The sequence below is a fragment of the Hesperophylax consimilis genome, chromosome 22 (genome assembly GCF_061612785.1).
Source record: "Hesperophylax consimilis isolate HC1 chromosome 22, BYU_Hcon_1.0, whole genome shotgun sequence".
Lineage (NCBI taxonomy): Eukaryota > Metazoa > Arthropoda > Insecta > Trichoptera > Limnephilidae > Hesperophylax > Hesperophylax consimilis.
In genome coordinates this window covers 20,000,001-20,237,949 of record NC_142857.1, presented here as the reverse complement: position 1 = coordinate 20,237,949, position 237,949 = coordinate 20,000,001, and the positions used below count along the sequence as shown (strand labels likewise).

At 35.1% G+C, this 237,949-nt stretch overlaps 9 protein-coding genes across 16 annotated transcripts in view; 3 read left to right on the top strand and 6 right to left on the bottom strand.

The window, feature by feature from the left end:
• Positions 1-254: 254 nt before the first annotated feature.
• On the bottom strand, positions 255-14,241 carry wus (TM2 and DnaJ domain-containing protein wurst). Of its 2 annotated transcripts, XM_089645597.1 has the most exons (7): positions 14,056-14,241; positions 12,938-13,654; positions 11,924-12,071; positions 8,689-8,893; positions 8,267-8,410; positions 7,334-7,457; positions 255-1,238 (listed from the first exon to the last, which is right to left on the bottom strand). In XM_089645597.1, exons 2-7 carry the CDS (start codon positions 13,190-13,192, stop codon positions 1,017-1,019), a joined length of 1,098 nt encoding a protein of 365 aa, XP_089501723.1. In that variant the 5' UTR covers positions 13,193-13,654; positions 14,056-14,241; the 3' UTR covers positions 255-1,016. The 2 variants fall into 2 exon arrangements, with proteins under 2 accessions (XP_089501723.1, XP_089501722.1); XM_089645596.1 differs by lacking the exon at positions 14,056-14,241 and having other exon boundaries at positions 12,938-14,046.
• Positions 14,242-16,892: 2,651 nt separating this feature from the next.
• On the bottom strand, positions 16,893-41,432 carry LOC149413197 (uncharacterized). 3 transcript variants are annotated; one of them, XM_089645594.1, is made up of 11 exons: positions 41,177-41,432; positions 30,888-31,121; positions 28,270-29,102; positions 28,047-28,112; positions 27,027-27,185; positions 25,020-25,179; positions 24,343-24,444; positions 23,588-23,764; positions 20,216-20,383; positions 19,232-19,388; positions 16,893-17,194 (listed from the first exon to the last, which is right to left on the bottom strand). In XM_089645594.1, exons 1-11 carry the CDS (start codon positions 41,177-41,179, stop codon positions 16,986-16,988), a joined length of 2,268 nt encoding a protein of 755 aa, XP_089501720.1. In that variant the 5' UTR covers positions 41,180-41,432; the 3' UTR covers positions 16,893-16,985. The 3 variants fall into 3 exon arrangements, with proteins under 3 accessions (XP_089501720.1, XP_089501718.1, XP_089501719.1); XM_089645592.1 differs by lacking the exon at positions 41,177-41,432 and adding an exon at positions 33,801-33,919; XM_089645593.1 differs by lacking the exon at positions 41,177-41,432 and adding an exon at positions 33,801-33,919 and having other exon boundaries at positions 27,027-27,143.
• Positions 41,433-46,424: 4,992 nt separating this feature from the next.
• On the bottom strand, positions 46,425-79,156 carry LOC149413196 (sex-lethal homolog). Of its 3 annotated transcripts, none has more exons than XM_089645084.1 (8): positions 78,955-79,156; positions 77,885-77,992; positions 75,402-75,689; positions 73,010-73,117; positions 72,153-72,334; positions 67,868-68,025; positions 50,903-50,974; positions 46,425-49,189 (listed from the first exon to the last, which is right to left on the bottom strand). In XM_089645084.1, exons 3-8 carry the CDS (start codon positions 75,627-75,629, stop codon positions 48,906-48,908), a joined length of 1,032 nt encoding a protein of 343 aa, XP_089501210.1. In that variant the 5' UTR covers positions 75,630-75,689; positions 77,885-77,992; positions 78,955-79,156; the 3' UTR covers positions 46,425-48,905. The 3 variants fall into 3 exon arrangements, with proteins under 3 accessions (XP_089501210.1, XP_089501208.1, XP_089501209.1); XM_089645082.1 differs by having other exon boundaries at positions 77,885-77,933; XM_089645083.1 differs by lacking the exon at positions 50,903-50,974 and having other exon boundaries at positions 77,885-77,933.
• Positions 79,157-83,848: 4,692 nt separating this feature from the next.
• LOC149413195 (uncharacterized) lies at positions 83,849-118,467 on the bottom strand. The gene is made up of 10 exons (XM_089645319.1): positions 118,290-118,467; positions 104,788-104,857; positions 92,176-92,340; positions 91,570-91,661; positions 90,988-91,069; positions 90,726-90,817; positions 88,274-88,444; positions 87,129-87,351; positions 85,578-85,711; positions 83,849-84,425 (listed from the first exon to the last, which is right to left on the bottom strand). Exons 2-10 carry the CDS (start codon positions 104,855-104,857, stop codon positions 84,210-84,212), a joined length of 1,245 nt encoding a protein of 414 aa, XP_089501445.1. The 5' UTR covers positions 118,290-118,467; the 3' UTR covers positions 83,849-84,209.
• Positions 118,468-126,094: 7,627 nt separating this feature from the next.
• On the bottom strand, positions 126,095-149,589 carry LOC149413194 (uncharacterized). Its single transcript, XM_089645320.1, has 7 exons — positions 149,423-149,589; positions 137,756-137,825; positions 132,162-132,308; positions 128,745-128,836; positions 128,567-128,642; positions 127,625-127,758; positions 126,095-126,351 (listed from the first exon to the last, which is right to left on the bottom strand). Exons 2-7 carry the CDS (start codon positions 137,823-137,825, stop codon positions 126,343-126,345), a joined length of 528 nt encoding a protein of 175 aa, XP_089501446.1. The 5' UTR covers positions 149,423-149,589; the 3' UTR covers positions 126,095-126,342.
• An 8,093-nt stretch (positions 149,590-157,682) lies between these two features.
• Positions 157,683-185,548, top strand: LOC149413193 (cardiolipin-specific deacylase, mitochondrial). Of its 2 annotated transcripts, XR_016304290.1 has the most exons (13): positions 157,683-157,869; positions 161,934-162,018; positions 164,099-164,206; positions 166,844-166,918; positions 167,327-167,436; positions 168,311-168,449; positions 170,878-170,967; positions 171,477-172,533; positions 173,046-173,181; positions 173,513-173,610; positions 181,370-181,397; positions 183,380-183,533; positions 185,418-185,548. XR_016304290.1 is itself a non-coding variant. In XM_089645614.1 (10 exons), exons 1-10 carry the CDS (start codon positions 157,778-157,780, stop codon positions 173,577-173,579), a joined length of 1,959 nt encoding a protein of 652 aa, XP_089501740.1. In that variant the 5' UTR covers positions 157,683-157,777; the 3' UTR covers positions 173,580-174,915. The 2 variants fall into 2 exon arrangements, 1 of the variants encoding a protein (XP_089501740.1); XM_089645614.1 differs by lacking the exons at positions 181,370-181,397; positions 183,380-183,533; positions 185,418-185,548 and having other exon boundaries at positions 173,513-174,915.
• A 2,088-nt stretch (positions 185,549-187,636) lies between these two features.
• On the top strand, positions 187,637-190,190 carry LOC149413192 (epithelial serine protease-like). 2 transcript variants are annotated; one of them, XM_089645482.1, is made up of 3 exons: positions 187,637-187,825; positions 188,686-188,831; positions 189,842-190,190. In XM_089645482.1, the coding sequence occupies exons 2-3, from the start codon at positions 188,721-188,723 to the stop codon at positions 190,016-190,018; spliced, it is 288 nt and encodes a 95-aa protein (XP_089501608.1). In that variant the 5' UTR covers positions 187,637-187,825; positions 188,686-188,720; the 3' UTR covers positions 190,019-190,190. The 2 variants fall into 2 exon arrangements, with proteins under 2 accessions (XP_089501608.1, XP_089501609.1); XM_089645483.1 differs by lacking the exon at positions 187,637-187,825 and having other exon boundaries at positions 188,563-188,831.
• A 25,467-nt stretch (positions 190,191-215,657) lies between these two features.
• Positions 215,658-228,269, bottom strand: Vps29 (vacuolar protein sorting 29). The gene is made up of 4 exons (XM_089645541.1): positions 228,113-228,269; positions 219,500-219,691; positions 218,749-218,984; positions 215,658-218,473 (listed from the first exon to the last, which is right to left on the bottom strand). The coding sequence occupies exons 1-4, from the start codon at positions 228,113-228,115 to the stop codon at positions 218,356-218,358; spliced, it is 549 nt and encodes a 182-aa protein (XP_089501667.1). The 5' UTR covers positions 228,116-228,269; the 3' UTR covers positions 215,658-218,355.
• Positions 228,270-230,323: 2,054 nt separating this feature from the next.
• Arc42 (Activator-recruited cofactor subunit 42) overlaps positions 230,324-237,949 on the top strand; it is a 10,370-nt gene continuing 2,744 nt past the window's right edge. Inside the window, exons 1-7 of the mRNA XM_089645497.1 lie at positions 230,324-230,481; positions 233,972-234,123; positions 234,342-234,567; positions 235,366-235,554; positions 235,677-235,903; positions 237,253-237,495; positions 237,907-237,949. The exon at positions 237,907-237,949 is cut by the window's right edge and continues 2,744 nt beyond it. Coding sequence (XP_089501623.1) covers positions 230,436-230,481; positions 233,972-234,123; positions 234,342-234,567; positions 235,366-235,554; positions 235,677-235,903; positions 237,253-237,495; positions 237,907-237,949 — 1,126 coding nt within the window. The 5' untranslated portion in view covers positions 230,324-230,435. The remainder of the gene's footprint in view (positions 230,482-233,971; positions 234,124-234,341; positions 234,568-235,365; positions 235,555-235,676; positions 235,904-237,252; positions 237,496-237,906) is intronic.

Below are 237,949 nucleotides of genomic sequence, written 5' to 3'. Positions count from 1 at the left end.
TAGCTTCACAACATACCCCAATTGGGGATGCCATAGTCTCACTGGCTCCAGATGGTTGGGCATCTTGTAATCACAATAAGAAGTGTAAGCAAGACAAAAGACTGTTTATCATGACAGGCAAGGGACATCACTGTTGGAAGTGTATAAATATGCACCAATATACACAGAATAAAGTATGTATTGTGTGGTTCAACTCTAATTGCACAATCTATTACTGATTTGACAGTAAGCAAAACTGGGTGAATGTAAAATAGTATTTTAATTAAAGCGCTCACAACTCCTGAATACACACTTATTTATCTTCTTCATAAATTAATTATTAAAATTACATTAAGCCCCCCACCTTGTCCCTTAATAAAATACAACATAATAACGCTCTACTTTCAAACTCACAATGTTATTGGTAATGTATATTTCAGATAATATGAAAGAAAAGTGATTTACAAAAATTATGTCAAAATATTATATAAAATTCATCTTTGAATGTATTAAGTACGTACGTACGTAGGAATGTGTTAGAATTAACTATCTTTAAACGATTATATAATAAACAAATACAAATAAACGATAAATGAGAGTACACCGATACAAAGCCTTCCAAAACATGTCAATACATAAGGCAGGAAGAATTTTCAGAGTAAAATCAGTTACCGTATTTAAAAACCAAAACAGTCAAATTTTTTTCTTTAATTATTACTAATTACTAATATTATTGGAAGATCTATAAATTGTTAAAATATTTAAGTACATAGTCATATAACAAAGGAATAATACAATACTATAAATAATTACAAGTCTTGCATAAATAAATATTTTGTCTATTATTTAATCTATGTATTTCTTTTAAAACTGAAGAGATAAATCTCCATGAGTGTGATTTCTACCCATGTGCACATCCCAAAACACACTTCTAGTAGTTTCTAACAACTTAAGGCGTATACCTTGTTAAATAAACGACAATAAATAAAATAGTTTCATTTGGAGAGATATTCTACACCCTAAGTATTAACTTATTATTACAGCTCCACCTTAATGTCTTCAGACTTGCGGTTCTTGGAGCGCCTTCTAGACTTGGTGTTGGAGAGCAGCTCGTAGGCCTGCTGGACCTCGAGGAAGCGCTCCTGCTGCTGCTCGCGCCGCAGAGGGTCGCGCTCCTTGTCGGGGTGGAAGGACCGGGACAGCTTGCGCCACTGCACCGTGATGTCGTGCTGGCTGGAGTCGCGCGTCACGCCCAAGACCTGGAAACATTTCAATTGATTTGTATTAGAAACTCGTGTGTGCAGGTCATAATATGTGTGTAAAAGTACCGGAGTGGAGTGACTCAAAACTACACCAAGTAATTACTGTGATTCTTGCTTCATCACAGCTTTCGAACAAATTGTAATTACTATGACTGTTATACTTGACAGCTGATCACGATTTGATCAAAAGGAGAAACAGACCGAGAATCGGCATTTAACGGTGAGCTGCTCAATTGTAAAAAAATGACAATGTGATGCTTATCAAATTTTGTGCTTGACTAAGGGCCAGTTGTTTCGGAAAAACTGAACAATTGTTCAGATTACCAAGTTCTTCCAATGTAAGAAAATCTTCACATCGATTTTATTCAAATACAGATTGGGTTGTTTCAACTCCAAAAAAGCTTTCGTAATATTTGAATAATCCGTTTCAATGTTCCCCGCCGAATCGGGCAATTATTCCAGAGAATTCAATAAGAATTCAGTTTTAGGCCGCAACACTTACGGAATGCGGGCGGGCAAAGGCACGTCATCTATCAGATTTCTTTGCTCGTACGTTGTGAGTAATATGTTTTTACAAAATAAATAAAACAGTTAGTATAGTTTTTATTCGTATTCAGTTAATCACGTATTTAGTAAAGTTAATATGGTAACATGCAATCGTATTACTGATTTATTCTATCTTTTTCCAGGATGGGAAGTTCTTCTTGAAATAAGTATAAAACCATTCCGCCGTTACTGCAGGGGTAGGCAGAGAGGACGGACTGCCAAACAAGATGGTCTTGGCACAGACTCCTTGCCTCATTCATACTCATACATCGTCTCGAACATACTCTTCTGTTATTCCGACTCTTGACATGGCCCGACACAAGTATCTGGCTCACTTGATCGAAAATGTCAATCACACGAAGAAAGTTTGTTAAATTATTGAAAAATATACATTTTTACAGTCGGCAATAGTTTGTGATACATTGGTCGACAAGAGAAACAAACTTGTACTTTTTCAATGTTTTTACCAGTTTTTTCCTAATTTTCAATCACTGAAACCAACGATATAAAAACGAATTTCGACAATATTATATGTAGAAAAGGTATCTAAACTTCTTCCCACAAAACAGTTAACTTCATAAATTTTGATCGTTGGGTTTTCTTTGCGTTATTTACCAAAATAGTCGGGTCGTTTTCACCAGTAGTCGGTACATTGTAGTACATACAATCTGTCAGATCGCAATTGGCGTCATTCTTAAAAAAATACATTCCTTTTGTCACAACCACAGATCCATCCACAAAAACTGTAACTTTTCATATTAAAATATTGTTTAATCTCTTTATTTTTATGTTTTGTAACAGAGACTAATCGCATATGCGGTAGGAGCTGCCAAGACACTTCATTTGAATACTTTCAATATGATATCAACAGAATTCGACATTTTTAATTATTCCATGCAAATCACGTCAAAAATGATACACATAATTCGCGAACTAATTGAAGATAGCCATAGTTTGTCACACAAAAAACTTTCGACTGACCTTTTTCTGACATCTCCCTCTAATACCTGAAAATTTGAATGCGTAGAAGTGCTCTATCTCACCGGGGTCATGTCCAAGTCCAGTCAGTGGGGAGTTTTACCTTGCAAAAGGTTAGGTAGTAGCGATTTTGATATATGTTGTTAAGATTGGGACTCTAAGGAAAAAAAAAAGTTTTCGACCTTGGGAGGGTCGAGCTCGACCCGCCATCTTGGATTGAAGGTGCCAAAATTTTTTTTTTTCAAAATAATTGTGAAGTGGTCGTTTTTACAACCAAATTGCTGAAGGCAAACTTAAAGACAACTAAATTACCTACATTTTTTGTAGATGGTATTTTTTTGTAAGTCTAATAGGTAACGAGTTACAGTGGCGGAAATGTGAATATTTTTCTAAAAAATGATGAAATTCCCAACTTTGTAATTTTTTCGGGTTATTCATTACATAATTATAATAATTTTGTAAACTCATTTCCACACCACCATGAGGTATAGAACATGGCGCATTTTTTTATTGTGGTATCTCCAGTAGGTCTACTCCACAGATATACCAGCGATGGTAGATTTCGAAATTATGTTACATTACTATGAATTATGTTACTATAAATTATGTTACTTAATAACAGTCTTCGTCACCAATGTCATCATCTAACTCATTGCCTGTGATACTGAGATTCTGGGCTTTCATTGACAAAATCTCTTCTTCTTCGTCCTCCACATCGATGTGAACCTCTAGCGAATTTCAGCATGTTTGACCATTACAGCACCCACGTACAATAGAACACTTCAATCCAGCTTTCATGCAGCTACATGCAACGCCGCATCCTTTTTTACAATTGCATGAAATAAATTTTAATAAAGTCTCGGGTGCTGGTTTCTTTGTCATTCTTACTGGAACAAGCCCGTTGGTGTCACGTTTCCAGCCCCAGTTTCTGGATTTTTTTGGATTCCATACCATTTTTGGACTTCATGGTACGTTCTAAATGCATGGTACTGTGCAGCGTCGTTCGTTGGTGGCAAAGAGGCAAGATTGAATTTGCTTTTTGTTGTCGACTTTGCGAAACGTTTGTAGCGGACTTCTTCCAAGGTTTCCTTATCCATGTCACCCCCGTACAAAGCAACAAGAAAGCGTGTTCTTGCAACTGCTATGTCTTCTGGTGTTGCATCATGTTGTTTGAAGATTCCTATCATGGCATTGAGTCTTGTGTCGTTTTGCACAAGCGAACAAAATTTTGTTTTTCCTTGGTTGAAGAAGGACGATGTTGTATCGCAGCCGCTAAATGCCTTAAATGCCATGAAGAAACAGAATATTCTCAGCCGCCTCTTTGTATTTCACACTATTCGCGGAACACAGTCTTTCAAAAGTTTTGCCTCTCCCGGGTTTGCGAAGATATATACTACTTTTGGGTGGTGCTAATGCTGTCAGCAGAACTAGGAGATCAACGTCTTCGCCAATAATGAAAACAGCGTCATATGATGAACACAAGGAAATTGCAGTATTGACAATCAACTCATCAGCATCTTCTTCAGCCTGCTTAACTGTAAAATCATCCTGTATAAATTGCTTTGTAAGCATCGAAATCAGACGGACTTTGTTATTTTCATTGGCTAAAAATCGTTCTTGTGAAACTTGAACTGGCATTGTTTCATCGAAAAGAACATCTGCAGACATGAGCATCCAGGCAACGTCCTGTAACCAGGACTCAATCAGTGTTGCCAAGTCAGCTGTAGACTAGGATCCCACTATAACAAATCAACGTCATCGAGTACACGGATGATGCTATATAAGTATATTGTAACGTAGAAATACGTTAAAATGATATTGTGTAATATGTTCGTACAAAATTTATCAAGAAAACTGGAGTTTTACAATTTTTTGTCAAAATTTTCTTTTTTCAACCGCTGTAACTCGTTACCTATTAGACTTACAAAAAAAAACTATGTACAAAAAATGTACGTAATTTAGTTGTCTTTAAGTTTGCCTTCAACAATTTGGTTGTAAAATCAACCACTTCATAATTATTTTGAAAAAACCAAATTTTGGCACCTTCAATCCAAGATGGCGGATCGAGCTCGACCCCCCCAAGGTCGAAAACTTTTTTTTTTCTTTAGAGTCCCAATCTTAACAACATATGTGAAAATCGCTACTACCTAACCTTTTGCAAGGTGGAGCCCTTTTTTATCCCCCACTGACTGGACTAAAAGCCCTTAAAAATATATTTTGTACGATACTAAGCGCGCGTCAGACACGATAGTGCTTACCTCTTTTGTCTTTAAGGCAAAGAGAAAGAAAGAATATCTTTTTCGGTCAAAGTTATGTAACCCATGCTAGGTACATACAGGAGCTTCTCATTTGGGCACTAGATGGCACTGGTCCCACTACGATTACGGATTACGAATCGCCGCGAATATTTAAACTTCATTTAATTGGGTAGTTTGTTAAATCCAATTTTTTAATTATTGCAGCATATTTTTGGGGGTTCATTGTCCAAATGACCTGACTGTATACGGCTATAGTCCATCAAATATTTTCCTTTAACCCATCAGGCTAATTTGTTCGCTTTTGGGAACAGTTCATATGGTCTTAAACGTTAACGGTATTAGAAAGAGAACACACTCCATGTTGGCACCTAGCATCGTGCTACCTACCTTTCTATCCTTTGTAAAATTATTGTTGCCTATCGACCCAACTCCTCTCCTCACCTATGCCGACTTAGTAAACTTTAGTTGAGTTAAAATATTCGTCCTGTCAACATCGTTTGATTACGGAGCCCTCTTTATCGACCGTGTCGAAAATCAAAGCCATCGTGAGCTCGCGCATTGTGAAATTTGTGAATTGTTGTGAACCAGCGCAAAGGATTGAAAACCGTGGAAGAATAGAAAAGGGTAAGTCGGCATTCCGAACCTTTCCAATCCTATTATTCCGCGTTGCGACGGTGCTATATCCGTCCCCAACACTCCACTTTATATTCAAATGCAGAAGTTAAGTGTGCACGTCTATTAATCTAAAGTTCCGACCGCTATACAACTTTCCGTAATTTTAGTTCAGTGTTTATACGAAAAAATGTAAGCCATTTTTAAAACTTTTTATGATTGCGTTAAAAATTTGAATATTTCAAAAAATATACGGTTATTTCTAATAATAAAATATGAAAGGTTATTTTATCACCTTTCCAAAACAGTTTTTAGTTTTCAGATGCGTTCAGAAAAATTTATTTGGATTTTATTGCCAAGCAGAAATACACACAAATTCTCCGATCTTCTGACAACGTCTTTAACCCATAGGATATGGCAAGAACATTCAATAAATAAAAATACATTTTTGTTAAGGCGATGCACTACGTCGTGTAATATTTTAAATTGAGCCGCTATCAATAACGACCCTTACGTAGATGGCGATAAGGTTTAAATTCTCGCTTAACAACATCCGCCTGTTTTGATTTATGCAAGAAAAAAACATGGTCAAAAAGTGCCTTTTATTTTATTTTGTGGATGTTCAGGCATAAATATTTAATTTTTTTTCGATCATTTTATAAATAACTTAATTTGCCACATTATACAATAAAATCATAACGGAAAATGGGTTCATAAGTAGGAGATTTTGAACTTTAAAGCAGTTTTCATAGGCCTTTACATTATTTTTTTCTGGGCTTATAAAAAGACTTATCTAAAAAATACTCGATTATTTCAAAGACCAAGATGTATTCTACTCGCAGTATTTAATTAAAGCATCTGAAACATTTCTAGGCGACCAAATTTTCAAACCAAAAACACATGATTTTGCATTCCTACGTATGGCATCGCCTTAAGGCCAACATGAAGACAATACCATTTTTGATAAAGTGACATTTTGATTTTTGGGTTTAACAAATCCAGTAGAAGTAATAACCAAAGGCAAAATGAATGTGTAGGGTCGACACTGCTATTGCAGGACTCCGGCTCCTAAGGGTTAAGAAATATAATGGTCAATATGTCTGAGGCCTGAAGGGTTGATGAAGGATTGTAAATGAAAGAATGTTAAAGGTAAAAGCTGATGAGATTATGTGCAATACGTTACCGACATTGACAAGTTTGGCAGATAAAGGTATTTTCAAACCATCAAATTTACGCTCTTGTCATTTATTGTTCACTAAATGTCACGCATGTTTCAAATTTCGGTTTTTTCACGAGCGTGGGAGTTTGGATCGTAGTTGTGACGTAGGACCAAAGTTGTGGGAAATTATGGTATATTAAAGGCTTTTCAACTGTGCTAAGGAACATTGAAAGGTAAATGTTGTTGAGTCATCATAACCTATATCTGTATGGACAGGTTGTTTGTTGGTTGGAGAATTTTAACAATTCATCAAATTTCGACTTTCATTTTTGGTTTCTGTGAAAGTACTTTTCAAGTTCTGCTATTATACCATTTAAGGCTAGTTACTTGACAGAACTGAAATAAAAACAGAACTTGAAAAAATCTTTCTCAGAACTTGAAAATGAATGTTAAAATTTTATGAATTGTTCAAATTCTCCGAAACAACCAGTCCTAAGTGTCTCCTTGAATGAAATGTATTTATAATGAATGTTCCTTACTTTGTAAGCATTCTGTTCTCCGGTGAGATCAGAGAGGTCTATAATTTGTTTCCATATCTCGTACCAGCCGTGGTGCTGCCCGTAGCTGTACGTGTCGTAAAGACTCTGCTTCAGATCCACCCACCTGAAATTATTCACCACAATTGTCATTGTATGACTCCATCAAACAGTTACATATCCTGATATGCCACTATAGTCCTTCGACAGTAGAAATAAAATAACACTTTTCTAATGTATGTATGAGAATGGTCTTGCAAAATAAATAAAATCTGCACGCCTAAATAAGAAGTTTTTATCGTGATTTATTTTTGGGGTATTATGCCATGTTGCGCTACCTCCTTCTTTAGCCAACATTTTGGACAGCGTTACCATACAATGATGGACACTGTAACAAGCGCAACACGGCATAATACCCCAAAAATAAATCACAATAAGGCCGTGAAAATCTCAAATCGCCGCCATAATTTGTGTCTCTCGATACAATGTTTATTTTTACGTAAACAGTAGAATGCATTGCCATATTAAGATTTATATTTTGAAACTTCAGTTGCTGCGGTCTCGATTCTCGACCCGTTTCAGTTTTAGATCAAATCGTGTTTAAGCTAGCCAGCAAAACAATATGACCGTCATGCTTGATAGCTGATCACAATTTAATCAAAAGCTGAAACGGAACGACAATCGGCATTAAACGGTGACCGTTGAAATGTAAAAGAAGTAAATGGCGCTGATCATCAATCAAATAGTGTGATGACAGTTGGAAGCCTTTAATAGGTTTATAATATCTCTTGATAAGAAGCCAACACATTTATATATTGAGCTTTCATAAATAATGCCGCATTGGTGTTAATATATACATAATGAAACTATCAACAATAAGGAAACATGTTTTTACGATTTTTATAGACGTAGTAAGTTAAAGGTTAGGTAAGTTACCAGGGACTGGTGAAGAAGTGGTGAATGGCCTCGTGCAGAGGCACCTCATCTCCGTTCATATCAGTGACGGTGCCGTTGAAGTAGAGGAAACCAACCCACAGGGACAGGTAGATGCAGGCGCACAGGCCCAGCACTCCCAGGCGCCTAAAAATTACACATACTGTCATTAAAAACCTTCAAACTATAAATACTAGAAGAGCATTTTTTAAGACAGCCGTCCATAATAATTTAGTCGACATAAAATATTGTTCGTCTTGGATCTGGGAAAAGGCATGTCTAAATGAAGAGTCCAACCCTCAATACTGATGATTTACTAGGCTTTCATTGTAGTTGTTTAATTATAAAAAATACTAAAAAACATATTCCTGAGAATGGACAATCTCAATGGGAAAAAAGTTAAAATAAAAAAGGTTAGTAATAACCTGATCATCGGCTTCTTCTTAGGGGGGGTCCTGCGCCAGTCTTTGGAATAGCCGTCAAACACAAAGGCGCACACAAGCGACATGGCGGCCATCCACGTGGTGTCGTCAACCAGATAGTGGCGCAATGGCATGCAGCACGCGGCCGCCACCAGACACCATGTAATGCCGCCACACTGGCGACCAATGTTGCCCACGGTCCAAACGCCTGGAAATATTTAGGTTATAAAATTAAATAATTACATAGGGACATCCCTAGCATGGCGAGCGAAAAAATACTACAACCTTCACATACAATAAAAATTAAATTGTACAACCCTTATACACAATATTTACATGTAATAAAAAATAACACTCATTAGAAAAACATTATGTATATTATAAAATACACATGATGTCCTAAAACTAGTGGTACAAGCGGGTGTATCTACTGTATATTTGGATCAATTTTGTGGTACATCTTTATTGATTTGAGCTTTTGTTTTCGAGTAAATCAAGTCGAAATTTGGAATATTTTAGGTCAAATTTGAAGTCACTACATGGTTACTGTCGGCTGTTTATTGTGTTTTAAAATGCATTGAAGACTACACCGGACTCCAATGTTTTTTTTAACCTTTCAGTTGCCAAAAACAAAGTAAAAAAAATAAAACAAAATGATCAGAACAATTTCTTATTTTGGATCTGATGTACCTCTTGTACCACTAGTTTACGAACACAGTGTATTAGGCGGAACCTATAGACAAGAGCTAATTGAAAGGATAATCTTCAATTATTTATTAACTTTCAAAAATACAGTTTTTTACTATTAAGTCCGGTTAAACTGATTGATATCCATTTGTCAATGGGTTCTTTTAACAATTATATTTTAAATACATACATATACAATTTTAACAAGTACATAAAATATACACATAATTACATTAGAACAAAACAATTCTTTCACATAACCATTTTTTTAACATACATTTCCTTCTGTGAGTCAATTCACAGCTTTTTATTGAGTTTGGTAACATGTTGTAAATTATTGGAAAGAGGTATTCTAGAGTTCTTTGACTGTATTTATTCAGGTATCTGGGAACTACAAGTCCATCGTTTGCAATTAGTCTTGTATTATGAACATGTGTCACTATTTTATTATGTTGAGATTGAGATGTATGCTGATTCGCAATTTTAAGCCACAATATAGCACGAACAGATAATAAATTTACAGAATTTTATAGTAATGACTTTGGTACGTCATGTCTTTGTTCGTATTTAGTTTTGTTTAGTAATAATTAGAGATGTTCCGACTAGTCGGTAAAGCCGACTATCCGGCCACTATTGTAGTCGTCGATTAGTCGGCGACTAATCGGCAAAGAGCGCCGACTATCCGACTTCTTACGTTGTATGTATTTCTCAATAATATGAATGCGGGGAACTACATGAAATAAAAACCTTGATTATATTTTTTTTATTTTTTATAATCAGTCTTATACATTAAAAAATGTAAAGCAATCTTTCCTTTGGTAATCAGTTTTTAAAATTACTTGTTTGTAAAGAAAACATAATTATGACATTTATTGAACAAAATTAGTACCTATCCTAATTAACATAAAAAACAACATAATATCTTCGTATCTTCAATGAACATTTATAAGTATTTCTTATTATTAAAATAAAAAGTAGATTTTTTAAATTAACAAACTCAGTTATATGTATTAAAGCAAGATTGTATGTACAAGATGCACAGTAATATATGTATAATGAAACTATAATGAAACAAAAATTCTAAACATGAACTGTTTGATAAAAACAAAAAAAAAATGAAAAAAACATATTTCTTATAACCATACCTACATAATCTAATCAAATCAAAGTCACAATTGTGACAACCAAAAATATCATAATCTCCTTATATTTTTTATAACTTACTTATATTTTTTAATTAAGGGTAAATTATGATGTAAGAAGACTAAAGCTTCTGCCCTTTCTGGTAGCAATCGATTTCTTTTTGTTTCATAAATGTTTCCGGCCTCTGAGAACAGCTTCTCACTGTAAACAGAACTTGCGGGACAGCAGAGGTACACTTTGGCCATGCGCGACATTTCAGGGTACCTAGAACTATCCCCGAAACCGTAGTCGGCTTAGCCGACTAGTCGGCCGACTAGTCGGTCTTATTACAACCGACTAATCGGCTAGTCGGCTAGTCGGCGAAAGTCATAATCGGCACATCTCTAGTAATAATTTTACCAAAGAATATTGTACATTTTGGACTGAAAGAAGATTTGTTTTTGTTGAATGTCCCTTTGAAGTTATTCCATATCTTATTAGGGATTCCGCAAACAATATTCATCACACACCTTCCATTGACACTATTAATTTGTGTGACCAGCTCAGACACGGGGTTCCAGCGAAGCCATAGTTAAGCCAGCCTCTCAGTAGCTGGGCGTACTGTACTGTAGTTTTCAGAAACTGTAAACGGTACAAAACCGCTAACTCTCTACCTATTATAAATGCGTCCTAATATCAGATTTAGCAGCCACCCCCGGTGTGAAGCACTAGATGCCTAAAAAAACTCTGAACTCTGCGCAGAATAAGAATAAATTTGTTGATTTAATTCAATCATTGGATGTCGAGTAAAATGCTGCGTGTGATCTATCAATATTTTAATGGAAGCTGATCTGAAAAACTAACATCATTGATCCCACTGGCATTGGTGCACAGCAGAAACACAGGCCAATAATAATAATATTTGGATGATTTGTACAGCGCCGTTTTTGTGCTGTGTGTATTTGTGCGTCTCCTAAGGGTGCTGCACAAATATATTTTTTTATCAATGCTCTATATTATTACTAACTATAGACTAGACTAGTGCTTCCCAGTGAGTTTTTCCTGAGTACCCCTTCCAGTAAGAGCCCGAACTCGCATACCCCTTGCAGCCAAAATTTCTGTACAGTACATTGCAGTGTCCGTACAGTGCGTGCTAATACTCCTTCAAGCAACCTCTTGTGTACCCCTGGGGGTATGCATACCACTAATTGGGAACTACTGGACTAGACAATTATATTATAACAACTTATGGCTAACAGATTGCATCGACTGGTTCATTGATCAAAAATATTAACCACATGTGTCATTTTTACAACTGGCTCTCCATACTTCAACAGCTCAAATGTGGAATGATTTGCCGACTTTTCTGTTTCAAAAGATCCTACAGACAGCATCCCCAAAGATGAGTTTGTATAAAATATTAATTTACCCAGAGCAACAGAAATAGGAGTCAGCCAAATGAGGAACTTCCAGTTGACGCCGCCAAACTCGTCAGAGGGGATTGCCGACAGGAACATCTGCCCCCAGGAGTAGCTGACCATCACGGCGGCTATGAAGCGATTCGTGGAGAATGGTGGCTGAAATAGTACACATGCGAGTTAACACATTATTAGGATAGAATAGACACTTTGATATTGCTAAACAATGCTTTCCTCCATAAGAAGTTTTGATTATGGGTTCTTTGAAAACTAAAATTGTTAATTATTTGGGATCGCTGGTATTATACGAATTACAAAAATATAAAACCTTTTGATTCACCTTAATTACTATAAAAGGCAACTATCTGGATTTGGGAAATTTCAATTTTAAATTTTCAATTAAGTAAAATGAAAATTCGCTTTCGTTGTACGGGATGGCAGCCATTTACAACAATTTAACTAAGCGTGGACAGCGATCCTGAATATTTAACCTAAAATTAAAACAAGGTCTGATTGAACCCACACAAAGTTTCCCACATAAGTCTTTTTCTTGTTGCTTGAAACACCAATAAAAGCACTCTCTACTCCAATAAAACACATTTCAGATGTTTTGTTTGAAGACCCGTGATGACTTGTCTCGAGCATTTGATTCACTTGAATTAGTCATGTTTTGACGACTTCTATGGCAGAGCAGTAAGCTTCTAGGTACTAGATCTGAAGGTTGCGGGATCGATGCCCGATATGGTTCTTTTCAGTTAAAATCTCATCTCATTAATAACAAGTGGAAGATAATGGAGAGAGACTACCATTCTAAATGGCTATAGCTATATTTAGTGACCAGTTATGGATATCCAGGGATCTCTCCACCTTATATCACTCCCACAATTTCTTCAGCTTCACAACATTATCCGTAAAAAGAGATGTCAAATTTGCACTGTCTAGAGGCAGTTGGAACCCTTATGCATCAATCACACAATACTTTTGGCCGTGAAAATCTCAAATCATAACAAAATAAAATAACTTACCCGAGGGTTTCGTTGCATCTTGACGATGAACGCCGAAATGAACTCGGGGTCTTCATTAGCGTCCTTAACGTAGGTATTCAGCTTGAATAGGTCGCCTATCCAGCCCAGACCGCAGCCCCCCAGGGTGCTCCACCACACGAAAGCATGCCTGTCCCTGTGCAGATAGAAGTGATGCAAACCAAACACCCCCCCAAACAGCCATAGTATGAAGGTGAGCAAAAGGGACTTGTCATGACCATTTCCCCTCGACGCCATGTTTTCAAAAGATTCTATTCAATCTAATGAAATTTAAATGTTCTTTTTTTTTCAAATTATCACTCTCCTTATTCTATAGTAACGTTCTTTCTAATTATTTTACCTGGAAATATTCGATTTTCAAATTATTTCACTTGTTCTAATTTTCTTTTTTTTTAAGTATATATTTCACTCAAGTTCGTATTAGTTCTTTACACAAGTTCCAAACTGTTCCAAAACTTAACAAGAGTATGTATTGTATTCAGTTTATTTATTCAGCCCGATTTCTGCACAAAACTTATAAATAAATAAATTTATGCCAATCCTGTCGCATTTATGACAAATCTTCACAATTTTTTTATTCTTTCTCTCGACAAATAAACTAAATAATATTCATATTACGGAAAATATGCAACGATCATCACTTATTTATCCAGTTGGCGTGCAAAAATTGCTATAAATTAACATAAACTCCGCTTATTTCTGAAAAAATTTCACAATGTTTTGTTTATTTTCTTCACAGTACATAATATTATTAATTTAACGAGAAATAGGCATAGATGATCACGATTATTTACGGAATTTATCAAGTACTGATTAGAGGTTTACGATGTTTACTCGAATTAAGCACTGTTCTAACACATATCACGTACAAATAATAACTTATCACAAAATATTACTACTTCGCCGCGTACCACTTGTTTCAGTAATATTTTTTTGTAATGACAGAAAACAGTAATTTCTAACCCCATTTCAGGTTATTAGAATTCGTACAGGTGCAAAACGAAGTTGCCGATGAGTTAATTACAAAATATATACGTGAAATCGAAAAGAACACGTCAACTCTTGGAATTTAATCAGTCCATTATATTCATTATATTTACCGTTCGTTTCTTAACCTACTTTTCCTTTATAAAGCGGACACACACAATATGTGTTACGAATGTCAATGTCAATAACAAACCCGGCAAAATAAATTTATAAAGATGATAATTTTAACCGTGGTTGAATGAATTGGAGGCCTTTAATTGATTCCTTATTAAATGATTTTTTTGAATGCCAAACCGATAAATGTTTGGCGAAAGACTCGAAACATTCTAGTTTTTTTCTGTGCATGCGCGTAAAAAATTTTACCATAATATTACGAATTACGACGTGTGCGTCTGCATTTACAATGAACTGTCACAAAATTTATGAGATATGGTGTTGCCAGGAAGATCTAATTTTAGAAAATAAAGAATGATGGTTTTTGCCAATGCCCGTAAGAATGATGATTTTTTCAAAAATGATACTTTACTGAGACTTTGTCATTGATTCAACTTCAGACCATAATACTTAGTACGATTCCAACATTTCAGTCCGTTTGGCCCCTGAGAAAACGGCTTTGAAAGATCAAAACCAAGCCTTGAATTTATTCCCATAAAACTGGAGATTTTTCCACAAACGCTACTTTGTGCAGATCAGTGCAGATTATGTCGTTGATTCCCCTTCAGACCATAATTCTTAATACGAGTCCAAAATTTCAGTCCGTTTGGCGCCACAGAGCCTGAAAAAACGGCTTTCAAGGTTTGAGCCCAAGCCTTGCATTTATGCAAGTAAGAATAATGATTTTTCCACAAATGCTTCTTTATGAGATTTTCTCATTGTCCAGATCATTAAATTGGCGGAGATGAGATGTAATCCAGTTATATAACTAACAACATGTACACACTTGTGTCCTGCCTGCTAATACTGTATGCCTGGACATTGGGGGTCTAGACTCATTTTTTATAAAAAGTAGCTTCCTTTAAAAATAAAAAAATAGAATCTTGTCGTGTACGGTGAAGGAGGAAACCATCTGTTTCCTTAGAAAGCTATGGGAAAGTGGTGGGCAATCTTTGATGTCCAGGTAATTAAATTTATTGTTAAACAACATACCTACCTAAAATTAATGACTTTACAATACATTTAGATTGTTTATTCAAAAGTTGCGTCGAATACTACCTCAAGGCCGACTAGAGTCCGAAACCTGGGCGCCTGACGGATTTTGAGGTGTTAAGTCAGTGCCGTGCCATAATAGAGCAACGACAGCATAACGACAGTTTGCAAATGGCGGCGATTGTTGTAGATTCTCGTTGTTAATGCTGATTTGTAAGTTGTTTAACCACATGCATATAAATAAACAGTGATTATACTATTTTAAGCAGTGAAGTTTAGTTGGTGACAACACTGACTTCGTAATTTGACTGTTGCGCTCCCAGACTTCTGGTTTATTTATGCTTCTACTCTTTTTGACTTTTTGAATGAATGGCATACAGAGCTCCGGGCCAAAAAGGCCCCTTTCTCTTTCAACATGAGTTAAGAATTGGTTGTAGGAGGACACTTCTACTCTAGTCAGCCTTGCATTTTCTCTACGACGCATAAAAATCTTCGGGCAAGAAATAACGGTTTTATTTAAAATGTAAAATATTTTCATTCTAAACAAAATTTCTCAGTTTTCATCTTGAAAATTTAGTTACATTCATAGAGCTACAATTAGAGGCGCTACTGCCTACTAATATCTCGTCGAAACTTGTTCCACTATTAGGATGTGATAAGCGATGCACATAGACCGGAGTTAGTAGTTTTAGATAAAACGTTGGGAGAGTTGGAGGTCAGTTGAAGGTCAAAAATGAAACCTATTTTTTCACTTCATGTCTCATCTAAATATAATACATCAATGGTTATTTTCTGTAATTTTTCACAGGTAATATAAACATATAGTATCTGTAATATTCTTGATATTAGTGCATGAGCTCACCCATAGATGGCACTAGATTAGTCTATTCGGTTACCCGTAGATGGCGTCAGTATTCTAGAGACCGAGGGGATAATAAATTAGAGGGAACCTCAAGGTTGGGATCGATATTATTCTAACCACCTGCTAACTAAGATATCAGAGCCATGTAAATCTATCACATTAAAAGTCCAAGTGTTTTGTTGAAGCTGGAGTTTAACCTTTTGAACGCGTTAATTTGCTCCGTTTTATCTATACCCGTATGCGGTACATATTTTCAAATATCTATGCACGCAATTAAATGTCAAATTATAGCATTCTGGCATGATTTATTGGACTATATAGACAAAACAGATTATTCTCCACAGTATGAAAACAAATCCTCGTGTGTCAACACTCTTAGATGTTTAAAAAAACATAAAATTTCATACAAAGACGTACCATATCTTTTGAATGTGGTCCCGCCATTCACTCGGCGTGTATGTACTTAGGTGATAGACACAAGTGGGACACCATGATCACTTATCATTTTTAGTTATGAAAAGTTGTGAATGATATACATACTAACGCCATCCGTTGACAAAAATGTAAACTAAAGGACTAAAAGGCGCGAAGAGGCTCACTTGATTATCGATCTTTTTTTATGAAATACAATTTTATTTTTGAGAAATTCTTGTAGATGTCAGCATCGTGATAGTTCTACGAATGTCCAAGTGAGCAAGAAATAAATTTATGACGAAAGAGCGCTGGAATATCAGCCGTCAAAGTTTCCGTATCAACTGTTGATACAGTCGCGGGTGAGTATGGAGTTTTTGACGTAACAACAGTTGAAACGGCCGCGTGCAAAGAGTTAATTTAAAGAGAAATCTCGGAGACACAACATATCTATCTGGGATTATTTGAAGTAATAGAGTGACGGAACTGTCAGTATAAGGCAAGAGAAATAATAAACTCATTTATTTGTTGTCATGGACTGCTTCTCAAAACCAATAATATTCATATTCAACATTTTTACAATAACACTTATTTTATAATTTATATAATTTGTTAATAAGAATATTATCGTTCTATGGTCTGTTTGATCCAGGTTAGGAACTGCGCGGCATCTGTAAACACAACATAGTGGTTGGGATCGCACACAATCTCATTCTGCCTGGCGACACTGATGGACACCACCCCGCGTAGGTGCCATGTATCAGTGTTGCCAGAGTATTCAACCTCAGGGAACACCATGCCGCCGCCCGAGTCGCCGTTGCAAACAGAGGTACCTGGACAGAAAAAATATTTATTTAAAAATAATGATTCATGTAAGTAGGTACTAATTTACATATTCTTTCAGGAAACTCGCCCAAGATTATTTGATTATTATTTGATACCGCTACATGCATTATTTTTAGATGCGTGATTGATCTGTGACTCAAACTTTGTACATGTATGCACAAAAATGACTACGTACCTATCAAAAATAAATACATAGTGCTACGCACAGAAGTCTGTTTTCTGGAGCAGCAGTAACTTTTGAACAGTGAGCCAGGTTTTCTAGATCAATGCAACTAGTTTCTGAGAACATTGAAGAGTTTATTGAACAATAAACTCAACTGATCAATTCTTCAAATTTCAAAGTTATTTTTCAAGTTCTGAGAAAGATCTTTTCGAGTTATGTTACTATTTCACTTCTGTCAAGTAACTGGCTTATAATGATATAATAACAGAATTCGAATAAGACTTTAACAGAACACGAATATGAATGTTGAAATTTGATGAATTGTTCAAATTCTGTGAAACAACCCATCCTAAGTAAGACTTTGATGAGCTGGACACGTGAAAATAATGCCAGATGTATGAAGATGTTAATGGACATTCACTAATTAAAAGTTTAGGCATAACTTTTCAACCCAAATCTTTCATTTGTTAACCACAACTGAAATCTCTAAAAAGGGCTTACACATGTTGGGATTTATCAATAGGTCAACTACAAATTTTAACAATATTAAGTGTTAATTGTTATATTTTGCCTATGTTAGAAGCAGAGATGTGCTTTATTTCAAATAAATCCATTTCAAATGGAAATGCAAAATGGGTATTTTCCATTTTGCATTTTAAATGCTTTTCTCAATGCATTTTCCATTTTAAATGCTTTTTGCAACATTCTTCCTACTATCTCCACTCATCTTTTTTTCATAAGCCCCAAATATCAGTCGGTCCTCAACCTCGCTACAAGAAAGATAATTTACATTTGTCAAGTTGCTCCCTGGTAGGAGCCCTGGCAATTGAGTGATACCATTACAAAAAATACTGAACATGGGGCCATGACGCTGTAATATTAAACGTTAGATAGCAGTTTCTATGTTTTACGTTGGCAACATTAGTCCCGCGCAAATTTTTTGTGGTTTCATAATCTGTAGTCGTGGTGTTTTTGGATCTACCATCATGTAATATTTTTGTTCTACATTGATGTCCATTATTAAATGACAAAATTGTTTAAAAATTCTATAATTATTTTAATTGTTTGACCTGAGAAACCATTTTGCATTTTCAATGCATTTTGAAAATAGGTATTTTGCATTTTGCATTTGAAATGCTTTTCTAAAAACCATTTTGCATTTTCAAATGGAAAAGTTTTGACCCATTTCCATTTTGCATTTCAAATGGTTTTGGGTACCCATTTTGCACATCTCTGGTTAGAAGTCAACTTGAGTACAATTCTCACGTCTGGAACCCTCATTACAATATTCATGAGCAAACTATTAAAAGAATACAAAATACAACCTTACGTTTTTTTCTAAGTTTTAAGATGGGATTCCAAAAATTTTGTTGAACTACAACACTCTTTTAAATCAAATAAATATGTAAATTGTCAGAGAGAAGGATTTTCACTGACTTGGTATTTCTATATAAAATTCTAAATGATGTATTCGATAGTCCAGAATTGATAAGCTCTCGGATTTCACTACATAATACTAGAAGTTAAGATTTATTCCAGTGCACAAATTCTGCGACTAACTACCATATGTATTCCTCATCGCCCAGAATACTAATGGAGGGAAATAATTATACCGAGTCAATGAAAATTTTCAATTTATTACTGAACAAATACAAAAGATTGTTATTGAGTCAGTTCAGTTATGTATAATTTTCACTAATCGTATGTAAAAGCCCTTAAAACGGGAGTTAATAAATAAATAATCATGACCAAGTGGACAACCCAGTGACCAAACAATCCACATGCACACCGAGTAAATGGGATAATTATTTTCTTCAGGACCTGTCATCTTTAGATTAAGTTATGTGGAGGATATCATTACCATTAGCGAAGCCGGCGCAGAAGGAGCGGTTTGAGGTGAAGTGCGAGAAGAACTCCTTGAAGGACCAGAGGCAGGTGAGCTGCTCCACAATGGGCATGCGAGTCATGGCCAGTTCCTCTTGCAGACGGTTGTTCTCGTCATACCCCCAGCCCACCACCTGTAAATGGTAAATGGGCAAATCAGAACACTTTCCACGTCCGCCACCATCTTGTGAAGTCTCCCGTCTTCCCTTTCTGTTTTTGTTCTTAGAGCTCCGCTAGATAATTAGATCACCTACATCCGCTAGATCAACTGTAGTGATTAAAGCTTAAATACTTACTCACACGCAAACCAACACCCACACAATAACCACTATGTTACACTAGTTAATTTGGTTTTTATTTTTTCTTAATTTTAGTTCACTTTTCAAATGTGTTCTGATTTGTCAGTGTTATGAATTGTTATAGAACCCCTGCAAATAATATTTGCAATTATGAATGGTGGTCTTACACCAGGGCGAGACAGAGAGAATCTTCCACTCTGAAACGTGCCGCAAATATATTATATATTATTTTAAATAAGTAATTTATAAAGTAACACAAATTAATCAAATAACATTTGCTTGCGCACGCCAGGATTTGAACTCTGGATTCGTAGCCGAGGATCTGAACCACTCGACCATGGAGGCCGTGTGTGGAGATAATATGGTAAAATTTCAGAATCGCTGGACACACTATGAATATGTCAAACAAGAATACAATAAGGCTGAAACTGTCATAACACATGAAATTTTGATTGATAAAAAATGGAACTTTAATGCAACTTTTAGTATCTCCTTCGACGTGAATAGTTCTATTTTATAGTATAAGTTGAATAGAAGCGTTATTTAAAAAAAATATTTATATTAAAGGTGTCTAGCTATTCTGGAAGATAACTGATAATATATAAAGAACAAATTTTTTGCTCCAAGAAAAGGATAGAAATATTAAATGAAAAGATAGTTACGGATCCCTCCCTCCCTATGACCTTGGTGAGGTCTGTTTCACTGTCCTGCCACAGGCACACGGGCCGCACCACATTGGAGTACTCCGCGTCCTTGGTGAACTTCAGCACCGCCAGATCGGCGTAGAACGTCGAGGCGTTGTAATCCGGGTGGATGAAAGTCTTGCGAACCTGCAAAAAGTAAAAAAAGCAAAATGATTGGTTAGAGGCTGAAATTGAATGAAGTTCTAAGGTGGCCCGTACTGTACACACTCAAAAATCCTTATAATCCAATTTATTACTCCATTATCATAACTTCGTGGGTTCCTGATTCCCCAAAGTCGGAAATTTATTTAGGTATTTTTATTAAGCGCTTGTTATATGATAGCGAAATTTCGCAAACTGTCAAAATGTCTTCATTTTTTTGTCACTAGAGGGCGGTAGTTGTACATTAATGAACATGTTAAAATATAACATCACATGTGCGTTTGTCGCAAAGCAATGATCGTATAATATGAATGTGAAATATTAAGTAAAACAAACAACTTAGTAAAAAGGTATGACTTATTTGCATAACCTACTATTTTGGTAAAGCATTTAATTTGACATTTTTTATCAATGTTTCATCATTCACTTGCTGTTGTCATTAGTGTTGAGGAACATTTCCGATACATATAGTTTGTTTTACACGGTGTTCGGAAACTCGTGGTATAAACGGTAAAACCCTTTATAGGTCATAAGCTAAAAACGGATAGTTTTGAGACCTGCAACATTAAGGTTTATATTTCTTTATGTTTACAAGTTATAAGCCCTTGGGTTGTAATCATTCTGAGGTAACGCACAGAGGTCTTGAATCGAACCAACCGCCCGAAGTTCGAACATGTTGAGTAAATTTACGAAAATCGCGTCCTGGTCACTTTCTCTATAACATTATCAAAGCAGTTATTCCCCTGTAACGCAAATAAATAAAAGTACATTTTCCTTACCAACCTGTCGTTTTGTAATGAAAACAATAATTTTATATCATTTTTTTTAAATGGACACCGGTCAGAAAAAAACCCGCTGGAAAATCGAAAATTTCAAAAAAGCTAAGAAAAAAAAAGTTTTTTTCTGTTCATCAAAATGAATATAGAATACATAAATAAAACCATTAAGGGCGTATCGTTTAAAAAAAGTTGTCCTATAAAGGGATAACTTGTGAATAACCTTTCATTTATTGACAATTTTGGGTTATGACTTTTTTTATTTGAGCTTTCGTTTTCGAGAAAATCGAAGGTGGATTTATTTGGTGAATTTCTTAATTTTATATTTGATAGAATATCTATACATATTAATAACATCATTAATAAATTGACCTCGAGAAATAAAAGAAATTTTATTTTTTTATTTATATATTTGTTAAATTATTCTGTGTTATTTAGTACAACTAAACAATAATCTTTTTTCATTTATTCGTTACTTGAAGCATACCTTGTTTGGAGTATTTTTTCCGGCTGCCATGGATAAATCATAATATTGATCTACAAAGAGAAAAATAATATTGGTAATTTTTGGTTCAATTACCAAACGTGCCCTATGATAAAACGTTCACTCTCCCACTTGGTCAGAGCGCGTAAAGACAATGAATTCTCTCACACACACTTGCATAAAGATGCCGCCAGTAAACAACATGACGTTAGTGCTAACCGTTAGGAAAAGGAACGCATATTAAATGTTGAGTTTTAAAATATGACACTTGAAAAAATACAATACGTCAAATTTACATGAAAAAAGAGAATTTGTGAGTAATTACTGTTTTTGTAGCTTCATTAGATTATTGCAATGCTTCAAGTGAGTCGGTATTCTACTTTTAGACCTATTAATGAAACATTTTGATGGCATTTTCGAAATATATACGCCGTGAAACAGGGAGCGATAGCTTCAGTACCGTTCACGGGGGCTTCTCACCCGTAATAAGTAAAATACTGTGAAATGTCTTGAAAATTTGGTGCAAGATGAAGTATTTATTTAATTGTTAATATCCACAGATATCATAACGATAATAAGAGGCCGTACTTCTACAGATGTGTGTATTATATACATATTTTAAATTAAAAATATTGTGTAAAAGCGTTTTTAATGCGATAATCATGGATCGAAGTTTTAAAAGTGGGTTGTATGGTGTATCAATGTTTTTATTTTTTATAGTCGAATGCCTACAACAACTACAAAAAAAAATAGGCAGACTGAAAAATAATAGTCCATTAATTGGTATAAAAAAATATGAAGTCTGAGAATGACATACGAAAGGTAGTATTAAGCCGTTTTAGGGAGCTGTTTTCCAGCAAATCACCATTATGCCCTATAACCCACTCTTAAGAAAGTCATTCTAATTGAGGTTATATGCTATTTAAAAAAAATTATTTTGATGAATACGCATTATATTTTGAGTTAATAATCTCCAAGTTATGAGCTTTCAAATTGAAAAATGTATCAAATCTTATGTGACGTCACGAGACACGCTTCATAATTTGAATGTTATTGCTGCAGTACTGCCGCGCTAGTCATTGTATGTACAGCAAGCTTATCGGCTGGCCGCAATTGTCATCACTAGCAGTTGAAAACCCGCTCCGCGGGTTTTTTCCTGCTAGGCCCTGCGGGCGGCACTTGCTTGGGCTTCGCCCAGTTTAAGTGATACTAACAACAGTTACATTTAATAGGTACATATTAGGTCATTCACAGAGAGAGGGTGAGTATATATTGTAAATATAGATATAAATATATTGACCGGTCAGTTGTTGAGTGGGCATAGCGCTTGGGTCTCACCCGAGCGTCGCGTGTTCGATTTCTCGGCTGGCTAAGTCCTCCATCACAACACAAGCAACATTTTCGGCTTTCTGTGGTGGTAGTAGGAGATTTTCAAACATTGTTGGGTTATTCGAAACCTGGGAATGTTTGTCTTTCTTTTAAAAAAAAAAAAAAAGATTATTACAATATAGCACCCCTGAGGTGATATCTCACAAAAGCGGCGCTATACAAATTGTCCAATAAAAAATAAATATAATGTTTACATTTTATTGCGTACATATGCATTGATATACAACGGAAATAGATAAAATAATTTAATCTTATTCTTTATTTCAAACACAAATAACTTTGTTTACATCACTTTATTATATACAACCACTACATGTTTCATGAACGTAGTTCACCTCATCAGGAGTAAGTATACTCCGAAGTCAAAAATTAAATATAGATTACAATTGGAAAGAAGAAGTGGAAGGAGGGGGGAGGGGTTAGAGTGGGCGGGGTTTATCAGAATTAGGAATTACAATATCGTTAGACGGGAAAGACCAGTCGAGTCAAATAAAATCAGTTAAAAATTATTATCAGAATATTAAGTATGAATTGGCTTACAAACATGATTTGAACCCCGTCAGACGTCTTGCGCAGGTTGAACTTGCCAAGGTGCACAGTGAGCGTCTGTGCGTTGACGGTGCGTGTCGTGCCCGTGCGCGTCACGCAGTGCGCCGCCGTCAGCACATGGCGCAGTGACACCAGTGACCCGCCGCAGATGTACTTGCTGTCTACTGTCTGGAAATAACAATATTTTTATTATAAAAAATCTCAAAAAAGCTTTAACACTACGTTTAAGAGAAAAAACATTATCATTATGTGAGAAAAAATATCATAAAACATTCTCATTACATTTATGAAAAAAAACCTCAAAAAACCGTCTCTACGTAAGAAAAAGAACCTCAAGAATGTGACAAGGGAAGACCTATGTTACGATTTTTTTTTAAATCAAGGTTTAAAGGACTTCTTGACTTTCTAAAGTAAAGTGGATTTCTCTTTATCTCTGAAGCCAGAGTTCAAGGATTCAAAATCTGGTGTGAGTAGATTTGAACATACAATGTGTGTACATATAAATATTACTATATTTGCATGATGAAAAATAATTTCCAAATCACCCTGTAAGATAGGCCAACATTCAGAATCAAATCATTCTAAATGGTACTAGATCCGAATAGCCAGGTACTTCCCGACTCTCCTCTTAATCATCTCTTTCCTTCTCCACTTGTAGGGGACAACATTAACTAATATTATGTCACGTTCCTCTCACCATAGTCTGCGGATTGAACAAAACATAGCAATAGAATATAAAGAATCACCTGTGACTGGTAGAGGGCCACATGCCAGGGCCACTGTCCCTGCTTGGCGATGACCCCATTAACTATCAGGGGAGCTGCTTGGAGCGCCGTTTTACCACAAGGCTGTTGGAAAAAAATAAACATTTTTAATGTTGCAATTTGGGAGGCGGGTATGGGTACTGCCGCCCTGGGAATCATTCATTGGATAACCAACAACTCTACCATAGGTGCCAGGGTTCATGGGGTGAGGTTTGTTTAGGTTTTGGCGGAGGATGTTGGGTGGCACGTTCCAGAGTGGTAGATATTCTCAGTATCGCCCTGGTGAAAGACAACTGTTCAGAATTGAAACATAGCTTGAAATACGCTTTAGCCGTGTTTGGTGGCCAGATCTGAATTTCCAGGTACTTCCCCACCGTCCTCTTCCCAATCTCCTTCCTCTCCCCATTCACTTCAGCCTCATAACATACCACGATGAGGATGCCAGTCTTACTAGCTCCTTCTAGCATGGAGCAGTTAGGACTTTTGTTCGGTATTCACACAATGATGTGAAGACAAACAATGATGGATTAAAACTGGGGGGAGACCGACTTTTATTAGAGGCGGCCAAAACTCAAGGTTTGTAGTGTCGATGATGACATCCAAAAATTGAATTCAGTAAATATATGTAGTATTTTCAATTGATCATGTCCCATACTAACCTGTGAACCTGACTCTGATTGTCTGGAAGGGGGCCTGGATTGGGGTGGAGTGGGGTGGATCTTGGCTTCTTGAGGAATTCTGTGATCTCCCTGGAAGTAGTCGTTGGAGCTGGAGGAACCGCCTCCTCGCGCTGACTTCCTTGTGGTGCTGGGTTCCACACTGTTGATAAATAAATTATATGGGTTATTTCCCAAATATAATCGTGGGTTGTCACTGCGGTTCTAGTTACTGAAGACCGATGTGAAACCGGTTCCTCAAAAAGAAAAAACCATGGGGGGACAGGGGTGACTACAGAAATTCTGAGAAAAATTTAACAGGTTCTTCAAAAATGTTAAAACAACCGGTTACAAAAATAAACTGATATTTGGAGAAATAATATCTATGGTTTCAGTGACAGCAAAGGAACCGGTTCCATGTAATCGGGACGGCAATATCGATCTTCTCTAGTTTAGAAAAACAAAAAAACGAATATATAGTATAAGGTTTAAATAAAAGAGAAAAAAAATACAGTAACTAGTTTTTAAATTGCAGATAGCATAAAGAATAATATAATTTAGGTTCATAATACATAATTATTATACAAGCGCAAAATAAATACATAGCTTGATTGACTTGGTTATATGCAAAGGAGAGTGGTTTGCCTGATTGCCATCTCTAATGTACAGGCGCAATGTAGGCATGCTGAGTCTGTTCTACAGGTATTTTGAAGCCTACTCTAAGGAGCTAGCAGCATTGATCGCCGGTGCACATGGGTGAAACTTGACAGACTCGAGAGGATCACCCGTTCATAGTTGATGTTGGCTTTATGAGAACGGGTCGTATCTTCGACTCCGGCTACTGTGTTTACTCCTTCTTATAATCCGGGCTTATTAAAGACCTGCATTAATAAATCACTTCACACGGCCTCACAACGCTGCCCAATCGGGTGGCGAAATAGTTCCCCTGTCTTTGCACTGTACAGACAGGGGCGCTCTTGTGAGGCATCAAGTTAAAAAACTAATACAGTCTCTATGCAATGCTACCAAACAAATACAATAATGTGCAACATAAAAAATCATTCAAGTATAATGCCAACCCTACAGACCTCTGGTATATTCTGTCAGAAGGTCGGAGTATTTTCGCTTTGTAATAAAATGCAAATAAATGGAATAATTCTGAAAGTATTCACGTTCAAATTTTATTATTAGAAATAAACATATAATTTCTGAAGTATTAAAATTTTCAATACAAACAATAAAAAAGTTTTAAAAATGCCACACCTCGCGTTTTTTGCGTCTGAACACTGAACTAAAATTATTGATAAGGAAAAAATACACATTATATTAGACAAATTTGCTGTTTATTAATAAACATTATGTAATTTTATTTTGTCTCATATGAAATTAATTTTTGACAAAATTTACAAGGTCTAATGAAAATTTTTTCAAATTTCAGTTTCATAGAGGTGTGCATTTTATTTCTTCTGTGGTTAGCTTCTAGATTTGAGTATAAAGCTTGGTATTTTCTCTTTCTAACATCATTTAGATCATATTTCTAACCATGACGGTAAGGGAGACAACGATTTGTATGAGACCAATTAAGAACGGGTTGTTTCGAAGAATTTGAACAACTCTTCAAATTTCAAATTTAATTTTCAAGTTCTGTGAGAGATTTTTCAAGTTCTATTATTATTTCAGTTCTGTCAAGCAACTAGCCTATAATGATACAATAATAGGACTTTTACAGAACCAGAAAATGAATTGTTCAAATTCTCCGAAACAACCCGTCCTAGGTAAGGAGTATTGAATAATAGTGCAATAGACATTTGTTATTGGAATGTAATTCTGTAAGTAAAATAAAGTTTGGCTAATTTAGGCAAGGGACCACACACTTACCCCTAACAAAATAGAACACGGTTTCAAGTCTCCGCTTATATGGGCTGACTCTTCTATTTTATAAAAGTATGTTGGCGTCCTCGATTTGAAAGGCGCAAAGAGGATAGTGAATCAGTATTATAAAAATCTTACTCCACGTTATCACCATCATCAGTGTCGTAGTCTTGGCTCACGTTGGGCTGAGCGTTACGCGTTTGTGTGGAGGCGGAGGTCATCTGCGGACGCCGGGTGTTGCTGGTCCTGCCCGAGCTGGGGGAGAGGGGAATGAACTTGGTGGATGATTGGCCAGAACTGAAAATTTATATCACGCCAAGCGGCGGTCTACAACTTAAATATTTGCTAAATAATTGCAGGTGAAGAAAGACTTGAATAAATAGAAGAATAACAATAAAACTGCTGTTTCACATAATTTGAACAAATCGTCAAATTACAAAGTTAACATTCAAGTTCTGTTACTATCCAAGTACTGTGAAACAACCGGCACTTGAATTTTATCATTGAAAATTGATGAATTGTTAAAATTCTATGAAATAATTTGATTGTTACAATTACAAAGAAAAGAATACTGTAAAGATATCTATCACATTTTTGACTGAGTGTAGCTAATTTCTATTTTAACTCGACCGTTTCTGTTTAAAGATAGTGGCCATTTTAAAATTCATTAATTTTGTTTTTCTAAATGTGATATCAGCTTGCTTATTTGTATTATCTTATTAGCATCTTTTCAATATTATGGTACCTAACTGACAAAAGAAATTAAAAAAAAAAATTGTTATTAAGATAGTGACGTTTCTTTGGACAAAATTTTTAATTTCTTATTTTAAATATTTTTATATATAAAATATACGGTTTATAATTAAGTAGGGAGGTATTTATGTACCTATTTATAAATCTTACGATTTATCAAACCAGAGAAAATCAGAAATATACTTTTTTGGATGCGAGGTCTACTGTTCACTGAACTACTAGTTATTTACAGAATACCAAATTAACTTTGATTTTGTTTTTAACACTCAACATCCAGTTATTTGACATCAGCCGTGACGTGTAATGAGACAATTTTTTTGTTTGTTTTTTAATTTAAATAATTTTTTTTTAATTCAAACCCTTTATTTGTGCCTGTTGAAAAAGAGAAATTGTTTTGTAACTTACTTTCCATTTCCAGATGGTCTTGAAGAAGGATATTGTTGTGACGGTGTTATTCTACTTCCCTGGATACTGAAAATGTAAAAATATCACTAATTAAAAAAATACTAATAAAAAAATGTAACTTTCTTACTTAGATTACTGCTTTTGTATTCCAACGTAATTTTATTTATTATAGTTACAGAAATATACATATTTCGCTAATCATATTATTATAATGAAAACTTACGAAGTTTCTCGAACTGCCGGCCGACTGGTCAGAGTTCTTCCCTGATCATTAGTTTGCGAATAACTATGAGACACAGATGGGACTAAACTTAACGCGTATGGGTTCTCTCTTTCACCACTATTATCTCTAATGTAACTATCTTGATTGTCATATCCTCTATCGGGACTTCCGGTTGTTCTGACATTCCCTGTATTGGAACTGTCTTGGTTGTTATACCCTCTATTCGGACTGTCTTGGTTGACATTCCCTCTGCCATTATTATCTTGGTTGTCATACCCTCTACCGGGACTTTCGGTTGTCCTGACATTTCCTCTACTGAAACCGTCTTGATTGTTATGCCCTCTATTGGTACTGCCTTGGTTAACATTCCCTCTACTATAACTATCTTGGTTGTCATTCACTCTACCGGGACTCTCCATTGTCCGAACCCGTGGAATTTCTGTTGTACGGGCTCTACCAGAATTCTGAGTATACACACCCTCTTGACTTCCAGAGATTGAAGGGTACACGACTGCCGTATTAGTATTTTCTCTTTCATTGCTGTTATCTCTATTGTATTCCCTATTATCATTATCTCTGTTGCCATTGCCTCTGTTGATGTTTCCTCTTCCCGGGTTGGATTGTACAGGCAACACAGATTGTATGAAGTGTATTGATGAGGGACATATTTGTTGCCCATTTAATCGCAGTGTTTGCACCCTCGGCGCTAAGTAAAACGAGTTGTAAGTAACAGAGATTGTGATCTGCAGATGGGTTCCAGGATTTATATTCTGTTGCTTGTTTTCTATTTTGTATGACAAGTTGTCTGAAGATGAGACTTCTCCAAATGAGCTCTGGAATAGAAAAAGGGTGTACATATTATTAAAGGTGTTGCTAGTTCATGTTGAAAGTCTTATCTTTACAGGGCTACAATCTCAACTTAAGGTCGACCATCATAACATGGGCATGTGCCTAGCATGGTGGTCGAAAAATCCTCAATACATGTAACAAATAATTTAAATGAATAAATAAACTTTAAAAAAAGGTTGTGATGCTGAAGAGTGAGGGGAAAATGCAGGGGGAAGGAGGTGGCGAAGAAGGTTTGAAGCATCGCTAAATATAGTCAGAGCCATTTCAAGCCAAGTGTGGATCTGGATGGTGGTGACTCACCGGGGCGATACTAAGATAATATGAATCTATCTGGTGGGTGATAAGAACTTTGCAGCATTGAATTTTGTGAAAATAAGCTAAATCAAACATTTGCAAGAAACACTCAAATGGCAGGTAATCTGAAAAGCTCGAAGCAGATGGCACTGGTGTGGTTAGATATCATTTGCATGATATGACAGCCATGTGATACAGTTTAAAAGATATTGTTTTAAGGATATAAAGACATGTTTTAAACGGTTGATAAATATGGTGGTTACAGTGTCAACAAGTTATTAAAAAATGAATTGAGAAATATAAATGCAAAAGTAATTGGGAAAAGGATAACTTGGTTTTTTTTACAACTGCAACCTATTTCAGATCGATTTTCCTATGAACTATGTATGTATCGACTATCTACATATATTTTTAAAAGAATAAGACATAATAATAATAAGAACATTTAACTACTATAATAATAAATTTGCAAATATAGACACTCGTGCTGACATATTCACTGCTAGTTACTATCACTACAGAATTTCATTGTATCACATTCTAACTCATATTCACGACTGTTAAATTGATTGTACCTAATATATTAATATTACTTGCGTGGCAACTTTTCCTTATCCCTCTCCTCCCCTTTCCCGTTCCAACCCAAGTCTATTTAAGTATAGTTATAATCACATTTATTTTATTGCTGTTTATTGTTGGCATATTATAGGTTTATCGTTTGTTGAATTTACATTCATATTATTATTTTTCTTATTTGCTGCTTTATTCTGTTTTTTTTTTTCTATTTTTATTAAATATTCTAGTTTACAGGTTAGTTTTATGTTTCTGAATATCTATCTGTGAACATTAATAATTGGTCTGTTTTTTTGTTATCCTCTTACGCATATTGTATTACTAAGACTGCTATGTTCCTCAAATAAATAAATAAAAGATGAGAAATAAATTTTTCTGTTTTTTTTCAGATTGGCGGTTTGCGACAGAAATAACAATTTTCAGACGTTTTCTGAACTAAAATGTTGAAGACTGAGGTTAACTCAAGTTTTGATGTTTTTTCTAATTAGATTATACTTACGATTATAACAGATTCCAGAGGCTTCACATAGTCTGATAAAAGTATTAAATGTTTATTATTGCAAATTCGAGAATTTTATATTTGATTATATTTATGTATTTTTAAGGCTCCACTTTTTTCTCAACTGGTCAACACCTGTATATAGGTAGAAAGCTATATACAGATGTTCTCAAGGAGCACAAAGTCACAATACAATATTGATATTAACTTACAGGCACACCCGGTACATGGTTGGTGCTCCTCTCAAATAGACTTTATAATAGAGCGATCATTATCAAATTTATACACCATGTTGAATTTTATGATGTACATGTACAAACATAGGAATATAACTTAGATGTTGTTTGGAAGGCGGCCTAGTAGCGACTGGACCACCATACACATATGAACAAAGTATACTCACACTAAGAGACTCCGCCCTCTTGTCCAAGATGACATCAATCCAGACACCGTACAGCTGCACGTCCGTGCTGATCTTGAGGCCCCCGTACCACTGCCCTTGCACCGAGGAGGTCCCATCGTATGAGAACACGGCGGGGCAGGGCGAGGCGGGCATTGAGGAGACATATTGCTGACCCTCGGCGAGCAGAAGGTTGGCTAATACTCCCACTATTTGCAGTAAATTACTATATTTAACCTGGGAACGTAAAAGATGTTGGTAAAGTTGCCGAATTCCGCTGCACGCTTAATATGCAAAAAATATAAATAACACTTCTCTCAACTTAACTTATACAATAAAACAATTATTTATGTCGGGGGAGAAGGTAAAAGATCCATAAGTTCAATTATTTATGTCAGGGGAGATGGTAAAAGATCCATAAGTTCAATTTTTTATGTCAGGGGAGATGGTAAAAGATCCATAAGTTCAATTATTTATGTCGAGGGAGAAGGTAAAAGATCCATAAGTTCAATTTTTTTCTCAAATTTCATGTTTTGACATTGACAGATAAACAGCCATTTTTTTTCTTGTTTATATATTATGATCCGAGTTGAGTTTGAAGGTTAGGAAATACGCATAAATTATTTACATAACCCAAACTAAGAACCTATTTTGTGCATATTTTTCCCATCTCCCCGACCTAAATAGTTGTTTCCAGGGTTGTTTTGGTAGTTGTTTCTAAAATTAAAAATTTCCCAAATGCAGTCAGATTCCTTTCATAGTCATTGAGGTAAATCAGAAGGTTTTATTTAAAAATATTTCGTATAATCCGTGTCCAGCGGTTCCGAATAATTACCGTTTCCAGTAGTAATTAAGTTGAAATCAAGTGTTATTATTTTTTTTAATGCGTATTTAAGCATACAGCAGAATTCGGCGACTCTATCAAGATATTAATGTCAAATTAGGCCAACCATAAATAAACCAGGCCAACAATTTCATTCGAACCTTACTTCCTTGTGAGAGAATTCAGAAATGTCACAAATGTTTTGAATTTTTATTGAACTCCTAAAGAAATACCATCTCCTGCATATTGCAGACTTGAAAGGGTTTCTTTATAAACGTAATTATGCTTTCTGGGTCATCAGACTCAAAGAGTAGTATCGAAGGTGTTGATAATCGTGAACCTAAAAAGGTCCATGTAGATAATATTTTTTTATGTTTTTATAATTTTTTTTTACATGGTTGACTTTGACGTGTTTGAATTTTTACTTGCGTCCATACTTCCATAGATATACCTGGATATACCTTGTGTTGCCTTGTGTCTACTTTCATCTTTTATCTATGGAAATGGGAATTCTAGGTTCCTGATATTTATGATCCTGGCAAGTGATGGCATAATCGAAACACCCTATTTCAAAACGCTGAAATAATCGGAGATTATTGAGATCGCATCAAAGAATCGGGGGATTTAATTCAATATTATTTAATAATCAATTATTTCTTGTTAATTTTCAATAACTTATAAAATGTTATGCTGAGGTTTTAGAAAAAGTATGTATTTGATTTGATGTTTTAGATTTTGATCAATACTATATAAAATAATAATGTATTATATGGAACAAGACTTCGTTTTCACGAGGGTACGTGTGAAAACGAAGTATTGTTGAATGTAGGAAGGTCTATTTAAACACCACCGCTTTAAAATACAATTATTATTAAAAAAGTTATGATAAACAGGTAGGTATATAAGATGAGAGCATTGTATTAAAATTTGCAACCAGTCATGAAATTTTCCAGCTACCGTAAAATTCCATTTAAATAGGTAGGTAAGATGACTGTCCTCTTCAATAAAAGATGTCTTCTTAATAAATGTGTGCACACATTGTTCGTGTTAATGTGCAATTAAAACACTTAAGAAATAATATAATTTACCCAGAAACACCGTGTTAATATACTTAGTTAGATAGAGAATATGTGCTTTCGAATATTAATTACCGATATATTTTTAAAATGCATATTCCCTCTACCATATATTGGTTGTTATACCTTCTATTGGGACTTTCGGTTGTCCTGACATTCCCTCTACTGAAACTTTACGCCATTTGCGGTTGCTTCGTTCTTTTCCCATAAGTTGAGGTTCAGTAGTTCAGTTCGGTAGTTCGGCTCGCGTACATTACATGGAACGTTTATGAAAAGAGGGAGAGATTTTGAAGAAGCTAAAGTGATATTCCCCTTTGTGCAACTTACAGCTTCATTCGCACAAGGATTTTTTTTCGCCATTGAATCACTGAACGACGTTGTAAGTTGTCAATTTATTGAGTTTATTATTATAATTATTTTTATATATATTTTTACTTCTTCATACTACAGACAAACATTCCTGGGTTTTGATTTTTTAACCCTTTTGGCAATTTTGGGAGATATTCTTCACAAATCCCCGTAGAGTCATTTCAGGAAATATATATTCCAGCCTGACACCGTCTCATAAAAGTTATGCATTATCTCATTTTGTATTACGGTTAGATATGTGATTTAAACAGTGTTAGAAAGAAAGAATACCGCGCTTTCAGTTTACGCATAGAAACTTACCTTAGACCCTCCTGAAAAAATTAAATAATTCTTTGAAACATCAAATTTACAGAACATAGTGACACGATTAATACGCATTTTTAATAGAAAACCCACAGTGTATCAGTTAGATAATACTGGGAAGTAAGTATTTCAGTTTCCGAAAATGGAAAATAATGCATTTCGGTAGCTATTTTGTAAGAAATACGTATAATTTTATGTCTTTTCTTCACGCCGTTTTTTGACATAATAATTTAGGCTAACGGCTAAGGCTATATTTTTTAACGTTTAGAGCAGAGTTTCACGGAAGAGCGTATTAGTTTAATAAACACATAATACAAAATATTTGAGTTGTTATTGTTTTCTTACCTTAAAAATATCGATAGTCTTTCTGCAGGACAAATGCACTCTCAATTTTGTATTTTGATATGTTAAGCTCTCTGAAACTCGTTCCAGTAGATGGTTAAAGGAAGTGATAGACATTCTAAAATAATTAAAGAACTTTAGTTCATCACTTCTCAACTCACCAATTAACACTTGGAAAGTTCCTACAGAAAATCTTTCAGCTATGATTGGGTGAACCCAAAATATTCTTTTCACTTTTTTCCTTCTTTTTAATAAGTACCACATGACAACAAGAGCTTCGTCTATTGAAGAATGAGCAAATAAAATGTTTTGGTTGAATTGACAATTATTTTTTTTCGTAGAGTAGGATCCGATTTTAAAACGGATGTGTGAACAGGGCCATAGGGCATCCGATTTTAAAACGCGACCCGCCTCCGATTTCGGAAGTGGGAACGGGCCCTTAGGGGTTAAATACAATTTTTATAAAATAATAATACCTGGATAACTTTTATAGCGCCGTTTTTGTGCAAAAACACCTCAAGGGCGCGTTAGTGAAAAATGCTATTTTACATAATATATGATGTTACATTACAAGTACAGTTATTAGGTATACGTAATATTATGTACCTACACAATAATACTGTCATTTGTTTTTTCCTCTTCTGTAAGCGGAAGCTTGTGTTTAAAAGAGGAGTGAGCATTGTGATTATTAGAATAATTTTAAATAGTTATGTTTTAAGTAATTCATTTGTATACAAATTTAGATAGATTAAGTTGACGCGGATGAGTTTTTTTTAGATTGAACATTGGTCTTTAATTGCTTTTACTAGGCATTAATTTATCGTCTTTAATTATTTTGTTTTCGGGTAGGCTGTTGAAGTATGGTTTTTCCCTGTTGATGTTGTGCAAATGAGAAGTTATATTTATGTGACGGTTATGTTTGTTTTTGTTTTTGTGTGCGTCTTTCAGTTAAAAACCAGTTTCAGTTGAATAACCAGATAATTTTAGAAACATTCCTACTACCATAACTATAAACGGAAAATGTTGCTTGTGTCATGACCTGACAGAGGCCTGTGAGAGGATTCAAGGTTCACATGTCAATTAATTCCGACAAATTCGTAACTATAATATCCCTTTTTAAAACTGTTGCACGGAAAAACATTTTAAGTTATTCATATTTAAGCGCACTTGAAATGAAATGACACTAATGAAATAAAAACAATATTTTTTGTTTAAGACCACGAATTTTTATTAATTTTAAGACCGACCGGTTTCGCTACACTCGAGCATCGTCAGGGTACAAAATTAAACTAATCAATAATACAAAATGTGTCATTATATATACATACAGTGGGAGATAGAAAGTAAAACCAAAATGAAACAACAATATATTAAAAGAAAACAATTAGTGGATATAAATATTATAATAATAGAGAATAGTCATTAATAATTGTAGGGTGATTAAGGGATACTGGGAATTTTTACAGTTTACAGGGAATATTCCCAGTATTGGGCTTTTTGACAAATCTAATTGATTATTCAGAATTAAACTTTTGGTTAAAAAAAAAAAAAAAAGTAATGACACTAAACTGCGCTATATAAATGCCATGTTATTATTATAATAAGTATCTTCTTATCATTGAGTAAATTAGTATTTTACGTAAAACGGTTTGGAAAATTTGTAAAACGTTTTTCAACTTTATCATATTCAGTCTAAACGATCTGAGATTTTATTAATGTGTTCTTCAGATTCAATTAATATTCATGGTGTCGGGGGTAAAGTGCGCTAACTTTTGGAGTTTATTCTACACGATGGTAGAAGTAAGAAAGGAAAATTCAAAAAAAAACTTTTTTTGAATTTCCAATGTTTATTTTCCCATAAAAACTACCTTAAAACGTAATTTGAATAACGGAAACGTAAACGTTTAATTTTTTTTAACCTTATTTACTTGTACTATCACGTGAAATGTTAGCGCTGAGCCAAACGGAGTCTGGCGCTAATAAAATTTTGGCGCTCCTTGTCAAAACTAACACTAACACTGTAATCAAACATATTTGGATGATTTTTGAAATTTGTGTAGCGCCGTTTTATGAAAAATAATCTCGAGGGCGATGTGTAAGGTTATCAGGCTTGAAAAGTCGGCGCTCGGAGCGAATTGCTCCAATTGCGCCCGCATAGGTCCGGCCCTGAGCTTGACTATGTTGCCGTTTTGCTTCTCCTTAAAGAAGCATTAATGAAGGCATAATTAATTTTCCTAACCTTTCAATAATGAACTCATTTAATTGAACAATTTACAACATAAATATGCATAATACGGTTTACCGCAGTAATTTAATAACTGGAAATAAAATGCCCGTGCTTACCAACTAACGTAAGAAAATATTATCTACAGGGATCTAATAGTCATGTTTTGTCGTGTACGTGAATTCGCATGATAGAATCAATTGCAATTTTCAGATTCGTAATAGAGAAGGTAGTGGTCATTTTAAAATATAAAACGCGTAATTGTTCGTTATCTCTACCGTAGCAGAAAAATTGGATTGTTAGCCACCAGAGATGTGCTTTATTTCAAATAAATCCATTTCAAATGGAAATGCTAAATGCAAAATTTCCTTTTAAAATGTTTTTCTAAAAACCATTTTGCATTTTAAATGCTTTTCTCAAGGCATTTTCCATTTTAAATGCTATTTTGCAACATTCTTCCTACTATCTCCACTCATCTTTTTTTCATAAGCCCCAAATATCAGTCGGTCCTCAACCTCGCTATGAGAGATAATTTACATTTGTCAAGTTGCTCCCTGGTAGGAGCCCTGGCAATTAAGTGATACTATTACAAAAAATTCTGATTCAAATACTGAACATGGGGCCATGACGCTGTAATATTAAATGTTAGATAGCAGTTTCTATGTTTTTACGTTGGCAACATTAGTCCCGCGCAATTTTTTTGTGGTTTCATAATCTGTAGTCGTGGTGTTTTTGGATTTACCATCATGTAATATTTTTGTTCTACATTGATGTCCATTATTAAATGACAAAATTGTTTAAAAATTCTATAATTATTTTAATTGTTTGACCTGAGAAACCATTTTGCATTTTCAATGAATTTTGAAAATAGGTATTTTGCATTTGAAATGCTTGTCTAAAAACCATTTTGCATTTTCAAATGGAAAAATTTTGACCCATTTCCATTGTGCATTTCAAATGGTTTTGGGGACCCATTTTGCACATCTCTGTTTGCCACTAAATTAGCTGAAATCTATATAGCTTATCTTTTTCTTCGTCTAGAATTTCTAGATCAACACAACAGCTGGGAATGCGACGCTAACATGCTCAGAACGGCATCCATTGCCCTGGTTTTCTCAACAGCTGAATACTGTGCTCCAGTATTGGCTAGAAGCGCCCACACTTCCATGGTCGACGTTCAGCGTAATGCCACAATGCGACCCACCAGCGGGACTTTAAAATCTACTTCTTCCCCTTGGCTCACCGTACTTCAAACATGACCCCGCCAAATATCAGGTGAAATATTGCAACACTGGGGGAATAGTCCAGTGCAATTAGCGATTCGCGATCGTAATTATTCCGGTAGTCGTTAATAAAGTAATTTAATTTAAGGCATTTTTATTTGGAGTGTTGCGGAAAAACCCCATTAATCAGTGATCCGTGAAGTAAAAAAGTTTGGCAGACACTGCTCTAGTATCTAGTAAAATGAAGTCCACTCTTATAAATACTTATATATATATATTATAATCTTTACCTACTTACTGGTAATACCAATACATTATGAATCATAATTATAATGATAATGACGTCTGATTAATTAAAGTGTAAATAGGATATGCATTCAATATCGACCAAGTGGGTAGGTACCTACACTCCAACATTTTATAATGAAACAATTAGCAATGATTATGCATACGTTTCATATAAATAGTTTGAGAATTGCTAATCTATATTGTGCTGTAGCAGATATACTAGGATAAAAACAATGCAACGCCAACACAATATTCTAAGTGTGTGGCAACGTTTGGTCCATATCTAATACTCTAATATTTATATACAAGTTAAAAAATAAAATGTTATCAGATTATATGTTAAAAAGGGTTAGTATTAAGTATTAATAGTACAGTCCATGGCTATCCTACGAGAAGCTACAACGATTTTAGGCTTCCCAAGACAAATTTTTCGGCAACACAAAACAATATTTATTTATTACAAAGGTTTCAAAATGTTCAATGAACATTAAAATAAATGTTAAGGAAGCCAAAGGTCTTGCAGTTTTTCGTGGGTCCCAACGTTGTGAAGTCCACATATTAATACGTAGGTAATAGAAGTGATTTCTCTCATCCAAAATTTAGGCGTATTAGATCTGTCAAAGAATTTATACATAAAAATTCAAAAATCAGTCATTTTAAATACATGTAGGATCACGAAAGATTTTTCAAATATTTATATTGAGGGTTCAGTAGGATTTATAGGTCCAATTAGAAGTTCTACCCTGTGATATGAAAATATCTGGAATTATTTTCCCATTTGATCTCTGGTGATTTGACGTGTTGTATTTGTATTATTTTGTGTTTATTATGCTTATACAGGGTGTCCGGAAACTCGTAGTACAAGCGGGAAACTGGTGAATCTACATCACATTTGGAGTCGATTTTGTAGTATATTTTTTTTTTATTAGAGCTTTCGTTATCGAGTAAATCGAGTTTGAAGTTGATTTTTTTTTTTTTTTTTTTTCTTTTTTTAATCAAATTCTTATAAATTATTACTGAAGATCAAAGTACCCAACTAATTAAAACTATTTGAAAGTAAAACAAATGAAGAAACTCGGATTTGAACCATTATTTTGAAATCATCCTTCATTTAACCCGGTGTAATCATAAAATATTTCTGCTCTGCAGGGTTAAAACATCTGTTGTTCAACCCTAAACACCAGAAAAAAATTTAACCCTAAAATAGCCGAAAAATATTTTTTTTTGGTTTTTTTTTTTTTTTTTTTGAAAATGCTCAAATCAAAAAACTTTATGTTTTTTTGGGTTCCCCATGTGGTGTAGATTCTCCAGTTTCCCGCTTGTACTACGAGTTTCCGGACACCGTGTATAATGCACTTGCATAATGTGGATTGACTAGATGATCATTTGTGGAAAAGTGTGTGGAAGGGATTAGTTTTTCCTGTGGGGAAGATTTAAACCGAACATAAAATCGGAAAACAAATCTTTTTCTTACACTCGATATAAAATGTTAGAACTAAATAAAATATACTTAAAAAAATAGCATCCAACCTGGAGTATTTTTTTAATTGGTTTAGGATATAGTCACTTAACTAGTCCATTCATTCACAAAGTGGTCTATATCGATTTTTAGACCTGCAGAGAATCCATTTCAATGAAGAAAAAAAAAATTGGGGGTTTATCGCAGGGTCGGCCCTGAGCTAACGCGGGTAAAATTTTGACGCGCCATGTCAAAACCAGTAGACAACTGGGCCCTAGGCCCTAGGTAATAGGTAGGTTATCACTGTGATCAATTACATTGGGATGATTTGTATTTTTGTGTAGGGCCATTATTCGTGAAAAATAATCTCAAGGGCGATGGAACTTGCATGTTTGATACCAGTAGCAACGCGTTGCGCCCATACGCCCAATAGCAACGTTTGACCAAACTTGTAAGACTTTTATTTGTAAATACGAATGTCAAAGACTATGCCAGTGATGTGTTTTCTAGGTAAATCGAAAATATCGTGGGAGTTATTCATCTCGAAATTCCTCAGCCACCCCCCACATTATTTTTAAATTGTGGGGAATTATTCTTCAAGAATTCCCTAGCCATACCATCACTGGAGTATACCCAAAACAGAAAAAACGGCACTTGGTCTACGGGAAAAAAAAGCTTTAGGGACCTTGCGCACTAGTCGCACTAATTATCTGTAAACATTTTTTTTTTTTTTAAAGAAAGACAAACATTCCCGGGTTACGAATAACCTGACAATATTTGAAAATCTCCTACTACCACCACAGAAAGCTGAAAATGTTACTTGTGTTGTGATGGAGGACTTAGCCGGCCGAGGAATTGAACACACTACGCCTGAGTGGGACCCAAACGCGATGTCAACTCGGCCACCGACCGGTCTTGTCATATTTTTGTATCAACGGGTTTCCAACAAAACATTTTTCCTACCTTTTTACCGCATTATTGTAAACAATGCCAACACCTTAAAGTTTGATTGTGAAGACATTTAAACACAGTTTTCGGTAAATATTTCATTTATAACGAATGGTTTCCAAAAACATTTAAAACCCTGCTGTATGACAGTATCGTAGGTCGGGGATTACTTCCGAAATACTTTTTTTTACTTATCGTGTACCCCGAAATCCGCAGCACAAACACACACACATGGGACGGGAAAAACAAATCAAATAAGACTTCCCTTCAGAAAAAAATCTAGAGTCAAAAGTTGTTGATGTAAAGAGCAATGGTGAGTTATCAAAAGAATTAAAATTCTGCCTGTTTGTGCAGGATTTCACCATCATTTTGAGAATTTATCCCAGAAGGTGTAAGTAGATATTCAATAGATGCATATTATTTTTATAGAAAATAGGTGTTTTGTAATCGAATCGTAAAAAATATTTTCGGGCGCTTACATTGCTAACGCTGGCTAAACCTTTTGGGATACATCAAAATAATTTACTACGGAATTGCATATCGTAAAAAGTTCACTATGGCGTATGTCTATCTCCTAAGAATAACCCCCAGCAACACCGGGTACACGTCAGATAAAACAAGTTCCCATAAAGAAAAAAAGCAATAAATTAAGATTCAATGAAATCAACCTTATCCATGCTAGATATGCATGATCTAGTCCAAAGACGCAAAGAGATCGAGCAATAATTAATAATAGAATATTTCTAGATCAGGAAATAAATTCAAGTACTTGATAAATATTATTAATAATTATTTGTAACCTTGTTTTTTTGTTGTTTTCATACCCACCACCGTATTCAAACATTTATTCCAGAATTTCTTGAAATTTGTAATTACAAGTTGCAACTAATACTTAGAAATACTACAATAATACACTATATACGAAGATATATACATAAAAAAAAACAGATATTAGAAGTTAAATGGGCTATAGATTCAATCGTTGATTAAAATCATATTAATATACGAGAACCGACTGAATTAATATGTTCAGTACAAGGTATTTTTGCGAAAATATAATCGGTAAGTATAAATGGATGCATTCTCGATTTTTTCTCAGTTTCTAGCTGAGGATCTTCGATTATCTTTAAGTCGTAATAGTAATATACCCAGGTACCTACTAGGTACCTATACACAAAAGTTTGCTAGTCTAGGAGGGTCATGGGAGAGTCGTTAAACCAATTGTTTTTATACCCACCATATTCGTACATGTATTCCAGGATATCTTGAATGCACAAATCTAAACAAACACAAAACTATCACAGTAATTTTTTTTTTAAATACACAAAGACTTATGAGTTTGTGGCGGCGTAGTTAAGATTTTTCCTACACGATTAAAGAAAACTGCGGGTCACTTGCGAGATAACATCATTACTAATGAAATATTAATTGCATGTGGCGGTAATTTCTGTCACTTATGCATTTTATCTAGTTAATTATAATATTATATGAGAGTGATGCGATTCTCTCGCCCAACAGTGGAAGCTAAACTCAACTTACTAAGATACTAAGTACATAACAAGATGTTACGATTATCATACGTCATTTTCCAGCAGGGTTTCCCAAGGTAAACACCATGTTTGTAAATTCTTACTAAAACCAAAGTTCTAGTGTTAGGTAAACAAGTTCACTATTACTGAATAGGTTTGTTGTTTACGGAATTTTGTACATCCATCGAAATATTAATTGCATGATCGCAAAAAAGAACTGATTCCTAGTATTATGATCGAATCATAGTGAGGAATTAATTCTAGTTCAATTTTCGTAAATAATATTGAGCAAATGAATCATATATTTTTTTTTATTTATGTGGTCAAAAGATCTCAAAAAGATACCAAAACAGCCCTATTTGAAGAGGTAAATAACATGAGGGAGTGTGAAGCAGGCACACAAAATGTTTTGTTTTTTTCGAAACATTTATACAAAGCATTGGAGCGTGACCATACACAATATTATTGCTTTCCGTGGCCGGTGGAAAACATTCTCGGCGCGGGTGTTTTGTGTAAATGTTTCGAAAAATCAAAACGCAAGGAAACCCGCCCTTAGTATACATTCAAATAAGTCGTCATTCTCTATTTTTCTCGGTACTTTGGTGTCCCGGACGGTTCCGATATAGGACCGGTACATGGGTTGCATTTTAAGCTTGGCTTAGGAGATGCCCGTAAAGTTGCTATCTGAAGGAGCCCTGGCAAGATAAGCCTAGTGATACCATTACAAAAAAATCCACGCACATAAATAAGTACTTACAATAAACCTTAATTCAGAAACGGCGATTGTCCGTCTATATTATATTCTAATCGACTGAAATTTTGACGCCTCTTATTAAAACTTAGGTAGGTGATTGTTTTTTTTTTGTGTAGCGCAGTTTTTGTAAAAAATAATCTCAAGGGCGATGTGTTAGGTATTATCAGCGCCTTGAACATTCGGCGCCCGGAGCGGACTGCTCCAATTGCGCCCGCACAGGGCTGGCCCTGACTATAAGAATATACATATTTTTGAAGTAGGTATTTTTTATTGGAATGCCTTCAAGAGCGAAGTTTACGAGGTCTGGTACATTCAGAAATTTGACTGAATACGCAAACATTTATGGAGAAATCTACTAAACTTACTTTTTGACCATTGTTATCGCCAATATATTTAATTGCGTTTCCCTGATATGCTTCAAGTCATTAAATTAGTTTGACCCTTGGACAAGATCATCATATTGATTGCATATTTAATGTTTGTAATAATTCTAAGTTATACTACGGCATATCAATGCGAATTACTACTTGCTACAGTTGTCATGAGTTTACAAAAAGTACCGAGTCTAAGGACGGGTTGTTACACAGAATTTGAACAATTCATCAAATTGAATAAAACTTTCACAGAACTTGTAAATCAACTTTTAAATTTTATGAATTGTTTAAATTCCGTGAAATAACACGCCCTTAGCGATCTATCTATATCGAATGACTTACTTTGTCATTATACCTTCTCTTTTCGAAAGAGAAGAATATTTATTCACAGTTATTCATTGTTTCATCACACCCTACCGTATGCACACTCCTGTTGGATTCAACTATTCATTGCTTCATCAACGCCCTACCGTATGCACACTCCTGTTGGATTCAATTATTCATTGCTTCATCAACACCCTACCGTATGCACACTCCTGTTGGATTCAATTATTCATTGCTTCATCAATGCCCTACCGTATGCACACTCCTGTTGGATTCAATTATTCATTGCTTCATCAACACCCTACCGTATGCACACTCCTGTTGGATTCAATTATTCATTGCTTCATCAACGCCCTACCGTATGCACACTCCTGTTGGATTCAATTATTCATTGCTTCATCAATGCCCTACCGTATGCACACTTCTGTTGGATTCAATTATTCATTGCTTCATCAACGCCCTACCGTATGCACACTCCTGTTGGATTCAATTATTCATTGCTTCATCAATGCCCTACCGTATGCACACTCCTGTTGGATTCAATTATTCATTGCTTCATCAACGCCCTACCGTATGCACACTCCTGTTGGATTCAATTATTCATTGCTTCATCAATGCCCTACCGTATGCACACTCCTGTTGGATTCAATTATTCATTGCTTCATCAACACCCTACCATGTGCACACACCGGTTGGATTAAATTATTCATTGCTTCATCAACACCCTACCGTTTGCATACTCCTGTTGGATTCAATTATTCATTGCTTCATCAACACCCTACCGTATGCACACTCCTGTTGGATTCAATTATTCATTGCTTTATCAACGCCCTACCGTTTGCACACTCCTGTTGGATTCAATTATTCATTGCTTCATCAACACCCTACCGTATGCACACTCCTGTTGGATTCAATAAAAATCGGCAAGGCGAGAATTGCATCATTCTAAAAAAAAACTTATTTTGGGAATAACACTTTTGTTTTGTAACATTTCGAGAATATTTTCGAAAACGGTAGCTTTTTCCTGGTAGGGTCAGGGTGGTAAACCTTTCGCAACAGTGGTACCTACCTAAAATTAGCCAAGCCAGATTGAGAGAGGCTTGTTTGAGGAGACCCTTTGACCCAGCTAATTTTTCTCGACCCATCGTCTTGCACCACAACGGGAGAAATGGATTCATGTGTCCAATTATCCAATAATTTGCTGTGATCGCCGCCTTTGCTCTCAAAAAGCATCCTTAGAGGGCAAGAAAGGGTGAAAGAAATAAAGTAAGAAAACAATGAAGAATTCTAGTCCATTTTATTTTTATCTGACTTACTAAGTTCTAACATACCTGTTTAAAGTTTATATTTTTTTGTTTGTTTGTGCACTTTGCCCCCTGTGGTTTACCAGGGGTAAAGTGTGAATGGTATTTCTATGGATAAACTGCACAAACTTCGGGAGGTGATTCTATGTAATGGTACAAGTAAAAAAAAAAATAATTAGCAATAATTAGTCATCTGAAATGTCAATACAAATTGAAAATATCTCCTGAGTAAAAATAAATGCCGCCAACGGGAATTGAACCCGTGCCTTCTGATGTCAGGTCAGTTGCTATGAAACCACTGAGCTATGTCGGCTTATTTCCAACCCGCCAAATGATACAATTCGTACTAGTGCCTCAATCAACAATTACTGCTTATTATATTTTTTCCACCTGTAAACAACCAACTTTATTTTTGTAGGAAAGACTTTGTTAGTGCTAAATTTCTCACTAGTTGGCATCGAGACATATTATATCTTCATTTATTGGTGAAATATTTTATTTTTACTCGGGAGATATTTTCAATTTGTATTGATATTTCAGGCGACTAATTATTGCTTATAATAATTTATTATCCTTTGTGCTATGCATAAAACCTTGTCTTATAAACATTAGTTTATCATTAAAAAATAATAGAGCTATATAATAAACCATCAGATTCATTTAATAACTAGTCATTGAAAGGGTAACGCCTACGCCACATCCCTGCCCCAAGCAACTTGGTTTGTTTTTGTCTATGACATAAGAAATATTTAATTCTCAATGAAAGCCAGACAATATTATAATTTGGCTTCACATTACAGTGATCCCTGTCCAGTAGAATGGGGAATGTCTACTGTTTACGTATGACTTACCTCTTTGATAAAAATATATTGAACTAGTCCCTGATTAATCCGGTATCAACTCCAGAAATGATTATCTATAATCATCCCAATAACCCACCCTACTTAATATCATTAGAAAAAAACGAATAATATTGTCCGGTTAAAGGTGCGTCGTTCTACTTATTTACGAACTCAAGTCCGATTTCGAGTTCAGCCAAACGAAGTCGATTCTTAGGATTCCTTCTACTGGACTCTCCGAATCCGGTGAAACGAAACTCATTGGGTACGTACTGCTGGATTCGCCGAATCCGCTAGAAAGAAACTCATTGTGTGCATTCTGCCAGACTCTCCGAATCCGGTGGAACGAAACTCATTGGGTACGTACTGCGGGATTTGCCGAATCTACTAGAACGAAATTCATTGTGTGCATTCTGCCAGACTCTCCGAATCCGGTGGAACGAAACTCATTGGGTACGTACTGCGGGATTCGCCGAATCTGCTAGAACGAAATTCATTGTGTGCATTCTGCCAGACTCTCCGAATCCGGTGGAACGAAACTCATTGGGTACGTACTGCGGGATTCGCCAAATCCGCTAGAAAGAAACTCATTGTGTGCATTCTGCCAGACTCTCCGAATCCGGTGGAACGAAACTCATTGGGTACGTACTGCGGGATTCGCCGAATCTGCTAGAACGAAATTCATTGTGTGCGTTCTGCAAACTCGCCAAATCCAGTAGAATGCCACAGAGTTTGGAAATGATACGAATCGGAACCAATTCGTCGATGGTGTTGTGTTGAGTAATGATTGTAAATCATCAAAAACTCAAAGAGAGAGTTATTCGTGACCTAAAATTAAATGCATGTTATAATGTGGAAGTTAAAAATATGAATAAATCAATATGTTTGGTTTCAGCGTCAATTTTAAGATCCATTCCATACGTCTCGATATTGTTGATCAATGGCTGAATGTGAGTTCGGGACCAGTGAAAGTGAATCCGTAATCATTCCATTATATTTTGCGAACTCGGAGTGAGTCAAACGCTTTCGGAATCATTGGGCTCTTTCCGGTTGGAATGACCCACTCCTCTATCAGGGTCATGTCACCTCCGATTGATCTGTTGCAATATCATTATAAAAGAAGTCTTCTACAAGAACTTGCAGTATAATGTCTGGTCCTCATGGTATTTTTACCGAAACTAACAACTATGTCAAGTCCCACTATAATTACGCTTAAAAAGATAGAAAGACAAATATTTCCCAATAAAGTCATCGGTTTTATCATTTCCAAATTGAGATTCTGATGTTCCCCTCTTAAAGAGTGTAAAATTCCAAAGAAAACCGTTTTCATTCACTAGGTAAATAAAAAATAAACAAAAAAATGGAAGAAAAATATTTTATTACGACTTACTTCAAGTACAAATAAATTATACACTCAAACTGAAAAAAAATAAAAAGAAAAGTAGATTTAATGTAAAATTATAATACATTTTATATTAATGTTGCAACATTTCATTATTAATGAATTCTACTTTATATTAGAATTAAAATAGACAAAAGTTAGTCATCAATCCAATACATAAAAAAGTTGCATAAATTGATCCATAATCAATTCATTTGGTTCATTAGTGCTTTTAATAGCAGTGGTTGTAAACCTTTTCTCGATTGTTTTTTGGTTTTACAATATTTTGTTTTAAATAAAGAAAAATCTATCCGGGACAAATCTTATGAATATATTTTGCCAATTGGAAATGGCTCCTAATTATGACACATATACAAGACATTTTGAGAATAAATGCGCAGAAGATTCTACAAACGGTGCTCCAATCCTAATAGCAGAACGTTACCACCATTAAAATATTAAATATCTTGGTAGCGAATCTATATTTAAATCCATTCAGTTAGCTCGTTTTGTGTTGGGAATTGCAAATGTTAATCAATATAGAAGATAGGACCTTTGTATTTTTTCTGTGCACATAGAGGCAAATCATTTTAAAGAGGACAAGTTTTTCAAATAAGTTTGGAATACCTGCCTGCAGTCCCCTCTTACCTCGCAAATGCCCAAAGATACTGGGTACATAGCAATGTTAAGTCCATTTAAATTTAGACTAGCGATTCAATTCGACAATGCTAATTTTTAAATTATTTTGTTTCATTCTCCAGCTTCCTAATAAAAACATAAGTATTATAAAACTAGCTGTACCCCGCCACGCGTTGTGGTTCAGTCAGTCAGTGCAGACAATTTTTTTTTTTAAATGTGTTGCTTTTACGTCCAACAGATGGCGCTGTTTTTTCGTGTCAAAATTTCGGGTGAAGAACTTTCGGAGATTTAAGATTTTGAACAAATGAACAATTACATTTTTATTTATATAGATGAAATAATTTTTTTCCATTCAATACACAGCAAGGGTCTCTTTAAAATGATTTTCCTGTTCCTATGTTAAAGGGCTCATCCACCACGCTTTGGAATCTTATCCTAACATTCTAGTTACAAACACCTATTAGTCATTATATTCAGAAGAAATATATTAAAAAGACTCAAAACTAAATGTAATACCTTAAATATATATTAATTCAATCGACCTTAGCTCCTAGAAGTGACAAAATAAACAAAAAAAATCCACACTTTTCAACATTCAATCGTTAGTTAATATTCGCACTATCAAATCTGTTGACATTTTAGGACCAGAGAATAACAAAGTTGTAAGATTTCATCCATTAACTAAATCGTATGCCCTGTTCACATTTGGAGTAAAAAAGCATCAAGCTTCTTTTTCTAGCCAATGTGAACTGTGGTGGCAAAAATTAGCAACAAATCAGTTGCTAAGTTTTGGAGTAATTGGCCAATATGAACAGGCCAATAATTAATACCATCAAAATATTAATAATTTAAAGAAAAATAATAATTTAGTTTTGTGCGAAATAAAATGATAATAATTCCCAAATCTTTCTTACAATAAATACATATTTTTTTGATACAAAGTTGTTACAATCTGCTTATTTTCTTTGTATATAAATAATATTCAATCATTTCCAGATACCACAGTGCTATAAATAATTTTTAATACAATCGGTATTGAGCTGATTCTGTTAAAAATGCCGTTATTCGTATAATATATTTATTAGCGCAGTTTGAAAAAAAAAAAATTGTATTGCTTTTATTAGCAAATTAAGTTTTCTGCTTGAGGTTTAAAAAGTAACTATCTATGTAAAAAGGAACATAAAAATAAGGATGGGCCCTCACAATGGTACGTATACATGTGCGGACCGAAACGCGAGTTGAGCCACGAATTACGGGAAAGGAACATTTCGCACCATTTGCAGTTGCTTTGTTCCTTTCCCATAAGTTTAGGTTCAGCTCGCGTATGTATACGTAGCATTATATAATAATAAGGCGTGATACCTATTTATTAATAACCTATGTTAAGATCTTGAGCAATTCTGATTGCCACGGTTATTATTTAGTTCTATTAGGTCATTTATCTTTAAGATTAACAACTCAATTGACTTTTTAAAGCATCATCAAATGATCAATTATTTGAAAAAAAACATTATTAATAGACAGTTTGATGATTTCTTCGAAAAGTGAAAAGGTTGTTATAAGCAAAAACCTTAATAACCAAGAATTCATTTAAAAATAAATATAAAAAAAACAAAAATGTGGAAGTAATTTTGAAAAAAATAATATTGAGTTATAGCTGTCTGTTTCCGTTGATGTCATAAGAAATAAAATAAATCACAAGTGCGAATCATCCTTCTTAAAATAGTAAAACTACTGACTCAAATATTGAAACTACCTGCTAAAGAGACACATCCTACTAGTAAAGTGATGAATCCCAAATATACCATTGTTTGGTAGTTGTCTACCAAAAGTTGTTCATGTTTCGATTGCGGGCGTTGAATCTATCATCGCCCGGGGTGTTCCAGGGGGAGGGGCGGCCTCTTGGGCCCCCGCCGCGTGCACCCCGCCCCCCGCGGCCCAGCATCTTGGGCCCGCCCCCGCCCATGGGCCCTGGGCCCGGGGGCTTGCTGTTCCCCCCGGGCATCTTGAGGCTGCCGTAGAAGTTGCCGCCGCCGGGGCGCGGCTTGTTCATCATGGGTGGGAAGGGGGGCACGTCCATGCCGAACCCGCCCCAGGGCATGTCACCTTCGGAAGAAAAAAAAACAAAAAAAATCGTCAGTCGAAAAAAAACAAAAATAAAACACGGGCGAGGGGTCTCCGAAAGAGACCCATTGAAAAAAAAAAAAACAATCTACCCACAGAATCAAAATTAGCAAATATTTGTTACTTTTTTTTCTACCTTATCGCCAACTAACAAGAAACATTGGTGAAGTGAAGCCAAAGTGATTTTTTTTTCATTAATTACAATAGACGCATATTTTTTCCACTCAGAGTAACATATTTTTAAAGAATGCTACCCATTTCCAACCTCTAAAGTTATGTACCCACGCTCATTAATGTTCGATGGTTTTATGCTCATTCGAACATGTGTACCTTCTCGCTCAGTGCCTTTTTGTTCGATGCGGAAAAGATTCAAGGTTTTGGTGGTATATAACTACGGTGTCTTGTGTTGAGCTGCTCGAGCGTGCATACGCAACGACGAGCATAGTTCCAAGTCAACATGTTCGATCAGTCAAACCGTCGATCATGAATATAGCTTTAGCTTTCTTTCGCCTTTATGTTTTTTATTCTCAATATCTGAGTGCAGAGTTCTGAGGGATGACGTATGTAGCAATAAAAGTCTTCTTGGTCAGAATAAGCAGTTTAATGATAACACTATACAAACACATTGCAGAGATATATTTATTATATCCATCAAATGGTTCAAGAAATCATAAAATTCGTCACACATTATATAATTTGTATATTAAAACAGTCTGCTTTTATCTTGGACAAGCGAAAAACCAATTATTGTAGCTAATAATACAATACACAATGAGCAAACATAGTTATGGTAAACCACTGCCTTCTTTCAAATAGGGATGTTGAAAATATTGGCGATATAACGTTAAACGTCCGTTGTCAATAAAGTGCGCTTTAACTGTTTGCATAATTTTATATAAACTACAGTCTGAATATATTTACGGTTAAATATGTTTTTAATTATTATTACATCGGAAGTCTATAAAATATGGAATTATATACACAACATCTCAGGAAAATAGCTTTTGAAAACCTTACCTAATTAATTAATTTATGAAATAAACTAGACAGATTTAATATTTTGAAAAGTCAATATTTTTTACATCTCTAGTTGAAGAAGTTGGTAATATTCAGTTATCTATTAAACGATATATTATTTTTTATTACAATATCTTGGAAACATAAAATTACTGACTAGATTTTTAATCAATTTTCACCAAAATAGTGACAATAACTGATGAGACACTGGAAGTGATAAAATAAGTTATTGTTAAAATAAAACTTGAGAGATCATTGTCAAATAATAAAAAAAATAATCTAAGGTCTTAAATGATACAACACAAAAATGACAATGGTCTACACAAATTAGAGACTCGAGACTTTCAGAATTTTCCCGTTTAGGAATGTTTTGGGCCTTGAATAATACTGATGACTATGTGACTAATGAATTTATGTTCTTCGTCCGTATTTCTAAATTACTACAACATTTGGCGGACACGACGGAGATACGGGGTTAGCAAATAATGCCAGTCACTGTACTACCAATGAGAAAATGGTATTAGGAAGTAATGCATCAATCGTTTCAGTTCATGGTCGGACGAAAGTGGAATGTTTAAAGATTAATAATCGATTAATCGGGCATTCATAGTTATGGAAGACGAAAGAATCCAACAGTTAAAAATCTGGAATGTAAGATTATTCATTTGAGATAATTACCAAAGTTTTGCATGGAATCGTCCGTGTAGTCATCAAAACCGGAACCTTGAGGGGCATCATGTTGGTCGCCTTCTGGTTGGGAAAAGCAGATGGTAATGAAATGGTCTCAGAAACAGATGATTGGGGGGACGCCCCAAAATAATACAAAACACAAATTAAAATAATAAATTAACAATTTCGACGATTCAAAGCAGCGATGACATGGTTCTGTGATATAATACTGTGGAAATAATGGTTTATTATTAATTCATTAATTAATATTAAATAAAAATTAATTTATGTCACATTTAAACTTCCAGTGTCTCAATCAAATAACATATTGCAGAGTATTAACACAGGTAGTTCATAATAATAATGGGTATTTAATATTATATTGATTAGCAATAAGTCTTGGTTAGAAAACAGTTTTTAGCAAACAGACCAAAACATGCAAGACCATAGATAATAAAAACAAATTGTGGCTGAGCTACGAACCAACTGCACAGACTATCAAAGCAGCTATGCAATGAAAGTTGTGTTTGGGGAGTAGGCAGAAACAAATGCGGGGCGTCGCTGTGCGCAGATGTGTTTTGCAGTATTATGGGTGAACGATGTGCGTGCGGTTTAATACTAATAATGGTTCATGAATTGTCTCCCTTGCTTTATTGTTATCTATGCTGAAAACTGTTTACTACTCATAGATACAAAGAACTTAGAGCATAAATAATACTAATTGTCAGGAGATTGTGACAGTTAATCTCCGTGTAAATATAAAGCATATGTATATAATCACACCATCTATGGGTAGCCAACTACCACACAGTGGTTTCGTACTAGTTCGTAGAGATTTAATGCTCTAACAATGTAAACTCGGGTTACTACAATTTAGTATCATACCCAACCAAGACAGTTCAAACACATTAATGACGACCCAAAAATAAACTCAAATTCTACCAAGTTAAGTTTTGTTGTAATTTTATTACTGGATAAAAATTACTATTTTTAGAGAAAAGATTAACGAATCGACTCTTCGAAAAACATATTTCTATGTGAAACAGCACTGTTATTGAGACAATGAGCTCTAAATTAGCTTCTTCTAGAGCACGTTATCGCGTAATATTGCTGTCAGATGGAACCTTGTTATTCGAAGGCAGTGATGCACAACCACAATTCAAACCAGTGAATGTTTAAAAAAAACAGGTAAATTGGCAATTCTTCTAAAAAGGTTGTGTATCACGATTCTAAGGGGTCAAAATAGGGATAATGTAAGACAAATTATCTATAAATTACAACATAAACAATAATCCAAATTTTTATGTTATTTCATCATGAAAATATTTATTTATGTAATTTCTGGACAACGAGCTCCGGAACAACTGCCGGTTCCAAAATATGGGAATGCAACAGTAATTTGAGTATAATTTATTCATTTTACTATTTGACTAGATCCCTGAATAAGACAAATGACGATATACAAATGCTAACGGCTCACATACATTTACAATGTTTATTTATGTATTATAATACAGACATAGACTTTTGGTAAAGTTTCTAATAAATAATTTTCAATGCCTACTAGGTATATCAGTTGAATTACATCTTATTACCCACAATTAGATTAGGAAAACGGCTTGTGGTTATAGATAATCCTAATTATTTACTTTCTTACATTTCTTTTCAAATTTGTAATAAGAATGTCGACTTGTCCAATTGTTTATCATAAAATACCAAGCAGAATTGATACTCAAAGGTAATTTTCTATTCGGGGGTTTAGAATCACAGTGGTATAGAAACAGAATCTTCAACTGGTGTTTTAAGTTAAGCTTGGTTTAGGTAACGCCATAATCATATTTATTAGTTACACAAAACTTTATCTAGTACATACAGCCATTTGGAGATACAGTTGGGCGTATGTTTTGGTAGATAGGCCCCTGCGATCCTAAACCCCCTTATTCTTAGCCCTTTTAGCTTCGATCTATCAGCGCAACTTTAATCGTATAAAATATATGAGAGATCAAAAGGGTAATAATATGAAAATAACTTTTTCAGGATAATTCATGACATGACTATGAGAAAAAATAAATCTACTCTTGTAAATAATCAGATTCGCAAAATGAAACTTTATATAGGGCATGTCAACATCATCTCTTGTTTAAAACAAACTTTCTAGTATATTCTATGATAATATTTTCAGATTTTTATTACCCAAAAAACATTACATAAAAAGATGAAACTTTTATCAATGTGATATTTTATAAACAATATGTTGGAAAAGGTCTACGATTTTAGGAAAGGAATTTATGTAAATAATATATTGTGTTGTTTCATACTTTACTTACAAAGGTGAAATAGATATTATATTTTGTCCATATTTGTACACAAACAATTTTAAATTTGTTATTTCAAAACCACAAACCACAAATTTAGCATTACTCGTTACTCCTACGTTAATTGTTTTTTGTACACACCTATTATATTTATTCAATGGAAAGCTAGACATTGATATATCAACTATAAGGACACCATTTAATGTGAACAATGACACGATCCACAATTGACAAGACTTTGTTACCATTAGAGCCTTAAAGCATCGACAGAACTATTGCTAGATGGACCTACAAGGTCGGATTGGGAACATTGTTTAATAAATTTACAAATGCTGAAAATCAAACTTTATGAATGTAATAAAATTAATCTCATTTAAATAATAATTATTATACAAAGTGTAAAAAAAAACATATTAATAGTACAGGTTAAATTAGTTTTCTTCGTCAAAATGAATGGCAGCGAACCTGTTAATGGAATCTTTTGTTATTCGAGATCAATCTCTTTTCTATCACAATATTACGTACATTGACTTTAACCCTTAGGATCTGACCAACTACAGTAGCAGTTCAGTTATATCACGACTACCTTCAGGTGCACTGCGATGTGCAGTGTGTAGAACTAGGTTTTAGAAGATTTGAACATGTTTCAACACTGTCCATGAAAATTCGTAAGTAAAATGTTGACATTGTAGATGCCTGTCAATTATCTCAAATATAATTTTCAATATTATATTTGGCTTCGAGATATTTACAAAATATTACCCGACTACTAAGGGTTAAACACAATGGAGAATGGTAGATTGTAAAACAATAATTCCCATAAGCAATGACATAATTAAATAATACAAACACATAAATTCCGCCACCATGAAATATTAAATTTTAATAAGATTTGGTATTGGTATCATAGCTTATTATAATATATTTTTCTTTGGAACATGTATTTATTTGGGAGTAAATTTGTTATTTACAAATGCAATAAATGGTTATAAAATATATTATCGATCAAAGACAAATAATCAGAGACTTTTTTTTTAAGAATAATACATTTTTTAAATGCATGGAAGTCATTGTGTTTCCATTTTGAAGATGTACAAATAATATCACAAAGGTTTAATCATTAATTAAATTATATAGACAAATTAGTAATGATCTAGTTAGGAATGTTTCTATGATAATAAAATAAATATTTGTATAGGGAAGAAAGAACATCAGTGAGATTTTACAAGTATTAAATATGTACGATAAATTTACATTAGGTACTAAAGATCAACTGGCTCAATCAGGTGTGGAAGTTAGGTTAGGTTAGGTTATCGTACAAACTAGACATTTTCTTCCGTAACTTAAATTAATTATTAGAAATTCAAATAGAACATATTACCTTTACTATGTACACGGAGCATCAATATTTCTTATTGTCAAAATGTGAGATTATCCATTTTAAAAAGAGTCGCAAAGATTATTTCCTTTTCCGTCATTGTTACATAATGAGGAAAGAGAAGGTCCAAACACTCGGAATTTGAACATTTGGTGACAACTATTTAATTTTATAACAACAATAATTAAACTCTACAAATCCATAACAGAAAACAGATAGAACGTCTTTTAAAGTCATGGAGACCTGGCTTTCTCCCTTAAGTGTTCATACAAATAACTGACAAAGAATACACAAACTTTTAAGCATCCAAAATGTCCATTCAGTCTGGTCTGATCTGTATTAAATTAGACTAAGCTCGCCTCTTCGTTTATACTCCAATGTCTTTAAAAACAATTCCATCTGTAGATACATAATATATTACAGTTGTAAATATTTGTGGTCAAGCTACGATCAGATGAATTAGTGCATGTATATTAAGTAACTAGGGAATGTAAATAAATTCTAGGTGCAGGCCTAACAATGGGAGGGACACCACAAGAGTTGCAAGTAAAGATAATAATTGTTACATTCTAGAGAGTCTACTATCAATCATATTGAATCAATCGGAATCTATTCATGAAATCAATTGCAATATATTCATAAAATCAATTATAAACTATTCACGGAATATATTCATAGAATTAATCAGAATATATTCATAGAATCAATCAGAATCTATTCGTAGAATCATAGAGAATCTATTCACGGAATCACTCCATGGAAACAAAGTGGGTTGTAAATAAGATTCTGAGTACTTTTAAAGGATTATAATGTAATATTAAGGTTAATATCAACATATTTCTTAGGACTTATATATTTTTATTAAAATTTCGTAATTTTATTTCACAAATACTCGACGAATATAAAATTCTCTACACCACAAAAAAGTCAACATCTATTGGTGTGTATTTAAAGATTTTATTTTCGAATTTTGGGTTCACCGTACAAAGGTAGGAGATTAGGGGGGTTCAATCACAATAATATAATAGTTGTAGGAGCTATCACACAATGGTAAAGAGACAATTGAAAATACCACCAGCTGATTTAAACAGTGTTGAGCAATATTTATTATAGGCAACTTTACTTTAGACACTTGATGTTAACGTAACATAAAAAATACAAAACAATTATTTCGTTAGCTTACTATTAACGGTTAAAGCATTAATTTTTTATTAATGACCCCTTCGATGCAGTTGAATCAATACGAAATTGGTAAATGAAATGGGTTAAAGTTGAAGCTAAAAGAATTCAGAGGAAGATAAATGTGTTACACACAGAGGTTTTGGCTCGTCCCACTAGAATAGTTTAATATACATAATATTATTTTAGGCCGAAACGTTTTAAGATACAGTCCTGCAATTTGGCACATCTAAATTTCAATTGGAAAAAGGGAAGTTTTACATTTTATTAAAATGCCGGGCAAAATTTTATTTAAGAATGTCGTGTAGTCTTTAACGTGAGGTTCGAGCAAACGACATCGTGACGCGTGGGACTTGAGGAGAATAGAAGGGAGAGGTTAATAACTAAGCGATAGTTTTAATCGTTGCATTAAACATTTTGTTACAAGGCCATTGTAATGCTGTAATAGGCACCTAGACCCAGGTGATGGTAACGGATTGCTACCAGTACCTACCTCTGTCATACAACTTATCATTAAAGTGGTATTCTAGACTACATCATCCCATGTATTACACTTGTTTTGTTGCAGTCAAAAATATAACAGAGTGCAGTCGTAATATAAAAAGAGTACTTAATTTTCAATTTGCAATTTGCTAAATGACAGTACATTATACAGAAACAAAATAAAACGAAAATAAAACTACTAGTTTTTTTTTTCTTAAAATAAAATAATAGAGTTCTCTTTTTTTTTCAATTACCTTATTTGGCAGACCACCACATATGCTCTATACAGGGTGTATCGGCACGTACCCGACAAACTTTAACCAACTATTCCTTAGCACATTTGGAGTAAAAAATGTTATGGGCACTTTGCTGTCCGGTAACATTTTTTTTTAATAAAAAATTTGCTATTCATATTTTCACCACATGTCACCACTGTTTTATCCTTTGTCAAAGTTTGAAAACCCACCTGGCAATATTTTATTCGAGTTTCGTTGAATAATATACGTACGTACCTTCATTAGCGCGCTTTTACGATCACAACGAAATGGCATGGCACCATTTGTATCATTTTTAGCTATTATTATTTAGTGTGTATGAAAGAGCGAACATGCTTTTTGCAACACTTGCTAATAACAGCTGTTGAACGCGAGAAACAATGCCAATGACAGTGACGGAGTGTGGATTTTTTTAACATTTTCGTTTTTAATTATAAAAAAATGTCACCGGACAGCAAAGTGCCCATAACATTTTTTACTCCAAATGTGCTAAGGAAAAGCTGGTTAAAGTTTGTCGGGTACGTGCCGATACACCCTGTATATTGGGACAGATTAGGTTAGGTTAAGAGGGGCATGCATGCACCATGCTACATGAGCATGTCGATACAACCACACAAAAACTAGCACTTTTATTTTCTATAATATTTTGCGTCTATATGTATAATAGTCGAGTACCCACAGTAAATTTCTGTACGTCTTGCGTACTATAATCAAAGGGAATTAATACACCGGAGACTAGCACTCGCTAAAAAAACAATCAGTTTTATTATCGAGAAATAGAATAAGTTAGTTGACTAGAATGAATTATGTATCATAAGAATGTTTGAGTATAGATAAGATATTTAGTTTTGTTTTTGTCTAGAAACCTCAGCACATATTGTGAACACCTTAAAATATCAATTACACACACACAGAGGTACGCTATTATTTTATATATCGTATTATTAATCATTTCAATTTTTACTAATGGAAGAAGTTACCTACTGCATATTATAATATATTTGCTTTTTAATTTTAGCACTTGATTTTATTAGTCAAATATAAACAACAATTCCTAACAATTAAAAATAATACATCGCCCGCATTCAGTCAAAAGTCACCAACCACGGAAACAAGGTTTTGAGATATTGCATTTTTAAACACAGGATACCAAGGTTAAATCATATTTGCATGTTTTTAACCTGATCTATGGTGTTGTCGCATAATGTGATCCATCTGCGGCTATCCCCGTACGCGGATCGCATATATATGTGATCCATGAAGTTTCACTAAAACACATACACTGTGTAAAAATGTGCCCGAGATGAGATGGATTACGTTGTAAAGTTTACGTAATCCATCTCATCTCGGGCACATTTTGACACAGTGTATGTGTTTTGTGATCCATGAAGTTTCACTAAAACACATACACTGTTTCAAAATGTGCCCGAGATGAGATGGATTACGTTTTAAAGTTTACGTAATCCATCTCATCTCGGGCACATTTTGACACAGTGTATGTATTTTGTGATCCATGAAGTTTCACTAAAACACATACACTGTGTAAAAATGTGCCCGAGATGAGATGGATTACGTTGTAAAGTTTACGTAATCCATCTCATCTCGGGCACATTTTGACACAGTGTATGTGTTTTGTGATCCATGAAGTTTCACTAAAACACATACACTGTTTCAAAATGTGCCCGAGATGAGATGGATTACGTTTTAAAGTTTACGTAATCCATCTCATCTCGGGCACATTTTGACACAGTGTATGTATTTTGTGATCCATGAAGTTTCACTAAAACACATACACTGTGTCAAAATGTGCCCGAGATGAGATGGATTACGTTGTAAAGTTTACGTAATCCATCTCATCTCTGGCACATTTTGACACAGTGTATGTGTTTTGTAATCCATGAAGTTTCAACAAAACACATACACTGTGTCAAAATGTGCCCGAGATGAGATGGATTGCGTTGTAAAGTTTACGAAATACACATTTTTAAGTCAGATAAAATTTTAAAAACATTCAAATCGAGTTTATCTGTAATCTAAATATGTGTTTCGGGGTTTGTGACTTTGGCTTGAAAATTGACAATATGTATGTTTAAACATCGATATAGAATACTATAGTCTTGCTGCTCTAAATCCAGGTCGTTTATGGTTTCGCAGTCTACCACTAAAGTATTCTATGTCGACGTCTTGAAGCTCAAACGGCTTTCAGATAATATCTATGTACAAAAGTAAGATTGAAAGACAGAACAAATAAATAACAAGACTGAGAGTATAAAACTAACTAAGACATTATATTGCGTCACTACTAATGGCGTCTCGGCATGTACGCACACAATTGCTCACATCCATTTGAAATTGGGATATACATACTTGAAAATTACTGAATATTTTTTGTAAAACAGTTAGCCTATTCAGTTTCCATATTATTTGTTCAATAACATATTTAATCCAGTTTACGTAAGGTAACACTTTAGTTGATATTAAAGGCCAACTGCATATGATTTATTTAATGTGAACAGTATGCAAAAATATATCAAAGAATAATGCTAGTCTGACAAGGGTGCTGTACTTTCATTATATATGTGGGTTTGTCATAACATAACATATTATGAGAGAGTAGCGTACTTGTGAGACTAGCTTAAATGGGAAACAAGTTGGTAGGAGATACAACTGTCGGAAGTGACACTTGCAAGTGAATTGTTTATATTTTCAAAATGTGACAGTCAGACAGACTGCCTTTCAACCAGTTACAGATCCAGCTGCATTAAATTATCATATTCAATGTAATAAATTAAAGATTTTTAAAAAATCAGGAGACTAGTTGTTGGTAGATGATAAAACTGCAGGCTGAGTAACCTGCAAAATAGAGTGGAGATGTTGCGAGCGAGTGAACTGTTAATAATGTGTACATATTTGCAAAATGGTGGAGACAGGTGATGGCTTCAAATCATCTTAGAAAGGAGTCGGGTTCTGCTGCTAGGTAAAAAAGAACTGGATTACAGTATTTAGCTAATGTTACGTGCAACAGAATGATTGAATGTGAAGATAGGGCAGAATTACTGGTAATTTGCAAAAGAGTATTGACTGAAATAGTACGAGCAACTGAACGGTTTACATATTCAAAAGATGGCTCTGCACATTCCATGGAGAAAGAAGTAATTGTGTAATTCAGCATTGATTTGATGTTAGGTTAAGAGACTGTATTCAATGTGAACTTCATTAAAAAAAAAAGAAAACCTAAATTAAAAGTTCAAATGCTGCGTTTCAAAGATAGTAGACTGGAGTAACAGGCACAATAACACTGGCTTGAGATGAACCCATTGAGGAGTCGAATTCTGCAGCCAGATAAAATTAAAAATAGATCCCAATTTCGCCAGGAGACGGACAAACTATACACCAAACACACGCACAAACACGCACACGAGCTATACAAAATTAAGACACTTGTTGAAATGGCGTTGCGGAGGGCGGGGGCGGCAGCGGGGGCTAGTGGAATGCCGGCCAGTGCGCCGCCGATCAGAAGTGGTGCGAGAGCGGCGTGCGACGAAGGAAGCGAGACGCCCCCGATGGCAGGGAGTTGTACGCAGAGCTGCCGCCCAGCCCCACCAGAGACATGTTCTCGTGGCTGTAGCCGAGGTGACGCACGGGCGTAGCATGGCCTCCGTGGCCCTGGTGGGCCAGGTGCCCCCCCAGGAGGCCGTGGTGGCCCCCGTGGTGCGACTGGTGGGACAGCGTGTGGGAGTGTGATCCCGTGTGACCTGGCGCCCAAGAATCACCCCATGTTATTCAGTGTCGCCTCATTTCCAAGCAGGAAACAAGCGGAATGGCTTGGAACTCAAATATAATCATTTGAGGTCTGAATCATTCCGATTGATGACTGACAGGAATGATGGCAATGCTTTCTTGTGACCAGGAATGTCATTCCTTTTCGCACTTAATGTGCTCTTTTTGAAAACTTACATGGATATACTATTATTAAAAAAGGGATGCATTTAATGTTGGATTTATGACCTAGCAAATAAATCCGCAAGACAAGACGCTTGCTCCACTTCCTTTCTCTAATAATAAATCCATGCAGACTTTTTCAGACATGACAAGTAATAATACCAAGTGTATTTCGTTACACGGAGAACTTAATTTGAAACATCAACACAATAAAATTACGTATACATTTGTTCAATACTCAAATACGCAAATGAAAAGCAACTACTCCAAATTATAAAGAAAATCATTTTGTACAGATTGCAATTAAGCAAAATATTTGTCAAAATTAAAGAATTGTAAAATACATAATAAACAGTGTTCGGAAACTAGTGGAACATGTGAATTTACTTCACATTTGGAGTCGATTTTGTGGTATAACTTTTTGGATTTGAGCTTACGTGTTCGAGTAAATCGAGACCGAATATGGAATTTTTTAATTCAAATTTGAAAACAATGTGTTATTACTGTCAGCCGTTCATCTTCTTTTATATTTTTTAGTTTTTAAGAAAGAAAAAAAAAACGGTATGCTCACATGGAACCAAAGTTTTTTGGACTCTCCATGTGATGTATATTCACCAGTTTCCAACTTGTACCACTAATTTTCAGACCCATGTCTAAAGAAAAAGTAGAAGCATAATTTTTTTAAGAAATAAAATCAGACAAGATAAGACACTTCGTTTTGTTTTGGGAAAATAACATTAAAAAGTTAAAATTGGCATTAACTCATGACATTCTGGAATAGTTGTGTTGAGACTATTGTGTTCCCAATTGTGATATGTTGAAGGTAGTGGGGGAGGGGAAGGAGATGGGGACGAGGATGGTGGGGAAGTACCGGGCTATCTGGATCTGGTAATTTCGAGCAACGTTTCGATTTTGAAAGGTGTTCTTTCACAAGAAAATAATAAATTATGAAATAACCCAAATTTAATCAAATGAAATTATGCACATTCCGGGGTTTGAACCTGCAAACTTCGGATTCATAGCTGGCTCAACCACTCAACTATAGAGGCCATCAGAGTGTTATCGCTTTTTGCACATCTTCTAATAATAAAACAAATTGCTGGACATGGCACCATGACACAAAAAAAGTGGGTTAGGTTGTAAATTGAGAAAATAAAAAAAAATACAATTAACTCGAAAACTATGGTACTTTTAATAAACATGATATTCTATTTTAGGAAAGGCGTTGGGATCCCCCATCCACAGTCGAAAAGTTATCCACTACTTACCGGACACCCTGTAAGTTTATACTTGTATGATACTACACAATAATGCAAACAAATTATAATAATAATCTACAGGAATTGCATAAAACAAACACAGCAGAGTCTTAGCATGATCAATAGAAAATTTAATATATATGAACTGCTTTTTTGTTTTAACCCCTGGGAGCTGAATTCCTGCATTTGCAGTGTTGAAGAATTGTGCCCAAGCACGTCACGAAGCACTGCAATAGCAGTGCCGACCTTATACATTCATTTTGACTCTGGATATTACTTCTACTGGGTTCGTTAAACACAAAAATCAAAATGTCACTTTATCAAGTATGGTATTGTCTACATGTTGGCTTTAATAAAAAAAGTATTTTTATTTATTGAATATTCTTGCCGGCTCCTCCGGGGTTAAATGACAAGTTGATATTTTGTCTTCAAAATAAAAAAATAACATACATATGTACATCACAATCGCAGTGACAGCAGTTCGTGTTTACACTTTGCTCTTGCAAAAAAACTAAAAAAAACCTCCGAATTCGTGTGCAAACAGTATTTATATGGAAAATTTAAGTGCCAAAAAAGTTTATTTGATAAAACAGTAATAAAATAATACTATTCTAGCGGATTCTAAACATTTTTATCGAAAGTTTTAAAACAACCTAAGATTGTGTGTTTGTTCTCATTGAAATGTCCATCCCACCGATGCCTGATGAATGCTGCCATCGGCGTAAAAAAAGAATGCTGGATAAGATGACGTCCCCATCACAAAAAAAGGCCTCGGGAATGATTTCTCCAGTGGTTGAAGATGAGGAATCTGACGGAGCATCGGACTATTCCGACGTGTCTGAAAATGATAGTGAAATCCCAGTGTCCTCAGTCCAGATACTGAACGACACTGAAGCAAGTCTAAGAGCACTCCAAGATGTCCTTGCTGAAAAGCAGTCAAGAGTCTCAAAGGATCAACAACTGCGGATAAGCGCATATGTATCCGCTGTATTCAGATCAGTTTCACAGCTGTTATTGGAACGAGAGGGCTTCAAAGCTGATCTGGCAACAGTCAATGCCAAATTAATAGTGGCAAAGGGAGAGATCGCGATTGAAAAAGCAGAAAACCAACACAGGTTAGAAAAAATATTGCAGTTGGAGTCAGATCTAGGACCAGTGATGCGTAGAGTAGCCGATGCCACGGAAGCAAGCCTATCGTTTGCCGATATTGTGAAAAATGGCCCACAGAAGATGATACCATCAATCAACCGCTCAGGACTTAACGTTGAGACCCCCAAACCTGCTGTATGCATCTTCCCAAAGCTGGATTCTACAAAAGATAGCGACGATACGAAACAGCTACTAAAAGATACATTACGACCATCAGAACTTGGAATCCGTGTGACGGGTATTAGGAGAATCAGAAACAAAGGCGTTGTAATCCATACTGCAACACAAGAAGATCAGGATAAAATACTGAAAACCCCATGTCTAGCAAACTCGGACACTCTAAGCGCTCGATTACCAACAAAACGGCTTCCAAGGGTGATTTTCTTCAACGTTCCTCGTGACCTAACGGACGAGTGCTTCCTAAAAAATGACTTAGCAGGAGCCCAGGACAAAGCAGGCCTAGATTTCGCAGTAAAAAGTTGCAAGCTAAGTCACCTTGCTGGCGCTCGAACTGGATCAACTTGCCACCGGGTCTTCGAGGTTCCTGCCCACATTCGTCACGTGCTGGTGGAGCAGGGGAAAGTCTTTGTGGACTGGAATGTGTGTCGTGTTCGTGACTTCATTGGACTTACAGTGTGCTCCAAGTGCCAAATGATCGGACATTCCTTCAAGTTTTGCAAGGACCAGCAAAGATGTGGACACTGCGCAGGCGAAGGTCACGCCCGGATAAACTGCCCAAAAGCCGCCGCCGAGCCTGTCTGCGCCACCTGTACAAGATTTGGGAAGCCCGCTGCACATCCGACTGGAGACAAGGACTCCTGCCCGGCCTACAAGGCTGCCCTTGCCAAGGACTTTGCAACTATTGATTATGGCGTCTAATTACATTGAAGAAGATGACGAGGTAGATTACGAAAATACTCATAATTTCTGTGATTGGCTAAAGTTTCATAGCAACTACAATATGGAAAATATTAATATTGTTCAGTTGAATGTTAGATCGATTTATAAATACTGGGATACTTTGAATGTCTACTTAAATACTTGTTGGAAGCATATTCATGTGTTAATGTTATGTGAAACGGCTATAACACCGAATCTTGTCTGTCTGTATAATATTCCTGGATTTAATTGTTACAACTATTGCCGAACTAAAAAATCTGGAGGAGGTATATTGCTATATGTTCGAAATGAATTCACATTTCAACAGAAAACAATAGAAACAAATCATTTTGAATGTGTGCTTGGCTCTATGACACTTCCAAACCAGAGTATTTTAAACATCATAGCAATATACCGCCCCCCCAACTCTAGCCAACCACAATTTCTTAATGAAATATCTGCCATTCTGCATACTATAAGCCCCAAAGAAAATGTTTTACTTATAGGAGATATTAATCTAGACTTGTTAAATTGTCAAAACCCTATTATTATGGCATATGAAAATATAATGTCGGATAATTATTTAATCAAATGTATTTGTGACGTAACTAGAGAAGCAGTTTTAGCAGGAAAAGTTACTCGTACTTGTTTAGACCACATATTTGTCCGATTTAACAGTGGATGTAAACAAAGCGATTCTCTTTCCTCATGTGTATGTAATAATATTACTATAGCGGATCACTTTTTAACTGCAGTTAATATTAAATATAGTGCAAGGAAAGAAGCCCCAGAACACGGGGAAAGAATTTTGTTTTTATCGCAAAACAAAATCGACAAAAACATTCATAATTTTAAGTGGCACTCCTTGCTTGAGGAACAAGATTGCAATATACTATATAGTAAAATTAAAAACAACTTTAAGAATTTGTATGAACAGAGTAAAATCATTATGAATTATAAACCCAAAAAAAGACCTCTGTCAATAAAACCTTGGATAACTTCTAATATCTTAGAAAACATTAAAAAAAAAGATTCATTGTACAGAAGGTGGAAGAATTTTCCTAGCAATCAATTCTTTGAATTGGAATATAAAACTTTCAGAAATAAGGTGACAAAAGAAATTATTAAATGTAAGTCTACCTTTTTTAACAATAAATTCAAAAATTATTTTGGAAATACAAAAAAAACTTGGGATGAAATAAATAAATTATTAGGACGCAAGTCCAAAAGTAGTTGTGACGAAATAATCTCGAAATATATGTTAAATACGAATAATGAAGAAACCGTAGCAGATAAGTTTGTTGAATATTTTACAAATAGTGTTAGCTCTATGATACATAAATGTGATTATTTAGCATCGACCGTCAGGCCGAATGAAGTGCAACATAGTATGTACCTACCCAGAGCTACCTGCCAAGAAATCAATATTATTGTTAGCAAATTAAACAATTCAAAGTCACCAGGGATTGACAACATTCGAATGTTTGACATTAAGACACATATTAATATTTTAGGGCCTGTTATAACACACTTTATCAATTTAATTTTATCGCAAGCAGTAATACCAGATGAACTAAAAAGTAGCATCATTAGGCCAATTTACAAAGGGGGCAAACATACAGATATTCAAAATTATAGGCCAATAAGCATATTGCCAGCCCTAGAAAAAATACTTGAAAAATACATTTCCATAAAACTTAATAAATATCTAGAATCTTTCTCTTTGTTGGATCCCAACCAATATGGATTTCAAAAGAAAAAAAGTACGGAAATGCTGCTTCAGGAATTTTCAAATCACATAAATTATGAATTAAATCTAAAAAAACAAGTTTTGGTTTTATTCATAGATAACTCTAAGGCATTTGATACCATTGATACAAATAAACTATTAGAAACACTGGAGGCAATAGGAATTAGAGGAAAGCTGCTAGTTTTATTAAAAAATTTACTAACTGATCGACAAATAAGAGTAAAAATTCTTAAAAAATTTAGCAAAAGAAAATATATCTCAACAGGTGTTGCACAGGGGTCAATTCTAGGGCCAACCCTTTATATTATTTATGTCTCAATTATGAGAAAATTGTTTTCATTTGTTAAACATTTTGTATATGCAGACGATACGGCGCTCGTAATATCGCACGAAGATCTGGTTACTGCAATGAACCTTATGCAACATGATTTTATTGCCCTACTGAAATGGTCGCATGATGCAGGCCTCTTTATAAACACCAAAAAAACTAAAATTATGCACATCAGATCTCCACACGCCAGATGTAATGTAATTCCTTCATTATATACACACACATTTGACTGCATACATAAAAATGTTGCACAGCCCTGTTCATGTGAAACCATTGATTTTGTCAAAAGTTATGTATATTTGGGTGTTACTATTGACTGCTACATGAAATGGGATGTACAAATTGCTAATGTTTGTAAACGTCTACGAGCTATTGTGGGTAGGATTTATAAAATAAAATATTTCGTGCCTATAAGTACTTTAAAGTTAATCTACTTATCTCTGGCTGAATCCACTATACGTTATGGAATTACTTCTTGGGGACATTCTTGTAAAACTAATGTAAACTATATACAAACATTACAAAACTCCATTATAAAATTGTTAATCCATAAATATGACAATCAACACAGAAGTAACATTAAATTAATATACAAGTCTCTGAATATTTTACCTGTCAGAGGATTATTGTTTTATAATATTGTAAGTCAACATGTTATATTGTCTGATTCATTGTATAGGGAAAGAGTTTGCCATAAACATAACACAAGATTCACTCAAAATGAAGGACTGGTAGTTCCGAAATGTACTAATAAATATGGTGAAAGAACTTTAAACTATATAGTACCCAAAATGTTTAACTTATTACCAATGACAATTAAAAATAATAACATGTATACTGCTAATGTTAAATATAATCTAAGGAAATGGTTATTGGATAATAATGATCTATACTGATACCCCTGAAATGGAATTCATATTCTTAGAAAATGGAAAAACAATTATTTTGTAATACCTGACTACCTACCTCTATTTATGAAACTATTGATGTACTTGTTGATAATACTAATTTGTTCATACATTTATTTTTACTTGCTTATTTTATAAGGCTTTTATGTTTTATGTTGATAATACTAATTTGTTCATACATTTATTTTTACTTGCTTATTATATAAGGCTTTTATGCTGCTATTTAAACTTTTCTGCAATGTAACCAATTTATGTAATTATGTACCGTTCAAATTGTATCTTATGAATGTATAAATGTTGTCTCTATGTCCCTGCTGACAAACTACATAAGTAGTTTAGCGGGTTTAAATGTGAATAAATAAAAAAAATAAAAAAAAACACTCCGATTCATTAATTCAATAAAAAAAAACATAAATAAATCCCATAATGTTGATAATAAATCAATTTATTCTAATTTCCATGATTCTGAAGACGGCTTTGAACATAGTCGAAGGCTATTGAGTTTTGAATTTCTGATTGCTCTTAACTCATTAATATTTAGCATTCAAGAACTTGGATATAGATCCAATAGAAATAAATTCAATAGTGAATAGTCACAGGCAGCACAAAGTGGAGAGTCTTCTCACAAATGCATTACCAAATCTTAATCTAATAATGATTTTAATTTCTGGTCTTGTCATTTCAGAGAATTTCAAATTTTCATGGGGTTTTTGCAACGGCTGATAACAATTTTGTACGTAACCAGCTTGTAGCCCAAATACAAATTGAATGCGCTACTATACCATGTCACGGTGTAATTGTGTGCGGTCTTCAATCATCACTATGCCGTTTTAACTAACCCTTATTGTTCAAACAAGTAAATCCAACTTCTAGTCCACGAAAATCTTAGATACCCAAACAGCCTTGCACTCATTTATACAGTCTGCATCCACGGGAAAAGCCAATCATTTGATTCTACCTCTGCAGTAAACCTCTCCTTCTGTTACGAAAGGCAGAGAGATTACAGTAATCTATCAGCCTGCCTAAATGTATAATCTCGTAACTCCGGTGTAACTTCTCTTTATTATAAGAAAGATAGAGAGGTTGCAACAGATCTACAGAGCATTTAATCCCGTAGTGGGCTTACCTCTGTTCTGCAGTCCGGCCATCCAGCCGGCATAATAGGCCGCCTTTTTCTTGCCGTGCTCTTCGGCGATGCGCACGCTTAGCGGCTCGTTGCCCCCGTCCGGGATAACGTTGTTTAGGGCTGAGATGGCCTCCTGGGCCTCTTCGCGCTTGTCGTATCTGAAACAAACATCATTCCTACACATCAGGCACTATCTAAGAGTATGATTTGGTTCCAGCACAAATGCTTTCCAACATTTCAGGCTCCTAGCTATTCATCTCCATTCCTTCCCACTTGACTTTCCCGTCCTGTTTTAATCTTCTTCCACACAGTCATTTCACTCCTGGTTCGCTTCTATTAGGGCATCCCGTTGTCCTGTCATCTGGCGTTCTTTCCGTATGGTCAACCCATTGCAGCCTTTGGGATATGCAGAATCTTACGATGTTTCATGCTAAGAGTTACTAAGTCTACCGAGGAGTGTCGGGAGGATACAGAATACTAAAGTAGATAAATGCCACATTCAAATGAACAGTCATATTGAGAATCGGAATAATAAATAAATGTTTTACTATTTTCCTTTTTTGTAACAAATAGAGATAATGATATCCTTACTGGGATATTCGTGCTGAGGATTTCATTTACGTATTAAAATAACGAATAATATGAAGTAATTATAAACATATTATGTAGTGTTTTTTTCTTTAATAACACACTATGAGCGGGAATGGTATTTTTACCTGCGCGGCCGACTGGTGCTTATCGGCGGGACGGGTAAAAATACCCTTTACGCCGGCTCCACTTCAAAGGCGGGGAAGGTAAAGTTACCCCATTATTTCCCGTGACTATTTAATCTAAACGCTTGAAGACATTACAAACTACACACACATATAACAAAAAAAAGATAAGCCGTTGTTTCTTTTATGTACACACATACTCTTGCAATAATTAGGAAATTTTATTGTGTTAAATTTCAAAGATTGTTTGTTAGTTGTACTGGGAATATGAGTACCTATTATATTTTTATGACGAGTTATAAATTCATTGGACCTCTCTTATGAGATAATCCCGAGGATGTTATTACAATAATCATTTCCTGAATGACTTTTCCCGGCACTCGTTACTTGTGAAGATAGAGTGGCGCTAATATACACGTGCTTTAGTTATGATATACAGAGTTACAAAACAGACGTGTTTTTTTAGTGGAATTTATTAAATTGATATTTTCTTTTACCCTTCAAAAATGTCTTCAGATAATAACGAAAGTGATGAGGATATATTTTTGCGTTGATCGCGAAAAACACCCGCTATAGGCTAGAGTCTATTGTTTGAAGCGCCTGACTACAATGTGATAAGAGCACTGTTGACGCACACTTGAGAGAAGATAAACTATGTAAATTGGGGTAGGTAGGTAGGGTAGGTAGGAGCATTTTTGCGTAAATTTGTACATGTTTTTACCAGAGGCGGCTCTAGGGATCCAGTAATGGTAGGTTATTTGAAAAAAATGTGTGACTAATCTTTATTTGATATTGTGAAAAATGCCCATATATTATTATAGATATCAATTTGTTATAGTATTTAGAGTCCGCGACTCGAAATACATATTATGTTAATATAGTAAATTGAAAATAAATACCCAATCCGTGTACTTACGGTAAATTATTTTAAAGATATTAAGTTTTAATGTAGTTGTGCACAACATTAAATTAATAAAATAAGAGTTTGATTCTATTTGACAATGATCTTTTACGTTTTTTATTTTGATTCATTCTTCAGCTTCATTCTAAAAAAATAACGACATAAAGAATTATTCCAAACCTTTCCCGAACTATCCATTTGAAAAACAACCATTGTTCCACACACTACAAGTGTGTAAAATGAAAAACCGACATATTTTTATGTCACCATCTCTGAAAAACATATAATATTCATCGTGTTGTCTCCCCCACGGTCATGACCTAAGCGTCCCTAAGCTTTCCTCGTTACCAAATTTTTACTTCGATGAAAAATATAGTGCCATCTCGTTTATTCTATGGCGCGTGTAGAGACAGAAGATGCCAAAGTGGACATTCTTTAAACTGACCCAGTGAATCGTGTGGACTTGTGAAAGAAAGCTTCTATTAGAGACAACAGATGTCACTAATCATCACTCGCCGCCACCGCTGTTTCGCGTTGCATTTTAAATAAATTAAGAATAAGGCCAGTTGTTTTGATGAAAATAATTGATTATTATTGTTGTCTAATAATTTTAGGGGGTCAAACACCAATTGACCTAAGGAAAGAACCGCCACTGGTTTTTACGCTTCTTTTAAATTCCATTCTGTTACATTTATGTTTCCACCAATATCAGATTACAGGAAGTCCAATTTTTTTTTCAGTGCAGAAATCCTGGGACTAACTACCACAATATGTACTTGCCCAGAATACTAATGGAGGGTAATAACGTGGATTCTTTAGTGGATATTATCAATTTATCACTTAATAAATACAAAAGATTGTTGCTAGAGCACTTCGGTAATGCATTAAATAATGGTAACTAAAATAATTGCATATAATTTTTTAAATTATTCCTAGTTAAAAGTCCGTAAAAGGGGTTTTAAAAAATAAATAAATGTGGTCACGGAATGGAACTAACAGATTTTTTTGCCAAAAATGTTAAACTTGATTTTTTAAATGTTGGTCAAAACAGTATATTTTCAAAAAATATATTATACATACAAGCTATTTAAAACATCACAAAATTAATCTTAAATTTCTAAAATTAAATACTAAATCAGATTTTGTTTAACCGCTTAATGCTCTTAAACGAGTCACGCTTGTGCGCTAAATGCGTTCCAATTTCTGCTAGCCCGAGTGACTCTCGCCGGTTTCGATTTGCAGCCTTTTATCTTTAGCTAACACGAGTAACGCTCATGAAAGTTAGCCATGTATTTTACTCAGTTTGAATATGCTGTGTTTTTGAGCTGCTTATTTCGTTTTTACTATATTGTTTTCACATTTTCGTAATTGAAAAATGTATAAACTTTGAAAACATTTAAAAAAAAAAAAAAAAAAAATTATTAAAAAAACCCTAGCATTAACTGGTTAATTGAATGTAGAAATGGGACACAGTAAAAGCACACTTCCTTTGATCTAAATAATTCAGTAAACATATATAAAGATGCATTTAACCAAAACCTCCTAGATCACAAGCCCGGGACACTAAATCAAATCAGCCTCCTAACATGTATAAGAACCTCAGAAAAATGTATTTTTATTTATTTTTTTTAATTGACTAAAACATTTTAACCTCTCAGACAAAGACTTTTATTTACTTTGTTTTCCTTTGCGAACTGTCAAAACGTGAAAATTTATGTGATATTTACGAGTTTTGTTAAAAGCTTCATAACTCACGTTTTGGGAAACGTAGCTCATTCTAAAAAATGTTTTGGAAAGATTATGAAATTCACTATCGTATTGTATTGTTATACGTAAATATTTGCGTTTCTAAATTTACATTTTCTGAAAACGTCAAAAATATGTAAAAAATCGCTGACCATTATTTCAAAGCTGTGAAAAATGTACTTTTTTCTGAGTATCATAAAGAAATAACACTTTATATATTGAAGAAATATAATTAAAAACTATTAGTCGCCTCAAAATATTAACCGTCCAAACTAAAATATTTTTAATAAATTATTTAGAAACGCAATAAATTATGAACGAACAAGATGACAGATCCAATCGATTTAGATAATGCACCTCTACATTCCATAGATATTCTTGAATACAGACGCGTAGCGTTATTCATTATCGATACTCTGTTTTTTAAATCATGGCAATCGGTATACTAGTGATGGAAATAAATCGATTTTTGTAAAATCTCGCGCGTTTACGTGAAAAGACGTTCTAATGTCTTGACCGCTATTATCATATTTACGTCTTTTGACGTTCTAATGTTCTGAGTGGTTAAGATGTTTTAATAAATAAGAATAAATAAAAAAAAATCGAAATAATTAATAATATAAATTATAAATATATTAGGTTAGGAGGATGCTTTAAATGAGTGTTTTGCTTTAACTGACTAAATTAATGTGCATGTTAAAAATCTATAACTTTCCAATATTTTACAATACGTAACTATGAAAAAACCAATAAAAATCGTGGGACATGACAAAAACGCAATGTCCAAACTTAGGAAAAAATGCCCGTATGCATTGTTAGTTAAGAGGACAGACTTGATGTTGGAGAGAGCAGTATTAGTAATTCTTTGCGAGAAAGAGATGAGAAAGTGTTACTTCTACTCAACAGGCCATGTCGTAATATTTACCTCACAAAGGCCACGCCGCGCGACATGCCAGTCAGCTTGTCGCGCAGGATGTGCTTCTGCACAATGCGGCCGTACTTGCCGAAGATGACCTCGAGCTGCGAGTCTGAGATGTCTCGCGGCAGTCCCGTCACGTACAGGTTGGTCTCCTTGATGTCATCACCCGAGGGACGGGCATACGACACCTACACAGAAACAACGCAAAGTTACGACATTTTAAAAACACACGTAAACAAGGATGGTATCGTTGAAGCGTTAAATCCAAAGGTTTAATTTTGTACAATTCAATAAATTTATTTAATGATTTGTCAACGGCAGAGAGGGGCAGAGTGAGGACTTGAACATGGAACCTTTTATTATGGGGTAACTGCTCTACCAATTGAGCTAACCCACCTGTCAGCCAAAATAGTTTAGATAGACATAACAGTAAAAGTTCTGTCTCTGCTTCATTTGCTACAGTTTTAAAATCAAGAATACGATGAATAATTTAATAAAGTAATTTGATTCATGTTAATATTTTAAAATTAAAAGATTAGCCAACGGTTAAAAAATTGAAATTCAAATTTAACACTACATCGAGTCTCAAGAAGGTATGTATATCCAATGTCCAAGTCAATGTTATCCTTTGAAGGGGTGATAGGCCAACTTATGATGGACCGGAATATCATAACATGGTTTTAAATGACTTTACGCAGGTCTGCTAAAAGTGGTTACTGCATTTTTGTAATATTAATTAAAGAACATAACATTATGTTAAATGAATGAAGTCCAATGACTAGGATAATTTCTTTAATCCAATCGACTAATAGGAAATATGACATGCTTTGTTTGAGTCAGATGGATGAAACACTGAAACTAACCTTCAATCTCTTGTTCTGCACGGCGAACCCATTCAAGGCCTGTATGGCGGCCATGGCGTCCTCTTCTCGCACATAATTCACAAAGCCAAAGCCAAAGCTGTAGCCAGTCTACAAACAAAACAAACAAACAATTGTTATATTCAATCCAAATATAAGCTGAATAATAAACAAATGTGAGTGCAATGCTCATTATGAGAATGTAATTGAAAGTTTATCATTTTAATTACATTCTCAAAATGCTCATTATGAGAATGTAATTGAAAGTTTATCATTTCAATTACATTCTCAAAATGTTAATTATGAGAATGAAATTGAAATGATAAAACTTTCTGTTGTTTCTTTGTAGGTAAATCCATATTACGTCCTGATTTGATGTTAAGAGTGTAATCTGTCTCGCTCATGATACTGCCCGATGCTGTTTCAGTGGTATGGTAAAACATGGTTGTGTGTATATCGGGGTATGCACGGCCTACTTCGTCTTGTGCGGGAGTCTTGTACTAGAAGATAGAAGGAAAGAGTAGCTCTCGTAGGTATAAGAAAATTAACGAGGTTAAGTAAATCAGGGCTGTTTATACTACCATTTAAAATTTTTAACATAAATATTAAGATATTGACTTTAACCGAGGATAAGCAGTCTATTGTTCAATTTCAAAGTATGAAAGCACCAATCAATGAGGCTTGTGCTGTTCAGCCCAAAAAGACCCTCCACGCAGCTTCCAAAAAAATGTATCAGCATTTGATGTTTTTTATAAGATAAGCGCAGACCTCAGGTCTAATTTTCAAAATGACACTCAAATTCAAAGCAAATTTGAGTTCATTAAACCACATTTCACGCAGGACTAACACGCAACACATAGAACCGTCAATACCACACAAGAGTCCCAACTGCTCTAAATCTTCTGGAGCCAGTGAGACTACGGCATCCTCAAGCGGGATATGTTGTGAGGCTGAAGGTAGTGGGGAAGGGAAGGAGATGGGGAAGCACCTGGCTATTCAGATCTGGTCACCAAATACGGCTAAAGTCATTTCAAGCAACGTTTCAGTTCTGAATGGTGGTCTAACACCAGGGCAATATTGATAGTATCTTCCACTCTGGAATGTGCTGTAAATATACTAAATATTATTTTGAATTAATGAATTATGAAATAATACAAATTAATCAAATAAAATTTACTTGCACTCGCCGGGATTTTAACCCGCGACATACAGATTGGTAGTACTTACAAGCGTTTCGTGCACGTAGCATACTCACCGCATGTGCGTATCCGCCATACTATTTTGCTAGTATTCGTACACAACTTGACGCATCGACTACAGGTTTGGCGTCAGTTGCACGCTGCTGACAGTGCTGGAAGCATGCTATGCGAACTGCATTCGCATCTACTACTTGTTTGACAGAAATGACGTCCGAACATGATTTGAATATTAAATTTGTTCTGGAGATGGGTAACATCCATGCTAATTTACCGGAGTACGTTAGAAAGGATTTAGCGGAGAAGCGATTTAAGGTTGGAAAGAAAAGTCAATTTGTCATCATTCTCGTGTAGTTCCTAGGCGGCAACGAATGTCCTAGATTAATATATACAATTAACCTTTATTTCGTTGTATGGGTGAACCCCAAATCTTTTTTTGATAAAGAAGAACAATATTATTGTCTTCGTAGCTATGTATGGTGTTCTTATACATATACATTCCACATATATACATATATGTGAAATGTATATGTATAGCATCTATATAAACTGCTTGCTTCAGATGTCTTATAGTGTTGGCTAACGGATATATTATTTTAATGAAAAATGTTATGTTTAATTGTCAAGTCTCTGGCAGCCCTGAATTGTTGAAGCTACTTTGTCATACCCTCCGGCAATAGTGGCCAAGTGGAGATAAATTTGATTGTAACAATAAACTCACTACTATTTGCGCTATTATAATATTTTGCTAGATTATATCTGTTGGCAAGTCACCTTTTCTGTATATTTTATCCTGTTTAAATGAAGTGTTTTCTATTATTGTAGCATTCTATGCCTTAAGAAAATTTCAGCTGTATCACATTGAATGTTGTTTTATATACATATTGTTGTGTTCTTAAATGTAATACTAATATTCGCCTATGTACCACTGTGTACTTATAATCTCGTGTATCACATTATTGTAAAAGCCTTTTATGGCGTTTAATAAATAAATAAATATAGTCACTTAATATTGTATTAAATCTAAACTTGAAAAAGTAATCAAGTTCACTGTAATTTGGGTAGCGCTCTGTACGGAAACCAGCTTTAAAGAGTAGCTTATCGGCTACTAGCTTATACGTATCTCTGTGTACGAAGGGCCTTACTCCTCGACCACGGAGTATGTATCTTTGATCAATGTATTAATTAAAAAAGAATACCTTAAAGTCCTTCATCAAGCGACAGCTCTCGACCGTGCCGAAGCCGACAAACAGCGAGTACAGGTCCTTGTCAGTCATGCTCTGCGGCAGGTAGTTGACGATGAGGTTGGTCTTGGAGTTGTCCACCTGCGACTGGCCTTGCGGGGGCGCGTCCTGGTCGCCCAGACTGCCACCCCCCATGCTGCCGCCACTTCCGTAGAAGCCCCCACCGCCCCCCATGGACGACATGAAACCGGGGTATTTGCCCGAAGGGAGACTGCCTCGGCGCTGAGGGTACACCACGTGCGGCTGGAAGCGTTGAAGACATTGTTTTACAAGTGTATTACTGAGTTCATTATTTTTCACAAAAAAGTAACCTAAATGTCATTAATAACATTTTTCATAATCAAACAAACAAAATTTCAAATTTCTTCTCCTTTGGGACACACAGCTTTATAGCCACTGAAGAGAAACCGATAGGTGTGCCTAAAGGTAAATTTTATCTTACTTTGGGTGAAATTGATATTGAAATTCTTTTTTTATTATTTTTTTATTTAGTTACTTTTTTAAATAATTAGGTACATTTTTGTATGGCACATGAAATAAAATATATATATAAAATTAAAACAGATCATTGAAGTCCTCCTCACTAGGAGATCCTATGCTGAGGGGGACTATATATGTTAGTATACGTTTTCAGCGACTAAGATGACGTTTTAAATATATTAGCTAGTTCTTCTTCCGATATTTCCTTAAGCCAAGATTTGATGTCCTTAATGTAGTTATTTTTCGTTTTCCTTTGTTTGATGTTGAGAGGGAGTTTATTATATAATGTTATTACTAAAAATTCTTTGTCCAAAGGTAGAATTACATTTAGGAATATTTAGCATGTCTGTTTGCTTGGCTCTGGTTTTATGATCGTGTGAGGGGTTTGTGATGATGTAATGATCGTGTGATCGTGTTTCAAACAGATAATCGGTCTCATTGGCCTATCTGGGGACTAGAAGTCAAAAGGTCAGGAAATCGCCAACATCGATTTTCTATCAAACCGGCTGTTCCACACTTCTACGAATTTTCTGTTCAGTGTGTACAGCTCTACAGAATTTGGCAGTGGTACTTGTAAGTTTCAATTGCTTCCATGAGTTGTGTTATCCGTAATAATTATAGCATGATATATCAATTTACTTGGCAAAAGAGGCTCTGAGGTTTTTTACACTTTACAGGTCATCTTCGGGGATGTTGTGTGGAGGGAAAGGAAAGGTAGAAGTGAACCTTGGTTTAGAAGAGACATCTGAGGTAAGAGTGAAGAACAAAAGCTGGTAAAATCATTCCACAGTCAAGCTTTTCAGAACAAAAACAACACAATCTAAAGTGGCAAATAATGTTGACCGAGTACAAATTTCCGGGCTTTGCACCAATGTCCTTTCAGTTCTTCGGAACATCTTCTATAGAAATCCGAGTAGAAAAAACACAGCATTCCAGCCTACGTTCTAAAAATTACAAATTTTCCGCTAAGGGGAATATGTCTGACACAGACATAAGAATATATAGACTAGAAATTAAAGGTGAGGGGTAAAATCAACTGTTGAAGAACGAAGGGGGTAAAGCTGACTGTGATTCGTCAATAAATCAATCTGACAGTATATAGGCATCTCGCATTTTAATATCACCATTTAGTTCTTAAAAGTAAAATCTGCTTTTGAATGAATAGACATTTTTACATGGGAGCGCAAATTACTCGCCACGTTATGAACAAATTTGCCAAGTCAAAATTCGGCAAAAAAAAATTCTTCTATTTTCAGAGTCGAATATTTTGTTTACGTATTTAGTTAAGACACTTTTATAAGTGTTCATAATTTACTTCCCAGTAACAACGATGCGCACACTTGAGAATCGCTACATTCGACCAGATGTATCTCGATGTAATAGTATATGTTTCTACAACTGATTCATATTATACGATGTGAATAAGCTTAAAATGATGCTTACATATGGAATGTAATACGACAATTGGGTTTATTCTCTTTTTCACATCTATTTTTACAAGTTTTCATATCACAAGCCACTATTTTGCCGTGTTATTTCATAAAACGCCTCGACCATAGCTCGACGCTAGTTCGAACAAGAATGATGACGTCACATTCTCAAGATTCACGGGAAGCCATACGCGAGCCCAGCCGGCTCCAATGGAACCGGTATGGGGAGTGGGGAATAATACGCTTTTAATCACTTAGGGCAGGTCTACTAATATTCATATGTCTATGATGTCTGATAATGTGTTAAGAGATTAGACTCATAGCAATGAAGTAAGCATGATTACATATAAGCACCCTGGCAATGGACACATCAAGTTCACCAGACAATATATTTAGAGTGGATTAACTCTACGAAGTATGTCATAATCGTGCGCTGACCTTAAGTGACATTTATATAGGAAGGTTTGATGATTGGCTATGGTCAGATCACATGACAATATTATAGATACAAAAGGTGTATGTACTCACAGTATTATAGTCGTATGCTGATGAGGAATATCGCTGATCCCAACTGCTGCTGCAGGGTGCAAGCAATGTCAGAACAAAACACACCAATTAGACACTTTTATCTATATCCTGCAAAACAAATCAGAACATAAGTAACAAATAGAGACACTCACAGAACTAACTAAACAAGAAACATGATTTAAGATTTGCATAACATAATATTGTTTGGCTTGGGTATTAAAGCTGTGTTGCGCTAATTGCCTTGAGCCAATGTTTTGTACAGCCTTACAGTGTACAACATCGGGGCAGACAATGTCTTACGGAGGAATGAAGACATGGTTTAGTACCCCAAGAATCAATACTTTGAGACATAATATTACTACAATATTGTAAGAATAGAAGAGGTATGTATGCAACAAAGTTCCTACAAAATAATGGAAGGTATGAACTCATATGATGAAATCATCAATTGTGATATAAGAACGGTTTTGTACAGGTTTTGATAAACCATGTTTTAAGAGGAGGATTTTAAGAAAACTCACCAGAGAATATGAGGGACGAATGACATTTATATTATGACAATTTGTTTTGAAATTTTATTTAAATATTCTATTTTTAAATAATATTGTACATAGAAATAATCGTAACTAAATTGTATTGTAATGTCATTGATCTAAATAGACATAATGGCTGCAATATTTTGCGGAAATATTCATATTTTGATGGATTTAAAACAAAATTGATTGAAGTATGAATGACATTAGAACATACTACAATGAATCCTTTTATTTAAACATTCTCTGAACATTATGACTGATGATTGAATGAAATGCATCATGCTTGAAATTGGGATAGCTGTGATTTGCTAAAACTGAAAATAATGCATCATCTACTGTTGTGACAATTTCTACATGTTCCGATGCTTCGTGAAGAAATACGAATAAACAAATTACTCACTTCAAAATTAAACTAAAACCCGGTAGATTAATAAAACTCTAATAAATCTGGGAATGTTTATAGTGAGATAGAAAAATCTGAGTTAGTATTTTGACAGGCGATACCCTGCGGGGCTTCGCAAATTCGAGACTTACCTTATGTGTTGATTCCGATGGTAATAACCATCCATTTCGAATTGAAACCTTTCAATTTTAAATTCTTTTTCAGCGATAATATCATCAGCCGCATTGCGATCCAAAACGTGTTTTTTATTTCATATCAGATCTCAATCAGTCGCAGCGTGATTCGATAACCGCTTTTAGCAAATAGCCATTTACATTTTCTATTTCTATCTCCCTTTTGCCTTTGCTTTGCTAACCTAGCGTCGAAAGGAGGGGTTGTACGATGTATCAAAAAAAGTATTATAGTACACGTCAATAAAGTCTTTAAGAAGTTTGCTTTAAGTGCTATTTTAGCGTGAAGTTCGTAATTATGATCACATCATTATTTGCTAGGGCTCTAAAAATATTTAACAATTGCTTTGCTAATAACAACCGTATTCAATATACAGATAGAGGTTATTATTTTATCTATGAAATTTAAACTTGGTCGTGTTATAACGTAATTGGTCTGTTCCAAAATATGCAGATAAAATTTGCAGCACTATCCGTAAAAAATATTATTTTAAGGTGCCTGTAAACGATCAAATTTGTTTGTCAAATTTACGTGTTTGTCAAATTATTTGAACGTCTGCGGCCTTGTTTGATGTGCTTGTCAAACAAACTACGTGTTTGACGTGTTTGTCAGAAATTCTGATTGACGGAAAGTTTGAACGATATTTGAGAACATGTTTGAACGTTTGCGGGGGTGTTTATCAAACAAACGTCAGTTTCGTGTGCCATCACTATGGAGAGTGCTGCGTCATCGAATGTTATAAGTGAAAGAGACTTTTTATTACATTTTATATCCATATATCGCGATCTGCCGCAACTGTGGAAAGTAAAATGCAGGGACTATATGGACAAGAATAAAAGAAACATAGGAATAAAAACAATAACGGATTTATTAAAAGTATTTCGCGCCAATATTACGGAAGAAGACGTGAAAAAAAAAATCAACATTTCTAACAAGTAATTAAAGGTTGGGTTATCCATTCGCAGAAAGTTACCATAATCTTCTGGTTCTGTACGTAATATATCCCTAAGCAAATTTTCATGGGTATATTTAGCTCTTAATTTTAGCCATTCTCTAGACCAACACCTTCTTTTTTTCTTTTTAAGACACAGAGCTAATGTCAACGCAAGAAATGCTTTGTCCGCATCCGTCATTTTTAACAACACAAAATATTTCGCTATTCACCCCACTTCAGACCGGATACAATAAACGTCAAAAGACAATTCCCGGCGAAAGCTGGAAATAAATGAACTAATATTTGACAAACTTCATTTGAACGTTTGCGGCCTTGCCAGGCCTTGCTCATCAAACACGTGACGAGCAAACGTAAAATTTGACAAACAAATTTGATCGTTTACAGGCACCTTTAGAAAGGCATTCACGGCATTCAAATAATAAGTAGGGATTCTTTTGTAATGCAATATTAAAATAGAGAAAAGTCGAGCAACGCTGGGTACATGTCAGTTAGTAATTACAATAATATTTATAGAAAATAGAGAAAAGTCGAGCAACGCTGGGTACATGTCAGTTAGTAATTACAATAATATTTATAGAAAATAGAGAAAAGTCGAGCAACGCTGGGTATGTCAGCTAGTAATTACAATAATATTTACAGAAAGTAGAGAAAAGTTGAGCAACGCTGGGTACACGTCAGCTAGTAATCACAATAATATTTACAGAAAATAGAGAAAAGTCGAGCAACGCTGGGTATGTCAGTAAGTAATTACAATAATATTTACAGAAAATAGAGAAAAGTCGAGCAACGCTGGGTATGTCAGCTAGTAATTACAATAATATTTACAGAAAGTAGAGAAAATTTGAGCAACGCTGGGTACACGTCAGCTAGTAATTACAATAATATTTACAGAAAGTAGAGAAAAGTCGAACAACGCTGGGTACACGTCAGCTAGTAATTACAATAATATTTACGTCGGAAAGACGGTAAAATATGCATTAGAGTTCAATTTTTTTTTCAAAATTCGCCTGTTTTAACGCCATGTTTGATTTTGTTAGTATGTCGGAAGGTTCCGCTTCAATATTATTTAAGCAAGTTTTTAAATTCCTAAAAATATTTATGTTATTTTTGAAGATATGTATACATTTGTAGAGTCAAAACGGTAATTATATGAAATTACCTCTCTTAGAAAAAATCAAGTGTGCTAGGAAAATAATTAAAAAAACTCATTTTGTTCTGTTATTTAATATGTCAAACTGTTAATATTGTGTAATATGTGCAACATAGGCATTTGTCGAGAGATTTTGTTCTATTATTTAATATGTCAAACTGTAAATGTTTAATATGTGCAACTTAGGCATTTGTCGAGAGATTTTGTTCTATTATTCAATATGTCAAACTGTAAATGTGTAATATGTGCAACTTAGGCATTTTTCGGATATTTTGTTCTATTATTCAATATGTCAAACTGTAAATGTTTAATATGTGCAACTTAGGCATTTTTCGAGAGATTTTGTTCTATTATTTAATATGTCAAACTGTAAATGTGTAACTTAGGCATTTGTCGAGAGATTTTGTTCTATTATTTTATATGTCAAACTGTAAATGTGTAACTTAGGCATTTGTCGAGAGATTTTGTTCTATTATTTAATATGTGAAACTGTAAATGTGTAATATGTCCAACATAGGCATTAGTCGAGAGATTTTGTTCTATTATTTAATATGTCAAACTGTAAATGTGTAATATGTGCAACTTAGGCATTTGTTGAGAGATTTTGTTTTATTATTTAATATGTCAAACTGTAAATGTGTAATATGTGTAACTTAGGCATTTGTCGAGAGATTTGACTCCATTTTAAACGAGTCGTTTTTTATTAGATATTTTTAACCATTTTCCCTTAATTATTATCGTTTTTAATATTAGCGCGCTTCATCCAACAAACGTATTAAAATATCTCCTTTTCAAACCACTTTCTTCTTTTCGAACGCTTACTATGGAGCCTTCACGTCAAGGTGCGAATAAATAGGACACAATTTCGGAGAGCCGAACCACGAATTACGGGAAAGGAACAAAGCAACGGCACCAAACGCCGCTTACTGTTGCTAAAGTTTGTCCAATTTATACGTAGCATTACTGTTACCAAAAAACGTGGTTCGAAGCGACTCGCGGCGAGACGCCGCACAGTGTTTCGTTTTTATGCAAGCTGGACGATAAAAATTCTAACACATCGATCAAGTATTTGTAATCCACCTGTGGGGTATATTTAACCAAATACCTTTAATTTTCCTCAGGCTTGACCACCTTGTTTTACAGTCCAATAATAAAGCAATATTTTTTCCCATGTCTTTTGTCATGTAAGTCTGCAGCAGATCGTTCTTTGTGGGCGAATTTTTAAATGTATGAGCTTCGCTTCTCTGTAATCCCGCCAATACAGCGGGATCCCGCAAAATTTTCGACCGAGATTAGTCCCGCAAAATGTCTGCGGGATCTCGGTATTTCGGGATCCCGGTATACCGGGATTGCATTCCCTAGTTATTAGTATATCAGTTAACTTTAATTTTTTTTTAAATTTAGCTGGCTATTAGTATATCAGTTAACTTTAATTTTTTTATATATTTGTGTTCTTACATCTTCTATTATTTTTTATTTATTATTTACAATATTGTATTTTTTGTAAATCTCTCAGGCCACGGGTACAGAACCCTTAGTTTTTTTTAAAATATTTTTTATTATTATTATAATTTTAAATGAAAATCTGTTATTGGATTTTATCTTTATTATTTAGTTTATATATGTAAATAATCTGTTGATTTTCCCAAATAAATAAAATAAAATAAACAGCTCGTCTGTTGAACAGTTAAAAAAAATTAATATATATATATATATATATTATAGGGTCTTTGATTTGACCCAAATTTGAAAAAAAAAATTTAAATACGCTCAAATATTAATTACTATTTGCACAAAATTATTAATTTAACCGCATCTTTGGTCATGGACAGTATTTACAAGTTTTAGGAAAAAAAAGTAAACGCACCTCCACTTCTCAAATGCTTTTCACCAAATGCTGAGCTTTTCAAGTTCAAATATACTTAAAATATTATTATCCGTTTCCCGAGGCCTCTCTTTCTTCGGAAAACTTCTCCATGTTACGAACAGTTCCTGCATGGATATATCGCATATGGTGCTTGTAAAAAAAAAATATAAGCTTGATGCAGATTCGTGCGGAAAAACATCGAAAGTGATTTGAATAGAAAAAATATTAATTTGGTAATTAATCATGTCATTGTGATATAATCTACCGAACAAATTCTCGATATGTTAAAATATAATATTTTTTAGACCACATAGAAATTATAATTTAAAAAAAAATCTAAGATGATTTTTATTTACGTATTAGAAAAAAATATACTTCATCCCTTCCAAACTAAACTCACTATTTTCAGAACCGAAATACAAAAGTGAATAAATATCTGAAGATTTGATAAACTAATTACCAGACTTTCGGACTCTGGTATTAATCAATCCGTGCATTAATCGGCTTTATGACGCCTTTAAAATGTTATATAAAGTCATGAAAAGTGATGAAACAAAACTAGGTTAAATAGTTTCATCACTTTTCATAGCTTTATATCACTTTTTAAAGGGGTGTTGAATTGTCATTCACCAATTAAGTATGCATTTATGACGCTGTCTATCTGGAAATAACCACATGACGCCATCGTTCCAAAATTCCAAAGTGATTTATATACCTCAATATACTTTCTAGTTTGTATGGGGCGAATCACAGTGCGCCGTTGGCTGAAAGAAGTGTCTTTTTTTTAGTCTACTGGATATGTAGACATTAGGAGAGCAAAATAACTATGAATTCGAACTTTCACTCGATTATCAAAAAGTCATTGGAATTAAACAAAGAATATACAAAACATTAGTTTATTTTATTATACAACTAAAATATATGGTTTAAATCCATGGCAAGATACATCGCTTTTATAATAAGCGAGTGTCATAATTTCTGTTTTTTCACACTTCTATGAAGATTAGTCTATAATCTAAATATCCACATCAATAATATTATTGTATACAAAACAATTTTTCAAATAATGCAGTATTAGTTTTTTAAATTCGGTATTATTTCGTGTATTTGAACCAAGGAGGTATTTCCTGCTTAAATAAGACTTTTTCTTGTAAAATTTCGGCATTTTTTTTACAATAAAGGGTTCAAACTATATTTTTAGGCGAGGTTGGGTTAGGTTTCTTTTTTGACGTTAGGTTAGGATTCAGTATCCCCTGTAGATGTAGTTGGCGGAGGTTCTCCTGGTGGCACAGTTGTTGAGCGCGTCTCCCTGCGTGCCATCTGGGCACGTGCACACGGCGATGTGTCGGCGCGCCTGGCACTGGGCACCGGCACCGCACTGGCCCTGGCACGGGTCAGTGCACGCGTATCCTACACACGCACGATTCTGCGGGCACTCGTCGTCGGTCTGGCACTCACCCTGGAATAAAAACAAACATGGTCAGATTGTTGGTGACCTCCTTCACAAACTGGTTGCGGTCCCTCGCTGTTCGCGTCTAGTCCTCCGAGACTTCCATCTCTTTCTTGGTTTGCCTCTGAGTCACTTCCATTGGGGCACCGTTGTCGTCGTACCATAGCTTCTACATTCTAATATCGCAGAGTAGTGCCGAATCCCTACCTACAACTAGGTACCGGGCCGGCCCTCTTAAGGTAAAATTGGAGCAGTCCACTCCGGGCGCCAACTTACCAATGCACTTACGGACCAAGGAGCCAAGGCGTTTATAATACCTAACACTTAACACAGCGCCCTTGAGATGTTTACTAGCTCCAGGCACCTTTTGCCAAAGGGCCGGCAATGACTAGGTAACTTTGAAATCAGTTTTTCGAGTTATACACAAAACCATACATTTATTTCCTCGCCCAGGTATGCCACCAAGTACGAATCTAAGAATAATGTCAATACATCCAAGAAGTGTCACGAGGTTACCGAAAAGGTCCGCCAGAACAGGCTTTTGGAATAGATACCCAAAGTTGAATCTTCTACTTTCATTCTATAAATTGAACATAGAGACTCTTTTGAATGCATGTCTACCGGACAGATCCATTTGCAAATGCTCCTTTGACGTCGTGCTCGGCCGGACATTTCGTACGTCAATACTAGGCTTCACCTAGTTCTAGTAATAACCCCACAATATTAAAGTAAAAACTTAAAATTTTGTTTATTTAGATAAACTAATGTTTATAAGAAAAGTTTTTTATGCATAGCACAAAGTGTAACAAAGTATTAAAATCAATAATTATTCGTCTGTAATACCCATAGGTACAAATTGAAAAAATCTCTCGAGAAAGATTAAATGCCGCCGACGGGGATTGAACCCGAAACCGACTGCCGGTCAGCTGCTCTAAGCATTAAGCTACGTCAGCTTATTCCAAACCCGTTAAATAATTCAATATGTATTAGTATTTTTCATTCAACAATTATTGCTAAATACATTTTTTTCATCTGAAAATGATAACAACAGCTGAACGGTTCAATTCCCGTCGGCGCGGCGGCATTTATTCTTTCTTGGGAGATTTTTTTCAATTTTTATGTATAAATAATATATTGCTTATAGTAATAATTCATAATTACCCTCTGACAGCTGACCAGAGCGTTGCCCACATATCCGGGAAGGCAGGTGCACACCGGCCGCTTTCTATTGGTGTTGTCGAAGCCGGGTTGGCACTGAGCATTAATTCCGCACGGATTGGGCTCGCATAGGTCTCCTGAAATATAAAACAATAATAATGAATGGATGCAGTGTCAAGGCGATGCACTATGTCGTGTAATATTTTAAATTGAGCCGCTATCAATAACAACCCTTACGTAGATGGCGATAAGGTTTAAATTCCCGCTTAACACCATCCGCCTGTTTTGATTTATGCATGAAAAAAACATGGCCAAAGAGTGCCTTTTATTTTATTTTGTGGATGTTCAGGCATAAATATTTAATTTTTTTTCTATCATTTTATAAATAACTTAATTTGCCACATTATACAATAAAATCGTAACCGAAAATGGGTTCGTAAGTAGGAGATTTTGAACTTTAAAGCAGTTTTCATAGGCCTTATACATTATTTTTTTCTGGGCTTATAAAAAGACTTATCTAAAAAATACTCGATTATTTCAAAGTCCAAGATGTATTCTACTCGCAGTATTTAATTAAAGCATCTGAAACATTTCTAGGCGACCAAATTTTCAAACCAAAAACACATGATTTTGCATTACTACGTACGACATAGCCTTAATGATCAATTCGAGAGGCGTTGTGGGTACCGCGGCCCCGGAAACCAACACCTCTGCTATAGGTCACCCCAAGTGGTGATTTAGCACGGGTTCCCGGGTTCATGGGGTCAGGTTTTGTCCGGATCTTGGCGGCAGATGCTTCTGCCCAGCAACTGCAAGGCAGGCTGCATCGGGAGAGACTGATTGACGGAGACCTTTTGACCTCGCCAGTAGGACTCCTAGTGGGAGCGATGGATTCTGACTCCCAGATTCCTACCCACATATCTTGTACGTTTTCCTTCCCTATCTTTCCTTTCCATTCGTAAAGATGACATAGATTAATTGGAATTATTTTCCAAATGGCCTCCGGTATGGAGCTAATGTAAAAAAAAGTGCGATATGATTTCTTTCACACATTGGGTGGAAGTTTTCACAGCCAACTTCTGCGAGGTCTTCGGGCTAGGTCAGAAGCCTAGTATTTACGGGCGAGCATATCGTCACATGCCGAGCGACGAACATTTATTCCTGTATGAAATTTCATACTAGGCTTTATTCAGGTGCAATAAGCCCCTTCGAACGGTGCAATCTACCTAGGCACTTGGGTGGCGTATCTGTGGTAGGTACTAACAGCGCTCGCTTTCCTTAGTGTCCTTCATAAAACACAATGGTTATTGTACTGTGCTAGAATGGAACCTGCAACCTCCTGACATCTACAAAACATTACACGAATAAAACAGCAAACATTATTTCTGTCATGTGAAACAAGGTAAGTGATGCAGAAAAAACAGTGGAACCAACATGATAGAAGAAAAGTGCAAGCTGCTACATGGCAAACACACTATGTGAATATCGTCTATAAAATGTGGAATACTGCGATTTTGCTCCACGAGGTACTAGCTATTAAACCCTTCTTATTACCGTCATTGAAAAGCCTGCAGCTGATGAAGGGATCCCCCGTCATGTCCTTGGGGCAAGAGCAGATAGGTTGCGCGCCCCTCAGCTGGCAGTTTGCGTTGACGCCGCAGACGCCCACACACGGGTCCACGCACTGGTTGTACTGGCAGGACGGTTTTCCGGCCGGGCACTCCGCGTTGCTGGTGCACTCGGGCTGGCAGGACCTGTACGGATCTCCGAAGTATCCCTAGAATATTAATTCAATACTATAGTATAATATTACATTCATTACATATATGTGCGAAGAGTAACGGGTGACAGGACTGCGCGTGCGCAGACGGATATCTAAGATGGCGGTGGCCGTTTGTAATGGGTTTTGAGTGCACTCCGGCTGGCAGGACCTGTAGGTCTACGAAGTGGCATTTATGATCATGGGATGGATGTGATGGGTTTTAATAAGCGTCAAGGAGTTTTAGATTATTTTCTATTTTCACAAGTCACAATGTCACTCAACGAGTCAATGAACACATATATCAAAATTTGATTAAAGATTAAGGCCCAGTAGTTTCAAAAAATTTGAACAATTCATCTAATTTCAAAGTTAAATAATGAACTTTCTGTGAAGCAACTGTCTCGATGCATGGTACTTTATGAAGTCAAATCTTACTTCTTCAAAAATGTATTATGTTTTCTGTTGCATTGCATTTAATGTGATGCATTAAAAATACTGCTTAATAGATTTCTAGTGGATTCCAGTTGGTTTCTAACGAGCTATCAAATTTTCTGCGCTGTATCTGATTCGAGGGCGAAAGCACAAGCATCGACTGTGATATCTGAAAGAGAAACGGTCAAAGTACGCCATCATAATTTGTTTAATTTTCCCACAATCTGTCGTGCAGAACCGACATTAGAGAAAAAACCACAATTCCTCCTATATGTGCGCAATATAACACAAAATTTCACAAGGTTCAGAAAGAACCTTCAGAAATATCTTTCTCTCGGTAGAAAATTAGTGTAGACGCTATAAAACTTCAACTCATAGTAACATTAAATTAACTTACGCATATTTATCTTTGTATTCAATGTATTAGCTGTTTGTTTCTTAGATATAAATACATCAATATTAGGTTGTTGTAATTACAATATATTATAATAAAACAAATAATTACCCTTGGACATTTACAGACGGCGGCGTGACTCCTGACGTTGGAGCACTCTGCGTTGACTCCGCACTGGTTGCAGGGGTTGACGCACTTGAACTGCTGACACTGCTGCTGCGGACCACACTCGCCGTCGGACTCGCACTCGTGGCGGCAGCCGCCCACTCCCAATGGGTTGCCCTGGACAGGGAAGGTATCATTAGGAACGATCATAGACATTCAAATTGATGGACCCAAGCAATGAGGGAAGGGGGAACAAACCAAATTGCGAGGAGCTGGGAGGCGGCGTTACCGTCTCCATTTCAGTGATTTTTTATTTTAAAATATTTAATTCTCGAAAATAAAATCTGCTCATGAATTAGTAGTCTTTTTACAATGGTGAACAAATTCCTGGCAGCGTAAAAACTTAACAACAAATCCCCAATCGGGTCAACCAAAGTTCGGGTTTAATTGCAAACTTGAATATTTTGTTACACTACTTAGTATGGTTAACTAACTAACTAACCTTCATGCCGTTTCCCCGCAGGGAAAGGCAGAGAGGACGGACCCCCAAACAACTCGGCCTTGGAACACACTTCTTGCCTCATTCACATTCATACATCGTCTCACATAATATACTCTTCTATTATTCTGACTCTTGACATGACCGAGTTTCTGATTCACTTGATTGTGCCGTGTCTTCCTCAGGCATCCCCGACTTCTTCTAGCATTCACATTTTCGTCATATATTATCCTTACAATCCTTTCTTCGTTCATTCGCACTACATGCACAAACCATCTAAGCGTCCCTATCCAATGTCGTTTCCAAAATTGAATATTTTGTTACCAGAGATGTGCAAAATGGGTACCCAAAACCATTTGAAATGCAAAATGGAAATGGGTCAAAACTTTTCCATTTGAAAATGCAAAATGCAAAATGGTTTTTAGAAAAGCATTTCAAATGCAAAATACCTATTTTCAAAATGCATTGAAAAAGCAAAATGGTTTCTCAGGTCAAACAATTTAAATAATTATAGAATTTTTAAACAGTTTTGTCATTTAATAATGGACATCAATGTAGAACAAACATAAATATTACATGATGGTAAATCAAAAAATGCCACGACTACGGATTATGAACCACAAAAAATTTGCGCGGGACAAATGTTGCCAACGTAAAAACATAGAAACTGCTATCTAACATTTAATATTACAGCGTCATGGCCCCATGTTCAGTATTTGAATCAGTATTTTTTGTAATGGTATCACTCAATTGCCAGGGCTCCTACAAGGGAGCAACTTGACAAATGTAAATTATCTCTCATAGCGAGGTTGAGGACCGACTGATATTTGGGGCTTATGAAAAAAGATGAGTGGAGATAGTGGGAAGAATGTTGCAAAAAAGCATTTAAAATGGAAAATGCACTGAGAAAAGCATTTAAAATGCAAAATGCAAAATGGATTTTAGAAAAGCATTTAAAATGCAAAATGTAAAATACCCATTTTGCATTTTGCATTTCCATTTGAAATGGATTTATTTGAAATAAAGTACATCTCTGTTTGTTACACTGTTGAGTAATTTTTCAACCTCACTTATATTTAGCATATTTTCAAAGTATATCCATTCTCGAACCCTCCTGGTGACAAACATACGGTCACGTGCTTTGCCTCATTGCTCATCGCAATGATACCCAGATTTTACGCTGAGGCAATTCTACCAATTCGGATGTCTATGGCAATATTAGATAAGTAGGTACATAAAATAAGGTCATTGGATCTTGTATTGCCCAAAAGAATGAAGTGAATTGTCATTTGTACCAGTATGTAGGAGACCCTGTAACTTAATTTTGTATATTTCTCCCGATTGTATATCATTGTCGAGAGGGCCTCGGAGACAACCTGATAGACGAGGCCCCTCGCAATTTTTGCAATTCGTGAAAATACATGTACACGAGTATATATACATCTAATTACGCTGTCTGACGGGAGAGTTATTTCAGACCTGGTTGTATTAAATAAAGTTATTGACAACTTAACTGACACCCCTGCAATCGTCGCCACTATTAAATGTCATGTACCGACTAGGAACACAAGACGAACATTAACCTATAGGATGCAAAATATGGGCAACAAGTTTAGGGGTACACACTATTGATATATTTCTCAATTGATGAATTAAGTGTAACCTATACCAGCATTTCGTTGAATGCTACACAATTTATGGTAGCATACGTAATTCGTTCTAGTGATTTTTCTTATAGTGGTGTTTTAGTTTATACTCGTGTTTGACTATATGTTACCGTTACACGTTTTAATAATATTGTTTCGTTTTTATTTGATCAGTTTTACATTATGTACTTTATGCTTTAAAAACTTTTCGAATAATTTTCGATAACTCATTAGGTATATTCTGTTTTTGTAATCCAATAAACATATATTATATATCCCGCTAGCAAATAAATAGATGTTTTATGGACAGTACCTGGTATCCAGGGAGGCAGCTACAAGTGGGAACAGTATTGATGACCTCACATTTGGTGTTGGCTCCACAGGGGCTGGGGTGACATGCCTCATCTGAAATAAACAGTCAAACTTGTTAATATTTTTTCTTCCGAAGGATGTAGGCAATATGAATTATTGTAGGAACCCAAATGATTATCTATTGAAATAAATATAAATTATTGTAGATTAAAGTGACGCGTAAGACTTCTGTATCTCATTTTTAATATTAAAAAATAACATACCAGGACTCATACGTCTGCAGTTGGAGAATGGATCTCCGGTGTACTGAGCGGGGCAGCTGCAGATGGGTACGTGGTTGCGGACCTAAAACATACAAATTAAATTAAAATAAGGACCATGCATTATCCCTAGCGTCAAGGTTACTGTGATATTTCCCCACCATGGGGGGCAGATAGACCCTGTTCCTGCATCCAGTAAGGTGACATTAATCCGGTGCGGCCGTCCCACGAACCACGGGTTCCTTCCCCGGCATCATGAGCGGGCCTGGGGAATGTTTGCGTGAGCCAGGTCCCCTTCCGTCCTGCCTCTGGTGACCTGAGGCTCACTTCATTTCCTAGGGTCTTTGGGAGTATCTCCTCTCCCATTGACATTTCTTCGAGGGCACTCTCGGAAAACTGGCTAAGGGACACGGATGCTTGGGCTTTTACAAAAAAAAGTTAGAGTCGTGACGTGTGCGCCTAAGGAGGTTAAACAATCAGTTTCCTCACATAGCCGTTGGGAAAGGGTGGGTCCCCTCCAATGTAATATCTAAAGTAAAGGGAGTTATTAGGTTGTTATTATGTCAGAAAGAAAGTGATACATACATCGCAGTTGGCGTTGGTTCCGCAGACTCCGGAGCAAGGGTTGACGCACTTGTTATCGCGGCATGAGAGGTGTCCCTGGCACTCAGCGTGATCTGCAAAATACATGCTTAGTTTAAAACTATTTACGAATTTTGATATTTCACAGAATATAAACACCCTTGATTTTTAGTCAAATTTAATAAAAGCCAAGGAAAAAGAGTACCTTACTGACCCACACACTTACACTAAAAGGACAAAAACTTCAAAGTCTAGAAAACCATAAATTCCATTATAAAAAATTATATAATGCCCATACAAAAGAAAATAAAAATACCATGGATATAATCAAATTTAAAAAAAAACATCAATATATGGCTAAGTAAGCATGAAGATGAGAAAATCATAAAAAATATGAAGTAACACCAACGCAAACTACAATAAACAAACACTAAGGTGAGGAAATTAACAAAATAATATGAAGATGACAAAATCAAAAAACATGAAGGTGAAGTCGATAAACACAAAGATGAGGAAATCATTATGTTACACACACAGCACTCTACAGTCCGCATATAGGAGGGCCGTGAACATACTATTCTTCTTTAAATAAAATAAATTTAAACCGACCTGTGCATTCAGCCCTCTTGCACGTGGAGAGTGGATCCCCGGAGTATCCCGGGAGACAGGAGCAGACGGGGCGCCCGCCGGATGCGTACGTGCAACGCGCGTTCACCCCGCACGTGCTGGCAGTGCAACCTGTCGTGCTGTAAAGCGAGGGGTAGTAGCTCATGCCTGGAACATACAAACCATTATTATGTAACATTCAGTAATTAGAAATATAACTTTTGTCTCGAGGGATTTTGGATGACTTTTTTTATGGGTAGGAAAAAACAATAATGTGGCCACAATGGAACATTAATGTTTTGTTTAGTATAACTAGTTTTTATGCTGCCTTAACGAAGGCACGGCTGTACCCGAATTTAACTGGTATCAGTAATTAATAATCATTTACCAAAAACGTGATTATGAGAGGATGGGGTTAGCTGGCATAGTGTACGTCAAAAGCCTAGGAAATGGAAAAGACCTGGAGGCGGTTTCCCGTTTCTTATCCATAGTAACTGTACCCTAATGATGCGTTGGGAGAGTTGGAGGTCAGTTGGAGGAAAAAAGGGGTAACCTATTTTTTCGCTTCATGTCTCATCTAAATATAATACATCATTGGGGTACAGTTACTACAGTTACTAAGGATAAATAATGGGAATCCTCCTGTAGATAACCATAACTAAAGAAAATACAACCAAATTTCGAAATATAAGTGAAAGCTTGAGATGGTTGATGCATAGCAATCAATTTGGAAGGCAGGTTTGGGTACCGCCGCCCTGGGAACCATTCACTGGATAACTAACACCTCTGCAACAGGACACCCCAAGGGGTTTGCTACGTTTGGTGATTTAGTAGGGTTGCCCGGGATCGGGTGAGGTGTGTTCAGGATGCGCCTGCCCACCAGCTGCGTGGCTTACAAGATCGAGAGAGGCTGCTTTGGGAAGACCCTTTGACTTCTCCAATGGGTCTCTCGACCCATCGCCTTGCGCCGCAGTTGGAGGCTTATGTCCATATCTCCGTCACAAGTGGACACACCGATCCCTAGATTCCTACCCAACCCACCTACCTTTTACCTTCCCAGAACTTCCTTTTTTTAATAAAGACCCTCAACAGATCATCCCAAAAGATGACATATGTCTTGAGATAAATCATTTTCCTCGGGGCCTCCTATAAGGGTTTTATGTAAAAAAACCTTTCGTAATAGTTTAAAACACACATCGCACAGTAATTTCAATAATTTATTCCGCACTTGATGAAGGCAATAAACGCGTGAATATCTTTATAAACCTTGAGAGGTATTTCTCACGAAAATCTAATTAAAACTTATTTACGTGTTAACGAAGAAGCTGTCCAATTGGTCAAAGGATTTTTAAAATTAACTTAGGTAAAATTAGCAAGAAAAAAAAATATCGAAATTTGCTAACCCACAAGGCACCGTCCTTGGTCCTGTGTTGTTAATTAAAAAAGTTTACACGTGTTTAGAATACCTCAATACATAATTGATGACACAGTTCTTATAGTAAGAGAAAAAAATATTTCAAGGATGTCAAAGATTATCTTCTATTTATAAATTTTAGATGAACAAAAAAATGGAAATTGATATCGAATAAAATATTGATTTATTTACTTGTCTGTTGAAATCTTGGTTTCTCAGAGAAGTGCTTATTTTGATTAATATTTCAGTAGAATTACATATGTTTTAAAATAACCTATTGCCCATATAACAACATAATAATAATGTAGGCGTATGACATAATCAATATGATACATACTAACTTATCAACTTAGAAAATCAATCTTCCGATGAGACGAATAAAATTACCATTACACATTCTTTGTTGTCTATTATTCGCAGACCTGAACGAGGAAGTTAATGACTTGTGGGCGTCCGTACACCTTGAATAATTACTATGTTACCTGGCGTCATGTTGTTATTATACGTATCGAAGATTGATTATGGCAAATGTAATATGTTCCCACGTTCATAAAATGAGAGGTGGTCAAGAGATACCTACGACGTCATTCATAAAATTTAATATTTATATAAATTAGGTAAATTTATATGAATGTAGGTAGGTTTATTTTATTTCTAGATTCAGAAGGATTTTTCGAGGAGAAAAAATGACCTAAATTGATTATTTCAATGAATAATTATCATAATTTTATTGCAATACAGGGACGTCCTTGACTTACTTTAACCAATAATTCCTTATTATTCGACATTATCATAAGGAGTAAAAAAATTCAATAAAATTTTTTTACCGGTGACTTTATGGTGTTTAAAAAAATATTTGCAAAAAATTTAAAATGTTTCACATATTTGATATTATGTAAGTGTTCGAAAAACGAACAGGGGTTGGAATAGCCGCCCTTTACAGGGCTATTCCACACAGATAAAGTATAAATTAATTATATAGCTTGTGACAGGCGATGCGAGAACACAATGCATAACGTTAATTCACAATCAACTTACCGGGAGGAGATGGTGAAATCTGCATAGTGAGCATCATCTGTCAGCACTGGAACGTTTAGCGTGGTTGGTAGCACTCGTTATTTTAGATTAAATTGCGATAAAAAATACGTAAGATAATTATTTCGATAAGGAACCGGCAATGTTGTTATGACGGGACGAACGGTTTTTGTGCGACTGCTCGGCCCACGGCCTCCGTGGATCCAGCTGACATGTGCGAAATTTAAACTATACAGTTCAAATTCTGACGATACGATTGGTTAGTACACGGCCTGTCAAAAGCAATTGGCGTTACGGAACATTCCGCCCACCAAAATACAACAACGTGTATTTTAAAGAAAATTTAGAAACAAAACGGGCAATGCTGTGGAACGTTGCGTGAGCGAAGAAATAGTGAAAAGAGAGAAGAAAAAGAAAAAAAATATATATTAATAATAATAATGAAAATGATAAGAAAGAATGCGCCGCGGAAGCGAAGATGATTAGTCACATTGACTAGGCAATGGACATAATTTGGTTAATGTAGAGCGATGTAGAGCGTCTATCACAAGAGAAGTAAGCTTAGATTCGCGAGGAAGTAGGGCAGGATGTTTATACTCGAATTCGAGCCCAGATCGAGATAACCTGCCACCCACCCTGAGCACACCGTGGTCGTCAATGAAGGGATTAAGCTTCCGCATTTGTTTCGACATAAGGTTGCCCTCTTTCAAGGGCGTGATATCATCATTAAAATGTACATGTTGAGTGCGTTTAACTACTGTCAAAAGTGAAGTGTGAATTTCGGCACGGTTTAATGAAAGATACAAACGACGAGATTCTTTATTCTGTAGGTTGTAGATGAATCTAAGACAGTAACCGAAAATGCGTTGGATCTTCTGAATCGAAGAAAATTTAATTAGTAATAGGTCCACCAGATTTTCGTCCTGTTGGACAAATAACGATCGAACTCGTTCCTCAGAGTGAAGTTCAATTTCGTCGACATTGCCATCGAAAGACGGCCAAGAATCGAATGACTGGATCCGCCACGAAGGCCCCGCCCACCATAACGTGTGATCGATCAGATCGGCTGGGGATTGACCACAAGAAGCGACATCCGCTGGATTATCTCCAGATGACACGTGATGCCAGGAAGTCCTGTCGAGAGCATCTTGAATGTGACTGACACGGTTAGCCACGAAAGTCTTCCAGCGACACGAAAGAGAACGTAACCAGGCGAGCACGATGGTTGAATCCGACCACGCAAAGGTATTGGAGATCGGAAGTAATGGTACGTATAAATCTTTGACGAATTTTAATAGATCTGCTAGAAGAACTGCCGCACACAGTTCAAGGCGAGGCAATGAAATCTTTTTTGTGGGGGCGACTCGAGACTTGGCGCAAACCAAATATATTTGGACTTTATCGTCAACATCCATGATTCGCAAGTAAACTACCGCGCCATATCCAAATTCCGAACTATCTGAGAAGCCATGAAGTTGACATGACTCCATGTGAGGGAATGACACCCATCGAGGGATTTTGAACGACTTCAAGAGCGGTAATTGTTTAGTATAACGATCCCATTGACGAACAATGTCAACAGAGGGGGTGTCATCCCACCCAACCTTTAAAACCCACAACTTTGGTACTAGAGATTTGGCGAAAAACGTCAAAAGGCATAGAAAAACGAGAGGGTCAAAAACCCGAGCGACTTCACTGAGGATAGTGCGTTTAGTAAACTCGCGATCGAGGCATAAGACTTCGAATGAAAATGTATCATGTCGTGGCTCCCACTTTAATCCCAATACCTTGAGAATGTGAGAGTTATCAACATCCATGGACACCAAGTCATTGAGGCAGTATTCCGGAGGCAGATCGGCGAGTAATTCTGGTTTGTTACTAGTCCACTTCAGCAATTCGAATTGACCTCGTTTGAACAGCTCGATAACTTCGGTTTTCGTTTGTTGAGCTTGTTCCAAGCTGTTACAACCGGTGACGATGTCATCTATGTAAATATCCGAAGTTAGCACACGACGCGCTAGCAGTAAATCATAACCTTCATATTTGGTCAACTGTTTGACAGTACGACAGGCTAAAAATGGGGCGGAGGAGATACCATAGGTTACAGTGTTTAATTGGTACTCTTGGGTGGGTTCCGACGAATGAAAACGCCAAAATATTCTTTGGAAAGCACGATCTGGTTCTTGAACCAATATTTGGCGATACATTTGTCGTACATCAACAGTAAACACCACCGATGGTATACGAAATTTTAGCAAAAGCTCCAGCAGGTTCTTTTGAAGCTTTGGACCGATAAGCAAGGTATCATTTAACGAGGATCCGTTCACATCCGTCGCTGAGGCGTCGAAAACCACTCTTAACTTAGTGCTAGCGCTGCCTGGACGAAGATTGCAATGATGAGGTATGTGATACTTTCCCTTGTGCAAATCTTTTCCAGGAACACGAGTCATGGGACCACTGTGTAAATAATCAGTCATGAAAGCAGAATATTGTTCACGTAAGGTTGGATTTGCTATGAGTTTGCGCTCGAGGGAATGGAATCTACGTAAAGCGATCTCACGCGACCCTGGAAAAGAGATATCCCTTCCCCTTTCTCGGAAAGGCAAGGATACGATGTATCTTCCCGAAGTGTCCCGTGAGTGGTCAGTGTAGTACATTTGTTCACAAAGTTGTTCCTCAGGAGTGAGGTGTGAAGACTGGGGAATGGTGTCTAACTCCCACAGTGGCTGGACCTCTTCGTGGAGCCGGTCTTCGTTAGTAACGATGAAAGAATTCATTTCATGAGCAGTGTTCGAACCAACTGAACCTAGAAGAAGCCAACCAAATGCAGAATTGAAAGCTGATGGCTGACGTGGACCACCATTCAAATTACCAGGTCTCAGAAGAGAAGAGAAAACCTCAGCACCCAAAAGAAGATCAATCGGTCCCGGTTTGTGACAGTCAGGATCGGCAAGAGGCAAGTCTCTCAACTGATGCCACGATGACTTATCTAGACGAACAGTTGGCATGTTGCCACAGATACTAGGCAGCGTAAGTGCCTTGATGTTGAAGAGAACCCGTCCCTTAACACCGATCTCTAATTGAATGATTCCTGACGTGGTTGCGGAAGATTGGCCTAAGCCGCTAACTCTCTGAGAACTGGCTTGACGAGGGATGCCTACAAGCTCCGCAGCACGATCGGTGATGAAGTGAGCTTGACTGCCCGAATCGATCAATGCGCGAAAGGTTTGGAAACGGCCGGACGAATCGCGAATGCCAACATTGGCGGTTGACAATAGTACTATGGACTTGTCTCCTAAGTTGGTCAGGACCTGAATTTTAGAGTCGGAAGAAGGCTCCTGGTCCGTAGACGTCGTGGAGTGTTGATACTGATCTTCCAAAGAAGCGTTTTCGTCTCGATGGAGCAAAGTATGATGTTTTTGCTGACATTTTTGACATGTAAACAAAGATTTACAATCTTTAAGATAATGAGAAGAATGAAGACAATTGAAACACCAACGGTGTGATTGAACAAACTGTAGGCGATCCTGAACTGACTTGAGGGCAAATACCTTGCACTTGGAAATGGAGTGGTCTTCCCCGCAACAGGAGCATTTCAGGTAAGTGGTGGAGTTCGAGGACCTATTTGTTTTAGGCTGTCCTTTCTTAAGATCGCAAAGAAGCGCTGAAGTGCGTTTTTTGGCAGCCTGATTAAAGTTCCGTGCAAGAGGTTTGTCAATAGTACTGCTATCGCGAGTCGAAAAATGTAAGTCTCGTACAAGAGCTTCGCATTTGTTATAAAGAAACTCTTTGAGTTTCAAATATGAAGGCAGGTCGGTAGGAGACTGCAGTTGTTCGAATGCGCATCTTGTAGGTGAATCTAATTTCGACAGAATTAAATAACAAAGCACGAAGTCCCAATTATCTATTGGGAGATCCAATTCTTTTAAAATTGTTAAATCCTCATTAAATACATCGAACACGCGACGAAATTCAAAAGGATCGGTAGACGGAAAATTTAAATTTAGCATTTCCCGCCAACACGTAAATGCGAGTTCACGCGCGTTACGATAGCGCGCGATTAATCTTTGATATGCTTCAACGTAGTGAGCTCCTTGTACTGAAAATGTCCGAATTAACCCTAAAGCTTCTCCAGATAAACATGAGAACAAATACTGCATGCGTTCGATGTTGGATAAAGATTTGTTTTCATGAATGAGAGCGTTAAACATGTCGTAAAATTCGGGCCATTGCTTGACATTTCCAGAAAATATTGGAATGTTTATTTTTGGTAATTTAACGTTTGTGCACGCATTCGCGGTTTTACAATCGAGAGACTGACTGGTTAACTCCTGGTAAATTTCCACAATTTGATAATACATCTCGTCAAAGGTTTCGCGAATTTTATCTTCATCAATTTCGTTTGTGTCATCTAAAGCTAATATTTCCGCGTGAGACGTTTCAAATTCAAGAACTATCTTTTCCAGAGTAGTATAATGCGCTAACAGTAAGTTGCACTTAGTTGCATCGTGAAAAGCGCTTTTTGCTATTTCATGTGTCTTGACTAACCTATTATTCGCTAATGTCCGTTTCCGGCGCAATATTTGAATGGCTGGGGCCATGTTGAATAAACACGATTGGAAACGTACCCAAAAACGAAACAAAATAAATGATAATAATTTAATCTATTATAATTATATGCGCGGTAGGTCGTAAATACTCAAGCGCTAGGTACCTACCTAATTACTGTTCGAATTGATTATTATTCAATATTTAAGAAACATTCCACAGCACTATCCGTTTTGGCATAGATAGATTATAATCTTAAAGTTCCCTGGTTTCGGCACCAAAAATGTTCGAAAAACGAACAGGGGTTGGAATAGCCGCCCTTTACAGGGCTATTCCACACAGATAAAGTATAAATTAATTATATAGCTTGTGACAGGCGATGCGAGAACACAATGCATAACGTTAATTCACAATCAACTTACCGGGAGGAGATGGTGAAATCTGCATAGTGAGCATCATCTGTCAGCACTGGAACGTTTAGCGTGGTTGGTAGCACTCGTTATTTTAGATTAAATTGCGATAAAAAATACGTAAGATAATTATTTCGATAAGGAACCAGCAATGTTGTTATGACGGGACGAACGGTTTTTGTGCGACTGCTCGGCCCACGGCCTCCGTGGATCCAGCTGACATGTGCGAAATTTAAACTATACAGTTCAAATTCTGACGATACGATTGGTTAGTACACGGCCTGTCAAAAGCAATTGGCGTTACGGAACAGTAAGTTTAGTTTGAAAATTATTTTTTTTCAATTCAGTAGATTATTTTCAACGCAGATTATTGTTAACTTTTATGGCTTGGTTTGTATTGGGTTTATTTGGCTTGGTTTGTATTGGGTTTATTTGGCTTGGTTTGTATTTGGTTTTTTTGGCTTGTTTATTTGGCTTGGTTTGTATTGGGTTTATTTGGCTTGGTTTATTTTGTTTGGTTTATTTGACTTGGTTTGTATTTGGGTTGTTAAAAATAAGCGTCATCATTTATAAATTGATTTTTCCATTTAACATAAGTCAGTAGTTTCCTGATTAAAGATAAGAATAGATCGTGCGGTCAAATAAATTTAAAACGCGCTGGGGTTTACCGATAGACCTAATTTAATATTCAGAATTTGGATGGAAGCACACATCTGCTGGTGGCATATTAGGCATTTTCCCATCTACGAATCTTCGAATATACGTGATCGGTGTCATGAGTATTTTGTAAAACAATAGGCAGACCAGCTGTCGCATTCAAATAAAAAGTTGAATCTGCTTAAAAATCTATTTCAGACTTTTAATGAATTCAGTGGAATGAATCCATAATGTGAACAGAATATGGAATTTACCACCTTGCAAATATTCTACTCCAGATGACAAATATTTCATAATAAAGCCATACGGGTAGCACTCGGAGTCTAAAAATGGATGGATTATACCAATTACATCGAGATTCGGAAGATCATATAAGAAAATACTTTAGGCTCACGGAATCACATGAAAACACGCCCATAAACGAAAATCAATCAAAAAACAACATTATTAAAAAAATAGACGTCGAGGCTACGCACCACGTCACGTAACATTTAGAACCAGGCCGCTAACAATAACATTCCTTATCTAGATAGCGATAAATTCTCTCTTAACATTAGTCGCCTGTTTTGATGTATGCAATAAAAAAAGTTAGTGTTAAAACAAACTACATTATTTCGGATTTAATTCTACTCCGTATCTCATTCCAATGCAGAGATAATGCTTCAAGTCTTTTTCGAGCGTCCCTGCCTTTTTCTACCATTCAAACCACTTTCTAAAATAAGAACAAATTTGGAAATTTTCATCTAAATCGGTCAAGTAGTTTCTGAGTTTATAGGGCACACACATTCCCTTTTATTTATACAAGAAACGGCAAGGAAGGGCGTGATGGTTAGTTAGTTCCGAGATTAACTCAGCCCTTCCTTGATCGATCCTGCTAGTTGTACTCGTATCTCACAATACAACAAGCAGGATCGATCAAGGAAAGACGTGATGGTTAGTTAGTTCCGAGATTAACTCAGCCCTTTCTTGATCGATCCTGGTTTGATCCAGGACGTGATGGTTAGTTAGTTCCGAGATTAACTCGGCCCTTCCTTGATCGATCCTGGTACTCGTATCTCACAAACAACAAGCAGGATCGATCAAGGAAGGGCGTGATGGTTAGTTAGTTCCGAGATTAACTCAGCCCTTCCTTGATCGATCCTGGTAGTTGTATCTCACAATTCAACAAGCAGGATCGATCAAGGAAGGGCCGACTTAATCTCGGAACTAACTAGCCATCACGTCCTGAGTTCCGAGATTAACTCGGCCCTTCCTTGATCGATCCTGCTAGTTATACATTTTAGATATGAAGTTGTGAGGTGTTTAGTTGAATAAATAGAATCCACTGCTTGAAATGTTAAAAATGTACGAAGAGCGGTGAATGAATGTGTTTTGTTTTGGGTTAGTGTTGCATTGGGGTATGTTAATGTTGCGTTGAAGGATGTTTAATGTGTGATTTTGTATGGTTTGTCTGATGGGCACTTGTTATGTGGATAAGTCATTATAGTTTTCAGTGGTTACTAAATGAGTAATAATTTTAATTATTTTTACTACAAAGACATTTATGAGAGCAAATAATCATATGACAGATAAAATTATGTGTGACTAATAATCTAAGCTTTAAGTTACATAAAGCAAACAGCGATAACTCCATATTTAGCATGGACGTCAGGTCTCAACAGGGAATCTCGATCTTGAATGTTCACCTACTAGAGCAATTATATCTGAAATAATTGGACGAATTATACACTAATATATTCAAATAAAACGCAAATATACAAAAATAGAACATTGGTAGCTAAAATGTTAGTTAGCTATCAATTCGGTTGGTTGTTGTTGATGGAAAATACCATAGACATATGAATATTAGTAGACCTGCCCTAAGTGATTAAAAGCGTATTATCCCCACTCCCCATACCGGTTCCATTGAGCCGGCTGGGCTCGCATATGGCCTCAAGTGAAATTTGAAAACGTGACGTCATCATTCTTGTGCGAACTATGGTCGAGGCATCATCGGTTCATTTTACGAAATAACACGGCAAAATGTTGACTTGTACTATGAAAACTTGTAAAAATAGATTTGAAAAAGAGAATAAACCCAATTGTCGTATTACATTCCATATATAAGCATTATTTTACTTTATTTTAAGCATATTCACATCGTATAATATAGATCAGTTTTAGAAACATATACTATCACATCGAGAAACGTCTGGACGCGAAACACAAAGCTGGTTGGTTGCTGGGAAGTAAATTATGAACATTTATAAAAGTGTCTTAACTAAATACTTAAACGAAATATTCGACTCTGAAAATGCAACCGAATTTTTTTGCCGAATTTGGACTTCGCAAATTTGTTCATAACGTGGCGAGTAATTTGCGCTCCCATGTAAAAATGTCTATTCATTCTAAAGCAGATTTTACTTTTAAGAAGTAAATGGTGATATTATAATGCGAGATGCCTATTTACTGTCAGATTGATTTATTGACGAATCACAGTCAGCTTCACCCCCTTCGTTCTTCAACAGTTGATTTTACCCCTCGCCATTATCTTCTCGTCTATTAATTCCTGTCTGTGGAAAATACTGATTTTCTCTTTGGGCCTTACAAATAAAGTTTTAAATTTCACGCAACTGATGAACAACTTTCAATACAGGGTAAATGGTTGTGTCTTAGTTGTGTAAAACTTAAAATAAGTTTATTAGTAAACGAAGTATATAATTGTATTGATACACCGTGAATGAATTACATGCATTTACACAATCTAACTTAAAATATGATAATAAAATACTTTGTAGGCACACACCACTATGTAATCAAAAGGATCGACATGTTTCGAAACCAATGGTTTCTTGGTCTGGATAAAATATAATTAAAATGACGCCACACAGTAATTTCACTAATATTGAAGAAGTACTGTATATTTATTTGAGATGATTTTTCACAAAAACGGCGCAAATCAGCCAAATATTAAAACTACTATTATTATATTGCATATTAATTAGATTATTTTTAGTACGTTTTTATTTAGTTATAAAAAAATATATTTTTATATCTAGTATAAACCTTTAACAACTTATTTCTATGATATTTTTGGAGAAAATGTTTATTTGTTTATATGTTATTTTTTATGATTCTTAGAACTCTATTCCAAAAAATGTTCAGTGAATAAAAAATAAGTCGTCTCAATGTAGCGTAACAGTTTGATAATGGCCTTAAACGAAATAGCTGTCACAATATAATATAATTAAAAATGATTTAATTACTAAAAAAGACATTTGTAATTTTTTTCACCAATAATACGTATTTTCATTCTTGCGTAATTTTTCCGAGGCCCTGCGGGTTTACGGTTTGAGGCCCTTGCATATTAGCATATGCCCTTCAAAAATGGTGTAACAAAGTGATAACCTTGGAGGAAACATAGACAATTACTCCAATGGAACGCCAGATATTATTTCAGGATGTGATATTTAAAAAAATTCCAAATATACACCCTAAAAATAGTCGTCAGTCGTCTTGCAGATGTGACATCGAAATTGATTTTTATTTTTATTGAAGGAAGTGAAAGTGAAAGAAAAACAAGTGTTTATGTTTTTTTATATAATGAAATAGTTACTTTATTATTATAAAAATAAACACAATTAAATATATTGCAAATTAAAAATTCATCTTCATTTAGAATAGATCAATTGCAGATTTTAGTGAGAATAAAATCAAATATGCCTCATAGAGGTTTGGCGGTCGGGCGGAATGAGCCGACGAGTCACGAGGCTGTTCCGTGCAAGTGCGTCGTCCCGTCTTGTCACGCTTGCTACATAAGAGTCGTTTTTACCCCCCTACGCGCGCCAAAAGATTTTTCACTTCAAAATTCGAAAAATTGTTCCATGTTTAGCTTTCCAACCAAACATTTATATTTTATGTATTGTTTGTTGTATATTTTGGCATTTTTTTAATGTAATCTGACAACTATTAATAAGAAAGATCTCCCGTACGTAACAGGCCTCCTGTTCTGTGGCCAATTTCCTTCGTTCACCATAGTTAACATTGCCAGGAATACCAGGGTTGTACTCGGCAATGTCTCCTAGTACCCCACTGGAGCGATTGGTGATAATTAATATCAAACTATTTACTGCGGTTTAAAGCCAATGAATCTACCCAAATTTCACCGTTTATCCTATGGGATAAAATATGTTTTTAAGTTCCATAAATTTGGCACATTATAGCAAACGATCGCTCAAAACTTTTTGCAAACTTTGCATAATATGACAAAAATCGCTCAAGTGGATAACGTGGCTTCCCACGTATCTGACCCTTCTTCCATATTACTAAGCCCCACAGGTCGGTATGGTAAGGAAACAGTAAGGAATCGGCAAAAACCGCAAGACCCTACGCAGAAAAGTCTGTGCAGAGTCGGTTTATTTCAGTAATCAAAGACTATATATATAAAACAGCTGTGCAAAAACTGTGGCATTTTTTGTTGTTGTAAATCCGTTGTTGCGAAAATCGGATTTCTTTCCTGCAGGTAACAAGATTAACAAGGTAGTTAGATCTAGTTTGTAGGTTGGTACTTACCCATAGCAGTGGGCTGAAGGAGTAGCACCAAAAAGGGGGCCGCCCACAATACGAGCCTAGTCACCGTCATCTGAAACAAGGTATCACACATTATTACATTACATATTATGCTAATTTATATATTAAAATAACGTGCATCGTTGATTGCTCTGACATTTGCAATGGTTTGGCAAAACGCGACGTCATCGAATGGATTTAATTTTGTCCAGTACATACGTAATATTCGCAATCTAGATTATGGACAGACACTATTATTTGATATCCCACATAATAAATTTTAACTATAAATAGAACATAATAATATATATTAGGCAATGGTGATAGCCGAAGCTACGTAGGAAATAACAAAATTATGACAATTATATCTGAAATTAATGATAATGCTTTTAACCTAAACAAAGAAAACGTTAGATCTAATTCTGACGAGGCTAAAAACTGGAATAGTCTGTCATTACCTACTTTTGGCGAACTGGAGTCGTACCAGAATTCAAAATGAATAATTGAAAATAAATAAAAATATAAACCCAATTTATTTATGAGATCGTATTTTTTAAAGCAGCAACAAAAAATAAACATCGAGCACTGGCGTCATTAAAATTGAACAGCTTGTTAAGTTTTGAAATTCTAGAACATGGAAAAAATGAGTATTGTTAATTTATTGGGAATTCGAATTATTGGTAATCCGGTTAAAAACAGGATTGCAGGCCGTTTCCTAATAAACTTTTAGTAAACTCGTAATAAAATCGGAACACGTTTCCACACACCTGTCTTGATAATATATAATGACGAAATGCGAAAATGTTATGATTTTTATGAAAAGTTTATCAGGAAACCTACCAATTCGTTCGTTAAGGCCCTGCAATCCCGTTATCCGGATTACGAATAATTTGAAGAGATTCTTAATAAATTAGCAATATTTTTATCAGTAAGTTTTCTCCGTGTAAGTTATAGAGAGTTGATATAATAAATTATATCATCTTCTATCTTCGTGTCACCTGTTCCTGTTCTTCATTTTACTTAACTTCACTTTATTTTTGTAACATTTTTTTTATATACCTGCATCAACTGTAAAGCGACCCTGCGTTGATATCTCACAAAAGCGGCGCTATACAAATTGTCCAGTATATTACTTAATAAATATTAATATTAAAAATAAGATATTGCGATAGGGTGAAGATTACCCTATATTTTCAGTAGTAAAAAAATCTTAAAACTATAGCGAAGCCGGGCAGTAAATAAGTGCTTTCACACCAACGAAATATTGCCTGATCTATATATTTTTATAAATTATTATTTTTTTTTATTATAGCGGCTGTTTAAAGATGCTACATAAAAAATATGATGTAAATATATGTATAGCAAATTGTATTTCTTAGTCCTCGTCATTAGGTTGACCTGTGCTGAGGCGGACTTAAGTTATTAATTTCTATTTTATTTGCTTTATATGTCTTTTTAATGTTTTTTCATTGATCTCTTTCAGCCAGATTTTAATTCTTGATTTGTAATCATTAAATTTTTCTATTCGCTTTATATCTGGGGAAAATGTAAATGTAGTTTCTTAGTCCGAATGTGGTTTTATGACTTGGAATATTTTTTATGTCATTGTGATTTGATCTAGTGTGATACATCATATAATCCTCTACAATACGCGGCATTGTAGAGGATTCATTATTTTTGAATAGTTTCAATAGTATTTATTTGTTGTACATTGGGTAAATCAAAATTCAGTATGGTCTTTATGATTCATTTTTGAATTGTATTCTGGTTATGTATATACTTTTAGATACAGCAACATTGAACATTATTTTTACGGCATTCGTGTAATTTTAGTTATAGTGATTTTACAGGTTGGTCCCTTGAGTTCATTGAAAATGTTAAAAATTTAATTTTGCTTATATTAAGGGTACGCGAGTTAAATTTCAGCCAATTTCGAAGTGTACTAAACCCTTGTTCAGCAGCATAAAATGTTTCCGTCTAGTTTTCTTCTTCAAATAATATAACGGTATCATCAGCAAAAACTGATTATATTGATAATAAATAGAATCGGTCCCAGTACGCTTCCTTGGGGGACGCCATTGTTCATTGGCAATAGTTTACTACTACTACTTAGATAGATATATTTTATGGTTTATTATATCAAAAGATTTCTGGAGATCTATGAATAAAGTCAAACATTTTTAAATGTATTAATTGTACCGATTTCTAGCAATAATTTTATATTTTAATAATAATCATTTTGCCTATATGGACGGTGCGTCCCCTGTTTACGACTTACAACCTGTTGACTGATGACGATAGAAATAAAGCGATTCTCAAAATCATTACACTTCATAGTCATCCTTCCACTTCAACCCAATTATATGTTCACTCTCGTAGAATTTTCCGAGATATTATCATAAAAGCCAGGATGTGAATCTATGTATTCATTTACGAATGCTTTTTTCATATTGCTAAGTTTCAAAGTCAAAAAAGCTTCTTTATTAATAAAAATAAGAGTCCTGTTTCAGCAATAATCTTATATGTCGAGATGACAACAAATGATGTTGTTTTAATATTATGATAATATAATAATCAAAGTGGGCGCCTTCGATGTGCCACATTATTTATATATTCAGAGGTCGACGAGTCGTTTGGTTTAACCTTAAAGAGAATCTGTTTGTAGCCCACTCCAAGACCAGTCTTTGTTATTAGTTATTATGTAAGATAATGCATGCAAATTTTATAATAAAATTTTTGCAATGGTTTTTTTTGAGCGACGTTCCGGACGCTTTTAATAAAACATGGGCGTGTATTATGGCAACGTCGTGAGTTGATTTAATTGTTTTTAAATATGTCACGCGGAAGTAAATAGATTCAATTATTATTGAGGATATCCTCGATATTTATTACGTGTGTGCACTTGAGCCACCCCATGACATCACGCTATTACAATAGCAAAGTTTGCGGGGTCCACTAGTTATTGATAAAGATGGACGCCTGGTGTATACGCAATGTGTATAACATAATGTTATGGTGTGGCTCAAGTGCATATACCGCCCCTTTTGCACCGCCCTTTCTTGATCTTACTCATTACTCATTACGCTTACATCAGCCTTGCACTCTTTACGGATCTCCACATTTCTCACAAGATCATACATCCTGATGTACGGATGTGAGGAATGGAACTGATAGATGAAAGTAGACTGAATGCTGTAGAAATGAGATCCCTGAGGCGTATGTGTGGTAAAACCATGTATGAGGGAGAGAAGGTGAATTTTATTAGATTTTTTTTATTTGAATGGGCAAATTTCATAATTATATATGGAAAATTGCAGTTGAGTTCAGACATGAACGGGGTGGGGGGATTTCAAATAAAGCTCGATAGAAGAGAGGATATTTGTTTACAGATTAACTTGAAACATGTTGATAATTTTGATTTAATAGTTGCATAAATAAAGTTTGTTATTTTATTTTTAAAAAAGCTATTTTAGAAGACAATACTAATAAATCCATAGAAACAAGAGGCAGAAAAATAAAAAAAGACAACGGTCAAAACTAAGAATCGATCCCAGGAGCTCTTGTCTTGATCTCCTATCCCGGTAAGACAAGAGATCCTGGGATCGATTGCTAGTTGTGACCGTCTTGTTCTGTTTCATTTAGATTAATTAATGTTAACTTCTTCTTCAATGATATATTACATTTATGGGTATAACCTTCTAAAAAATATAACATAATAATTCATATAACCTTAGCAAAAATCAGTAGCTTTTCTTTTGTTCTAGGCACCCTTAAAAATATCTTAAACATGAGTCAGTAATCACCGCATACTATGGATACGTATACTCAATGATAAAATACGGAAAAGTTTTTTGGGGAAACTCAGTAAACGCCAAAGATGTTTTTATCATCCAAAAGAGGTGCCTGTTACATTAAATTACAAACTCTGACCACCGGGATTCATGTAGACCAATTTTTAAAAATCTCAAACTTCTGATAGTGACGGACATATATATAATGGAGTTATGCCTGTTAGTTCGATCATCTCCAGAAAAGTTCCCACAAAAAAACTCAACATATAAACACGCTACAAGGTTCACAGAAAACTTATTAATCCCAAAAGCAAACAAAACTTTATTTGAAAAAGGACCACACTACATGGCCAGTTATGTCAAGTTAAAGAAATAGTGGTTCCTGAATATATTATATGTATAGATCATTTTCAAAGATTCAAATTTATGTTAGGAGTTATCTTTAAAATAATAATGTATTAACATTTTTTTTACAGGTGCCTTATTTTTTTGTTGAATTTATGGTTTTCTGAAACCTTGAGAAACGTCGAGGTGATAGGTCACCCCCAGTCACTGGGTGAGGCAATATTATTTTTATCTACCATTATTCTTGGGCACAAAACATCCGGGATTGGAATCTCCAAATAGTTAATAAAGAGTTAACAAATTGCTGACGTGAAATGATTATTCAAATACGCGTGTGCTATAATATTAATCATTTTGTTTTGGAACTGATATATAACAGCCCATTAAAATTGTAATAGGAACTTCTAAGACAATTTTCGAGAAGAATAACATTTTTATAATAACATCTATTCCGGGTATTCAACTGTACTATCGGTTTCGTAGAATCATTAACAGACCTTTAAAATTTATACGAATAACTGGAGAGCGAAACTATTAATTCTCAATATTGATTTTACTTATTTAATCAATAATTCGTGGACACGACTTATGAAAATAGAATTTTTTACGATTTTCTGGGAATCTGTTTTTATTGAACTAAAAATTAATGTGCTTTCGGAGAATTTTAACAATGAAAATTGTTTGATTTGATGAAATAATTATGCAAAAGTGATTTTTTGGACGACTATTAGTTTTTTAAACATAAATTTAACTGCTAGTCAAGAGAGCGTGAGCGACAATCGTTACTTGTAAATAATTATAGTTACTTGACCGGTCAGTGGTTGAGTGGGCAAGCGCTTGGGTCTCACCCGAGCGTCGCGTGTTCGATTCCTCGGCTGGCTAAGTCCTCCATCACAACACAAGCAACATTTTCGGCTTTCTGTGGTGGTAGTAGGAGATTTTCAAACATTGTTGGGTTATTCGTAACCTGGGAATGTTTGTCTTTCTTTTTTAAAAAAAAAAGAAAAAAAAAAAAAAAAATATATATTTTTTTTTTATGAGAGGCTAAACAGTTTCTATTGAAAAAACTGATATATAAAAAAAAACCATACGGTTTCAGAAAAAAAATCGAATACTCTCTCGGCAACAAATGACCTGATAAATAAAATAAGAACTAGAACAAGAGAAATAAGGTGGAAATTATGCTATAGCAATCCTTGTAGACCCACAAAAGCTTTCGATACCGTAAATCATAAAATACTACTAAAAAAATAGAAAACATATGTGTTACTGGTCCTGCTCTCCAACTCATTAAATCTCATCTAAATAAAACAATGCAAAATGTCAACTTAGATAACAAAACCAGTCAACACAATAACATAAACTATGGAGTTCCTCAAGGATCCATATTAGGGCCACCCCTTTTTCAAATATATATGCAATATGTCAATTTTCTTGTACACAGATGATACTGCCATATTTTATTTCGGAAAAAACTTAATAGAAAAATCACAATTGGTCTTAACATATTAAACAACTGGCTAATCTCTAATCTCTAAATAATATAAAATAAAGTCGCTATCCGCGTCTGTCTGTTTGTGCGCTTAGTTCTTCTAAACTACGATATATTGATACGGTTTTAATTATCATTTAAATGTAGTGGGGAGGGGAAGGAGATAAGGAAGAGAAAGGTGGGAGTACTTGGCTATTCAAATCTGGTTACCAAACACGGATAAAGCTATTTCAAGCAACATTTCAATTCTGAATGGTGTTCTTACACCAGGGCGGTATTGAGAATGAAGAATAACACTTATTTTCTTGAGGAGATGGGGGAAAGGCGAAACAGATGTCACACCAAATAATAATAATAATTACACAATTACACAATGTTCGATTCCTCGGCTGGCTAAGTCCTCCATCACAACACAAGCAACATTTTCGGCTTTCTGTGGTGGTAGTAGGAGATTTTCAAACATTGTTGGGTTATTCGTAACCCGGGAATGTTTGTCTTTCTTTTAAAAAAAAAAAAAAAAAAAAAATTGTCAATATGATATTAAAAAATGAGATAAAAAAAATTTTGTATTCTCAAACTATAAAAATATTACCATTTGTTATTTCAGCTACTGGCATTATACCTAGCTCTCTCATTAAGAATTTAGGCGTATTAGATCTATCAAAAAAATTATATATAAAGATGCAAATGTCGGTCATTTTGAATAACATAAATGTAGGATAGCGAAAGATTTTTTTAATATTTATGTTGAGTTTTTCTATCTAATCAGTAGGATTTATAGGCCCTGTTAGGAGTTCTACCGAGCCGAACCCTCTGATATGAAAACATCTGGAGTCGGTGAATTATTTCCCATTTGATCTCTGGTGAGTTGACGTGTTGTTCTTGTATTTTTTTGTATTTATTTTACTTATATAATGCACTTGCATAATGTTGATTGACTAGATGATCATTTGTGGAAAAGTGTGTGGAAGGGTTTAGTTTTTCCTATGGGAAAGATTTAACCCGGACATAAAATCGGATGTTTAAAACTGTTTATTCATAAATTTAACAATAATATTTTTGAAATTATTTGTGAAAGAACAACTTAAAATTGAAGCGGAGTTTTACAAATTAAGCTTGATTAAATTAGCTTGAATAAAATAATATCAATCGGCTTAACCCTCCAGGTTTTTTTAAATCTTTTTACCAACAAGTCCCAACGACATAGTGAATTATCTAAAATGTGCTACATATTACTTATTTTTGAAGTCCTCGTTAAAAGAAATGCTATTTTAGAAACTAGATAAAATTATCTTTGAAATATTTGCATGTGAATAAAACGTAAATATTTGTAAATACTACATTTTTAATATCAAACATGAAACTGTTAGCAAAAAAACTTACCAGGACATTTTGACTCGGAACGACCATAATTTTCAAATAATTCGATATTTATAAAACATATTCATTATTTGTAAAAATAATATGTAATAAAACTGTCATTTCACTTTTCATACCGTTTATACAATAAAAAATATATATAAATATAATTTTTTCTTTCAACTGTCAATGAAAAAATGCCAAAATTCGTAATCATGCACTTCTACAATTTTTAAAAATTTTATCCATGTAATAATGTATGAATATTTGATACAAACTGTAAAAAATAATTCTTTATCTTTCCAATGACGAATATATCTCATATCTACGCATTATAGATAAAAAGATACAAATACTTTTATAATTTATTGACGCTCCGGTCAGATCTGTCCTTCACAGGCTATAATGGAATATGATATTTGTGGCTAGTAATGTCCTTCCGAGGCCTGGAGGGTTAATAAAAAATAATAAAATATCAGAATATCGGGATGGAGTCAGTTTGTTCCATCATTCGCTTTACGAGCAAATCAATACCAATCTGTTACCACGCTCCGAGTCATTTTCCTAATGGGAAATCTGCCAAAACAAGTGGTTAGCGGCGACGACATGATGCAATTACTAATTAAGTTCTAATTACGATCTTCACGCGTAGGTATAATACATTACTTAATTGGATAAAATGCCTACGCGTGTAGATCTATAATCTAATTGAATAAAGTTGTTATCACACAGTTTTGTAAGTATACCTACTTGACTAAAGTTTGCAATCGACTAATCTTAGGAAATACTTGGCAGACCAACAATTCAATTTAGTAGGCGGGTTTGGGTATCGCCGCCCCGGAAACTATTTACTGGGTAACCAACACCTCTGCCATAGGCCAACCCAAGTGGTTTGCAACGTTTGGTGATTTAGCAGGGGTGCCCGGGTTCATTGGGTGAGGCGTGTTCAGGATACGCCTACCCACCTCTTGTGTGGCCTGGGAGGGGTTGATTTGGGGAGACACTGGTCTCTCGAACAGTCGGAGAGAATATTGTAAAATATAATTGTAATAATTTATTGTAAATGGAACTTCACTGGTTTATTTTATACTCGACATCTTAAATGCAAAATTAATTCACATGTACAACTATATGTTTCCTAAATATACTTAAAAAATATATCTGACCAGAAACCATTATATGTTTTTATTCATTTCAAACGGCGCCAAATTCTATCTATTCCGGGATCCAGGCGCAATTGGACTTAGGACCAATTATGAAATCAGATAGTAGGGTGGAGCGGTCCAGTGTGGAAATTAGATAGCAGAATGGAGCGGTCCAGTAAGGAGATCAGATAGTAGGGTGGAGCGGTCCAGTATGGAAATTAGATAGCAGAATGGAGCGGTCCAGTAAGGAGATCAGATAGTAGGGTAGAGCGGTCCAGTATGGAGATTATATAGCAGAATGGAGCGGTCCAGTAAGGAGATCAGATAGTAGGGTGGAGCGGTCCAGTGTGGAAATTAGATAGCAGAATGGAGCGGTCCAGTAAGGAGATCAGATAGTAGGGTGGAGCGGTCCAGTATGGAAATTAGATAGTAGAATGGAGCGGTCCAGTAAGGAGATCAGATAGTAGGGTGGAGCGGTCCAGTATGGAGATTATATAGCAGAATGGAGCGGTCCAGTAAGGATATCAGATAGTAGGGTGGAGCGGTCCAGTATGGAGATTAGATAGCACAATGGAGCGGTCCAGTAAGGAGATCAGATAGTAGGGTGGAGCGGTCCAGTATGGAGATTAGATAGCACAATGGAGCGGTCCAGTAAGGAGATCAGATAGTAGGGTGGAGCGGTCCAGTATGGAGATTAGATAGCACAATGGAGCGGTCCAGTAAGGAGATCAGATAGTAGGGTGGAGCGGTCCAGTATGGAGATTAGATAGCACAATGGAGCGGTCCAGTAAGGAGATCAGATAGTAGAATGGAGCGGTCCAGTATGGAGATTAGATAGCAGAATGGAGCGGTCCAGTAAGGAGATCAGATAGTAGGGTGGAGCGGTCCAGTATGGAGATTATATAGCAGAATGGAGCGGTCCAGTAAGGATATCAGATAGTAGGGTGGAGCGGTCCAGTATGGAGATTAGATAGCACAATGGAGCGGTCCAGTAAGGAGATCAGATAGTAGGGTGGAGCGGTCCAGTATGGAGATTAGATAGCACAATGGAGCGGTCCAGTAAGGAGATCAGATAGTAGAATGGAGCGGTCCAGTATGGAGATTAGATAGCAGAATGGAGCGGTCCAGTAAGGAGATTTTTTTTCATAATATCTAATTCGTCATACGCATATATTTTTATTTTATTATTTTAAGCCGACGTAGCATAGTGGCTAGTGCACCGGACCGGCAATCGGAAGGCTGCGGGTTCGATTCTCGTCGGCGGCATTTATGTTTTCTTATGAAATATTCTTGGAAGCCGATTATAGCCATAATACAGGGTTTTCCAATAAGAGGTGTTATTTTGAATAGCCCGCTATTTCGGTAGATGTTACTTTTGAAGCTGTCATTTTTTGAAATTTGACAAGTAGAAAGGCCCATTTCCACCTCGGTGGCTTCGTCAACAAGCAAAATTGTCGCATCTAGGGCTCGGAAAACCCAAGAGTTATTGTTGAAAAGCCTCTCTATCCTCAACGTATGACTGTTTGGTGCGGTTTATGGTCCGACGGAGTCATTGGACCTTACTTTTTCAAAAATGAGGCTGGAGTAACAGTTACGGTGAATGGATTGCGCTATCGAGAGATGATTAATAATTTTTTATGACCGGAATTGGATGGTATCGATCTGGACAACGTTAACTTTCAACAAGACGGCGCTACGTGCCACACAAGCAATGAAACCATTGATCTTTTACGATTGAATATCAAAATAACACCTCTTATTGGAAAACTCTGTACATAGGTTTATACTTTCGCCATTGAAATTTTAAACGGCGCCTAATACTAACTAATCCAGGCGCCATTTGACTCGGGGCCAGTTATGAAATTAGACAGGTGACGTTCTTATTAGCATCATTGACAATGGCAGAAGGATTGAAGAAGCCAACGTGATTTCCCGGAAGCCGATGAATAGGTAAGAGAGACCAAGTCACATTGTCTCAGTCGGTCTGTGTGCACAGTGGCGGGTGTGTTAGCACTGTTAGCCACAAAACTGGGTGTCAACAAGGCGAGATAAAGCTAAAAACGAAACGCGCCGGTATAAATTAACTGCAGGAAATCACTTTTCGAGGATAAAATTCAAAATAACAGCTGGATTTAAAAGAATTTATAATATCCATTAATTAAATCGAGATTTAATGTAAAATTTTATGTTTGGCATTGAAAAGATCCCACTTGACATATTTCACCGAGATCTGGTACAGTCATACTAAGAGATGTTTGAACACCAACAGCCGTTCAAACATTTTTTTTAAATATGTTAAGTCTGAAACATTTTTTTTTATAAATATAAAATAGATGGGTACGGTCGTGATATTCCAGTATGTTTATTTTATTTTTATTTTCTGACAATTCTGACAAGTAATTGGTTAATAACACAAGGGAGTGTAGCGTGGCACGTTATATAAGAATTTACAATCATTAAAAAATAGATAGGTATATTAATACTGTCGACATGTAAATTAAATAATAACAGAAATTCAAAAAAATTATATTTTCATGATAAATGTTTTTTCCCCAATTTGAAGCAGTAAGTTAGCGATTGGGATGTTTTTTGACTTTTGAAATAATGGCATACAGAGCTCCGGGCTTAAAAGGCCCCTTTCTCTCTCATCATGATTTTAAATATTGGTTGTAGAGTAACTATATTTTATTTTGGTTGAGTTAGAAAATATTTATGATAGGTAACATGGCTGCAATATGGGGGATTTAAAGTTTACGAAGGATTTGTTTTGGTTTTTTATGAGTCGTAATTATATTTTCATCATACTGTGCGAGGCAGTTGATGGACGCGTTTTCATGGGTGGGAAAAACCGCATAAAATGATTCCGCGAGATTTAAATATGAAATGGGGATGTTCAAAATCATATGTAACCAAAAAAGTTCAATTTCACAGTTCGATTATGTTCCAACTGGTACCTACACGAAGACGCCAAATTTTTTGCGGAGTATTTAAACATATTTGAGTGTGCGATACAATGAACCACTCTATCTTTCAGTTAGATTGTTTCAAATGGTACCTACACAGTGACTCCAGAACATGTATGATACATAGTATAGTGATTCAAAGTATCAATGTCTTGTAAATGTCAATTAAATACCATGTATAGGATAACAAAATGTAATCAATGTTAAGAACGATTTTCGAGTATGTGAAACAATGAATCAATCAATCTTTCACTGTAATTTCTACTTTTATTAACTTGGACGACACAAATAAATAAAAACTTCTTTATGGAATTCTGATTGGTCAACTCAAATAGCGCTCAATTGTAACAGATTTTCTATTTTCTAACTCAATGTATACAAAGTGAGCAAATAATAAAAAATTACATTTGAATTTGAAATATACTTATCATCGATATGCAAGGTATTCGAAAAGCGAGTCTATTTTATTATAAGTACCTACTTACAAGCAGTGGCGGCTCGTGACTTTTGAGTGTTATAGAGTGCATTGTTTGAAAAATTCGGCATTTTTGATGTTGGTTAGTCCAAAACAATTATTTTTTCGAAAATTTGGTTTTATATACGAAGATTTTCAGGAAATTTCAATTTGGCAATGCGCTTCACCGATTTCCTGAAAATCTTCATACAAAAAACCGAATTAAAAAAAAAGTTTTCCACTAAATCTGAATGTAATTTTTTTGTATTAGCACTCCAGTATACCCAAAAGTAACGAGCCCAATGTTTTACAATACACAATGTTTTTATTGTAGTTTTCAGGTTAAAAAGTTGAATTACTTCTGTCTAAAAATAACTATTCTTCTATGGATTTTTTGTTTTTGTTTTAGAAAAAACTTATTTTTTCTTTAACTTCTATTATCGAGAGAATCACTTTCCGAAGTTAGTGCACTTTACCCACGGACCCCTTGCACAGGTAATCCTTATTCTCTTATTGTTTGTATGCACACATGAAGCTGACTGTAAAACTTGTAGGATGGGTATCTACCATCGATGTAATAACTTGTTGGCCGATGGTAGCTACTACAATAGTTATTCTCTTGAATTTTGTTAATAATTTTCGTAACAACATAATTTATAGAAGACAATATAATATTACTGTGTAGTATTTATTAATCTTTAGTTACTTTGGGAAATTCATGCTTTGGCCTCATAGTCAGTTGGCCTACGTAAAATATAGATTATTTTCCATAGTTATTCAATAACAAACATATTGGATGAATAATAATATTGTTTTATTAATATATTATGATGTCCTCTGACATTATTATCTCCCTAGAGAATGAGAATTTTATGAATAAAAAATTACGAATTCTGCGATAATACTTTTTTGGGTATTTTTGGGGAATTAACATAACATAATTAATAACGTTATAGTTGTAAGCTAAGATAACAAATAACCTGTTTGACATGTTTTGCGAGTTTTAAGTGCCATTAGATGTTATACAAACGCATTATTTCTTCATAAATATATCGATTCATTTTTCTGTTTAAATAAAAAATATTCACTAGGTACACAAAGTTAAATAACTTCACATGTATATTACCCATGGATATTTATGGTTATGACTGTCAATAATACAAGGCAAGTGTGGTCGAGTAGGCAGGTCAGAGTAACACAGATTCTTTGCTTCTATTATATAAGCGATTTATAAAAATTGTCACATCTTATTGATTTTATTTTCAATTGGGTTAAGAAATGTAGTTTTGCATGCGAAAGGAAGGAGTCGAGTCAAATAACAAGGAAAAAATCAAACCGTACTAAAATACATAAATTTTTGTCAATAGATCTATTTAATAATAATTGGTTTCACTGAGGATTGAGCCTTCCTCCCCGGTGACTGGAGTCAACCGCGCTAATAGCTGAGCCAAATCCCAGTTGGATAGGAGCGAAATTTATTTTGTAATTTCAGAGAAATTCCGCGTGTATGTGCGTGATTACCACCAAAAGATATCTACCGAGTTACAGCTCGATCTATGACGGGGAGTGTGTTAATTTCCGCTTAATATATTTGCATTCATTCATTAACGACAACAAAAGTGAGGTTCTAATAGATGTATTTAAAAAGAGAATATAATCTAAAATTTTATTTGATAAACACGACTACGAGAAAAGGTTGATTTCAGAAAGGTACTTCTCATTTCGTTGTAGCTATATCGACTCATAAACTTTTTCAAACTCACTCACAGAAATGTCTCCCTACTAAATAAATAGTATCATAGATTTAATAAAAAATGAGCTTTTAAGAATAAATAAAAAAAAATCATCGTAATTTATAATGCAATAAAAGTACCTACAATAAAGATAATTATAATCATTACAAAAACACCCCAAAAAGGCAATTATTATATTAGTTATAAAATAGTTACCACTTACTTTGTATGTTTCCCTTTTCACCACTTGCAGTATAAATAATATTATTTAATAAAAACTCCGCCCAACTATCTAATTAATGAACTATTATTTAATTCGATTAAAGTCGTTATTCGTGGTAAGATAATAATTGCACCGTCTTGCTCCGAAGACACAATCACAACTGTTGCTCACTCCACGCTCTAAATCTTTATATTGATGAGCCATTTTTTTCGATCGGCATTATAGGTATTATCGTAGGCAGGTTGGGTTGCATTACACAACGAAGTTAATATTTGTGGTCGGTGACCTTAGCGATTTTTTTCAGGTTTGTGTTTATATTATTTATGTATGATGTTAATTGAAAATTATACATTTGATTACATATTTGCACATTTAAAAGAGTGTTTTTTATACAAATTTACAGTTTTATTCCGAGGTCAATAAAATCTATAGTTTTATTCCAAGATCAATAAAATTGTACACTTGAACTCCAAAACAAGAGAAGGCCACAAAGAACCCGAAGAAAACTTGATTTAATATTTTGTTAATTTATTATTTTTTAATGATAAGCTAATGTTTATAAGACAAGGTTTTATGCATAGCATAAAGGATAACAAATAATTATAAGCAATAATTAGTCGCCTGAAATATCAATACAAATTGAAAATATCTGCCGAGTAAAAATAAAAGCCGCCAACGGGAATTGAACTCGTACTTTCTGATGTCCGGTCAGGTGCTCTGAAACCACTGAGCTATGTCGGCTTATTTCCAACCCGCCCAATGGTTCAATATGTACTAGTACCTCAATCAACAATTACTGCTTACTATATTTTTTCCTCCTGTAAACAACCATCTTTATTTTTGTAGGAAAGGCTTTGTTAGTGCTATATTTCTCACTAGATGGCGTAGAGACATATTATATCTTCATTTATTGGTGAAATATTTTTGACTTGTAAAATATTATTATTTTTTAATGATAGACTAATGTTTATAAGACAAGGTTTTATGCATAGCATAAAGGATAACAAATAATTATAAGCAATAATTAGTCGCATGAAATATCTGAAAAATACCTGAAAAAAAATATATAATAAGATTCATTTGGCGGGTTGGAAGTAAGCCGCCATAGCTCAGTGGTTTCAGAGAACCTGACCGGACATCAGAAGGTACTGGTTCAATTCCCGTTGGCGGCATTTATTTTTACTCGGGAGATATTTTCAATTTGTATTGATATTTCAGGCGACTAATTATTGCTTTTAATTATTTGTTATTGTTAATTTATTAAAAATCTGGTCATATTTTTCGTATTCCTATTAAAAACGGGACTAAAGGCCTTTAACGAATGAATTGAAAGATTTTCTAACAACTTGTCGGTAAAAAGACAACGATTACGAAGTGGGAACCATGTCCATAATAATTATAATATTTTGGCATTTCGTCATCATATTTATCAGGAAAAGATATATTCCAAATGGCCTAATATTTTATTAGAAAATGGATTGCAATCACGTTTTTAACAGTATTTTAATAAGTCAGCCATGCCCATTTTTCTACGTGTAGAATAAAATTAAATCCTACATAAATAAGTAAGGAAAAATTGGCTTATAATGGACACGCCCACAACTTGCCTCTTTTTGGACAACATGATTTGAAATTTTCACGGCCAAACAATCCATCGTGAATTCTTATTTTTGAGGTATTATGCCGTGTTTAATTTCCTCTTTCTTTAGCCAACGTTTCGGACATCTGTCACGCTGTTTATCGTTAGGCGAAGATTGTTAGCTTCGCTATATTGAGGAAGCTCAACACGGCAGAATAACCTAAAAATGATAATAACTTTAATAATAATTAAAACTTGTGTTTACATCATTTATAACAAAAAATAAAAACATTTAAACTTTGCACAAGATTAAGTCGCTCTGGGCATTGAATTAGAGTACAAAAGGTGTTGTAATTTAAATTGATTTACTTAGTATGCGAAGCAGTTAGTCGACTTGACACTGCCGAGTTTTTCACCTCAGTATAACCAATATACCAGGTATAATCTCGTTCACGTCATCAGTGAGTTGTTTGATTTATTCAAACAAAACTATGATCAATAATACGCTCAAATTCGGTTCGGACTTAAATATTATTTCAGGGAAACTATCAAGAATGGCAAAATTCGCATTTGGTAAAGACGCTTTTTAATTTTTTTAAATATTTTTTTTATTTCTGCTCCGCATTGTTATTTTGGTATTTTCCTTCCAAAGTAATTACTTTATATTATGTGAGCATGGACCGACCGAAGTTTCGGTTTCGGCCAATAAACGAGATTCGGCTGCGGTTTTGATTTCGGCTAAAATGATCCGAAACCTGCGTTTGTGATGCGTCTGATGAAATTCAGCTTTACTCGGGCTCAAGTGTATGTCACTAGAATAACTTATATATATTATTTTTAAAGAAGCTGTCATATATTTATATAAACTTTGTCTTAATTCAAAAGTGTGTGAAAAGTTATTGTTTAAATGATAATTAGTTATAAGTTGTTTCCCTTGAACACCTTAAGTTTTTAAACTCTAATATATATGTTATTGTTGACATTTGTACATTTGACAAGTTGAAAAGGTAATAATGCGAAATTCTCTGAATAGAAAACAATCGTAAAGTATGCTCTGAAGATTGGTTTGGTTATGTAACAGATTATAGGTATGAAAAATTTCACAATGTTTCTTTATATGCTACTTTAGAGTCTCTTTGTCGAGAGATATTTCTCATATTTTAAATGAGTTATGCTTTTTAATACTTTATCTTACTTAATTATGATGTTTTTTGTAAATATCACAATTTTACGCCCTCTACGGAGCCATAAGTAATTCTAAGATCTAATAAGTAAACCAACGTTTTCATTAAATTGATTTACTTATTTTATTTCATTTCATATCATTTCAAGGATACTATTCAACGCATTTTGCACTTCACTGTACACGTCAGATCTATAGGCAGATACAATAATGCTTATCGCCAACTATTCCGCCTACCGAGATACTGCAGCGCTACGGAAATGTTCCTGGATGGACGAGTGCAGTCTTTCAGAGCGCTTCTCCGCCACCACATAGAAAGCTTATGGCGCAGTCATCAAATAACACAATCATCACTGTCATGGTTGCCTGGATGGAGTCCCCTCTTATGGCCTTCTGGAGACGGCAGATGAAATATCCTAAATAAATAGCTGCTTGCACACATTTTTGTGTTTATCTTTTTTCACTTAAATTCCGCATCTTTTGTGCCTATCTATGTATTATTATTTTGTCTTATTCTAATTATTTTATATATTATTACTAAATATTATAATGTACTGCACTGCACTATCCCTGCATACATTCGTTCACCATTACAAATTACAAGAGAGTTCACTATTACAAGAATGTATAAATCATAATGTTGAACAATAGATGCGCCTAATTCCGGGGTACAGACTATTTTTTAACTTATTTATAAGTTTCGGTTTCAGTTTCGGTCGAAACTAGAACAGGAACCGTAATTCGGTTTCGGCTGAAAATCTAATTTCTGTCAGTAGTAACTAGTTGGGAAGTCTCCCAGCTATGCACCGGTGCCGATGTTCAGTATTAGTTTATGAATGCAAGAACGAGTGAGTTTTTATTAGAATAATTCGTATTATCATTATATAGGAAAGCGCCAACCGCTGTAAAATTTGAGACTAATAAGACAGGGATATGATCTGATGATAGTATACAGTAATTTATGGCCAAATGGAATGTCGTTTGATTATGAATCTTCTTTAAAACTATCTGTTAATACGAGTTTGAAGCCCTCTACAGTAATCTCTGAAAACTCAGATATATTCTAGTAATATTAATCGATATAATCTGTGTATGAAAAAAATATAAACATCATTAGGATAAGCAGTTAGTAACAGTAACTACCCGGCTTAATCCGAGGTCATTATTTTTCCACTTTATAGGAAATTTACCTAATACAATATATTGTAATGAATATTCCGAAACAATTTAGTTCGTATTTTATAAGATAATTATACTCAACCCAAATTAATTTTATTATTACACGTTATTTCATAAGAAATTAACTCGCATTTGGTTCGTATTTTACATTGTTTATAGGGTTCCATGATAACTCAACACAGTGACAATTCAACACACTTTTAAAAAATTGTCGATATTTGTGCATCGCCCTTGAGGTGTTTTTGCACAAAAACGGCGCTATACAAGTTATCCAAGTATTATTATTATTATTATTATCTTTTAATAGATTATGCACAAATATCGATGTGTTTAACACGAGCCTCGCAGGATTCATAGCATTCCTAAGAGAGTAGCGTTCGATCGTTGCGGGAAACTTAGTAGTGTTAGTGTGTGTATTGTTTTTGTATGGGTTGAATCTGTAGTCTTTTTATTTTTTTGGAGATTTTCCTTTTCTACTAGTTAGTATTTATATTGTATTGTATTATTTATATTCATATGTTTTTCTACCAATGAATCTTCTGTGGAAACTTTACTGGTTTATGCAACTTGGTAAAAATGATTTGTATTAAAATATATTTGTATAACTGTTTGTTTCCCAAATAAAATAAAATAATAAAAGTGATATAAAGTCATTAGAAACTATGAAATTTTTTTTTTAACCCAACCTAACCTAACTTAACCTAACCTACTTAACCCAGTTAATAAAGTTTTTGTTTCATCACTTTTCATGACTTAATATAACTTTTTAAAGATGTGATGAATTATCATTGTGATGATTTATCTGGTCACCGTTTATAGACATGTTTCGAAACAATTTATAAAGATTAATCAAAATAGTAATTCAGCATTAAGCTTCGCCTTAATATTTAGAAATAATAATAATAATAATAATTGGATGACTTGTGTAGCGCCGTTTTTGTACTAAATCACCTCAAGGGCGCTGTAAAAGTAAGAAATAAGAAATAATTCATAAGAAATTTACACTCATCTTACATTTGGTTCGTATTTTACATGTTCCGATACAATTTAGTTCTTATTTTATAAGATAATTATACTCAACCCAAATTATTGCTATTTACACGTTATCTCATAAGAAATTTACACTCAACTTACATTTGGTTCCTATTTTACGTGTTCCGAAACAAATTAGTTCATATTAATAAGATGCTTGATGATGTGTACCTGGCGTTACTGGGGGTTTTTCCTTAGGAAACATATACCATCAAGAATTTTTCTGTAGACCTTTTTAATGTGTACAATTCCGTACAACATCATTTTGATGTATCTCATAAGATTTAGCCAAACATTTTTTGAGCGACTTGATTAAAAAACATCGACTTTTTTCTACTTTCTACAAGTATAACATGCATTATTATATATATAAAAACCTTCCGGAAGAAATTATCTAAATAATAGTCAAAACCCTATCAAAATCCGTTGCGTAGTTTAGAAGAACTAAGAGCATAAACAGACAGACGCGGATAGCGACTTTGCGACCCAATTGCGTTGAACACAAAACTGGAACTTTCTATTTAAATTATTATAATATATTATGAACTGCAAAAGCGAGGTTTCGGGACTATATTTGGAAATGATCTACCCACCGCAGTTATTATTTTTTGTTAAGTGTAAATTAGGTATGCAGGTAACAGGATATAACTATTGTCTATGCGTAGGTATATTTTAAAACAATTAATCAATTACTTTAATTGAATCTTGATTACTCGCGTAGAATACTAATGTACCTATACTTACCTATACACCTACAGAACCACAATACGTACTTACTTATACACGGTAGACGGAAACTCGTAGTACAAGCGGGAAACTGGTGAATCTAAATACAAGTATATCACATTTGGGGACGATTGTATAATATATATTTTTTTTATTTGAAATCGAGTCTAATTATGAAAAACTTTACCAGCTGTTGTTAAAGTCTTTTAAAATCCGGCTCCAAAAGTATTTTAACCTTTAGTTGCAGGAAAAAAAAATTAAACGTAATAAAAAAGTCGGAATGCTATGATCTAAAAAAAATGATTTTTGGGAGTTCTCCGTTTACCGTTTTTTCTGCGAGTTTCCGGACACCGTGTAAAAGAATAATTACACAATTTAATTGAACGCTAAACAAAGTATTTTTTACTTTTGTTTAATGTGAATATCACAACTCACAATAAAATCCAGAACCAGTGGGACAATGGCACTCTCCATTGTGATATGTTGTGAGGCTGAAGAGTATGGAGAAGGAGTTTGGGAAGAGGATGGTTGGGAATACCTGGCTATTCAGATCCGGTAGCAAACACGATTAAAGCCATTTAATTTGACCGGTCGGTGGCCGAGTTGACATCGCGTTTGGGTCCCACCCAGGCGTAGTGTGTTCAATTCCTCGGCTGGCTCCTCCTACATCACAAGACAAGCAACATTTTCCGCTTACTGTGGTGGTGGTAGGAGATTTTCAAATATTGTCAGGTTATTCGTAACCCGGGAATGTTTGTCTTTCTTTTATTTAAAAAAAAAATGAATGGTGGTCACTAGGGTGATACTGAGAGTTTCTACGTAGTGTTATAAGACGCCCAAATTGATTGATTGATTTTAACTCTGTGTTACCCACACACTTTTTGTGGGTTACAATTGCTTTATATTTTTATTTTATACTTTGTATAATGTTATGTAATATTTAAGAAATATACCAGCTTTAAAAAATATATTTTGAGAAAAAAGGAAAAATAAACGATAAAAATTTGAATTGTCCCGAACAACACCTACTTCTTATGCTACGTATAAACACGACAAATTTTCCGCGAGCCGAGCCGTGAATTATGGCAAATGAAGGAACGAACGGACGTTGCTTTGTTTCTTTCCTCGCGGAAATTTTGTCCTGTTTATACGGACCCTTACATAGACTAATATTAGACTAGACACGGCATATTCATTAAAAAAATAACCCCAACACAATTTTGGTTTGGTTCACGTGCACATTTATGAAAAGGCCCACGCATTGTGTCGCAATGCAAAATGGGCACTGTGTATTTCATTTTACCTTTTGTTGGTCTACAGTTTACTTATTTTGCTTCCCAGCTGGGCAAGTTCATTTTTTCACAAAAATAACCCAGTTCCAAATATTTTAGATTGTACCTATCGCGAACCTTATTTTAGAAAATGTGATCAGCTATCTGAATACAAAAAATATAAGTACCTTACAGATAGCTTGAAGGCAGCGTTTTAAAAAATGTCAGAAATTAAAAGAATCGGTCTATTTACAAGTAAATTTTCTGACGTCATCTTTCACACTACTCCCAATCATGACGTCATGCAGTGTGTGATACACTATTAACTAGGGCGTGTAATAAATAAATCAATTCTGGAATCAGAAGGAGCGATCGGTGTGAGGACAGACCTCCAGCCGACACTTCTACACGAAGGTGATCAAAATTGACATCAACACTGCCACCAGACGATAATAGACAATTCTCATCAAGGAATATTCTGGATAAGGAACGGCACTACATAATATGTTGCCTTCCTTATCCGGAATATTCTTCATCCCCTGTCTGGTGAGACTACAATTGAGAAAAACGGCGTCACTTCATCGCGTGCGTACACGCCTAGCTGTTGGCGGCAGTGGTTTATTTCACAGAGGGACGAATCGCGCGGCAAATGGCGCGAAATTTTAACGATGAAAAAAGTTAAGAGGAGAAAAGAAGCCGAAATTGGTTATAGAAACAGAGATGCTATCTCACTAAGGAATAATTTGGATAAGGAAGGCATATATTCTAATAAGAGTTTCAATGGTAGGTAAAACTCCAATATTGTATACAAAACAATTTTTCGAATAATGCAGTATTAGTTTTTTAAAATCAGTATTATTTCGTTTATTTGAACCAATGAGGTATTTCCTGCTTAAATAAGACTTTTTAAAATTTGTACAATAAAGGGTTGAAACTATATTTTTAGGCGAGGTTAGATTAGGTTTCTCTATAGACGTTAGCTTAGGATTCAGTATCTCTTGTAGTTGTAGTTGGCGGTGGTTCTCTTGGTGGCACAGTTGTTGAGCGCGTCTCATGTGTCTCGATGCATCCATCGTCGGTCTGTCACTCACCCTGGAATACAAACAAACATAGTCAGATTGTTGGTGGTTCTACAGTTCAAACAAGGCCGAATAGAATTGCCGCCCCTCGCTGTTCGCCTCAAGTCTCCCGAGCCTTCCATCTCTTTCCTGGTTTGCCTCTGAGCCGCTACCACTGGAGCACCAATATTGTACCATTGCTCCTACATTCTAATATCGCAGGGTAGTGCCTAATCCCTACCTACAACTAGGTGCAGGGCCCTCTTAAGGCGCAATTGGAGCAGTCCGCCCCAGGCGCCAACTTGCCAATGCCCTACGGACCAACGAGCCAAGGTGCTCATCATACCACTTAACACAGCGCCCTTGAGATTTTTACTAGCTCCAGGCACCGTTTGGCCAAGGGCCGGAAATGACTAGGTAACTTTGAAATTATTTTGTCGAGTTATACAAAAAACCATACATTTATTTCCTTGCCTATGTATGCCACAATGTACGAATCTACGAAAAAGGTCAATACATCCTAGAAGTATCTCGGGGTTACCGAAAAGGTCCGCGAGAACAGGCTTTTCTATGGAATCAAAGTTCCAATCCAAAGTTGAATCTTCCATAAATTGAACATAGAGACTCAAAGAAAAGATCAGGTTGCCTTTGCTGTTCGGGTTAACAAACCAGTAAGTTCATGGTTTAACCTTTCCTTGCCTGTGCATTTCAGTATGCATGTCTGCCGGACAGATCCATTCGCAAATGCTCCTGTGACTATGTGCTCATCCGGACATTTTCGTACGTGAATACTAGGATTCACCTAGTTCTAATAAAAGCCACACGATATTATACTAAAAATTTTCTTAAAAGTTTTTTATGCATAATTCAAATTATTATAAGCAATAATTATTATTCGTCTGAATAGGTACGTCATAGGTACAAATTGAAAAAATAAATGCCTCCGATGGGAATTGAACCTGAAGCCTTCTGATTGCCGGTCAGCTGCTCTATCAATTAAGCTACGTCCGCTTATTCCAAACCAGTCAAATAATTCAATATGTACTAGTATTTTTCATTCAACAATTATTGCTTAGTACATTTTTTTCACCTGAAAATGGTTAAAACAGCTGACCGGTTCAGTTCCCATCGGTGGGCGGCATTTATTCTTTCCCGGGAGTTTTTTTTCAATTATTACTACGGCTTGTAGTAATAATTCATAATAATTTGATTATGAACGGATGGGGCAACACCAATTGTTGTCATTTGAGATGTGTGACTAAAGGACTGAAGTCACGTGTTTAATGAAAATGGAGGAGTTTTCTTACCTTCTGACAGCTGATCAGAGGGTTGCCCACATATCCGGGAAGGCAGGTGCACACCGGCCGCTTTCTGTTGGTGTCGTCTAAGTCGGTCTGGCACTGCGCATTAATACCGCACGGGCTGGGATCGCACAGGTCTCCTGAAATATAAAATAAATATAATGAATGGATGCAGTGTCAATTATCAATTCGAGAGGCGCTGTGGGTACCGAGGTCCCGCGAATTAACACCTCTGCTATAGGTCACCTCGAGTGGTGATTTAACAGGGGTGCCCGGGTTCATGGGGTGAGGTTTGTCGGGTTCTTGGCGGCAGATGCGTCTGCCCACTAACTGCATGGCAGGTTGCATCGGGAGATTAATTGAAGTATACCTTTTGACCTCACCAGCAGGACTCTCTCGGAGCATCGCTGTGCACCGCAGTGGGAGGGATGGATTCATACGTCCATCACTCCTGGACACTGACTCCCAGCTTCTTACCCACATACCTTGTACTTTTCCTTCCCTATCTTTCCTTTCCTAAAAAGACCCTCCCCTTCCCAGGTGCAATTTAAGAAAGCCCATTCAAACGGTTCAACCTACCTAGGTACGTGAGTGGCGTATATATAGTAAGTACTAATAACAGCGCTCGCTTTCCTTAGTGTCATCCATAAAACACAATGTTTATTGTACTGTGCGAGAATCGAACCTGCGACCTACTGACATCTCCAAAACATTACACGAATAAAATAGCAACATTATTTCTCTGTCACGTGAAACAAGTAATGCAAAAAATTATGCTAAAAAAATGCTATTAAACTTGTTAATATTTTTCTTCTGAATGATGTATGCAATATGAATTATTGTAGGGACCCAAATAATTATCCATTGAAATATATTTATGAATTATTGTAGATAAAAGTGACGCGTAAGACTTCTGGCTCTCATTTTTAATATTAAATTATTACATACGTATGAGTCTGCAGTTGGTGAATGGATCTCCGGTGTACTGAGGGAGGCAGCTGCAGGTGGGTACGTGGTTGGGAACCTAAAACATACAAATTTAATTATATTAAGGACCATGCATTATCACTAAAGTCAAAGTTACTATTAGGTTAATCTATTATGTCAGAAAGAAAGTGATACATACATCGCATTTGGCGTTGGTTCCGCAGACTCCGGGGCAAGGGTCGACGCACTTGTTATTTTGGCATGAGAGGTGTCCCTGGCACTCGGCGTTGTCTGCAAAATACATAATAATTAATTTATTATGCTTCGATTAAAACTATTTCACAACACCAAATTACAAAACATCCAAATCCACATCACAAAATATTACCAAAACATCCTTGTACTACGAACAAAACTAGACGATCTACACGCAGCTCTTCCATTCCATCATCATGACGTATATGCACTCAAGGAAACCTGGCTTGAACTTGCAATAAAATCATCTGAACTTGAACTCACTAACTACAAATTATCTTTCAAAATTAAAAAAAAACATTGATAAATCTTTAGACATACTTTATCTAAAATTTTCTAACACTATTGAATCCTGTGTACATTTTTACACACCAAAAAACTATACTTACCCAGTTTGGTTCTCATCTCAAAAAATTCAAACAAAGCGAATACATAGCTGATTATATAAACTTTAGGGAAACTAGGAAAAAATGTAAAGATCTTTTCAAACAGTGCTACAAAATGTACATAACTACCATCGAGGATAAAGTCTTTAAATCCAAAAACGTCTGGAAATTTCTTAAAAAAATTAACAATGAAAACACGAATTACCTACCAACAATGCAAATGAATGGAATCAGTGCAAACAATACACAGGACCTTGTAAACCTTTTTTCAGAGTTCTTCAAAAACGTATACAATGACGAAACCCCAGATAATAAAATACGCGAATACAAATTTAGTAATATCACACACTTAACAAATTGCCAAATCACACAAACATCTTGCGAACATAAATTACTTTCCTTAGACACTGACAAATCTGCTGGCCCAGACAACTTTCCACCAATATTCCTTAAAAAATGCTCCAATGTATTATCTAAACCATTACATTACTATTGAACTGACTCTTGTTCCTTGGATATTTTCCAAACCGCTGGAAATCGATCTTCGTTATACCTATCCTCAAAAAGGACACTACACTGACATACACAATTATCGCCCCATTTATATACAGTCAGTACTTCCTAAGCATTTTAAATCACTGGTCCTTGATGAAATCTATCCCAAATTAATTAAACGAATTGACCAAAAGCAACACAGTTTTGTCAAAGGTAGATCAACCGCAACTAACTTATCAAAATATATGTATTTTTTTTATTTACTTATTTATATATATTTCAAAACTTTATATTAGAATCTTTTGTAAAAAATAAACAAGTCGACTGCATATATACAGATTTGTCTAAGGCATTCGACAAAGTATCCCATACACTACTAATCCGAAAACTATTTTCCCTAGGAATAAGAGATATTTATCAAATCGTTAACTGTTTGTTAAAATAAAATCTTTTGCTATCGAAAGCTTTCCGTACGACCAGTGGCCTACCGCAAGGTTTTGTTCCTCATTTTCATTAACGATTTAACAAATTGCTTCGACGATGTCGAGGTATTGCTCTTTACTTTAATTTTTTTTTCCTTCTTTTTTTTCTATTATGAACGGTCAATTTGTCGTTGATCACAACTTATTTTCTACGTTTGTTATTTGCCTTTTTATTTGTTACTAACAAATTGGTTTATGAATAGGTTGTCGAACTGAACTCTATCGTACTGTGTTGTTAATTCCCCCACCATAGGGGCGGATAGACCCTGTTCCTGCATCCAGTAAGGTGACATTAATCCGGTGCGGCTGTCCCTCAAACCACGGGTGCCTCCCCCGGCACAATGAGCGGGCCTGGGGAATGTTTGCGCGAGCCCGGTCCCCTTCCGTCCTGCCTCCGGTGACCTGAGGCTCACTTCATTCCCTAGGGTCTTTGGGAGTATCTCCCCCCCTCCCCCCATTTACATTTCTTCGAGGGTACTCTCGGAAAACTGGCTAAGGGACGCGGGGGCTTGGGAGCGTTGTGGCCAGGCCGCTTGCCACGCTCATTCTTTCGGGACTGCCCCGTGATAGTGGGGTAAACTGCCCTCGATACGCGGCTTGAATATTTTTATGTTACTAACAATCATGCATGCAGGGACATTGGAGGGTCTAGAATCGTTTTAAAATAAATTTAGCTTCTTTTTACAAAAAAATTAGAGTCCTGACGTGTGCGGCTAAGGAGGTTAAACAATCAATTTCCTCACACAGCCGTCGGGAAAGGGTGGGTCCCCTCCAATGCTCTTTACTGGTGACATCAAGCTTTACAAAAATGTATCTATAATACCATACAAGCCATTAAACTGTTATACATATCTCTAGTTAGAAGCATAATTGAATACAACTTAGTAGTTTGGTCTCCCTCTTACAAAATTCACATTAATAACATTGAGCGAATACGAAAAAAAATCTACGTTCAAATTAAATATCCCACTAGAAGACTTACAATATCATTTCTTTTTAAATACTCTAAAAATACACAGATTGGAAGACAGGCGTAAAATAAACAACTTAACTTTTTTATTCAAAATTTAAACTCTAAATTCGACTGTTGCGAACTCATAAACTTACGAATACCTAAAATAACAACACGACAAAATACACTATTCCACTGCAGCACATATAAGCGCAATTACATTGCGAACTCCCCAATACAACGGTTTCACACTATGGGAAACCAATATTTTGGTGATGTCGATATATTTAATATTAACTTTGAGAATTTTGTGGATCACGAAAAAGTATATTTATTCCAATACTATTCCTAAGTAGAAGTTGTATTTTTGTAAACCAGTCAAATCGCAGTATTTTTGTTGTTGTTTTTTTTTGTTTCATGCATATATTTTTTAATGTCATTTTATTTTTATTATTTCTTTCTTATGTTTCAAAATTAATTGTCATCAAAATTGTACCACCTACATGTAAAAGCCCTCTGGTCATTAAATACATAAAAAGAAAAACACTATTTACGAATCTTCATATATACAGAATATAAACACCATTGATTTATTAGTAATATTCAATAAATGCGAAGGAAAAAACGAGTACTTTACTGACCAACACACCTACACTACAAGGAAAAAAACCTCAAAGTCTAGAAAAACCATAAATTCCATGATACAAAATTATATAATGCCCATACAAAATAAAATAAAATACCATGGAGATAATCAAATATAAAAACAGCGTCAAAATATTGCTAAGTAAGCATGAAGATGAGAAAATCATAAAAAATAATGACCACCAACGAAACCTACAATAAACAAACACTAAGATGAGGAAATTAACAAACATGAAGATGATGGAATCAGCAAGCATGAAGATGACGAAATCAACAAACATGAAGATGAAGTCGATAAACACGAAGATGAAGAAATCATGATGTAACACACACAGCACTCTACAGTCCGCCTATAGGAGGACCGTGAACATACTATTCTTCTTAAATAAATTTAAACCGACCTTCGCATTCGCTCTTGCACTCGAAGAATGGATCCCCGGAGTAGCCCGGGAGACAGGAGCAGATGGGCCGCCCGCCGGAGACGTGCGTGCAACGCGCGTTCACCCCGCACAAGCTGTCCGTGCAACCTGTCGTGCTGTAACTCGTGCCTGGAACACACAAATCATTATTTTGTAACATTCAGTAGAAATACAACTTTTGTCTCGAGGGATTTCGGATGACATTTTTTATGGGTAGAAATATAATCAAATTATTATGTTCCATTGGGGCGTAAGGGAACATCAATGTTTTGTTTAATATAACTAATTTAACTGATATCATTAACTTTACTTTAAAAAATAAACAATTACCAAAAACGTGATTATGGGAGGATGGGGTTTGTTGTAACTGTGTACGCAAAAAGCCTAGGAAATGTAAAAGACCTGGAGGCGGATTCCCGTTTTTTATCCTTAGCTAAGGAATTCACCTATCGACCTGTCCCTCTCACTTTAGCTCTATTTTATGCAAAAGCTAAAGTGAGGGGTACAGTACAGAGCTACAATTAGAGAGACTACTGCGTACTAGTATCTCGTAGAAACTTCCACTATTAGAACGCGATAAGCGGTGCGAGTAAACCGGATTTGGTAGTTTTAGTTAGAACGTTGGGAGAGTTGGAGGTCAGTTGGAGGTAAAAAAGCGGAACCTATTTTTTCGCTTCATGTCTCATCTAAACATAATACATCATTGGGATACAGTTACTAAGGATAAAGAACGGGAATCCACCTGTAGATAACCATAACTAAAGAAAACACAACCAAATTTCCAAATATAAGTAAATCTTGAGATTGGATATTGCTCAGGGACTCCTGTGAGGGCTTTATGTAAAAAAACGTTTCATAAAAATTTAAAACACACATCGCACAGTCGTTTTGATAATTTATTCCGCACCTGATGAAGGCAATAAATTCGTGAATATCTTTACAAACCTTAGAGGTATTTCACACGAATATCTAATTAAAACTTATTTACGTGCTAATGAAGAAGCTGTCGAGTTGGTCAAAGGATTTTTAAAATTATCTTACAAGCCTTAACGAGCAAAAACAAATATCGAAATTTGGTAACCCACAAGGCACCGTCCATGGTCCTGTGTTGTTAATTAAAAAAGTTGACACATGTTTAGAATACCTCAATACATAATTGATGACACAGTCCTTATAGTAAGAGAAAAAAATATTTCAAGGAAATCAAAGATTTTCTTCTATTTACAGATATTAGATGAACAAATAAATTATAAACGTTTGATATTCTCTTGGAAATTAATATCGAGTAAAAATATTGATTTATTTATTTATTTAAACGCCTTTTACAATAGAATGATAAATCGGATTATAAGCATAGAGTGGTACACAGGAGAATATTAGTAATAAATTACAGAACAAGTAATCTGTACACAAAAATATTACTGCAAGTAAAAAAAATTGTTAATAGAACTGCAGTGAGACAATATATAATTAAAAGAAATATCTAATAGTTGAATGAATACGAGATAAGACCTGACATAAATCGAGGTATAAGGTGTTTATGATAATAGATAGTAATTAATATAAAATAAATTCTATTAACCCTAGATAACTAAACTGTTTTCATTGTTTCATTGTAACTACACTCGTGGAGTGGACTACGCAATAAAACATTAGAAAAAAATCAAAAATATTTAATTAAGATAGGAACTTGTTACATGGCACAAAAGTAAGGTTTATAATTAACAAATTAATATCAAAATATCAGTCTACACAGTGACCACACATGTCAACATTATGTGGACCACAAATAGCCCCTCTACATCTGGTGCAACGGTGTTTGGTCATCCTCCGGGCCTTGGATGGACACAAGTAGCAAATTTTACGCACGTTTGACGTAGATGGAACCTGAGCTTATATAGTAGAAGATTCGCCAACATTAACAATAACAATAAGAATATATGAATGTACGTACCTTAAATATAAAAATTGTTTTTTAATTTTATTTTAAAAAGAAAGACAAACATTCGCGGGTTACGAATAACCTGACAATATTTGAAAATCTCCTACTAACACCACAGTAAGCTGAAAATGTTGCTTGAGTTGTGGTGGAGGACTTGGCTAGCTAAGGGATTGAACACACTACGCCTGAGTGGGACCCAAGCGCGATGTCAACTCGGCCATCGACCGATCTATGTTATAACTAAACTTTCGTCCAGCGGACGACGAGATGGTCATAGGGCACGTCCTAGTATGCGTGTGGCCTCAATCGCGTCACGTGCTGCACTGTTTACTCAAATCAAGAAGGTAATGAAAGAGTCAAGGTCGGGGAGCGGGGGGAAGTAGGTGATTTCGAATTTCGCCGAGTAGCGCGTCGTCGCCTCGACGAGCGATTAGTTATCTAGGGTTAAGGTATAAAATGTTATAATAACAGAGAATATTTTATTTGAACAGAATATTAATATGTATAAAAAAGTGACTTGTTGACATGAATAATCTAGCAAAATATTATAATAGAGTAATTTGATTTATTTACTTGTCTGTTGAAAATCCTGGTTTCTCAAAGAAGTGCTTGTTAGAATATTTCAGAAGAATTATCTATGTTTTAAAATTACCAATTGCCCATATACAACCCATAATAATAACAATATAATAATGTAGGCGTATGGCATAATCAATATGTTACATACTAACTTAGCAAATCAATCTACCGATCAGACGAATACAATTACCATTTCAGATTATTTGTTGTCTATTATTCGCAGACCCGAACGAGGAAGTTATTGACTTGTGGGCGTCCGGACACCTTGAATAATTACTATGTTACCTGACGTCATATTGTTATTATACGTATCGTGGATCAATTAAGGCAAATGTAATAGGTTCATAAAATGAGAGATGGTCAAGAGATACCTACGACGTCATTTATAAAATCTAATATATAGGTTTATCTTATTTCTAGATTCAATTAATTGTAGGTATTTAAAAAGGTGAATACCAATACAATTATGTGGAGCCAGTGAGAATCTAGTATAGTCAATTGAGGGGCTGAAGGGAGCGGGTAGAGGAAGGAGATAGGCAAGACAAAATTTAGGAATTCCTAGATAAGTGGTCACTAAAGATGGCTAAAACCAGTTCAAGCAACTATTGTGGTGTTTTTCACTTGGGTCGAGAGACGGAGAAAAAATTCCCTAAACATACCTGGATATAATTATTTCAATGAATAATTATCATAATTTTATTTATTTTATTGTAATACAGGGTGTTTGGGACGTTCATGACTTACTTTAACCAAAATTTCATGACATTATCATATGGAGTAAAAAGTGTGAATGAATTTTTTGACACCGGTGACTTTTTTGATGTTTAAAAAAATTTCAAATGTTTCACATAAAATGTTAACATTTAATGTAAGTTTGGTTTTTAAAAAATATATCAATTCAGTTGATTATTGTAACGTAGATTATTGATAAGGGGATGTTACCGCAAGCGCAGCATAATTGCGGTTTTTGACGCAGTTTTTAGAAATTTTTAAATTGTTTATTAGAATATAATATTATGTTTGAACAAATAATTTATTCTTCTAAACAATGAAAAAACAAAACGCATTGAAATGTTTTAAACAATTGCGTAAAAAAATATTTACAGAATTATATCTTTTAATTCTAAATACAGGAGAATTTTCCATGCAAGTGCGTCGTCCCATCTTGCCACGCTTGCGTTTTACCCCCCTAGGCGCGCCAAAAAATGTTTCACATAAAAATTCGAAAAATTGTTCAATCTTTAGCTTTCCAACTAAAGGTGCATATTTTATGTAATTGTTTGTTGCGTATTTTGGCATTTTTTAATGAAATCTGACCACTATTGACTAACCATATCTACCGTTTTATTGCCAGTTTCCTTCATTCACCATAGTTAACATTGCCAGGAATACCAGGGTTGTACTCGGCAATGTCTCCTAGTACCCCACTGGAGCGATCGGTGATAATTAATCTGAAACTATTTACAACCCAATGTATCTACCTAAATTTCACCGTTTATCCCATATTTTAGGTTCTATAAATTTGGCACATTGCAAGCGAATGCTTAAAAATTTTGGCAAACTTTGCATAATATAAATAGCTCGAGTGGATACGTATCTGACCCTTCTTCCATATTACTAAGCCCCACGGGTCGGTATGGTAAGGAATCGGCAAAAACCGCAAGACCCTATGTAGAAAAGTCTGTGTTGCAAACCGTAGCAAAGTCTTCTGTGCAGAGTCGGTTTATTTCAGTAATATAATATATACTAGCGTCATTGATTCCTTCGGCACCGGTGCGTAGTCGGGATACACGCCAAACGCGCGCCCAACATTTGTACACAGTTGACACTTGTCACATGAGAACGGGTCGCTTCTACGATTCGTTCTTAAGTTCAACAGCTCGGCTGTGGAACGAACTGCCGGCCTCTGTGTTTCCTCCCTCCTACAACATGGGACTCTTCAAGACCCATGTTCACTCCTTCCTCTCCACAAAAAGACCCTCCACACAGCATCCCCAAAGATGACATAGGCCCTGAGGGAAATTATTTTCTTCAGGGCCTCCTGTGTGGAGTAAATATAAAAAAAAAAAAAAAATAATAATAAAAATGGCGATAATCAAACAAAAAAAGGTAGTTTATAAACTCAATTGGGATGATTGTAATTTATTTTACAAAGGTAGAACTAATAAAAACTTTGAAGTCAGAACTAAAGAACATCTCGGAGCTCTAAATGGAAATAGTGAATCTGAGTTTGATCATCTTTTGAATAATGATCACACTTTTGATAAAAAATTCAGGTCTTAAAATACTTCACATAGGATATAAAGCATCGCACATAAATAATTTTGAAATTTTAGAAATAAGAATACATGTCATTATAAAATCAGATATAATTAATACGCAAAAAAATTATAAAACCCTCTTTTAAATATTTTCCCACTCAACTGGTCTTTCCCGTCTAACGATATTGTAATTCTGATAAACTCCGCCCACTCTTACCCCCCCCCCCTCCTTCCATTTCTTCTTTCCAATTGTAATCTATATTTAATTTTTGACTTCAATGTATACTTACTCCTGATGAGGTGAACTTCGTTCATGAAACATGTACAGGTTGTATGTAATTAAGTGATGTAAACAAAGTTTTTCATGTTTTAATAAAATAAATAATGCCATCACAAAGTGATAAGCTTCCAGAAGAAATCTTCTTATTGAACGTTTGTTAATGGTCAAGTAATTTTGCGTAACTATGCGTATTGTTAGCTACACATTTAAATATTCGCGCCAGTCATTTGGTTAGTTCTTATACCGCCAGAGGGACAGAGTGGTCGAATTTTGCCTGCAGACCCCCTATTTGGGATTTCCCCGTAACATACGATTTGAATTCGACCAATCAGAGGGCCTAGATCGTCCAGACGCTAGCGTAATAATACTATCAGATACGAGTATAACAGTTAGAAAAACTGTGGCATACTACTATTTTTTTGTTCGTAATCCGTCGCTCCGAAAATAGGATTTCTTTCCTGCAGGTAACAAGACTAACAAGGTAGTTAGATCAAGTTGGTAGGTTGGTACTTACCCAAAGCAGTGGGCTGAAGGAGTAGCACCAAAAAGGGACACGCCCAAAATACGAGCCTAGTCACCGTCATCTGAAACAAGGAATCACACATTATTACATTACATATTATCCTAATTTAAATATTAAAATATCATGCATCGTTGATTGCTCTGACATTTGTTTTATTGCCAAACACTGCATTGCTGTTTCCTCTACATTTAATGCATTTATACGTAACTATTTCAAGCATAACAACAAAAATTACTTTGACAAACAAGTTAACACCACATTTACAAATTCTGTAGCGATGTCACATCGATGATGAGATTTTCCGAAGTTTCGTATTGCATTCACGTAGGTAATTTTAGATTTCAAAGATGGTTATACAGGGTTTTCCAATAAGAGGTATTATTTTGAATAGCCCGCTATTTCGGTATATGTTACTTTTGAAGCTGTCATTTGTTGACATTTGACAAGTAGAAACTACGCCATTAATAAAAATGGAACGATACACGCTTCAACAACGCATTGAAATTATTAAAATTCACTTGAGTGAATCAAATGCAAATCATCTTGAGTGATGAGGCCCATTTCAACCTCGGTGGCTTCGTCAACAAGCAAAATCGTCGCATCTGGGGCTCGGAAAACCCAAGAGTTATTGTTGAAAAGCCTCTCTATCCTCAACGTGTGACTGTTTGGTGCGGTTTTTTGGTCCGACGGAGTCATTGGACCTTACTTTTTCGAAAATGAGGCTGGAGCAATAGTTACGGTGAATGGATTGCGCTATCGAGAGATGATTAATGATTTTTCATGGCCAAAATTGGATGGTATTGATCTGGACAACGTTTACTTTCATCAAGCTACGCTACGTGCCACACAAGCAACGAAACCATTGATCTTTTGCGATTGAATATCAAAATAACACCTCTTATTGGAAAACCCTGTAAATGGAGATATGTAAATAAGAATGTTAGAGGGAGCGCGCTAATATTGAAAAAAACGATAATAATCAAGCGAAATGGGTGAAAATATTTAATAAAAGACGACTTGTTTTAAATAGAGCAAAAATCTCTAGACAAATGCTTCAGTTGCATTTAAAGATACACTGTGAATTTTTTCATACCTATAACATCTTAAATAACAGAATAAAATTTCATTTTTCGCCCCAGACTTAAATACTGGTGTAATATGAGCACACTTCCAGCGATCCGGAAAGACACCTTCTTTCAATGAGGATTGAAAGAGCAGTAATAGGGGCTTCGAGATGATTACCTTGCTACACATTTTGATAAAGAATGCCGGAATTTTATCGCTACCTGCACCTAATGAGCAAGAGATAGTATCAATTATTTTTTCTATTTTTTCTTTGGAAACTGATACCGAAGATATGTTAACTTGATTGTCTACGTGATAATTGGTAGAATGAACATCGGAAACAGTTTTGTGATTAAAAGTTGAGACGAAGTGTTGTGAGAACAGGTTGCATATTGCGAAGGGATTCACGGCAGTTATGTCACCCAGTTTCATAATATGCGGTAAACCAGAGTTATTTCTCTTTCCTTTAATATAGGTCCAGAAATGTTTCGGGTCACGGGATATATTAAGTTCGGCGTTTATTATAAATTGTTTAAGACATTCCCTAGACATTTTCTTTTGCCTTGATCGAAGAACACAAAATTCACGGTAGTCCAAAGGATTTGACCACTTTTTCCACATTTTGAACACTTTATATTTTTCTTTAGTGAGTTTTATCAGGGCTGGATTAAACTAATAAGGATAAGAGTTGTAAATATGAACTTCCTTTGATGGGACGTTCAAACGAATAATTTCATTTAAAATAACATAAAAACGGTCAATGGCATTATTAGTTGACAGGTTTAAAAATTCTGCATCCCAATCAATATTATTGAGGATGTTATTGATCGTTTCAAAATTAGCATTCCTGAAGAGATAGATTGTCCTTTTGTTGTCCACCATAGGGGTTTCCAGAGCTACATTGATGTCGAAAATAATGGTTTTATGATGTTTACATTCAGGTATGAGATAATCATCAGTATTAGACACATTAACAGGGAACGAACTAAAGACAAGGTCTAGGAATGTACGATTATTATTCGGGAAGGTGCAGTATTGCGAGAGATCAGTAAAAGAAAGAGTGTCTGATAGTTTGGAAATAATTTCAGATTGATAACCATTCATAATTTGCATTCTGTTACCGTTACCAATAGACCAGTTAATTAGTGGTAAATTGAAATCACCTGATATGACGAAGTGATCGTCGTGGTAAAGTTCTCGAAGTGCACATAATTTATCCATGAATTCATTTATGCTTTGAGAGTGATTGACTCCTGGTGGTATATAAACACAACATAAATGAATATTTTTGAAATTCTCAATCGAAATAGTCACCCAGATGTCTTCAGCACTCGTATTCCAGTCATTTTGTTCGTGAGCTTTAAGGTGCTTCTTCAACGCAATCATTACTCCACCTCCTCTTTTTTGCTCATTGCGATTGCGCCTAAATACCAGGTAACGGTTGTCAAATAGCTCTTCACTAGCAATACTGTCTACAAGCCAAGTTTCAGTTATCATAATAATATCATAGTTGTTATTGGTAACATTAAAATAAAATCTATCAGTTTTAGAACGCAGTCCAGTCACATTTTGATAATATACATTCAACATTTTAGTACATTTAGTTGATAAAATATAAGACAGATAAAATAGTTGTAAGCATGTTCTAGTAAATTATAAATATTAGAGTGGTGTTGTAGTAACGCAAGCAGAGTAATTGTAGTATAATTTGGATTAAAGTTGGTAGTATTAAAAGAGTTAGTTGTTAATATTATACAAATAAAGAAAAACCAGTACAAATGATGATATTTTAAAGTAGGAAAAAAGATAAGGTAGAAAGGAAAAATAAATTGATAATAGCTTATAGTCACACGAGACGATGCTAAATCTAAGAAGATTATCAGCAAAAAACCTGAGTCACGTCAGATTCCAATGTCACCTGAATAATGGGACTAGTTTCATTTTTGCGTATAAATATTTTTCCGTATTTGATCCATCTGAATTTAAAGTAAGTAAGTAAGTAATCCTTGCTTAAGTCTCTCACTGTCTTGAAGAGCGCACGGGTTGCAGCAGTCAGATGCTCGTTGACATAAATTTTGGAGTCCCCGGGAAGCTTCAAATCACTTGAGTTGAGACTGCCTTTCTTCCTTATAGCAGCAAGAAAGTTATCTCTACTGCGGCTGGCTGTGAACTTTACTACAGTTGGACGAGTAAATTTAGGATTTTCTCTGGGTAATTCCTTGACCCTTGTACGAGAGATTCCATCAATATCATTTGGGAGAACATCAACACCTGCCTTGGCTCCTAGCAATTTTATGATATCTATTAAATTTTCATTTCTTTTTTCCGGTATGCCAATAATTTCCACGTTGTTTTTTAATGAGGTTTGCTCAAGACGGTTTAATTTGGACAATACCAGATTATAATTAGTTTGAAGTTCATTGTTTTTGACTTCGAGGTTATTAATTTTGGAGTGACACTCTCTTAGCGCATCATTCATTGTTTTTAATTGCATAAACACTTTATTAATTTCTTCTTTAATTTCGTCCTTAAACGAAATTAGTAAATTACCAAAGTCTGGCTCTGAACCAGCCTCAGCAGCGGGGCTCTCTACGGCAACATTACGTTTTGACTTAGTACCCGCTTTAGTAGGTAGAACAGACATTATGAATAGGTACTGAACTGTCAAGGTTATGAAACAATGAATTGTAGCACTCTGTAGAGTCAACGAAATCACACGATCACTTACGATGTACAATATACAAGTGGAATAATTAATTAGGCAACAACTTTTTGTGGAATTGATCACTTTTATAAGCCCAAATAAACATTAAATTAACAACGATTTTACAGTCGACCACTTGGTTCAAGAGTATTGTTAAGATGATTGTTAAGAGTATTGTTAAGAATCTTGTACAGGTAATCCCTATTCTCTTTTTGTTCGTATGCATACATAAAGCTGACTGTAAAACTTGTATAGGTAGCTACCATCGATCCAATAACTTGTTATTGTCTTCCTAGAGAATGAGAATTTTATTTATAAAAATTCACGAATTCAACGAAATATTTTTTTTGTGTATTTTTGGGAAATTAACATAAAAAATATTCTGGTTTTACTTTACGTTTGGAATAAAGTTATTGTTATTGCTCGGGCCAGTTATTGTTGCATAGTATTTGGTTCTGTTGTTTCCCACCCGCGTTCCGCACCTTTTACCTACATGAGTCAGTTGTTAAAGTATCGCGCCGCCCGCAAGTACAACCGCTTTCCGCATAACCTATCTTGAGTTATTAAAACCACCGCGCCGCGCTGTAAACGGCAAATGTCATACTGCAAAATATCGCCGTGAAATAGTGCATAAAAATAGCAATCTATAACGCATTGAACCATTTCGCAAAATCCAATATCACTATTCCCTTTCCTTGACCTCCTCCAATACTAACAATTACCTTACCGGTGATTAAAGCAGAGCAAAGTGGAAAGGTGCCGACAGCTTGGAGATATTGGTAAGTCGATCAAACAATATCACAAAATACCGCAATTACAGTCCATTCACGCCGCAACATTTGGTCCTATTCGAGCCGCATTATTTAAATTGAGAATTACATTTTGGTAATTCTAGAACCATATTTGTTCCTATTCAATCGCAAATCGCATTCATTTTGTGTAAGAATTCAGTTAGCAATACTCGCCCGCTATTTGAAATTACATGCCTAGGTATAGGTACTCTTTGATATTTTGGATAATTAAATTATTTATCGATGTTGTTGTAGCAAATTTATTCGGTGCAAATCGCAAAGATATTCCAGCGTAATATATTCGTCTATGTATTAATGCCAACCTAAGTACGTACGTAAACATCGCTTGAGTTTATGGCACAATATATTTAATTATTTGGAAAATAACTTCTCCACTATAATTCGTCAGTACAAATTGTCGCCCAGTACACTTGTGTTTCTTGCGCATTATTTTATAAATAATTAAACTTTTAGTTTCCAAATAATTCTAAAAATGGAAGACAAACTAAAAAGACAATTAGTTTTACTAAAAGGTAAAAGAGATATTATTCTAAAAAGGGTTCAAAATTTAGTTTTGCTTGCAAATAATTTGCCAATCAATTTCGACGCGTCACGCTCAGGTGAAGCATTTATGTCCGAATCTGAAAGTATTTTAGAAATTAAAAATAAATTTGAATTAATTATTGATCAAATTAACGAGAATACTCTTACGTCAGACCCGAATTCTGAACCAGATTATTCAAGCTGGGAACAGTTTGAAGAATTATACACACGTATTATTCGCGCACGAAATAATTTAAAACCAAATTTAGCTACAAAACCGCAAACATCTACATCTGCATGTGCTGCTACGACTAATAATAATAATTTTATTAAGTTACCCGCTATAGAATTACCTACGTTTGATGGACGGATGGAAAATTGGCACCTATTTTATGAAACATTCAAAACAAATGTTCATTTAAATTCACAACTATCTGATTCGCAACGCGTACAATATTTAATTGGAAAATTAACTGGAACCGCGAAAAATGTTACGTCAGGTTTAGTGCCAACTGGAGACACATATAAAATAATCTGGGATACGCTAGTCAATAAATATCAAGATAAGCGATCTCTTGCCACTTATTACCTGAATAACATATTTCATTCAAAAACCGTAGCTCACAACGCAAACAATCTGACAGTTTTTATAGAAAAATATTCAGCATCTATCGCCGCACTAAAACAATTGGGAATAGAAGACCTTTCGGATTTTATATTACTACAATGCGCTTTGCAGAAGTTAGAGTCGCAAACTGCACAAGCATTTGAGCTCTCAGTTCGAGAAATTGAGATTCCCACCTGCAAGCAATTGGTGTCGTTTGTGCAAGATCAGGTCAAAATTCTGCAACGAACTTCAACAACTCGTGGACCTAACACCGCCAACACACATTCAACCAGTTCCGGTGGAACTGGTCGCACAGCTCAACTCCGCACACATCATACTTACACGAGTACGCAATCAAAATGCCTTTATTGTCTAAATGAGAACCACACGCAACTGTACACTTGTACACAATTTTTAAAATTATCATCAAAGGAAAGGTTTTCCTTCGCAAAGGAAAAATCTTTGTGTTTTAATTGCTTGAGCCCGCAACATGCATCTACAAAATGTAAATCAAAAGGCACTTGTCATAAGTGTCATGGCAAGCACCATACTTTTCTTCATTTTGATAAACCCAGTCAAGCAAACGCCTCCACATCCAATGGAGAAACTCAACCTAACGATGCAGAACCGCCGATATGTACTATGTCAGTAACCACGCGACAAGGGGCAACCACTGAAGTTCTTGCTACCGCCAAAGTTCACACTGTTGATCGAAACGGTGAAGAGAATACCGTCCGCTGTCTTCTAGACCCAGGCTCACAAAAACATTATATAACTTCACAATGTTGTGAAAAATTAGGCCTGGCAGTCAGTTCAGGAACGCGCTTCGCAGTCCAGGGTTTAGGTGGCAAAACGCAATCAATAAGAGGAAGTGTCACATTGACAATTCAATCTAGGATTGATCCCTACTTCAAATACTCCATAACCGCTCTAGTTTTAGAAAAAATTACCGCTCATTTACCTACTTGCAAGGTGGAATTGACGTCATATAAATTTATAAATGTTCCGCTGGCAGACGACACCTGGGCAATGCCAGGCCCAATCGATTTGCTAATTGGCGTCAGTCTGTTCTCTCAACTGTTGCTACCAAATAAGATAATCACCCCCGGTTTTCCAGTCACGATTCATACCACATTAGGTTATGTTTTTATGGGTGACGCCCCAGTAAATTCTCAACCAAACACCGCATTAACTTTCTGCGCTACGCACGAAATTGAGAACTTAATGCAAAAATTCTGGGAAATCGAAGATATTGGTTCGGAACCAGTTCACAGCCTCGAAGAAAAAGAAGCTGAAGACATTTTTAAAGGCACCACAACTCGCCTCGAGGACGGTTCTTATGAAGTGGCTTTGCCATTCAAAAGCAACCCTTGTGACTTAGGTGATTCATTGCAAGCTGCGCAAAATCGGTTTTATGCACTAGAAAGAAAATTTAATCATCTGCCAGAACTAAAACCGCTTTATGGTGAAGTAATAAGAGAACATATTCATAAAGGTTATCTGTCCCAGGTGGAAGCCTTACCGTCAGAAAACGCATACTACATCCCGCATCACGCAGTTAGGCGTGAAGATAAAATGACAACAAAGGTGAGAGTGGTTCTGGACGCAAGCGCAAAGACAAAAACTGGTTTATCTTTGAACGATATTTTACACACGGGACCAAGCCTACAGAATGATTTATTTTGCATTCTTCTGAATTTACGCCTTTTTCCTATCGCAATATCCGCAGACGTTCGTCAAATGTATTTATGTATAAATGTTCGCAAAGAAGATCGTCGTTATCAACGAATGTTATATAGATTCGATCCGCAAAAGCCGCTTCAGGCTTACCAATACAATCGCGTAACATTCGGTCTTAAATGTAGTCCGTTCTTAGCCCTTCGAGCAATCAAACAATTAATGTTAGATGAAGGCGCTCGCTTCCCTCTTGCAAAGGATATTATTAATAGAGATTTTTATGTAGACGACATCGCTAGCTCTGCTTTAAATGAGCAAGAAGCTATCCGCGCGGCTGAAGAGTTGATTGAGCTCTTCCAGTCAGGAGGTTTTCAACTCGCTAAGTGGGCATCCAATTCCAGCACAGTTTTAGAAAACGTTCCATTGGAACTTCGCCTGTCGCAAAGTGTAACTTTCGATAATGATGCATCGCTAAAAATCCTTGGGCTACGATGGCATCCTTCGGATGACATTTTCGCATTTGAAGTTACTCCAGACAATCGAACTTGTACGAAACGCAATATTTTATCATCTGTCGCTAGACTCTTTGACGTGATGGGTCTGGTAGCACCTATAATTGTACAAGCCAAGTTTCTAATAAAGGAGCTGTGGAATTTGAAAATCGATTGGGACGAAATCCCACCCGCAAGGATATCACAACAGTGGCAGCAGTTCAACGCGGAATTGCCGTCAATATCGTCGATTCGTATTCCACGTCATATAGGAGTCACGGAAGGATGCACGTTAATACTTGTTGGATTTGCGGATGCCAGCGAAAAAGCATATGGAGGAGTGGTATACGCTCATGTGACCACTCCTGATAACCGAATTAAGGTTCAATTAGTTTGCGCAAAATCAAAGGTAGCGCCGCTAAAAATCGTCTCCTTAGCACGCCTAGAATTATGCGCTGCATTATTGTTATCGCACCTGTTAAAAAAGGTAATTGATAATTACTCCGCTAGGTTTACTATTCATTCAACATTTGCCTTTTCTGATTCGACTGTAACTTTAAGTTGGATTCATTCATCACCTCACCGCTGGCAAACCTTTGTAGCCAATCGTGTAGCAAAAATACACGAAAATTTAAACAGTAGTCATTTTTATCATGTCGCAGGTGCTGATAACCCTAGCGACTGCCTGTCAAGAGGTATGCTACCATCGCAATTGATAGCAAATGACATTTGGTGGAATGGTCCAAAATGGCTTTGCCAGCCGCATTTCGAGTGGCCTATTTCACCATTTAAGCACGCAAATTCAGAACAGTTACCGGAATTGAAACCCAATCAGTATGAACAGCCAACTACTTTTGGCTTGTGCTCTCGTGTAGCTGATCCACCCGAAATGAAACCTAAAACCGATAATCGCCTCAAGACAATCGTGTCACCTTTATTATGCACATTGGCTTCTCGCATTCATTCGTGGTCGAAATTGATTCGAATTGTCATTTACGTGTTTCGCTTCATTAGGAAATTGCCGCGTAAATTTGAGTTAAGCCATATTGACATTGCAGAAATTGCTATTATAAAGGCAGTTCAGCAAGTACATTTTTCCGATGATATGAAGTCAGTGAACGACGGCAAGAAAGTACCTACGGCAAGTTCTTGCTAAATTAAATCCATTTATTCAGGACGGTCTCCTAAGAGTAGGAGGCAGATTGAGAAACGCCGAACTCGAATTTGATAGTCGTCATCCTATTTTATTACCCGCTCATGATCATATAGTTGATTTAATAGTAGATTATTACCACACTAAGAACTTGCATACGGGACCCACCTTACTTATGTCTCTGTTGAGGCAAAGGTTTTGGATACTTTCTTCGCGCAATTTGATTCGGAAACGCGTGCATCAGTGCAATACATGCTTTAAAGTCAATCCCAAACCGCAATTCCCAATAATGGGAGATTTACCCGCTTGCCGTGTCCGCGAAGCTAAAGCCTTTCTGCACACGGGGGTCGACTACGCTGGGCCGCTTCAAATAATCCCGCATAGACGTCGGGGTGTTAGAAGCCAAAAGGCATACATTTGCTTATTTATCTGTCTGGTGACCCGCGCGGTTCACATTGAACTCGCTTCAGACCTCTCGACTGAAGTCTTTCTCAACGCGTTCAAACGTTTTCTATCCCGTCGGGGGCCTGTAAATGTAATGTATTCTGATAATGGGACAAATTTCGTAGGAGCTAAATCGCATTTGAAGGCTTTATTCGAACTTTTAGAGTCACCGGACTACAAGAAAGAATTCTCAGAAAATTTGTTGGAAAACCGTATCGAGTGGAAGATGAATCCTCCACAAGCACCCCACTTCGGTGGGATCTGGGAGAGTAACATTAAATGCATTAAATGTTACTTAAATAAAGTTGTGGGTACATCTCTTCTCACGTACGAAGAGATGCAAACGGTTCTTCATCAGATTGAAGCTATTCTAAATTCACGCCCATTATCAGTGCTCAGCGTTACCGATGTTTCGGCTCCATTGCCTTTAACACCCGCGCATTTTTTAACGCTCACTCCATTACAATCTTTACCCGCTGCTGATTTGTCAGATGCGCCAGTAAATTTGCTGCAACGAAAACATCTTGTCGATCGTCTCGTCCAGACTTTCTGGAATCGATGGCGAATGGAGTATCTGAACACGCTGCAATCGCGTCAGAAATGGAATACAAATTCGAATCCAATAACGAAAGGCACCGTGGTAATAATTAAGAGTGACAATATCGCACCACTACAATGGCCTATTGGCGTAGTGGTAAACGTCCACCCCGGCGTTGATGGGGTGATCCGCGTTGCGGACGTTAAGACTAACTCCGGAACATATCGCAGGGCAGTCGTTAAACTCTGTCCCCTGCCTACACAATAACATTAACGTTATCTTAGATTTAGTTAATTTAGAATTTAGTTCTACCGCGGGTTCAGTATTGTTTATTGAATCCTTTCATAACGTGTTTTTGTTTTTCATTTTTTTTCTTTTGTTGTATTAGTTACTTTGACCATTGGTCAAGGCGGGGGGCATGCTCGGGCCAGTTATTGTTGCATAGTATTTGGTTCTGTTGTTTCCCACCCGCGTTCCGCACCTTTTACCTACATGAGTCAGTTGTTAAAGTATCGCGCCGCCCGCAAGTACAACCGCTTTCCGCATAACCTATCTTGAGTTATTAAAACCACTGCGCCGCGCTGTAAACGGCAAATGTCATACTGCAAAATATCGCCGTGAAATAGTGCATAAAAATAGCAATCTATAACGCATTGAACCATTTCGCAAAATCCAATATCACTATTCCCTTTCCTTGACCTCCTCCAATACTAACAATTACCTTACCGGTGATTAAAGCAGAGCAAAGTGGAAAGGTGCCGACAGCTTGGAGATATTGGTAAGTCGATCAAACAATATCACAAAATACCGCAATTACAGTCCATTCACGCCGCAACAGTTATTCCAAACAACTAACAAGATAACAAATAACCTGTTTGACATGTTTGTTGTTTGGTTAGGAAATGTAATTTTGCATGCGAAAGGAACGAGTCGAGTCAAATAATAAGGTAAAAACCAAACCGTACTAAAATACATCAATTTATATTAATAGATCTATTTAAAAACATTTTTTTTAAATTGGTTTGACTGAGGATTGAACCTTCTTCCCCACGGACAGGCTCTGCTGTGAACTGTGTCTTTTAAAACATAATAAAATAGTAAGAGGATTGAAACTTCCTCGCCGGTGACTGGAGTCAACCGCACCAACAACTGAGCCAAATCCCAGCTGGATAGGAACGACATTTATTTCGTATGTTAACTGCTGATATGTCACTAAATTTCAGAGAAATGTACGTGATTCCCACCAAAAGATGATACAGTAAATTGTCATCGACAACGAGTGTATCTGCTGAGTTTCAGCTCGATCGATGTCGGGGAGTTGGTTAATTTCCGCTTAATACATTTGCATTAATTCATTATCGAAAACAAAAGTGAGGTTCAAATAGGTGTATTTAAAAATAGAAAACACTACAAAGCGAAAAGGTTGATTTTAGGTAGGTACTCATTTCGTTGAAGCTATAAATCGACTCATATACCTTTCCCCCTCACTCACAGAAATATTCCCTACTTAATAAATAGTATCCTAGATTTAAAAAAAATGCATTTATTTTAATGCAATAAAAGTATCTACAATAAAGATGATTACAATCATTACAAAACACCCCAAAAGGGCAATTATATTAGTTATAAAATAGTTACTACTTACTTTGTAAGTTTCCCTTTTCACCACTTGCAAAATAAATTATATTATTTAATGAAAACTCAGCCCAACTATATAATGAATATACTTTTATTTAATTCTATTAAAGTCGTTATTCGTGGTAAGATAATAATTTCACCCTCTTGCTCCGAAGACACAATCACAACTGTTGCTCACTCCACACTCTAAATCTTTATATTGATGAGCCATTTTTTTCGATCGGCATTATAGGTATTATCGTAGACGGGTTGGGTTGCATTACACAACGAAGTTAAAATTTCTGGTTGGTGGCCGTAGCGATTTTGTTCAGGAAACAGCTTTATCGTGTTTGGTCACCAGGTACTCTCCCATCTCCTTCCCCACCCCACAACCTTCAGCTTCACAACATACCCCAATTGGGGATGCCTTAGTCTCACGGGCTCCATACGGTTGGGAGCAGTTGGGACTCTTTTGCGGTATTCGCATTTGAAAAAAAAACAAAACACGAAGAAGAGTATCGGTGGGTTTGTTTTTTTAAATAAAAATCTACAGTTTTATTCCGACATCATTAAATTTGTACACTTGAACTCCAAAAGAAGAGAAGGTCACAAAGAACACGAAGAAAAATTACTGATTTAAAATATTGTTAATTTATTAAAAATCTGGTCAAATTTTTCTTATTCCTGTTAAATACGGGACTGCAGGCCTTTAACGAATGAATTGAAAGATTTCCTAACAACTTGTCGCTAAAACACGAATATGTTATTACGAAGTAGGAACACGTACTCATAAAAATTCTAATATTATGGCATTTCTTAATTATATTTATCAGGAAAAGCACAGCTGCATGAACATGTGTTATGATATATTTCGAATGGCTGAATATTTTATTAGAAAATGGATTGCAATCACGTTTTTAACAGTATTTTAATAAGTCAGCCATACCCATTTTTCTACGTGTAGAATAAAATTAAATCTTACGTAAATAAGTAAGGAAAAATTGGCTTACTATGGACACGCCCACAACTTGCCTCTTTTTGAACATGATTTGAGATTTTCAGAGGCAAACCATCGTGATTTCTTATTTTTGGGGTATTATGCCGTGTTTCACATCCTCCTTCTTTAGCCAACGTTTCGGACATCTGTCACGCTGTTTATCGTTAGCTCAAGATTGTTAGCTTCGCTATATTGAGGAAGCTCGACACGGCAGAATAACCTAAAAATGATAATAATAATTAAAACTTGTGTTTACACGATTTATAAAAAAAAATAACATTATACGAGATGAAGACGCTCTGGGCATTGAATTAGAGTACCTAAGGTGTTGTAATTTAAATTGATTTACTTAGTTTGCGAAGCAGTTAGTCGACTTGACACTGTCAAGTTTTTAACCTCAGTATAACCAATATACCAGGTATAATAATAATAATATTTGAATGATTTATATAGCGCCGTTTTTTGCAAAATCACATCAAGGGCGCTGTACAAATATTTAATACACTTTTACAATTATGTACTAACTATATATGGAGATAATATACAGTACCATACTTACCTGGTAGGTCACTTAAGATTAACATTAACTAATTGTTTACTAGCGAAATTCAGATACAGGATTTAGGACATAATTGGAAAATTGGATATAATTGAACTTTCTTTCAGGAATGGTATATTTAATTTATGGGTATGACAGCTTAGACAGGTAAGTTTTTAGTTTAGACCTGAATTCTGTTAGACTTGTTATGGATCTTATTCCAAGCCTTTGATCCAGATGCTCCGAAAGCGCGATCACCAAACTTAGTATTTGGCTTGAGCTTAGGTTCCACCAGTCTGCCTACAGCTGATGATATTGCTGATCTAAGAGTTGACTCAGACCAGTATTTTCCGGGACACATAGTTGTAGGGTGGGGCCATTTAATTGATAGATTTAAACACCATCCAGCACAATTTGTACTGGATTCTTTCAAGGCACTTGAGCCAGTGAAGGTTACCAAGCTGTTCTGAAATATGCGAATATTTATAAACCCCGGTTATGAGCCGTGCTGCTGCATTAATCACTGATTGAAGTTTGTCAATTTGATATTTTGGTAGGCTAGCATAAATGCCGTTGCAGTAATCGAGACGTGAGACTACGTAAGAGTTGAAAAGTAGTTTTGTTGCGTCTTTAGGAAGGTTTCTTCGGACAGACTTAGGTGAAAAAGGTGAAAAAAAGGTGAAAAAAACCGGTGAAAAAAACCGGTGCTTACAGTCGTATTTATTTGACTTTTAAACGAAAAGTCCGAATCTAAGTTGACACCGAGAAGTTTGACTGTTGTTTTTGGGATGATATCGTTGCCGGAAATAGAAATAGGTGAATAGTCTATGAAATGTTGACGTTTGTTTGTGGCCGCCTAGAGAAACTCAGTCTTAGTTGGATTCAGCTTCAGCTTGTTGGTTACACCCAACGAGTTATTGTATAGTCTCGTTCACGTCATCAGTAAGTTGTTTGTTTTATTCAAACAAAACTATGATCAATAATACGCCCAAGTTCGTTTCGGACGTAAATATTATTGCAAGGGGAAACTATCAAGAATGGCAAAATTCGCATTTTTGGTACAGCGGTTTTTTTTAAATTTTTTATAAATAGATTCTGCTCCGCATTGTTATTTTGGTATTTTCCATTGGAGGAAATTAATGTGTATTATGTGAGCATGGATTGGCATCCCCAAGAATTATTGAGATATGTTGTGAGGCTGAAGGGAGGGGGAAATGGAAGGTTAGGAATAGTGACCGACCGAAGTTTCGATTTCGGCCAATAAACAAGTTTCATCTGCGGTTTCGGTTTCGGCCAATGAACGAGATTCGTCTGCGGTTTCGGTTTCGGCTAAAATGACCCGAAACCAGCGTTTGTGATGCGTCTGATGAAATTCAGCTTTATTCGGGCTCAAGTATATGTCACTAGAATAACTTATATATTATTTTAAAAGAAATATAAAATTATAAAATAATAATTTATAGAATAAAATTTTCTTAATTTTCAAGTTTGTGAAAGTTTATTGTTTAAATGAAAATTAGTTATTTTCAATAGCGTAAAGACTAAATATTAGATTCATTGGTTGGTTAAGTTCTTATAATTATAATATGTTTCCCTTGAACACCTTAAGTTTTTAAGCTCTAATATACATATTATTTTTTACATTTTTACATTTGCCAAGTTGAAAAGGTAATTATGTGAAATTCCCTCGATAGAAAACAATCGCAAAGTATGCTCTGAAAATTGGTTTTGATATTTAACAGATTAAAGGTAAGCATTGGTCGAGAGATATTTCTCATATTTGAAATGAGTTATGCTTTTTAAATATTTTCTCTTACTTAATTATGATGTTTTTTTTTATATATTAACGCCCTCTATGGAGCCATAAGTAATTCTAAGGTCTAAGAAGTAAACCAACGTTCTCATTAAATTGATTTATTTTATTTCATTGCATATCATAACAAGGATACTATTCAACGCATTCTGTACTTCACTGTACGCGTCAGAACTGTGGGTAGATTACACTGCATCCCAATAGCATTAGCTAAAAGTCTCTTACAATAATGCTTACCGCCTACCGAGATACTGCAGCGCTACGGAAATGTTCCTGGATGAACGAGTGCACTCTTTCAGAGCGCTTCTCCGCCACCACATGGGAAGCTTATGGCGCAGACTACGCCAATCAAATAACACAACCATCACTGCCATGGTTCCCTGGATGGAGTCCCCCCCGATGACCCGACAGGAGACGGGAGATGTTCAAATATCCTCCATAAACGGCTGCTTTCACACATTTTTGTGTTAATATTTTTTCACTTAAATTCCGCATTTTTGTGCCTAGATAGGAACAAAGTAATATATAGATATGTATTATTATTTTGTCTTATTCTAATCATTTTATATATTATTTCAAAATATGGAATATGGAGTTTTGCACTGCACTATCCCTGCATACATTCTGGAATAAGCACATTATTATTGTTGCGCATTTTAGAGAGTTCACTATTACAAGAATGTATAAATTTGAATTATAAAGTTGAATGTATAAAGCATAATGTTGAACGATCGATACGCCTAATTCCGGGGTACAGACTATTTTTTAACTTATTTATAAGTTTCGGTTTCAGTTTCGGCCAAAACTAGAACAGAAGCCGTAATTCGGTTTCGGCTGAAAATCTAATTTTGGTCGGTAGTAACTAGTTGGGAAGTCTCCCAGCTGTGCACCGGTGCCGATGTTCAGTATTAGTTTATGAATGAATGTGAACGAAGACGTTTTATTTGAATAATTCGTATTATCATTATATAAGAAAGCGCCAACCGCTATAAAATTTGAAACTAATAAGACAGGGAAACGATCTGATGATAGTCTATAGTAATTTATGGCCAAATGGAATGTCGTTTGATTATGAATCTTCTTTAAAATTCTCTGTTAATACGAGTTTGAAGCAATCTACTATAATCTCTGAAAAATCAGACAAATTCTAGTAATATAAATCGATATAATCTGTGTATGAAAAGAAAAAGAGTAACTACCGGCTTACTATCCAATCCTTTATTGGAAATTTACCTAATACGATATATTGTAACGTGCAAAGCATGCATATTCCGAAACAATTTAGTTCGTATTTTACAAGATATTTACACTCAACCCAAAGGTTGTGTTAAGTACCTACATCTTCAGAAACAGTATAGATTATACTCAAATGAAAATGCAGGCATGTTGGTAACATGCATGTTCCGAAACAATTTGGTTCGTATTTTATAAGGATGACCGGGTATATCATCAAAATGACAATTCAACACACCTAAAATAGAGATATAGTCATGAAATGTGATCAAACAAAAACTAGATTAAATAGGTTACATAGATGAGTATTAAGGCGATGCCATACGTAGTAATGCAAAATCATGTGTTTTTGGTTTGAAAATTTGGTCGCCTAGAAATGTTTTAGATGCTTTAATTAAATACTGCGAGTAGAATACAGCTTGACCTTTGAAATAATCCAGTATTTTTTTGTATAAGTCTTTTTATAAGCCCAGAAAAAAATAATGTATAGGCCTATGAAAACTTCTTTAAAGTTCAAAATCTCCTACTTACGAACCCATTTTCGGTTATGATTTTATTGTATAATGTGGTAAATTAGGTTATTTATAAAATGATCGGAAAAAAATTAAATATTTATGCCTGAACATCCACAAAATAAAATAAAAGGCACTTTTTGGCCATGTTTTTTTTCTTGCATAATTCAAAATAGGCGGATTGACTAAAACACTCCTTTGGGGTGAAAAGCCATAAAATTAAAAAAAATAAATAGGCGGATGGTGTTAAGCGGGAATTTAAACCTTATCGCCATCTACGTAAGGGTTGTTATTGATAGCGGCTCAATTGAAAATATTACACGACGTAGTGCATCGCCTTAAACCTAGTTTTTGTTTCATCACTTATAATGACTCCATATCACTTTTTAAAGGTGTGTTGAATTTTCATTTTGATGAAGAAATTTTGTCCTGTTTATACGGATATTGTGCACATAGGTGAAACGTCACTGAGAAACAGCTTTTGTGTAGTATATTATGATTGTTTTAGCGAGAAAGAGACAACAATCGTACGATACGTTGTTCGATTTTGAACATTTGAAAAGATTTTCGTTTTACGTAGGTAGGTACATTATTTCAAAATCTTTTTTTATTGATAACTATTGTTTATTGATTTGTATACAGGGTGTTAAGGGGCGTACTTGACATAATTTAACCCGTCTTTTCCATTTTTTTTTCAGAAACAATTTTTTTAATTCTTCATACATTTCGTCACTGGTAACTGCTGTCCAATTCCTGTTTTTTTTTGTCGAAAAAAACAAACATCAAAAATATCACCGGATACCAAAAATTCATTTACATTTTTTGCTCCAAATAATGCAAGGAATCACTGTAAGTCAAGTACGTCAAATAACACCCGGTATAAATAGTTGTTATTATTTGTGTTTACTTTTCTGAAAAGTAAACAGATCAGAAATAATTTTATTTATTATTGTTTTCAAATACGTAGTGAAGGCCAAATACATTTATACTAAAAATATTTTATACGTAGGACCCGAAGTTATTGCAAAAGCAGGGCCTCACCTCACAGTAAATATTCAGAAAAGTTGGACACGGTTAAACATTTTTTAAATAATAAAAATAGACTCAACAACTCAACATAGATAATAATGAGAAGTATTTCTTCAAAATTAAAATCGTTTATTCACATGGCGACCATTTTTAATGATGAGAAAGTTTTGAAGTTAGTTTTTTATTATTTATCCCAAAATATGAACCTAAAATAGGTTCTTTAAAAAAATAGTCTAAAACTATTTTAAACAATTTCCCTCGGGGCCCATATCATCTCTGGGGATGCTGTGTAGAGGGTATTTTGATGAGAGGAAGGAGTGAACATCGGTCTTAAAGAGACACATCTTGAAAGAGGGAGGAAAAAGAAAACAGAGGCCGGCAAATCGTTGATGAAATCAAGAATGAGCTGTTGAACTAAAGAGCGGGTCGTAGAAGCGACCCGTTCTCATGTGACAAATGTCAACCGTATACTAGTTCCTCGGAGCATCTTCCATTGTAATACCGGTAGAACAATGACAGCATACCTACCTGACGCCTGTGCTCTAAATATTGTCATAGGGGAATCTATCAAACGGACCGCCAGTTTCTGCGCAGATTCAATGCTTCCTCTTCCCATCTCCTTCATTTCCTTAACCTTCAGCCTCACGAAATACCCCAATCAGGGTTGTCATAGTCCCACTGTCTGTGTGCAGTTGGAAACCTTTTGCGATATTCACATAAAAAATAAAATAAACCTAGCAGATTTGGCTTTTTTGCTTAAAAAAGGATATTTGTTTAGAGCGGGACAGCGAAAAAAAAAAGTGATTTAAAGTTTTACAATCCAAGGAGTCAAAGACACGAATTTTAAACGTTTTTGAAAATAACGAAACAATGTCCAATCCTCATTCGAATGAGTAAGGAAATTTATTTTTTGGAGAAATGGGAGAGTTGTTGAATCCATGGTTTTGATGGGATAGTCCTATGAATTGAGGCATAGCCAGGCTCCCTTTGATTGACTAGCAATATGCCAATATAGGTACTCAACAAACATGGCGGACGGAATAATGTCGGATAGGGGAATGTCATTTACGAGGGTAACAATAGGATTGGATGCTCCTTGTTTTGCCAAGGAATCCGCAATATCGTTACCCACGATGCGGTTTACATTTACATGGTATAATTTTGTAAAAAAAATAAAAATTAAAGTGCTTTTTTCTCTGTGAGACCCTATTTTTGCGACAGGAATCCGGGTCTCACAATCATAATATTTCTTATTTACACTAATCTTAATTATCAATAGACAACAATAATGTTTTGCGTGATTAAAAATAGCATAACTTGTAACCATCGTGTTGTAGCGTAATAATTTTTTTTGGCATAATGCCAATAAATATCGTACGATGTGTGTTTACGTTTTGTCACACAGAACAATATTGTTGCAAATGTATTTTTATAACATTTTATCATCTAGTACGTGGAAAGATAAGAAAATTGCCAACTTGGGTTGCCACTGGCAAACGCACTCTTCGCCAAAAAATATTTTTCTGTGTAAAGGTAACTATTCCAAAATTTATACAAATTTAAAAAGTCTCTTCAAGAAAGCTAGAACTTTCTTCTACACAAATTTGAATGGAAACAAATGTGCCTTAGTACCTTTTGGTTCTAGACCATTTAGCACGAGGTCTGTATTTCTTATACTTGTCTGAAATTGCATATGGCCATCCCATTTGAATTTCATAAACATGGTGAAACACAGTTTTGTATGAAGATATATGTCCAAATTGGTCTTATTTTTGGATCACGAAACACGATCACGATCCATAAATCGTAATGTATTTTTATGCCCGCATCTGTTGCAACTCTCGTCTGCGGGCGCTCTAAACAGGTATTTAAGTAATTTAAAAAACAAAATAGTTTTTTGCGAAGTGTATTAGTAGTAATTCTCTGAATAGACCTCGCGTCCAAAAGTGTGATTTAAATTTTGTCTTATTTAATAAACCAAACCAAAATTCCCTTGAACTCATAAGATTTGTAAGAATTTAACGTGAGATGCTTAAATTGTCTCTAATTAAGTACCCCGCCGACGAGAAATAAACTCGCTCGTGTAGCGAGAGCGCATATAATGGCAGCCCCGATCAGCTGACTTTTCGCTTTTCCGTTCATTTTACGTCCCACTCGCTGATACTGGCAGGAGAACGTATTTTCAATGTTTACGAATTGCTGTGTGACGATTTTCTTGGTATATATTTTGATTTCTGTTCGTTCCCCGTCAGATAGTGAAGATGAGTGCAAGCAAACTTGACGCTGTTTATCGCAGCATATTAATTACAAAGTTTTTCACGAAAGGATGGGGTAAACCAGACAATTTACGCAGGTAAGCTCACTTTTCTTTATTTCGATCTGTCATTTTAGGTTATAAAACTCCATCGAAAACAAGACGTGACAGGTTGCACGTAATAAATATTTATGTAATGTTTATTATTAGAAATACATTTGTCTCTTTCCCTTGTCTTCCTGGAATGTTATATTTTTGATTCTCAATTATCCACGTTAGTTTTTACGGAATTTTGATTTCGTTACTTGTTTTCTGCAAAATATTGCACAAAATGTTGTTTTCTTTGTGATTCACCGGTTATAGGTATTCCATTATGACGTATCAGCCCGTTTATCTGCTTTTGGTTAATTTTAAACGTAGGTAGTCTGTTTTTTTTTTGTCTCAAGTTTCTGGCAAACATTATTTGTAAGAATAAGAAATTAGGATTTTAGTGGCGTCATTGGTTAAAAAATATTTGGCACTGTTTCTTCCTTCCCAAACTGGCTTTCTAGAAATATAGGTTCGGTACACTCGAAACGCTGTTGACCAAGCCAAAACGTGATTCAAAACATGCAGAAATTTTCAAAATATTGTTAGTTATTTTTATGTGAATTATTATTGGGACCATGACATTCCCGATTGTGGTATGTTGTGATGCTGATGGAAACAGGAAGATAATATTTTTAATGTGAAATGACCACAGACATCCAAATTGATAGAATTGTACTAACAGGAAATCCAGCTATCAATTTTACCAAATTTCTTGAGGTAAAACATGTGACAATATTTTTGGTAACAAAAGTTCTGGTTCGAGAATACTTTGAATAATCTACAACAAAAGCAAAGTTCGATAAACTAAGGCAACTGTTTGCAGCGCAGTCCATAGCGGGACTTTTCTGCGCAAGATTGGAATGTTTACTAAAACAGTTAAATAACCGAACCTGATTTGGAATTTGTAGTTAAGTTTTTTACGCAGCCAGTGATTTTCACGCCATTGTAAAAATGACTAGTAATTCGTAAGCAGATTTTAGTTTCGCAGGCTAAATGATGATATTACAATGCGAGTTGCCTGTATACTGTCAGATTCATTTATTGACAAATTACAGAAATAGAGACCGGCACGCACCCTCTGTGCACTTGCTTTGTTCCCTTTTCCCTGATGGGTTAGTCTATAAATTTGGATATATAGGGTGTATCGGCACGTACCCGACAAACTTTAACCAGCTATTCCTTAGCACATTTGGAGTAAAAAATGTTATGGGCACTTTGCTGTCCGGTAACATTTTTTTTTTAATAAAAAAATTACTATTCATATTTTCACCAGATGTCACCAATGTTTTATCCTTTGTCAAAGTTTGAAAACCCATCTGACAATATTTTGTTCGAGTTTCGTTGAATAATGTACGTACGTACCTACGTTGGCGCGCTTTTACAATCACAACGAAATGGCACGGCACCATTCGTCTCATTTTTAACTATTATTATTTAGTGTGTACGAAAGAGCGAGGACACTTTTTGACACACTTGCTAATAACAGCTGTTGAACACGAGAAACAATTCCAATGATAGTGACGGAGTGTGGATTTTTGATTTTGTTTTGTTTTTAATTGAAAAAAAATGTTACCGGACAGCAAAGTGCCCAAAACATTTTTTACTCCAAATGTGCTAAGGAATACCTGGTTAAAGTTTGTCGGGTACGTGCCGATACACCCTGTATGTATGGAAATGACACATTGATTAAATCAAATTTATTTAGTGATCTTAACTGCTCCGACATGGAGGTAATCATCTCTAAATAGCCTGATGTTGATTCTGAAAATTAACGATAATGTGAATGATTTATCTCAGTTTTTTTGTGTTGACGACCGCGCAAACTGGCACTTATATAGATAAAGAATTATGTCACATAAAAATTATATTTAATCTATTAAATCTTTTATTGTGAATGTTTTACTGATCAGTCATCAAACTAATAATCATCAAGTAAACAGCACATATCTCAAAGTGCCTTCTTAACATAAATAATTAAATTAAAATGAGAACCTATGACATTATAAAACTTATAGATATGTTGAATTGTCATTAAAATGAGTGTCATTAGAATGTGAATGAAAAGTGACGAAACAAAAACTAGGTTAAATAGGTGACTATTAAACCTAGTTTTTGTTTAATCACTTTTAATGACTCCATATCACTTTTTAAAGGTGTGTTGAATTTCAATTTTGATGAAATATCATGGAACCGTTGTAGAGATCTTAGAGTGGCAAGCAAAAGATACGGTAATTGCCGTCTTTTCGATTTCGTATTAAACTGTCACACTTCGCTTGATGCCTGGTCGATCTCTAACCCAATTGGATAAATGTGTGCCAAAATGCGTGTGATGAAAAACTATTTCCATTACACGACAAATACTTTTAAAGGCCAAAAAATAACATTTCATTCGTAAATACATGCAAACTCTTATTACTATAATAAAACAATTATTTCCTGAAGATTTTAAGCGCCATTAATTGAGGTGAAAGTGAGATGGTGAATGTAGCAATACACATAAGTATAAGAAGGACAACCTACTGGCAGAAGTTCTCTTAAAGCATTCTGCATTCGTCTTAGTGTAAGCGAGTAAGAGTGATGTCATCTCAATTACTCCCGTGATCTAGAATGTAGAATTCAACACAACATTTATATACTAAATGCTGCCCGGACCTATATCTATTTTTTTTGTACACACATTGTTTTGTGACGCTGAATTTTTTTAACGCTTTTTCCGCTCCAACCAATAAGGAGGCTAGGATTCAAATTTTACTGGTTTGAATCTGCGCAGTGTTGCTTTGAGTTAAACCTAGCCGCCCACGCCGGCGCCGTAGCGAAAACGTCATCTAATGACAGCTGACCAAAACACCGTACCGATAAAACAACCGATGTGTCAATTCGAATTTTATCCGGAGTTATACTTAACTCAATCTTATACGAGTGCCTGTGAATTCCTCCACCATACGAGTGCTCCTAAAGAACCATATCATCGAACGTCACAACCAACTCTTCCGTAAGTCATATTCGCGAATACCTATGTTTTTGGTTCAGCGAACAGAGCGTTAATTTACATAGGCACATACTTGCCTAGATTATAACCATTATAATCTAACCAATGTGTCGATAGTCTACGCGAATATCGCACACACATATTCTTTGGCATACATGAACAATATTTGAATTAAGAATTGACTGGAAACGTTTGTTAGTTGCCACATTTTGTGTTAATTTTGTGAGTCAACGTGTCTAAGTATTTGTGATGTCATTGGTGAGACTAATAAAATATAGGTTCTATAGGTTAGTTGGTCGAGTGGTCCAAAGTTATGGGTTCTCCCACTGCGGCGTTGCGGGTTCAAATCCTCTGCTAGGAAAGTCCTCCATCATTGCAAGTTACAATTTCCCACTATAGTGATGGCAGTCGAAGGTTTTCAAATATTGTCAGGTTATTCGTAGCCTGTGAATGACTATATTTTGACTATGTACCCAAAAAAATAATATTATAAGTGGCGCTCAGCGGAATAGTGGCCCAACCAACTAAAATTCATAATCGGCGAAGATTTTCAAAGTTAAGTAACTAATTTAGTAATTGAAGAACGATATTATATAGCGCCATCCTTTGAAATCAGTGAAAACTAAAATTGGGCCACTGTGGCTTCAAAGTTATGAAAATAAGATGTTTTCGCTGATTATGAAGTTTTGTTGGTTGGGCCACTCTTCCGCTGAGCACCTCATATAATATTATTGTTTTGGGTACATCCATTTGTGACATTTCTTTGACATGAAAAATTACTAAAAACTGCAAGAATTAAGTAGTGTTTTTTGTGAAAGTAAACAAAAATAACACAAATTTTAGCAACGGTAACAATGAAAAATTAAGCATTTTTGCATTCATCCTTTACCCACTGAAACTAGAATATCCAATAAAACTTTTTGTAATGTATTATTTTAATTTACATAGGTTAGGTTAAGTTACTTTCTGTTAGCTTGGAAAGGTCTTCCTCGTAGTATAGGATGTAATAAAACTAGAACAATCTGTTTTCAATCATTAATCCACTTTAATGATGACTAATTACATTATAATTTGTTTTTTTCAGACTATTTGAATTCAGGAAAATCGTGTCCAACCGGGAAGAATGTTTCAAATTAATACCAAGAGATTACCCCGTGGTTATCACAAAGGTAAGGAATTCTGCTATAATTTTATAGATCTACAAAGTTATTTATACTTACCGTAATTTAATAACTTACTTGTATGCTGCTCTGCCGTGAGGGGAGCCCCGGAATTCATAGTATAGAAATATTCTACTGTGTTTTTGTTATTTTCTTGCATGTTTTGGCTTTCAAAACGTGCCCCCAAACTTCATGCAGAGCCCCCAAACTCAGTGCAGGGCCCCCAAACTCAGTGCAGGGCCCCAACTCTCAGTGCAGGGCCCCCAACCTCAGTGCGGGGACCTTAGCCTTAGTGCAGGACCCCAAGCCCTGCTGTGAGCACGTTTTTTCACCGAACGTTTCATTTTTAAGGTTGAAACGCTCATACACTATAAAGTAAAATGATAACCGAATGCGCGCACCGCTGTGTTTGGAAGTCTGACGACAACGACTAATGGCCCCCGGTAGCGGGTGATCAAATTAATTAGTAGAAAAATTGCACGCTCAAACGATTTTGCGGTAAAACGATGCATTGAAGAATGATCAATGTACGAATGTACGAAGTTTTCTATGAAATTAATTCGGGAGCGAGAAAATGATTATTAACGATCGATCGAGATTTCACTGTAAAAATGTGACGTGTGCGTGTCTCTATGCAAGAAATAAGGTCAATTTATCTTACTTCTAGTGAAATGGATAAAACATTTTCAAATTTCGAGCTTCATTTTTTTTAATAGATAATTGTACATTTCATTGACCTGTGTGAACACCTATTGACCTAGAAGTCAATAGGTGTTACGCAAATTGGCAACATCAGTTTTCATTCATGTATGGATTATTTATTCAATTTAAACCTGATATTGCTGGATTGCTGGAATGTTTGGAAAACTGTAAAATAAATAAAAAATAAAATATTGTAATTTCCAGTTCCATGATAACTCAACACAGTGACCATTCAACACACCTTTAAAAAGTGATATAAAGTCATTAGAAACAATGAAAAAATAATAATTTAAATCTAACCTACTTAACCCAGTTAATAATGTTTTTGTTTCATCACTTTCCATGACTTTATATAACTTTTTAAAGATGTGATGAATTATCATTTTGATGATTTATCCGGGTACCGTATTTTCCATATGTACTGTGTTTATTATTACCTACATTTTTAAATACATCTATTTGAATTTGAATTTTGTTTTCATGAATGAATGATTACAAATCTTGAAAGTGGAAATTAACCCTTTTCCCAATATGATGACAATGCATTCTATCGACTTTTGGTGGCAATCAGGCATACATTGTGAAATAAGTGTTGGTCCTACCCAATCGAGATTTGTCTCACTTGTTAGTGTGGTTGATTCCAGTCCCTCGGAAGGAAGTTTCAATCCTCCGTCAAACCAATAAAAATGTTTAAAATAGATGTATTATAGTAAAAAAAAACTTTGTTTTTACTGGATGATTTATTTTAAATCGTCACTTTTTATGCGCAGTAATATAACATGACTCATTTCTACTGTTTACTAACATAATCTCTTATCAATGAATGCTTTTGTACGCTCAAACCTTGAATCGGGTATTGACGGATTACTGATTTTAACAAAACTTCTGGAGTGCCAGATTAGTAAATAACATTGAAAACCAGCTGCATTCCCGGAGAGATCCGGAATGCATAGCTGAGCAGTGACCTTATATTGGCAAATAAATGTTTTATATTCATTTATTTGCTCTTAATATACTAGAGTGGAAGGTACTCTCAGTATCGCAATGCTGAAAGACTGCCATTCAATCGAAACGTCACTTTAAATGTCATGTTTGGTGACCAGATCTGAATAGCCAGGTGAGTCCCCACCTTCCTCTCTCCATCTCCTTTTCATCTTCACTTCCTTCAGCCTAACAACATCCCCGATTGGGGATGCCATTGTTCCACGTGTCCGGACTATTTTCCAGGCAATTGGAGCTGTAATAAATATATTCTTTAAAATGTAATAAATAAGTTTGTGAAACATAGTAATGGTTAGATAAACCATAAAAATAAGATATTAGGCGTCTCAAGTCTCATACTAAATTTGTGTGGCAATTTGACTAAATTTGTAATGTTTTTCTTTAGGAGGAGAAGAGGTCGGATGTCCACATGCTGGAGGGGCACTTCCTAACTCCGCTGGAGACTCTACTACCTGGAGTAGTGCCAGAGTGCGCTCACCGGGCGCACTTTCAGGTGCGTGCATACCTTCATTATGTGTCAATACTTGTTCCGACGGCTCTGTAGTCATACTTCAACATGCTTACTTTATATTTGAAACTTTGCTTTATTTACAATATCATGTGCTATTATTCGGATTTGATGTTAATCTTAGTATTAGCATTTGATTTTTTTTTTAAATAGTTTATTATATCCACGTATTATGTTACACTTACATACATAAATTGTCAATTTCCTCTGTAAAAGCCCGATAGGACGTTAATGAATAATAAATAAACAGACATAATTGCCGGAACAAAACAAAACATTGAAGAAAAGTGAAGGAATAAAACAAACAAACTAATCTAACCTATTCTTTATCATGTTCTGTATTATCACTGTTCTGTTTTATCCTATTACTGAAATCACCGACAGAAAAACAACATGTCTCACCTTTTATGTCATTTGTTTATCGATGTCCTGAGCATGACCGATGATCGCAGCACTGAATCGAACCTGTGATATCATAACTTATCAAAACTCTGTTTCCCTTAGTTCAAATCTGTCTCCGTTCATTAAAAATAAATCTGTTTTTGTAATTTGATTTTTTCATGTAGATAATCTCATCTAGGGAGCGAATGGGCTCGATAAACTAAAGATATTTTAGCCGAGACAACTCTCAAATTCAATTTTCGTGTTCGCAAATGTCAACGATAAAGACTTTTATTGGATCGTTGTTGGCTTTCATGCTGGGGCCCGTGAAGTCACAAAACAGATTAGCTATCTAAGTCTCTGACTGTAGAGTTAAGTGTGTCGAACAGTACTTTGGAGGTGTGTTGCCGGATTATCAGTCTACCGATTTCAGTATCAGATGTTTTGGCTAAATTTCTAAGGTCATGTGACATCACTGACACACCTCCGTTATGAAAATTTGTATTTGAAATCTATATGACTGCGAGTCAATGATATATTGCCAAACTTGTTATTGTCCTAACAAATCTGGCGTAGCGAGGCGCATTTCACACCCAATAAACTCATTATATAACCGATAAACGAAGATTAGATTCTTAAGAGATATATATAAAGAAGAATCTAGAATTTTTTTATGTTTCGAAGCCATTGCTGCCCATCTTGAGATTTTTTGAGTTCTTAAATATTTTCATTGCTTTTGATTTTCATGTCCTTTCCTTTTTAAAACTTTTAGATTTATTTCATCTTATCTACTCCTTCTGAAAAAAATCTACCATCTCTTATCCTAAATCTATTTTCCAAGTAGTAAATACTCTCAGTATCGCCATGGTCATATAATAAAGAAGAAATCTAGGATAGCCTTCAATACAAATTTAAATGGAAACAAATGTTTCATTGAGCCAGATAACCCAGCGCTCTGTCTCACTTACACTCGCCTGACATCGCAGATTTCCATCCCATTTGAATTACGTAAACGCAGTTTTATATTGGAAATTTAAGCCTCGATTAGACACATATTTGGAACACGAAACACGCCGAAAAGGATTTCTTGTATTCTTCTTTATTCTACAGCCATGGTGAATGACTCAGCTTGAAATGGTTCTAGCTATGTTTGGTGACCAGATCTGAATAGCCACGTACTTCTCAAACTTCCTCTTTCCTCTTCTCTTTCCCCTCCACACTTTCCCCTCTGGAGACCCACTGGCTCCGCGCAGTTGGGACTCTTGTGCTTTAATCACATCAATATACTTTTAAAAATCGCAACTCACCTGAACTATCAATCGTAATATAACCAATCCCAACATAAATAAAAACATTCCCGCACCAAAAGTGTGTCAATAATAACAAATGGTCAGCATTTGTAAAAGTCACATTAACATCTTGATCATATTTATAATTAGTATCTTTGAACATAATTAGTAACAGAGTAGTGGTTCTTTGGCAGACTACTTTGTTTACACGTGTTGTCGCCAATACTGACATACCCCGCCATTCATTGATGCCATGTGCAACATTAATAAGTATATTGTAAGACATAATTGTCATCTTAAAACGAACATTCTAGATTGTAAATTATCAGAATGTTTCCTCCCCGATAGATAGCATTAATTTACATAATACAGGCTTTTGAAGACTTGAATTTTTGTAGAGTTTCGTGATGACTGCCTTGTAATACTTATATTATACTTTCCTCCGATGGCCATACAACTCTTATATAACTTAGCTTTAACCTTGATGCCATTACGATATCTATAGACAGCATTTTATTTTGGTCTGCCTAAAGGCCTTCGAATACTGTCTTAAAGCCGCTACATACCACTGGTTTGCCCAGTAGTTTATCTACAGTTTTTAAGAAAACAAGTGGTGGGAAGGGATCGAATAATAGGCTTGACAAGGAAAAGACGTAAGACTGCCGAGCATTTCGACGCGGTGGCTTAAGTTAATACCTGGACCGTCCAGCTATCTGTAGAGGCCTTTAACACTAGGCTTATAATATGACTAATTCATATGTTTTATGACTAAATATTCTAAGTAGTAGTTCTTACCCAGTTACGCCCGAGTTTTAACATAATTTTATCTTTAAGAAAAATTAAAAAATTTGTCTTGTCTTCAATCAATGACTTTGCAAACTGAAAATATGCTCCAAACATTTTGTAATTTTGATTGTCTTGATGTATCAATTGGATGACGTTTGATTTGCAGGTTGTCATGCCCACCAAATGGCCGGAGGCGGACTACAAGCCAATGTGCGTCCACTTGGCGGGAACCGGGGATCATGTAAGACCCTAAATTATTAATTATGCTATTTTGTTTCTGAACTCTAGTTTCAGTATATCCTGCTATATCACCTGCACATCGGTTAGTTGGTGGAGCAGTCCAAAGCAATGGGTTCCCACCCAGGCGACACGGGACCAATCCTGGGTCTACTGTTTTTTGTAGATAACATTATTTGATTTTAAGATCTAGAATTATTTGTTTGTTTTTTGTAAATGACGTTGTTTGACTTTAAGTCCTCGAGGTGTCCCATTTGGTTCACCTCATTTCTGCTTCCTTTCTGAAGTAATCAAATTACCCTAAATATCCAATCTTGGACTTCCTCGCCTCTCCGCAAGTTGTAAACGTTGTTCCGTGCAAATATGCCATTGACAGAAGTGCAAATGCACTCAGACTGTATTTATTTCTTAGTTCTTCTGGCGACGGAGGAACCTGGTCGCCAAGCCGCTGTTGAAGGAGGGCATCGGAGCTGTAATCCTGGAGAACCCGTTCTACGGCCTAAGGAAGCCTCAGGACCAAGTGTATGTACCTTATACTACTCAACTAGTGCCATCTATGTTCTAAATCAGCTAATCTATATTAATTTTATAAGACCGGTCAGTGGTTGAGTGGGCATAGCGCTTGGGTCTCACCCGAGCGTCGCGTGTTCGATTCCTCGGCTGGCTAAGTCCTCCATCACAACCAACATTTTCGGCTTTCTGTGGTGGTAGTAGGAGATTTTCAAACATTGTTGGGTTATTCGTAACCTGGGAATGTTTGTCTTTCTTTTTTTAAAAAAAAAATTGGTTTGAAACTCATTGAAGCAAATTCTAACACTATGTATATTCTGTTCTTAAAAGCCATGTAAAAGCTCGGCTGGGCGTAAAACCAAATAAAATAGAAGACAGAAGGTGAAATTTGTTTAGAAGACCACAACGAAACCCTTATTTCGACATGTCTTAAAAATTTTGTGATTGTATTGATAATTTTTTTTTCATTTATGTGAATAATTTAATAAGAAAAATTTCTTAAAACTAATTGATATTTGACAGTCAAAAACAATAGATTTTTCTCAAAATTTATGACTTTTTTTTTTCGTTGAAAACTTATTTTATCTTCATTAACTTTTGGGCTTATCCACTTTTGCCAGAAATATTTGATCGCTAGAGAGTGTAAATATAAAATATAATTAATCTAAAAGTGAGTGTTATTCCCTTCTACTTATCTGTCTCATATTTCAATACATTCACAGAAAGGACATGATTTATTAGTAGTTCACCAGCGTTTGTAGGCAGCTTGACGACTCAATCGCCTCGCTTCATTCCGAACAACGCTAGGGAACGGTCTTTTGTTTTTGTCGAACTATACAAAGCTATCATCCCTTCTGATGCGTTTGGTTTGTCTGTTTGACTGCAGGAGGTCTTCACTGCACAACGTGTCCGATATCTTTGTGATGGGCGGCTGTCTAATCCTGGAGACCCTTGTGCTGCTGCACTGGTGTGAGCGGAACGGACTGGGCCCCCTCGGAGTCACTGGTCTTTCCATGGGCGGACATGTAAGCACACACCTAATTGGCTCAATTAACCTCGCATTGTACAAATGTACAAATCTTTACACTAGTCACAATTGAAGGACTCAATCGCAGATACATAGAGTTAACCCTGATTTTCTTTTTTTCGAGATAAATCATTTTTAAACATTTAGTAACAATTCAAATTAAAATGCCTATTTAAAAGTGTGTGTTGGCACTCTATATATATAAAAAAGAGCAGCTAACCGCAGCAAAAATGTTTTAACTCCAGTTTGTGTCGTGCCACTTATCTTAATTTCAATAATATTCGAAGAGCTGACACTTCCAATAAAGTCTGGTTCTCGGACGGAATCGTCAGAATAGAAAAGTGTGATTATTGTCAAAATTGAGTTTCATACCAGCCTCATTAATACAGGGTGTCATGTGATTCTACATTATGGAAGACGTAAAAAAAAAACTTTATTTTTTTCCCATACTAATATATTTTTCCATAGAAGAATATTTATTTTCCTATACAAACAATTCAAGTTTTTTACCTAAAAATTTTAAATGCTAAATCGTTTTAATTTCGACTTATCTTTTCTACTTCTAAAATCATGTAGAATCACCCCACAAAGTTAGTGCAATTTACCCCCGGACACCCTGTATAATGCTTCACCGCCATTTTAGTATTGAGTATTGACGGAGAAAACGATGATTAATGGTCAGGAATCCAACAGACCAAACGAATGCGATGGTTGTTAGATAGTCAGAAAGTTTACATTTTGTTGCAATGTTAATAATTGGAGGGTCCTTTTAAATTAAACAGTGTTATTTGAGAGACAATCTGAATCACTTTCTTTACAGTCACCATGAATAGACACTTTTTACAGGGTTTTAATATACTAGATACAGGCCGGTTCCTGTTCTTCTGTAGGAAAGGTAAAACCTTTGATTGTTTTGGAGCAAGAGAGAGTTTTTAGGGGAACCTAGACTTTTATATGAAAAAGTGTTTTACTAATACATTGACACTGTCTAATTCAACCGGCAGCAATACAGGACACTGTTCTTACCAACGCGATTTAACAGCAAGTAACTAACAGAGGCGAGAACCTTTCATAATTAATATGACCTAAACTTCACAGGTGGTATTAATGATAAAGCAAAGCAAAACGAACTCTAAGCAGAATTCTTGCCTGAACAGACTATGCAATAATTACAATAGCGTATTATCCAAGGTTGATATTTTCATTTGCCAACTTACCAAATACAAGAGGTCCATAAAAGAATATTTCTCTGATGGTTTGTGAATAATGTTTATGTCTCTATTGTTTATATCTCTATTATGATTTGATTTATATCTACAACCTCTCTCCATGGCTATAAATGTATTGTAATGTAAATTTTTCGTTTTATATAATATTTTGTTTTGTATAAATTTTTTAATTCATAATCCTTTCTCACAAATTTAAATAACTTATTCCATATTATGCTGTCTCAGTTAAAGTCACAACTGTTAAAGGAAACTGGTGAATCTACATCACATTTGGAGTCGATTTTGTAGTATATATATATTTTTTTTGAGCTTTCGTTATCGAGTAAATCGAGTTTGAAGTTGATTTTTTTTTTTTTTTTTTTTTTTTTTTTTAATCAAATTCTTATAAATTATTACTGAAGATCAAAGTACCCAACTAATTAAAACTATTTGAAAGTAAAACAAATGAAGAAACTCGGATTTGTAGCATTATTTTGAAATCACCCTTCATTTAACCCGGTGTAATCATAAAATATTTCTGCTCTGCAGGGTTAAAACATCTGTTATTCAACCCTGAACACCAGAAAAAACTTTAACCCTAAAATAGCCGAAAAATATTTTTTTTTGGTTTTTTTTTTTTTTTTTTTGAAAATGCTCAAATCAAAAAACTTTATGTTTTTTTGGGTTCCCCATGTGGTGTAGATTCTCCAGTTTCCCGCTTGTACTACGAGTTTCCGGACACCGTGTATAATACTTATGTACAAACTGATTAAATGTAAACTGTCGATTTCCCGAAAATGAATAAATAAATAATTAATCCAATACACTGCGATCAAAATAATACAGATGTCATGCTAAACTCAATTTTGACGAAAATGAGGATTGACACTATCTGGCGCCCGAGTCCTTCAATTTTAGTCATAAAGAAAAGAGGTCAATGGGATTGGAAATCTATCGATTTAACTATTCAACGACTTTATCTCCTTTCCCTTGTCCTATTCGGATAGGGGACCCATCGTCTCGACAATGTGCCTCAGGCGTCCCTGCACCACGTATTTTGCTCAGCTTCGTCTGTCTGAAATTTAAAGGTCGATACTCAATACACTATTTTTTGTACACGGTACAGATAACGTGGCTTTTGTGAGGTGTAACATAAAAAATGAACCTGTCTCCAGGCTTGATAGATGTTAATCTAATAAAAACTATTATTGTTTGCAGATGGCCTCTCTAGCAGCTACCAACTGGCCCCGACCTCTGGTGCTGGTGCCATGCCTCTCTTGGTCCACCGCGTCTGCAGTCTTCACGCAGGTGACATTCTTGTTATGTTATTATTTATAGCCGACGGCTGCGGAAAGCCGCCAACTCATATTTTTGTCAATTCTTTTTGACCCACTTTAAGGTGATTCATAAAGTTTTTTATTCTGAGAGGTGACCTACTTTAAGTCTAGGGGCCAGACCACTTCATTTGCAGTGTTGAAGAATCGTGCCCACACACGGTACAAAGCACTGGAATTTGAATTTTAAAATAACAGTACTTTATATTAGCAAGTTTTTGCATTAAACCAAGATATATACTACATTTAAGCCAATTTTCAAGTATGTTATAGGACCTTGTCTTATCACACATAAATCAAATTTTTTTATGCGACTGTAGATAAGCACAATGGAGATAACGTTTTAAAAAAATTGCTCCAATATGATTAATGTGTCACTGCATCACGTAGAAATCAACGTCATGTTGACATCCAGTTGTTATCTTGTAACTGTCAAATCTGTTATCAGCTGTAAGTAATCAATTTTGATTTTTTCATTATCAGGGTGTGATGTCAAACTCCATCAACTGGGAACTCCTGGAGAGCCAATTCTTCGCCGACGGGATATATCGAGACCAGCTGGCTAAAATGGTGACCATTGTGGACGAGGCATTCCTTGCCGGAAGGAAGTTCGCGCAAAGATTCTCAAAGCACAACGAAAGCACTCAAAATATAAAGACATTCAACCTACCGGCCATTTTAAGTACTCCGGCCACTAGTGTTACTAAATTTGACATCACAAATCCTAACAACTTGTCGAGTTGTCAAGGCCTAGCACCTGAAACTAATCAGAAGTATTCCGTCGAACCAAAAGCGGATTGTCCTGAAGACAGTGAAATCAAAGTTACCTCGTTAGAATCTTTAAAAAGCAACATGCACATAAGCAATAATTTGTATAAGAAAATCACATCAGAAGAAACATTCAATTTGGAACAGAGTGAAATCAACGAACTCAACAAGTTAGCCTTAAAAAATGTAGACACGGAACTTAGCAAAAATACGCTTCTAATTGATACGGCAAAATCAACAAAATCCAAAGACGGTAATTTATTAGAAAATAGTGAAATTAAAGTAGAAGATGTGTGTAAAAGTAATAGTAATAGTGAAGAAGTAATAGAAAAAATAAAAAATAGTGACGTCATTAAATGTACAAATAGTAATAGTAACGAAGCAAGCACAATTCAAACGCCTGTAACGGTAGAATCATCCGTCTCAAACGGTGTCAAAGATGCTCCAAATCCTACAAGTAATGAATCTAAATTAAATTTGGAAAAGTCTAATTCAAATGAATCTCTAGACGAAAAGAATCAGACGAAGACAGTGGAGTCGAAGATCATCCAGAATATTCTGAAGGACACGAATGCGGAGATGGGCGCAGCGAGCAAGCCCGGCAAGTCGGCGCTGAACATCCTGTCATCCTTCCCGTTCCTCGGGCGGGCACGTCCTGATCCGCGAGAGAACTGGCGGAACCGCGAGGCACTACAGTTCATGCGCGGGGTGATGGATGAGTGCACGCATCTTGGAAACTTTTCCGTGCCATACGACACGTCGCTTATCATTGGTGAGTGCAAATTATTAAATGATGTATCATCCATGTCTATCTTCATGAAAACATTTTTTGAGGTTTTCATAATATACAAATAAAAACTGCCAGGTGTTAATGTGTTGTAGATTTACGGTAAAGTGCCATTCTTGTAGATGAACCATTTCTTTATTTTAAAAGATCCAATTTTATCAAATGACATTTCAGGATGTTTTAGAGGTGATGATTCTCAGCAACAATATGAAGCAAATAAAAACAACATGTCAGTGTCAAATCATAAAAATAATTTTCAATTAATAATAATTTTAATGCTTACAATAATCATTGTTAATTGAAAACTATTTGATAGCAATGATTTATGTAAGTTTTATTGCTTCGCATGATTTATTTAATATTTTTTAAATATATTTTTAAGCCTTGTTATTGTTATTGGGACTTAAATTTTGTATATGGGCGGCCTAATGATTTTAAATCTGTACAACCTTTTCTATAACATACATTTCTAATGCATTGTTTCCCGTTCTCCTCAGCCGTGTGTGCGAAGAACGATGCATACGTCCCGCGTGGTGATAGCGGTGCACTGGAGGAGCTGTGGCCTGGCGCGGAGGTGCGTTACATCGACGCAGGCCACGTTTCCGCCTATGTCCTGCACCAGAGCCTCTTCAGGTAGGATCCACTTTACTACTATGTTTATTTCTCTGTTATAAGAGTCCCAACTGTTTAGAGCCTGTGAAACTATGCCTAAAGTGTGGCATTCCCATTTTTTGGGGTATGTTATTAGATTGAATGAAATAGGGAAAAGGAATATGTATTTATTACTTTCCGTCCCCAGTCCCCAGATACTATAATCCCTAGGTAGGTATAAAATACTACACTAACGAAAAGTACCCACATAACCCACCTCTACTAGACAGTTGAACATATTATATGAAATTTTAAAATGTTATGTACTTGATTATTAAGCTAAATAATAATATGTCCCGTTTATACTTTGCAGATCCTGCGTCGTCCAAGCCTTTGAAAAGTCCAAGAAGAAGTGGGTAAACGGAAAACACATTGTTTGACGCCCGTGCAAACCATCCCCCCCCCATCTAGGTACCAAACTCTGATCATTTCAGTGAAATACTAGTGTAGTTAAACCCTCCACATGCGACAGATGACATTGGTCCCAACAGACCCACATTTCACCGTAGGGGTGAGCGCTCTTTTTTACAATGACTCTGTAAAAAGGGCATAACTAGACATTCTTTTTGGTTATGTGATTGTTATACAGACACAAAATACAATACAAAATAAAATGCTTGTTTTTGCGTGGCTGTTGTAGCAGATTCACAGTTGCATTTTGAATGCCCCTATTAACCTAATCTAACAGCTAGAACTTATGCGAGGATTTGCCAAATGGGGCGGTGAAAAAGGAAGAGGAACTCTGTTGGGTCAGGTCAGATTGTGTTATAGGTATCACAGCGAATGCTGATGCAAACACGGTACTCACACAGATGCATTGCTTGCATATAGAATGTTGAGGCGCCCCTGAGATGATTTTTCACAAAATCGGCGCTATAAAAAATTATTGTTGTTTTTCGACTTCAGAAGAGCTTCATTTTCAGTATAATAAAAAGAAAAAATCTTTCGATTAATGTTTACATTGTCTTGTTGTACCTTTTTCGCAAAAAACAATCCGTAGCTGTAAGCAAGACAATCAACTGTTTCTCAGTGATTCTTTTCAAAGACATCCCTGTCGAAAGTGTGTATATTGCACCAGTGTGTGTTTTTTGCATCAACTTTATTTGCGTGACCTTAATCTTCCGTGGTAAGTAAAAACACAGTATCTCCTTGAGACTCTCGAGAAAGAAACTGTGTTTTTACGTACCACTTGAGTGTCAAGAAAGAAACTGTTTTTACTCACCACTTGAGTCTCGAGGAAGATACTGTGTTTTTACTTACCACTATTAGAGGGACATGCACAATGCAATCGTAAGCATATTGATACAGCCATGGAAAGAATTTAGATTTTATTTTGTATTGTATTTTATTTTTTTATAAAAGTCAAATTACCTTTTTTTAGTGATGCTTACAAAAAGTTGTCTAATTTTTATACATTTTCTACTTTTACAATGTACAGACTTTGTCCTCACTTGGTGCAAAATATATTTTTATTGTTTGTATGTATAAAAAGTTTATTATATATATATTTATTAACTGTACAAATAATAGCGCACATCTTTTATTGTTACTCTTTCACATTCTTCTTGTTTGTTTTGTTAATTAGATTCTATGAATTCTCACTAATCTTTATTTATAAATTTAAGTAATTTTATTTTTATATTTGCTTCGATCTTTAATCTTCTATCTTCTTTAAGTATCACATATTATTTTCACCTTCAAATTTTCATATGTCAATCTCCACTTAAAAACAATTATTTTATGGATACAGCATTTAAAATAAAAATATTATTTATTTTTTTCATTTAGCAATTTTTTTTTTAGTTTTTCAATTACATCTACACAATTATATATTTATTTACATTTGTACTTTCATCTTTGACTTTATTGCAGCAATTTTTTGTCTTCAAAATGTATTTGTAATTTCTTTTGAATTCTGTCAGTAAACAAAATATTTAATATAATTCTGACAATAAATTAAAGTTGCCAAACATATTTCACCAAACTAGGTTAAAATCATAGTAATAAAGTTACATAATTATTAATTTCTTTAAAAATTCATTCCATAGATTTCTGAAATTTTGTACGTACTAGTATTGTCTAGTCGAGATATTCAGATTTCCGAATATTTCATTCAACTAATGAGTTATAACCGCTTTCTCCAATGTAACTGAGTGATCGCTAAATAAATTTTTTGCTCTTATGCACAATCTCGCTGTCACCAACACTAGGATTTTATGTCAAATATTGTGGGTTTTTTTGAAGAGAACATATTTTGGATTTGTGCGTTTTGATGATTCAAAACATCATTAGATTATTTATTGAAACGCATAGGTTACAGAATTTTATTGTGTGCATTGCTAGGATTGTCTGGGATGTAACCAAAAAATTGAGTTATGTGACACATAACTAGGATCAAAGTTTGGAAATCCCTGATATAACTATAAAGAATTGACAATTTGAACATTCATAACAAAAATATCTTTTGACAAAAGGGTGTAATATTAGCTTTAATAGATCTTTAAACATTATTAAATCTTTAATAGTTATTATTATTAAAGATTTAAGAATAACGCGCTGTTGCAGAAAATGCGATTGCAAAACAAAAAACTACTCAAAATATCAAATACGTTTTTTGAGTTTACATCGTAGGCAATAATAATGTAAGCATTTTAAAATTATCTTGACTAACCCGGAAAGTATGAATTCTTTTTACTGCTTTGAAATAATAATATTCAGTCATAAAATTATAATTAAAAAATATTTTATTTTGTAAAAATAATAAAAAATACCCTATTAAAATTATGATTGTTATCCTTATTTACTACTACAATAATATTTTCATAAAATATAATTTACAGTTCTTTGCAAATAATGAAAATCGTTGACGTGGAGCGAAAAGTCACAAAATTAAATTTTTGGTTAAAATGAGTTACATTCGTCAAAGTACCTAATTTTGAACCCCGCTTCTATGAGTAAAGTCGATAACTGCGTTAAAAATACCTAAATCAGTCTCTAACAGCACAGTATCAATTTTTTCTTTCTGAAAGTCATCATACCTCTTTGATATTTATTACATATATGAACTATCTACTTCATTTTTGTTGTTTGTTTTTGGGGTGTTATGCCGTGTTGCGCTAACTCCTTCTTTCTTACATCTTCGGATCTACCGGATCTGCCCTGATGATGGACACTGCAACGCTGTCCGAAACGTCGGCTAAAGAAGGAGTTAGCGCAACACGGCATAACACCCCAAAAACAAACAACAAAAATGCTTTTGGCCGTGAGAATCTAAAAACTTACCTATCTACTTCATATTCAAATAATATTATTTGACCTTTTCACCAAGATATCTTTACAGTTTTTCATGCAACCGGTATTGTGAAGAATCACTAATATTCAAACTCAAAGAAACCGGTATTGTGAAAAATCACTAATATTTAAACTCATAGAAATCGGTATTGTGATAAATCACCAATATTTAAACTCAAAGAAAGCGGTATTGTGAAAAATCACTAATATTTAAACTCAAAGAAACCGGTACATATTGTGAAAAATCACTAAATGTATTTTTTTTAATGTACTTGGGCAATTTAAAGATCATATTGTGCAATTATTATATTCTAAGACTTAGATTGGGTTGTTTCATAGAATTTGAACAATTCATTAAATTTCAATATTCATTTCATGGGTTCTGTGAAAGTCCTATTTAAGTTCTGTTAATATATCGTTATAGGCCAGTTACTTGACAAAACTGAAATCATAACAGAACTTAAAGAGAACTTTCACAGAACTTAACAATTAAGTTTGAAATTTGTAGAATTGTTTAAATTCTCTGAAACAACCCATCCTTAAAAACCATTGAATAAAACTATAATTATAATCATCACCCTTAAATAGACATTTAATATTGCAACCACAAAATACTCATTATTTTAAATGGGTCAATTTGTTGATTAGTGTCTTTTCACTCCACGGCAACGAAATAGACATTATGAAATCTCTAAAAGTTCTAATGTTTTTCAGAATTATTTATTTTGCTTGAGTCTGTGTCTTTATAATTCCTATTAAATTAATTAGTATTAAATTGTAAATAACTTTTGAAGTTTTAAGAAAAAAATTTCAAAGATTATTTTAGAAAAAAAAAATTTATAATTTTGGTGCTAAGTGAGATTTTTTACTAATATTTATACAGGTTTTTAACAGTTTTAATTTTGTGATAATATATACTAAAATATTGTATAGCAAACTATTAAAAAATAAATCATTTGATTTAGCATCATGGTGTTTGTTTTGTAAAATTTGTATGCACCAAAAATAAATACTTATACTTTCACACGATGCTATAACATTTAAAACATACATATTATATTATTTCACGGGTACTTTATTAAAAATTATTGTGGTCCTATAATTAATATTACAAAAAATAAACATACAAAATATAATGCTTGAGTTTTATTACGTAAGGTCGTAAGTGATTGATATTTTAAAAATTTAAAGAGATTTCTTTTACTTAGTTAACACTTTCCCTTGCAAATGTGCATCTAAATTATAGGATGCATGTTTTAGTCAATAGTCCTCATCCCTCATCCCTTCAACCTGTAGCGGTAGATACTCTCAGTATCGAACTGGTAATGTATTTAGACATGGTTGGTGACCAGACCCCTCCCAACTTTCCTCTGCCAATCTCCTTCCCTTTCCCACTTCCTTCAGCCTCATAATTCAGTAAGAATTGGGAATTCCATGGTACTTGGGCCATTGTGCAGTATTACAAGAAAAGCTTCTGAAAATATTTTATTAAATTTTTATTGTTAAAATAAAACAATAACTTAGTTTAAGACCACTTTTATTGCACAATATGCTAACTAGGTTTCGCTTCCACCCATCGATAATAGAAACAAAGGAGATGGGCAGTGAATCATGATTATTATGAAATTGCGTGCACGATGCGTATGGCCAACATTGTTCACCCGTTTACTGCAAATCACAGTGACGCCCCTACTTTGTATCTGTACCTGGATACCAAACATATAACTTTCATTGGCTCCGCCACTAAGATACTCTTTGCAGTTTGGTAATAGTTCAAAGACAGTCAGCATGCTTTCATTTGTTTCCAATATCTATGACTTCCAGTGCAATATAATATAAGTAATTGTTTTATTATAATTATAGTTTTACACAACAAAACGTTTGCAAGTTGTTTATACAGCAACTGCACATGAGCGCATTGGTGCATTACTTGATTTGCTGGTTTGTTTATCTTGACCGGTGATAAATGCAATCGAGCATATTATTGGGTGTGCGCTTATAATGTGCTTTTCATTCCAATTTCACAAACCACAAAATCTCAACATTTTTTATTGTTTAACAACCCTCCATGGAGTCAAAGCCTTTTGTAGTCAAAGATTAAAGCAGTAATGCCACGCCACGAAAATGAAAATTGGTAGATTGGTGCCAATAATCAGTATTGGGTTCAGTATAAAAATGAGCTTTTTAGTCGATGACCTCGATTTGAGCTATTAGAAACAAAATTTCAAAAATGTCGGCACTTTTTCTATGAATATTAGTTAATTTTAGCTGAATTCGTTAGATTTTCATGTAAAATTTTTTAATTGGCACAGATTATGGAAATTACACTTTGTTTCAACTTAATTACTACAAGAAACAACTATTTAGGTTGTGAGTGATGGTAAAAGATTCATTAAAGTTCCATTTTTAAATATGTCTATTTGATTTCGATTTTGTTTTCGTGAATGAATGAATGCAAATCTTGTGTAAATTTAATTTATTTTATTTAAATTTACCCACTTCCCAAGATCCGATCGAGCTGCAACTCGGCACTCTAGCAGATATACTCGTTGTCGATGACAATGCATTCTATCAATTTTTTGTGGCACTCACGGACACACACACACACACAATTTTCTGAAATTGGAGAAATGGCCCGAAAATTGTAAATAGATGTATTATGGTAAAAAAAAAATTAAATTTTAAATTTTTGAAATATTCAAATATAGAATGCAAACATAAAAAGTTTTAAAAATGGCTCACCTAACGTTTTTTCATCATAATAACTGATAACGGAAAACAAAAAAACATTTTATTAGACATAAACATTCTTGTCACCTAACTTTTTTATAAAAAAACCTAAATTTTAAATTGTTCAAATATTCAAATATAGAATGCAAACATAAAAAGTTTTAAAAATGGCTCACCTAACGTTTTTTCATCAAAACGAATCATAATAATAAATGTATAATAAATTTGTAAAAATAATTAATGAGAATTTCACAACACTCATACAGCGTAATTGCAGTCTGAAACTTTGGATTCATAGAGGTGTACATTCTTCTAGATTTGATAAAACATTGTTTTTTCTTTCTTACACCGTTTAGATCATATTTCTTACCATAACAGTAAGGGAGACAACGATTTCTAAGAGATCGTATGAACTGTTTGCAAAAGTGAACAAATTGAGTCTAAAGGTAATGGCTGCTTGTTCGCAAAATCGAACAAATTAGCTTGAGGAGTTAAAAGTGGAACTATGCATGTAAAATTTTCTTGAGGAGTTAAAAGTGGAACTATGCATGTAAAATTAGCTTGAGGAGTTAAAAGTGGAACTATGCATGTAAAATTAGCTTGAGGAGTTAAAAGTGGAACTATGCATGTAAAATTAGCTTGAAGAGTTAAAATTGGAACTATGCATGTAAAATTAGCTTGAGGAGTTAAACGTGGAACTATGCGTGTAAAATTACATCCTTCAGATTTTTCACAGGTAGGTAAACAATTTTACTAGTAAATAAAAAAATAAAATCTTTAGTTTTAGATTCTTTGAGTTTAAGATTTATGAGTATTTTTCATAGCTTTTGTTTATGATTATAAAAGCGTGTTATTTTTCAATTTACGGTACTATAATAAAATGTTTCATTAGTTTTATTTCATTCTATATTATTTTTATTTGTTCGCAAACTGCTAGTTTCTATTAACGAAAGATGTATGTAAAGTACATTTTGTTTTTTATATGTGTGCACGTGAGTAAATTTTCAAATGAATTTAATAATTTATTATAATATATTTCTTTTCTCCCTTGTGATGATGATCCTGATAAATCTTAAATTTTATGGAAAAAAGCAAGGCATAATATTTATCCATCATTACCGTATTCAGTCCAGCTTTTTTTCCTTGTAAACGCAAGTTCTAATCATAACCGGTTTGAACGGTCAGTGGCTGAGTTGGCATCGCATTTGGGTCTCACCCTGGCTCACTGGCTTACTGTGATGGTAGTAGGAGATTTTCAAATATTGTGAGGTTATTCGTAACCTGGGAAGGTTTGTATTTCTTTTAAAAAAAAAAAAAATATTATTAAATCTACTCAGCATTCTGTCCTAGGCATTCTCCTCTCCCATCTCTTACCTATAGCCTTACAACATACCCCAATTGGGGATGATGTAGTCCCACAGGCTCCAGGCAATTGTAATTGGGACTCTAGTTCGATATACACAAAAAAAACTAGTGACCACATTTAAACAGCCAGGTACCTTTCTCTTCCTACCTTCTCTTTCTACCTTCTCGGACAGCATTGCAGTGTCCATCATCATGTAGTGTGTAAATTACACATCTACCCTGATAATGGACACTGCAATGCTGTCTGAAACGTTGGCTAAAGAAGGAAGTAGCGCAACACGGCATAATACCCCAAAAACAAATCACTATAATACTTTTAGCCGTGAAAATCTCAAATCAATATTGAAATGCGTTAAAAACTTCTAAAACCCAGCTCTATACACTGCACATTGCAGTGCACCTGAAGGTAGTCACGATTTCACTGAACTGCTATTGTAGCTGGTCGTATCCTAAGGGTTAACATGGGTTAACCCTTAGGATAAATAATAATGTATATGGATGCATTATGGGAATTTGATAAGGAATCGCCGTTATTTCTTCAAGTTAAAAGTTCATTAAAAACATCTCACTTTACCGTTACAAGATAACAGACAAAATAAATTTTGTTTAGTTTCAAGGTAGACAAAATCTTCAAAGTTGGACAAAATACGGAACCCTTCACCTTTAATTGCTAAAAATTGTTATTTTCCTTAAAGTAGGCACAAGACGTAACTCGTAAATCTGGTGACGGGAACTGGTAGCGGCGAAATATGAGTTATAGCACTGATTTCTTTTTTTGTTACAGCTGGCATGGGGGGGCAAACTTGAATTTTGTAAGTTACAATGCACACAGTTTCTTTTTAAATAATATTTTTTTCCAGTCAATTTTACATTTTAATCATAATATTCAATGTATAACAAACACCATTGTTAGGCCAATCCTTCACGGGTCTTTAAGGAATCAACCGGGTGCCTTAAGAATATGTGGTATCGGGAGTGCTCCGTTCCAAATATTTTTATTTGCACCCGTACACGTTCACGGTGAGATGTGTTCAGGATGCTCCTGCCCACTAGATACAGGGTTTTCTAATAAGAGGTGTTATTTTGAATAGCCCGCTATTTCGGTAGATGTTACTTTTGAAGCTGTCATTTTTTGACATTTGACAAGTACAAACTACGCCATTAACTCTTTGCACGCGGCCGTAACAACTGTTGTTACGGCAAAAAGTCTATACTCACACGCGGCTGTATCAACAGTTGATACGGAAACTTTGACAACCGATATTCCAGCGCTCTTTCGTCATAAATGTATTTCTTGCTCACTTGGACATTCGTAGAACTATCACGATGCTGACATCTACAAGAATTTCTCAAAAATAAAATTGTATTTCATAAACAAAGATCGATAATCAAGTGCGCCTCTTTGCGCCTTTTAGTCCTTAAGTTTATATTTTTGTCAACGGATGGCGTTAGTACTAGTATGTCATTCACAACTTTTCAAAACTAAAAATGATAAGTGATCATAGTGTCCCAATTATGTCTATCAACGCAGTGGCCTAAGTACACACACGCCGAGTGAATGGCGGGACCACATTCAAAAGATACGGTACGTCTTTGTATGAAATTTTATGTTTTTGTTTTTATAAACATCTTAGAGTGTTGACACACGAGGATTTGTTTTCGTATTGTGGAGAATAATCTGTTCTGTCTATATAGTCCAATAAATCATGGCAGAATGCTATAATTTGACATTTAATTGCGTGCATAGGTATTTGAAAATATGTATCGCGTACGGGTATAGATAAAACGGAGCAAATTAACGCGTTCAAAAGGTTAATAAAAATGGAACGATACACGCTTCAACAATGCATTGAAATGATTAAAATTCACTTGAGTGAATCAAATGCAAATCATCTTGAGTGATGAGGCCCATTTCCACCGGTGGCTTCGTCAACAAGCAAAATTGTCGCATCTGGGGCTCGGAAAACCCAAGAGTTATTGTTGAAAAGCCTCTCTATCTTCAACATGTGACTGTTTGGTGCGGTTTATGGTCCGGCGGAGTCATTGGTCCTTACTTTTTTGAAAATGAGGTTGGAGCAACAGTTACGGTGAATGGATTGCGCTATCGAGAGATCATTAATGATTTTTTATGGCCGGAATTGAATGGTATTGATCTGGACAGCGTTTACTTTCAACAAGACGGCGCTACGTGCCACACAAGCAACGAAACCATTGATCTTTTACGATTGAATATCAAAATAACACCTCTTATTGGAAAACCCTGTACTTGGCGTGCCATACAGGGAGAGGCTGGGGGGAGACCCTTTGACCTTTCCAACTGGTCTCTCTTGACCCATCGCCCTGCGCCACAGCGGGAGGGATAGATCATTCGGACGTCACTCCTGGACACACTGATTCCTAGATTCCTACCCATCCGTCACACCTTTTTTCCTTCCCTGAACTTCCTCTCCTTCCTTTCCTTATAAAGACCCTCCACACAGCATCCCCAAAGATCATTATGTGTGGGGCCGGCGCGGTATTGCATACTTCCAGTATACAGGCAAGCAGTAAATGGTGTCTGTATTTTCCTGATATTATCGCGTCACCGCTGAGATCACTATCATTTCTTTTTCTTTTCATTAAAAAAAAGCTTTCGAAATGTTCATACGCATTTATTAATTAGGCGCATTAATAATATCAAAAAAAATGTTAAAAAAACTCATTGTTTCTTGACTCACTTGACAAGGTGCTGAAAAAACAGAAATATCTGCCTGCACACACTGTGTGTAAATATTATTTTATGATATTATTTCAGCGAGCCGTATTATTGGCGGGGAGCTGACAGAGAAGAACCAGTTCCCCCACTCGGTGCGGCTGTCCGTGGTCACCGTGGATGACTTTGAGTACACTTGCGGGGGCTCCCTCATCGCCCCGCTGTGGGTGCTGACCACCGGCTTCTGCGTTGTCCAGTAGGCGCTTTATTTCTAATTATTTGCAAATTATAAACTAAATCTGACCCTTCTTAAAATGCCTTACATATCTATTCTCTACACTTTTACTATAAACTAGATGAGTTCATAAACAATACATAATAACTAAATCTTTATTTACACGGTTGGTTCCTGAAAAACTGTGGGAAAAATGAATATACACTATACATTATATTAACCCTAGATGTGTGCGAGACTTGAACTCGAGTTCTGAAAAATAAACAAAACATATTTTGTCTGCATAGGAATTGTTTCTTTTCACCAATCCCGATGACTGCAAAGTCATCAGGATATGAATATTTACCATCTCTTTCACGAGAAAGAGAGAATACCGCACTTTCAGGTTGCATTAAAAAAATTACCATAAATGCTCTTGAAAAATTAAAAATAATTCTACGAAACAACATGGAAAATATTTGTCAAGGTTTGCAAATTTTTAAATAAATATTTTTTTAATGATAAACTAAATGCTAGCATAAAGGATAACAAATAATTATAAGCAATAATTAGTCCCCCGAATATCAATACAAATTGAAAATATATTCCGAGTAAAAATAAATGTCGCCAACGGGATTTGAACCCGTACCTTCTGATGCCGGTCAGGTGATCTGAAACCACTGAGCTATGTCGGATTATTTCCAACCCGCCAAGTAATTCAATATGTACTAGTACCTCAATCAACAATTACTGCTTATTATATTTTTTCCACCTGTAAACAACCAACTTTATTTTTGTAGGAAAGGTTTTGTTAGTGCTAAATTTCTCACTAGATGGCGTCGAGACATATTATATCTTCATTTGTTGGTGAAATATTTTTGACTTGTCAAATATTATTATTTTTTTAATGATAAACTAATGTTTATAAGATAAGGTTTTGTGCAAAGCAGAAAGCAATAATTAGTCGCATGAAATATCAACACAAATATTTTTATACTAAACGAAAAAAAGTGAAGTCACAGTAACTTTTTAATAGCTTTGTCTTATTTAAATATGTTTTTTTAGTTTTATGTAAAGTAGTAATTTACACAATAAAAACCATCGATAAGGGGCCGTTCAAGTATTACATAAGCAGATTTATTACAGTTATTTACCCCCTCTTCCCCCTTGTCACCAAAAGTAAGCAAAGCTTTTACCCCCCCCTCCCATGCTTACGTAAAAATTGGTACCTATGTGCATTTTTCTGTTAATGTATTCTGTTTTTTTATTGATTCATAAGCGAAAGAGGATCAACGGTAACACAAATATTAACTTGCTTTGATTTGCTTACAAATCGTCAATCGTCAATCGTACTGAAACGAAACAATAGATTGATGGAAGAAATTTTGACAAGTGAGTAGCGCGCGGTAATTCCCCCATTCGCTTCTAAGCGAATACCTAAACTTATTAATTATTTGTGGGAATCCCCGAATATGTATTCGGTTTTCAAACATAGACAATGTGTGGATTGCCAATGTGTAAAAAAAAATAACTACTGCTGAGCAGTGCTGACGTAATCACTATCTCGACCCCCCACCCCCCCATGTCATCAAAAATAAGCAAAGCAAAGACCCCCCTGCCCCCCTATAGTGCTTACATAATACTTGAACGGCCCCTAAGCGACTTTAAAAACTATTTAATATTAATGTAATATAATAATATTTAGTATTTTTAATTATATATGTCGATCTGTAATACTAAAATCTGAAAGTCTTTAATCAGCTTTCAAGAAGAGTATTTTATTTTGAAATACCTTTCGAAAACATTGAATTTGTCAGAAATCACATTTTCTCAAATATTTTCCGCACAATCTGCATTCTGGTTTTATCAATTAAAGGTGTTGTGGGAATTTCTTAATAATATTCTATAATAATTGTATGTTATCAGAAAAAAGCACATTGATGTATTGCTCGGCGCTAATAAACTCGGGGAGGGGATAACCATTCGGAGCAAGAAATTCTTTAATCACCCCCAGTTTGAGGACATCAACTTCAACTATGACCTTGGCCTTGTTGAACTGTACACGGATCCGTGTGACTGTAAGTAGAAACTTCTGTAACTTGCCTTCTGGCGTATCGCTGAGAGCACCGTTACTTCTCTCTCCATCTCTTAACTACCTCCGTGGCCAAATGGTAAAAATCCTCAGCTAATCGAATCCATATTCCCTGATCTGGGAAAATAAACTTCATTTATCTTTATATGATATTTAATATTATGGACCTAATAAACCCTGGACAGAACTATTCGAGACAAATTTGAAGGCGAGGGAGAAGATGTATGAAAATACCAATTAATTTATTTAATATCATGGACGAAACTATTCGAGACAAATTTGAAGGCGAGGGGGAAGATGTATGAAAATATAAATTAATTTATCTAATATGTGATATTTAATATCATGGACGAAACTATTCGAGATAAATTTGAAGACGAGGGGGAAGATGTATGAAAATATCAATTAATTTATCTAATATGTGATATTTAATATCATAATTTTGATGTGTGATTGTTATAGTGTTAGTAGCCTATTCCAAGTACTCAGATAGAGGTGTATATATTGTTTATATGCGTGAGGATGCGTCATATGGGTGTATGTATACATGTGCTGTTATATGTATATAGGTATGTCTGCTGCTATATACACATGTGTGCTTGCATGCACACATATTAAAAATTATATATATAATTATGGACATTTTTACAATCTAATGCTAATTTACTTCTTTCTCCTTTCTAATTTCTATCTTCTACTTTTTATTACAATTTTTCCAAAATTTTAGCTTCATCTTTAGTTACTAATTTCATATGTTTACACTAGATTTCATATTTCATACAAATTAATTACACTCAATTGGTCACCATGAAACAGGCAGCCGCCTAGTATGGTGATTCATTATATCTACTTTATGTAAATTTCATAATAATGTAACATGTATTAAATAAATAAATAAATAAATAAAATAAACGGAACCATTAAGTGCTCCATCAGTGTGTATAATTTTGAATCTATAACGAAAACTTGATTAACACCTGCGTAGTCTCTCAGGGCCATAATATTGATTAACAACCAGACATGTATCAGAAGACCAGGGGTTAGTTCAGAATCCTTCCCAATTCTAACTGATAACCGCTCTCCCAAATAGTTGTCAATTTGAAAAGTTCTAATAATTATTGATTACAGTCCTATTTGCGACTATAATCGTTGTGTGCAAAGTCTCAGAGTTTTAGTACTTATGTTGGGTTGTCCTTATTAACTGTATCTGACTAGTTACCTGATTCTCTTCCCCATCTCCTTATGCCTCCCATACATATCTGATTACATCGACGGTCGCTTTCACCAATCACACACTGAGTGATTATAATACATTTTTTTTTTAAATGTATATGCCGCACAAGAGTTCTAACGGCTCCCTGTTAACCGGAGCCAGTGAGACTATCGAATTCACAATTAATAATAATAATATTTGGATGACTTGTATAGCGCAGTTTTTGTGCAATATCACCTCAAGGGCGCTGTACAAATTTATAATACATTTCTACAGTGATCTATGTTATTATGTACTAACTATTTATGGAGATAATATACAGTACAATACTTACCTGGTAGGTCACTTGAGATTAACATTAACTAATTGTTTATTAGCGAAATTTAGATACAGGATTTAGGACATAATTGGAAAATTGGATATAACTGGACTTTCTCTCAGGAATGGTATATTTAAGTTAAGGGTATGACAGCTTAAAAAGGTAAGTTATTAGTTTAGACCTGAATTCTGTTGGACTTGTTATGGATCTTAGTTCCGGAGGGAGTTTATTCCAAGCCTTCGGCCCAGATACTCTGTAAGCGCGATCACCAAACTTAGTATTTGGCTTGCGCTTAGGTTCCATCAGTCTGCCTACAGCTGATGATGTTGCTGATCTAAGAGTTGACTGCCTCAGACCAGTGTTTTCCGGGACGCATAGTTCAGAGATGTAGGGTGGGGCCATTTCATTGATGGATCAAAACACCATCCAGCACAATTTGTACTGGATTCTTTCAGGGCACTTGAGCCAGTGAAGGTTACGAAGATGTTCTGAAATGTGAAATTGTGGGGTATGTTGTGAGGTCAAAGGAAAGGAGATGGGAAAGAGGAAGGTGGGGTAGTAAATAAAGTACTGTTGTTGAAGTAATATTGTATTGTGCATTCCATGAGCAGCTTCTATCAAGCCGGTGAGACTGTTGAGCCAAACCCAAGCCAAGAATAACTGGGAAAACACGTTGGTGCAGATCCCGGGATGGGGATATGAACATAACGGTGCATATTCATTTTTACTCTTTTCAAAGTTTTTTTTTAAGAAAAAATTTAATAAAGTGGATACAGTACTCTTTCTAATCAGTGAAATCCATGAAATATTAGTATCCTTTTTTTATATTAGCTCCACACAGAAGGCCCTGAGGTTTGGAGGGTCTTTTTAGGAGAAAGGAAGGAGAGGAGTTTCTGGGAAGTAAAGGAATACGAGGGGCGGGTTGGAATCCGTTGGTCAGTGTGTCCAGGAGTGATGGACGAATTAATCCAGCCGTCCCACTTCAGTGCAAGGCGACGTTCCCAGAGAGTCTTGCTGAAGAGGTCAAAAAGCCTCCCTCAACCAGTCTCTGAGATCCGGCCTGCCATGCAGTTGATGGGCAGACGCATCGGCCACCAAGATACTGACAAACCTCACCCCATGAACCCGGACACTCCTGCTAAGTCACCAAACTTAGCGAACCACTAGGGGTGACCTATGGCGGAGAGGTGTTGGTTATCCAATAAATGGTTCACGGGGTGGGGTTGCCCATACCCGCCTCCCAAACTGAGGATTCTCAACTTAAATTTCATCACTGTGTTCACCACCACTATGAAATTCAAATGGGATGGCATATATATATATATACAATGTCAGGCAAGTGTAAGAGAGATAATTCATGCTAAATGAGCTAGAATCAAAAGGTATTAAGTCAGTAGCTACATTGGTTTCCATTTGAATCTATATGGAATTTATAGTATTTTTTTAATTATATATTCTACGGTTAGTAATATGATTGTATTACTGTTATTTTCTTAATCCTTAGGGTTTATATCTCGTTTCACTCTCGTGATTGACAATTTGTATTTGATATGTCAATTTGAATACGTAGGAGGGACTGTGTCTAATGTGCAACGCTACGTGACGATGCGTGTAATCTCTAATCAGCAGTGCGCCACACACTACGAACCTGACTTTATCACGCACCACACTATGTGCGCCGTGGGTGATAGCAACTACACGCACACAGCTTGCCACGTGAGTATCGTTGCTAAGTCATTTATTTATATAATTACGGTACGAGTTTCAACTGGCACCGTTTTCAGGATTAAATTTATTTATTGGGCTTTTACAACAAAATTGAAATTTGGTTACATTACGTCAGTATAACAGGATACAATAATATAGTTGTAGCACACAAAGCATAACTATTTTAAACTATTACAAATACTTAGGATAGGTTATTTCACAGAAGTTGAACAATTAATCAAATTTCAAAGTTAATTTTTAAATCCTGTAAAAGTTCTATTCAAGTTGTGTTATTATATTGTTATAGGTCAATTGCTTCAAAGAATTGAAATAAAAACAGAACTCCAATAGAACATTCACAGAACTTGAAAATGAACTTTGAAATTTGATAAATTATTCAAATTCTGTGAAACAACCCATCCTTAGACTATGATTTACATTGAATTAAAATAATAAGACCTTATACAGTAGATAAAACAAGTATAAAATATGAAAATGAGAATGTATGTACATAAAGCTGTACATCTTGATACAGGAATGCCCTAGTGAGATGTGCAGAGTATGTTTTTTATGTAAAAAACTGTTTTTTTTTAATAAATAAATAATATACGCAAACAATTATTTATGTGTGTTATAAACCAGTAAACAAAAAAAGAAAATAATTTATTTATAAGGATGTAGAATATTAAGAGTAATATAGAATTTTGTAAAGCTGAGGGGAGTGGGAAGGAAAGGAGATGAGTAGAGAAAGGTCACTGAATAAGGTTAAAACCATTTCAAGCAATGTTTCGAAACAATGGAATTTCAGCAAGTCGATACTTGGGTTATCTACCAATAAAATGTAATTAAATGTGAATACCGCGCAAGAGTCCCAACTTCTCCCAACCGTCTGGAGCTAGTGAGACTACTGCATCCCCAACTGGGGTATGTTGTGAGGCTGAACGTAGTTGGGAGGGAAGTAGATTGGGGGAAGAATGGCGACGAAGTACCTGGCTAATGTTTTATTTTTCCACTGACAGGGTGACAGCGGCAATGGGCTGCTGTTCATAGACACGGATGGTCAATTCACTCAGATAGCGGTGGCCAGCTTCGTCAGCTCGGCCAGCTGCTTCGAGAGTCCTGCAGGCTTTGTCAAGCTCGTCGGGCAGCATCTGGGCTGGATTCAGCAGGCCACGGGCTTGCAAATCCACGACTAGATTATGTTCCCACCACAGCCAATAAAAACTAATTTATGTTCTCACCACAACCAATCAAACCTTACTAAATTTGCAATGTTCTCAACACAACCAATAAAAGTAGATTATGTTGCCACCAAAAACAATAAAACTAGATTATATTCTCACCAAAACCTATTAAACCTTGCTAAATTTGCAACAACCAATAAAAAATAGATTATGTTCCCTTCGCAACAAATATAAATTAGGTAATATTCCCACGAAAACTGATTAAATTGAAACATTTTTATTATTTATCACCTTATTCAATACATATGTGTATATATTTTATGTCATCACCATTCAACCAAATGTATAAACCCCTAAAAAGGCGGTAATAATTAAATAAATAAAATTATTTATCTTCAAAAACTTATCATACAATGTATGACCTTTGATTTATAATCAAAGTGTATGACATACATTTACAATTAAAAGTGACATTTATATTATGTATGTGCATTTGAATTATAATTCCTCATCTGTTGGTTATACAGCGTTGTCTGTTTCGCAATGATATAATAATAATAATAATGATTGGATTATTTGTATAGCGCCGTTTTCGTGAGAAAATCACCGCAGCAATTTATGTTGATATATGTACGTATCTCCAGTTTCAATAATGTGTAAATTCGAAATATTCATTTTTCTTAAAACTTTTCTTGCAATTTTCCAACCTCTTGTTTCTATGGCAATATAACAAAAATAACTTTTTTCTATTGGTGCCCTTTTTTACTCATTTAAAATACGCTCTAGCGTGTTTAAATCGCACTTTATGGAATGCGCGTTTTTTAAAGTTACCATGGCAACATCAACAAATCAACAAAATGTGAAGTCTAATTGTGTTTTACATTTCCATGACAACAAGATATTGTGATGTCACATCACGAATTCATTAATAGTTCTTATTTCCAAATTTTTAATAATAATATCAATATTTATGTTTTCAAAGTGTACCAATAAAAAAAAATAGCGTAAAGTATTCGTGGATAACTGGTCTTTAAAACACTTGCTTTATTTCGAGCACTCGGCTACGCCGTCGTGCTCGAAAAATCGCGCGTGTTTTAAAGACCTGTTTATCCGCTTATACTTTAATATACTATTTTATGGACCTATATTAAAATACAATACATTATTGTATTGGAAAAAATTCGGTTTATGGGAGTCACTCGAATAACCGAAATTGAACTTGATTTAGACTAATTTAGGGCTGGGGAATCCGAATCTGTAAGAATTAGGTGGGGGTCGGCACTATTAACTGAGTTATAGGGTTTTGAAATTTCGTACGCGATACATAGGAACCATGTTTTATTTATCAATTATGACATAAGAAAATCAAATTAGTGACTATTTATTAGTCTCACATTTCAGAAGTGCCAACCAAAAAATAAAAAGTGTTGCCATATAATAATAATATCAATGCATGGAAAATTCAGAAAATTAAATATCATTTGCCAGATTTGTAGTTTATTATTTAAAATCTTGTAAATATTAAATTTATATATATATAACCTAACCTAACTGTGATTTTCTATAACAAAAAAATGACCCTTTAATAACGCCCACTCGCGTCCCCTTTAGAGTTATATCCCAGTTTTCAAGTAGTTTGTGGGCTACGCTAGGTTTGTATAGACTGGTTTGTGATTTGATTCTAATACCTTTTTTCCATGTTATTTCCTGTTACAAAAAATTGCCCCTTTAATAACGCCTGCTCGCGTCCCCTTTAGAGTTACATCCCAGTTTTCAAATAGTTTGTGGGCTACGCTAGGTTTGTATAGACTGGTTTGTGATTTAATTCTAATACCTTTTTTCCATGTTATTTCCTGTTACAAAAAATTGCCCCTTTAATAACGCCTGCTCGCGTCCCCTTTAGAGTTACATCCCAGTTTTCAAATAGTTTGTGGGCTACGCTAGGTTTGTATAGACTGGTTTGTGATTTAATTCTAATACCTTTTTCCCATGTTCTTCTGCCTACTCTAACCCAAACTAAAAACCTAACCTATTTTGTAAAAAAATATTATTATAATATGGCAACACTTTTTATTTTTTGGTTGGCACTTCTGAAATGTGAGACTAATAAATCGTCACTAATTTGATTTTCTTATGTCATAATTGATAAATAAACCATGGTTACTATGTATCGCGTACACAATTTCAAAACCCTATAACTCAGTTAATAGTGCCGACCCCCACCTAATTCTTACAGATTCGGATTCCCCAGCCCTAAATTAGTCTAAATCAAGTTCAATTTCGGTTATTCGAGTGACTCCCATAAACCGAATTTTACCCATTGTATTTCAAATGGGTTCTGGGGACGATTAATGTCAATTGTCAATTGTGAATTGCTTCCCCAAACTGAAAGAATCCTGAAAATTTTCATACAAAAAATTGAATTTTGAATAAAAAAAATGGTCAGCTATAACAACATCAATAATGTAGTAGTTTTCAATTTTACCACCCTAGTTCACTGAAAAGTCGCGGACCGCCACTTGTACTTACGTCATTGTCGTCATTGACAATGTGCATTGAACGAATGATTGACGAAACTTCAATCGACCTGTCAATGTTATCGTCCCAGTTGCTTTGTTGACGTCTGCAGAAACATAACCTAAAGTGTGCTAATACAGTGATAATCTTTTGATTTTACTTTCCATAGGTCAGGACAGTCGCGATATAATACAATTATAAGTAAAACGAAATCTTTTTCATGAATGAAAAAATTGAATGAAACTGATTTCCAAAGGACTCTAGCGCTTGTCTTTGGCGTCTATGCACTCAATCAAAATACACACACATCATTCTCCCCATCAACGGGAAGATTCAGTTGTCAATCGCTTCAATTGCCTCAGCAAACGATAAATTGACATAGACAATTTGTTCGTTTTCACGGTACTTAACTGTTCATAATTTTTTGTTGTTTTTATAAAATTTGTTACATTATTTTCCCAAAAATTTTGGATTATGGATTGTGTGAAAAATGGTTTAAATCTTTATGAATTAGTAATAACATTTCGATGAAAACAACAATCTTTAAATAATGCTTAACCTTTAACTTTTGACGTGGGTTAGTAGGTACACTATTGCTGAGGACCCACCGGAGGGACAGGTTTTATTGTGTACTTCTTACTGCCTTCAAAATTTTGTACAAACATGAAAAAAATCTGTTCATAATGTTTATCTGGATATCTTTATTAATTTTATAAATAAAAAAACAAGCTTAATAAAACAAAAAATCAGGACAAGAGGAACTTTATTAACCTAAAAAAAAAACTTATTCAACAAAAATAATTAAATTTAACAAGCTTTTAATTTTTAACTAACTAACCAACCATCACGCCGTTTCCCAAAGGGGTAGGGAGAGAGGACGGACCGCCAAACAACTCAGTCTTGGCACACACTTCTTGCCTCATTCACATTCATACATCACCTCATACATACTCTTCTATTATTCAGACTCTTGACATGGCCCGACTCAAGTATCTAATTAACTTGGTCGTGCCATGTCTTCCTCGGGCGTCCCCGACTTCTGCTACCATTCACATTTCCATACAACAGGCAACATACTCTCAGATTACTCAAATTCGCTCCCAATCCTACCTCTTTCAATTCTTGCATACAATTATCCATGTATAGATTGAATAACCATGGTGACATTACGCAGCCTTGTTTAACACCTTTTGTGATATTAAACCAACCCGTAAAACCACCGTTCACCCTAACACATGCAACCATTGATGTATTATACTAGATTAGCCCTGTCTAGCTAAATTCATTTTTAAAATGACCCCACATAGCGTACAACACAAATATAGAGATGAACTTAATAACCCAACTATACTTTTTGTTTTAGAATTAAGTTTTTTCATTTGGACATCTGGAACAGTTTTGATGGCGTTAGGATTAAGTTAAATATTATATTAATGTGTCGCCCAAACCTCCAACGGTGTTGGACGCGAGTGAGCGCCGTAAGCGGTAAATAAATAAAATAACACCTTCAATCCAAGACAAATTATATAAATACATAAATTTACGGAAAATATATTTTTAACCTGGAAAAATGGAGGAAGCGGTTGATCCGCATGCCTTCATAACAAAGGCGAAACAAAACATAAGTGACCTACATACAATCATAGAAGAAAATAAACTTACCAAAGAAACCAAATCAAAAATGATGAAAGAAATAAATAACATCATGGAAATGATATCGCACATGGCAATAGAATTAGCTAAATTACAAGAAAAGTGTGATATTCAAGAAAAAAACCAAGCACAAAAATACCCATTTTCATACTCTTCTGCAGTAAAAAACTTAATATCACAAACGCAAGAAAAACGATTTCCTATAATAATTAAAAGCTTAAAAGAAGAAGACACTGAAAAAATAAAAGAGAAAATACAAAAGATTAAAATTTCACAGTTGGGAATTCGAGTATGCGAAATTAAAAAAACAAAAAAAAACCTTATAATAACATGCCCAGAAAAAGAAGACGCAAAAAAATTAAAAGATAAGATAAATGAAGTCAACAAAACCATAATAGCGGAGGTACTTCTGAAAACGGATCCATGCGTAATATTCAAAGGTCTTGACAAAGACTATACCGAAAAAGAATTCTTAGAAGACATCATTGAACAAAACAACGACATCAAAATGATATGTGAAAAATACCAAGACAAAGAAATATTACAAGTTAAGGCCATCATTACAAACAAAAAAACTAACAGCAAAAACTTAATACTACAAACAAATCCCGAAATGAGACTACATCTTATTAATAAAAAAAAAATTCATCTAGGATTCATGAGAATCTATGTAGAAGACTGCAGTCCTCTTACCCAATGTTTCCACTGTCAAAGATTTGGACACACAGCACAAAAATGCTACAATAGAATGAATAAACCAACATGCAAGCACTGTTCAGAAGATCATCCCATCTCCGAGTGTAAATCCCTGGAACTGCCACCCAAATGCGCTAACTGCAACTCAGCTAACAAGAAGAAAGAAATAAACTCCTTGAACAGTAGAGATGGGCGAAGCGGCTCAGTTGAGGGAGCCGGTTCACTGGGTCCCGTTCACCTGAAAGATCCGCTTCAGTGAACCGGCTCGATTGAACCCCCCCCCCTCCCTCCATAAATAAAATAAAAATAAAGTTCTTCGCGATAAAAGAATACATACGTGTAGTCGTCGATATTATACAATGGTACAGATATTGAAATCGACATGTGTTCTACACTCTACAGTGTCCTAAGATGTTTAAGATTCGCTAGTGAAATTTATTTTAGTTGTACATTGTGACCGAAATCAAATTGGATCGTTTATTATACAATGTGCTATTTTTATGTTTTGGTGAAATTAAAAGTATTTATTATTATTTTTTTGGTAAACTAATGTTTAAGACAAGATTTTTTATGCATAGCACAAAGGGTAACAATTATTTTATAAGCAATAATTATTAGCCTGAAACACTAGTATATATTGAATTATTTCGCGGATAAGAGATAAGCCGCCATAGCTCAGTGGTCAGAGCTGTCGACCGGAAATCGAAAGGACACGGGTTCAAGTCCCGTTGGCGTCATGTATCAGGAGATTTTTCAATGTAGATGAGTGTTTTAGGCTACTAATTATTGCTTATAAAATAAAAGTATTTAAACATGAAACCATGAGATTTCATTTTTCTTTTATAAAAGTTGCATTTAAAATATTTTTAGGGTTTTATGATTTTTCATAACAGGTTGCGTCTGACAAAGCTCCCTCCGGAAGAATGAGCTGAAAAGATAAATGCTTTAAAGGTCATTTCTCAGGACTGCGCTTCGTCAGATGGGACCTTGCTATCGTGAGGAAACATTCCGACATTTTTGCTTCTTTGGGAATATTATATATTTCGAAGACAAAATTTTTGCCCAGAAAAATCGATCAATATATCGTATATTTATGATTACATTCAAAGGGGATTCCCAATTTTATTGGAATACCCTTTTATTAGAATGAAAAAATGAAATCGAGAAATCTTTTGTTTTGTTAGGTTTTTGGTACAAAACGTCAAACTTCAATCGTACGGTAATCGTTGAATCACGTTTCTTATCGCTTTTCAGTTTTTTTACCCGGAAAACATAATTACGAACTTTATAATAGCTTTAATTTAAATTTACCATGATTTCCACAAGAAAAAAGAGTGAAATTTGGAATCATTTTTCTGCGGCCACAAAAATTGTCAGATGTGTTATTTTTAAATTAAAATCTATAATCTATATCAATACTATTGAAAAAATTTCTTTAAATTAAGTTTAAAAAAATCAATTGGTGAATGGAATTAAAATATAGAACAATGAAAATAAATAAGTGTAATAATAATATAAAAATTGTGTTGTGAAACAAAATACTTCGGTGTGAGAATAATAGCTAAACGTCGTTCATGTAAGTACTCAATGCCAACATTACTTTTTTACGATTATTTCGATATCAATGATTAACTGAAAATAAACCATGAACATAATATAACTCTTCCTTGTTCCTGTTATAATAAACTAAATAAGTGCCGACACAACAACTAAAATGTTATGCAAGCGGGAATACCAGTATTATTATGTCGTATATATGGTCAATCCGGTCAGTACGTCAGTAGTGACCCGCGAGCCGTGAGATCCGTTGAACGATGTATGCGGATCTTCGTTCGCGAACGGGTGAGTCGGCTCTTCGGGTCTGGCGGGTCACCTGCTCACCGGCTCACCGTTCGCGAACGACTGAAGCGGGTCACCGGGTCACCGGCTCACCGGCTCACCGGCTCTTCGTTCGCGAACGAGTGAAGCGGGTCACCGGGTCACCGGCTCACCGTTCCCGAACGGGTGAGTCACTACCGATCCGCGAACGAGTGAGCGGCTGATTTGAGAACCGGATCTTACGGATCGGTGTAAAGATCCGGTTCACTGAGCCGACTCGTTCGCGAACGACTCACTTCTATTGAACAGTAAAATGAATGAAGTAGACCACCGAACAAACAGCGAAACATGTAAGTTCCGATCTTACATGCTTAAATTAGCCAAAGAAAGAATTAACTACGACATTGAATAAAAATCTTATAAATAATTTTGTAAAATACAACCGAAAATGCATTAAATGGATGATTTCTCAAATAACGAATTAGAGTTAAATATTAAAATTCAAGAATATGAATGTATATGTACCGATTCGTGTAACAAAATTATTTCTAAAAACATCAATGATATAATTATTATGCACATAAACATCCGTAGCGCTCAAAAAAATTTAGATGAATTAATTCTAAAAATAAATAATTTAATTAAAAAACCGGACTTTATAGTGTTATCCGAAACATTTACAAACGATGAGTCACCGTCTTATCACTTACCTGAGTACAACTATATTTCTACCAAATTAGACATCAATAAAAATTCGGGAATAATAATATTTGCAAGCAATAAATTTAGTATTGTTAACATAATAGAACATCCAATACACTTAGTAAACTGCATCGAAGTACATTTCAAACTCGGCAAATCAATATACCATCTAATAGCTATCTATAGAACGCATGGCTCGAATATTATTACATTTATTAATGACCTCAAATACATATTATTAAAATTAAAAAATAAACTTTGCTTCGTCGTAGGAGATTTTAACGTTAATATTAATGAAAAAATAGAAAATAATAACAAAAATGAATACATCAATTGTATGACTGAACAAAATTTTATATCTTGCATAAATAAAAATACTAGGGAAATAAAAGAACATACTCCATCTTGTTTAGACCACATTTGGACAAATGTAAACATTAAAGATCTTCACAAAATAAAATCAATTGTTTGGAAAACTAACATAACTGATCATCACTCATGCTTACTTCTGTATAATAATAATATTAAACATAAAAAACATAATTTAATAACCAAAAAATCAACAATAGATATGACTATTCTCTCTGAAAAATTAAAAAAGGAGAGTTGGAATAATGTTTTAAACAGTGATGATACTGAAATTTGTTCGACTAACTTCGAAAATATTATGTCACAACACATTAAAAATTCGACAACTGAGATAACAACACACATAAAATCAAAATTAAGATGTTTAAAGCCTTGGATTACCAAAGGGCTTATTATATCTATCAGAAATAAAGAAAAACTTTACAAAATAACTTTAAAAAATCCCCAAGATGAAAAAGCATATATTTTCTATAAAAAATATAAAAATAAATTAACATCTTATATTAAAAAAAGTAAGGAAGAGTATTTTAAAAATAAAATATTATCTTCAGAAAATAACCATAAACAAATGTGGAAAACTGTTAATTTCGCCATAGAAAATACAAAAAAAACACAAAACATTAAGTACATTGAACATGATAAAAAAATTATAGATGCCAATATACAGCCTAAACAATGTGCAAACATACTTAATTCCTTCTTTGCAAATGTTGGGAAAAATCTTGCGAAAAATATCCATAAGCCTTCAAACCAAGAAAACCATAAAAATAAAAATATACAGAAACATAATATACTTTCAATGTTTGAAACAACAACAGAATGTGAAATCTCGAAAATAATAGAAAATATGAAAGGAGGTTCGTCTCCCGGTTTTGATTCTATTACGACACACATGTTAAAAACTATGAAACCTCACATAATAAAACCTATCACTCATTTAATAAACTTAAGTTTAACAAATGGAATTTTTCCAATGAACTACAAAACCACAATAATCTCACCTATTTACAAATCTGGAGATCCACATCAAGCAACGAACTATCGCCCAATATGTCTAATTTCTAATATAGGAAAGATCTTTGAAAAAATAGTAAAAAAACAATTGGTAAATTTTCTAGATAATAATAAAATATTACACAAAAACCAGTTTGGCTTTATAAAATCACTCAGCACACAAGATGCTATTGCTAACGTAACTTCATACATTCACGAATCATTAGATAAAGGTAAAAAATGTGCGGGTATATTTATTGACCTTAGAAAGGCATTCGATAGCATATCCCATGAGATGCTATTAAAAAAATTGAATAATATCGGCATAAAAGGCAACGTGATTAAATGGATCACCGACTACTTAAAAAACCGTCCTCAAGTGGTAAAAATCAATCGTGTTAAAAGTGATCAAGAGATTACAAGCTTTGGAATCCCCCAAGGTACAGTGCTTGGACCAATTCTATTTACTATATATGTAAACGATATTTTTTTTCAACCTTTACATGGTCAAATCACGTCATACGCCGATGATACAGTATTAATAATAAGTGATAAGACTTGGGAAAAAGTAGAATTAAAGGCCACAGAAGACATCAACACGCTCAAGAATTTTTTCGACACCAATTTACTGTCACTTAATAATGAAAAGACATTTGTAATTCCATTTGCAATCCATACAAATGATACTCCTAAAAATTTTAACATTGTCATACATAATAATACTAAAATTCACAGCCAAAACTATTGCAAATCAAACTGTACAGTACTAAAAACAACAAATGAAATTAAATATCTAGGAGTAATTATTGATAAAAATCTGAAATGGAAGGAACAAATATGTCAAGTAGTAAAAAAAATTAGAAAATTAATATATATATTTTTAAGAATTAGAAACTTTCTGTCGATAAAAAATCTATATTTAATTTACTATGCCTTAGTTCAATCCACTTTACAATACGCTATTATTAGTTGGGGATCCGCGTATAAATGTAACCTTCTTCCAATTGAAATTATACAAAGAACAATTATTAAAATTATATTAAAAAAATCCTTTGACTACCCAACAGAACGCCTGTTTGAAGAATTTCAAGTACCTACATTTAAAGACCTATATATTAAAAACTCATTAATCCAAATTATAAAAGAAAAAGATAAATATCAATTTTTAAATGAAAACAGAACGCGACTTAGACATGTTTTTCTATGCCCAAAACTAAATACGTCTTTTGCACAACATCATTATACTTACCAGGGAAGAACTTTTTTCAATCGTCTACCAGAAGAAATCAGAAGCATTAATGATAAAACCCAAATACTGCTCTCTGTCAAGAGACACTTTAAAAATATTCTGAAAAAAAAAACTACTGTCACTTAATTAATCTCAAAAATATCCTTAGTTTTCCATAACTTTCTTTCTTTATTAAAATTTATTATATTAATATATTATCCTTCACTACTATCAAAAAAAAATACTACAGCAAACATACATTTATGTACAATGAATTATCTAAGTACTAACTAACAACAACATTTATGTACACTCCCCTTCCATACACAAGCAAATGCTTTCAATGGAAGAGTAGTAAAAAAAACCCAAGATGTAAAATGAATTATGTACCATGTAAACTTATTATTAAAAATAAAAAATAATTCCAAAAAAAAAAAAAAAAAAATTAATTTGTATGTTAGTGATTTATACCTAAGTATCAGTATGTTAGACTAGATAAGCAGTTCGTAGAAGGGAATGGCCGACACAGGTGTCGATGAGGCTCGCTATCCATCACATCGCCAACCCTTCGGTGGCGCAAAGAGGAGGAAGGAACTCGAACAATGTCGAATTGGTACGTGGAATATTAGAGGAGGTATGGAAAGAAAGATGAATGAATTGTGTGACACAATGGTTGGCAAATGTTTGGACATACTTTGTGTAACAGAGAGTATGAAAAAGGGGAGCGGTACAATGCAGCATAATGATAGGCTCGTCATTTGGTCTGGGAGACCAGATACAGAGAGGGCGTGTCAGGGTGTTGCAGCGCTACTGTCTCCCAGAATGATTGAATGTATGTTGCAGTATGAATGTGTAAGTCCGAGAATAATGTGGATCAGGTTCAAAATCGGTTTGACAAGGGTGTTTCTTGTTGTTTGTTATGCCCCTGTCAATTCTGAGAGTGACGAAGAGAAAGATGATTTTTGGACTGGTGTGAATGATGTGATGAGACTGAAAAATATTAATGAAAGGATTATAATGGCAGGCGATTTGAATGGGTGGGTAGGAATTAGACGTGATGGATTTGAATCGGCCTTAGGTATGTTTGGGGATAAAAGAACGAATGACAACGGGAACAGAATACTTGAAGTATGTTTAGAGTGGAACCTGTTTGTGTCCAATACTTTTTTCGATCATAAAGGTATCCACCAATATACGTGGGAAAGAGGAAATGAGAGGTCAATTATCGATTTTGTAGTAATTGATTCTAGGTTGAGAGCTGTTACCGAGGACACGAGAGTTTTCAGAGGGGCAGAGGTTGAAACTGACCACTTTTTGGTGGTGTCGAGAGTAAACCTCTTTCGCGGTTGGCGCTCTAAAGTGAAAACGGTAATAGCTCCAACAAGAATCAAAATAGAAAAACTACAAAACGATAATGAGAGAAGTAAGTAGGTATGTGAATTGTGCAGAGATGAGATTGAATGAGAAGAAAATGGACGGTCTAAGCATAGACGAAACATGGAACCACATAAAAGTGAGTCTTTGTGAATCTGCTAGAGAGGTTTGTGGAATAAGTACGCAAGGTAGGAAGAAAGGTGATGCATGGTGGGATGATGAGATTAAAGCACTGGTCTCAGAGAAGAAAAAAGCATGGTTATGTCTGATTGCGGCTGGCAGTGCTTCCAGCGAAGAGAAGGATCGAGCGAAAGAAGTATATAAGGAATGGAAGAAAAAAGTAAGAGTTGGAGTGAAAGAACGAAAGAAACGCCTGGAAGAGGAAGAAGGAATGAAAATGACAAACCATTTCCAAGAAAACATTAAGTTGTTTTGGAAGGAAGTCAAAAGGTCCCGGTGTGGCCCTGAAACCGGAAGCATGAAAGTGATAAAATCGAAAGATGGAAAAATGTTGACGAATGAGGAAAAAATAAAAGAGAGATGGATGAAGTATTTCGAGGAAGTCTTTGAAAGCGAAGTGAGTGACAGTGATTCTAGCGGCGAATCAGATATGAATGATGATGGACTGAATGTTACCGAAATTAGCATAGATGAGATAGAAAGATCAATTAAGTGTATGAAGAATGGTAAGGCTGTCGGTTTCGACAATATTGCTGCTGAATATTTTAAAGGAGGTAGCCGTATAATTCTCACATGGTTGTGCAATCTTTTTAACCAATGTTTAAAGGAATGTTACACGCCTTTAGATTGGAGAAGGGCAGTGATCATGCCATTATACAAAGGTAAAGGGTCACGTATGGAATGTGGGAATCATAGGGCTATTAGCCTGCTAAGTTCAGTTGGCAAGCTGTATGGTAGAATTTTGATTGAAAGGGTAAGAAAGGAAACAAAGGATAAAATATGGGATGTGCAAGGTGCTTTTATGAGTGGAAGGGGGTGCATGGACCAGATCTTCTCATTGCGTATGCTCACCGAGAAGTTTCTGGCAAAAAAACAGAAACTTTTCTGTGCCTTTGTAGATCTACAAAAAGCATACGACCGAGTCGACAGGAAAAAGCTATGGAAGGTGTTGTCCAAGTATGGAGTGAATGCGAATCTGACTCAGGCAATTGCGTCTCTATATGAGGGAAGCGTTGCATGTGTTAGGGTGAACGGTGGTTTTACGGGGTGGTTTGATATCACAAAAGGTGTTAAACAAGGCTGCGTAATGTCACCGTGGTTATTCAATCTATACATGGATAATTGTATGCAAGAATTGAAAGAGGTGGGATTGGGCGCGAATTTGAGTAATCTCAAAGTATGTTGCCTGTTGTATGCTGATGATGCGGTGCTGATTGCTAATAGTATGGATGATCTGCAGTCTCTCGTGTCTAGGATGAACGAAGTATGCGTGAAGAATGAGTTAATGATGAATGTAAGTAAGTCTAAAGTAATGGTGTTTGAAAGAGAAAGTACGAAAACAGTGTGCAATATAGCTGTGAATGAGGAATACTTGGAGCAGGTGGATGAATTTGTGTATTTAGGAAGCATGTTTACGAGAGATGGGAAGGCTGACAGAGATATTGAAAGAAGAGTAAATGCAGGTAACTCCATTAATGGAGGACTGAACGCAGTTGGCGCTAACAAAAAATTGTCCAAAGAAGCGAAGTTAGCAGTCCACAATGGAGTGCTGGTACCTACCCTGATGTATGGAAGTGAGGCATGGAACTGGCAAAGAAAGGATGAAAGTAGATTGAATGCTGTTGAAATGAGATCCCTGAGGCGTATGTGTGGTAAAACCATGTATGATCGTGTGAGGAATGTGGATATCCGCAAAGAGTGCAAGGCTGATGTAAGCGTAATGAGTAAGATCAAGAAAGGGACGCTTAGATGGTTTGGGCATGTAGAGCGAATGAGCGAAGAAAGGAGTGTAAGGAGAATATACGATGCAAATGTGAATGGTAGCAGAAGTCGGGGACGCCCGAGGAAGACATGGCATAACCAAGTGAATCAGATACTTGAGTCGGGCCATGTCAAGAGTCAGAACAATAGAAGAGTATGTATGAGACGATGTATGAATGTGAATGAGGCAAGGAGTGTGTGCCAAGACCGAGTTGTTTGGCGGTCCGTCCTCTCTGCCTACCCCTGCGGGGAAACGGCGTGATGGTTAGTTAGTTTACTCCTTGTACAAACGTTCAAACTCGTAAGCGAAACCACGGAGAATTTGTTGTCAGAGGTGTTGTAATATGGACATAAAGCCAAAAAGAAACTAACATAACAAATTTTATGTGCTGAATAAGAGCTGAATTAGGAAAGAATTGATAAATAACACAAAATGATTTTAATTTATTTTATTTGTGTTTTTGAATTCTATACAGGTCGTATAGAAATTGTGAATAGGTTTTTTTTTAATTTACCATAGTATTATAGCATTATAATGGTATATAATTAATGAAGAAAGCAATCACTTTGTGACTTGACATCATTTAATTTCATTTGGTTTTATGGCCAGACGGGCTTTTGCATGCATTTTAAAACAGAATATATCTAGTAAGTTATCGAAAATTTTACAAAATAATTAAAGCTGATGAATATAAAATAATATTAGTAAAACATTTAAGAGTAACATAAAAATTATAGAGACTAGAACAACACTACGTATCATTTAATAATTATACTACCATCATTAAATTAAAAGTTATTTTGTCTTCAACCACTTTGTTAGAATCAAGACATTGTGTCAACTAGTTTTGGTCAGCTAGTTTCTCAACCTTCTTCAAGATAGCATTATTGAAAACTAACCAAAGTACCAAACGACTACATTACATTAAATATAATGTAAGATTAACATAAAGAGAGAGATAAATCATAAAATGTTGCGTGTTCACAAGCGAGCTGAACCACGACTTATGGGAAAGGAACGAAGCAACCTAATAATATGTCTTCGTTCCTTTCCCATAATTCGTAGGTCGACACGCGTTCCGGTTCGCAAAGAATAAGCAGCAATGATGAGGACAGAGCTTCAGAGAGCGTATGGGTAAGGGGTAAGGGGGGGTGGAGATTACATGATTACAATGTATTTATTTATTTACGCCCGTTAAATAGGATTTTACGTATTATTTTCGGTATTCACGCACATCGGTTGTTGCAATTCTGACAGAGGAACAACCAGCTTGTCGATTACAAAAGAAGTTTCAGCAGGATCGAGAACCAGTCCTGATCGAGAAGAAACAATGACGGTATCTCTTTTTTTGCAGGACCTGTGGCCATGGTGGACAGCGACTGTCCAATATCAGCCTTAAAACAATGAAATTATCAATTAAAACCTAATCAATCCATAATAAACTTGCTTAAGTTTTCACAAAAAAATCAAACAAAATAATTACTGGAAAAACAGGCAAAGCTTTGCAGTCTACACGTCGGAGGCCGCTTGCAGTTAGATAAATATGTTTGGCGTGAAAATTATTAGAGCAAACGCGGTTTCCTGCTGATGGTACTCAGTTATTGTCACATAATTGAATCCGGATTGTTTCTAACCATTTCTCCATTTTTTCCGGTTTGTGGGGAAACCTAAGCGAAAATACACATAAAATAAATGATGCCAATTTATTTCTATCAATTCTTCTGCAAAAAATCGAAAAGGCGAAGCAGATATTACCCGAAAGGCAATGACGACTTAATACAACCCTGATTAAAATGGACGGACCAAATAAATCTCACACATTTAAGTTGTCGCGCGTGTCAACGCTAGACGACTAACACATCAATAATTATCACGCATCGGTTGCGTGATATTCGTATGCTCACCACGTGATAATAATTAACATGAATCACCCTATTGGTGGATTTACTTGTGGGTGTGTTATTCATGTGACGTCAGGAATTTTACCGGCAATAAATGAATCTCGTTGAATTTTTCACATTTGTTAATACGCTGCCTTTAAGCTATCTATAAGGTACTTATATTTTTTTGTGTTCAGATAGCTGATTACATTTTCTTAAATGAAGTCCGCGGTAGGTACCTACAATCTAAAATATTTGGAACTGGGTTATTTTTGTGATTGAAAAAATGAACTTGCCCAGCATAGCTGACAAGCAAAATAGCTTAACTCTAGACCAACAAAAGGAAAAACGCAATGCACAGTGCCCATTTCGCATTGTGACACAAATGAAGTAAAGCCTTTTCATAAATGTGCCCGTAAACCAAACCAAAATTGTGTTGGGGTTATTTTTCAATGAATATGCCGTGTCTAGTCTAATTTAGTCTATGCATGCAACACATCCTTCATACAGAAATAAAATAAATACAAAATTAAAATAGATTTCTTAATTTTTTGCACATGCAAGTAAATAATGAATAAAACACCGACTAGGTCCATAAATCCAAAAACAAAAATCGTGCAGGCTTCCAATTAGGTGAATTTTAGCACACAACATGTCATATTGCTGCAACCCAGGCATATGGCTTACAAGACCAACAGGCAAAATTAGGCGTCTTTTGAGTTGATTAATATAGTTGATGGATATACGGAACAATTCTTCTCGTCAGTCACAGCAGGTTCGTTATGTACTACTTCTGGTTAAGGTGGTGGAGGTTTGTCTTGACCGAATCTCTGTTTTAATTGAGGTAAAACAAGTTTCCTTGCCATCTGTTTCATCTGCAGCTGTTGAAAAGGGACCTTTCCATAGGTTCCGTATTTTCGCACGACTGATATAGTACATATGTGGTTTATTCCACATAAAATTACATATTATTGTTGACTATACGCCTGTAAGTTACTATAAGAGAATCACACTAATACTGGCAACCTGCCTCAGGGACGGAAAGTAAATACTTACATTATTGCTGACCACCCGCCTACCAGACGGGTCAATTTGCATACGACAAATACTGTTACTGCACCGACGATGCAATTCGATGCAATGCACACTGATCGGTAGAGCAAGAGATCCTAGGAAGGTACTTGGAGGGATGGAATGGTAGGACAGAAGGAGAGGGAAATATAGGATTAAATGTATGCTTGCCATCTGACAGACGCCCACGTCTACAATTAAAGGTTACTAAGGAACTGTAGTGAAAAATATTATGGCTTTAAAATATATCTTCATATTGATCAACAAATGCTGATTCTGAATATGTAAATTTTATTATATATTATTATACATAGAATTTATAAATCGTCTTTTAAAAATGAATAAAACACCATCTCATTAAAACACACCGTTTGGTTGGTACGACCAAACTGCTAATTAATCACAACCAGTCTACGTGAGTAATATATCGAAGGCCTTTAAAATCCACATCAAGGTTGCCAATTCGTAGAGAATTCCCCAAACTGAGAGGAATTTGTAACATCTTTTGATAATTTATCAGCAGCATATTGTTAAATCTTGGTCATAAAGATTTTGGGTAGGTTATATATTGCTCTGTTTCTTCGAAGTAAGGAAAGTTATGTACTACTTCTGGTTAAGGTGGTGGAGGTTTGTCATAGAGAAGTTTTACTGAATAACATTCAGTAAATGTCTTAATATAAGTCTTGTGACATCACTATACCGGGATTGCTGAGGCAGAAGAACAGTTTATTTATGCAGAAGAGCTTCCACTTCTCTTTGTTTCGCGCATGCAATTCATCTAGCAGTTTTAGATATTCTCTACAAGAAATCTAAACCTAAATCCTTACCAGAAGATGATTATGAAGACAACAGACAGTTGCTGTCGAAATCAGTCAAATTGATGCAATTCTCTGTATCGGAATTAGACATTTAAATTTAAATCTGTACAAAAAAAACTCAATAGAGCTATTTATTGATCGTGGATCTAAATCTAGGAAAATGCTACAAGAATGTTTTCACAACTCAGAATTCACCCACAATTCAGAACGAGTTTGATTGAATCCAAATTCATTTTATTTTATTTTGCGACTCTGCAACTCGGACCAATTCAAATACTTTCGGAATCAGATTTTATGGATTGGTTCTGGCCGGAACGACACACTTCTACTATTAATACGGATTATTATACTATGGACACCACATGGAGCATGATATTAGCAAACGGTCAACCTTTTAGAGTCACAGCTCCGCTGATTCCCTGTTCTCCGGCACCTCCAACATTATTAGAGTAGTGTCCTACTTTTCCAGGGTAGATAACTTTCCCATTTCCATAAATTACCTTATAACTACCAGCAGTGGAAGCAGGTTTTTTAGTATCGAATCCCTCTATACCAGTTGATTCAATATTACCACCAGTGGTGACTTTTTTCCTAAAGTATTCATTCATATTGCTTGTACTGTCAGTTTCGTCAATATTATAACTTCCGGAATCATCAGAATTTGCACCAGCGGTGTTTGTTTTGTCAATATATTGAACTGTATTGTCTGTACTGTCAGCATTGTCAGTATTTCCAAAGTTGTAATTATCAGCAGCACCAATATCACCAGTATTTCCATTGGGGAATGCAGATTTCATAGAATAGATCTTTCCCCCAGTACTATCAGTACCTATGCCGGAATTGTCACTATTTGTTGAATAACCAGTATTTCCAGATAAGTAGTTAGTATTCAAGGCAGTTTGTCCATTGTTGTAGCCTATCTTGTCACCATTCTCAATAGTGACAATGATTTTCTTTCTAGAACCCTTTTTGCCAGTATCGAAGCCAAAAATACCAGGGCTTAGAGAATCCACAGAATTCCCAGTGTTGTAGATAGTTTTGCCACCATTAAATTCTGTTTTACCAGCATGGGCTCGAAAGCTATCAGCACCACCAATTTCATCATTGTTTCCACTGGAGAATGCGGTTTTTGCAGAATAAATCTTTCTCCCAGTATTAAAGTTGAAATTGCCATTATTTTTGGAATCATCGTCTCTATTGCCTGTTGAGTAAATACCATTAAAGGCAGTTTTACCAGTCCTGCCAAAATTGTCATCATCACTAATATCACCAGTATTTCCCCCGGATGCACTTTTCATAGCATAGATCTTTCCCCCAGTATTGAAGTCGAAATTGCCACTATTTTCGGAATCATCTCCCCTATTGCCAGATGAGAAGATAGAATTCAAAGCAGTCTCACCAGTGTTGTATTCAATCTTGTCAGTATTACTGATCCCACCAGTAATGCCACTAGTGAAGATATTTTTCTTTGTGGAAACCTTTTTGCCAATATTTTCAAGATCTAAGCCCGTATTGCCAGCGGAGTACCTAGTTATGTCACTAGCAGTTTTACCAGAGTCGTAATCAGAGCTATCAACATCCCCAATATCATTAGTATTTCTGCCAGAGAATTTGTTGAAGCCGAAGTTTCCACTATATCCGGAATCATCGCCTGTAGATTTAAAGGCAGTTTTACCAGTGGTGCCAAAGTTGTCATCATCACTAATGTAGCCAGTATTTTCACCGGATGTACTTTTCATATAATTGCCACTATTTTCTAAATCTCCAATATTTCCAGATGAGTATACAGTATTAAAGGTAGTTTCACTAGTGTCATGCCCAACTTTGTCAGTATTACCGGTCCCGCCAGCAGTGCCACTAACTAAGATATATTTCTTTATAGGGACTTTTTTGCTAGTATTAATGTCATAATTGCCAGTATTTTCAAAATCTAAGCCATTACTGCCAGCGGAGTACCCAGTTATGCCACTATCAATGGCAGTTTCTCCAAAGTTGTAACCAAAACTGACAGCATCACCAACATCTTTAGTATTTCCTCCGGAGAATGTAGTTTTTAAAGCATAACTCTTTCGCCCAGTATTGAAATCAATATTGCCACTTTTTCCCGTGCTGACAATATCACCAGTATTTCCACCGGATGTAGTTTTCATAGTATAGATCTTTCCCCCAGTGCTTAAGCCGGAATTGTCACTATTTTCTGAATCACCAGTAATTGCAGATGAGTAGATAGTATTAAAGGCAGTTTTACCAGTGTCGTAGCCAATTTTGTCAGATTCACCAATCTCATCATTAGTAGTTTTCTTTGTAGAAAACTTTCTGCCAGTATTAAAGCCAGAATTTCCATTGTCTTTAAGATCAAAGCCAGGATTTTCAGTGGTGTACATAGTTTTGCCAGTGTAGTACCCATTGCTGTCAGTATAACCAATATCACCAGTATTTCCACCAGAGAATGCTGTTTTTATACCATAATTCTTTCCCCCAGTATTGAAGATGATATTGCCACTATTTTCGAAATCATCGCCAGTATTGGCAGATGGGTATAGAGTTTTTAAGGCACTTTTTCTCGTGTTGTAACCAAAGCTGGCAGAATCACCAATATCACCAGTATTTCCACCAGAGAATGTAGTTTTCATAGCATAACTCTTACGCCCACTATTAAAGTCATTATTTTTGGAATTATCGCCAGTATTGCCAGATGAGTATATACTTTTAAAGGTATTTTTTCCTGAGGTGTAACCATTGCTAAAATTATCCAGGTTTTCAGAATCAAAGTCAATATTGTCAGTTCTGTAGATAGCTTCGGCAGTGCTTTCAGTATTTTCAGTTTTACCACTGGTGAGGAAATTTTTCTGTCCATCAGTATTGTAGTCAAAATTATCAGTATCATACGCAATTTTACCTGAATCCAATACTTCTTTGGCATCAGTATAGCCAGTTCCACCAACATTGCTTTTAGCAGTGTGCATAGTTTTCTGCATAACATTTTCCCCAATATTATAACCAGTGTTAAATTGTAGACTGTCAGAGTCAGCAGAATATCCAATATCCTCATTGATACCCGTATTCCCGGTGATCTCAGAGGTGACAAATGTTTTCTTCTTATTAAACATACCAATGCCGTCAACGATATTGCCATTCTCACTGACAGGATAATCCGTATCAGAAATAACCTTTATCATAGGTTTGTATAGATCATTGTCAGTGTTATATAAAGTTTTGTGAATCGTGATAACGCTTTTGCCACTATTAAACATATTTTTTCCAGTTTTGTAGCCAGTATCCTCAGCACCATCCAGGCCAAAGTCAACTATACCAGGAGTAAATACGGTTTTTCCAGGTTTCACAGAAAATACGGGTGTGCCAGAATTATAGACAATGTTTTCGCTGGTGGTGAATGAATTTTTACCATTATTAAACCCTTTTTTGCCAGTATTATAACCAGTGGTATAACCATCATTGTCGTAGACAAATTTGCCAGAATTATATACGGTTTTTCCTGGATTTAGAGAAAATTTAGGATTGCCAGAATTAAACACTAAGTTTTCGCTGGTGGTGAACGAATTTCTACCATTACTAAATCCCTTTGTTCCAGTATTATAACCACTGTCCACGATACCATCATTGCTGTAGACAAATTTGCCAGAATTGTAGACGGTTTTTCCAGGTTTTAGAGAAAATGCGGGTTCGCCAGAATTATAGAAAATGTTTCCACTAGTGGTGTACGAATTTTTACCATTACTAAACCCTTTTTTGCCAGTATTATAGCCAGTGTCTATAACACCAACATCGCCGTAGACAAATTTTCCTGAATTATAGACGGTTTTTCCAGGTTTTATAGGATATACGGGTTTGCCGGAATTATAGACAATGTTTTCGCTAGTGGTGTACAAAGTTCTACCATTACTAAACCGTTTTTTGCCCGTATTCATGACACCATCATTGCCGTAGACAAATTTGCCAGAATTAGAGACTGTTTTTCCAGGTTCTAGAGAAAATACGGGTTTGTCAGAATTATAGACAACGTTTTCGCTAGTGGTGTACGAAGTTCTACCATTACTAAACCCTTTTTTGCCAGTATTATAGCCAGTGTCCACGATACCATCATTGCCATAAACAAATTTACCAGAATTAAGTGTGGTTTTTCCAGGTTCTAGAGAAAATACAGGTTTGCCAGTATTGTAAATGGTTTCAGTGGTGATAACCCGCTTGCCGGTCGGAACTGAAACAAACATTCATGTGGCCAATATTAGAGATTATTTGGGGTACAAATCATGGGATTCCAGGAAAAAAGCCATTACTGTACACTTGAAGAACATTTCGTATAATTTTTGATAGCTCATTATGTTCTGTTCTCATAATCTATATGTTGGTCATGAAATCAAATGAAATAATAAAAAAATATATAATAATAGATAAGTTACAACACAGAACATTGAAAAAAACCTAACCTGAAAATAATAAAAAAGCTGACAAAATGTTTGTTTTATTGTTGTACTTACTTTGAGGATTAGACTCGAGTGCTACCATCTGTAATCAAGTTACAAAATATATTCAGTTGATAGAGCCATTTAAATAATTAAACATGAGTAGGTATTATTGTATTTCGATGAAAGCATGCTGCCAGTTTTCTCTTATTTAATAAACCAGAACCAAAATTTCTTCTGAAATCATAAGATTTGTAAGTAGGTACTTAAATACCTACCTACTTTCAATTATAAACCATACCTTTTATGAAACACTTTAAAATTTAAAATGAGGAATTATACAATTTGTCCAAAGAAACTTCACTATCTCAATGCATTTCTTTTTTCAATCTTTCTTAAGGCAGGTAGGTATCACAATATTGAAAAAATGCGAATAGAAAAGTCCAAATAGATATAACGATTTCACATTCGAAAATAGAATCTTTACTGAATTGAAACTGAAATAGTAAAGATTCTTAAAGAGCAACTTAGTCAAAGTTAGCCATTTAGTTAAAGTAAGAATTTGCTTGATTAATAAAGTGGATACAGCAGATTTTCAAAAACTGAACGCACAAAGAAATTTACAGAGAGACGAAATGCGAAATGAGTTAAAACAGAACTTTGCTACAATAATAAATCAGTCAATAATATTTTTATGCAAGTAAATTATGTCGTGTTGGTTCTTCACCTGAATATGGAATATGGAGAGGGCTATTCCTAGCTGCAATTTCAACATTCTGACAATACAATACATGCGACTCGACTGTTTTGAAATGTACTCCCTCTTATATCCGATCCATTCTACTAGTCTCGAACGGCTGACCAGGAGCTCTCAATATTTTGTTTTCGTAAATTATTATTTATTTCTGATTTCATTAATTTACGTTTTCACAAGTCAAAAGCGTCCTGGTTGTCTCTAAGAAAAGCCCCCAGTCCATTCAATCTCCCTCCAGTTCTGCTTCCTTAAAATTCTTCATCCTCAGGATTATTACTTGTGGAGAAGCCTTTTTGGTGGTCAGCTATCTTCTATCCTCACGACCAATGGATCTAATCTTTGCACCAGAAACCACTCAAAGTTTGTCAGATATTTAAAAGAATACATTATTACTAACTAACCATTATGCCATTTACCACAGGGATGGCAGATTGAATGGAATGCAGCACAGCTCTGTCCTGGTTTATATGTACATAATCCTTGATTATTCCATCTACACACTTCTGTTCTTCCGATTTTTTCTATAATTTGATTCATTATTATTAATAAAACTGAGAAAGTATACATAGTTCTTGTGAGCACTCAGGCCATTTGTGGAAGCTCCCATTTTACCTCATTCCTTTGGCAGTAACCTGATCACTTTGATAAAATTGATCAGGGTTGTCGCTGGATATTCGGCTGTCTCCTAGTTCCACAATGTGTCTTCCCAGGTTTCTGAGCCTTGTTCCCGTCAGAACAGGACATTGGCACCATGGGTGGATTGGAGTCTCTTCATATTTCCTGCATCTATTGATGTTTTCCACTCTCAACAGCTGCATTGTCTTCTGAGATGGCAGTGTCCCTTTAGTAATCCTACCAGTTTCCTCAGCAAGTTGACTGTCCGTATTGAGTAGTTGCCGGGTTCGTCTAGGGCCTGGTCCATTTATGAGTAGTTTGGACTGTCTTTCATTCATGACTGTCATTCCGGGTGCCCTCTCCCATTCCTTCCAGAGCTGGATTTGATCCATCTTTCAATTCGTAGTTTAGTGAGGCAATTTCACTCATTTAATTTACTTTCTAAATCATCTAATTGTCCCTATCATAATCAAGTTAATTACAATTACATTAGACATTCTTTGTAGATATCCTTTGTAATTCGATGATTCATGTATTTACAAAAAATAAGCCTAAGGGTTCTCACTTCTACGGCAATCAATGAACTTTCATTCTTTCTCTGCTGGTTCCATCCTCACTGCCATACATCATGTTTGCTATGAGAACTTCACTTTGGACTTATTAGCAACCACTGCATTCAGTTTAAATTCATTAAAATGAATAATCAATGTATGTAAAATATTGAGAATCATCTATTTATTAAATACATGATTAATTTGTTCCATTATTTTTAAGTTTTCTTTGAATCTACAAAACGAATTCGATTTGCTATAATAGCATTATGCATGGCTTGATTCTCTATAAAAACTGATTTAAATTAATTCAGCAGAAACAATTACAGCAAGTCAATCACACTCGTGGCAAATCAATTCCGTTGATTACTTGATTAACCTTTTCTCTGCGGGAGACGCACGCCTGCGACGCACTGTACATGCCCTGTACGCGGGTGGCACATCTGTGCGACGCAAAGTTTCTTCGGCGTTATGGGTATGAAACATGCTTGAGCACGGTAAAACTTATACTCTTAAAAAATCTCACATCTTTACACTACTGACATCTTACGATATTTATCCATAATACGTATCCTTATCATCGATACAAAGATTTGAAGGGATCTTCCAACTCAGAGCGAAAAATGAATCAGTTTGAATTCTTCCCGCGTCTTTACACACGTTATTGCGCAGGCGCATTTTATAAGATTCTCAAACAGAGACGCTCGCCGTGTAGATTACATTGTTTTATCGAATTATTGTTTGCTTTTTCGTGGATATGAACTAATTACAGTGTACATTAAATCTGATTTATCATATTTTAAAATAAGTTCAGTTACATACATTCATTCAAACTATTGAAGAAATATAAAATTTCGTCAGTGTTAGATTATTTTCAAATAAAGATACGTGGTTAAAACTTTTTTATAGTGAAAAATCAAGTGTAAAGTTGTACAAGTTTGACTTTTTATCAATTCTTGAAAGTATTTTTATTGCCAAAATACAAAATGTCGGGTCGTGGTCTTAATGACGAAGAAATATTTGGTGCTACTTTAGAAATAGATTCAGATTTTGAAATTAGTGACAGTGACGTCGATAATAATTGCGAAGCTGCTGAAATACATGAAAGCCATGATTCTGCCGTTATGTGTTGAGAACTGTTTCAAAATCACGATAAAAAAATATATTGAGTGATACATATTTACGGTGACATAATAACAGAAAAATTATTTCATTATTTTTGTAAATTTAAGTGTAGTTATTTTTTATTATATGAACCTTTTTAAGTGTGTCAATATTTCATGTATCCAGTCAAACGCGACATCGCACCCATAAATCAACCACTTACATCGCACCACAGTTGAAGAGCTCTACTCCGGCATGTTTATAATCATGTGTATCGTTAACCTTGAAATAAACATGGCCGCCCGGGCATACCATATCAGTTACATTATGAATATATACTTCGAATTTTTATCAAGCCCCATTGATGTTCGGATTGTTTATTTATACTTGAAAAGATAATTCAAGACATAAGCGACGTATCTTTTAAAACAAATTTTAAAATCCATGCGTGATTATTGTTTAAAGTCATAAATTAGATTGATAATAAATAGCCCCGCGTGTGAACGAAGTGATACAAATTAATGACGCATAGAAAAGGTTAAAAAGAATTCATACATGGCCCAATCATGTGAATCAAATAGTATCAGAATAACAGAAGAGTATGTATGGGACGTTGAATGTGAAAGCAAGCACTGTGCACCAAGACCTAGTTGTTTGGCGGTTCATCCTCTCTGCCTACCCCAGCGCGAAAAGATGTGATAGTTAGTTAATTTTTTTTATAGCCATCCTGGATACCCCTGCGATGATTAATTTGAGCTGAACAAACTGTCAAGTCATGCTGCACGTTCTGGAGTGTTGGATACTCTCAGTAACACACTGGTTAAAGACCACCATTACTTTTCCCCGTTTACTTCCCTTCCCCCTCTTCTTATAATGTTTTTATAGTTGGGACTCTTGTATTGTATTAACTTTTTTTTAATGTATGATTGGAGTGTGCCAAAACAGAGTTGTGTAGCGGTGTATCCTCTCTGCTTACTCCTGCGAGAAAACAGAGCGGCGGTTAGTTAGATACCTGATTAATTTCAATGAGTGTAAAAAATCAGTCAGTATTCTTAATTTTTTATTAAATATTTACAATAAAAAATCTTACAAATAATTATATAATATATAAACTCAAAAATACAATAGTTTATACAAATGGCTATAATTCGAGTACTAAAAAGATGTACGATAATTGTTTTTTTTAGCTATTAAATTTATTTTAGATGTTTTTTTCTTAAATTATGTGAAATTTTAAGACAACGCAAGTACGGAACAGATAAATTGGGCATGTACTTAAAATAATATTGAAAAGTTAACTGATAAACAGTCCAGCAATTCCAATAATTTAACAAATCAATCATTAACTACTCATATACATGAAATCATAAAAATGAACACCATTTTTACTAGTATGTACTAGGAAAATTTCATTATAAAATAAAGGTTTTGCATCACCATCACACATGCTTTGATTTTAGAAATTTGGTATGTGTCTAATGGCATTGTGACTTTAAGTTAATTATTTTAACACATAATAAGGAACTCCTCTGAATACGTGTTTAAAAAAATTATCGTGTATATCAACAAACGCCAATTCTGAATATTATTAAGTATTACATATTAAATGTAATTGCATACATAAAATTAATAAATCGTTATTTAAAAATTAATAAAACACAGTCACATCAGAACACCGTTTGGTTGGTATTGCTGTGTCGGCGGCCTGACATCATCTTGAGAAACCATATTTAAAAAATATATTAAAATGGACTGGAGTTCCTTATCTATCTTTTAAATTATCTGTGGTTTTCATGGCTGAAACATTATCATGATTTTATAGATAGATGTATTAAAAAAAAAACAATTGTTTACACCACTCTGGAATGCATGGAATTCGCAGTAAGACATTTGAAAACCGTAAACTTATATAACCATTAAGACCAAATTACACCTGCCAAACAACTTATTGGAGAGTAGAGGTGATTACATGTAGAAGATACAGTGGGCGAAGCAGTTCATTGAGATTAGTTTAAAGTTCTGTTAACATGGTTTCGCGATTGAGGGAAAAGAGAAAAATTAAGACAGTTTTCGAACAACAAATGTCAAAAATTTTAAATATTTAAAATTTAGAATTCTCTTTTTCTTACTGACTGACTCGGCTGATCGCACTGGCCGAGTGGAGAGAGAGTGAAGTGTCGAGTTGAGTATGCAGGTGGAAGGGGTACATACTCGACTTACATAATTAGTAAATTGCTGTCAACCACTGTTAATTATTACTGTGAACCATTCATCGATTCGGCAGAACATTATTAAAAGACACAATATTAGGGTTGTAAAATTTAATATTTGAATGTGACATACTTAACCACACGAGCGATGGTGTTTTTACAAAATAAATGCCTTGAACGATGGAGATTTCCGAGCATTCGATTTAGGATTCGGCCACGCTCATTCATAAAATCATACATCCGAATATTAATATGGAAACATGTAAACTGCTTACTGTGGTTTTAAGCCAATAAATACACCGATATTTTATCATTTATTCCATATTTCTAGGTTTAATAATTGAACTGTTTGGGGTAATGCGAAAAAAAATAGAAAAAATTGTCCTACTAAATTTAGGCAGCCATCGCTCAAGGCCTATAGAGATGAGACCCAAATATGCGTAGCCATCGTTCAACTGGTTGAAATTGTTTATATGTAAACCTTACTTTACAAAAGCCAACGTTGATTTAGTTTTGTTTTTATAGTTGTATCAAAAATTATACAGAAAAATAGATATCTAATTTTCAAAATTGCATATTTTAAAACTTTTAATGAACACCATTCTTTTCAAATTATTTAAGACAAAACTATATACTGAGTTTGCTCCTGTTAAAACACAGATTAGTGAAAAGCATTTTTGTGCCCTGATGTAATGCAATTTAATGAATTTGAGATTAGGCACTTGTGCCATGTAGGTACAGCTCTGTATATATCGTCATTCGACATGCAATACCACATAAGTGCCATGAAACAAATTGTTCAGGAGAAAGAAAAAACAACACATACGTCTATGAAAATCGCGCGGTGTCACATATTGTCCATAAAAATTAACGTTACAATTAGTACTCGGAGAAAATGATTACGAATCGAATGGCATTAAAATATCACTTTTGGAAAATTTGTCAAATTCGCGATATTGCATGCCAAATGACAAAACATAAATGATTTAATAGATTCTGAACTGCTGTAACAATTTATTAAATAATATATTATATTATGTCGACTAGCTATAGATGTTACAGTATAATATAAATATTGTGTTATCAGTTTTTCTTCAGCTAAATTTACATGACAAATAAAATGTATAAAATCACACCCAATTCATTAAAATAGATGCAACAAATAATTTTATTTTTAACATTAAATGCTTCTCCCGGTGAAATCACCAAATTTTTTGCTATATGCTTTTCCGTAGGCAACATTTGTACAACACTACCGACACAGTTATGTGTTGGTCAACTCATCGTTCTGCACAGTAAAGTGATGCACAATTCATTAAAAAAGATCTCGTAACGATATGTAAAGTGCCTCAAAAGTTTAACGAATATCTTATTTCGAACCGCAATATAATTTCAATTTCATTGCAATTTTTGGAGAATTCACCAGAAATTATAATGAAAACGAAAGTGGTCATAGTTTTGCGCTGAGAGCTCCACAGTAACCATTCTTTCTGTTATGTATGTCATTAATAAGAAAGAAGAATGGATTACAACAGAGCTATCAATCGTTATGTCTAGCAGTTTACTATCGGTATTGAGAATTTCGAAATGATTGCACAATTGTATTCCGTTGGGGGCCTGTCTTGTGTGTCTATGGCTTCTTGTACTCGATCCTCTCAACTTTAACCTCGTCTCCGAGCAGCTGGTACACGTACGTGACCACAGTTCCGCTCTGGATATCCATCAGCACAAAGGAGGGGGTCACCGATCTGCAGATATTGATTCATCATTTCATTACAATATCAAATAATGAGCAATTTGTCAAATGTAAGAAAGAATTACATATTATTTGCGAAGCCAGTTATAATATATGAAAAGTATTAAGGATCAGTAATGAAGAAAAACAGTGGCTATGACGTTTGACTAAATGGGACTTTCTTCTTTGTATGATTGAGAGTGATAATGGTTGTGAATGATAGTGATAAGTAAATGAGATAGCCAGATAGGTAAAGTAAGTTAGGCAATCGTTAGGTTAGGTACTCACACAACGAGAGGGTTATAAGCGCCCGTAGCGCTGCCAGGGTTGATGTAGAACCTGTTCTCATGCTCGTAGGCCTCGAAGCGGTGCGTGTGTCCCGTGACGAGGATGTCCACGTCCAGGGCGCGCTGCACTAGAGCCAGGGCTTCGGGCTCGCCCCAGGGTACTATCTGGTGGCCGTGGCAGAGTCCTATCCGGAACTGGCCCACCGTCACCACTTTCTGCTCGGGATAGTTGGTGTTCTGGAAATATTTATAAAAAATTAAATACATGTTTGCATTATGGTGAACATTTTTGTGTATTTTTTGCCTGCCTTTCTAGGGATATCCCTGTGTTACGGTGGAAGAAAGTCACATTGACATATTCAACACATTGACATATTCAACACATTGACATATTCAACACATTGACATATTCAACACATTGACTCATATCTGTGACATCTTATGACTATTACTTAGGCGGGTATAACAACTTTCAAAATAATTTTGAATATTATCAAGTTTATTTTAAATAATTAATTTTTTAAATAATATTTTATTTAACTATCTGTATCCCGCCACGCGCTTCTGTGACTCAGTCTACCTGTGGAGATAGAGAAACAATAGCACGTGTTGCTTTTACATTCAACAGATGGCGCTGTTTAAAAAAAAAAGCATGTTTGTCCAACAGATGGTGCTGTTTTTCAACAGTTGGTATTGTATTAACAATATCAAACTATGTAAAGTGACCAGATCTAAACAGCCTGTACGCTCACCTCATCGAAGTCGCCCTTCACAACATGGACATCGCTGGCCAGGGTCTTGAGGTAGTCGTAAGACTCCTTGGTGCACAGGTTGCCAGTGCAGAGGATGTGCTGGATGCGGCCTGGCACCAGCAGCTTCTTGAACTTGGCCGGCAGGTTGCTGCACCTGTGCGGAATGTGCATGTCGCCTAGCACCAGCACCAACTGCAGGATGAAGGTAAGAGAAAGGTGAGAAAGTCAAAAAATTTGTGGGTATTTCCGCATCTCAATAAAATTCAAATAAATGGGATAATTCTGAATTTATCCAAAAATTAAAAAATGTTTTTGAAAGGTGACGAAATACGCTTGACAATTTTATTTTTAGAAATAAACATATAATTTTTGAAATATTAATATTTTCAAATCAAACATAAAAAGTTTTTAAAATGGCTCACCCTTCATTTTTACACTGAATTAAAATTGCTGGTAACATAAAAAACACATATTTTATTAGACAAATGTATTATACACATTATTGCCACTTCGCTTTTTTGTTGTTTCATATAAAAATAGTTAGTAAAAAATTCATCAAAAAGCTAAAGCTTTCCTAACCCTTTAAAAATCACGAAATTTGACTTTACTTTGTCACGATTAAACACACTAACATAACTAAAATTTACAATCGGGCTATAGGAAACAAAATGTTGACTAATAACTATTTTTTTTAAATATGTTAAATGTTTTTTATTTTGGTTCTTTCGGTGCTATTAAAAATATCTGCTACTTCTGCATATTGGTTACCTAAGTTGTGTGTGCGTGGTATAAGGGCATTTATAAAAGAATTGGTATTGAAATTGTAGTGAAAGATGGTTTTGGTTCATGTGACTCTATTAGGAACATGAAATGAAAAAAAATTGCAAAAATGCAAACCTGTCAATAAGCGAATTAATGATTTTAAAAAAATGACATTAGATACCAATCTTGCTTTATTTTTTGATTTATTAGACAGTTTTAGTTTATATTTTCAATGATAATAATTTTAGTAGGTAATTATGATATTTTCCACAGCTTCAACAACTAAAATCCACAGTATAGTTTTGGCAGTGAATGAATTAATATAATAATTAATTTTTCAATAATTGCAAATTCACTTTGAGTTGTCAGTTTATGTTAAATGAAATAAATACTTTGTGTACACCGCTATTTAATCAAAATAATCATAATAAATGTTTTCTTCGTCAAGATAAAGAAATGAACAAATATAAAAATAGACAAATGAGTGTAGTTATTATTACAAAAAAAAAATTATATAAAGCAGGTTATTATTGTTTTTTATATATCCTAATCGAATCAACAATTTACCGGTGTTTAAAAACCTGCATCAAAATATTTTCATTGGTTCAAATGAGAATGTGAACCAGAGTTGCCAATACACACATTCTAAAATACCCACAAAAGATGAAGAGATTTTTCCCTACAAGTTCCTTTACCTCGAAAATGAAAAAAAATTCAATTGAAATCAGCTTTGTTTTTTATAATCTAGTCAACATAGCCATTCTCGCAATTATTGAAAATATTGTTTTTCAATATGGTTTTATAATCAAGAAATGCCAATTTTTTCCAAATGTTTCTGGCTTTCAGAAAAGAAAAAAAGGTTCTCCTGGCAAAAAAACCCAATTCTTGAAAATTTGGAATGATGTGGATGTTGTAGACCATAGATATACTGCACACATAGACTGGTAGTGATGAAACAGCAGGTTCAGTCATACCAACCAAAAGGTACGTTTTAATAGGATGGTGTTATACCCGTCTTTAAATGACGATTTATAAATTCTATCTATAATATGATATATGATAAATATATATATTCGGAATCAGTATTTGTTGATCTAAATAAATATATTTATTTATTTATTTAATACATGTTACATTATTTTGAAATTTACATAAAGTAGATATAATGAATCACCATACTAGGCGGCTGCCTGTTTCATGGTGACCAATTGAGTGTAATTACTTTGTATGAAATATGAAATCTAGTGTAAACATATGAAATTAGTAACTATAGATGAAGCTAAAATTTTGGAAAAATTGTAATAAAAAGTAGAAGATAGAAATTAGAAAGGAGAAAGAAGTAAATTAGCATTAGATTGTAAAAATGTACATAATTATATATATAATTTTTAATATGTGTGCATGCAAGCACACATGTGTATATAGCAGCAGACATACCTATATACAGTGAAACCTCTATCTATTGGTTTTAAAGGGACCTATTGAAATAAACGATGAATGCGGGAAAACAATGAATGCGGGATTAAGAGGACAAAACACAAGGAGATACGATCCAGTAAAGATACCTTCCTCCCAATCTGCATAACCGTTGGTAGATTAAAATTATAAGAAGAAAATAAGTTTTAGATGTAAATAAATGTATTTATTTAAAAAAATACAAAGCTAAACAGAACCAAAATTTGTTTAAAGTTTATTGCATTGTAAATACATAATCTTTCATGGACATTTGTTTTTTTGCTGTTTTATTTCCGCAAGTCAATAGTATATTTTCAGCTTTGCAAATGATATTTTTTTCGGCATCAGTTATTGAGTGTGCGTAGTAAAAAGTTTTCAATCTTTCAAAGAGTGTGCATGCTTCTGAAAATGAAGGTACAGGCAGCGGCTCCTCTTCATCAATATCGACCTCTTCAGTTGTCTACGTCAATCTTGAGTCACACAAGCTTTCGATAGTTTCTATCCCACACGTAGGAATATTGTCGTTGAAAGTAACAAAATTGTTAAAATTTGTTTGAGTATCTAATCTAAGCCAATCATCTTCAGAAACCTCAACATGTTCTAGTTGTTCATCTAAAGATTCTGACACTCTATTGTAACCGCATTTGTTGAAACAGTTTACAACTGTTGTCTGTTTGACCTGACGCCAAGCAGTCAATGTGAAATGCAACGCTTGTAGAATGTCAATCTTTAAAGTTGCCTTATTTACTGAAGTGCCCGAATCCATCAAACACACAGCCTTCTGCACAAGTTGTTTCCGATAAAATCCTTTGAAACATTTGATAATTCCCATATCTAATGGTTGCAAAACGCTCGTACAGTTTGCAGGATAAAAAATAACTTTTACATTCTTCAAAAATGTCGTCTCAGTTGGGTGCGCTGCACAGTTGTCTATGAACAATAAAATGTTTCGTTGCTTTACGCGCATTTCTGCATCAAGGTCCCTTAAAAACAAATTAAAAATGTTTGTGGTCATCCATGCCTTTTTGTTCGCGTAATATTTTACTGGTAAAGTATTTGTGTTTTTAAAACACCTAGGCTTTAACGATTTGCCAATAACGAGTGGTTCGCGCATGTCACTTCCATCACTGTTAACGCAAAATAACACAGAGATCCTCTCTTTCAACCCCTTACCACCGTGGCAGGACTCGCCCTTTATCGTGAGTGTGCCGTCGGGCAGACAATTATAAAAGAGTCCTGTTTCATCAGCATTGTAAATATTCCGAGGCTCGTAATTTTCCAACAGTTTTGGAAGCTCATTTATCCATAGCGAAGTTCTTTCCAGATCTACGGATGCGGACTCTCCTGAGAGCTTCTTGTACACAAGACCGTGGCGATCTTTAAAACGACTTATCCACCCGTTCAATGCTGCAAAATCGTTAATGCCGAGTCTCTCCGCAATTTGTTTTGCCTTTTCTCGAACAATGCTCCCATCAATCGGAATGTTAACGGCACGAGATTGTTGGTACCAAGAGAAAAGAATCTTCTCCAGTTCGCTAAACTTTGATTCTTTACTGGTTTTTCCAGTTTTCGAAGATTTTCCGCACTTTTGAATTTGCTCCCGAATTTTGTTTTTTTTCAAGAAAATAGAATTTAACGTGGATGCCGCGATTCCTAAACGCTTGGCTATATCGACGCGTTTTTCAGCGGGGTTTTTCTCCACCTCTTCGATAATTTTCAATCTTTCTTGAAGAGTACGTACTTTTTTTATCGAACGGCCCATTTCGAAGATAGTTTAAAAGCTCAAAAAGGATAACTGCACACACTCCACTAAGTTCAGGTATCTAGCGACAACTGGCGACAACTGACGACAACTAGCGACTGATGGCGGCGACAAACTGATATTCTTTCTCTTTCTCTATGAAAAGTTTCGCGCATCGTAACGAGTGCCGTCTGGCGCCGTTTCAACACAGACAAAAGATGTCAAATACGCGACGTAATTCCTACGATGAATGCGGGAAAATGGTGGACATAGAAACGATCGATGCGATCTATTTTTGTATGAAATGAATTCGGACTAGAAGAAATAAATGATACATCCGGGAAAACGATTATTCGAGGAACGATAGATAGAGGTTTCACTGTACATATAACAACACATGTATACATACACCCATATGACGCATCCTCACGCATATAAACAATATATACATCTCTATCTGAGTACTTGGAATAGGCTACTAACATTATAACAATCACACATCAAAAAATCCCCGAGCGCTTTCCTGAAACTGTCGTATTTGGCTATTGATTTTATTTCTAACGTTAAATTATTGAATATTTTTGGAGCAAGAAAGTTAAATTGTCTTTGTGCCATTGAGGTTTTTATTGGGGGAATAGTATAATTGGATTTGTTGGAATATCTTGTATTATGGGTCGATTCAAAAATATTTTTTTTCGTATGTTTGAATTTATAGTAGGAGGATATGTTTTTGACATATAAGGATTTTATGTTGAGTACTTTGAAGTCGTTAAATAAGTCCTTCGTGGGGTGAATATAGTGTACTTTGTAAATAGTCCGCATTATCAATTTTTGAGCTTTAATTAATGGATCTAATATCGTGTTAGAGCATCCTCCCCAGACTACTATACCGTAAGATATAATTGATTGGCATAAAGAAAAGTATACCGTTTTTAGTGTATTTTTATTTGGAATATTTCGTAGTGACCTGAAGATATATGCCAGTTTCCGTATACGGTTTGTAACATTTATTACGTGATCTTCCCATCGTAGTTTATTGTCAATTATTACACCCAAATATTTAATGGAATCTACTCGTTCTAGTGGATTGCACAGACAACTAGAGTTATCTCTACAAGAATGTATTTTTAGTGTATGATTGATTGAAGGCTGACTCGGAATATTAAGACTAAACGTTATATATTTCGTTTTAGTTATGTTTAAGGTGAGTAGATTATCATCCAACCACTGTTTAATAATTTGCAATGTTAGATCCGCTCTATGAAATGTTTCTTCCCATGTCTTACTTTTTAGTACTAGGGCAGTGTCATCGGCGAAAGTGATTATATTGCCATCAATAATAGATAGTTTACATAAGTCATTGATATAAATAAGAAAAAGTGTGGGACCGAGTACACTGCCCTGTGGCACACCAAAGTTAATGCTAGTTGAATGGGATGGTTTATGCGATGGTAGCTTAACACATTGCTTTCTGTCTGTGAGGTACGATTTGAACCAATCAAATGCCTTATTCTTTATTCCGATTTTTTTGAGCTTGGCTAGAAGGATTGGATGAGATACTGTATCAAATGCCTTAGCTAAATCCAGAAATACTGCCAAACATTTATCACCTTTGTCTAAGGCTTGTGTTATATGTGATGTTAGTTCTAAAATAGCTGAATCTGTATTTAGTCCTTCTCTAAAGCCATACTGGTTTGACGAGAGTATGTTATATTTTGTAAGATGGTCGATAAGTCCTTTTTTTACTATTTTTTCAATAATTTTTGATAGTGATGGATAATATAGAAATTGGTCTGTAGTTTGTTATGTCAGTAGGATTTCCGGACTTAAAAATTGGTTGAACTAGGGCAAGTTTGAGTTTGTTTGGGAATTCACCTTTAGTGAGACTGAGGTTAATGATATGTACTAATGGATGGATTATAAAGGGTTCAACTGTTTTTAGTATAGTTGAGGAAATTTTGTCATGATTGCACGAATGAGAGGGCTTTAATTGTCTAATAGTTTGAGAAATTTCATCGTAGTTGGTCGGGTTTAAGGTGAGTATATTATCTGTTTCACTGGCACATTCAGTGGCGGTTCTTCCCTTAGGTCAATTGGTGTTTGACCCCCCAAAATTATAAGACAACAATAATAAATATAATAATCAATTATGTGCATCAAAACATTTAAAATGTAACGCGAAACAGCGGCGGCGACGAGTGACTAGCAGTGACATCTGTTGTCTCTAATAGAAGCTTTCATTCACAAGTCCACACGATTCGCTGGGTCAATTTAAAGAATGTCCAATTTGGCATCTTCTGTCCCTACGCGCGCCATAGAATAAACGAGATGGCACTATATTTTTCGTCGAAGTAAAAATTAGCTTCCGAAGAAAGTTTAGGGACGCTTAGGTCATGACCGTGGGGGAGACAACACGGTGAATATTATATGTTTTACAGAGATGGTGACATAAACAAATGTCGTTTTTTCATTTTACACGCTTGTAGTGTGTGGAACAATGGTTGTTTTTCAATTGCATAGTTCGGGAAAGGATTAGAATAATTATTTATGTTGTTATCGATTTAGAATGAAACAAAACAAAAAACGTAAAAAATCATTGTCAAATAGAATCAAACACTGATTTTATTTATTTTAATGTTGTGGACAACTACATTAAAACTTAATATCTTAAAAATAATTTGCCGTAAGTACATGGATTGTGTATTTATTTCCAATTTATTATATTAACATAATATTTATTTAGAGTCCGCGACTCTAAAACTCTATAACAAATTGATATAGTTAATAATATATGGGCATTTTTCACAATATCAAATAAAGATTAGTCACACATTTTTTTCAAATGACCTACCACGACTGAATCCCTAGAGCCGCCTCTGGGCACATTGATTGATAATGTCGGCAAGGGCATTTTCATCGGTTTATGTCTTATTTAAAATCTTTGATGCTAGATTTTTACCGATATTGCAAAAGTATTCATTTATGTGATTGGTCACAGTGTCTGGATGGTCATTTAGGGAGGTGTCTTGGCCGTTGATGTTTAATTTATTGATTGGTTGTACTGGGTGATCAGTGTTAGATATTTCTTTGACGATATTCCAAATTTGTTTGTTATTATTACCGACTCTGGACAGTTTTTCTTTGTAGTAGTTTTCTTTTGTGGTTTTAATGATATTATTACATATATTTCTGTACTTTTTATAAAATATTTGGGCTTGAATGTCTGGATTATTGAGTAAGTTTTTGTGAAGCTTGTCCCGTTTTTTAATACAAAAAATTAGGCCATCTGTTATCCATGGTTTCAGTTATTTATTTTTTGAATTATTCACATGGGATTCTTCAGTGACATCCTCAATATGTTGCAAGAGAGTTTCAGAGAAGGTATTAAAAGTAATGTCTACGTCTGTGGAGTTTAGAGTGGAGAGCCAATTTTCTAAAATAATTTTAGAAGTTAGTTTCTCGAGATTAATGTGTTTCTTTTTTATATTACCACGTGACGTTCCGGTAGTGGGTTTATTATGGATGAGACCAATTGCTATTGAGAAATGGTCCGTTATGGTTGATCGATATATAATTCCCTTTGCATTTTTTTTGTTCGTAAATATGTGATCAATACATGAGTTACTAGTATCAGTTACTCTAGTAGGAGCATTAATATAAGAAATAAGCCCGTGTTGAGTCATGAGATTTTTATAGTCGAGTGTTTGTGATGCTTTTGGTTTAAGTAAATCTATGTTAATGTCACCGATCACCATATAAATATATATATTTTTTTTATTTCCATAATATTTTTCACTGTAGTTCCTTATTGAGGATGCCATAGTCCTACAGGTTCCAAGCAGCATTTCAAAACTAGTTCATGATGAAAATGGTATTGCAAGCTAAAACTTGTCAACAGTATAAATTTCAAGTGAATCTGAATATGAAGGTAGTGGTATCGTGATCAAGATCTGCAATAATACACAAAAAAATGCACTTTGGCTGTGGTATCAGTTCTAGAGTTGGGCTTTAATGATTGTATGATTCCATGGAGAAAAATATGAAAAAGCATGTTCAACCGATAACGCTTACACGTAATATTGTCGATATCGTGTGTACACACATTACGATTATAAGTTTTTTTCTGGAAATGCAAAACAAAAATTTGCAACTTTCTAAAAACCTGACAATATTTCAAAAACTTCTACTTTATATGAAGAAAATGTTGTTTGCGTAATGATAGAGGACTTAGCTGACAGAGGAATTGAGCCGAACTCATTTGTGAACTCAGTTGCTAACCAGAAGTTTTTTTTGTTTAATATACAAACGAATACAACTGCGGGTAATAATATTCAATTCATAGAAACTATAAAAAATGGTAGAAAGTACCAATATATTGATATCAAATTAAAAAAGTTAACAGATTATAATTTATTCTTGACACAATTACATCAATCACAATACATTTCCATGTATCACAATACATTTCTAAATGTGCCTAGATAGCTTTAATCAATATGATCATAAAAAACTGTGCTTGTGTCAACTGCTTTATTTGTTTCAATTGATGACTATGTATCAATGATAGTAATTTGACACTGAAAATAAATTGTACATAACATAACTCGATATCTATTCGTTTTTCGTAATTTAAACATATTAATTGAAGTACTCACCATGTTTGCAAATGTGGGAGAGCAAAGTAATTATAAAACTGTTAAAATAATGAGTATTTTAAAAGAAATTTAATAATTAACGAAATGGTAGGCGATGTTCCACTGTACCAATTCCAATTGTTGAGATTATGACAGCCGCAATCTGAATCTATGGTCGCCTCTGGTGACAGCTAGCTTCAGTGATACTAGCATAAGAAAATATATTATTATTATTTTACTTGGAGAAAACATAATGGACCCATACATAACGATAATTTTGTAAAATACCTGGATAAAATCTCACTTTATTTATTCATGACACAATTATATTTCTTTCTAAACTATAATCAATCTAGAAAGTTAAATAAAACTATGTTAGGAAAGAAATTCAATAACTGAACTGTTCATTCAAAATATTTATACTTAACAAGGTTCGCTTATCGAGGGGGTAGAGCAGTGATTGATTAGAAAGCCGTGAGGTACCTAGCTTGAAGTTAATTTTCCGCCGGGAGATTTGAATTTACTGCAATACAAGTGGCGTCAAGTGACTATGAAAGCATTTGTAAATGATTTATTTGTAATACGTTGGTAATATTAAGCTAATTATTATCTTACAACTAATTTCGAAATAAAAGGGAAAAAACCCAGGAATTCTGGCAGTATTGCTTCTACATTAATGATGTGGAATCGAGGTTATTAGTGCTTTCTTTATAATTTCCCTCTGTAGAAATTCAAAATTTTCAAATTGAAAGTCTCATTTAACCAACTACTATCATGACAGGGAAAGGGTTTTTAAACATTATCTAAGAGGATATAAGAGGTAAATAATTTCTCTCAGGGTGTATGTCACCTTTGGGGATGCTGTGTGGAGTGTATTTTAGAGAAGATGAAGTTTTGAACATGGGTCTTAAAGAAACAGTCAAACTGTTGAACTCAGAACGAGTCGAAGTCAGAATGACATTAGTTCCTCGAAGCATCTTCCATCGAAATACCGACAGAACAAGGACAGCATTCCAATGTGACGCATGTTCTCTAAAGATTGCAATCCAATAAGGTAGGGGAATCTATCAAACGGACCACCCGTTTCCTCACGAGTCAAGGTAGTTTTCAGGTATTTTGGGACTACAAACCAGAGGTGGCTGCCAAATTCAACAGTGGTTAAGTGTGTGAAAAAATATACCAAAAATAAAATTTAATAGCTGTTTGGAGTAAAGTTTTGAGATTGTGAATCCAAGTGTACCTGAAAACTGGGTGTAGTCTTAAGGTGGAAATAATATTATTGTTAAGAATTGAATTTTTTTTAAAATTATTATATGTTTTACCCGAGCGTCCCCGACGTTTTCTAACTTTCAGTACTGCATACCATATTTCTACTGTTAAAAAACTACTTTTTATCGACTAACTAATTCGACAAGTATGTACAAATACGAGTGCGGGGAAATTAACTTTGATATTTACCAAAAAATAACATGATTTAATAAAAAATTAAAGAGATTGTTCGTTTCGAACTTCAACTGGACTTCGAGCCACGTCACGAGCTTACGACCGGCCCGGTGCGTTTTTTTTTTCTCAAAGCTGTGTGAGCGAACCTGCAGGGTAAATATTGTTTATTATGAGCGTGTAAAAGTTTGGCGCCCCTTGTCAAAGCCGGTGAACTACCTAGGCGTACACCGGTAATCAATAATATTCGGATGATTCATATTTTTGTATAGCGCTGTTTTAGGACTGCGAATAGAGATGTGTTAGGTATTATCAGTGCCTTGGCAATTCGGAGCCCCGAGCGGAATGTTCCAATTACGCCCGTATCGGACCGGCCCTGATGATGGGTAATAGCGGTCAGACGTTTATATTTTTGTTGATCAACTAGACAATTGGAAGCATATTGACAAGTGTGAACCTTCTTTTAACAGAGTTGCTCAAGTTTTTCGTTAGATATCCTGTTGTTCAATGAAAGTTGACCAACTAAAGTCGAACCGTCTAAATATGGTCTGAACCGGTATAACATTCAAAATGCGAGAGCTTGACAAATATTTGTAAGTGCGTTCCGGTGAATAATAATTTTACATTGGTCTATATGAAGCAGATACTTTGTGATGTTATATTATAGTTTAAATTAAAACAAGACCACTTTTATTCAAACTAAGTTATTATTGTTTTATTTTAAAATAATTTCATACTTCCGTGTGCGGAGTGTTTTATTTTTAGTAATATTAATATTATTATTTTCACGGGCAGCTGTCAAATTGCCAGGACAAAGTTCATTTCGGTAACTTTATTTCAGCAATAAGCTGGTTTTTATTTTATTTCAATTACTTCAAACTATTACCGCTGACAATTGAAAAAAATGGCTCTGAGATTCTACGCCAAGGCAGCGGTAAATTCCGTTTTAGGTATGTATTCGTAATAATGATAAATCTTTTTGAGTTTACTTTGTTGAAAATAAAAATTAATTAATCATTAATATTCTCAAATTTAGATTTTATTATATTAATTTCACTTTTATCCCACCTGAGAAAAACCACACTGTTTTACAAATAAATTAGATAAATAATCCGGAACTTGTTACTTTTAGAAGTTGAAATGATAAAAAAATTATAATTGGCTAAAAAGACAGTACAAAAACAGAATTGTCTACATAGCTATTATTTACTAAAACAGTGAAATACGGGTAAATAAATAAAGTATTTACATTATAGTAGTGTGGGTAATGTAGTTTAATTTGTGTTATAATATTGTTTTAGTTTCTATTTTATTTTATGTTACTCTTACATTTAAAAATATTTATTGTTTAACATAATACTTAATTTATCAATTTAAATTAATGTATGCTTTAATACGCTTTGTATAATTTTCGATAGTTTAGCAATATTCTATTTTATTAGGTATATTCTATTCTTATAAGGTATATTATATTCTTATTGGGTATATTATATTCTTATTGGGTATATTCTATTCTTATTAGATATATTCTATTCTTATTAGGTATATTCTATTCTTCTTCAGCTGGGCGTAAAATCAAATAAAATAAAATAAATTATTGTCACCCGAGTCGCTATAACTAGGTACTAATGCTAAGAATTGTAATAAGTTTGAATCTAAAATATGGTAAACAATTCTATTCTAATTTTGAAATTTGAATATTCTTCGCCTCATTGTCATTTACTTATAAGTTGCGCAACTAAGGTTCTGGTGAACAATTAACTTTTTACGGAAATTTCTTGCCGCCAACTTATTGCCGTCTTCTTCTTTCACTTAATAAGAAATTTCCATAATAAGTTGCGCGTGTACATAGAGTTAATCAGAAGACACAATTGCATGTACACCCTTCCCACGGTGGTGTCCTTGCCAAACGTCACTGAGAAACAGCTTTATGTCATACTTTCTCCTAGATTATTCGAATTTGAATCTTCATAAAATTACACAGTTGTTATATCATTATTGGCCAGTTGTTTCACACTAATGAAATAATAACAGAACTTGAAATTTGATGAATTATTCAAATTCTGTGAAATAACCCATCCTACACTTTGATCTTATTGAGCGCATTACATTTTAAGTTTGAAAATACTGAATGAATTTTCTTATTGTAATATGTATTCTATATTTTTTTTCTTTTGTGCACCTTGAAAAATACCTAAAAATAATATAAAAACATTTGTTACAACTTCAATTTCTTTACTGAAAAAGCTTCCCGGGATTGCCAGCCCTACACGGGACTAACCGAAATGTTATAAAACAAAATTAATGAACCCTAGTGACTGGTAAAAGTACTAGAGCTGACCGGAATGGTCAGCTCTAGCAAGCTCGACGGCGGTATAGTAACCGGTGTACAAAGCTTGGCACTCGAGTATAGGCATGCAGCGAATTACTGAATTTGACATGAGAATACCAAGAATACTAGTAAAAATAATGGCCAGTTAAAGTAGTTGTCAGATAACCGAGCGGCAAATTGCTGAATATTCTAATAAAAATGATATTTTTCAATTTTCTGAAATGTTCTTTTCCGAAGTCGAATTACAAGTTTGAAACATTCTGTAAATAAACAATGCATCTGTGTAAGTATTGTTTTTGTGTTAACTCTGACTGCAATACCTATACCCTGAAATTTTTCACCGGTATAAAATAAAATCGTTTACCCTGTCAATAATTTCTCTAATTTATTTACTTCTACTTAACCAAAGGTCATTCTATTTATCATTCTTTGCCCGATATGCATACATAATTTATTAAACTCTTTTATTTATGTGTGTATGTCTCTTATCATAGCTGTGCGGCCATTTATTATTTCACTGTACAGCTTGACAAATATTTATAACTTTGCAGGCATTAATAAATTATTTTTTAAATCCATGGTTATTTTGTATCCATAAAATGTCACCGATTACAAAGCTATCCATGACAAGTAGATTATATGAAATACTATAGTATGATTCGGAATGCAATCAGTAAAAGTGCCCAATGCAAACATGAATAAATAAATTTTAATACGAAATGCATACAGTAAAAGGCGTCAAATGCAAACTGATATATTTAAACATGGAACACATTCAGTAAAAGGCGCCCAATATAAATTTTGATAAATTTAAATACGGAATGCATTCAGACAACCAATGTAAACATGATAATTTGAATACGAAATGCATCCAATAAAAGACGTCCAATGATAATTTTGTATCCAAAATACATTCTGTTGAAGGAGCCCAAAGCAAACGTCATAAATTTGATTACGGCATGCATTCAATAAAAGATGCCCAGTGAAAATATGATAATTTTGAATTCGGAATACATTCAGTAAAAGGCACCCAATTTCAAAACATTCAATTTTAATTCATTTAAATTTCAGTAAAAGACTTCCAATTCAAACATGATAAATTGAATATGGAATACATTCAGTAAATGACGCCTTAACCCCTCCGACTTTTCGCGAACTTGAAGCTAAGATGTCTTTACCGAAATGTCAATTTCACGAAAACGTTGTGTTATTACCGCCTCACAATCAAAGCTCTATAAATGAAACATTACTGAACGGAGCCGAATAGTAAAAACTGTTTTAGAAAGGTTACAAAATAGGCTTTCAAATTGTTGTATCATAAATAAATATTAACATTTGTAAATATTTAAATTTAGAATGGAAACATGAAAAAATTGTAAAAATGACTCACCTGTAATGTTTTATGTAAAAACGATACTAAAATCACGGATAATGTAAAAAAAAAACACTTATTTCATCGTACAAATGTACAATAAACAATTCTGTCACTTCACTTTTTGACCATTTCATACAAAATATATTTTTAAAAAAATAATTAAACTTGCGAGGCGGGTCGGCACGTCAAACGGCTTTCTTGGCGTCGTTTTACGATTTGGCGGGTAAAATTTGCTTCCACTGAGTAGGTCTTTTTACGGGTTTCTATGGATAACTTTGAATAGAGATGTGAAGCTTCATTCAATACGAATATTCTACTTTTTGTTTTAGGGATGTCACTAGAAGAATAACGGAGTTATGACGATTTTTGTGGAAACACACGCGTTGACGTGTAAACACGCTTATTGTACTTGACTGCTATCGTTATTTTATCGTGTATATCTGCTTACGTTGCTGACCGGTTAAACACATAGGTATTTGATCGGTCAGTAGCTGAGTTGGCATCGCATTTCGGTTTCACCCAGGCATCGCACATTCAATTCCTCGGCTGGCTAATTCCTCCATCACAACATAAGCAATATCTTCCGTGGTTTCTTACTGTGGTGGTAGTACGAGATTTTCAAATATTGTCAGGTTATTCGTAACCCTGGAATGTTTGTCTTTCTTTTTTTTTTTTAAAGTATATCTGATAAATGTGGATTTATATAATGTACAATTTTTTTTTATATTTCAAGGAAATGGCGCCCAGTCGCGTGGCATTGCGTCTTTGTCCGCCCTGTCGGAGACGCATCAGATGCTTCATAAGACTTGTCGTGACTTTGCCGAAGGTGAACTGAAGCCAAATGCTGCCAAGTTCGACCGGGAGCACCTTTACCCCGCCGAACAGGTAATTTTATTAGTTACAGGCATATAGCGCTTATCCTATATATTTTTTTAGTTTGACTGCTATTTTATTTTTGTTTTTTAAATAATTTCCCTCAGTTCTTTTTCTAATTGACCAATAACAGAGGTGATGGTTCCTGGGGCTTGGGTACCCATTCCCGCTACCTAAATTGGTATATTATATTGGTATTTTATCACATTCATATAATTTATTTTCCTTAGATAAAAAAGATGGGCGAGCTTGGCCTGATGGCCATTGCCGTGCCTGAGGAACTGGGCGGCACAGGACTGGACTACCTGGCATACGCCATCGCGCTGGAGGAGGTGAGTCGCGGTTGCGCCTCTGCCGGAGTCGTCATGTCCGTCAACAACTCCCTATACCTCGGGCCCATCGTCTCCTGGGGCACTGACGCGCAGAAGCAAAAATTTGTCACTCCCTTTGTTGATGGTAAAATACAGGTTTTATTCTCTGTTTATGTTAAAAGCTTTAATACAGTGAGCAAACCTCCCGGCCAATCGCCTCACATCCAGGAAACCTTTTTGGACTGAGGGTGTTCTTTACCAGTCACAAATCATGACACTCTCCGAAAGAAATGTGGCAGACCTTGGACATGAAAAACAAGCACCTTGTTGTGGACCCAACTATTAAAATGCCAGGGTTCTATCTCCCTCGGAAGACGTGGATCTCACTAAACCACACCCGGTGCTGTGCATATTCATATACCCACAGCGATTGTGAAAATAAAGGTTACGGAAGTATCTGTACTTGTATAGACAAAGGATATCCCTAGTGAGACAGATGGACTAAAAAAAATTGTGTAAACCTTCTTGTATAGATGTACCTAACAAAACATATACCTAATTTTTTCTAAAAAGTAAACTACTTTTACTTTTCGGGTCTCCCCTTCAATGTACTGAAGTCGTTGCAACTGTATTAAAATTAATTTCATGGTGTTGAGAACACCTCGGTGTACTCTTCCCTTGTGGAACCTTCACGGAACCCTAACAAAGAGGGACTTATGATGGGAAAACTCTACCGCTACAGGATTCTCTAAGGGATCCAAACATCCGAAATCAGGTACCCAGGAATGGGGTCAAATGGGAGATAGCACAATGAGTCCATTACCTGAGTGCACACGGCAACAATCCGAATATTGTCTCCGCTATAATAAATAAATAAGTAAAATAATTGCATATTCCTGAGTGGATAACTTTAAATTGATTTGTATTATTTAATTTATTCCAGGAAAGCACATTGGATGCTTCGCCCTATCGGAGCCCGGCAACGGATCAGATGCCGGAGCGGCGGCCACTACGGCACGCTTGGAAAAGGGCAGCTACTACCTAAACGGCACCAAGTGCTGGATCACCAGCGGATACGAGAGCGAGGCCGGCGTGGTGTTCGCCACCACTGACAAAAGCAAGAAGCACAAGGGTGAGTGTACTCCATACTATGTTACTTAACTGTTGCATTAGTTGTCAACAAATAACACACAGGCCTTCTTGTGCGCCGATTAATAAAAAAATAAAATGACTATGTTAAACCATTCCTTTCAGGTATCTCCGCCTTCATAGTCCCGAAGCCCACGGCGGGCCTCTCTCTGGGCAAGAAGGAGGACAAACTTGGCATCCGCGGCTCCTCCACCTGCTCGCTCGTATTCGAGGACTGCGCCGTGCCCGAGTCGCAGCGGCTGGGCGAGGAGGGGGAGGGCTTCAAGATCGCCATGATATCGCTGGACGCCGGCAGAATCGGAATCGCGGCGCAGGCGCTGGGGATTGCACAGGTAATGGATGATTAATGAACAGTACACTTTCTATCTTCACCTTCATAGGTGGTAATGCGAACATCACTATTTATAAGAGTTAAAGTTTAAAAGAGATATTCAATATTTACCCGATCTACAGAGTTGTTGCATTTGTGCGGCTATCCCTATATCATATGAACGTTGTTCAGAAACTCCTAGTACGCTGTGATGTACATTTAACAACTGTAGAATTTTACTTCCTCCATTTTCTAAAATCAAAAAAAATTTTGGAGCCGGGTCTGCGCTTGTATGCATTTAAAAGACATTAAACAGCCGTTATTAACCCCCTAGAGAAATTTTCAATTTAACCTAAAAAATTCTAACTTCGAATCAAGTTACTACTAAACACATCTGCCCTGATGATGGACACTGCAATGCTGTCCGAAACGTTGGCTAAAGAAGGAGTTAGCGCAACACGGCATAACATCCCAAAAACAAATAACAAAAATACTTTTGGCCGTGAAAATCTTAAATCATATTTAAGTTACTACTAGCTTCCAGACACCTGGTATATGCGATCCATGAAGTTTCACCAAAACACATACATATGTGTCTTGTGATGGGATAGATTGTGTTGAAATGCTTGAAAGAAAGAGAAATAAAAGCTCTATAAAAAAAGTATTTTGAATTTTCGTGATAATGGTGTTAACCCAATACTTTGAATGACATTTTTCACATTATGCCAATATTCTAACCAGTTCAATGTATCAGTGAACTAAGTATAGATTATTTTGGGACCTCACTGCTGGAGGGATGTGTGAAATAAGAGTTTAGTGTAAGGTAAACCAAAATTTGTCCGATTAGGATTGTGAATTTTGAAAATTATTATTTCCATATTTTAAATTTACAAAAAATTTAATTGATGAAAAATTAATATCCTGGTCGTATGACAAATTGTTTTTGCTATATTCATATTTATCTATTAAGAAAGTGGTTTTAATGGTCAATGTTTTGAAGAAGAAACTACCAGTCGATCGCGATGCTAAGTCTGTCGTCCCATTGGGTCGGTATTAGTACCAAATCCAAAAAAAACCTAGACCCTGCATGGAAAAGTCCCACAATGGTTGCCCTGCAAACTTGGATAACTTTACTTTTTTACGCAGAGTGTCCGTTTTTTGTCCATTCAGTACCTATAACAACCCAGTGGGAAAAAAGTTTAGAAAAAAATTTATTCGACGATTGGAAAAAGAGCGCAAATCGTTCACTGTCTTCCAGAACAACGCGCAGTCGAATAACGCTGCTGCAAGTGTTTATGATTTTTGGGGTTGTTGCACAATCCTTCATCCCAATTTAATCTCCTGGCAATCCACATAATCAATTTTTTTAAGGCTTCCCTGGATGTAGCGATGGAGTATGCCTCCAGGCGCACGGCCTTTGGCAAGCCCATCATCAAGCTGCAGGCCATCCAGCAGAAGGTAGCGGACATGGCGCTCCGTCTGGAGGCTGCACGCCTGCTCACCTGGAGGGCCGCCTGGCTCAAGGACCAGAAGAAGCCGTACACCAAGGAGGCTGCCATGGCCAAGCTAGCTGCATCAGAGACGGCCACCATGGCCTCTCATCAGTGCATACAGGTTAGTGACTACTACTAAGCACTGATATCAGTTTGTTTTACTAGCATTTTAAGTGTCATTAATCATTTTTGCACCAGTGTGAATGAATGAATATAATTTGTACACTGCCCTCTTTTTGACAGCAATCATTATTCATTTTTTTTACTGCTATAGATCTCTTATTTCTGACAGATTTATGAATGAGTGGGTTCGTAGCTTACATGTTTACGTTATTGTAATAAAAATTTAAGGTTTCAGAACAAGATAATTGTTTTAAATGATAAATAAAAAATGTCATAATCAATTTGGACTTGACAACATTGAGACATAGCCCTCGAAAAATTGGAAGGCTTTTAGCTTCCTTTACATTTAAAGGGAGTTCATCAAACAAATGAGGCTGATGTCTTACATTATATTTTGTTATTCTTTCAGATTCTGGGCGGTATGGGCTACGTGTCCGATATGCCCGCAGAGC

Coding starts and splice junctions, on each gene's coding strand:
- LOC149413195 (XM_089645319.1), bottom strand. CDS start 104,857: ATGACGGTGACTAGGCTCGTATTGTGGGCGGCCCCCTTTTTGGTGCTA. Junction 92,341..104,787: donor CCTTCAGCCCACTGCTATGG/GTAAGTACCAAC, acceptor TGTATGTTCCAG/GCATGAGCTACTACCCCTCG. Junction 91,070..91,569: donor GAACCAACGCCAACTGCGAT/GTATGTATCACT, acceptor TGTATGTTTTAG/GTCCGCAACCACGTACCCAT.
- wus (XM_089645597.1), bottom strand. CDS start 13,192: ATGGCGTCGAGGGGAAATGGTCATGACAAGTCCCTTTTGCTCACCTTC. Junction 8,894..11,923: donor TCCTATTTCTGTTGCTCTGG/GTAAATTAATAT, acceptor AAATATTTCCAG/GCGTTTGGACCGTGGGCAAC. Junction 8,411..8,688: donor AAGAAGAAGCCGATGATCAG/GTTATTACTAAC, acceptor TGTAATTTTTAG/GCGCCTGGGAGTGCTGGGCC.
- LOC149413194 (XM_089645320.1), bottom strand. CDS start 137,825: ATGACGGTGACTAGGCTCGTATTTTGGGCGTGTCCCTTTTTGGTGCTA. Junction 128,837..132,161: donor GTGCAAGAGCGAATGCGAAG/GTCGGTTTAAAT, acceptor TGTATTTTGCAG/ACAACGCCGAGTGCCAGGGA. Junction 127,759..128,566: donor CACCAACTGCAGACTCATAC/GTATGTAATAAT, acceptor TTTATATTTCAG/GAGACCTGTGCGATCCCAGC.
- LOC149413193 (XM_089645614.1), top strand. CDS start 157,778: ATGAGTGCAAGCAAACTTGACGCTGTTTATCGCAGCATATTAATTACA. Junction 167,437..168,310: donor AGGAAGCCTCAGGACCAAGT/GTATGTACCTTA, acceptor GTTTGACTGCAG/GAGGTCTTCACTGCACAACG. Junction 173,182..173,512: donor CTGCACCAGAGCCTCTTCAG/GTAGGATCCACT, acceptor TATACTTTGCAG/ATCCTGCGTCGTCCAAGCCT.
- LOC149413196 (XM_089645082.1), bottom strand. CDS start 78,989: ATGGATGGTTATTACCATCGGAATCAACACATAAG. Junction 68,026..72,152: donor CGCGGCGTGGCCTTTGTGAG/GTAAATATTACG, acceptor TGTTTGTTTCAG/ATACGACAAGCGCGAAGAGG. Junction 50,975..67,867: donor GGCCGGACTGCAGAACAGAG/GTAAGCCCACTA, acceptor TTTCCCAACCAG/AAGGCGACCAACATGATGCC.
- LOC149413197 (XM_089645592.1), bottom strand. CDS start 33,914: ATGTCTATCACTTCCTTTAACCATCTACTGGAACGAGTTTCAGAGAGC. Junction 28,113..28,269: donor CCGGCAGTTCGAGAAACTTC/GTAAGTTTTCAT, acceptor TTACATTTTCAG/TATCCAGGGAAGTAGAATAA. Junction 23,765..24,342: donor TGGCCCTCTACCAGTCACAG/GTGATTCTTTAT, acceptor TGTTATTTCCAG/ACAGTAGACAGCAAGTACAT.
- Vps29 (XM_089645541.1), bottom strand. Junction 218,985..219,499: donor TGAAGGGCGACTTCGATGAG/GTGAGCGTACAG, acceptor AAATATTTCCAG/AACACCAACTATCCCGAGCA. Junction 218,474..218,748: donor GCTTATAACCCTCTCGTTGT/GTGAGTACCTAA, acceptor CAATATCTGCAG/ATCGGTGACCCCCTCCTTTG.
- LOC149413192 (XM_089645482.1), top strand. CDS start 188,721: ATGCGTGTAATCTCTAATCAGCAGTGCGCCACACACTACGAACCTGAC. Junction 188,832..189,841: donor ACACGCACACAGCTTGCCAC/GTGAGTATCGTT, acceptor TTCCACTGACAG/GGTGACAGCGGCAATGGGCT.